Here is a 288,358-nt window from a genome sequence, read left to right as displayed (position 1 = left end):
GGAGGTCTGTTCTACAAAGGAATAGCTCTGGTCTAATTGGCCGTTAGTTTTTTATGTATCCTGAACAAAAACAGTTAGGGATCATGAATGTTTTTTTGAGAATTGTTTTGTAGTAAAGACTGGGCATACAATTTCATAAAAATACCCCCCCAAAAATTCACGATCCCTAACTGTTTTTGTTGATATATAATGCACACATGCAATGTCATTGCTTTCTAATTTGGTGGTCATCATGCTTGTTTGGATTGCTACGAGGCACAGCTATGTAAAGTTAACCGTGGTCAGTTTACTTTGATTACAACACAATTTGAAATTATCTTGATTTTTTTTAAATAAAGCAAAGCCACGGTCAGTTCCTGTTAGATCAAATCAAATTTATTTCAGCATAAAAAAGGTTCAGTTTTGCCCTAGGTTATAAGTAATGCAATTATACAGTTCTCACCTGTAGGATGTAAAACATTTTTTTATCTGTTTAGTTCGTTTTTATTGAATCTGTGCCATTTCCTGTGCTGGTTTACTGTGTATGTTTTTACCATATGCAAAATTTGTTCTCGGTGCTGTATTGATGAAATTTTGCGATGCGACGTTAAATATCAACTCACACATTTGCTAGTTTAGGCATCTCTAACAAATTTCAGTGCATAGGTCTTACTCTATTTCTTCCTCTCTTCTTTCTCTCTCGTACACACATGCACACCTCATTCCGTGAATACCAGAATTGCTGTTCCTTACATACGATACGATAACGTAAGGGTAGCTGAGTGTGGTAGGGTGTCGTGATGTCTGTGCAGAGTTGCGTCCCTTTGCTATACCAGGGTTTGCTGATCGTAGGTTCGAATTCCAGACCTACATCACTTTACGGACTTATGCTCCCACATTCAGCTGACATGCCTTGATATACCTGAGTTATTGTTCAAAGCTCCGATACACTCACTCACTCACTCACTCACTCACTCAGTGTATATGAAGAGAGAAAGCATGCCTACCATTAACGGTGCATAGCAGGTGGCGAAGACAAGTATTATTCCAGCCAAGAGAACCATCATTTGAGCTTCGTTATCCAGCTGTCCAGATTGGCTGTACTTGTGGCTCATGTTTAGCTTCCTCCTCATCCGAGCCAGAACACACATGACAGATGCGTTACACAGCGCAGTCATAGAAATCACGACAAGCCCCACACTGGCGTAGAAATACGTGAACACCTTGTCCGTTAGTTTGTCTCCAGTCACGTCAAAGAAGCACCAAGTTCCTGGGTACTGAAGCACGTTCGCCCCAAGACCCACCAGAGGCAAACAGGACACGATGAATGCAAACAACCACACACCGACTAAAATATATATCACTTTTCCCGACGAAAATTTGGCTTCGTAGGCGTAAGGATGTATAATGGCCACGTACCTCTCCACAGCCATCGCACCGACAATTAACACTGTAGCCATCCCTGCAAATATCATCATGAAGGAGAAGTAGTTACACAATGGTTGTCCTCCAAGCCATCTCCGGCCGTTATTGTACACCATGATGGTGACAGGTGACACGGCAGCCGTCCCGAACAGATCTGTACAAGCCAAACCTCCAACCAGTCTATAAAACACTGTTCTTTTGTGATCCTTCCTTGAACGATATAAAACAAAAAGTGCCAATAAGTTCCCGAAGACACCGCTGGCAAACATTATGGCCGGTACAGCAACGACTAACAAAGGCTGGGTCTGTTTTGTTGATGGACTCGAACTATTGCTGCTATCACTGCTTTGATTAAAGTCAGATGTATAACCGATCGAGTAAAGCTCATCTGATTCCGAACTATTATCCATTTTGAAGTAAAATGCAAGGGTTGATTCCATACAATATGTTCCGAGGCTGCGAATCGGATGTTTTGTTTAAAAGGTTTTGAAAGAAAATAAACTATTCATTTGAAAAAACAATCCCGAACGGAAATCCTTCATGAAACCGTCAACAAGTTTATCCCGTAAGGGTACAGCCGTTACGTATATCAAAGTTACACTTACATTGCGAACATCACAGAAGTCTGAAGGCTTTAGCTTTAGACATCATTCCCATTGCACGTCAAAGAATGTTTTACTTTCTGACACCTTCAGTGTATCACGTGAAGTCAGAGTGAACTGTTGGTACACTTCGTTTGATCTCTCGTGCCACCTGACTTTCCCTCCTTGAACCTCCGTAGACTCCCAACAGAATCGCTCATCAAGCAGCAAGTATTGAAAGCTGTGTTCCATGTAAACATACGCGCATATTCCACATTCGCTTCACCTCACCAAGGCGTTTCCCGCTGTATTGTACCGCTTCTTATCCCAGTAGACACAATTGAAATGTTAGGACAAAACACATCCTGAAGGCGAATTGCGAAGTTGACGCTGTTTTCTCATAATATATAATGTTAATTTGGCATAACTGTGAGATGTCAGTTCCTATGTTGAATTACAGGACCATTTCCTCCACAACTGTTTCCCTGCGTGCCCAGTGTGTTCATATGATCAGCCTTATATAGCGGCAACTTCTCCAACTAAGTGTCCAATACGCTCTGGCTCAGTACAGATAATAACCGGACTGTTTAAAGCTGCCCTTGCGATTAGGAAACAAATTCCAAATGAGTGGGATTTCCCTGTGCAAACAAGAGAGCTTGGACGTAAAAAGTCGGAGCGTAACATTTAGCGGTTCCTATACAGAATGAAAAACACCATCGACTGGTTATAAAGGGTCGAGCGTGAGTACAGTCCGTGATGCTTGTCCGATTGATTTGTGAAACGTGCCTGAGCGCCAGTTACAATTCGGCAAGTTTAGACTTGATAGACCCGTAGCAAATTGCAATCCTTAAAAGTCTTCGAAAGTTAAACAATTCAAATTTCAAAAGTTCAAGACTTCGATTTTCATTTTTCGAATCTTTATGTCTGGAAGAATGAACGAAGTTATCAAATTAATTTATTACTTAATCCTAAAGGTGATTATTAATGCAATAGATATTTTCTTTTCAAGCTTTTTTGTTTACTTGTTTGTTGTTTAACGCCGCACTGAGCAGTATTCCAGCTATATGGCGGCGGTCTGTAAATAATCGAGTCTGCACCAGACAATCCAGTGATTGACATCATGAGCATCGATCCACGCAATTGGGATACAATGACATGCATGAACCAAGTCAGCGAGCCTGACCACTCGATCCCGTTAGTCGCCTCTTACGACAATGTCAAGCATTATCGGCTTTTTACGGCAAGCATGGGTTGCTGAAGACCTATTCTACCCGGATCTTTACGGGATTCGAACTTTTCAGCTTTCCCGATGTAATAACTAAATAATGACATATTGTAATTTTAGTTCTTCAGCTTGTAATCTTTAACGTTTATGTAAGTTCACGTAGCCCCCAGGTCAATGACTGTCATTGTGACAGACACACAGACAGACAGACAGACCAATCTCATTAATATCGATCAGATCTTTGTTCTCGCTACCGCTAAACAAACGACCTTTCATCCGACCAATTAAGGCGGCGCTTACTAGATTATTAAAGTGACAGTCGAAATGTGTTTTCTCATCATCCAACCTCGAAAATGTTAACACGGGGTATTCCGAACGACAGTTACGGCCGGTACGACTGATTCCGTCAAAATTATCATCTATTTCTCGCCTCCGTGGGTTAAACATTTCGACGGAGGAGGCACAGTACGTGGGATTCACTGCCATACAATCTCAACCATATATTAGACATTCAGGAATGTTCGTTTGTTCAGTTTTCAAAATATTATTCGAGAACTGTGTCGACATATTTTTCAAGCGTAGTCTGAAATGGAAGTCGCCAGGTTGAAACGAGTGCCGTAAAGCTCGAGAAAGCTGCTTTCTAATTGGCTGATGTCGACTTCTTGTTAGCCATTTCAGTGGTCGGTCAAAGTTCGCGAAAGGTTGTTCTGACGTGACTTGTAATGGGATGTCCTCAGATCTCTGGATAGCGGCGGGGCGGTCGGGTAGCCTAGTGGTTGAAGCGTTCGCTCGTCACACCGAAGACCCGGGTTCGATTCCCGACATGGGTACAATGTGTGAAGCCCATTTCTGGTGTCCCCCGCCGCGATATTGCTGGAATATTGCTAAAAGCGGCGTAAAACCATACTCACTTACTGATTAGCAGCAGAGAGAACTTAGTTCTGATTTTAACGAGATTGACAGACAGTCATACATTTTATTTAGTTGTAACAAATGGTCCATGCTGCAAAGCAAATGTCAGAATAAACGGAATACATGTTTCAGAAACAAATCCAGAGAGTGACTTTGGTTAACTTTCTTTGAATTTAGTACATAGATCATTGTCTGTTGTCATCTGTGCATCTGTACAAGATGGGGTAAACATTTCGATTGTTAGTGTGAAAACCTAGGACAAAGAACAACACATAGACATCACAGGTGTTACATATAACAGCTAGCCTCTCAACATGATTTAATTTCCGGATATTAAGGTTATGAAGAAAAATTCTAAATTTGCAAGGTCTAACCGCTTCTACAGTTCTAAATGTCAGGTGAATCTTCAATGAAACCCTCAGTCCAGTTCAAACAAACCTCACCCACTCATCATTTCCTTAATGTCTATATGACACCGTAGCTACATATGTTTTCCAAGCAACTAAGAACAAGACACTTTTCAGTTAATATATTCTGATACTCCTACAAACTGTTTTTCGTTTGAAATAGGTGTCATTAATATGTATAATGTGATAGAAGTATACTATTTCATCTGAAAATATAAAAACGATGTTTATCTCGAATGCATTGAGTATTATGCTAGATGTAGAAGCTACATTTATTCTCCCTCAATGACACAATTGTTCCAAGAACATTACTAAATAGAACGTTACGTTATTATTACTACAGTAAACTATAGTTATAACGAACTCAAAGTGACCACAATTTTAGTTCGTTATAACCGTAGTTCGTTATAAGCATAAATACAGCATATATACAGCAGATGGCCGATACCAAATTGAATGTATTTGTAAACACATCTTCGGTATCTCAAGGTGACGAGATAATCTTGTAGTTGCATCGTTCGCTGAACACCTTGTCAAATTGAAAACTAACTCAATACATTCTTTTCGCGAACATTACGTCATTTCTTATTTTCAGTGATCTATTCATCCATATATATATCACGAGGTATGTATTTATGTATATGTGTCTATGAATGTATGTATATGTGCGGTGTATGTTAAGTATGAGTACGCACCTCCGTGTGGCTGAAAAGTAGCTTCACGTAGGTACCGTGTGCCTATATTTTTTATTCTATTTCAACTGAATAGTTTATGATTGATACGTTTTAAAGTGTCTCGTAGGCCATATTTGGCCGGATGTTATATTTTACTGTTTTGTATATATCTTATCACGAAGTGTATATAACATGTGATACTTTAATAAACAATATTCTCTTTATTTTTCACCGCCTTTTACACCATTTGTTTCGGCAGATACTAGAGACTGATTATTCTCTGGCAATGACGTTTTATATGTCACATGATACCCCATTTCATGTGTAGAGAAACCAATATGTACTGTACACCACCTAATACACTGTGATCGTGCAGCATGTGCTATACGGGTTGTATATTTCAATAGAGCAGGTATCATTCTGGCCATTGTTGACCAGTCGCTCTCCAACAGTAGCCTTTTTCAAATTGCCATTGGCCCTGAGAAAACAGTAAGAGTATCCACGACTCAAACACTCTGGAACATATCCATGTAAATTAATTAGCTCCCACCAAGGATTGATCCTCAGGCTCAGCTTCTGTTCTTTGTTAATAGAATATTCCGAAGGAATTGACCAGATCCTCCGAACGTGCGACCTCAAAGCTCAGCGTCTGTTGTGACGTAATGCAAAACTGCCCCAAGTTCTACAATTACAATTTTCTCTGCTTACTTAGTTGAATTAGTTGGAATCTGATGCCATTGTAGCAAGTTTCAGGGGCTTCTGTGATGGGGGCTGATTTCCGGGGAAGATTAACTACATATGGAAGCAATTGTTGTGTTTACCCCGCTTCCAATACATCGCGGTCTTAAGTATCAATTGTGATACTCATCAAACCACGTGTTACCCTTTAATCTTCGTTCGTTTGTTTTTATATTTTAGACTTGTTCAAACGTTTGTTCATGTGTTATTTGAAGTTACATTCAACAGTTCAGGATTTCTGCCGCCTGTTTCTTCAACAAGTTTGACATTTCGGATGACAAAGTCACGAATTAATATCCTGCTTGAACGTGGCCAAATGTTCAGGGGTTTACATTCCAGGAGGTTCAAATTGGTGAACATTAAGATAAAAGTCAAAGAAACCATTTTTTTTTAAAATTCACATGATGTTGTCACGAATTAATTTCATCCATGAACGTGACCATATTTTTAACTGAAACTGCTCCAGACCATACGGGCTGTGTAGGTATGAGCAAGATTACTATCAATACTACATTATTAAAATAATGCCTTCACCAGAGATAACATTACAGTTCTTATGCAGATCGCATACAAATAGTTACTAAATATCGTTTGGTATTGTAAACATGTCCCCATAGGCTCGTGAAATGGGAATAACGGGCTATGGACTGAAAGAGGAAAGAAGCAACATATTGTCGATATTGATTTTTCTGTTCTCTCTTTGACCACGCTTGATTCTATGGAGGAGTACTCACGACGACGTGAATATTCATGCATGTTAATGTTTCAGAAAACCTATACTAACTCTTCAATGACTTTAGCTAAAGTTCCATATCCGACCGTTTTGAAATAAAGCACAAGTTCTGTGCCCAATAATGTAGTTTCAGTACCGGCAGTATCTGACATTGATAGTAGATATGTATTACACTTTGGGGCGGTAGAGTAACCTTTTGGTTACAGCGTTAGCTCGTCACGCCGAAGAGCCGGGTTCGATTCCCGACATGGGTACAATGTGTGAAGCCCATTTCTGGTGACCCCCGCCGTTATATTGCTGGATTATTCCTAAAAGCGGCGTAAAACCATACTCACTCACTCACTCACTATATTACACTTTATCGATCGGGAGGCATAGTCATCTGAGGCGCCGTAACTTGGTCTTAAGAGCTACGCCCCTTAAGCGTGCCATAAACCTATCATCGAAGGTTCGAATCCCATATTTGCCCTGATAATGTTCCTAGGTTTGTCAGCACCAGACCTGTGCTCGTGGGTTTCACGAAGGTGGTAAACGTCGCCTACATTAAGCTGACACGTTGTGATAAAACTGAAATACTCTTCAAAGTGTCTGGAAACCAAACACACTCATTTTGTCAACAATATCAATACCATTTGACATGTATTTATAGCTAGCTGGTCGTGGAATATTGTTAGCTACAGCGTCAAAAAACATGTATTCACGTTATTTAGACAGCTGATGAAGTTAGTCAACGCTGACACGGGGAATGTTGGCACTTTCGTGAGGCTACATATTATTTCAATGTTTTATCCCTGAATAAAACATAGGAGAATTGACGTGCACATGCAAATATGGGTGCTACGGGTAGGCATAGGTATGTTCCACAGTTCGGCGACCACCTTGTGTCATCACAGCTACTGCAGTGTGTGAGGAGACAGAGAGATCATTAAACGAGTACCATGTTGATACAGTTTTTATTGTAAACAGTGTAATTCAAAACATATCTAATGAGCGAAACGTACGTGAGGTACGTGACTGTGGGCTGGACGGATCCTGCTGCTCGGGATGCTATTGGTAGATGGATTCTGCTGCTCGGCATGCTTTGGGTGGATGGATTCTGCTGCTCGGCATGCTTTGGGTGGATGGATTCTGCTGCTCGGCATGCTGAGGGTGGATGGATTCTGCTGCTCGGCATGCTGAGGGTGGATGGATTCTGCTGCTCGGCATGCTTTGGGTGGATGGATTCTGCTGCTCGGCATGCTTTGGGTGGATGGATTCTGCCGCTAAGGATGCTTTTGGTGGATGGATTCTGCCGCTTAGGATGCTTTTGGTGGATGGATTCTGCCGCTAAGGATGCTTTGGGTGGATGGGTTCTGCCACTAAGGATGCTTTGGGTGGATGGATTATGACGCTAAGGATGCTTTGTGTGGATGGATTATGCCACTAAGGATGCTTTGGGTGGATGGGTTCTGCCACTAAGGATGCTTTGGGTGGATGGATTCTGCCGCTAAGGATGCTTTGGGTGGAAGGATTCTGCCACTAAAGATGCTTTTGGTGGATGAATTCTGCCGCTCAGGATGCTTTGGTGGATGGATTCTGCCGCTTAGGATGCTTTTGGTGGATGGATTCTGCCGCTTAGGATGCTTTAGGTGGATTGATTCTTCCGATCAGGATGCTTTAGGTGGATGGATTCTGCCGCTCTGGATGCTGAGGGTGGATGGATTCTGCCGCTTAGGATGCTTTTGGTGGATGGATTCTGCCGCTTAGGATGCTTTTGGTGGATGGATTCTGCCGCTAAGCATGCTGAGGGTGGATAAATTCTGCCGCTAAGGATGCTTTGGGTGGATGGATTCTGCCGCTAAGGATGTTTTGGGTGGATGGATTCTGCTGCTTAGGATGCTGAGGGTGGATTGATGCTGCCGCTTAGGATGCTTTGGGTGGATGGATTCTGCTGCTAAGGATGCTGAAGGTGGATTGTTGCTGCCGCTCATGATGCTGAGGGTGGATGGATTCTGCCGCTTAAGATGCTGAGAGTGGATTGATTCTGCCGCTCAGGATGCTTTGGGTGGATGGAGCGAAACGTACGTGAGGTACGTGACTGTGGGCTGGACGGATCCTGCTGCTCGGGATGCTATTGGTAGATGGATTCTGCTGCTCGGCATGCTTTGGGTGGATGGATTCTGCTGCTCGGCATGCTTTGGGTGGATGGGTTCTGCTGCTCGGCATGCTGAGGGTGGATGGATTCTGCTGCTCGGCATGCTGAGGGTGGATGGATTCTGCTGCTCGGCATGCTTTGGGTGGATGGATTCTGCTGCTCGGCATGCTTTGGGTGGATGGATTCTGCCGCTAAGGATGCTTTTGGTGGATGGATTCTGCCGCTTAGGATGCTTTGGGTGGATGGATTCTGCCGCTAAGGATGCTTTGGGTGGATGGGTTCTGCCACTAAGGATGCTTTGGGTGGATGGATTATGACGCTAAGGATGCTTTGTGTGGATGGATTATGCCACTAAGGATGCTTTGGGTGGATGGGTTCTGCCACTAAGGATGCTTTGGGTGGATGGATTCTGCCGCTAAGGATGCTTTGGGTGGAAGGATTCTGCCACTAAAGATGCTTTTGGTGGATGAATTCTGCCGCTCAGGATGCTTTGGTGGATGGATTCTGCCGCTTAGGATGCTTTTGGTGGATGGATTCTGCCGCTTAGGATGCTTTAGGTGGATTGATTCTTCCGATCAGGATGCTTTAGGTGGATGGATTCTGCCGCTCTGGATGCTGAGGGTGGATGGATTCTGCCGCTTAGGATGCTTTTGGTGGATGGATTCTGCCGCTTAGGATGCTTTTGGTGGATGGATTCTGCCGCTAAGCATGCTGAGGGTGGATAAATTCTACCGCTAAGGATGCTTTGGGTGGATGGATTCTGCCGCTAAGGATGTTTTGGGTGGATGGATTCTGCTGCTTAGGATGCTGAGGGTGGATTGATGCTGCCGCTTAGGATGCTTTGGGTGGATGGATTCTGCTGCTAAGGATGCTGAAGGTGGATTGTTGCTGCCGCTCATGATGCTGAGGGTGGATGGATTCTGCCGCTTAAGATGCTGAGAGTGGATTGATTCTGCCGCTCAGGATGCTTTGGGTGGATGGAGCGAAACGTACGTGAGGTACGTGACTGTGGGCTGGACGGATCCTGCTGCTCGGGATGCTATTGGTAGATGGATTCTGCTGCTCGGCATGCTTTGGGTGGATGGATTCTGCTGCTCGGCATGCTTTGGGTGGATGGGTTCTGCTGCTCGGCATGCTGAGGGTGGATGGATTCTGCTGCTCGGCATGCTGAGGGTGGATGGATTCTGCTGCTCGGCATGCTTTGGGTGGATGGATTCTGCTGCTCGGCATGCTTTGGGTGGATGGATTCTGCCGCTAAGGATGCTTTTGGTGGATGGATTCTGCCGCTTAGGATGCTTTGGGTGGATGGATTCTGCCGCTAAGGATGCTTTGGGTGGATGGGTTCTGCCACTAAGGATGCTTTGGGTGGATGGATTATGACGCTAAGGATGCTTTGTGTGGATGGATTATGCCACTAAGGATGCTTTGGGTGGATGGGTTCTGCGCTTTGGTTGATGAGGATGGATGGATTCTGCCGCTCGGGTTTGCCAAGTCGGATGGATACTTCCGCTCGAGTTGGCTTTTGTGGATGGACGCTCGGGTTGGTGGTTTGTGAGGGTGGGTGGATTCTGCTGCTTTGGTTGGTTAGGGAGGGTTGACTCTGCCGTTTGGGTTTGTGAGGGTGGATGGATTCTGCCGCTCAGGATGCTTTGGGTGGATGGATTCTGCCGCTCTGGATGCTGAGGATAGATTGATTCTGCTGCTCGGCATGCTTTGGGTGGATGGATTCTGCTGCTAAGGATACTTTGGGTGGATGGATTCTGCCGCTTAGGATGCTGAGGATAGATTGATCTTGCCGCTTAGGATGCTTTGGGTGGATGGATTCTGACGCTAAGGATGCTTTGGGTGGATGGATTCTGCCGCTCTGGATGCTGAGGGTGGATGGATTCTGCCGCTTAGGATGCTTTGGGTGGATGGATTCTACCGCTTAGGATGCTGAGGGTGGATGGATTCTGCCGCTTAGGATGCTGAGGGTGGATGGATTCTGCCGCTAAGGATGATTTTGGTGGATGAATTCTGCCGCTAATGATGCTGAGGGTGGATGAATTCTGCCGCTTAGGATGCTTTTGGTGGATTGATTCTGCCGCTCAGGATGCTTTAGGTGGATGGATTCTGCCGCTCAGGATGCTTTGGGTGGATTGATTCTGCCGCTCAGGATGCTTTGGGTGGATTGATTCTGCCGCTCTGGATGCTGAGGATAGATTGATCCTGCCGCTAAGGATGCTTTGGGTGGATGGATTCTGCCGCTGAGGATGCTTTGGGTGGATGGATTCTGCCGCTTAGGATGCTGAGGGTGGATGGATTCTGCCGCTTAGGATGCTTTTGGTGGATGGATTCTGCCGCTTAGGATGCTTTGGGTGGATGGATTCTGCGCTTTGGTTGATGAGGGCGGATTGATTCTGCCGCTCGGGTTGGCTAGGTCGGATGGATACTTCCGCTCGAGTTGGCTTTGGTGGATGGACGCTCGGGTTGGTGGTTTGTGAGGGTGGGTGGATTCTGCTGCTTTGGTTGGTTAGGGAGGGTTGACTCTGCCGTTTGGGTTTGTGAGGGTGGATGGATTCTGCCGCTTTGGTTGGTCATGATGGAAAGATTCTATCTATCGACCGTGTGAGGATTGGTGGATTCTGCTTCCCGTGTTAGCGAGGATGTGTTGATTCTTTCCTTAGCTTAGAAAAGATTTTGCGTTTTGGTGTCTTCCTCCGTAATTTGACATTGACTGAATATTCACTCACTCAATCTAGGCAACACCCGTGAAGATACGAAAATGCTTGTCGAGACAATCGTATCCCGGTTGCGTAGATCAATGTTCATGATGTCAATCACTGGATTGTCTGGCCCAGACTCAATAATCTACAGATCGCCGTCATACAGCTCGAATATTGCCGAGTGTGGGGTTAAACAACAAACAAATAAACATACAAACATCACTCACTTTATTCGAGACTGGCCAGTGTGCAGATAGAGGAGATTTTTGACGAGTGTAGGACTTGCTAGCCCTTTGACATATCTACAGTAATATATTCATACCATTACGACTGATCATGAACTCTAGTTATATGCATTCCCAGGGGTCCAAACCAAGGTTAATTCTCTTTCCTTTCATGTTTTGACGCTTTATGTTCAAACAAGCGTCAACTTTGAATTCGATTCATTACGTTAAAAGATAAAGCAAGTGTCTCTCCCGTGCGAAATGATCTTTTGTATGGACGCAGTACGACTCGAGTGATTGCAAATAGTGTGACGTCGAGAAGGGATTTCCAATATTGAATTCAACAATATGTTTCATAAATCCCCTCTCACAGTTTAACATTTAATATCAGACGTCTGTAAGATCTATTCTGGGCCACGTCGGTTCCTCAATGTCTGTCTGTATATTAATTGCGCAAACATAGATGTAGCTGTATTTACACTCTTGAGTGTCATACTGAGTTAACGGAATTTGTTTCAGAAATGCATGAATTTTAGAACGAATAACGTAAATCAGTGCTTCTAATACTGTATTTATTAGGGGGCGACCATTTGATGTGTGCGTGTGTGTGTGTGTGTGTGTGTGTGTGTGTGTGTGTGTGTGTGTGTGTGTGTGTGTGTGTGTGTGTATGTGGTAGTGGTGGGGGGTTGCTGGGATGCTATTGTCCCACGAAATGCTTGATGGTTCAGGAATATAAAATAAGGATTGTCTGTCACAAAAATCCTTGACCCCACCCCCTCTCAACCCCATCATATCAAATATCAAATGTGACAGAACACAACCATGCTCATTAACCTTGATCATTTCTTAAATCATCGGATTAGATACACTGTCGGGCACAAGAAAGCATACACCCATGTTTGATGGTGGCTAAAGATGGGAAAAAAACAAACAAGTAATGGCTATACGATGGTGATGTATTTCATACGGGTATCATAGTTATGTTTCAGACCTTAAGTCTGTTGTGTTTCTGCGACTGTTTTCATCCTACTAATGTTTTGATCACGTTTGTACTATATTGGTAACATCCAGTTTTTAAGTGTATACTTTCGTTTATCAGTTTGTAACGATTGTGTCCCTTTTTGTTTCCCAATTGATTAACCAAAACAGTAATAACTTACCCACTCTTTCAGGAATATACTCTGGAGTATTAAAGAAACTCGGCAACACGAATTTTAATATAAAATGAATGTATTTTTGACAACTTCGTAATCGTGTAGTCGTTTCGTTAGAATATTGTCACATATACTACTTGTGTAAGTAAATGTTCAAAACAGAGGCTATGTTAGGGGTTGCTGCAGGTCCGAACCACCATTTTCTTGCTGCATCCTCAAAATATACCTCTCACAGAAAACGCAGTAGTAAACTAAAGTTACCTCCCTTAGATTGTGTATTCATCGCCCGTAACGAAGTTATGTTAATCTTCATTGAGAGTTGCGTGGTCCTGCAAATATGGTTGTATTTTTATATATATTATTCTATATTAAACTAAACATGTATGTTTTACACGAATGCAGGATATTTCCTCACTTGGATAATTCCCGACACTGACATTTCCCCAAATGGCCTTTTTTCCCCACCTTGAATATATATCGTCGAGTACCTTATTTCCGAACGACACCTCTTTTCGAACAGCCGTATTTGATATTGATTTGTCGTATTTTAGGGAAAGGTGTGACGTCATCAAAGCTGCCGACTTAAGAATGCATGCGTTCGGCCTGTCAACTTTGAGTACATGTGAAGTACTGTATACCTGTTATAACAGTCCGTCCGTGTCATGATGAAAAGGAAGAGTGAAATAGTGTGAACACAATAATGTGACAAATATTTATATTTTGTGAAAAGGTATCAAACTATCAATTACGTTTTGAGTTTTAATGCCGACCTGTGAGAATCAGGAACTGTCTCTTCGTTCAAGAAAACCCCGCTAAAGTACGGAACCAATCAGGTGTTCGATAAGAGGTGACGTCACTCGAGTGCACCGGAAGTTTGCACAACTTTTATCGACGAGTGTTTTTTTCTTTCGGAATGTTTCTTTCGGAACACATCACTTAATGGTTTGAATCAGAATTTGAATTTTGATTCACTCATCCATCGAAATATCAGCAATGCCATCTGAACTGTTCGTAAATAGGGTACGACAGGATGAATGGTAACAACAACAGACAACATATAATATACAGTTTGATTTCCAATTTGACAGACTACAACTCTAAGCTATCACAGATAGACACGTTTTCTAGTCACGTTGACATTGGGCAGAGGATGCAGGAACTGGTGGGATGACTTCCGTCAATCAGCGTGGGACCAGCAGAGGTTCTGGTCTGTTGGTGCTCACTTGGTGGAGAGAAGACCTACATCGTCTTGACGGAGTACTGTGAGGAAGTGAACAGCATTATTGTGCAGATGCTCACTTCCATACAGTTAATGATAATACATGTTCTTTTCTCAACAAACCGGTTTCCCAAAAATATTAGCATGTGTGCAAGTCGAGGAAGCACTCAAATATACAATGTAGACACAATTTATGGAGAACAACTTCTTTAGTGAGTGAGTGAGTGAGTTTGGTTTTACGCCGCTTTTAGCAATATTCCAGCAATATCACGGCGGGGGACATCAGAAATGGGCTTCACATATTGTACCAATGTCGGGAATCGAAACCGGGTCTTCGGCGTGACGAGCGAACGCTTTAACCACTAGGCTACCCGACCTCCCCATCAACTTCTTTAATACTGTAAAGGCGACGTTTCAGTATAGATCTTTATGCCGTTGTCAAGCAAGATTGGATATATACCGAAACGTCGCCTTTACAGTATTAAAGAAGTTGTCTTCCATAAATTGTGTCTACTTTGTCATCAACTTCTAAGTAATGTCTATCAAACAATTCACGCCCATTTAGTCGAGAATATAGCTCCCTACGATTGACAAGACACAATGAAAGTGAACCAGATCTAAAATTAGGGTGAATTACTGAAGCTACTCAAAATATGTTAAACAAGATCCGATTCTTCCATATTACTAACATTAGTCTGTATTGACAGAACTATTGTTTGATTATTGTTTAACGCCGCTCTCGGCAATATTCCAGCTATATGACGGCGGTCTGTAAATAAAGGAGTCTGAACCAGACAATCACGTTATTGACATCATGAACATCGATCCGCGCAATTGGGATACGATGACATGCATCAACAGATGAACTACAGCAATATGAAAGAATCCGGTGACTGTCATACCTTGACAGATTAAGTGTTGTAATATGAAAAAACCATGTGTTCTTTATTTCTTTTGTGTAGTATTTACAAATCAGACAAACCTCACTCAGCAATATTCGAGCTATATGACGGCGGTCTGTAAATAATCGAATCTGGACCAGACAATCCCGTTATTGACATCATGAGCATCGATCCACGCAATTTGGATCGGTGACGTGCATCAACCAAGTCAACCAGTCTGACCGCCCGATCCCGTTGGTCGCCTTTTACGACAAGCAGAGTCACCTTTTACAGCAAGCATGGGTTGCTGAAGACCTATTCTAACCCGGAATCTTCACGGGTCCCACTAGAATGGAGATATACTAGGACAACCAAGCATGCTGCATACTTGCATTATTGATTTGTCTTAGGGCAGAGATTCCGTGACGATTCCAGGTCAGACTTGGTTCCCGGTACCCAATTGCAAGCTTGTCGCAAGAGCCGACTCATGTGGATCAGGTGGTTACAGATAACTATTAGAAGCCACGCAGGCACTACGTTAGCGAATCCCAAATTCTAGTCATACAGAAGGTACATTTGCGGAAAACGGTGATGGGAGAAATAGGGAGATCATAGGGATATTTCATTTCATCAAATGATGGACCCAGTCTGACAAAACTCCTTGTCCCTTAGCCTGGGTGAGTTGTGTTTAACGCCATTTTGAGTTGTTTTTCCAGTTATATCACGGCGTGTGAGCTTGATGTGAGAGGAAAGCCCGAAGTGATGCAGGTCTCAGACGTTTACCCTCTTTTATGAAACTCACGAATAAGAGTACGAAACATATACGGGAAACATATGCCCAGGAGACGCAACTCTGCAAATTGCGTCGATAAGGGGCAACAACTTCAGTGAGTGAGTGTGTGAGTTGGGTTTAACGCCGCTTTTAACAATATTCCAGTTATATCGCGGCGCGTCAGCTTAATGTGGGAGGAAAGCATGAAGTGATGCAGGTCTAAGACGTTTACCACTTCGGTGAAACCCACGAGCACGGGTATGGTGCTGATAAACCTAGAAACATAATCGGGACGAACCGGGATTCGAACCCACAATCACAGGTTTCTGGCGTGCCCAAGGGACGCAACTCTGCACAGCGAATCGCGGCGCCTTAGACGACTGGGCCACCTGTGCCCCCGGCAACAACTTCAGGGACTGGCTGTCATGTTTTTAAAACACGCACCTGTTCAGAAGTTTGCATTATGTTTGTCAACTGGTAAGTATTCGCAAGTCGCGACATGTCGTGAGAACAATTATGTTTATACTGTATATATCCGTGAACGTCACTGCCCGTTTTCACAATCTGTTATTAGATTCAGCAAGGATATGGAAATCTGAAGATCTCAAAATAACATAAGGAGCTCCTGCTAGCAATCCGAACATGATATCAATTTCCATGGCTTTTATATGTGTAATTAGTAGTTATTTTTGCACTGTATCTCGATCCGTGAATATTAGTCAACACCTACGCGAAGCAAAATATTCGCTCTCTGTTAATTAGAGCGACATGAGTCTGCATCACGGTTGCGTCTCGAAAGACCACGCATATGAATAATACCATGGAAACATTAGTGAACGCCGTTGCAGGATGTGCCTCGCCTGGACAAATCCAAATAAACACGTTCATAGGGTGTCGGGGCCGTGAGTAGTCTGGTTAAGTGGTTAAAGCGTTGTTCGCTCGTCACGACGACTATCCGGGGTTGGATTCCCCAAATGGGTACAATGTGTGACGTGCATTTATGGTGTTGTCCGCTTTGATACTGCTGGAATATTTCGGGTAAAACCATGCTCACTCACTGGGTGTCCATCCTCTCTCCCGTGCTACTTGTCTGTCAAGATGGGAACACGCCTCAGCATACTTAGACTAAAAGTCACCAGATTATATTTACATGCATCATCCAGATAAATAATAATGTGATCGAATGAACCAAAAGGACAAAGTATGGAATCCTCGAAGGGACATTGTCGCGCTTGGTTAATTTTGACACTTTTTGCTTGTTTTTGTAAGGGCGACAATGCGACAACGCGACAATGTCCCTTTGATCATTCCATGCCAAAGCGCAATTATGATATGTTGCATCAAAGACGTATACGTCTTTGGTTACATTTATGCCCCTGTTACGTTCATGAACAAAAGAGGCAGGTATTTGCCCGCCCACTAGATTCACCCACAGTCATACGATTCATGACATCTCATGCTAGATGTGATCATATGTCGAGTGAGTGAATATGTTGAGGATCAGCGTTTTAGTAGCAGGCATCCATCGATAATGTTTCCAGATCGTTCGTCATAAGACAATGTATAGTTTTACACTGCTTTAGTTCACCTCCTCCTGTAACAGGTCGTGACTAATTCCTGTCTTCCTCGGGATCCTCAAGATCACTCCCTTGCATTGCACTCATACCACGCCAAACAAGAGCTGTTCAAACCCCCGAGGAGTATTGATACATGTAGGTTCGTATTTCTGTATTCGACTGTGTAAGCTTGATGTCTTCATTCCCCATGTGGTCATGGCCTTTGGTCGAGACTTCGTAGAGATAGCATTTATGACACTGATGCTATCTGGTATTCAAACGTTGGCATCAGCCATCCTTCCGCCCTGAGTTTCGTCTATGTCTGCGATAACAAGCGATGCGATTCCATCCAAGGAGCTGTGAGAGTGCACCGAGCCACAAGCAGCTGGCGCCACGTGGTTGGAGTAGGACACTTTTGAAGTGTTTCAAGGATACAGAAGAGGAACCATGAGATGACTTGTACAAGTGTTGGCATAGTGTGGCCGTCCACTGCAGTTGCAGCACGGGTCCTGCTGGACCGAGAGAGTCGCGTTTTACTCCTTTTAGCAATAGTCCAGCAATATCAGGGCGGGGGACATCAGAACTTCACACATTGGAACTAGGTATCCAATCCGAGGTGATGTCGGGTAGCCTAGTGGTTAAAGCGTTCGCTCGTCACGCCGAAGACCCGGGTTCTATTCCCCACGTGGGTACAATGTGTAAAGCCCATTTCTGGTGTCCCCCGCTGTGATATTGATGAAATATCGGCGGCGTTAACCCATACTCACTCACTCACTCACTCACTCACTCACTCACTCACTCACTCACTCACTCACTCACTCACTCACACAGTCGGTAGGTAGATAGGACGCAAGTCGGAAAAAAAGACCTTATTCGTATAGGCGCAGCAAGCGTTGGAGAAACTGTTCCGTCCCGAAACTTCTCGAACGATCAAGCCTGGCTTGTTATGTATACAAGGGCGATAACAACCGAAAGGCCTCGATATTTTACTAGCACTTCAGTCATTTGCTGCCACTGATAATTACTACAAAACCATTAAACGTTTCTACTGTATTGTTTGTTTTCGCTATTTAGAACAAAATTGACATAACTTTTCATTAATTACGAATGTAAAAAGTGTAGTCGTGTTATATTCCCTAACTAACATCTTTACTTCGTCAGACTTTTTGGGATGAGCCGATCGCCCATCCTTTTTCAGAGATGACAGATTGTATAGTTGCTCATATCTGAGTGTTTATTTATACATATCTGTCACCAGGAACTGTTAGATTTATGCAGATGCAGTATGTTTAGTGAACTGCTAGACCTTGTGGAATGTTGGTAACATCAGGTCACTATAAGACGTCACTTTAGAAAATATGAACGCGCGAACTCTATTTTGAATAACCTTTCACAAACTTAATAGAAAGGAGGACTTGTTCAGTGTGGTACGGGTGATTAACCTAAACCGTAATTTAATGAAATGATCGAATAGCAATCAGGGTAATTTCATCACATCGCTACTTGTAGAGTGCGTTCTTGCATATGAGACCGCCTCCGTGGTCTAGTGGATAGAGCGTCTGTCCGGGGAGCGGTGTTTTGATTCCCGGTCGCGTCATACCAAAAGACGTTAAAGATAGTACTTGTTGTTTCCCTGCCTGGCGATCGGCATTGAGGGAAAATATATCAAGGACTAGCCAGGGTCGGCTCAGAGACAGTTTACTGTGTCTAAGTGGGGTATCCATTTTCAACTGCAGCATTTATCTCAATGGCCTAGCACTATAAGACCGGAATTAGTACACACACACGAACGCACGTGCGCAGGAGTCTTATCTGCCATTGATTCCGCATTTGTGAACGTAAGATTTCACTGATAGAAGTTGTCAATAAATAGCTTCAGAGAAATTTGAAACTCTTACGTATTTACCTTTGAATATATCGAGGTTTTCACGCGAGTGTGTTTGGGAATTGCATTTAGCAAGCCTTTGCGAGCTAAGTACATAGTGTTTATTCCTAATACAGGATATTTACCATCCCCCAAAACACAAGCGTGATAACCTCTTTATCATATAATGTCATTTGTCAATTCTGTGCTCGAAAATCTCTTCCCATCTCCCACAAACATTACCTAAACATTGCAAGTTTCCTGGAATGTGCGCATTAATATATATTACGTCAGAGGGTAAGTGATGTGTCAGTCGGACAGTGACTCTAGCCAATATAGTTCTAACTGAAACCTGTTTCTTATACAATGGCATAACTACATACATGCAAAACAACAATTGCCTACACAAATTGTTTTTACTTGCATTTAGCTTGCAATCCATCGGTCGGTCCAATAGTGTAACTGACCTTTATTTAAGGGAAGCAACTTTAACCCTAGTCTATGAGACGTCACGGCCACAGTCAGACGTACACACAGCTACAAAACGAAACAAGGTAATAATTCGGACATATTTCGGCCAAATCCAACTGTTTAAATTTGTGGAAAACGTTCCATGCCGCAGATCTAGAGATGTTCAAACACTGATATGGAAACCGATTCCGCTTGGCTAGTCACTTCGCAAAATTATTTCGCAATTTATATCTTCAAAGTTGCCAAAACTTGTAAAATGCCTCAGCTACGTCACAGTTAGACACTGATTTTAAGTATATTAGACTAATCTTTTGATGATGCTAACAATTATCCCAGTAGTTTCTCCAGGTTCATTCTAACTCGATCGCAGCATGACAATGGCGACGCCATGTTTGTTTGTAAACACAGTAAGTTGTCCCTAATTGACCTTTGATATTTGCATCTGTATCCGCATATGACCCCAACGGATATGGCTTTATCCTGCCGAGAACCCTACCCATTATATGATAAAGATAATTATATATCTTGAATCGTAGTTCCCATGTCTGAAGGTGGGAAGGAGCATCCTGTTCTGGTATGCATGATTTGGACTGCGTGAGGAGAACCAGTCTGTCTGATATCCATCACGCTCTATCACAGCACTCACAGTGAAAAGAGACTCTGCTCCTTAGCAAAACTATTACATTGGGTTTAAACATATTTTTATTTCATAAAATAAATCGGTTAGGTAAACAGGCAAAACATTGCATATATAAATACCGCTCAAGGAAAACAGATAACAGCTGGTGTATTGATATAAACATGGTTTTGTTGACGTTAAATATATTATGTACAATACTTTAACTTAATCTGAAGCCGTTAACTGGAGCTAGTGATGTCCGCGCTAAATGAATGCAGTCTTCAAACATTATATTTGGCATCAATTGTATACTTTCGCGCTAAACAAGACAGGCGCCAGTACAGTTTAAGGGTATAATGTGTGGTGGAAGGAAGTAATTGCCTCGATGCTTAACTCCGTGGATGTTATGTGGTTCAGGTCAAACCTAAGTTGCTCATCCACAGGGGCAGAACCAATAGTGTACATTTATATCTTAGCGTAATGAGATGTGTATTTCACAGACACCTAGCCTAAAGTTACGTTCGAAATTCACAATTATGGCTACATGTAAAAAATATGCACAAAAAATAGGAGCATAATCAGAAAATGGAAGGACAGAAAGTCGCCCAAGACGTGTAGGATGTAACCGTAAATGTTGAAAGAGGGACTAGGCAAGGCCAAACTGGCTCTCCCAGTATGTTGGATTCGTGCCATTATAACACTGCCTTGTTTGTCTGCTACTTCTATTTAATAATGTTTACCATTCTTATACTTGGCGAGCACCCTAATTACATGTCTCAGTTTTACATGAAACACTGAATACAAGGGAATTGGCATATTAGTTATTCACACTGTGGGAAGTCACTAGCTTAACATTCAAATAAATCACCTGTCTAGGAGGAGCAATGATGCCACTCGGAGTTCAGTGCATAGCACGGTACACATATGGTTCGTTTTGAGAACTGAGCATAGATGTCGGTCATTGTCTCGGTGAAGATGTATGTATGAGGTCAAGGCAGTTCGCTACATGAAAACGGTCAGCAATTATGTACTGATTGAACAACACAAGTTTTTCATTTCTATATCAAATATATAATTTTTTTTTTTTTCAGAGGAATTTATTGTATACAAGTATATGTTTATGTTGACCTCATCCATCATATGTAGTTTATGTATTTATAATTTAAATATCCATCGTTGTACATATCTAGTGTATATACATATGTACCTGAAATGTGTTATTATAAAGTCAGGTGTCGTTTTATTTTAATATTTATTTTGTCATACTCTGTGTATATGTCAAATTCCGGAAAAGGTAATAAAATTATTACTGTTATTATTTTATTATTAAGAAGGCTAAATTAACGATGGTAAAGATCGAAATCATTCCTCTTCTCATACAGCTTGGAACAGAGGTTGCCATCGTTTTGAATCAGGTTGATATATGTGGTGAAAATACGCATTATATATCTTGGCATTGTTGAAAGAAATGAGGTCATCTGTAGATCTGATTCTGAGATTGAACGTCTTGGCAATTTGTCCTTCCTTTGTAAAGATTATTAACTACAGTAGTAAAAATATCTGATCCGTACGCAAAATGAAACAGATCAGCTACGATGGGGATACCCTTAGTACCCATGGGGATACCTACATGTACCACTTGCCAAAAGGTTCTATACCCAAATATGACAAAAATCTTGTTAATAAAGAAATCTGGAAACTCACATATTTAGATATCTGAATATGTTTTAGTAGATTAGAGTATTTTTTTTTTAACAAATTGACCACATTCATTAAAAATTGTGAAACAATTCCGAACTCCTTTCGTGGAAACAAAAGCCCCGTTGATGAGAAAAAATTTTGTTTTGCTATTGATCATGAGATCACGAGTGGTTGTCCAGCAGGTGCATATAAAAAAACCGGGAGGATTTGACAATCATACACTAGCAGGATTATGCCATCGAAATCATTCTTTTTTGCAGTTCACTTTGCAAAACGTTTTTAGTAGTTAAATAATGTGGATGCACTGCTGTTGGTATGTGACTATTGTTACGTGTCTATTCCCATATTGAAACAATATGTGAACCATGGAATCTGTACGTAAAAGATTTTAGTGTGAAACGAACAAACATCCAACAAATGATATATAATCAACAATTGTATTACACAATTAACTGGGTTTACAGATCAGTACAAATTTACTGCACAACAATAAATATGGCAGTATGCAATCTGCAATAGCGTGGTGGTACAATACTCAATGGCAATATATAATATGATACTAGTGATCAGTTTCAAATACAAAATTATGGGTATAATTATATCTATTAGTCTAAGCAAATTCAACACTTTCTACACAGTGCTTGGCCAGTCCATTGTCGTCACAAGAACATATTCCTCATGTTTCTATAACGTTTGACACCCATCCATGCTATTTTGGAAGTTTACAGATAATTCGAGCATCTTAAAATAATAACTTCCTCACCACTGCTTACATAAAATAATACTACATTCCTGACAACTAATCATCGTCTAAATACAATGCTATGAACGTCCACTAAATCTCAACGGAAACAATGTAATACAGTTACAATCATTGTTTAACAATAAATTACACTGCCATATAGCACTATAATATACGTGGTGCAACCTGAGTTTGAAAGTATGGAGGGATGGTACTTGAAACACACTTGTTTCTGAAGTTATTGTCTAAATAATAATTATACCCATGCTATTGTTGGCAAAATTGCAAATGTATGAACACCCTGTTTGCTTAAGCGCCGTTGAGCCACATGCAATGTGATGGCCTGAAGGCGATATTCTTGGGTTCCAGTATCCGTTATTATTCCCCGCCTAACAAAGTTGGCGGGGAATATTATTAATATAGAAACGGACTCCGCCCGTTTGTCCGTCACGTTTCGTTTCCGGAGCATAACTCTGAAACCGTTCAACATGTTTCATCAAACTTTGCAGGTCTGTCAAGTACATGCTGAACTGGTGCCTTTTGCTATTTAGAAATTTTTATTTTTTACGTTTCCATGGCAACAAGATGGACTTAGGTTCCAAACTCTTCTTTTTTTACAATTTCCATTACAAGTTCCACCTCGGTTAAAAAAGGTTAGGGTTTGTTTAGATTTAATTATTTAATTCTGCAACAGGGACGGGGGATAGAGCCACATTAATGGCAAACTCTTGTTCCATTTCGAATAAGTTCCTTTTGGAGCCTCTGAATGTCCTGAAGCGTAGAGGTTAACACTTAGTGCGGATTTCATGGAGACCAAATTGTTTGTTCTAGAAGAGGTAGCAAACATCCATATTAATACGAACAACATCTGATTGCTACCCATCGTGTGGCCATGATTTCGTCTTCTTCTTGAAGATGATAAAACAAACTCATCACCCTATATTTTGTGAGGGCACGAGTCTGGGAAAGTTACCAAGTCCATTAACTTGGCAATAACATCTATATGGCATGGCAGTGCCAAGCTCCCTGATTCTGGGTGTTGGACTGTTGGATGGGTGATGAATTGTTTCCAGGATTCTCCTTTCAAATGGAGCAGTGTCTACAGGTGCGTGTAACTGCATTGATGCAGAGTAAAATATACAATAGACCGCCATAATCAGCATTGAGATAAATAGAGACCATTTATCCGCTTTGACAAATATCATGTATAGTTCATCGACTATTGGACCAGATGCATGAAATAGTTTGAATTTTTATTTATACATTATAAATACATTTACGTTGTGTATGTGTTATTTTGTTCTGTGCAACAGCTTGTACTGATTTCGACGAATATGTGTCAATGATCACATATAACACGTTACTACCACATCCTGTATACTGCATCTAAACAACGCTTGTTAAGAACCAGCTGTGCTACACAATGGCAAAATCATTAGCGAGAGTACATATGCTTCACCGCCCGATGCCAATTTGGTAAAAAACAATAAGTTCCAGAAAATACTGCAAAATCAAAATGTTGCTTCTTGTTTGAAAATGTCCGGAAACAGATGTGTTATGAAAAAAAGAAATCGGCTCCCCTTTTCAGATTCCGTCTCTTCTAAATATCACCAGCCCCAAAGAGTGAATGAGTGAGTTGGGTTTACCGCCGCTTTTAACAGTATTCCAGTTATATCACGGCGTGTCAGCTTAATGTGGTAGGAAAGCCCGAAGTGATGCAGGTCTCAGACGTTTACCACCTCGATGGAACCCACGAGCACGGGTATGGTTGCTGACAAATCTAGAAACATAATCGGGGCAAACCGGGATTCGAACCCACATTCATAGGTTTCTGGCGTTCCCAAGGGACGCAACTCTGCACAGCGAGTCGCGGCGCCTAAGACGACTGGGCCACCTGTACCTCCCAGCCCCAAAGAATGTCAGATGGTCAGTGCTTTAATGGCATGAGCGAGACTTAACTTCTGGAGTGATCCGTTAACATTCTACATAAAACATAGATTTAGAAGTTTGCAAAGAATGCCTTTGAGGACTTGGATCCACCCAATTAGACCAGTACTATCGTCTTGACCGGCCGGAACCCTCCTTTAACACATTGTGGAAAGTTGAGATGGGGTTTGCTGAACGCTTTTTATCACATACGTTTGATTATATTTTCGCAATGTACCTGTACACCTCATTCCATTTTTATTTTCATAGTAATATGTAAAGCCTAATTTTATAGTACACGGATGCTAGAAGTGGTGTAAGGACACATCTGAAGTTGATTAACCAATGAAGCGAAAGGAATTAATACAACTAGTTTCTGTGGTTTCCTGCAACGTTAGTACAGTGTAGAAAGGACGGGTAATTGGTAACATGCTGCGTTAAGATGTAACAAGTGATCAATTTGTGTAACCAGTTATTTCCAGATTGTCAATTATAAAATGTTATTTAATAGACATGAAACATAACTGGATAGCTATAGGTAAGTCAATTAGCTCTGACTCAATTATACATTCTGAGCAATGGTGAAAACGTATTTGGGATGAATCTTGTAATACGTTTGAATTCCGACAAGGGAACTTAAGGACTCCAAATTTATGATTATTAAACTCATCTGAAAACATGCACCGTCTGATTTTATCGGTATATGAAAACTTCGGTTACGTCAATGCATTTTTATCATACTGTTGATTAGGTTCTGTACACATCTAAGTATTCCTTGGCTCTGGTTTTGTTTGTTGTTTAACGCCGCACTCACCAATATTCCAGCTATATGACAGCAGTGTGTAAATAATCAAGTCTGGACCCGACAATCTCTCTCCCATAGTAGAATAGACTGCATGCAATGTCATTTTCCTAAGCATAAAATATTTTAGCACGTTAAGGTTAAGTGACATTTCACATTTCCTTCTTTCTCAGTACCCTCGAATAACTTCATTTTTTGGGTCTTCAAACTCAGATAATGTAACACCTGGAAGCAATCTTTCCAATACAGATAAGACATACACCTACACCATGATATCTTTATTAAGTAATCTAAGACTCTTTGCTAAAAGATCAAAGGCGCTGAGAGTACTTTATCCTGCGATAAAGTGCATTCTCTTCAGTTATGTAATAATGGTTTGGCTCTGTTGAAAGTGCTACCCCCACCCCCATAATCTAGCGTATCCTTGGTAACTTTGACACTCAACATGACGAATCTACATCAACGATCGATCTGTGAAATAGATTCTTTGACGGAGAAATTTGTTCGATAATTGAACATTATTCCCTTGGAAGAAATATAGCAAGAGGATGTCAACCATTTCCCATACCGCGGGGTTTTCTCAAACACCAAATCACGGTATCTGTGTCACAGCAGCCACAAAGTTGTCCGAGACGTGCATTGGTGTCCTATGTCTGTCTCTGGCCACAGGAATGAGCAATCCATGACACGTTTCATAACCAGACGCACACCTTTTGCTCAGCGTAGGGCATAAAGCAACTTACTGCAGTCAAACAGTTGCTCTTCCTCCGCCATGTTCGTCCCACGATGACTCCACGTCACACACCAAGCCGACGATTCACGTCAGTTGCAGTTGCTGGTTACTGTATCATGAAGTGCAACCGACACGGTAAGCATTCCATTTCATGGCTTGCAGTTGCTGCAGTCAGCTAACATAAGAGGTGGAATCCTAAGTTGCACAGGTTATTATAGAAAACACCCCAACTCACAATAACCAGCGACACAGAACTTTGGCTATGTTACATGTGTAGCTAGGTCTGACATTGCACTTGGGGCATGTTTCGAGACATGTGATTAAACTGAACCAGATTTATATACATAGTTAAATTTAACTCTTAATTATTGCCATTGGGATATCACACTGAACGGATAATAAATATGTTTTATTATTTTTAAAAATTAGTTTGTCTCTTAACTAGTACAGGGCGGTCGGGTAGCCGGTAGCCTAGTGGTTAAAGCATTCACTCGTCACGCCGAAGACCCGGGTTCGATTCGCGACATGGGTACAGTGTGTGAAGCTCATTTCTGGTAGGGGCTGACGTGTAGCCTAGTGGTTAAAGCGTTCGTTCGTCACGCCGAAGACCCGGGTTCGATTCCTGACATGGGTATAATGTGTGAAGCCCATTTCTGGTGTCCCTCGCCGTGATATTGCTGGAATATTGCTAAAAGCGGCGTAAAACCATACTCACTCACTCATTTCTGGTGTCCCCGCCGTGATATTGCTGGAATATTGCTAAAAGCGGCGTAAAACCATACAAACTCACTCACTCACTTAACTAGTACAGGGTACAGGCAATTAAGTAGAACAGTCCGTCAATTTGCCCTATTCGAGGATGTTTTATTTCCGAATCTGCTTATTACAGATTTGACTTGAAAACCATCTCAAACACAAGGTTAGTCTTGAATTCAACATCTTAGAAAAGTAATAAAGTTTACTCTACCCCCGTGTGTAGTGTAATAAAGTATAGTTTTGCCCTGAAACTTTACACCATCATTAGCAATCGGACGCGAGCGTCCTCGTGATTTCAATTATAACAAGAAAGCGTCCTCGTGCTTTATCTATAATAGTTCAGGGCAAATATATATTTTATTACACAACACATTGGGTAGAGCAAACTTTATTACTTTTGTACATGGCTGATCACGTCAAGTCTGTAACACATTATATCGCTGTACTTGACAGGACGCCATTGCTACAGTCACTTTTCATACAGACAGACAGTCCTGTCGCCTATTGGATAAAGGGTTCTGATGTTACGCCTAAAGTTTGTTATGATTTCCCTACGGGTAAACTGATGTTAATGTTCCCCAACAACATATTACTGAAGGTGTTAAAACCATACTCTGACTCAATGTGAAGTATAATTTGTGGGCAGCGACTATGCTTGTCGTAAAAGGTGGTCAGGCTCGCTGACTTGGTTGATGCATGTCATCGTATCTCAATAGCGTGGATCCATGCTCATGATGTCAGTCACGGGATTGTTTGGCCCAGACTCGATTTTTTACAGACCGCCGTCATATAGCTGGTATATTGTTGACTGCGGCGTTAAACAACAAACAAACAAAAACAAAATTATTTGTGGACAGTGATTGAGTAACATGACTTCCAGCAGGGGTTCCTACTTAACATTACTGCACGGCTGTCTTTTCAAAGATGGATAATTCGGATTTGGTTACACTGCAAACACGAAAACGTCGTTTTTTCCGTTTATGGTCATTGGACGAAAAAACGACTAATAATTCATTAAAATTGATTAATTGGTGAGCGTCTAGAACGTGTGCAGAAAAGGGTCGAGTTTTTCAAGCGTAAAATGGACGGAAAAACGATACTTTTTGCTCCGCCTTGTACAAGTGTTAACGGCCAATCAGATGGCTCTGGTCCCACGACGCACGTGATTCCTAAGGCTTCCCTTCGGAAGCTTTAGGTTTCGTATTTCTGGCATGCCTTGCTCTAGTATCTGTCGCGCGCAGTGCAGCGAGATTTGCTGATAAGCCAGTTTTAGGATATGTAACATGTTAATGGAATTCAGGCACGCGCCAAGAAGTCAAACCAAACAATGTTTTTGTGGTAACATATCCCTCCGCTTTAAACAGTTACCCCTATCGGATAATGGGTTGTGTTTCATTTGGTTATAATAATAACTATTTTTTTAATGTGAAGTTTACAAGATATACGGCTAGGACGAGAGGTCGGTCACATGACGTTCTTCACGTAACTGTATTCTTGAAATGGCGTAAACACTGACTACTTCCACATTCCTGGGAAAACCCTTCGAATTCCCTGGTACGAATTCATACAGAAGCGTGGTTGCATGCCCGTTTAAGGATACCCTCGCTACAACCCATCCCAGAGAAAAAAACAGCGAAAAAAACATTCAAACTATCGTAGTGACAATCTACAGCAATCTATGAATTTACCTTAGTATCTATTTGACACATCTTTACAATCACCTTTCAACGATCGGGCAATTGATCAGTGACGACAAAGGCTTGAAATAGCCACAGGTTAATTAACAACTTCGGAAATATATCCCGTCACGTTTATCGTGTCGGCCATTTTGACGTATTGTACTTGATGTAAATGTATTACGACGCTCTGTCAATGTAATTGACTTACTGAGGTAATTCTGAAAAAAGATCTTCTCATCTAATGAGGATATTGTTTGGAATATATTTCTTGTAAACATACTAAAACATGGGGGGGGGGACTATTTTATTCCGGGATGACCTATAAAAGTTAGCAGTAAGTCAAGGCACCATGCGTGTATATGATCTGTTATTATATGTGTTTAAATTACGGTTTGGGGCGTTAATAAAATACACTGACGCAAATATGTTCTATTCAAAACAAAGCCGGTCGGTTTTTCCTGGGTGTTCTGAAAAATAGCTCAAATATTGCTGTACGAGGTGATATGGGATGGAGAAATCTACAGACTAAGATTCAAGTTCAAGTGTTTAGATGTTTTCATAGAGCTGTCACAGCCGAACCAGATTCAATAATAGGTATAATTCACAGGTGGTCAGTAAGGCGGAAATCATCATGGGACTACAGGGTTATGGTCATGGTTAAAAAGCTTGCTATCACCAATAGAGGCCAGACTGTATATGATTACTGTAATAACACAAGCCGGCCAGTGTTCCTTGATCAAGCATTGCAGGAGCTGGATAAGAAAGATAGAGAGAAGTGGTATTCAGATCTATTTAATGATAAAAATAATTCAAATGGAAACAAATTAAGAACTTAAAGATTATTTCAACAAGAAATTGAAACATGCTTTTATGTTAAAATGTCTCTACCAAGGCAACATAGAAGTGTATGAGCATCATTGCGTTGTGGTTTAAGGATACCCTCGCTACAACCCATCCCAGAGAAAAAAACAGCGAAAAAAACATTCAAACTATCGTAGTGACAATCTACAGCAATCTATGAATTTACCTTAGTATCTATTTGACACATCTTTACAATCACCTTTCAACGATCGGGCAATTGATCAGTGACGACAAAGGCTTGAAATAGCCACAGGTTAATTAACAACTTCGGAAATATATCCCGTCACGTTTATCGTGTCGGCCATTTTGACGTATTGTACTTGATGTAAATGTATTACGACGCTCTGTCAATGTAATTGACTTACTGAGGTAATTCTGAAAAAAGATCTTCTCATCTAATGAGGATATTGTTTGGAATATATTTCTTGTAAACATACTAAAACATGGGGGGGGGGACTATTTTATTCCGGGATGACCTATAAAAGTTAGCAGTAAGTCAAGGCACCATGCGTGTATATGATCTGTTATTATATGTGTTTAAATTACGGTTTGGGGCGTTAATAAAATACACTGACGCAAATATGTTCTATTCAAAACAAAGCCGGTCGGTTTTTCCTGGGTGTTCTGAAAAATAGCTCAAATATTGCTGTACGAGGTGATATGGGATGGAGAAATCTACAGACTAAGATTCAAGTTCAAGTGTTTAGATGTTTTCATAGAGCTGTCACAGCCGAACCAGATTCAATAATAGGTATAATTCACAGGTGGTCAGTAAGGCGGAAATCATCATGGGACTACAGGGTTATGGTCATGGTTAAAAAGCTTGCTATCACCAATAGAGGCCAGACTGTATATGATTACTGTAATAACACAAGCCGGCCAGTGTTCCTTGATCAAGCATTGCAGGAGCTGGATAAGAAAGATAGAGAGAAGTGGTATTCAGATCTATTTAATGATAAAAATAATTCAAATGGAAACAAATTAAGAACTTAAAGATTATTTCAACAAGAAATTGAAACATGCTTTTATGTTAAAATGTCTCTACCAAGGCAACATAGAAGTGTATGAGCATCATTGCGTTGTGGTAACCTGCCAATTAATATAGAATGTGGAAGATATACCAAGCCCATCACTCCTCTTTCAGAAAGACTATGTACTCTCTGTGACAAGCAAGCCATAGAGGATGAATTTCATTTTGTTGTAGAATGCAACTTCTATAAAGATATCAGACTATCTATATTTAACATTGCTAAAATGAGGGAAACAAATTTCACTGAATTTTCAAATTTTGAAAAGTTTCTGTGGCTTCTTAAAAATGACAACATTCAGTACCAGTTATCTCAATGTTTGCACACTATGTACAGCAAAAGGCGTTTGTGCTTATCCAAACTACCATAATATAAAAATATCTGTTTTTAGTGAACAATATCCTTATGTATAATACTATGTTCATATGTTGTATATTATCGGTGAGAGAATGTGATTAAGCAGATTAGTAGTTTGTGTTTATCCAAACTACCATAATATAATAATATCTGTTTTTAGGGTGTGAGGGTGTGTGTGTGTGTGCTAAGGTGTGTGAACTGGTGACTAGGTTGATCTTGCATGAGAGATGTCCGTGTGTCTGTGGAGTGGGGCGGGGGGAGGGGTGGTGGGTGGGTGGGGTTTACTGTATACATATGAACATATTGTTAGTTATAATATTTTATTTATGTATTTTATTGATTGTATAATTTTAGGTGTCTTTTAGGCCAGTAATGGCCAGGTGTATTATGTACACATGACACATTAATAAACTATATTATTATTATTATTATTATTATTATTATTATTATTATTATTCAATTCAATTGGATAATTGAATATGCTTTCTTTTACATATTACATAACAGCACTGAACAACATTTGAACAGTTGCAGTAACACACTACGGTAATCGCATTAAACACCATTTTCAACTTACAGTGTTTCAGTTTTATCACGGTGTACAGACTGATGTGGGATTAACATCCGAATTGGTTCAGGCCATCAAACGGGTGTTCAGGAAAAGGTGAGCGTATCCTGCCACACAAGTGGCACCCGTCACAAACACATGCAAGGACAAGTCAATTGTTCACCTGAACAAAGCACGGAAACACACAATGATGCCCGTCCTCACTTTTACCAAGCATGTAAATTATATTGTCCGTCAAAAACATGGACGAGTATAAACAATATGTTCATTCACGTAATACATCTCATACATTTTGACAAAATGTATTGACTCGGAACATTATTGTTAATCACAACGTATAGACTAGGCATGCAGTTGAACTCATCACCCATCCCATTATTGATAATCCTTCTTGAAGATCTATGAAATCAGAAGCTGCAACACTTTATCTTTTAATTGGCATGTCAGACTTCTATTTCATAACTCAGTTTTATTCGCACGGAACACTATGGAAGGGACATTGTCGCGTTGTCGCATTGTCGCTTTGACGCCCTTTCAAAAACAAGCAAAACGTGTCAAAATTAACAAAAGCGCGACAATTGACCATTTGTCGCATTGTCGCGTGTTTGCATTGTCGGTCTTTGAATAATCCTTTTCTTTATTTTACAAAAGGGCGACGATGCCGTAACGCGACATTTTCAAGGTTGATTCAAGATTCAATTTGCATTTATTTCATATACAACAGACCGCCGTCATATATCACTGGAATACTGCTGAGAGCGGCGTTAAAACAATTTGTTTTCATAATGGAGCGCTGCAGTCATTTAAAATAGAACTGTAAACATATGTAGTACCAACTCACTCACTCTGTTTCGAATATTCAGCACAAAATATATTATTAACCAGGTCTTTCGGAAGAGATATTAGATTTTTATAAGCAGTCACATAGGGATGATAAAAGACCCCTCGCTGATTAGGTTCCTGTTTACATAAGAGCAGAGTTGGCCATGTTAGATGATATAACTAAAATCCAGGAGCTCCGGCGGGGGGCAATCTGGTCGTGTTAGTGTATGGTATGAGCTGTGGCGTTGACCCAAGAGAATAATGTAAAAGATGAGACCAACTCAAGTCTATAATGATTGGGAAAGTCTAGATTTTCACAGCCCTAGCCTGAAATTAAGAATTGTTCTAGGCTCCATTTTAATTGTATTATGTTCATTTTGTAGACATGGATGGACCAACCAGGAGAGAAATTGATGGAATATTAATGTCACATGTTACCACTGGTCCAGTTAAATTCATCACACAATAATATATTAGTATTTGACATTACGGCATTTGACTATTAGGGCATGATCATGTACATGTTCACTGTAGTAATGTACACTCCAGTCAACTTGATTATAATTTTTATTATAGTGTAGCGCGGCATCAACGATTACTTTATGATATCCTCACTTGTCATTGATGTATTGGCATCGAACAATGGACGACAATTCGAAATTCGTATAAATAGCTTCAATAGGGACAGCGCCGGTGTCAGTACAATTTTCCTAGTTAAAAGTATATCTCTACACAATACAATCTGAAGCAGACAAGAACACTATTTTTTTATTAATGCTTACTTTCATGGATAGAATTGAGGCAATCTAGGCTTGCCAAATTGTTCTAGACTTGAGCTGGATTCCTTTTAAATTTATTCTCTATGGTCTGGGAGACGAACGGGCGTCAGTGTCGCATGGAGAACTGGGACAGCCTGAATCAGTGTAATCGGATATGTTGTGGAGTTTCGGTTTGGGGCTGTTTGCTGAATAGAACAAGGGCTCACGAACAAGGGCACAATGTGGAGATTAAATCAGTACCACCCCTCTTTAAATCAGATATGTTATTGTGATTTGAAATCTCTTTTGGAGAATTGCGAGTTATGTATACTCTGTATTCTTTCGTCATGGTAGCATATATATTTTCTATGTTGCTTTTTTAATTATCCACAAATAATGATAACTACAACGTAAACCTCTCTTTGGAGATATACAACAATACTACTGAAGGGCATATCTGAAAAATGGGACTTATCGACAAATATTTCTTTCTTAAATACTACCCGTTACAGGCATTCTGATCATTATATTATACATTTTTTTACAGTTTAAAAGTCAAATAATGGCAAATTGTGTATCTTTCTACATTTTGAATTAATTATAATTACTGCAATAAAACCTTAGCATCAGATAGTGATATAAACGAATATATGATCTAAACTGTGATAAATGAATCATCAATTTCGTATTATGAATTAGATAAACAGAAATATGATAGTAAAACAAATTATTTTAATCTGTTCGTGTGAGTAGGTAACGAGAGATCTAGGCAACTCACTAACGTAGCCATTTGTGAAAAATGAAATATTAAAAGTTTAGGGGGTTGAACAGGGAAAAATGACAGGGAAAAAAGCAACGCAATAATTAAATTATGAATCAAATTATGTTATAAATATAACAGAATATATAGAAATATAAGTTTCATTTCTCATTGTTGGAAGGTGTTTAATAATAGATTTTGTTTGTTTGTTGTTTAACGCCGCACTCAGCAATATACCAGCTATATGACGGTGGTTCGTAAATAATCCAGTCTGGACCAGACAATCCAGTTATTATCACCAAGAGCATCGATCTACGCAATTGGGATACGATGACATGCATCAACCAAGTCAGCGAGCCTAACCACCCGATCATGTTAGTCGCCTTCGAACAAGCATGGGTTGTTGAAGGCCTATTCTAACCCGGATCTTCACGGGTAATGTTTTTAATAATAAGGTACAATGAAATTCTGTATATGTCCATAATAGGTGTGTTTAAGTAAATGGATAATATGTCCATACACACCAATTAAATGGGTTAGACTGTATATGGTTCAATGATGAGTTCTTTCACAAGTCAATATTTCAAGACATGTATTTGATATTCATAATAAATCAACAAAAGCTACACAATGGCGACAAAACGGTACCAGCATCACAGATACCAATAATACATGAGATCCATATAATTACTTTAAAGTTAAAACATGTATCTAAATAGAAAATTGGAAGGATAGTTACACTTCCGACATTTTTCGTATTTTGTTTTCGTTTGGAGAGAGAAGTTGTGATTGGTATTTGATGGGTGCAAATAGGTGTTCCCTTTAGCCCAAAATGAAACAAGCCTAGATGTTCAACAGGTTCAGGCTGAAGTTTCCATCCCACTTGGGCTCCTTTTAAATTTAGATATAGTTTCTCGTGTCGATATGTTTCAAAAGAAATGAATTAAATATTGCAGCACTGGTGAATAGGTTTATGCGCATGTCAGCGTCGATACTACAATATCCTTTTATGCAAAATACATATAATTATGCTGATGAATTAGTAATACTACGCAAATATATGTCAAGATGTATACATCAGTAACATCTCGTGATCTTTATTCGTGCTTTTAGCTCTTTTTCTACCGCATATTATGGGGTGTTACATCACACCAGAAAGCCAGGTCCAAATTCAAGTCATAATTTCATGGTCCGTCTTGTATGTTGGAAACCAATGTCGCAATATGGCTGAATATTGCTAAACGTGGTATTAACCCGATTACTCACATAATTATTCCATTTTCTACAGTCATCTACGAACACTATCTTTAAGGAAGTATATCTATATCATCCAAATGTCCATACATATATGTCCACATATACTAGTATATGTATAAAGCAAGTCGTCCTGCACTCTTCCTTAATAGTAGTTTTTGTTTGATTGTTTGTTGTTAAACGCCGCACTCAACAATATACCAGCTATATGACGGTGATTTGTAAATAATCCAGTCTGGGACAGACAATCCAGTTATTGTCATCAAGAGCACCGATCCACGCAATTAGGATACGATGACATGTATCAACCAAGTCAGCGAGCCTGACCACCCGATTACGTTAGTCGCCTTAGTACAAGCATTGGTTGTTGAAGGCCTATTCTAACCCGGATCTTCACTGTTATTTTTTCAGTAATAAGGTACAATGAAATTCTGTGTATGTCCATAATAAGTGTGTATAAGTAAATGGATAATATATCCATACACGCCAATTTAAATGGCTGCATATGTTTCTTTGATGAACTCTTTTACAAGTCTATATTTCAAGACATGTATTTGATATTCATAATAACTCCACAGTAGCTACACAATGGCGACAAAACGGTACCAGCGTCACAGATATCTATATAATTACTTTTAAGTTAAATCATGTATCTAAATAGTAAATTAGAAGGATTAAAAATATACACTTGCGACATTTTTCGGGGTTTTTTCGTTTGGAGAGAGGAGTAGTGACAGTAGTGACTGGTATCTGATGGGTGCAAACAGGTGTCGAGTGGCTGTCTCAAATGGCTCTAATGTCTTTGAGTTATCTGTTATATAAACATCCATCTATTGTTATGTATATATTATATATAATGCTCATACCTAGTTTGTACATCATTTGCTTGATAACGGTGTTAGATTCTACACCAAAACGTCGCTCAATTGTAATAAAGAAGTTGCTCATCCATAACAATTTTGTCTTAGTCAGATGGCTCAAGTTTCGTAGCTCTAAAGATCACGACGGCGATACAGACCGTGACGTAGTTTGTCTCAAAGTCCCTGAACCATATTATTTTCCCTTCCGCCCGGGCCTTACTGCAATGCTATAGCCCCAAATGATACAAGCCTAGATGTTCAGCGGGTTCAGGCTGAAATTCCCATCTCACTTGGGTTCCTTTAAAATTTAAATATAGGTTCTCGTTTTTTACCAAAATAATGTATTTTCAGAGACTAAGCGTTTGTCTAACCGTCTAACCGTGAAGTACAACTATCCAAAAGATCCCATGCATGTCTATATTTCTTCAGACAGACTCTCCATGTTCCTATCTATATGTATCAAAAGACAAATGAATTAAATATTACATCACTGGTGAATAGGTTATATGCGCATATAAGCGTCTATCTACAATATCCTTTGCGCAAAATACATATATACTGATGAATTAACGTAGTAATGTACTATTCCAAAAAAGAAACGCATACGGCAGAAATCTGAAGAGACAAAGGTTTAATTCAAACGTGTATAACTATTCAACAAACATACTCAGGAGCATGACATTTGACGTGCACATGACAGAACCACATGTGTATACGATAATAATGATCACCACAGGCTAAACAGTCATGATTTTGTTCAGCGTCCACAGAAGTGTCAGTACCTGTTATGTCCACCACGTGCACGAATAACAGTTCGGACCCGCCTCGTCATGGACTGGATCAGACGCTGTATAACTGGTTGAGGAATTCTCCTCCGCTCTTGCTGAAGAAATGTAGCTATCTCCTGAAGAGTTTGAGGTTGACGTATACGCTGACGTAGACGCCGATCAAGTTCATCCCAAAGATGTTCTATGGGGTTGAGATCCGGGGAACGAGATGGCCAGGGGAGCACAGGAATGTTGTTATTTGCCAGATACCCCATGGTGACACGTGCTGTATGTGGCCTGGCGTTGTCTTGCTGGAATAACTCCCGTCGGACGTCAATGACTGGGAAAAGGTGTTGCTGGAGAATATTGTTCCTATAGCGCACAGGCGTCAGGTTTCCTTGGACATGGATAAGATTAGTACGGTTGGTGTAGGATATCACCGCCAACATCATGACACTTCCTCCACCGAATCTGTCCACTTGACGTACACAGTTAGGAGCATAACGTTCATGGACCCGTCTCTAAACTCTGTTTCGTCTATCCCGTCTCTGTAGAAGAAACCAAGATTCATCGCTGAACCATATGCGCCTCCAGTTTCATAAGTTCCAGGCCGACATGTTATTGCACCAGCGGAGACGTTGGACGCGATGCTGACGTCGTAACACGTTCCCGAAGTAGGGTCTCCGGGCTCTCAGTCCAACCTCTCTCAGTCTGTTACTGTTTGCCCCGATATCCTTCGAAGTCCAGGCACCCTGGTCGCCGTGCTCTCAGCTGTAACAGTACGATCACGTAAATGGAGAACCCGGATGTAGCGATCCTGAGCTGCTGTGGTGACTCGAGGTCTTCCGGTGCATGGACGGTCGTTTGTGGTACCCGTAAGGTTGTAGCGTGTTGCGAGTCGAGAAATCGTACTCTGGCTTACATTTAGACGTCTTGCAACTGAAGATTGCGACTCATCAGCCCCTAGTCTTCCAATGGCGATATTGCGAGTCGCAGCATCTAGACGTGAGATAATGATTCCGTCCTGAAACTCTTCGAAACTGATTTCACATTTCGAATGCGACATGGCATTTTATAGGCAGATACAGCATGCAACTCATGGCCCAATTTGCACGTGCAAAATGAGTTTGGTTTCGTTTTGGTGATGCGTTTTCAGAAATTTGTAAAACGTCTTATCAAACACAACATTTGGCGTTTTGGTGTTTTTTTATAAATACAGATTAGCATAGAAGTCTCCTTTAAACAGATTTATATTAACATATTTTATCGATTCAGTTGACATATTCTTTGATCAGAGGATTTTTTTAAAATTCAGAAACACCTATGCGGGTTTTTTTTTGAATAGTATACTACGCAAATATATGTCAAGATGTATACATAAGTTTCATCTCGTGATCTTTATTCGTGCTTTTAGCTCTTTTTCTACATTAGATTATGAGGTGTTACATCACACCAGAAAGCCAGGTCCAAATTCAAGTCATAATTTCATGGTCCGTTTTGTATGTTGGAAACCAATGTCGCAACATGGCTGAATATTGCTAAACGTGGTATTAACCCGATTACTCACATAATTATTCCATTTTCTTCGTACACGTTCTACAATCATCTAAGATCACTATCTATAAGGAGGTATATCTATATTCATCCAAATAGACATACATATATGTCCACATACATATTATGAATTAAGCAAGTCCCACATTCTTCCTTAAAAGATAAATACTAAGCATTTCCTCTGTATGTATTTATATATGTAAAAATCGTTTTTATGTCAACGCTGATACAGTGAACGTACCACACATCTGATGCTAGAATAACATCTAATCTCTGAAATGAACATATTTTACAGTAGTTAAACAATAGTTATAAAATATAACAAAAAGGAGCCAAGAGACTTTCTTCATTTTGCCAAATTTCGGGCTGTATTGGACATATTTGTTTCGGGTTCTGTATGACGGGTTTAAAGGATTCGGGTCCTGGCTTGGTCTTTGTGTTGGACGTGTAGCTGGCATTTCCAGGTTTGACCTATCAATGATCAAAATGATGTCTGATGCAATTCTCTATTTTGACTTGTACCGTGTGTTTCCGTGCCTTTTCGGGTGAACAATTGGCTTGCCTTTGCATGTGTTTGTAGCGGGTGCCACTAGTGGATCGGGATGAGCTTGCCTTTTTGCGAGCACCCAGTGTCATCATTTTATAAGGTGAATAATGAAACATGCATGTTCCTGGTGTTGTCGGAATCGTGCAGTTGGCGCTACTTTTGGCAAGGGTTTCTTGTGATGATGGAACGGCTTATGTCGTTTTTGTCAACTGATAAACATGTGATATAATGTCAGTGTATATGATCATGTAATTAAGAAACAAACCGCGAGTGGGAGTTGTTTATTGTACGATAAACAACGACCACGACTCGTTTATTTCTTATATGAGATATCAACATTACGTACGACCGCGGCAATGCCAGATAAATCATGTAGCAATAGCAAACACAAATATAGTTGACTTCGACATAGAATAGTGTCATGATATATAATTATCCTTTGGTGTGCAATATTTCCGGTTGATAAATCTAACATATGCTTACTTTTAAGAATAGCGACTATTCATTTTTATATTACTTTATCAGGTCTCTGTAACATTTGCAAAATAAAACAAAAATAATAATACAACTGAACCTAAATGTATATTGTAATATCCTTAAGTTGCTGAGTGCGGCATTAGACCATAAACAAAACGTAATATCTTTAAGAATTATGTTAATAATGTCGATGCTAAAAAATAATCTCCACAATATCCATACCTCTTTCTCTATGTTTAATGTGAAACATAATAACTCTTTTTAATGATCTAAAGGAATAATAATGACAATAATATCAAAATAATATCATCATTATTTATGTTACTTATCCTCAACTGAAGTAGTCCGCAACACTATACGTTCAGAGAAGAAACCCATGAACATATTATCAATGTAATATACAATAATGGAAATTAGATGAACAGTTGATTGAACAAATGATATTATTCGGTCGAACATCTATCGGCCAATACTACATTATTAAATTGTGAGACTACAGTGATTTTTGCAAGGCTACTCTCACAAATAGCATGACGCATTTGAGGCCAGGGTTCTTCTATACTCGCATTAATGTGCTGACTTATTATTGCGTTAATTTCATGATTTACAGTATTCATGAAGAACATTTCACGTGGAACCAACAGAGGGAAATATGACTGTCGACCATTTTTTTTATATATTTAGTTAGCTCAAACGATCTATTGGTTTGATTTATTGTTATGGTATCCACAAAATAAGTAGGATCCGTTTTTTTTCGTTTTTGTTGTTCTTTGTGTAACGCCGCACGTAGCAATATTCCAGTTATATGACGGTTGTCTGTAAATAATCGAGTCTGGACCAAACAATCCAGTGATTGATATCACGACCACCGATCCACGCAATTCGGATACAATGACATGCATCAACCAAGTCAGCGAGCCAGACCACCCGATCCCTTTAGTCGCCTCTTACGACAAGCATAGTCGCCTATAACGGCAAGCATGGGTTGCTGTAAATCTATTCTTAACCGGATCTTCAAAGGTCAAGTGGGATTCAACTGATATGTTCAGATGAAATAAAACTGAATTATATGTGCTGTTTACATAACAAAGTTTGCCAAATTGTTGCAAAATGTTTGGTCACAGCAAGGCTACGTATTCACAACTTATTGTGGTAGGCACAGTATAACTCATGAGTCTGGACTGAGGGAGGGCCGTATTCCTCCTTTGTTGGTCACCTGCTTGGCAATATGGGACGGGAAAACTGCAGGGGGTGAGGGCAGTTAAGTTTATGGTACAGACAGATAACAGAGATCATTTTACAAATGTGAAACCTCATTCCACAAAGGAAGAGGCGAAAGCTGAAACTTGGTGAGATTTAGAGAACAAAGGCAGTTATTTCTATAGTTTCTTACTGACTCTCGAGGATACATTTAATAAAAATCCGTGTGTGCGACACGGCCACCAGTCACAATCTTTCTGTCTTCTTTCATTTGTCATCTGAAATACCATCCCTTCGTGCACTTGTGCTTCCTGCTCAAGTTAGCAAACACATCCTGTTTACGTACACGTGCAAGATATATATTACGCCGAGGAGAATTTACGATTATACGTTGATACGTCTAACTGCTGGCCTGGTACGCAATGTCATATTTCTTATCGCCAGGGATCACAGGTGTGATACCAGTCTCCCTCAAGGAGACGTCTGATTAAACTCTTTGCTTCGTCAATGCTTCGTCTAGCCCAAACCGGTAACTGGTACCACTAGCAACGATACCATGACTCAAGCATCCGTCACTCGATTTCCATTTTGATCGATTGTTTGATTGATAGATTGATAGATTGATAGATTGATAGATTGATAGATTGATACATTGTGAGTGAGTGAGTGAGTGAGTGAGTGAGTGAGTGAGTGAGTGAGTGAGTGCCTGTTTCACTGGTATGTCCGGATCTGGGTACGGGTCACCGGCTTAGCGTCACCGATCTAGATATATCTATGCAGGAATAGGTCATCCATGCGGATAGCGTAATCACGATTAATGTATTCAGGAACCTTTCGTGAACAACATTTATTGATAATGCTACCGAAGAATCAAACAACTTTAAGATTTGGCTTCTGTGGTGGAATCGTTCTAATATTTCACATAACCGTTAACGTACTTCTTGAATGTTGTCAAGCCATTCATTCAGACAGATCTCGAAGATATGTTAATATCTATGCGAGGCCAGCGGATTAGATATCGCGAGGCCGGTTCTCAATCCGTAAAAGCCTGTGGTATGCCATGACAAGCACATTGCATCTCCTGTACGAAGACTTTCTTTTGTACGTGTTGTCACAGAGCCACAAACTTAGGTCAATGGATCAGATAAAAGCAGGACTGCTGGAATCGGTTGAGGTGAACTTCCCATGACATAAACTCCTACTTGACAACCGCTTTAAGAAAGTGCCGCCATTCAGGTACACAGCCCTGTGGATGAATGAACGACCTTGCGAGGCCAGTAGCGCCACCTAGTGAGATATAATGGAAGAAGACCAACCGAGAGTTGAATCTTGACATACTCCGGTGCCATTTGCAGAACCTTGGTTAGCAATGGCACAGTGATTTATGAGAGTTTATGTAATTCGGATTTTACGCCGCCTTAGCAATATTACAGCAATATCACGGCGGGGGATTCCCCAATTGTGCAATTATTCTATGATATGCAGTGAATCGAACCTGGACTTTCGGCACGAGGAGCGAACGCTTTTACCACTAGGCAACACCAGCGGCTTTGATCATATGATCAACCTAATGTGTTTTCATTTTTCAAATGTTAAAGTTATATACGGTACTCCACACAGAGATTAACGAAGGGCATCTATTTGATCAGGGGTTAGTAAAATATCTATAGCAGCTGTACAATGCCAATCAAGAAAGGGAGGAGCTTGATGATATTGTTCTCTCCCAGTAAATTCCGATGTCAAATAACGACGTTATTTGGACGGAAAAACGATGGTTTGAAAGCGTCCAAAAAACGTCGTTTTTTCGTCCAATGACCATATACGAAAAAAACCGACGTTTTCGTGTTTGCAGTGTTAGATGAGCGTAATCATAACAGTGCAGGACGATAGTGACCAAGAGCGCATGTTCGCTCTTGGATGGTAGCTCAATCGGACGACACAGGAAGACAGAACTCAGGGGTGCTACCTAAGAAGACAGCAGCCATGTTTCTTGTTGATGGGTAATAACGGTCGAAAAAGGTACATATTGAAAGTAATCACGAGACGCACGCCGGGGCCGAGTGGTTAATGTTCCGATGCGGAGACCCGCTCTGGCACTTACAAACAGACTGGAATTCGGACAGCGATTCTTCATCGTCGACGTGGTCGTTGGTGAGGCGGTGTCCGTAGCCAACTTCACGACTGGCCGTACAATCCGTCCGCTCCTGTCAATGATCTGTGCCTGTCTCTCTGAATGATCATGCCAGTCAGTTTTTGTAGGTGGACGAATTACACCATGTTGTGCAAGACCCACGTTCATACGTAACATTCGGCGACGTAAGGAGGAGTGGAATATATTTACTTACTGAATTCAAACGTTTTACAAAATTGCTTGACTCAAAGTTTTTAAAAATGTTTAAGAGACGACAGTTGTCATGATTATTTAATTACATAATTACAACCTATATTTTTCCCACTTTCGCTGTCTACACTTTCTTTTTCTTTGGTTGGGCGGTCGGGTAGCCTAGTGGTTAAAGCGTTCGCTCGTCACGCCGAAGACCCGGGTTCGATTCCCAACATGGGTACATTGTGTGAAGCCCATTTCTGGTGTCCCCCGCCGTGATGTTGCTGGAATATTGCTAAAAGCGGCGTAAAACAATACGCACTCATTTTCTTTGGTTGTTGAATCGAGGAGTTTGTTTCCTGTGACTCTTCTTAATTCTTATTTAAATTCCCACCTCTCACATTATATATGTATATATTTTGTTTATATTTGTATAAAGTGTCTCATAAGTATACATAGTATGGAATCATAAAAGGGACATCGCCGCAATATCACTTGCGCTCTTTGGTAAACTATAAAAATATTATTCATGGGCGCTTTGGTTAATTTTGACAATTTTGTTTCGACAACGCGACAATGTCCCTCCTAGGATTCCATACAATGTACTAATGTCTGGTTTGACGCACTTCATACACTTTTTATATCTTATGTGAATCAATGTTTTATTATACATGATGAGAGTGTGACACTTAAATAAACATTTTACTACCTCCACTACATTGGCATTGATAGATAGGGCGGCGGATTAAGGGTCCTGCGCTGAGGGGGCTTATGATTAAAGCGGTTACGCCGAATGTTTGCTGTGTACATTAAACTGACTGGGAGATAGAATTTCGGTGCACTATGGAGAATTATTGAAACAGTTAAGTATTTTTGATAAATGAAGTTTTGAAGAAACCACTTGAAGTAGTTTGCACCAAAACTATAGTTTTAACTGAAAAGAAAAAGATCGTTATCTATTTTTATATTTGTGTCCCATGCGTCAGGTGCAGAGGACTCGTGAAGATCCGGGGTAGAATAGGTCTTCAGCAACCAATGCTTGCCGTAAAATGCGACTATGCTTGTCGTAAGAGGCGACTAACGGGATCGGGGGGTCAGGCTCGCTGACTTGGTTGATGCATGTGATCGTATCCCATTTGCGTAGATCGATGCTCATAATGTCAATCACTGGATTGTCTGGTCCAGACTCGATAATTTACAGACCGCCATCATATAGCTGGAATATTGCTGAGTGCGGCGTTAGATAACAAACAAACAATCAAACAAACGAACTACAAATCAGGTGCAGAGTTACATACGCGCAAGAATCAACGTCAGTTTGAATCCAAAATTCGCCCCGGCCATGATACTTGACCGGTCAGAACCATTCTGTGTGTGATTTAACCAAAGTGGTACACGTCTAGTTAAAATAGACCTTCATTCCTTCCACACTGACCTTAGTCGCCGTGACATACCCAAAATGCGGTTTAAAGTAACGTTAAACCTCTTCCACGTCATTCCACTCATTTTCAGTGATCGATTCATATTATTAGACTATATTTACGCCCAAAGGAACCTGTTTTGTTGGAAAATCGAGACTGGTGATTCTCTGGCATTGACGTTGTACATTTAGTTCCGTGTTAAACACACCTTAACACATCTTGATTGCAATAAAACCTGATGTAATAGGTTAAAATTGATTAATATACCAATATGAAGTCAACAGCTTTCATGTTGCTACGAGACAAACCTGACAAGGCAAATGTGCCAATATCCAGTCAAAACGCAGTAATTGTATTTTCCTAATATACCAAAGCGCTCATGTGAGCTAACAGTACATGGATGAGCACAGCCCTCCCATTGGAGGACTCACCATATGAAGCAATGTGTAAGTGTTTCTGGCAATGGATCGTTTTTTCGGAAAGGACCCAACAGCCAAATCGACCCACTATAACAATTATTGACATGTTTGATGAATCGGGCGTCAGTAAATGGTGTACATGGATAATCCTACCATCTGGCGATTTGTCACGTATTTATTGGTGTCTAAATCCCCATCTATTAGTAATACACGAATCATCTGTATTAGGAAAGCGATTGTAAACTGGCTCACAATAAAAGTAATGACAGTCGGTAATAGCAACGATCCTAATCGAAGCTGCAAACGATTTGAAAGCTGAGAATTAATCATCAGAGAGCCATTGTCAGATCAATCGGTTTCAGTATAACTATACCAATTTCTGCTGGGGGCATATTGACATATCGACTGATTGCAGTATCGATCTCCACGGGGTCTGGCCATTGTACTCGTTTGTCCTTGGGTATCTCACTCCGCCCCTTCTGTAGCAACAACTGGAGGACAATCATCACTTCTTCATGAGTGGATTAACTGTAAATATGCGCTCCATAAATCACAGCATCTCGCTCACAGCTGTCAGTTTTTGAAGGTTGGAACGTCACCACTGACGTTATCTCAGGTTATAATGGTGTAGCTATACGGGGAATGTCAATGTGTCTCTGTGATTAGTGTAGTCTTGACATGTGGATGGTGTCCTGCTGTAACTATATGGGGAATGTCAATGTGTCCGTGTGTTAAGTGTAGTCTTGACATGTTGATGGTGTCCTGTGGTAACTATATGGTGAATGTCAATGTGTCTCTGTGATTAGTGTAGTCTTGACATGTGAAGGGTGTCCTGTGGTAACTATATGGTGAATGTCAATGTGTCTCTGTGATTAGTGTAGTCTTGACATGTGAAGGGTGTCCTGTGGTAACTATATGGTGAATGTCAATGTGTCTCTGTGATAAGTGTAGTCTTGACATGTGAAGGGTGTCCTGCTGTAACTATATGGTGAATGTCAATGTGTCCCTGTGTTAAGTGTAGTCTTGACATGTGAAGGGTGTCCTGTGGTAACTATATGGTGAATGTCAATGTGTCTCTGTGTTAAGTGTAGTCTTGACATGTGAAGGGTGTCCTGTGGTAACTATACGGGGAATGTCAATGTGTCTCTGTGTTAAGTGTAGTCTTGACATGTGGATGGTGTCCTGCTGTAACTATATGGGGAATGTCAATGTGTCCCTGTGTTAAGTGTAGTCTTGACATGTGAAGGGTGTCCTGTGGTAACTATATGGTGAATGTCAATGTGTCTATGTTTTAAGTGTAGTCTTGACATGTGAAGGGTGTCCTGCGGTAACTATATGGTGAATGTCAATGTGTCTCTGTGATTAGTGTAGTCTTGACATATGGATGGTATACTGCTGTAACTGTATGGGGAATGTCAATGTGTCCCTGTGTTAAGTGTAGTCTTGACATGTGGATGGTGTCCTGTGGTAACTATATGGGGAATGTCAATGTGTCCCCGTGTTAAGTGTATTCTTGACATGTGGATGGTGTCATGAAGTAGCTATGTTAACAATGGTCAGTGTGCCTTGTAAGTGTAGTCTAAACATCTTGAGGGCGCCAAGCACTAACTATATTAACAATGGTCAGTGTGTCCCTGTGTTTAGTGTAATCTTAACATTTTGAGGGCGCCAAGCTCTAACTATATTAACAATGGCCAGTGTGTCCTGTAAGTGTAGTCTTAACATCTGAGGGCGCCAAGCTCTAACTATATTAACAATGGCCAGTGCGTCCTGTAAGTGTAGTCTAAACATTTTGAGGGCGCCAAGCTCTAACTATATTAACAATGGCCAGTGTGTCCTGTAAGTGTAGTCTTAACATCTGAGGGCGCCAAGCTCTAACTATATTAACAATGGTCAGTGCGTCCTGTAAGTGTAGTCTAAACATTTTGAGGGCGCCAAGCTCTAACTAGATTAACAATGGTCAGTGTGTCCTGTAAGTGTAGTCTTAACATCTTGAGGGCGCCAAGCTCTTACTATATTAACAATGGTCAGTGCGTCCTGTAAGTGTAGTCTTAACATCAAGAGGGCGCCAAGCCCTAACTATATTAAAAATGGCCAGTGCGTCCTGTAAGTGTAGTCTTAACATCTGAGGGTGCCAAGCTCTAACTTTATTAACAATGGTCAGTGTGTCATGTAAGTGTAGAATTATGAAACTGTACCTAGCCTACTTGTAACATTTAAATGCTTACACGTCTGGCGTAATTTGCGTTGTGAGAATCTGGTCTCCATGTCTTTCAAAACGAACTCCCGTACTTCAAAACTGCTTGACGACAGTGGTTGTGGTGGTGATGAGAAAGCTTTTCGTACAAGGCCCGGGATATAGCCAGTCTCTTCTACACTCACTGGAGCATATATGTTATAAAGAAATCCAAATCACACACCCTTGTCTGCTCTAAGTTCTTTCAAGTAGTACGTTCTTAAACTTTGTTGTGTGGACTTTATTTTTAGCAGTTAGCAGTCCGCGCTCGTGGCTTTCACCCAAGTGGTAAAATGTCTTCCCGACCCTGAAAACAGCCGACCTGACGATGAGGAGATCCTTCAAGAATGATGACCATGTTTTCAAAGACTATGGGAGAGAGATGGTGGTTAGGTTATTAACCGGGAATGCTATTACCGGACAGCACATTCCATGGACACATTAACTCGAATCTCGTGCAGCGTTTGACGTTCCTGCTACAGATCTGGGTCAGCTGATTACTGGTTCCTTAGCTCACAGTCCTGTGTCTCAAGGGAATGTTCCCTAATGAACTGACACATAGACCCCCTCTCACACTGAAGAGAATGACAGGGTGCTGTCCGAACACAGTCTTAAATCCGGTCCTCTAGATACCCAATAGGAAAATCAATGATCTGTCACAAGAGGATTACGGTAGACATAATAGTTGGGATAGGTCGTCGTATTTCACATTGTTTGTATTCTCGTCTTTAAACAGAGCTACTTGCAAACGCTTTTCTCCAGATTGTTCGTTGTTCAGTTAATATCGTGTGTGTATTTTCAGGGTTATTGTTGTGTTAATAGTGAGTGAGTGAGTTTTGGCTTTACGCCGCTTTTAGCAATATTCCAGCAATATCACGGCGGGGGACACCAGAAATGGGCTTCACACATTGTACCCATGTCGGGAATCGAAGCCGGGTCTTCGGCGTGACGAGCGAACGCTTTAACCACTAGGCTACCCGACTTGTGTTAATAACATTACTGAAGTGTTCCTTAAGGGTACATGTGATTCCAGTGAACAGTACAACAATTATGATTATCATTGAATGATAAATGAACATGCTCTAGTTTGTTTATACATAAAAAAACAAGTACAATATTTAAAAGACACATATGTTTATTTGTACAATATACAACATCGTTAAAAATATAACACCAAGAGCACAATACTGAAGATATAACTACAATAGTGACATCGCCTTATCTTGTCAGACATCAATCGCCTGCAATAGGATAAACCCTCCATATAACGCCTCTGAACACGTACCCAAACCCAACCACAAACCCTCTCTGTTTACATTAGGAATTTCAGAATGCATTCGCGTACACCTGGTGTCATCACTGATTTTCAGTGATTCTTTTACTGTCATTACTAATTTGCCTTTACGTCAAATGGAACCTGTTTCGGCAGATAATCGAGACTGATTACTCTATGTCAATTGAAATACGTAATCATACTGATGGAACAAAGTAACGGAACAATTGGAAAGGAAAACAATTGTTTGGACTGATATCCTATACGTTCCACGACGACAGAACCCTGAAGATTTTTAACAAGTGTTCATGTTATTATTTTCTATTTTAAAAACAGCATTAAACGCTATTTATTCAATGATTTTTGCAACAGCATATTCGAGTGTATTTAGTTAGTATCAGTTGACTCATAACTCCCTTTACGTAGCTGCTTATCAGATGTCAGTGTTAATACGCATCTTAAAACACGCTGTGTTCTTCTTTATTTATTTATTCTCACGCATACTTTCGCGTCGAACGCTGGGAGAACTCAATATTAAAACCTAAAAAAGACATGATTTCTACTGCAGATTTAGTATTTTTTTAGCATCTTTAACATTTGCTCCATGTAATTATTATTATAATTAATATATAATTTGTCATGAACGCCGCGATATGACTGGAATACTGTTGAAAGCGGCGTTAAACCCAACTCACTATTTGTCATGAATATGTGACCCCTCTGAATATATGAACAGTCAAACCAAACACTCCATGTGTTATCTGTGTGGAACTCACAGTATAACCTTTGCACAGCATCAAAGAGACAACATAATATATGTTGACGTGTATTTCAGTCGCGTATTTTCATCGTCCTGGACAACAGGATTGCCGTCGACACAGTGGACTTTGGTGTTGCCTTATCTAAACCGACAAATCACACAATAATTCAAACGTTGCTAGACGTTTACGAATTCTTCCTGACCCAATAGATTAGCTAAATCTCCAGCATGTCATTCAGCTGGGTACGTCATGGCTGTTTACCAATGATTACGTGTTGATATCAGAGTTGTAGAGGACACAGAGGCATGCGATCGTGTGCAAATCATGTTCCTGCATGTTAACTGTTCGCCAATGAACGTCATCAAAGGAACAAGTAGCCACTATCAGTATCTGGTAATTGGTCTGGCCATATCAAAGTCCATTAATAAACCTAATTGAAAGGATGAGAGACATGTAATCAATAAGGACTTGAATTCAATAGCTTGCAAATGTTTGCACTACAATGGTAGTTTCCTTAGGTTTGGGTGTGAGTACTTTGCTTTCCAACCTTCTCTGTTGGATGTAATTACTGTTGGGAAAAAGTGTAAACATATATTACAGAAAGTATGTAAAAGTTGTCACAGGATCAGAGGAAACGGTTTTCATACCTTGTATTGAACTACGCTACTGTACACATACAATAAACATCCGTTAACACATATATTAAAGAACTGTACTGTTATTTTGTTATCACAGACTTGCGGTATATATTACAGATATGTTGATCCATTATCAATGGAATGATTGATCAATACATATAAATGCCATTTCCATGTTAACATCTTCAAATACCATTGACAACAACATCACATCCAACCCGTTAAGACCTTATTTGTAAAGCAAGCCCCTTTGAGATAACGCTTTTAATTGAAATTAACTGGCCAGTATTTGATTGGTCAGTATTACAATATTCGTCTTTGATTCCAACATATGACCAAAGCTTCAATAGTGATAAACCATACATAATGAATAACTCATGGTTTAACTGGTTTCACTGTTGGAAGGCGTAGACGCATATTGACCAACATACACACACATCGGTAGACAATACACCAGTCCAGCTGAACACATAAATGTGTGTAAAACTAAAAAAGATCATTGACATGTTGTCAAACACAAAACCATAAAAAAGCCACTTGTGATTTTCTGTAAACTTCCAGACTTTACCATTACTCCTTTGGTATCAGCGAGTGAGTGAGTGAGTGAGTGAGTGAGTGAGTTGGGTTAACGCCGCTTTTAAGAGTATTCCAGTTATATCACGGCGTATCAGCTTTATGTGGGAGGAAAGCCCGAAGTGATACAAGTCTCAGACGTTTACCACTTCGGTGAAACCCACGAGCACGGGTATGGTGCTGACAAACCTAGAAACATACTTGGGGCGAACCGGGATTCGAACCCACAATCATAGGTTTCTGGCGTGCCCAAGAGACGCAACTCTGCACTCGGCGCCTTAGACAACTGGGCCACCCTTTGATATCAAATTACAGCTGTGTGAAATGGTCTAAAGATAAATCTCTTAATTCATTGTGTGTCAAGTATGCACAGGTATCTAATGAACTGAAATGGGGTATAATAATGAAATCAATAATTATAATAATAATCAACTACGAGCTTGTGCGTTTCTATATGACTTTAAAACCATTTCGTCTGCCGGTGAAGGAGTTTGTATCAGCAGCTTAGATGTAACTGTTCCATTCCCGTACAAGCTCTCGCTGAGACGCCTGCGCTCAGAGGGAGACCTTTGCAAGGTCGCGGACGGCCTTGAGACTGAGTAGTTTGTTTTTGTATTGGGAGGTTCGCACAGACACTGTAAACAAAACATACAGCAGTTCGGCTCCTCTTCGTTTAAAGGAGTTTTTACATTTTGTATATTTTTTTGTTCAATCCTTAGAATGCATTTTATGGCATTTACAATCTTCCATACAAGCTCTCTTCTAAATAAAATATACACCCAGGGATCCAGTATAGGATTAAACGAAGCGAAACGAATCAGCAGAAGACCCATTTTGTCCGTCTTCATTAATGTAACTAGGTCTGTCTGGCATAGTAGCACATAAATCTGAAAATAGAAATGAAACATTTTACAGCATAAATACATGTTTACATTACAAATGTCAACATGATCATTTACATTTTTTCCCCATGAGCATTCAGCAGGCTTGTCACAACACCCGGTTACAATGAAAATGATGTAGGTTTGGCAGATCAACGTTACTGCTATCCTTTATTGGTTTGAGTGGTAAAACCTTGTCAACCCTGTTAATTGATTAAATTACTAATGCATGTTACATATAAGGGTGTTATATATAAATATCCTTGAGTATAAAATATCACCGGTTATTTGGGATACTGAGTTAAACTAATTATATATATATTCAAGCAGTAGCACGGGACATGCCTCTTTGAAGGCTGCTGCATTAATGTGTTTGTGACGGGTCCCACCGGTGGGACAAGACACGCTCACCTATTCGCGAACACCTGGTATCATCACTATTTGATATTGATTCTTAATCACATACTCATGATTTTGTCGGAATCGTACAATCGACTCTGCTTTGGGCAGTGATTTCTTATGAATATGGTAAGGGTTCCGTCTCTTTATCTTTAAAAAATGTGTTTCATTATGTCTTTATTATTTTAAATCTATTTTAATGCAATATTAGGGTCCCTTGGGACTAGGCGTAGAGTTGATCCTGAGCACTTTGCTGGTTGTAGTGTGACGTGACTACAATGGATCGGGTGGTCAGGCTTGATGACATGGGTGAACAGGCGTCAGCGTACACCGACGGCGTAGGACATTTCTCATAATATCACGTAATATGATGCAATATTAGGGTCCCTTGGGGACTAGGCGTAGAGTTGATCCTCAGCTCTTTGCTGGTTGTAGTGTGACGTGACTACAATGGATCGGGTGGTCAGGCTTGATGACATGGGTGACCACGCGTCAGCGTACACCGGAGGCGTAGGATATTTCTCATAATATCACCCACTGGTTTGTCTGTTCCAGACTCGATTATTTACACGCAGTCGTGATGTAGCTGACTGGTAAAAGAACAAAGCTTTATGAAAAGATACAATGTTTGTCAGGAAATACCGTTTTCGGGAACGTTTACATATATCAATCGTCTAACGCGCCGCGATTCGCTGTGCAGAGTTGCGTCCCTTGGCACTCCAGAAACCTATGATTGTGGGTTCGAATCCCGGTTCGCCCAGATTATGTTTCTAGGTTTGTCAGCACCATACCCGTGCTCGTGGGTTTCACCGAAGTGGTAAACGTCTGAGACCTGCATCACTTCGGGCTTTCCTCCCACATTAAGCTGACACGCCGTGATGTAACTGGAATACTGTTAAAAGCGGCGTTAAACCCAACTCACTCATTCACTCACAAACCAAGAAAGACAATCAGGGAGAATACACATACTCCATTTCTCCTTTAAGTGTTTCTAAGATTTTCGTCACCATGGACTCACATACATGTAGCAATTATTCGAAAATCACTGGGAATCTCAGTCTGGATTAACGAGGTTTCACTGTTTGCAAAACAATTTTAAAAATCGATCAGCACAGAAGAGCCAATACTTTTGTGTAGTAGTGTATGTCACGCCAGTGCGTCGGTGCATTTCTCCACACGGAAATAATTCATGAAGTAAATCTCGACGGTATTAAATAACACATTGAAAAAACATTTGTTGTGAATGTTGAACAGTGACTCGCAGTTTAAGAACTATTATTCAGCCCACCCGGATATAATCCTGTTCTCCTTGTACGTCAGTTACCCAGGAACTATGTGTGCGACGTGTAGGCTATGTAAACACCTTACATGTAAGTAGGCTAGCTTGTGGGGTCATAGTGTCGACACGGTACTATTGACAGTCCTCTCACATCCTGGTTTACACGAACAGCTTGAGCACTTCAAGGTTGAAAGTCCTCCCTTGCGAGGCGAGGTGTATGAACGATGCTGTATCGTGACATGGTTGAGACCAATTCAGTTCTTCGAGTGTGTGTGTTTGTTGTTTGACGCAGCACTTAGCAAATATTCAAGCAGCTATATAAAAGCGGCCTGTAAATAATCGAGTCTGGATTAGACAAACAAATGTTTTATACTAAGAGGAACAAGTGTTTTATACTGAGAGAAACAAGTCACGCCCAAATTTATTTTGCAAGGTATAGTGCTGTAAGTTTTATACAAGTAGATAAATGGTTTAATAAAATAAATTCATATGTTTATGTTGCAATTGAAACCTTGAATCATTTCAAACCAAATCATAATATATTCATCAACTAAGGTGAGGTGAGGTGAAATTTAACGTCGCGTCCAAGATTATTGCATTTATATAGCGACGTGCATGCATGTGTGTGTGTGTGTGGCTGCTTGTACTAGTCCGGACTGATGCCAATTTACAGTGCTTGCCCTCTGAGATACCATGCCGCAGTTTAACATGAATATCCCACTCAGACACAGTATACTGACTCCGAGCCGACCAGTCCTTGTTTTAGCCCCTTTATGCCGAGCGCCAGACAGGGTAACAACAAGTGCCATGTTTTAACGTCTTTTGGTATGACGCGGCCGGGGATCGAACCCCGGACCTTCCGCTCTCCGGGCGGACGCTCTGCCACTAGACCACGGAGGCGGGCTCAACAACTAAGATAAATATATTTTAAAATTGTTAAACCACTAATTGATGTTGATAAAGGAGTGATCGTGTGACAGGATCGACCTAGATGCATTGAATTCGTATAGTCACCCCTTTTACCGAGAGCGGCGGTCGGGTAACCTAGTGGTTAAAGCGTTCGCTCCTCACGCCGAAGACCCGGCTTCGATTCCCGACATGGGTACAATGTGTGAAGCCCATTTCTGGTTTCCACCGCCGTGATATTGCTGGAATATTGCTAAAAGCAGCGTAAAACCATACTCACTCACATGCACTTCTACCGAGAACCTTTTCGTCAATCTGTATGCTCCTTTCTGCTCAATAGACGCAATTAAGACACCAATCAGCGCGACAGTTGTTCGGATTGACACATATTTTGTGCGAACAACTGGTGTCATTACTGATTTTCAGTGATCTATTCATATTTTTTCAAAGCTATTTTGTACTTCCCTGTGGAATCTATTTCGGTGGATAATCGAGACTGGTTATTCTCTGGCATTGACGTTATTTTTTAGTTCATATTTGTGATACATTTTCGCTGTGTGTCCGCTTCATTGTACTTTGTAACAGCTTGTACCGATTGTAACGACTATGAGTCAATGATCACAGATAACAAGTTACAACAACGTCCTGTCTGACTTCGTCCAAACAACGCTGTATACCACAAACACTACTTTGTCATTTATGTCCATTGGAAGCTGTTTCCGTAGATAATCGAGACTGGTTATTCTCTGGCATTGACGTTATTTTTTAGTTCATATTTGTGATACATTTTCGCTGTGTGTCCGCTTCATTGTACTTTGTAACAGCTTGTACCGATTTTAACGACTATGAGTCAATGATCACAGATAACAAGTTACAACAACGTCCTGTCTGACTTCGTCCAAACAACGCTGTATACCACAAACACTACTTTGTCATTTATGTCCATTGGAAGCTGTTTCCGTAGATAATTGAGACTGGTTATTCACTGGTGTTGACTTTATATATCTAAATTTACAAAGAGAAGGCATTCTGTCACTACAGCCTATTTTACCTGAACATAATAACGTCATAACATAAAAACTTCACCTCAGTTTCCCCATGTCCGGGCTGCTATAACCTGGGATGTTTATTTAAAGTTGCCAGTAATAATAATTATTGCAAGCATTTATTCCAAGTATACTGTAACTCCTGATACACCGGTACGAATGAATACGTACGGACATCGTGGTACGGACACAGTGGTACGGACACAGATTTGCCGTCAACAAGGGCAATATGTAATAACTATCATGTGGCTCATAATTGTTTTGCATATGTTTTTTTTCATCCAAACTAAAACAAACAACATTTTTTCTCAGTTTTTTCTCTCCTAATATTTTCAAAAAAGTGCTGGTCAAGTTATAATGTCAGATCAATTAAGTGAAGAGAGGTTACTCTTAGTCCATCAAGTCTGTTTTTAATTTACCTGTTGCGCTTGGCGTGAAATCAGTGGTTATCGCTGAATGTTTTAACAGGTAGTGAAACAATAATTGTGATTTCAATTTTTTAAATTACATAAGGGCATGATAATATCAAACGTCATTTCCCTTAGGCGCCTGAAAAAGTCTAAACTACACATGTGCACGATTTTGATTTGTAATTGGTAATTTGTAATATTACAACCATGCAGATGAATATTATTCAAATCGTTGTTTCTTCACTGGCACCAGAAGGGATCGCAAAACACGTGGGATTATTATAAAAAAGCTAGTTTCAATTTTGTTCAGATATGTACCATAACCTATCACTAACTATATACACGCGGCGTTAACCCCAATTTCAATTCACCCAACAAATTATATTATCATTTGTTCAAGTCCCCTTTCACCTCACCTCACCTCACCTCACCCACCTAATTATATTACGTGACGTTACATCCCAGTTGACCACCTCACCTCACCAACTAATTATATGAACGAGATGTTAAACCCCATTTCAACTCACCTCACCCACGAATTTATATACACGTAAATTGTCGTAGCTTTCGCATGGGAAATGGAATTATACACATTTGAAGTGCTCGTGAAATATAAATGATTTCACTTCCAGGACGTACGCTATTGTGGTTGATTACGGTTATGGCAATTAACGTAGTACCTGCATGCATGTAATCCACAGATCAGTACAGGAATATTTCCTGCCCACGGTCATATCAGATAACCATAACACGTATACATAATACCGTGATTACTGTTACAAAGTGTCAGCTGCAAGCGCGCATGTGCAGTAATCGCAGTGAAAGTGGGGTTTCCTGAGTAACGAGGCTCGAGCTGGAAGGGGTGAGTGACTGTAGGTTTACACCGTTTTTAGAAATATTCCAGTAATATCAAGGCGGGGGACACCAGAAACGGGCTTCACACATTGTATCTATGTGGGGAGTTGAACCCGGGCATTCGAGGTGACGAGCGAACACTTTAACCACTATTTAACCGCCCCCGGATTGTCAGAGAAACATTGTGCATGCACGCCTATACATGTACATGCTAATTCCAATATACTTGTGGCTGCAGTTAAGCAATGATCAGAGCTTAATGACTTGAAAGGGGGGGGGGGGGGGGGGGGGGGCAATTGGGTAGCCTGGTGATTCAAGCGTTCGCCCTTGAAGTCTGCGGTCCGGGTTCGATTCCCACATGGGTACAGCATGTGAAGGCCATTTCTGGCGTGCATCGCCTTGGTAAGCTGGGATATTGCTAAAAGCGGAGTAAAAACCTCACTAGCTCATTCACATGAAATGGGGACCAGGCTTCCTCCTACATAAGTTCAAATATTGAAATACCCATTCGTCTGTCTGCTCGCTTCAATGTCATCATATGTATCCATCCGTCAGTTAATGGTTGCACTAATTACACACCGTTCCAGTTTCGCACACAGCACGCGCTACTTCGTCTACACATACACTGGAATTGGACCCCAGCAAAGTGCCTCTTTGAACGCATTACCAACTGGATAATGTAACATACATGTCTGTTTAAGGAAGCAGTTTGTGTACGTTAATAGATTTCCAATGTTGTCTATGTTCGTACTTAGGACAGAGTTTCTTCAGGTGTGGACATTGTATGCTAAGTTAAACCTCCCCATGTTGAAAAATAATACACCTGTTACTTTTTTCCAGATTGTTTTTCCACAAAATATTGTCCCAATTACTGCTGCAGGGAAATGATTTTGTCCTTGTTGCTTTAACACAGTGATAAGCTACAAGTCCATGACATGTGTACAGGAACATAAGAAGAAATCCATCAGATGAAACATAACGGTAATTAAAGAGGCTATTGTCGGTTAAGTACGGAGCACATTTTTTTCAATCATAATATCGTTACACAAATGCGTGTATTTATAGATGTGTTTGACATTAACTGAATATTGATGAAAACAACTGCCTTTGTAACCTTTTACGCTTTGTAATACTTTTTCCAGCAAACAAAGGTTCTCGTTTAGACTGTTTATTTTACCCTGGCGTCGAGCAATGGAATATTCATTACATTACGAGACATTTAAGTATTTCTGACGATTGATGGCAGGTTAGGGAGCTAGTCTGGAGTGGTTAACAACCTGCCAGTCGGACCAGCCATGATTTCACTCGAGGTAGAAGTGCTTCAGTGAATGTAGGCCGAGTGTTTGGACATAATCATAATTCTGTGAAAAATATTGTTGTATCCCACCAACCAATTTTTCGAAATAGACGAAATAGATGCTATATCAAACTCTCGTCATCTCATATAATATTGGTAACTGTAATTGGTCAAAATAAGGAAAAGCGCAAAACCTTTTAACATATAAATACTCACATCGTCCACGGACCGCCCCCGTGGTCTGTTGGTAGAGCGTCCGCCCGGAGAGCGGAAGGTCCGGGGTTCGATCCCCGGCCACGTTATACCAAAAGACGTCAAAAGATGGTACTTATGGCTACCCTGTCTGGCGCTCGGCATTAAGGGGCTAAAACAAGGACTGGTCGGCTCGAAGTCAGTATACTGTGTCTGAGTGGTTTATTCATGTTAAACTGCGGCATGGTATCTAAGTGTGCTAGCACTATAAATCTGCATCAGTCCGGACTAGAATAGCAGGCACACACATACACGTGCATACACGTCGCTATATAAGTGTAAAAATCTTGGACGCGACGTTAAACCCCATTTCACCTAACCTCACCGAATTGTCTACGCATCCTATAACCTGTGTTTCGTTGCGAATATGGTTAATCAATTAAAGTAATAATGTGACTCTATGGGGTCAAGTTCGTGTTTGAACTATTCATTTTGCTAGTTTGTCGTTGAACTCAACAATAATACAGCTGTTTGATCGCGGCCTGTAAATTATCGTGTCTGGAACAGACAATTCATTGCGTAACATCATGAGCTACAATCCACACCGTCGAGTACGATGTCACACAGCCTAGCCACCGAGCCAGACCACCCGATCCACGCCGGCGAGTACGATGTCACACAGCCCAGCCCCCGAGCCAGACCACCCGATCCACGCCGTCGGGTACGATGTAACACAGCCTAGCCACTGAGCCAGACCACCCGATCCACGCCGTCGGGTACGATGTAACACAGCCTAGCCACTGAGCCAGACCACCCGATCCACGCCGTCGGGTACGATGTAACACAGCCTAGCAAACGAGCCAGACCACCCGATCCACGCCGTCCGGTACGATGTCACACAGCCTAGCCACTGAGCCAGACCATCCGATCCACGCCGTCCGGTACGATGTCACACAGCCTAGCCACTGAGCCAGACCACCCGATCCACGCCGTCCGGTACGATGTCACACAGCCTAGCCACCGAGCCAGACCACCCGATCCACGCCGCCGGGTACGATGTCACACTGCCTAGCCACCGAGTCAGACCACTCGATCCACGCCGCCCGGTACGATGTCACACAGCCTAGCCACCGAGCAAGACCACCCGATCCACGCCGTCGAGTACGATGTCACACAGCCTAGCCACCGAGCCAGACCACTCGATCCACGCCGCCGGGTACAATGTCACACAGCCTAGCCACCGAGCCAGACCACCCGATCCACGCCGTCGGGTACGATGTCACACAGCCTAGCCACCGAGCCAGACCACCCGATCCACGCCGTCGGGTACGATGTCACACAGTCTAGCCACCGAGCCAGACCATCCGATCCACGCCGTCGCCTCTTACGGCCAGCATCGTTTGCCAATTCTAACCCGGAAGCCCAACGGGTACGCCTATAATACCGACAATGATATTATATATCAGTGTACCTAAAACAGTGGTTCACTTGAAGAATCATCATGTAAGGACATGTCAGCCTCGCAATAACAAGCGTCAACTGTCGGTTGCTACCGGTTGCTGCGAAGTCCCGGTGTGAGTATTGTTACAACGTTTGGTGAGTGTAGAATTAGTCGCAATTCTTTTTAAATCATGACTTTTATTGTGACACGGATACGAATAGAAATACACAAAGCCGTTGAAGTTTGTGATTTACGAGGAGATATCAGAAAGATTTTAAAATGAGCCTGGCGTATCTAGGTTGTTTTTAGGCTGACGTGTGGAACAATTATATTAGTATTCACAAGTGTTTTTTTTAGTCAATCTTCACACTTTGCCGTGTTTCAGTCCAGTGACTTGTCGATACGAGACTTAGACTCTGAGCTATTCTACTCCTTAACATTGAAATGGAAAAAACTATCTTTTCACCCTGGAGAGTCAATCGCTGATGAATATTGATGTACGGTTGCATGCTGTTTGTAATTACGGGAGGAGTTCCCAGCATATGCCACAAATAAACATTAAACATAGGCTTGTGTCAGACGGGTTCCCAGAATGCTTTGACAGCTCCGCTGGTCACCACCCCCAACGTCATTTCAACCAGATATTCTCGCCACGCATGGGGTTGTCATTCTATCCCAGGGACAGGTGATGAGTTTCAATCATTACGATTCCGACAGCAAACAAGATTCCATGCAGAGTAAACACTTTGGGCCCCTCAAAACTAAGCTTAAAGCAACCAGATCCACTACGAACGTTATATCCTAGCCACCTTATTCACCACATCTGGCGACGCATTTAGCTGTGCAGAGTTGCGTCCCTTGAGCACGCTAGGAACCTATGATTGTTGGTTCGAATCCTTACTCCTATGATTGTGGGTTCGAATCTCAATTGGCTCCTATTAAGTTTCTAGGTTTATCAGAACCATTCCCGTCCTCGTGGGTTTCACCAAAGTGGTAAACGTTTGGGACCTGCGTCACTTCACCCTTTCCTAACAGATTAAGCTGCAACACTGTGATATAACTGGAATACTGTTAAAACCTCTCTCATCCAAGTGACTACCACCTGTTTCAAACTTGAAAAAGCCTCGTGGGTTTGACCAAAGTGACATACATCTAAGGCCTGCAATAGTTCGGACTTTCTTAAGCTGACTGTGAAATAATGTTTAAAGAGGCATTTCATCACAGTCCCTCACTCCGTCCCTCATACAACACAACACGTGGACAAACGGGCTATCGAATTAGTTTCGAAGTAATTTATCACAACCACATCATCATTCATTTCGACAAGCAATGACACACGTGCAGCACGTATTGTTTGTTACACACCCTGTACCCCACATATTTCTATAAAGGCGATAGATGTAACAGATGATAAGCTTAAACCGACGTCAGAATACCGACATGTCCAATCTTATCGTTATAGTACTGTTTTGCGTCTACACGTGGATCAACTGAGTTGGGAACTTAACCACAAGCGGTTCTGTTGACAGATTTGTGAGGGATGCCATATCAATTTAAATTCTTATCAAGTCTATTGGGCCAATAAATTCATTGTTATTGACAGTACACTTATAGCCTAGGCGACTCGGGGAGTGCATGTTTATATAGATTTGTTTTACTGAGCCTGCTTTTTACATCGTTGTACAGAAGGTGACACCATAATAAACTATATTCTCTCTGGGCCCCATTTCTTGTCGAACATCTAAGTGGCTACTTAAATGATGATCCGATAACGTCACCTCGTTCACGCGGTTAATTGTTTTTACGGGAATTGCCCTTGATACGGATGAGTGGACGATGCTTTGAACAGTATTTCAGGGCGTGTCTGAATGATGTGGATATATAGCTGAAATTGACATGCATTTTCTTAGCGAAGGTTATTTGTAATAAGCTTAGTTACTTGGTTACATTCGAGCTGACTTTATCATACCCCTTACCATTCAAACCGATAAGAAGCTAAAACCTGCGTCACTGTCAACCAACATTAATCGAACGCCTACCTGGTGCAAGGACTTGTTATATAGGTCCGTGCCTGGTGTAGCGGATAGAGCGTCTGTCTAGAAATCGGAAGGGCTGGGGTTCGATTCCCGGTCGTGTCAGCCAAAAACATGAACATATGGTACTAAACGAGGGCTGAGCGGCTCGGATTCAGAATCGGGTATCCGTGTCTCTCTGTGTATCTCTATGTGTGTATCACTCTCTCTGTGTCTCTCTGTGTATCTCTATGTGTGTATCACTCTCTCTGTGTCTCTCTGTGTGTGTCTTTCTCTTCTCTCTCTCACACACACACATCGCTATGTAAGTGCAATGATATTGACGCGACGTTTAACCCCATATTTCAACCATCCACATGCTATTCTTTCACCCTCGGGTATAATTGAAATACTGTTATTAACAAAACGACATTAACCCCAACTCACACACTCGCAGGTCATGTAGATACTTACCATCAGCGGAAAGTAGCAGCTTGCGAAGACAACAGTAATTCCAATGAGAAGCACCACCATCTGAATCTCGGCGTACCTCTTGTTGTTGCTCTTAAACTTCCTCGCACACCCACCTGGGGCATTAAGTATCCCTTGTTTTTTCCTGATCCTTATGAGAGTGTATATAACAACTATATTACAAATGATGGTCACGAATATAGCGATTAAAGCTATAACAGCATAGAACAAATTGAAGGCAATATTCACAGGGTCCTTGCTTACATAGTCAAAGAAGCACCATGTTTTGGGATACTGGTATATATTTTTTCCAAATCCCATTAGAGGAAACGAAGCAATCAATATTGATAACACCCATGAGCCTATAAGTGTGACTTTAGCATATGTTGCTGTGAGCCTTGTGTGATATAGATACGGATGACGGACACAGATGTAGCGCTCCACTGCCATAGAGGTAACGATGAACAGTGTGGTGAAACTGGCAAATATCATCATGAAGGAAAAGTAGTCACACACAGGCATGCCACCTATCCATTTGAAATTATTCACATATACTGATATAACAACAGGTGACAGGGCGCACGTCCCGAACAGGTCTGTGACTGCTAATCCCGCGACCAATTTGTAAAACAAAGTCCTTCTTTGCTCAATGGCAGACGTTGCAAGGACGAAGAGGGCCAAGAGATTTCCGAAGACCCCGGTGCCAAACATGACACTGGCAACCATTACGGTGTGGTTCCGTTTTGCAGCGTCCACAACGAACCCCCCGACACTGATATTTGCTTCTATCCCCGCTGTGTCATTGATGAGAAGTAGTTGCTTCTCTGTCATGGTGTATTGTTCTGAAGTCGTCGCCATGACATAAACCACGACCAACTTTAAGCAACTCACATTTATCACCCAGTGTGACTGTTCACAAACATTTTATGAGCCTCTCCCTGTCATGTTCATCTCCCTCACCTCCACAGCCAGGAAAAGATGTCACTTTTGTTGTCGAAGATCACGTTACACATACACACAAACACATGAGTTATACTCTCCTTGGAAGGTTGCCTTTTATATCCTCCGTTGGGGTATCCAAGTGACTAGGTCTGGAATATTTCTAAAAACAACTACCACAGCAGGATATTCCTTAGGTTAAACACAGCCTGCATTACACTGAAGCTCTTTCATTCACATTCCTATTCCAATCACTGGACTGTGTGGCTTGAATAAAACTGTCGTCTGCTCGTCATACGTCACAGCGCGTGCCACGATCTCCTTTCGAGGAAGTTTCCCGGGGCGAGTTGAGCTTGGCGACCGTCAATCAATGTTGTTTAACACACTGTACTCATATCCTGAAATCAGAGAGTCGATTAATTAGAACAGATGTCCTGTGGCTAAACAAATTTTCTTTTTAACATTGAGAACAGTTTGTCATGTAAACATACGATCATTAACTCACCCTTCAACCTATCACGATGTACGTGGATTCGATGATAAATCATACTCACTGTAGTGTCAATTCCTCACAAAATACCTATAAACGTCAAATATTATTTATTCCATTGATCTGACAGAGAACATTTCAGAAATTACTTTGGTGAAAAATATTTGTGTATGATATCAAGCTTTTCACAACATCGTGTATGAACGGGGTGTTCATGCTGTGAAAGGGGTAGTGGGGTAGCCTAGTGGTTAAAGCGTTCGCTCGTCACGCCGAAGACCCGGTTCGATTACCCACATGGGTACAATGTGTGAAACTCATTTCTGGTATCCACCGACTATATTGCTAAAAGCGGCGTAAAACCATACTCACTCATGTTGTAAAGTAGAAATCCTGAAATTCACATGGGTAGTTAGCACACAGTTTGACGGTGGGTGCACAACTTAATGGCCATGCTATAAGGACGTTGTTCAATAGCACAGCATGTTGTATGCATGTTGATAAGTGTAGCTGTAAAAACCGCCCACGTCGCTTAATATAGATCTGAAATTCTAGTGTGGGAAAAAGATCAGTTTACGCTGTTTAGAAATTACTGTCGGTGGTTCAAGCTAACAAGGCGGTTATCATATGATACCCACAGTGTGCACAGTGTTACGCAGGTTGGAATTGGCGATTTATATTAATATACCCAGATGCTATCCAGTTTATCAAATAACCGAGACATAAACACGCCATGTCCCAGGGCTATCATGTCTGTAGCAGACGGAAAAACGTTCAAAAAATGTCAGCGACAAATGGAGTTAAACACAGAACTATAAGGTAACCACAGGCGAGTTCTTTTAACCTCCGTATTTTAAAAATCGTATTGGAATTCAACCAGCTGGAAGGTTGCCTGTCATGAATAATTACCGTTTTATTCACAATCTTGGGTTAGATTCCCTGTATGGGTACAATGTGTGAAGTCAATTTTTGGTGTCCTCCGCTGTGATATTGCTGGAATATTGCTGAAGGCGGCGGAAAACCATACTCACTCACGTACTTAAAGCACTTCCGTGGATACCAGAGACTTCTCGTGCCCAGACAGTCAAAACCAATGACACCTATAACGATTACCCAAACAGGATGATTAAAGACCCCAGTGTGTGTATTGTGATATTGATCAGTTTATCCTGCGATTGTCAGGCTACCATTAAGAAAATATACATTGTACTTCAGAGGAAGACTTTAATGGTGGTCAACTTCTTTATCATGTGGAACACAACGTTTCGGAGTATATATTTACCGCTTCATCAGGTGAATAAATGCTATGAGGCAGAGAGCATATATATTTACCCCCGGCCTCACGTTTGCCCACTGTCCATTACCAACCAATCAGTGATAAGTTAAGTGTTTGCGTCCTTTCGTTCGTTTCTAATCACGTGTCAGCGCCGTTATCTGTTGGCGTCCCTGGGTAAGTTTCCACTTTTTTTATCTTATAACTTTTGTTGTTTTGACAGGTCGAATATATATGTTCTCTGCCTCATACCATTTATTCACCTGATTAAGGAGTAAATATATACTCCGAAACGTTCTATTCCGCATAATAAAGTTGACATCCATAAATTCTCTTCCTTAGGTGTATTTGGGCGGTCGGGTAGCCAAGTGGTTAAAACGTTCGCTCCTCACGCCGAAGACCCGGCTTCGATTCCCGACATGGGTACAATGTGTGAAGCCCATTTCTGGTGTCCCCCGCCGTGATATTGCTGGAATATTGCTAAAAGCGGCGTTAAACCACTCACTCACTATTAGTCCAATCGGTTATTTTTTATTACTCATAACACATAAGAAACCGGATATATAATGAAATGCGCCCGTGTTGGTTTGCGCTGTATCAGGTGAGTGACCTGTCTCCCTGACACCATGACATTTCCTTTGGCGATGGAAAGGGTTTATACAATGTCTCGGTGCATGTACAAAGAGCACGTGATAAAATGTTTGTTATTTTGTGTATGAAAGGCATTACAAGGATCATAAAGAATCGGCCCCTAATTTTGTATAGTTTGTACGCAATAACTAATGTTTTGATATACTCTATGATAACGTAATATTCTCTGTTGTGTCGCTGCCGAACTAATGTTGTTTGTAGAGGCACTGACTTAAGCCGGTATTCACGTGACCGGCGACCCAGGTTCGCAAAGAATGGCATATGATAAGATTAAGCGAAGAATCGAACTGTATCTCTATTATACTACAAAGAACACGTCTTTCTTCCCTTTGTGTATATGAAACTTGTGGGAACAACATCGGTATTGTATCCTTCTATTGTTCATCTAAACTAAACTGTTCTGTTAAACATAGTCAGGACATATGAAAAACGTCTTTCATTGAGTCAAAATTGATTTCTTTAGGCCCTGACGCACACAGCTAAATACATTAACCCAATCAATCTGTACTGTATCAGATCACATCCAATGCAGATACTTTAGGCATCAAAAGCTCACTTTTTTGTGAAAATTGTGTGAGTCACAGGTGATGCCGGTGGTGCTGGGCATGCTTACCATTTTCCCGAACACCTGGTGTCATCACTGATTTCAGTGATCCATTCATATAATTTGCATCTCAATAATGTTTTTCACGCCCAGTGGAATTTGTTTTGGCGGGTACTCGAGACTGGCTATTCTCCGGAATTGGCGTTACATTTACCGAGAAAAAATTATATCCTGGTGTTGACGTTACATTTACCGAGAAATTGAAGTAAGCCTTTTTCATTCAATGAAGATTTTTTCATATCCACATTAACTCATTAATCATTAGTAAGCATTATAATGTATGTCATATTTCTAAAACTACGTCACTTTCAAAGCAGAGTGAGTGAGTTTGGTTTAACGCCGCTTTTAACAGTATTACAGTTTTATCGCTTAATGTGAGAGGAAAGCTTGAAATAATTCAGGTCTTAGACGTTTACCACTATGGTGAAACCCACGAGTACGGGTATGGCGCTGATAAACCTAGAAACATAATCGGGGCGAACCGGGATTGGAACCCACAATCTTAGGTTTCTGGCGTTTCCAAGGGACGCAACTCTGCACAGCGAATCGCGGCGCCTTAGACCACTGGGACACCCGTTCAGAGCAGAAAAAATGTATGGGTAACAACTTCTTTAATATAATATTGACGTTTCAAGATTAGTATTGAAACGTCTCTGTAATAATATATTACAGAAGTTGTTATCCATTAATTGGTTCTACTTTGTCATCTGTCAACTTTTAAGAAATGCATATGAAACAATATGTCACTTTCAATGTGTTTATGAGAAACATATGGCATGACTAGGGATGTTTTAAAGTTCATCAACATGTGCATGGTTATAAGGTGCTTTATCATCACTGAACAAGTGTCTCTGCCCATTGCGTACCAGCATTTCGTTCTCATTGAAGTAAGTGTCTTGGTCATGCAAAAAGTCATTTATAATTTGTGACAGTTGATTATATTACATACATCATACTACACACACACACACACACACACACACACACACACACACACACACACACACACACACACACACACACACAAAATATTGACAAAAGCGGCTTAAGACCATACTCATTCACTCACTCGCTCACTGTGACTGAATATAGTTGTGGTTGGTCGTTGTCAATAATTTCAAATGTGCAAATGCAATTTAGTATGAGAAACTGTCATTTTGATCAAGGTAAATTGACTTTTTGCATGATCATAACACATTGTATATACATACATTTACAATGCATTCTCAATTCTCATTACATGTACACTGACTACTTGTATTTCATTTTCTGATCATAAAATAGTGTCATATTTCCAAATGTCGACCTGACATTGTTTAATAAAATTGAAAAGTGACCTACTTATTTCCACTTCCCACACATGTCGATGTACGCTTTTATATTTCATATGTCATTGGCGGAGGTAAACTTAAAAACTTAAATGGCAGATCCGCGAAGGTAGACATCATGAAAGAATATGGCGTGAGGTTGACTGCTACAACATAACTCGATGCATCAAGAACAAAGACATAAATACCGCAATATGTACCCATATGTCATTACAAATATACCACACGAACTGAGACTTCAAACTGTCTACGTATGTGTACATGATAACACGAAGAGAGAATGGAATGTTATCTACGGCAATGGGTGTAAACGCTCCCATGAAGCTCCACGATAACACTTAAGTGTTTCTTTAGCAATTGATATTACAATCTTTGAAAATAAATCTTACAATTAGTGTGGGACCGCCCCCGTGGTCAAGTGGTAGAGCGCCCGCCCGGAGTCATACCAAAAGACGTTAAAAGATGCTACTTGTTGTTACCCTGTCTGGGGCTCGGCATTAAGGGGCTAAAACAAGGTCTGCTCGGCCCGGAGTCAGTATACTGTGACTGAGTGGGGTATTCATGTTAAAATGTGGCATGGTATTTCTTAGGGCATGCACGTTGCTATATAAGTGCAATAATCTTATTATATATTAAGAGGTAAATGCATATATAAATCATGAATACACCACCGCCCTACATTGTTTACAGATACACAGCTTGGATTATTGTAATTGTACTAATGTTAATATGAAATGTATCAACGAATATGATGTACCTTCGTGTAAAACCAAACAAAACGTATATCATATACTGTACATGCTTTTTGAAACATAAAATCATATAAACATGTAAATATAGATCAATAATTGCATCAGCTTGTCCAAACTCTCGTGAAACCCTCGCAAAGATTTTTTAGGTATCAAATTTCTTAAACTATATAGTTCATAACATATCCGGTAGTCTGTCATACAGACCCGGAATCAAATATAGCCAATAACACCCATGCAGGTCTATAATATTTGGCAAGTCTAGATCACTGCAGTATCTGAAAATGAAGAAAGTCTCTTGGCTCCTTTTGATTAAATTTTAATACTATTATTTTAACCACTGTCTTTTATCTGTAAAATATGTTTCAGAGACTAGATGTTAGTCTTCATATCCGGTTATGATATTCAAAATCAAAACTACAGTCATGTATAATCTTGTTCTACACATGACATACATTAAACCATAAATCACTGCCTCACTATGCAAAGGGAATGTGTTGTTTAGTTAGAAAGAATTACTTCCCTGTACTGGCACTCCCTCATTCGTTTCGCACCAACGAATTCTGTTCCATCACCGAGCATCGGGTGATTATCTTAAACTAAACTACTAACCCTACTTCCACCCACAGCTCTTCCATGCTCAAAACCGTGTAAAAAATTGAAGCAACTTACTTCAAGGCTCACCTGAAATAGTTACAGAAACGACATCATGACACGAAGCGCTTACCGTCGAATCACATGTCACTGAATCAAGGACACCGAATCCAGCTGTGTTTAATGCACAACTCCCTGTAATGCTTCTGTATGAAGATCCTGGTCATTGTGAATACCTGTAACGTATTCCTTTCATAGAAGGGAGCATTTGTTGATGATCACGGCGGCGCGGAAATCGATTAGAGCCTGATAATACTGCTCCGGTTCTGAATAGAGCGTTTTCCCATAGGAGCAGTTTTAAGTGCTCCCTTACAGTTACTCTGAACCCTATCCATGACCTTCAGTATTTGCACAGCAAGGTCACGTGAGCTCTAGGTCGTGTCAGCATGTAACGTTGTTGGAATGACGGTCTTAATTGTTTGGCTATGGTCGTCTCGGCATTTTTCAGCTGTTCACTATTCTAGCCGCCGTAGGTATGCACACGGGGATAAAAACTACAGTCATATACTCAACCTACGGTTCTGAATAGTAACTGTATGTTAATCAGAAGAAAGTTCTGTTTACAACACAACTCACTATGATTACAACACAACACATCCAGATTACAACACAACACATACAGATTACAACACAACCGTCCAGATTACAACACAACACATCCAGATTACAACATAACACATCCAGATTACAACACAACACATCCAGATTACAACACAACACATCCAGATTACAACACAACCATCCAGATTACAACACAACCATCCAGATTACAACACAATCATCCAGATTACAACATAACACATCCAGATTACAACATAACACATCCAGATTACGACACAACACATCCAGATTACAACACAACACATCCAGATTACAACACAACACATCCAGATTACAACACAACCATCCAGATTACAACACAACCATCCAGATTACAACACAACCGTCCAGATTACAACACAACACATCCAGATTACAACATAACACATCCAGATTACAACATAACACATCCAGATTACAACACAACCGTCCAGGTTACAACACAACACATCTAGATTACAACACAACACATCCAGATTACAACACAACACATACAGATTACAACACAACCATCCAGATTACAACACAACACATCCAGATTACAACACAACCGTCCAGATTACAACACAACCGTCCAGATTACAACACAACCATCCAGATTACAACACAACCGTCCAGATTACAACACAACACATCTAGATTACAACACAACACATCCAGATTACAACACAACACATCTAGATTACAACACAACACATCTAGATTACAACACAACCGTCCAGATTACAACACAACACATCCAGATTACAACACAACACATCCAGATTACAAAACAACCGTCCAGATTACAACACAACACATCCAGATTACAACACAACACATCCAGATTACAACACAGCCGTCCAGATTACAACATAACACATCCAGATTACAACACAACCGTCCAGATTACAACACAACCGTCCAGATTATAACACAACACATCCAGATTACAACACAACCGTCCAGATTATAACACAACACATCCAGATTACAACACAACCGTCCAGATTACAACACAACACATCCAGATTACAACACAACCGTCCAGATTACAACACAACACATCCAGATTACAACACAACACATCCAGATTACAACACAACCATCCAGATTACAACACAACACATCCAGATTACAACACAACACATCCAGATTACAACACAACACATCCAGATTACAACACAACCATCCAGATTACAACACAACTCACTATGATTGAAACACAATCGTCCAGATTACAACACAGCTATCCAAATTACAACACAACACATCTAGATTGCAACACAATACATCCAGATTACAACACAACCGTCTAGATTACAACACAACCGTCTAGATTGCAACACAACCATCCAGATTGGAACACACATTACACACATTACAATAACACAACACATACATATAACAACACAACACATCAACATACAATAACACAACACATCCACGCACAATAACAACATTTCCACATCCACACAAAACAATGCAAGTACTATTCACATCAGTTATAAGTTCATTATTCACATACAGTTACACTTATCGAAGTTATCAGAATGAGTGGTGATCAGATATCGCAATATCTCAATCACTTCTCCAACATAGTTAAGTGCTGCCGGGGAGAGTCAAATTGGTAAATTATTAACTCCAGCTTGAATTTGGAAATTACTCAATTTTGATTGGTCGGTCAGGGGTATGAGAGCACAATGACCATTTCTGATTGAAACTGCCGATTTGACGACCGCATCACCGCGGAAGGTAATATTTATGGAAAAGTACTTCTTTTTCAGTCGTTGTGAGTGGGCATTCTAAAATAGTTATATTACATTTAGAGGTTACAAACTACAGTTACTATTCAGTTACTATTTAAAGTATATGTGCAATTTACGACGTCTTTGGTGGTCATGTAACCCGTGAAGATCCGGGGTAGAATAGGTCTTCAGCAACCCATGCTTGCCGTTAAAGGCGACTATGCCTGTCGTAAGAGGCGACTAACAGGATCGGGTGGTCAGGCTCGCTGACTTGGTTGATGCATGTCGTCGTGTCCCAATTGCGTGGATCGATGCTCATGATGTCAATCACTGGGTTGTCTGATCCAGACTCGATTGTTTACAGACCGCCGTCATATAGCTGAAATATTGCGTGTGGCGTTAAACAACAAACAAACAAACAGAACAAATCTTAGTCATGTATACACATTTTGTGGAGAAAACACGGTAGAGAATGTATTTCAAGTTTGTTTGTTTGTTTTGTTCTTGTTTTGTTGTTTGTTTGTTTGTTTGTTTTTATTTTGGGTTTTTGGGGGTTGGTTTGTTTGGGGGGGGGCGGGGTTTTTTTTTTTTTGGGGGGGGGGCGTATTCTATATACGATAAAGACGTCACATCTTTTGAGCTCTACTAATGGCGTGCTGTGCAGAACGAAACCTTAGAATTCTTTAGGGGTGTCCCCTTCATATTATCATTCGAGGTTGCTGTGCTACATGCTTTTAATGTTTGTCATTAGTTCGGGTAATGTAGAACGGTGTTAAAATGATTGAGTATATGCAGTGATTCCGACATTCAGATTGACAACCCACTCAAAGCTCTAGACTGAACCCATGCCGCTTCACTGTTTTTTAATGTAGAGCTGTATTACCTGTAGATTGAACAGGGCTTAATTCAACATTTGAAACTTCACGCTGTACATGTACGTTCGGTTTCAAATTCATTTTAGCACGGTTAAATCTACAGGTAACCTATATCTAACTCTACACTGAAAACACAGTATGTTTATCTCCCTGTATTTTGTAACATCTTATATACTATCAAACAACACGGGAAAATAAGTAAATGGCTATTGTTAAGTTTAGAAATGTCCTTTGATATAACTAAAGTAACTGCTATCTGAAGTAGTGAGCAAGTAAGTTTAATCCCGCTTTTAACAGTATTCCAGTTATATCACGGCGTGTCAGCTTACTGTGGGAGGAAAGCCCAAAATGATGCAGGTCCAAGGTGTTAACCACTTCGGTGAAACCCCGGAGCACGGGTTGGGTGCTGACAAACTTAGAAATATAATCGAATCGGGATTCAAAACCACAATCATAGGTTTCTGGCCTGCCCAAGGGACGCAACTCCTTACATAACTGGGCCAACCCTGCCCCACTCCATCTGAAGTATGTCGGCTAACCGTGTGTGTTGTCCATACCAGTGAACGTAGTCAATAATGAAGTCCTCGTTGTACACCTCAACGAAGCAACACAAACTGAACTACAGATTCGATACGCAAAAGAAGCAAATACAGATATTATTAATCAATATCCCACGGAAGCCGTAAACAGCTTATCAATAATCTTGAGTGTACTAGTTTTTAAGAAATTGTTTGTGAAATGAGTTTGTTAGTATGGTTTTACATCGCTATTAGAAATATTCCAGCAATATCACGGCGGGGGACACCAGAAATGGGCTTCACACATTATACCCATGTCGGGAATCGAACCCGGTTCTTCGGCGTTGAGGAGCGAACGCTTTAACCACTAGGCTACCCGACCGCCCCGAAATAGGTAGAACTATATAATTACATAAACGAGTCTCTCTTAAATATACAGTACATAAAAGGTCTACGCCAGAAGATATTCAGTCTCGATTATCTGCCGAAACAGATACCACTGGGCGTAAAAGGCAGACTTCAATTCAATTTCTTTATTCAACGTACTGAGGAGGCCACAGGCCTATAGTACAATCATGATTACAGGGGCAATTGGTACAATCATATGATTTCGAAGCTTGATTTTCTTTGTATAAAAGCGTACATACGCACATAGAAAGATTTCTAAGTGATACTCGTCCTCAATTAATCCTAGGTCACATAGTGGACAGAGTCTATTTTCTGTCGGAATATTTTGATATCTACGTTTTTCAATTAAAAGATCGTGTGATGAACATCGGAATCTTGCAAGTGCTACCCTAAATTTCTAAGACTAACACTGAAAAGGTATTGCTCTGCAATGATATATGACTTGAAATTGCTATATAACAGGGACTTTGGTGAACGCGTTAGGGTTGCATTTCATGACTGAAAATATAAATCTTTTAATCTTTGTGTTATAGCATTTATGAACAACTTCGGATAAGCAATATGTTCTAATTTAAAAATGTAACCAAAACCACAATTATTCAGCAGGTTCCTTAAGTCGGTTACCCAATTTGTTTTGCCATTGCTATCATACAAACACATCATACTGTAACATTTCTTAGGGAATCTTGATGAGGGCATATTAAGTAGTCTTATCCAATATTGTATTATTTTCAGACGTGCTTCTATACACAAAGGGATTCGTCCACATTCACCATTAACCATCACGTTTGGGGTATTCATTTTAACTCCTAAATATTTCTTACAAGCATATAAATTAATTTTTTTCCAGAGCATCTATTTGTGTAAATCCCCAAATTTCTGCCCCATATAAAAGAATGGGTTGAATTTTCGTGTCAAATATTTTAAAATATATTCTATAGTTTACAGCCCCAACATTTTTTTAACTACTGAACATGCCCAAAAATATTTTCTTTCCCTGTACAGCAGCATTATTTTCATGTGCATTCCATGCCAACGTATTTGAAAAATACACACCTAAATATTTATAACCCTTAACTACTTCTAAACAACGATTTTTGTCTTATATGTATTAATTTTCAAATTAAACTTATCACAATGAACTTCTAATTCTGCTATTTGTTTCTGCAATACTTTCATCGTACTAGAAAACATGATAATGTCATCAGCAAATAACAGAAGGAAAAGCTTGACAATGTCTGGATGAAGTTGTATAGTATTACCATCTGTACAGTTCTGATGAACAGCTGTAGCTAGTTCATTGATAAAGTAGACAAACAAAAAAGGGCTAAGTATACATCCCTGACGTACACCAATGCTGCAGTCAAAAGCGGTGGACATTACACCGTTATTTCTTACACATGCTTTTACATTTTCATATATGCTAAATAATAGTTTTACTGTTCAGGCCATGCTTGGAAAATAACATCCATAATGCTTGATTTATAGCGCTGACGTAAAAGGCAAAATGGTCATTAATATATAATTAATCGAAATCAGTGACACCAGGTGTTCGCGAAAAGGGTAAACATGTTTTACAATACCGGTAGCACCTGCCACTCAAAAAAAAATCTATATAAAAAAGGAAGTGTTTGTTGTTTAACGCCGCATCCAGAAATATCCCTGCCATGTGACGGCGCCCAGTAAACAATCGTCAGCGTCCAGAAACGTCAACTACTGTAAAAACATTCCCCCTGCATGTCTCAGTGGCCGACTAAGTAATGAGGATAGGACAGTGGGAAGCCCGACAGGCTATGGGCCATCGTACTCCGAAGACGTGTATCGTTATTCAGGCAGTAAACAGCTGTCCTTCCACGTCCAAACTCGACTATGTAGAGGAATATGTTTAGATGGAACGTAAAACAACATTCACGCCTCGAGGTTTTCTTGCACTGAAGTGTGTCTTGTACGAACATGCGAAAAAACCGACACAATATACGCTGTATGTATACAGTGTGTAACAAACAAACGCAGTTAATGAGCCACCCTAGACAAAATTATATTAAAGTATTATTCGGCGCATTTGATGATAACCGTTTCGGCTTTGCCAAGCTTGAGACAAACCAAAATGTTTCAAAGAAACACTCCAAAGTCCAATTTTCGACACTGAAACCATTGTTAGGTCGTGTTTTAAGGTCCAAATGCTCTTGCATGATTTGAAGATAAATACTTTTTGAGTATTCCATTATTGTAATACATAACCATTCTCTGGTCATCTATTCAAAGATAAGGATTTGTCTTGCCAGAGAAGAAAACCCAAATCAGCTGAAGACTATGCCACATTTACGAAAAAAACATCCAGATTATCCTCAACCGTGGGCATTTAACTGAATGGCATTCAATTGTATGACAAACACATCCTGAGTACACCATCGTCCTACTTACACGGAACTTTAATGAACAATTTCCTTTAAATCCTGGCAAGGTGAAATGACTTGACATCTGACATCCGCGTTCTTAAACATGCACTCATTAAATAGCTTACATTGTAAACTGCTACACAAATACGTTCTTCTGAAGTGTACAGTTGACGTGAAGTAATCAGTCAGTACTGTTTCTAATTCTAATCTAGTCTCAACCATTATCCAAAATTAATTTTCCGTGTAAACGTCAGCGTTAACCTGTATTATTAGACATGCCAAACGTCGCATGCTGACATTAGTTCCGGACGTGAAGTTAATGTACACGTTTATTCCATTCCCGTGAAATTAAAAATGGTTTTCCTGCGATAAAGTGCATCACGACGTGGCATAAAAAGCTGGTTGCAGAAGTTGGCTACGATTTACCACTGGCTGACAGTAAAATCAATTACATCGGTGTTATTAATGGTTCTCACCATTATCACACAGTAACACGTTCCTGTTCCTGAGGTATACATACATACATACATACATACATACATACATACATACATACATACATACATACATACATACATACATACATACATACATACATTACTGGATAACAACCTTTCATTAATCTGGAAATATGTTCATCTCGACAATTTATTGTGAACGAAGTCGTCCATATTAACGAGGTTTCGCTGTATGGGAATGATAAGGGGCAATGGTTCACAGTTATTCTAACCTGCGAGTCTGTCAAATGAACAGGAGCAAAGTCCAAACACACATGAAAGTGGCAAGAGAAATCATCCTGCACAAACGAGTCATCTTTAACATTCGTTGATCACAGGAAAAAAAAGGACTGCAAGCGTTTAGAAATGCCTCATGAGTTAGGTAAATCATAGCTAAAGTGTAAACGTCTTTGAGAACGTAAGGCTGAAAAACCACATCAAAAGTATACATCTTGCACATATCTAAACATGCTGCAAGAATGCAAAAATAAACATCATGTCCCGACAACTCCTTAAGCTTTAGTATCATTCAGTCCCCTTGGTATATGAGGTGCACTAACAATGCATACGGAGGATGGCAATGTTATCTTCCAGTTCAGCCTATCCACGCACCTGAAGCTACTGAAGAGCGATAATTACCTGTGATATTTATCTTTCCTCACCTACAGGCTGGTATTGTTATTCCTATGGCACCACAACAGTATCTCACAACAATGTGCTGTGGCGTAGGCATGCTCAAATGGCGTTGTGATGGTTCCACCAGTCTAGAGTGAGTGAGAGGGTATATGCGTTTACGCTTCTTTTTGTACTATTTTAGCAATAAAACCATGGATGACGCTGGAAATTGGTAAGCGCATACATGTATAACAGTTGTTGAAAATCGAACTCGGGTCTAGCGCATGATGAACGAACGCTTCAGGCACAAGGCTACTAAACCTCCCCCGTCCATCATTTGACAACCAAGGATAAATCAATTAACATGCTTGAAGATACTGTTTTTGTTTTCGGATGGTTTAAGTGCTATTGTAGAATCCAGATTGTGTAGAAGGATGTTAACAAATTATCATGGTTACCCTGGTAATCAGTGTTAAAGTGTTTAATGTTTCTTTGATATTGGGACAAACTCTATAATACATTTAATCAGGAAACAAAACCTCTCCTCGCTGAACAAATAAACTCAGTCTGTATTTTAGATCAGCATATCAAATCATTGAAAGTGATATTCGGGATTATTTACCATGCACATCACGGTTGCGATACAAGTCTAGAAATTGTTTTTTCTTTCTAATATCAATCACATATTACCATATATATGCAATGTCAGGATTCAAGGATTTATAATATTGCTTGTTTGTTTGTTTGTTTGTTATTTAAAGCGGGACTCAGCAATAATCCAGCTATATGACGGCAGTCTGTAAATAATCGAATCTGGGCAAGACAATCCAGTGATTGATATCATGAGCATCGATTCACGTAATTGGGATACGATGACATGCATCAATCAAGTCAGAGAGTCTGACCACCCGATCCCGTTAGTTGCCTCTTAAAACAAGCATAGTCGCCTTTAACGACAAGCATGGGTTGCTGAAGACCTCTTCTACCCCGGTCCTTCCCGGGTCGGATTTATAACAAGAACCACGGTACATACATGTTTAAAGACTCATGTTTTGCGACTCACAGTGTGGGTATGAACAATATGGAACAGTGCAGTACATTAGTAGCATGCCTAGAAAGATTGTGTTTAAGCTCACAGTTCATTTCTTATACGAAGTAAATGATAAGCTTATTTTGCAATGTTCAAATTCATGAATTTCAATATATGGAGTTATATAGGTGGGATTATTCCCAAATTAAATACTCCATGAATAGAACATTATTAGGCTATCGAAGGATATTTTACCCATTTTACACTCAGTATGAATATTCGAACCAAATTTTCAGAACAGATTTACCAAATGTCAAACAGGAAAGGTGTCAAGTGGCTCAATATCTATTTTTTACTCTAGTCTATATCGAATCAATTTATGCTTGCAAAAAATACCCAGGTACAGATTACATTTTACAAACCGTTGCAGGAATTTGTGATGGTTAAATCTACATATTAATTAAAATTAACAACAGTGTTTTTAATGTTCAGTTACATAAAAACACACTCGGCATAGTGTCTTTCACCCCTCATTGTATGGGTGACTTTGGATCTAATATATACTCACACGCAAAAGAAACGCAAGTGGCTTCAAGCAAATAGGTAACAAACACGGAACCATAAAATGCTACGAGTTTTAGCATGTAGTGAAGCCTGATGGTGTTATCAATATTTTTGGTTGCGTTTTGGAAGCCCCGAGTAAAAACGCAACATAAAAAAAACGAACCAAAACGTACCATTTCAATGAATATGTGGGTATCATGCAACCATTTCTCGCGAAATCGAAAATGCATGAACTGTCACGAACTGTAGTGGGTATAAAACTGTGGCCGATTCTTGGACCTACCACTCCTTGTCAACAATGCCACGCCTAACTCAAACCAGGCTATCGGACGTTTGGAAGCTTGAGAGTCTGTCCAAGATGTTGCCCGTCATTTCAACGTTAACATAACCACAATTTACCGTCTCCTGCATCGATACAATGCTACACAGACTACAGATGACCTTCCTCGGAGCGGTCGTCCTAGGGTCACCCCACCTCGACAAGATCGGCAGATTACCCGTCAACACCAGTGACATCCGTTCCTAACTGCAAGTGAAAGTGCTCGACAGACCATAGGAACACATAATCGACACATTAGCCGGGACACTGTGATCCGACGTCTCCGTTCCAACAACCTCAGATGTCGCCGACCAGCACGTCGTCCTGTTCTCCAACCTTGGCATCGACAAGCACGACTTCAGTGGGCACAAGGTCATCACAACTGGCGTCATCATGAGTGGAGGCGTGTCATCTTCTCTGATGAAAGTCGCTTTTGTGTCTCCCATGCAGACAGAAGGGTCAGAATTTGGCGGCGTCGAGGAAACAGACAGAAACGTTGTGGAAAGGGATCCATGGGGTGGACCTAGCGTCATGATTTGGGCAGGGATTGGACTTAATGCGGGACTTGGACCCATGTGCTTTCTGAATGTTGGTCAAGGTCGGGGACACGGTGTCACTGCTCAGCGGTATATCGACCAGGTGATCAGACCCCACGTTGTTCCATTTTTTGCACAACATCAACAACACATTTTCCAGCAGGACAACGCTCGTCCCCATGTTGCCAGAGCTGCCATGCCCTTTCTGCAACAACACGACATCCGTGTTCTACCATGGCCAGCCCTCAGCCCTGATGTGAACCCCTTCGAACACAGGCGTCTGCACAATGAGCCCCCAGTCCCTACAACTGCCGATGAACTACGCACAGCCGCTCTAGATCTGGATGTGTGCAAATCCACACACCTTCACAAATCGTTTGATCCACTCATGTACAGGAGATGTGTGGCAGTGATCAATGCTAACGGTGGTCACACCAGGTATTGACTGACATTTTGGGTATTGACCCGAAACTGTGTAAGCCCTTAACATTTGAAAAAAAAACAATTATGTCATCTGCCTTCTAATCCATTAAACTGTCTTCAGTCAGTTTTTTGTCAATCTTGCCCTATTAGTATTTCTTGTCTTTACTTTTGAAAATAAATAAAATGTATACTGCATACTCGACTTGCGTTTCGTTTGCGTGTGAGTATATATATATATATATATATATGTGTGTGTGTGTGTGTGTATTGTGTGTGTATCTGTATATGTATATATAGAGCACACTTACACCAGAGTTAAAATGTATTGTTTATGTATGAACAAGGTCCATGACGTAATAGAATATATAGCAATATGGTAAAGAACTTCTTGTCAAAGGACATCCAATATGTTCCAAAAAAAGGTAATTACTCGCTTCGAGGCATGCAGTTTCATATTCCTCATTATTGGTAACTACAATGTTCAAAACATGAAAGCGGATCTCAAATACACGCTCCACATGTTGTCGTCCAGTGAAGCAATCTAACCAGCTCCAACGAAGATGATTGTCAACAACAGCAAACCTAAAGACCTCTTTCCTGTTACCGAAACCTATACCATGTTGTTACTGCCTGCTGGTCTACAATGAAAACAGCAAACACATGTTACGAGTGTCGAACGGGAAATTTCAAAATAATCACCTCAAGGCTGGCGGCAGTATAACAGCCGTGTGATATTGATGTATATGGATCTATAGTTTTTTAGTATATAACACGAATGCATGTAATATTAGAGGCACATTTGTGTGAATGTCAGTTTGTATCATCTGATGATCAGTGCAAATATGAATGGTCAATGTCTAGATTATCAGCCAAAACAGTACATGGTACATATACATGCAAACCCTTGTTAACACGAACTCCTTTATTCGCTTAAAGGTTAAAGAGAACATTATTTTATGTCCTTGGCATATTCCTTACTGCACTATCCTTTAAATCAGTAACTCGTTTGGCACACGCAAGACAACTCGATATTTCTTCAACGTTAGCTAAGGATTTTAGTTAACGAAGTGTCGCTGTAGAACTAAATTACGACATATGAATAACATATTTACACGTTATCCAACCACATAATAGAAATACAATTTACCTTTAAATGAGCACGAATCACTGGTGACACTGCGTAACCTCAGCTGACGTTCTCTTAACTCGATCAAACGCCGAACTGAACTCGCTCCGTCCCGACTACCTGACACGCAGTCTCAATCAACAGCTTGCACCCATTCCTAATGTTCCCTAACTGAAGCAGAATTACTTCGTTATACCCCTTACTGTGAGAACAGGAACCATCGAGCGAGCTCTGACCGTGATATTGGTAAATAAGACAATCACCGGTGGCAGCTAAAGAACCGGAGACAAACAGTAGGTCACCCGAGCCTTTCATGTTGTGGTAATGAGGGTTGTTCAGCACATGCATCAGTATATTATCATGGAGGGTATTGCCATGGTTGACGTTTAAACATACCATCTGTACACGGTGAGAAGTGTATGCAGGTATAGATCCATGTAAAACCTCCCATCGTAGTTGATTAGTATTTGATAGGTTTGACCATACATGCTCTTACACAATGCGTGTGTTTAGTGGGAACTTATAATCTGAGATCCCAACTTGTTTAGTGAAAATATGTTTTTGGATTATATGATTCAAGCTACTATTCTATTTCCAAAGTTACCTTGAAAAGTACCCCTTCTCTTGTTGTGTGTCATTTTTTTTATACGTACAGAGAAAAAAAGGCTTGAGTAAGATCCCAGATGACAGGTTTTTCTTTTATCACTAACAGCCAACGACAAAGAAATTCATTCTATGATGCAATAAACACTGTTTTATATAAATATAGGCAACGATAACGTATGTATATAACATATCATCAGTCTCTTCTTCTGTTAATTTCCCATAAATTGTTCGTTTGTAATCATCTCCAACCATACTTATTTATAGCAAATTGTCTTTGCGTTCTTCTGCTGCTGGGGACACTGGGCTAACGTTTGATGATGAGGGATAGAACTGCCACAATTGGACTGACATATTTTCATTGTGTTCAGATGAAACTGTTCTGGTGAATCGTGTGGTTTGAGGATTGTGAAAAAGGGATACCACGTGTAGATCTTCTGTGTGACGGTTCCGCGACGAATCGACCACAATGCCTATCAAAATGGTATGAAAAGCACAGCCTAGAAGAACTGAATTGAATAGTTTTACCAACTCGTGATGTCCTTACGCCAAGCCATAACACAACAGTAACTGTTTATAATTTGGATTGAGAGTGAGTGAGTGATATTACGTCGCTTTTAGCAATCTTCCAGCAATAACCCGACAGGGAGATCAGAAATTGGCTTCACACATCTTACCCATGTGGGGAATCGAACCCAGGCATTCGGCGTGAGACGCGATCGCTTTAACCACTTGGCTACCACACCGCCCCATTTCGATTGAGAAAATCGCCAATGCGCAAATTCAAAAAGAATATTATTAATAATGATAGCATTATCACTGATAATAATGGGCCACTTATATTTCACCGAGGGGTATGCTAAAAGCACTTGGCATAATTAAGTCCAATTAGTGTGAAGTCCACTTGCATGAACAGCTCTCTGGGAAGAATACAACGCAGGCTGTTAAAATGTTTTGCCTTGAAATGTTCAGCGGTGAGTCAGGGTAACATGAGAACCCAAATGTAATGTGTTTATCGCCTCAGAGTGACACAGGTCTTTCTCATCATTAACTATTCTTTACTTGTTTCTGCAAGTTTTATTTCGTCATGTGTGTTCCACGGCAAAACAAATACTGACGTACACGGACCTTGAAGAGTATTCGTCAAGATGATGAGATGGTCGTTGATAGTCGTTGAGGTTTCCCGGGCGGAGGTCTTCACACTTCTTCAAACAAATACAATACAGCTATTTTGCAATGCGTGCATATGAGGTATCATCACCAGAAAAGCAAATATAATCCTGGTTCAAAGCATGTTACATTGTGTTGCTTAATTTCAGGATCCCTCCTGCGGATACTTGGAGAACGTCAATAGTCAGTTTCACACAATGATGTCTCTTATGTGGAACAGCGTCGATCCCAGTTTGAAGAATGGCTCGGAGAACTTATTGTTATGAACTATATTGTATTACATTGCACGCACTATATTACCAGGAAGAATCGTTTTCAGGGAGAAGTTTGTATCCTCGGGACTACTTTGTTAATTTTAGTGTTCAAGGGGTTCCCCACACCTTTTGTTACTCGTAGTTGAGTCCTTCTTCGCTTCAATTATCATTTCTTCTTATTCGATGTATAGAATGTGGACATGCTGTCAACTGTAGTTGCATTACTGTCGCATACGTATTTCTTTTTTTCTTTCTTTCCTATTCTAAAATATCCACATGGACACATTTTCCAGGGAATAGGATAGAGTGGCAAACAGGAACATCACATGTAATCCAGCGAGGAATAATGAAGTTAATAACAGCTGCGGTTTGGTTGAGTAGGTCAAGTAGATTATCCCTCATATTTTGTATTTTCATATGATATCATATGATACCCTCTACTTAATTTGAATTTAAGTGGGCATGTTACATATGACCATTGGTGTTTTATCATGATTGTATTTAATATTGCCTTATATAATAACAAAAATTAACATTAAGTTAGTCAGTCAGTTGGTGGATTTGGGTTTGACGTATTTGTCAAACAATGTTATATATTCCGTCACACATTAAACTACACACATTTCAACGAGAATGTACCCTATGAGGGCACAGGACAGAAAAGACAGTAAACTACGTTCATAACGAACTCAACGGAACCACTAATTTTAGTTCGTAATAACCGCAGTTCGTTATAAGCATATGTACAGCACATATACAGCAAATGGGCGGGATAAAAAAACCAAAAATATGTTCGTTATAAACGTAGTTTACTGTAGTTGTTATCCCTGTTTTGTTATCCATGTATTGTGTGTGAAACGAAGTCTTTTATAAAAACGAACACAAGAACCACAATTCTATCATTATCCCACACAATTAAAGAAGCCGTGCTCGTGGGCTTCACCAAAATGACAAACGTCAAATACCGGTATCACTTCGGGCTTTTCTCCCACATCCGGGTGAGTAGATGTCATAAAACTGAAATAGTGCCCCCAAAGCGGCGAAACAACACAGCGAAAGCTGCAAGTTGTATCTGGGATTATAAATTTATCTAAACAAGTGTCAGCCGCAATATGGTGTCGCTCTGTGCTGTTTGCATAATTGATTACGATTTGATCACGAAGGGACCGACCATTTGATAGTCGAGGGTGGTGTGGGGTTGTTGGGGCTGTGGCTGTGGCTGTGGCTGGGGCTGGGGCTGGGATTTTGTCAAAAATAAAAAATTGTTTCAGCAGATTCCCGAAAAAAAATATTAATATGCTCCAGACTGTAAAATGAAGTTGTCTGCCCCAACAAATACATTTTGAAAGATGTTTATGTAAAAGAATATTTAGGCTCAGAGTAAAAATTTAAAAAATAACTGAAACATCTAGTCTCCATACAAAATCCCCCCTACGATTTCCCCCGCCCCCAACCCCACCTCTTTCCCGAATATCAAATGGAATAATAAATCTAGTCTCCATAAAACATCCAAATTCATCACACGAAGATCAAATGGACGGTCCCTAACAGGTTTATGTCAGTTTAAAGAGATAAATCTAACTTAGTTACATCACCACACATTACGTTTGCAATGACGCCTATATTACATACACGTGAGAATGCAAGGTGGCAGACACTTGACGTGGATTTGACGTCCAAATCACTGCATTGACGTCCAATCACTGCATTGATATCCAAATCACTGCATAGACGTCCAAATCACTGCATTGACGTCCAAATCACTGCATTGACTGTTTTCGAGGGCTCCAACAAGTAAGGAAACAAGATAAAGCACCTCCACGAGAAGCCACAGAGTCTCAAATATCTCCGTAGAAAATTACATACACATGCTGGCACTAATATAGAAGGTAACAAGTTAATGAAGCGATCAAAGCATAGAGATACACACGTCGAGCGACTGTTTTTTGATGAAATGATTTTGACGTTATTTTCAAATCTACATGCTTATATATGAGCTATACATTTCTTTAGTTCACTTATAAGCATCCCACTGGCGTGTTTCTGAACTATCATGACACTCATGTTGAGTGATGCGACCATGTTAACACAGTGGGAGATTCCAAGGCCACGATCGTAACTCCAATACTTTAACAAAGACTGACGGCAGTTGTGACAGAACAGGGCCCTGGGTAGTTTAGCTTTCTTATACCCCAGGCTTGTCGTAAGAGCAGGCCAATCGTGATGGGTGATTAAGGTGGCCAACTGTGTGTCATCGTGCCCTCACATCGTTGGTCATTGCTCACATTGCCGGGATTGTCTGACCTGTATTTGATTATTCATAGACCGCCGTGGTATACATGGAATAGTGCTGACTGCGATGTAAAAATGACATTCACTCGGCGTTCACAAGCCACTGATCAATACTGGCAGTATATAAAGGCGTCATTTTCTAACCCGTCCAGGATATCTACATACTTAATAATATCACTCAAAATACATGAAAGTCAATTACCCTACGTAAAAGTCCATGCACAGAGATTAAATAATGGAGGAATCATGAGAATCTGTTCATTTCTGAAGTAGAACGTATCAAAGATGAATAATTTCTCTATATTTTTGCATAATGACCAATAGTTGAATATATGATCTACATCTGCAACAACAACAAAACTCATTAATGTTCTGAGACGACGTCATACATCCATCAGCTTCACCAGCACTGAGTACGATTGGTACAAATACCCTCTCCTGGAAGGCTTACCTACAAGCTATTCCCATCCTGGAGTGTTTAGGACGACCAGGGGGTGCAGCAGCGTGGAGTCAATGAGTCCTTTTGTTCAGGTTAACCTTCTCTGTAGAAAATACCAAAGAAACTGAAAGAGGTTCCCACAAAGCTATTTCAGCGCCACGACTGTAAATCAGTGTTAAAGTATGGAACTTACAATCATCTTAGCGCCACGACTGTAAATCAGTGTTAAAGTATGGAATTTACAATCATCTTAGCGCCACGACTGTAAGTCAGTGTTAAAGTATGGAATTTACAGTCATCTTAGCGCCACGACTGTAAATCAGTGTTAAAGTATGGAATTTACAGTCATCTTAGCGCCACGACTGGAAGTCAGTGTTAAAGTATGGGACTGACAATCATTTTAGCGATAAGATCGCTCTGTGGAATGGTGCCCTGGTGAAATGACTCCGCATTTAAGGAACCTGGAAAACAAGCCAATGATTTGATAAAGTCATATTCGTTCTTGTAATGTGAATTAAATTTTACAGGAAAACGTGTATTTAAATCAAGGCGTGTGCATCTGCATTTCAAGACTTACTGGTTGGATGCGATCGGCCTCAGTCAATATACAACTTGGAAGATGGGACTGAGTGCGTGTATACAAAGGCTGTTTTGACATGAAACAAACTACCACACGCGCACAAGAATAGCACTTCAAACAATATATGAAACTTCAGTAAAATCATGTAGTTGTAATGGGCATTAATTATATATTAAGTTACACTACATTCGAGGCTGTATCTGAAACGGTAATTGAATGTCATTCGCTCTCTTGAGATTTTGTTTGTTTGTTTGTCTGTTTGTTGTTCAACGCCCCACTCAGCAATACTCCAGCTATATGACGGCGGTCTGTAAATAATCGAGTCTGGACCAGACAATCCAGTTATTGATATCATGAGCATCGATCCACGCAACTGGGATACGATGACATGCATCAATTGCAACCAAGTCAGCGTGTCTGACCACCCGATCATGTTAGTCGCCTCTTACGACAAACACGGCAAGCATGGGTTGCTGAAGACCTATTCTAACCCGTATCTTCACGGGTAGCTCTCTTAAGAAGTTACATAGCATTCTTAACTTGATAGGCGTATTGTGGATTCTAATTTGAATGACTTGACAAGTCTGACAGCTGCATGCCACACATAATACTCCAACACATTACATTCATGTATGAACTTCTCTCTTAACCTGGGAACACTTCAGCTGATGAGTCGACGTCATTGGGCTCAGAAACTGTATAGCAACTTTTGCTTTTGAAGATTTCGAACACATTGTAGCCACACGGTCGACATTGTTTGTTAATTCTACTACATGCAAAGGGTACTGGCGTTATTGTATCTGTATCCCCAGGGGGCGGTCGGTTGGCCTAGTGGTTAAAGCGTTCGCTCGTCACGCCGAAGACCCGAGTTCGATTCCCGACATGGGTATAATGTGTGAAGCCCATTTCTGGTGTCCCCCGCCGTGATATTGCTGGAATATTGCTAAAAGCGGCCTATAACCTCTCACTCACTCAGTATCCTCATGGAACAATACAATTGGAACGTTATATACTGATCACTTTGTGGAAATGCCGCTGTTGCACAGGGTATTTCAACGGTGGTAGATCTCATGGGCTTCCCCCGCCTTCACAAGTAAAAAAAAAAGATGCTAAAACATGTTTTTCTTAAATGGCAAAGATTTTACTGGTCTCATAAAAAACCCAGCAATTAAACGCCCATTCATTCTTTACAAAAAGCTCTAACAGCTGACACGTTCAGTGTAAAGTTATGACATTTTTCACATCAAACGAATGTATACGTGTGTGCCTGTTGCGTCTAGCATCAACATGTTTCATCAGTGGCTTCCTGTTAAGTTTAGGTCTAGCGTGTGGCTACTACACAACTCTATGATAGCTTGCAAATCATTTTTAAAACTTTCATAATGAGTATCTACTGAAACACAGTATGTGAACTGAGTCTAAACTGTTTTAATTAGTCCAGAGAGTGAATAGGAAAATAATTCATTGTTCAAATATATGTAGCAAAAGGACGTTCATGCGTGACATAGAAGTACTCTAGAGTACTTAGAGGTGAGGTGAAATGGGGTTGAACGTCGCGTCCAAGATTATTGCACTTATATAGCGACGTGCATGTATGTGTGTGTGTGTGTGTGTGTGTGTGTGTGTGTGTCAGCTTGTACTAGTCCGGACTCATGCCGATTTATAGTGCTAGCTCACTGAGATACCATGCCGCAGTTTAACATGAATACCCAACTCAGACACAGAACACTGAATCCGAGCCGACCAGTCCTTGTTTTAGCCCCTTAATACTTAGAGCTAGACAGGGTAACAACAAGTACCATCTTTTAACGTCTTTTTGTATGACGCGGCTGGGGATCGAACCCCGGTCCTTCCGCTCTCCGGGCGGACGCTCTACCACTAGACCACGGAGGCGGTCAGAGTACTAAGTGCGCAATCAACGAAGTCACCCAGTCTCACCGAACCATCTCAGTCGCCACTTAAAAGCATAGTTCAGTTGGGACAACCCGGGTCCACATTGGACATATTGTTTATACTAGGAGATGTGTTAATGTTTGAGTACAGTGCCTGGTGTCCCCCGCCGTCATATTGCTGGAATATCGCTAAAAGCGTCGTAAAACCACACTCACAGACTCACTCACTCACTGTGGACAGAAAATCAAAACTTGGCCAGAGACACAAGTGGCGGATGTCATCAGCCGGTGGGGTACGTCTGCAGACAATCTACTGATCTCGACATTGTGACCACTCAATTAACGTCTCAATTAAGAGTAAAACACATAATATGTCCATGACAGTATTTCTCAACATTTGATGGATACTGATTGTGGCGGGATTTGTTTTTTTGGGCTTAAAAATAGATTTTTGTTCTTCACATTTAAGTTTTAGAAAAAAACGAGCGCTGCAATATTAACACGTTTCGCCCAACGCTTGCTTCAAAATTATCACGTTTCTCTGAGGGACCGACCATTTGATATTCTGGAGGATAAACTGCCTGCCACAATAATGACAATATTGCAAGGTGTTTTTCTTTGAAAATTTCAAGGATCATAGCTTTTAATAAAAAAATCTGTTTTTTAAGCTGTACCTGAAAAATATTATATCTCAATACAAATCCCAAATTAACACATTCCTTTAACGCTTGATCGCTTCACCATAAACGCTTCCCTCTAACGCTTGATTGCTTCAACGTTAACACGTTCATCTAGCGCTTAATCGCCTCGCCATAAACACGTTCCTCTACCGCTTAATCGCCTCGCCATAAACACGTTCCTCTAACGCTTGCTTCAACGTTAACACGTTCGTCTAACGCTTAATCGCTTCGCCATAAACACGTTCCTCTAACGCTTTATCGCTTCGCCGTAAACACGTTCCTCTAACACTTGATTGCTTCAACGTTAACACGGCCCTCTCACCCTTGATTGCTTCAACGTTAACACTTCGCTCTAACGCTTAATCGCTTCACCATAAACACGTTCCTCTAACGCTTAATCGCTTCGCCGTTAACACGTTCCTCTAACGCTTAATCGCATCACCATAAACACGTTCCTCTAACGCTTAATCGCTTCAACGTTAACACGGCCCTCTCACGCTTAATCACTTCGCCGTAAACACGTTCCTCTAACGCTTAATCGCATCACCATAAACATGTTTCTCTCACGCTTAATCGCTTCACCGTAAACACTTCGCTCTAACGCTTAATCGCTTCACCATAAACACGTTCCTCTAATGCTTAATCACTTCACCATAAACACTTCGCTCTAACGCTTGATCGCTTCACCGTAAACACTTCGCTCTAACGCTTAATCGCCTCACCATAAACACGTTCCTCTAACGCTTAATCGCCTCACCATAAACACTTCCCTCTAACGCTTAATCGCTTCACCATAAACACGTTCCTCTAACGCTTGATTGCTTCACCGTAAAAACTTCCCTCTAACGCTTAATCGCTTCACCATAAACATGTTCCTCTAACGCTTAATCGCTTCACCGTAAACACTTCGCTCTAACGCTTAATCGCTTCACCATAAACACGTTCCTCTAACGCTTGATCGCTTCACCATAAACACTTCCCTCTAACGCTTAATCGCCTCACCGTAAACACGTCCCTCTAACGCTTAATCGCTTCACCATTAATATGCTACTCAAATGCTTCATTGCTTCAACATTAACCTGCTACTCAAACGCTTGATTGCTTCAACATTAACATGTTCCACTAAATTTATTATCTAGCATGATCATCGCTTCGGTGTGAATTTGTACTCAAAGTTGGACCTTTCCAAGTAACAACCAAGGAATGTTCATCATCAGCCATAAATGCCGTCGAGGGATCGCAATAGAATGTCTATTTTAGGGGAAATCGATTTCAGCGGAATTATTTTTACAGTGAAAGATGAAGAGGTGAACATATATTATAAAACAAAATTATTTCTCGGTCAATTATTTTGAAAAGAAACATTCAATTCACCATTCAGCACCATGCCCGTGCTTGTGGGATGCACCAAATTCGTCAAAGTCCAAGACCTGCATCCTTTCGGGCTTTCCTCTCATCAAGCTGACTGGCCGAAACTTTACGGAAATACTGTTCAAAGCGGCGACAACTCCTCCCTCACTCAAATTGAGTGAGTGAGTGAGTATGGTTTTACGCCGCTTTTAGCAATATTCCAGCAATATCACGGCGGGGGTCACCAGAAATGGGCTTCAGACATTGTACCCATGTCGGGGATCGAACCCGGGTCTTCGGCGTGACGAGCGAACGCTTTAACCACTAGGTTACCCGACCGCCCTCACTCAAATTGAAAAAGACAATATATTGTTAAACGGTTTACAAGCTTGATGAATTATTTCTTTCAAATGGATTGCATAGGCTTGAAAGGGCGTTGACAACTAAACTGAAATTCAACTCCTCCAACATGAACATTGTAGTGGCTGTGAGTTCACTTGTTATCGGTATGCGTTAATCGATGTCATCTACATGTAAGGAATTTCTGTAAGCTTGGGTCATGTCTTAGGGTTAAATATCTACGTGTATCCGTATATGGATTCAACATTGTCAAGGTTTCGCAAATCATTTAGACATCGATAGTGCCGTTTATTCCAAACAGCGCCGAGAAACTGGGGGTTTCTTAACAGCTAAGTTAACAGTCACTGTTTTCTGGACTGTAACATTTATTCAGATAATGCTCCATGGGAAAGTAATTCTCTCACAACACGACCATTATTGCAGACACACATACAGAAAGGGTTCATTGCTGCATGTAATGAATTGTTTTTGCCACTTTACAATCACCCTCGGTATCAAGCATCACGTTCCACCAGTCTGACAGCTTCATTACACTGTGCACCTGCTTGCATCTACATAAGAGGCTTCCTGGTCTACAGCACGTACAGGTGAAGAAACGTGCCATGTGCACGCACTGCAAGAAGCGGTTTTATTACCATAACGGGGAAACAGAAATAGTTGACATCAATTTGAAAAACAGACGTGGAAGGGTTAAAAACTGAAAACAAACAAGGTTTCAATGATTTAAGATGCAAGTATACACATAAATCTCCATTCACAAATACGCAAGCAGAACACAGAGAAAGAGACACAGAGAGAGAGAGAGAGAGAGAGACAGACAGAGAGACAGACACATACATACATACATACATACATACATACATACATACATACATACACAAACACATACATACATACATACATACATACATACATACATACATACATACACACACACATACACAAACACATACATACATACACACACAGACAGAGATACTAATACACACACATACATACATACATACACACACACAGACAGAGATACTAATACACACACATACATACATACATACACACACACAGACACACACACAGACACACACACACATACATACATACACTACATAATACAGAATATAATACTAATTGTTTATAGGTGTTGACATTAATTTTATATTGCTCTATAAAAGTTGGTGTGCGACAGGGGTAGGTAGATTGTCCTTTACAGTGCTGCTTGACAATGGTAGAAGGATCTGTACCGAAACGTCGCTATTACACTATAATAAAGAAGTTGTTTTCCATAAAGTTTTCGTCCACTTTATCATCCGTCACCTTCTCAGAAATGTCTATGAAACAATTTGACCTTACCATTAAATTACATCACCACACCCTCCCCAAAATACGACTCTGAAGGATTGCTTCTCAAACAAAACACTTCACCTAGTAATCTAATGTGCATAATATTATTGATAATGCGCCAAATCTACACCCTAAAGTATTTTCAAATCGCTCTATGACAACCCCGGTTAATGGATCAGTGTGCATTCAATTTTCAGTCTTAGCTGCCTGTGAGGCGCTAGAAGGTTAAGAGTTAAGACATTACTACCATATCCTTCCGGATGGGACCTACATTCATAATCTGAACATGTATGTATAATTATGTATATCTATACAAGGTATTCTATATTCACACAGTACAGTACTTGGAGCTCGAAATGGTTCCGACTCGATTAATCGTTGATCTTTGTATCGCATCTCACTATTCTGTCATGTGTCAAGTTCATCGCTACCAGAGAGATTGCTGATGACCGGTTCTACATGTATGTCTACCAAAGCCAAGCTTTCGCAACCGCGTCAGATACGTGAAGATGCACACTCTAAGCAGTTACCCCTCAACACATGGCTAACATTTACTGGATACGACCCTGTGTGAAAATACACAAATGTGTTCCTTCACTACGCAAGTCTACAAATCTTACAATCACATTGATACATTTATGACGTTTTGTAACTCTATACATCTTATTTTCTCTGATAAGGCCATTTACCATAGATTTCATTGTATGATAGGAATCTAATTACCAGTTCTTCAAACCATTACCTTGGATGGGTGGCACTGATGATAACCCATTTGATGTAAACTTTCACCCAAACTAACAGCTTGAACGTTTACAGTGATATATCTACAGCATGGTACACGTTTAAAGTGATATATCTACAGCATGGTATACGTATATATCTCATTATATCACAAGAACACAAACATTAAGGCATGTGTTCTGCAGTTTTGATGTTGAAGATTGAAACGAAATAATCTGAGGCGGTACATAGAATTTGTATTTGGAACCTACAAAGATAAACAGGTATATTGGGCGTGTTGATTGTCATCCCATATTTAATTAAAATATACACATTTTTTTAATTTAATTACATTTACCAATATTTCATCATCCATGATCATCGTGTTTCAATGATCATGACAATTCATAATAATAACCTTTAAAAAGGAACGGCGTATTTTGTCGCCATTGAAATAAAAATCTGCACTCACTGAAAAATAAAACTAATCATTCGTCATGCCAATCAAATAGTCAAAAAATCATTCGTCATAAAACAGTTCTATGTCTCATGACAAAAAACTATGTCGATCAGGCATTTCCTGAAAAGAATTTACTCTGTCGATGTAGAGCATTTATATATGAGCGGCACGTGTGATATCCTTCATGCAATATTCAGCATCAGTTTGCTTGCGGGAAATACCATACGGTCTGAGGAACCATTTTGAAATACCTTGCAAGATGTCCATCTAGAAGCACTTCCTGGAACTATTTACGTGGGTAATTGGGTGTAACCCGTGTATCTTCTTTCTAGGGCTCGACAGCATGCCTGGGACCGTCTGATAACATCTCGCGGGCAGAGTGGGGAGAGATATCGACTCTTTCTCCATCTGGCGGTGTATGTACTCCCTACAATCTGGAATTAATTCACTAATACTACTGGGAGATCCCAACGATATAAACAATGTTGCGCGCATATTCGTTGTATTGGTCGACAACATTCCTCACCCATTTTACTTATAACCATAAAATTATATTCTATGATTCTCATTGTTTAATTACTGCGGAATATTAATGCTAATAGTTAGTGATATATGTATTAACATTTGCACAGAGTCTTATTTGTTATCATGTCATTTTTGATGCATGTTGTTGTCACTACACCTTATTTCAATAGTACGTTATAATTATAATACAAGCACGTTTCTCTTACACGTCTTCTCCGTAGGCATTTATGGCGGATTAAACTCTTCTTGTCAATGTGTTCGTTTCAAATTGGGATCGGATGTGTGTCCTGGCAGATTGTATTGGTATCTACAGATGATTTGTTTGGTCCAGACGTGTTCAAAGCAGCGTTAAACCACTCACTCACTCGTTCAATGACAGCGTGATGTTCACCTGTCGTGGCCTGTTGTTAGTCCCGACTGCAGTGAAAGACAACATTCACACAGCCAGGCACACAAATAGTTCTGTCCTGTACAGTGTTGCAAAGGTAAATCAATCTATTTAGCTCGAACAGCTGTTGTCATTCCTGGGAAATTTATTCACTTGTTTTGTTGGTGCGGTTGGAGAGAGTATGTGTGACAAATATTGTACATTCGTTTTACCATCCAAGGGTATAGGTTTATTCATTTGATGTCTAGTTTTCGTCTAGTATCTGGCTGTACACTAGTCTTCTTTTAAATTTTGGAAGTTCCGGGGTTCGATCCCCGGCCGCGTCATACCAAAAGACGTTAAAAGGTGTAACTTATCGTTACCCTGTCTAGCGCTCGGCATGAAGGGGCTAAAACAAGGACTTGTCGGCTCGGAGTCAGTATTCTGTGTCTGAGTGGGATGTTCATGTTAAACTGCGGCATGGTCTATAAATCGGCATCAGTCAGGACAAGTACAAGCAGCCACACGCACACACAAGCACGCACGCACGCCCGCACGCGCGCGTGCATGCACGTCGCTATATGAGTGCAATAATCTTGGACGCGAAGCTAAACCCCATTTCACCTCACATCTTTCAATATTATTTTTTTTAAATTAAATTCACTCAGTGCACATTATTTATCGGGCAATGTTTACATAAAAAGCTTTGTAGTTTTCAAAAAGTGTTTACTCAATGTACATATGGATCAGTGTTACTTATAACATCCTTGTTATTGTTCTGTAAGAGATTTATAAGTATAAAACGCGTACAGCTAACAAGCCTAGATATTTACATGTTCTTTGTCTTCATGTAATGATCACAGACAGGAAAACATGCATTTCAGTTTCAAAATAATGTAAGCCGTAGGCTTTACGATGTATACACAAGCTTCGGTGATACTCCACCTTATCATAACGACCGGTTTCAACGGTTAATTTAGAAGTACTGTTTCTAAATCGAGATACAACCATATACTTTCAAGTGTCAGAACATAAATATTTTTCGACGTGTTAAAGTGTTCATAATAGTAGCACTTTGATGAATCATTTAAAGAGGTCTGTAATGATTCGTTGCAAAGTATAAGACAATCTTTGTATATAAATAAATAAAATGTATTGACATAACCAACGTCTTGACTTAACAACACACAGCCAAATCCATACTAACAAAGTGTAATTTTCATTTTTTTGCCCAAATTATAACCCCTCTATCATCTATGGATTTTAGCATAGTGGAACCTTGATGTGGTAATGTGTTATGTGGAAGCTGAAATACTCCACACCAATAATTTGTTGACCCGTGCCATGTACATGTTGCAAGGGGAATCTGCCATATTCACCTAGTTCCATGCCATTAAATGAGGGGCGGTCGGGTAGCCTAGTGGTTAAAGCGTTCGCTCGTCGAGCCGAGGACCCGGGTTCAATTCCCGACATGGGTACAATGTGTGAAGCCCATTTCTGGTGTCCCCCGCCGTGATATTGCTAGAATATTGCTAAAAGCGGAGTAAAACCATACTCACTCACCATTAAATGATGTTCTACAATTCTTAACTTGTATTTACAAAAGCGTAAATTACAGATTAAACAATTGTACAATGAGAGGTTGCCCAGACTTCAGAATCACAGCGTAGATTCGGAGTTATCAGTGAATTTAAAATTTAAAATACCAGTAAGTCAGAACAACTGATGTTGCCAATCTCCTTTGAAAACAAATTACAGTCAAAACTACCTTTTTGGCGTGTGATACTCATAAGTCTGATTTCTACTCCATACAAGTCTGGATGTAAACACCGGCCCTAAGTGTCTGTAGAATGAGAATTATTTTCATACCTAATTCAAGGGCATTTGTCTTTTTCTGTAGTTGAATATAAAACGCCATGCAAGAGAATATCCAGTCTTCATTAATCGCCGAAACCGATACCATTTCTTATAATATTATAAAACTAACGCTCAATATTTGCACACATATCTAACAGTAATCATTAAACAGTTATTTTCGCTTGAGCGTTGTACACAATATACTTCGTTTCGTTTTCGCCACACTGAACTGAACATTCTATACAGTATGCTTCTTTGTCAGTGACTGGATATGGATACATATCGCGTTAGGAATATTCCATAACGACGGGACCACCTCCGTGGCCAAGTGGTAGAGCGTCCGCCCGGAGAGCGGAAGGTCCGGGGTTCGATCCCCGGCCGCGTCATACCAAAATACGTTAAAAGATGGTACTTGTTGTTACTCTGTCTGACACTCGACATTAAGAGGCTAAAACAAGGACTGGTCGGTTCGGAGTCAGTAGACTGTGTCTGAGTGGGGTATTCATGTTAAACTGCGGCATGGTATCTCAGTGAGCTAGCACTATAAATCGGATTAGTACAAGCAGCCACACACACATGCACGTCGCTATATGTGGCAATAATCTTGGACGCGACGTTAAACCCCATTTCACCTCACCTCACCATATGCATACATGCACCAGACAACAGGTTCACATTGTACTCAAATGGGGCATGAAAATGAATCTTAGCGTGACAAGATAAGCCTAGCCTACCACCCATCACGCTCTCGATAACATTACTTCTCTGGCGTTGACGTTTTGAAACACTGGAGTAAAAGTAATTTTATTCACTCTTTTTGACAACCCTAATTAGTCAAACACGGATGATATAAGCCAAGCTACATGATCTTAAAGGCACTCGTTAAATCCAACTAGGCCATCAGAATATAGAACACTAACTCAAAGCAACGTATACAGGTAAGAGCAAGCTCCGCATTCGCACAAGCCTAGCAAACCCATGCTGAGTTTTGGCCTCAGTGTTGGAATCTTCCCAATAGAATTTGGTGCTAATGAATACCAGGCTTCTCACCACCGTTACAGGGAAGCGTGTTCCCCCCGGAGTAATGCGGTATTTATGCTGGATTAAACATTGATACACGAGACATGTAAATATTTCCACTAACCGCGTGTAGTCACAAGTGACCTTTATACCTTATAACGAAGGTGAGATGTATGTTTCTGGGCAGATGTGTTCAATAGAGGTTTGGTTTAGAACACTGTATCACGTTTGTTGTTGTGGACTCTTACCAGGTTCATAAGGGTTATGATTTTTGTTAACACGTATCTTTATCGCAAACTTTGGAAACTACCTCTTAGATAGAGGTGTGGCGAAATGGGGTTAACGTCGAGTTCAAGATTATTGCACTACATATACGACGTGTCTGTGTGCGGCTGTTCGTGCAACTTAGGCCCGTTTTATAGTGAGATACCATGACGCAGCATGGGGACCCCACTCAGATACTCCGAGTCGACCAGTCCTTGGTTTGTCCCTTAAATGCCGAATTCCAGGCAGGGTAACAACGTTAACACCAGACAGCATCTTTTACCGTCTTTGGTATGACACATACAACCAGCAGCCTTCTGATCTGGGAAGACGCTGTGTCCACCAGACCAAGGAGGTGGTCTTGTTCATATGCACATGGAGATTGACACATATATTATGTAATACACAATTCTCTTGTCGAGGGGATAATGTCATGATTGCATTGATGCTACCGATGACGATGACTTTTGAAGTAGACTCGACCATACTCTTTCCACGAAGATTCCAAAGAGCGTCATACGACTCTTGCTTCAGAAGTTGTTCAAAATTACAACATTCAAAGCCTCAGAAAAAGTTTCAAAACGTTTTATGGTAGACAGGAGGAAGACACATCAAAATTTAACGCAACGGTGGCAAAAAATGTTGAACGATGTAATTCCTAATTTTGTCTAGTACAATATGTTCCCATGTTTTAGATACACAATTCACTTGCCTTGCCTGTGTTTATGACGGGTGCCACCGATGCGGCAGGATACGCTCACCTTTTCGCGAACACCTGGAATCATCACTACGTGATAGTGATTCATAAACAGTATGCAGTTGGCATCGAACATTCGACTTTGCTTTTACCAGATTTCTTGTGGCTATGGGAAGGGCGTTGTCGCATTTATTTATTGATTGCATGACGACGGCGTATTGCAATATGCTGTTGAAAGAATGTTGATGGTGACAGTGCTGGTTGGCGACGGTGTATTGTGTTGGTTGCTGGCGGTGTGTTGTGTTGGTTGCTGGCTGTGTGTTGTGTTAATTGGTGGAGGTATGTTGTGTTGGTTGTTAATGTGTTTTGTGTTGGTCGGTGGCGGTATGTTATGTTGCAAGGTGGCGGCGTGTTATGTTGGATAGTGAGGGTTTGTTGTGCTGGTTGGTGGAGGTATGTTGTGTTGGTTGTTAATGTGTTTTGTGTTGGTTGGTGGCGGTATGTTATGTTGCAAGGTGGCGGCGTGTTATGTTGGTTGGTGACAGTGTGTTATGTTGTTTGGTGACGTTGTGTCGTGTTGGTTGGTGACGGTGTGTTCTGTTGTGTTAGTGGGTGACTGTGTGTTGTGTTGTGTTTGTGATATGACGGTGTATTGTGTTGGTGGGTGACTTTGTGTTATCTTGTGTCGGTTGGTGGCGGTATGTTGTGTTGCAAGGTGGCGGCGTGTTATGTTGGATAGTGACGGTGTGTTGTGTTGGTTGGTGAGGGTTTGTTGTGTTGGTTGGTGGCGTTGTGTTGTGTTGGTTAGTGACGTTGTGTTGTGTTGGTTGTTGGTAGTGTGTTGTGTTGTGTTAGTTGGTGACTGTGTGTTGTGTTTTGTTTGTGATATGATGATGTATTGTGTTGGTGGGTGACTTTGTGTTGTCTTGTGTCGGTTGGTAGCGGTATATTGCGTTGGTTGGTGGCGGTGTGTTGTGCTGGTTGGTGGCGGTGTGTTGTGCTGGTTGGTGGAGGTATGTTGTGTTGGTTGGTGATGGTGTGTTATGTTGGTTGTTGACGGTGTGTTATGTTGGTTGTTGACGGTGTGTTATGTTGGTTGTTGACGGTGTGTTGTGCTGATTGGTGGAGGTATGTTGTGTTGGTTGGTGACGGTGTGTTGTGCTGGTTAGTGGCGGTATGCTGTGTTGGTTGTTGACGGTGTGTTATGTTGGTTGGTGACGGTGTGTTATGTTGGTTGGTGACGGTGTGTTGTGTTGTTGGGTGACTGTATGTTGTGTTGTGTTGGTTGGTGCCAGTGTGTTGTGTATGTGGTATGACGGTGTGTTTATGGTATGTTGTATTGGTGGTAGTTGATATGTTGTGTACTGCTGACATTGTATCTGCAGGTGACGATATTTGTTATGGTATGACGATTATATGTTGTGTTAAAGTTGTATTAGTGCATGTCATCAGTAGATGAAAAGAATGTGATATAGGTCTTTGCAATTTACCCGAGAGCACGGGTATGGTTTTGACATCTCATAACAATCGGGTTGACACTTGGATTCGAACCAGCAATCAGCGTATAGCGGCACATGACTTATAAGTTACACTGAGCTACTGTTTACTGCTACTGTTTAAGCAGGGCCTCCTTAAAACGACGTCACCGTTCAACCTGAAGACGTGTTTCCTTACCGTGTTTCCTTATGAGAGACTTTGGATTTACCCTGAACGGATATTGGAAGGTCGATACACAGTACTGGTGGACGCGAACATGTACATTCACATCTATCTATGTTGCGCATCAGTGCGCTATTCGCTTGGTTTATGTAAAAATCATTATTCTGTTCAATTTTATTTCCCTTTGGTTTAAGTAACTGTTGTTAGCGATGGGTATAAAAAGGTGATTTGTACTTTTCTCTCTCAATGCTTGGTTTATCATTTCCGTTCTCAACTGTCCATTTCATTTATAAACATTTAACCATTTACTGTTCTGTGCAATAGGAGAGCACTTATTAATCTGTAAGCGAGTTTTTATTTCTGTATATTATATTTAACTATCCGAAAAATTCAAAAGAGCTCATAAAAATTAGTATAATAATTGAATTTATAATAGTCTACTATATATGCGCATGAATTCGGCTTTGACGATAATATTTGTTTTTGTCATAAACAGGTCTTGTTGATTAACTAATGTGTATCCATTAATGCATCTGTGTTCTGACATAAATGTAAACGTAGCGGTATCACCTAAACCAATCTATCAAAATAACCGCACAGCGGGCGCGTGTTTTCTCAGCTCAGATGCTCCAGGTGGTATTGTTTTCGGAACCAGTTTGATCATTATCACGTTCGATTATTTAAATGTAATTCGATATTTATCAAACCATTAACATATGTCATGTGTGACACTATTTTGAATCTGTTGAATAGGAGTGAGCGAATAACCGATTGGACTAATAGTGAGTGAGTGAGTGGTTTAACGCCGCTTTTAGCAATATTCCAGCAATATCACGGCAGGGGACACCAGCAGTGGGCTTCACACATTCCACCCATGTGGGGAATCGAACCCGGGTCTTCGTCGTGACGGGCGAACGCTTTAACCGCCCTGATTGGACTAATAAGCCAATTAGGGTTAAAAACAGCTTATTTGTGTATTTTGTAATATATCACGGTGGTCTGCTTTTAAGGGAGAAAACGCAGACGTTCACCACTTGCTGATACTGATCGGATCTGGTAATGGCAGACCACAAATCATAAACAGAATGGATCTGGGATTCGAGCCTGTAGCCATGGGCATCTGCCAGCTGAAGAAACCAGGTCAAAGCAACAAAATCTTAAAAACCTTTCGAGTGCAAAATACAAATGGCTTACCATAGTTGTTTTCAGATCAAAGAGCTAATCTGCAAGTTGCCAGATTTCTATCTTCAATGGCTTTTAAGACAGTGTGCTTTCAGTTGTCCCAATTGTTCGTCCATGTCAAATAGTGATGGAAAAAATCTGTTCAGTAAGTTGAGTTTTAACATACAATCAGCCTTTATCACCATCAACTTTCAACGCTGTGTATCGCTTCTTCGGAATTATAAATGTCTTCCAGGACTTCAAAGAGAAAACCTGCACGTGTCAGTTAACAGTAAAGTATGGCTTGTATATATCACGCATTCCACAACTGCACGTCCGCAAGTTATCCCCGAACTCGTTAAAGTCATAATAACTGTTAGTTTCACCGTTCAAAGCGGTGGTGAAGCTCACTCACTCACTCACTCACTCACTCACTCACACACAAAATAATATCCGAGTGTATGCATTTTGAATAAAACACATTGACGCTTAGCTCTCTATCTGTGTTTTGTAGATAAATAACGTTCGTCATAATGTTTAATTATCTCAACCCAACCTCGGCAACATGTCATGTTTAATCCATAGAAGCTATGATGGTTGTTGAACCTTATAAATACACTACAATATCCTCTCCATCATGCTGTGAATGAAAGATGTAAACATTAGGAAACAGCTATCAGCAACTTACTGACCTCGGTATTGCCGTTTAATGGTCAAATCTGCACAGTCTAGCAAACTGATCTCAAATACATCGATGGTTAAACGTAAGCTAAATATTTATTTGAGTTTCTAAAAAAACTTAATTAAGAATTGACTTTCACTTTGTGTGAGAACATTCATAGAGGGAGGGCCAAATTGAACTCACACAAAGTGAAAGTCAATTCTTATAATTTTTTATCACAATTTCTTACCTCAAAGGATGGAGGCCAAGATCTAAACAGAATTTTATTTAGTACGTGTGTCTTCATGTTTACACTGACAGCCATACAACAACCAGCTATATCGCGGAGTAAAATAGTTCCTCAAAAAGAGAGATAACATGAGCGCATGGATGCACAACTAGCTCTTCAGAAACATCTTACGCAGCACATGAGTTCAAATCATATCCTCATTAGATGAGAAAGTTCTGAACTACCTCAGTAAGTCAGTCACAATGACAGCGCGTCGTAATACATTTACATCAAGTACAAGACGTCAAAATGGCCGACACGATAAACGTGACGGGAGAGATTTCCGAAGTTGTTAAATAACCACTGGCGGTTACATGTGTTAGTTATCATTGATGAACTGGCCGATCATTGAAAGGTGAATAAAGATGCGTCAAACAGACACTAAGGTAAATTCATAGATTGCTGGAGACGGTCAGTGCCAGCCTAGACACGAATCCAGTCGATACTACGATAGTTTAGATGTACATTTCTTCGTTTGTTCATTAGGACAGGCCGTAGCGAGGATATTCGTGAACAATCATGCAGTCACGCTCTCTGACATTTCTCAATGTATACTGAAACGCTGAGACCAAGAATAAAGATTCTAAATGATCAGATAGAACGCTTGTGTATGTTTTCGTGCTAGGGAATTCCCAGGGGTTTCCCAAGGAATGTGGAAGTAGTCCGTCAGTGTTTACGTCATTTCAAGAACACGATCTCGTGAAAAACGTATGAACGACAAATTGTGTCCAATGGAAAAGCCGTATATCGTGTAAACTTCAAATTAAAAAAATATCATGTAATGGCCATACAGTGGAATCCTAGACGGGACATTGTCGCGTTGTCGCTTTAAAGCGTTTTGGTTGATTTTGAAACTTTTTGTTTGTTTTTGTAAGGGTGACAATGCGACAACGCGACAATGTCCCTTCTAGGATTCCATAATATACCGATATGGATATTGTTAAAAGCACAACAGAAACAACCAGCACCACACCAAGAACCTGCGTGTATCTTGTACAGGGTTGTATTAACATCAGATATCAGAGTAGCATTATGACGGTGGTGGATGTGAACGTGAAGAGGCTGTGTTGGTATAGATAAGACCTTGTGTAAACAGGTCAAATCGAATCCGACAAATAAGTCTCTCGCTATGATAAACTAATGATATCAACAGATGCATCTTGTAATAATCACGACATGATGCCCATTTAGTCCATTTGTATATCATTGAGTGTAAACAGTGTCCAGATAAGTAATTTATATAATTATAATTATGATTTATTTGGTAAGCTATGTGTAGCAATTGTCACAAACACCGTGCAGATGGAAAATGTCAAATCTACAATATTTACCTTTCAGAGATAACTATCCTTTTGACATTGGACCCGTGAAGATCCGGGTAGAACTGATCTTCAGCAACCCATGCCTACTGTAAAAGGGAACTTTAATTATCGTAAGAGGCGACTAACGGGATCGGGTGGTCAGGTTCGCTGACTTGGTTGATGCATGTCATCCCAATTGCGTTGATCGATGCCCATGATTTCAATCACTGGATTGTCTGGTCCAGACTCGATTATTTAAAGAACGCCGTCATATTACTGGAATATTGTTGAGTGCGGCGTTAAAACAACAAACAAACCAAACCTTTTGATATTGTTTATATTTTGAGCCAAAAAAAATCAACTAATATTACCAAATTAATTGGTACATGCCCGTAATTTGGCAAGCAGAACATGACCGTTTAGGGTACTCTTTTGCATTTTGTAAATAATACGATAACGTATATAATTAACCGAGATCAATTCCATGTTTTAAATATTTGCTTGTTCTCTACCGCCGTGCTCAGTCGTGTCTGGACCAGACAATCCAGTGATTGATTTTATTACCAAAGATCCAAACCGTCGGGGACCAAGGACAGGCTATCAACCAAGTCACCGAGTCTGACAACCCTATCCATTAGGTCGCCTCTTACGACCAGCACAGGTTGCTGGGGACCCATCCTAACTTATTTCCACCAGATCAGTTTGACATTGATGTTTTGTATTCACTTGAACTTGGTCGATGTTTCTGCTGGTGCACTGGGGTTCCCGTGATTCAGCATAAGCTATGTAGCATTTATCAGTTATGCTGAATCTACAAAAAATGTTTAGGCACAGACATTAAAGGTGCCACTACTTATTGCAAAACGAACATGTTTTCTTAATAGTCTCTTCTTTATTTACAAGCAGCACTTTATACAGCAGATGTATTTTAAAAAATCAAATTGTTTTTAGTTTCAACAAAATGAGTAAATGGGCTCACGGGTCACTCAATTGTCTGGTTTATCGATCACTTGTTTGTCTTGTTTGTTTACAGGCCGATGACGCAAACACAGGTTACAAACACTTACTTTTTATAAAAATTGTGTGCGTGGCGGGTGGACTAGAAATGCTTACCCTTGTCGCGAACCCCTGGTGTCATCACAGGTTTCAGTGGTCTATCAATATAGTTTTTACGTCTATTTTGCCTTTTGCGACTTATGAAAGCAGTTTTGGCGAATAATCGAGACTGGCTATTCTACTCTAATACAGAAACAACTCAGGTGGATGGACAAAGTAGACGGAGTAGAAGTTGACGGATGACAAAGTAGACACACTTTATGGATAACAACTTCTTTAATTACTAAGAAGGCTTAACAACGGTATAACGATCTATACTGAAACGTCGTCTTCACAGTGATTAAAGTGTGTCTACTTTGTCATCCGTCAACTTCTAAGTAATGCCTATCGAACAATTCATCCATCGTCTACATGGACACGTGGAAATCAACCAGTCCTGCTTGACAGCGGTATAACGATCTATACTGAAACGTCGCCTTCACATGAATTAAAGAAGTTGTTATCCATAAATTGTGTCTACTTTGTCATCCGTCAACTTCTAAAAAATGCCTATAAAAAACTAAATGATAATTACCAAATGTAATTCATTGCCAAATGTGAGGAGTACACGTGGGGTTTACTTTTAATTTAACATGTTACCTCTCGAACTGGCATGTGACATTTCACCACTACCATAATGAGTAATATCTAAATTACAAATCAAGGGATGTGCATGTTGATGAACGGAAATCAATACGAATACACGTAGCCCGTGGATAGATTGGACCCTTATCACCAATAAAATCTACTGGAGCACTTTACCATATTGCATAAGCACTTTACACAGACGTAGCATAACATTATTACACACCAGTCGCTGTCGGCTGTCAAATCAATTTGGATTTACTCCTTCACTCACGAATCCAAAGAGAAGGGAGGGAATAACCCTCCCTATTTTGAAAATTCCCGTAAGCGGTGCAAATAAAAGCTACAAAATCTTCCACATTCATTTACAAATCTCTGCTAAAACGAGAGTGGATTGTACGTTTCTAACTATACTCACACGCAAACGAAACGCAAGTCGAGTATGCAGTATACATTTTATTTATTTTCAAAAGTAAAGACAAGAAATACTAATAGGGCAAGATTGACAACAACAAAATGACTGAAGACAGTTTAATGGATTAAATGGCAGATGGCATAATTGGGTTTTTTCAAATGTTAAGGGCTTACACAGTTTCGGGTCAATACCCAAAATGTCAGCCAATATCTGGTGTGACCACCATCACTGATCACTGCCACACATCTCCTGTACATTGGGTGGATCAGACGATTTGTGAAGGCGCTAGGGATACTCCTGCACACATCCAGAGCAGCTGTTCATCGACAGTTGCAGGGACTGGGCGCACATTGTGCAGACGCCTTTTAACCTCATCCCACAAGTGTTCGATGGGGTTCAGATCAGGGCTGAGGGCTGGCCATGGTAGAACACGGATGTTGTGTTGTTGCAGAAAGGCCATGGTAGCTCTGGCAATATGGGGACGAGCGTTGTCCTGCTGGAAAATGTGTTGTTGATGTTGCGCAAAAAATGAAACAACGTGGGGTCTGATCGATATACCGCTGAGCAGTGACGCCGTGTCCCCGACCTTGACCAACATTCAGAAAGCACATGGGTCCAAATCCCGCATTAAGTCCAATCCCTGCCCATATCATGACGCTAGGTCCACCCCATGGATCCCTTTCCACAACGTTTCTGTCAGCGAAACGATCACCTCAACGCCGCCAAATTCTGACTCTTCCGTCTGCATTGGAGACACAAACGCGACTTTTATAAGAGAAGATGGCACGCCTCCACTCAGGATGACGCCAATTGTGATGACCCTGTGCCCACTGAAGTCGTGCTTGTCGATGTCAAGGTTGGAGAACAGGACGACGTGCTGGTCGGCGACATCTGAGGTTGTTGGAACGGAGACTTCGGATCACAGTGTCCCGGCTAATGTGTCGATTATGTGTTCCTATGGTCTGTCGAGCACTTTCACTTGCGGTTAGGAACAGATGTCGCTGGTGTTGACGGGTAATCTGCCGATCTTGTCAAGGTGTGGTGACCCTAGGACGACCGCTCCGAGGAAGGTCATCTGTGGTCTGTGTAGCATTGTATCGATGCAGGAGACGGTAAATTGTTGTTATGTTAACGTTGAAATGACGGGCAAGAACTTGGACAGACTCTCCAGCTTCCAAACGTCCGATAGTCTGGTTTCTCTGAATTTGAGTTAGGCATGGCATTGTTGACCAAGGAGTGGTAGGTCCAAGAATCGGCCACAGTTTTATACCCACTACAGTCCGTGACAGTTCGCGCATTTTCGATTTCGCGAGAAATGGGTGCATCATACCCACATAATCGATTGAAATGGTGCGTTTTGGCGATTCGTTTTTTATGTTGCGTTTTTACTCGGGGCTTCCAAAATGCAACCAAAAATATTGATAAAACCATCAGGCTTCACTACATGCTAAAACTCGTATCAATTTATGGTACCGTGCTTGTCTCCAATTTTCTTAAAACTACTTGCGTTTCTTTTGCGTGTGAGTATAAATCACAAGCAGGTGTTTATGAATTACTATCAAATAGTGATGATACTTATACTTTGGATTGTACGTTTGTAACTATATCATGGGCAGGTGTTAATGAATCATTATCAAATAGTGTAGACACCAGGTGTCACTGTGTTTTTATTTCCTTACACTCTCCTCTATCCCCCTCAACCCTCCCTGTCCCCTACCACAGACTATCAAATGGTCTGTCTCTTTTCTCAGAGTTGTGATTACGTGTATTCACGGTGTCCGTACATTTTTTCCTTCGCTTACGTGCACCGAGCATTCTGTACAAATGTCATTCGTTGAAGTGATTTTTTAACGCATTAGGGAGCGAGGATTATTCTAATCTCCTTGTGGGAAAGATCTGTTTGGGGTTTCATCTTGAAATATATTAAGTATGTATATGTCTCCCGTTATCATAGCAAATATTCAATGTTCATTTCGATATATAAATTAAACGACTTCGGCGAGTAAAAAGAACTGAAGTGTGTACGCCATTTAGCCAAAGCTATAATACGCTGTCTGACGATCTAACATAAAGTAATCGAGCGCATAGTTTTACATCATACAGAATCAATAAATGTCACTAGACTAAAATATCCTTGTCAAGCTCTCGTGGCGTAACTCAAGTATCCAGTCTTGTCTTACACTGCCATAAACCAGGGACTGGATTACATTAAATGTTTCATTTTAGTTTGGTTTTAAGAAGTACATCTTGAGCGCATAACGTTTGAGGTCAAATAACGCCCATTGGCCAAGAGATAAGGGTATGAAGTCTTACATTGACACGGTGGTCAACGGATACTGTGTTAATACAGACCACTGTTTGAATAATATATGGTTTTCACATATATCTCATCATCTGAGCGTAACGATGTCCATCAACGGCACAGAATCACGTGTTCCTGTATAAATGATAGTCCTATTGCTTTCTGAACTTGCACGGAACCATTAAGACTTTCTATTTATACATTCGTGATTGTTGGTACCATGAATTATCCCTGATGTCGTTTACAGTTGTGCAAATATCCACCAATCAATTCTCTAAACGATTTCATTTTGAAATTTCCATCGGTCCTGAAAGACAAGACTCTCGTGTCGCGGCAATCCTTCGGGAGAGACTAAGATTCATGTTCAACATACGCTTGTCATACTTTGTGAATTATTGACATGGGATATGCCAGACTATTTGATTGAAGGGTTTATAAGGAGATATAGCCTTGTGAGGGTGCATACATGAGGCGTCAATGAATTGCAGGCTTAATCGGGGAAATGTGGTTCTTTGGACAAATGCGTTTCAGCCATGATGGAAGATCATTCAAATCTTTAGAATGGACACATGACAAAACACTTTTATAATTAAAAAAACAAATATACTTTATACATTTTGCTGGTACTGTGAATTCGTTTGATTTTGCCCCGCTATGAACAGTAATGTTAGAAATTCCACTGCATAATTTGATAATACAGGATAGTTATAGTTAATTAAGATTAAAATATGTCAAACTGGAAAATAAACTTCTAGATATCGATGTATTTGAAATCTCATTGAGCGCAGCATAATCTATGTGTAATATTTACGATGGGGCTTCATATACAGGATGCTACCATACTGCCAATAACTCTATTCTGTTTGACTGTTTCCCAAACTATATTACATATTCTTCAGAAATGAGTATCATTCTCAGTGTAAGTTGAGTGTTTTTCGTGTATCAGTACCAATGTAGATACGGGTCTTCAGCAACCCATTCTTGTCGTAAGAGGCGACTATCGGGATCGGGTGGTCAGGCTCGCTGACTTGATTGATACATGTCATCGTATCCCAACTGCGTAGATCGAAGCTCATGGTGTTAAAGACTGGCTTGTCTTGTCCAGGTTCGATGATTTACAGACCTCCGACATGTAGCTGGAATGTTGCTAAGTGCGGAATTAAACAACAAACAAACAAACAAATTAAGAACGCAAATACAATTTGTTCTGTCTTACGATTGTAAATACAGTCTACCGAATGTTTCACACACATGATTCGTCAAACTGAAGCTTAATTCCTCATCAATTGGCAGCTGACACTGCATGGCATGACCGTAAAGTATATCAGAGCGGTGAATGATTAAATGCTTGTACAGAGTTCTGGCTTTGGCCTAAATGAAATAAATGCAACCATCATTCCACCGCCAGTTCAATGTCCCCGAGCTCAGATTGTTTGATACACAAAGGCTTATACAGTTTGTTAGATAACGACACATTAACTCCGCAAAACTAATATCCTTTGTGAAAACATGGCCATAATATCATCTAGGGTCTCTTTCGAACCGTATTAATAAACGTTCAATGTTTCCCTTGAGATTATATGTCTTTATAAAATCAGTTTTGAACACAAAATATGCTAGAAATCATCGAGGCATATCTCCATAACCCTTTATAGTACTCGGTGCACTGGACTGCACCTGGATACGTATTGGACATCGAGACACTAATTGTTACACTTGTTTACTGCTGCAGTGGGGATAATCGACTCATTGTAATAATGTCTAGCCTGTATTGAGTGGGGCGGTGGGGTAGCCCAGTGGTTAAAGCCAAACGGGTACATTGTGCCTGTTGTGTGAAGCTCATTTATGGTATCCCCAGCGGTGATATTGCTGGAATATTGCTAACAGTGGCGAAAAACTATACTCACTCACTGACTCACTGTACTGAGTGAATGAGTGAATGAATGATGTGTACCGCTACTGTCAGCAACATTCCAGATGCACCATGCATATAAATTAACAGTCGACACCCGGCAAACCAGTTACTGAACACTGGTCAACGATCCATGGTGGCACGCAATCAGCAATGTCAGAAGGTATGCCCATCACGACTCTTAGGACAAACATGGGTTATTGGGAACATATCTGCCAAGGAATACTCACAGTATCAGATAGCTTTGATAACATATATATGACATCAGGATTGCATTCAAATGTTTCACATTGACAAGAAATTCATTAAGAACACTATTGTAGATTTATACCTGAATAACGACTACTGTTATTAACAGTAAATGTTAAGTTATAGTTGAGATTGAAGGGGTCGCTGAATGTTGTTCAACGTTCGGGATCTTATAAGGTAATGATCGTGATCGAAGGGTACCATATGTTCCAGTGTTTATTCAGGGAGATAATTGACTTGCCTGTGCATGCGTTTGTGACGGGTGTCACCGTTGAGGCAGGAAACTCTCGTATTTTAAAGAACATTTGTATCATTACTATATGATAATGGACATGGTTTTGTCGTTTATATTATATTTTATCATTACTAAGTTGACGTGTATAAAATGTATATATTAAACAAGTTTAAGAGCGAAGGTTCTCTACATCTACATTATTTGATTATGTAAAGGAATAATAAAGCAAATTCTGCATTGATCAATGTATTATGAATGTCCGAGTCCTACTGCATTAAGTGTTATAGTGACATTAAGTCTAAAACAGTTGTTAAAAAGTACCTTTTTAACTGCACGTAAATTGGAAGGTTTGCACGCGATTGGAAAGTTTGTAACCATGTATTTAACGCCACAGTAGTCAATTCAACAATACATGTAGATCACGGCACTCTGTATGTCAATAATTGAAATCAGGGACAGATACACGAATACTTGTTAGCGTAATGAATAACTGACACATATCATCTTACATGATCAGTAAAGGTGAATACTGCATACAGAAAATGTGCTTATCATCAATTTTGTGCAAGAATAAATGAAACATAAGCGATCTTGTTAAAAAGCCTCAGTGCACTGTACATCCGAATTTACTCAAAGCTATGCAGAACAGACCAGGTCGTCCCTACTGTCTACATGTACTTGTTATCTGCAAACAAACTGACCATCTAATTGTACTCGATAACACAAATAAACAATTAAAATGACGTTATCTTACCGTCTATACACGTTTCGTCCCATCAACGACAAAGATAGGCCAAACTGATGCAGCATGTAGTGAAATGTATTGATTTAGTGTCTATCGTGATAAGCCCCGGGAAGCCAGCCGTCACGAGTCGACGTCCCACGAGACCAACCCGTCACGGGTTTGTAAATATCAGACATCATCAACTGGCTACAATATCACAAGCGTGGCCATTGCATAAATGACCCTCGCACATTTTGGATGGATAAACACCATGCTGAGATTTATATGCAAAGTTATGATGAATTCATGGAAGCAAAGGCTCGCTTCTTCTGAACTGCATCGCAGCGGGTGCGTCAACTGGCCTCCTTGGATACCTGCCTGCACGTTGTCTGTAGTCAGTGGCGCGTTGCGAGAATGAATGACAGTATACAAGACCCCATTGATTAATTCCCAACATATGAACGGAGTAAAATGAGTAAATATCGCAACATTCATTTGCAGATATTGTCAGGGGGACTATGCATCACGGTGTCTGTCTTAATCTTCAGTACAGCGTTGTAGGTAGTGCTGAGACATGTGCCGTGGGAGTAACATGAACTCCTAGATAGATAATTATGAATCATAATATTTGAAATAGCAAACAAACAAAATTGCAAGACGGCAAAATGACCCTTTGGCAGTCACTTTTATTCATGCCAATATGACGACACAAGTGACCTCTGAATGTAATGATCAGTTCTCATTCCTGAAGCATTTTCGGACACATATACATATACAACGCCAAAGACAGAAAATAATCAGTCTCGAGTATCAACCGGAACAGATTCCAAATAGCGCTGAAAAGTATATGACTATATCAATGAAAATCAGCGATGACACCAGGTGTTCGCGAAAAGATTGAGCATGCCTTGCCCTACGGGAAGCACCACTCACAGTCGTGGGCAATTTAACCGTCTCGGCCCAAATATTTCTTTTGTAGTTGACTCAGCATAATTACTTACCCGTGAATATTTGGAAAATTATGTTGTCTGTTTCAAAACAGGATGAAAGGTACGACTTTGGTTTGGGGCCTTTTTACTCACACCAAGACACCAGGTTCTTTTGTCATTATCATGCTCCTTAAGAATTCCACACCTTTGACAGAAATGTAGCAATCTATGTAGTGATTGCAACTGTTATGGGATTCTACGCTGTTTAAAAATATCCAGACTGAAGCCACATTTCGTGCATCACGGGGATAGACTTGACTTAGTACTTAATTATGTATTGACATTTTCAGTATTAGTCTCAGGAGGAACGCGACTGTTGCAGAGCTCTGATGCAACATCATCTTGCAGTCTGACAACACAGACACACGGCCTCAGCACCAACCTGGTTCATGACGTCTTCATGCTAATCCACGAGGAAGAAGCGCTCGGCGTTTATCTGAAACAAGGTTTTTGTCAATATAGCTCTATTGTCAAGAGTCACTCGCCCACGAGAGCTTGAACTGAAGAGTGGAACTTAGGCACAAGTGACGTAAAGAACGGTTAGATTGGCCGAACTTAGGGCTGAGGTTCAAATCAATTGCTTACGCTTAATATAAGGTGAAAACATCGATCCACATTGTCCTTGGGTCTATTTATTTGATAATGGTTTGATGAAGTGACGCGTCTCAGGTTTTACTGTATTTCTTTGCATACTTATGTCCTGAATTTAGACATGTTTCCGTTGACTGTTTTCTAATTATCTCTAGGAAATACAGTTTCTTGCTGCTTCGGTTTAGTTTTGAATATTCGTGATCATGTTAATGTGTGTGAGAGTTTGCGAAACTAATCAAATAAGCTTATCATTCTATAGCAGCCATTAGTATTTAATTTTCTGCATTCAGTACTGCTCTTGCTACTACTTAAACAATACACCTACTTCCTGCTGCTGCTACTAATATTGCTGCTGCTACTGTTTCCGCTGCAGCTACTACTTCATATGTTGCTGCTGCTACTGCTGCTCCCCCTCCCCCTACTTCTACTACCTACTACTACTACTACTACTACTACTACTACAATTGCAGTAGCTACTTCATTCCAATATAATCTACTCTTTTTTTTTCAAGAACTATCACACTTATTACATTACTTTTACTGCTACTACTACTACTGCTGCTGCAGCTACTGATACTACTACTGCTACAAAGACTATTACTACTGCTGCTGATGCTACTGCTACTGCTACTAAGGATGCTACTACTACAACTACTGCTGTTGCTGCTTCTAAGACTCTTACTGCTGCTACTAAGACTACTACGGATGCTGTTATCAAGACTACTACTAGTGCTACTACCACTACTAATACTGTTGCTATCAAGACTACAACTTCTGCTACTAAGACTACCTCTACTTCTGCTACTACAATTGCTAGTGATGCTACTACTACTAATAGTACTACTACTAGTGCTGCTACTGCTACTACTTCTAATGCTGCTGCTACTACTACTACAAATGTTGCTACTACTAGTACTACTGCTACATATGCTGCTACTACAGTAACTACAACAACTTCTGTTGCTAGTCCATTCCAATAGAACCTACATGTACATTAATGTCAATAACTACCACGCTTATAACTTTACTAATATAACTACTTTTCAGTAATGATCACAATAATTGATGCTGTAACCTTCTTGAGTGAGTGAGTTGGGTTTAACGCCGCTTTTAACAGTATTCATCACAGTTACATCACGGTGTGTCAGCTTAATGTGGGAGGAATGCCCGAAGTGATGCAGGTCTCAGACGTTTAACACTTCGGTGAAACCCAAAGCTAGAAACATAATCGGGTGAACTGGGATTCGAACCCACAGTCATTGGTTTCTGGCGTGGCCAAGGGACGCAACTCTGCACAGCGAATCGCGGCGCCTTAGACAACTGGGCCCCCCGTGCCCCCCGTAACCGTCTTGAAAATATAACAGACAGATTCACAAACAGATGTAAGAAAAGAGCAGGAATGTGAAGAATGCTCAGTGATCCGTACATATCATACTTATGTTTATCACAAGTCTACTTAGCCTTTCACGCCCAATGAAATTGTTTTCGGCAGATAATTGAGATAATCGATTACTCTCTGGCGTTGACGTTTTGGAATTGTGATCGGATAACACCCAGTGACGTCAATGCGGTAGGGCATATGACGACATTCATACAAGTCATAAGTAATACGACAACACCGTTTTTTCATATGACATATATCAACGGCATTTTGTTTATACAGGGCCTTCATATAGTCCTTTCTCATTATGAAAGCCTTGCCCTTGATGATAACAAGATGACATTAGTGAGAAATTGTAACTGAAACAAATGGAATCCTTCGGAAATATGAACACAGCAGAAGCTGGCATTGAACATTGACCTACAATTATACCATGAACGTCTCTCGAAAGCGGATGTTTTTGATTTAGGAACCCTTTCTTTAGGTAGCATCTCTTACATGTAGGTTGCATCCTTCATCCTTTGAGGGTGAGCTTGAACACTTTACTCTAAATACAAAAGTCGTAAGATGAAAGGTAAGGGGTCAACGCAGTTTCTGAGGTTTAAACTAATTATGGTTTCTGTCTATACCAGAGGATGTATCTAGAGTTGAGATAAAACGTTGATGAATGTGACGTTAGGCGTCGTTACCTGCTTTGATGCGCATAATGACTGTTCTTTGTAGCGTTATATTCTGTAATTCCATGAAAGCACCTGTGTTGCCGACATGTTACCTCACACTTTTTGTCTGAGACTATAAGACAACTTTGTTCCGCAATCTCACCGAGTGTGTGGGTGAATTTTGTTTAACTCCGCTTTGAGTGAGTGAGTGGGTTGGGTTTAACGCCGCTTTTAACAGTATTCCGGTATCACAGCGTGTCAGCCGAAGTGATGCAGGTCTCAGGCATTAACCACTTCGATGAAACCCACGAGCACGAAACCTGGAAACATAATCGGGGCGAACCGGGATTCGAACCCACAATCATAGGTTTCTGGTGTGTCCAAGGGACGCAACTCTGCACAGCGAATCGCGGCGCCTTAGACGTCTCAGGCATCCGTGCCCCATAACTCCGCTCTGAACGGTATTCAAGCCATATCAGTATTTCAGCTTACTGTGGGAGGAAGTGATGTAGGTCTCAGGCATTTACCCACGAGCACTGGTATGGTGCTGACAAACCTAGAAACATAATCGGGCGAACCGGGATTCGAACCCACGATCATGTGTTTCTGGCGTGCCCAATGGACGGACCTCTGCAGAGCTAATTGCAGCCCCCGTGGCGAATGGGTCACTCTGGGCTAATGCTATAAAGTAGAATAAGGAAATTAATCGTATTCCCACGGGCTGGCATCCAAAATCCATGGATAAATGAATTCCAATGTGTCCTTCATAGTAAGACGCCGATAATCATATAACTATAGATTATAGTCACTGTGAAGATGTGTTCTTAAAAAAGCATTGGTCATATCGTATACATACATACATACATACATACATACATACATACATACATACATACATACATACATACATACAGACAGACAGACAGACAGACAGACAGACACACACACACACACACAGAGACACAGACACACACAGACAGACAGACAGACATACATACATACATACATACATACATACATACATACATACATACATACATACATACATACATACATACACACATACATACATTGGTTGTGGTTCACGATACTGTAGATCTGGGGAACAACAGCGCTAACCACTGCGCTAGTTACCGGCACAAGTCACTACCTCATGGATGTGGTTCAGGATACTCTCGATCTGGTTGTTCACGATTCTCTGGAGGTTGACCAATGATAACACTAACGCATTCCGTGTTCAATTGCTGTTTCTTTATCAAGCATTGTCGCACGCTGTTGTAACGAACTCCGGCTTGATAACAATCTTAAAGTCTCCAGAGATTTAGTTTCAATCACATCATCCTCCAGATCTGAGCTCCTTTAAATACCATGTCCCTGTACAGGGAAAACCTTTCTCCGCGGACATCATCTGGACAGTGTCGTGGAAACAGGATGGGGCAATATGTCATACTCTAGTGATTGGACTTCCAAATGTAGTTTTAGTGCTCTGATGTCACTCCCATATTCCAGTTCTAAAATAATACGATTGCAGCATGATACTCTCCAGGGAGCTAAGAATCCAATATATATGCAAACTTACAGAGGTAATATTCTGGGCCCCGGTCCACAAAGCGATCTTAGCGCTACGACTATCGTTAGCCAGTGTTAAAGTATGGGAGTTACGATAACCTTAGCGCTAAGATGGCTTTGTGGAACGGGGCCCTGAAATAAATGTATGTCGCTATGTCAATGTGCTATTGGAATGATGATTATGCTGATAATGGTGCTGCTGATGATGATAGTGATTATTATGATTATTATTATTATACCAGTATTTCCAAAATTATAAACATGTTTTTATGTCTATACATATTTCGTAAAGCTGGGCCTCGATAACGAACTACCATGACTTAAATCACTGCTTATAAAGGTGAAGAGGATAAGGATATAGCGAAGGAGTACCTATCAGTGACGGATGGTTACATAACACAGTCCATGTTTCAGTTGAAACAGCTATTGTTTCTTCAACATGTCTGCTTTCGTTATCATTTTACGCATTATGAATCGTATCCCATCGAACAAGATCTGTTTTCTCGAAGGAGTACCCTAGTAATTGTTTGTAAATGAATCACAGGCGAAGGGCTCGTTTCTATCTGCTAAAATCATTATTCTCAAGCTTGCTCATAATGTTAATTAATAACATTACTGTACATGTTCAACGTACCTCAATGGAATCATTGTCAGCCCTACTTATGTTTTACATAGAATACACTTGTACACGCGCCCTCATCAAAGTGCACTTTGGTTTATTAATGATGGCATCGGTTGGTACAAAGAGGATATTGTCTTGAACCATTCGTGAAACAATCAACTTTGTCAGGTCACTAGATGAGATAAACACGTCATTTGGCAAGAAAAAACAAATTTCTACTTATTTTGTATTTTTCTTTATGATCTTTGCGATATCAACCACAGTGTCACTGAGTGTGAAGAAATGTAGTTTCGACAGATAATTGTTTTTTCATCGAATGAAAATATCATATATTTTCAAATACGTAAAAGTATTTGGTCACAAAGTACAAAAAGAAATGCCGCAATGAAAACGATGTTATTATTTGTATCTAACTGCAAACCATGTTAATTGTGTTCGCGTCATGTTATACACTTCCGAATTAAACAGCATACAAAGACAAACTAAGCATAAAACTAAGCATACACACACGCAACAGAAGTTTAGAAAAGCAATTTTAGAAACAGATAATATTCTCGCGACTTCCAACCATTACCGTGCTTCTGCTTCTACCGGGTGCACACCTATGTGGAGTAATGACTTACATGAGAAGTACAGTACACCACAATAAGAACACCTACCTCATTAATCAGCATACAACGTGTCCAAAAGCATTCGAATACCAAAATCCTTGAAAACTGTTCCACTAACTGTGTAACACTGGTATATCACCAACGTCTCCATACACATTGCAACATCGCTACCGCAAAGAGGGACTGTGCATTTACCCAGCCATGTGCGTGTGGGCCTGTATTTATATTTCCCATAATAGAAAGCCCTTCCCTTCAGTCTACTGTTCAGCACCTTGCTCATGGCTTCAGTGAAAATGTTCGCTAACTATACCTATTAACCCTTTGGTGAGTACTATTGAACATACTTTCTATATTTTAGTATCGGTGAAAAGATTGGCAGCATGACTGAGTAATTGATCTTTGTCATCGGATAGTGTTGATTTTTGATTTTGCAATATTGACTAACACTGTACCTTTGTGCCTTCTGAATCAACGTTTCCGATTTTAGAGACAGTCTTCATCAATGAGTGATTGTCGTATTAAGAAGTTCAATTTACATACACAAAATTGACAATAACCAATCTTTTGATGGACGTAAGCGTTGGCTTAAGCCTTAAATGTTCTCATGTAAGTCAAGTGATTCTATTGTAGACCAAAACATTTTGAAACGTACTGAATTTATTTCAGTTCAACAATGCCATTACAAAAATACATTCAAAATACCGAACTCTTTGGTTATCAAGGATGTGATTGAGTGCAAGACCAAAACGTTCCATCGCTGTAACGTCATAGCAAATAATCGTCAGTTAACATAGACAGTGAACCCCGAAACACATTTTCGGCTTGACGACTCTTGGGTACGGAGTAATGTCTGTTTCCTAGCAATGATCGTCCTGGTGAAGGGTTACCGGAGTTTTCGGATCAACGAGGTTTCAGTGCAGTTGACCGTTATCTGTCGCATAAGGATACAGCCACATTTAACCCTTCCACTATACTGCCCCATGGCGGCGCGGGTTTCAGTTGGTCTCCAGCAGCCTATGCTTGCCGTAGGTGGAGCCCAAATAGATCGGGTGGTCAGGCTTGGTGAGTTGGTTGATTATATGTCCTCGGAACCCGTGGATCTTTGGTCCAATATCTATCGCTGGATTGTCTAGTCCTGATCATGTAGCTGGTTATGTAACTGGAATATTGCTGAGCGCGGCGTTACATAACAAACAAAACATACTCTACTGGAGAGCCTTATGACATTCTACTCCAACAGCAAGAAATCCATCTGAACGCATGGATACATTAGCAACTATAGACATGCCCATCTCCTAATAGTACTTGGCAGTAGTGTGTACTTCGAGATTTTAAAGTCTTCAAACAACTTATCAGTGTCACTTAGTCTTGTCTGCTAAAGCTGGAAGAGATCAAAGCTCGTAGTCTTCCAGTGCGCAGAGCCCTGCAATTCCAGTAATTGGAAAGTGATGCCTAAATGACATTGATTCTTCCCTGAACGTGATGTTGCATAACCTGCCATATGATTGCCACGTCCATGTGAACTATGCAGATTTCATTGTCGGGAATCTGCGCCAGACTAGACAAACAGATATACAGTTTCAGCTGTTCTGTTTGAAAGTAAAACACTTCCCGATTTGGCCCATTGTCTGCGAATGGAAGTGAATGTCTTTCTTGTTTATTCCAAAGCTGACGCTGTAGGTTATCGAACCTGTATTGCTAAGTGTTATGCTTGTCGGTGTAGTAATATCCATAAACAAGGTATTATTACGGTACGTGGATTGTGTGCACCATGATAAATCATTTGAAAACGCTCAGAGGAACACAATCTCGCCATATATCTCTGAAACCCTTGATGAACGATATCTAAGTCTGGAACCTAGACTAACATCTAGTCCCTGAAATGAACAGATTTCAAAGAAAAGAACAGTTGTTAGATTATCGTAATCAAATATATTAAAACGGAGCCCAGAGACTATCTTCATTCCTGAAACTGCAGTAATCTAGACATGCCAACCATGATAGACGGGCATGGGTTGTATTGGATATATTTGTTTCAAAGTATGACAGACACTGTACAACTTCTGGTATCCAACCTCTAGTTTCTCTTGTACAACTGGCCCCCACTGGAAGGTAGCGTTTAGTATGTTACACAAGCTGGATTTAATAAGCATTAAAATGTATCGTTATTTTGTAGTAAGAACAAGGATGGGCAATCATCAAAGGAGTGTGATGGGTCAGCTTAAATAGAAAATTTGTCATTTCATAATACAATAATGTCTTTTTCTGATGGCATTTTCATTCAAATGAAAAAAATAGCATTTGCAAAGGACAGCATATTTATTATATCTAAAACAAAACAAATACAAAGAAATGCAATGAACCATCCCTATTATTCTGACATATTGAACAAAATGATACGACTGTTAACTGCGTCCTGTTATCATGTGCATATTAACAACATAGTTATATTTGTTTGTGAAGATAACAGAGGTATTTGATAGAATTTCCACGACATTCCACTTGGACATTGACGTACGAAATCCCAGTACCTGCATGGAAATATGAAAGGTCAACGCCAGAGAAAAAACTGTCTCGATAATCTGACGAAACAGATTCCTTTGGGCGTAAAATGTAACATAGCGGATCACTGAACATCAGCGAGGACGCCGGGTGTACGCGAAAAGGGTATGCATGTCCTGTTCCACTAGCACCCGACGCTAACACAATTTGCATGTTTGTTGTTGTCTAGCGCTATAGTACGCCTGCCATGCAACGACAGTCTGTAAACAATTAAGTCTCGATCAGACCATCCGGTGCCACGAGAGCGCGTTTATTGATTTTAACAAAAAACAGTAAGTTAATTTTGTGCAGAGATTCTATTGCTTACAAGCAACATTTCTTTTTGCATCGCAGTAGGTGTGTGTGTGTGTGTGTGTGTGTGTGTGTGTGTGTGTGTGTGTGTGTGTGTGTGTGTGTGTGTGTGACAGTTTTCTAGGCTCAAACATTCCTTTTTGTTGTTGACTCAGCATTATTGTTAAATGCTAATGAGTTTATGATGCAAAACGTAATAGAACATTTATCAGAATATATCGACCATGTAGCAAAACTATTATTTTCATTTATTTTAATGTTTTCTGATACATTTGAAATTAAAGATAAAAAATATCTATATTATTAAAAAAACAAAAACAATTTCATTAGTACTGGCAACTATCATATTTGGGGATAAAAACGAGATGAAGTATTTTGTTATCGATGTAGCTATCTATTAGTTTGACTACGAAGTCGAGTCCATGCGTCAGACTGAAGGTAGCAACATGGTCGGGAACGCCCTAGTCCACCGTGAGGGTGTACATAGACAGCATTGACTATTTGAATGTCACTGACATCTCTATGATCACAATCGCTATATAAGTGCAATAATCTTGGACGCGACGTTAAACCCAATTTCACCTAACCTCACAAAGTTCTGTCCTTATATCGTACATTAAAGCAGTATAAACTCGGATGCAATTTGTAACCACAGCCTTTTCATGTTGTCATTATCCACTTGGGGACAATAAAAATGTCAAATGTGACCTTGGGATAGTTGCTGGCATGCCAAAGGTATGATTAAGACTTAGATTTGATAATAAATTGCATTCGTGAATACCCTGATAATTGCATACGTTGGTATCGCAGGAAGCTATTAGGAAATACTTATTGGTACTGGCATGAAGAATTTCTCATCTCAAACTGCACATGTGATAGATTAATATAATGACCTGGTTGTGGCTCATATTGATTGCATGTTAGCAAGGCCTAGCTTCATGTATGCCGAAATGAAAATCTGAGTAATTCAAATGTGCAGATAGAAAATGAAATATAAACTGATTGTAATTAACTTCAGTTTTTACCCACTTTTGGTCGTATGCTCGTTCTGTATGTCTTATTGTAAACATTACATGTCAACGTCAGAGCCGAACAAATCACGATATTCAACAAAACAGATTACATTGGGCGTAAAAGGTAAAATAGCGGTGAACATTATATGAATGGATCGCTAAAAGTGAGTGAGTTGTGTTTAACGCCGCTTTTAACAGTATTCCAGTTATATCGCGGCGTGTCAGCTTAATGTGGGAGGAAAGCCCGAAGAGATGCAGCTGCAGGTCTCAGACGTTTACCGCTTCGGTGAAACCCCCGAGCACCGGTATGGTGCTGACAAACCTAGAAACATAATTGGGACGGACCGGGATTCGAACCCACAATCATAGGTTTCTGGCGTGCCCAAGGCACGCAACTCTACACAGCGAATCGCGGCGCCTTAGACGACTGGGCCCCCCGTGCCCCTGGATTGCTAAAAATAGGTGATGACACCATGTGTTCGTGAAAAGGGTAAGCATGTGCTGCATTGGAGAATTTCCACGCAGTATATTTTTTATCAAATTTATTATTATGTAAGTAGAATCGAACACCTTGCACCTGTGAAAATCTACAAAACGCCTCTGCGATAATGAGAATACGCTTAAAAATGAAGTGTATTATACAATGTCCTCACGATAAGAAAGAAGAAAATGATTTGAAAGAATCTGTTATCCAAAGTTCAATATGAATCATTCACTGTCATGTTACTCGGGTGTACAATTTTTCCTATCGACCGTTTTCACTTATTGGTACCAGATGTCGATATCGTGTTGCAGATGAATACACGTAAAGCAGATTTTTATTATAGGCACATGTGTGACACATGTCTACCATTTACACATGATATATATCATATGAGGTATTGATATAGTTCATCTGCTGACACGACCAGGACAGGTTCATTGCAGGCACGCCAGTACGACAACCATACAGGCTACCGGAAACCCAGTGTACATAGACGATACCTTAATAATACTTGACCGGAAGCTTTGACTATTTGTGATGACCATCCCTTTCCTAGTCTCATCATACAGTCCATCAAACAAAGGTCAAACACACAGTTTACGTTTGTCAGGTCTTAACAAGCATAAACACTGACATACTGATTAGCGATGGCAACACTGCACTGGGTTATGTTTCTACGCACGCCCTTTCAATATTCAACTGTAGTAATGCCAATTTTTACGTTTTGATGAGTGAGGAAGTGAGATGAAGCGAGTATGGTTTTACGCCGCTTTTAGAAATATTCCAGTAATATAACGTCGGGGGACACCAGAAATGGGCTTCACATGTTGCACCCATGTGGGGAATCGAACCCGGGACTTCGGCGTGACGAGCGAACGCTTTAACCACCAGGCTACCCGACCGCCCCTATGTTGAACATACGTCACTGTTAAATAAAAATTAGAATAACATGGAATATTCTGATCGAATTCCTGTTTGGGTGCCTGGCGGGATGTAGGGTGGGATGCCTGTTTGGGTTCATTTTGGGATTCATCTTTTTGGAATCCTGATGGAATATAATCCTTTCCCTGATCCTAAGAAATCTCTGCTACCACGGAGACCATTGCACGAGACCACTTTGTCATAAGCATGTGTTTATAAATCACTGTACCAAATATCGACCAAATTTGTGGGAAAAGGTGAGGGTATCGAGGCCCAGCCTTTTGGCTGAGTAACGGTTTGTCAACGTTTGTTTGTTTGTTAGTTATTTAGCAGTATTCCAGCAATATCAGGATGGTCTTAAATTGCCCCGTCGTTGATAGCATGAGCAACGTCCCACGCCGTCTGGTTACGATGACACGCAGACAAGCAAATCACTGAGATTGACAACCCGACTCATTTTAGTCGCCTTCTAAAGCTATTCTAGCCCGAGTTCCCATAGTGTTTTTGTGACAACTGCATTACAGTCATAATTCAATATTCAACTGTAGTAATGCCAATTTTTACGTTTTGATGAGTGGGAAAGTGAGTGAGTGAGTATGGTTTTACGTCGCTTTTAGAAATATTCCAGCAATATAACGTCGCGGGTCACCAGAAATGGGGTTCACATGTTGTACCCATGTGGGGAATCGAACCCGGGACTTCGGCGTGACGAGCGAACGCTTTAACCACCAGGCTACCCCACCGCTCCTATGCCGCTTTGACCAGTATTTCCGTTCTATAATGGCCTTTCAGCTTAATGTGGAAGACATTTAGCACTTTGGCGAAGTAAACGATCACCGGCATGAAATAGCTGCTCATATTGTAACCTGATCCTGTCACATTTTATATATGCATAAATCTGTTCCCAAACGCATACCTTGCGGTAAGCTATAAATGCCCGTTTTACGAACAGCTGGCGTTATTAAGGATCCATCGACTCGTTCGGAACTTGTTCAGGTGACAGAGATACCTCTAAGGCTATAGCGGTTTGATTCAATGAATGGCTTTATGATAACTCAATTTTAAAATAATGAAAAATGAATCATTTCTATCTGTCTCGAGAACTGACTGACACCGACAAGATTTTAATCAGAACTGATTTTTTACATCATTTTGCTTTTAAGGTGCAGTGTTCGTGATGTGGAGGTATGGCAGTATATAAATATCCTTATTATTATTATTATTGTTATTGATAGCATTTGGTAGCTGTTCAGGATATAAATTTTGTTTAAGACACAGACTTCAGGAAATAAGCATCCCTTTAATATGTAGTTTACGAGTCAAGCCGTATACAGGTTCCAGTTAATGCCTCATCAGGTAAAGCACCATAGCACCGTTCATAATACACTCCTCCTTCCAATGATAAGCAGCTGATGCGATGGCCAGTGACTTATGATAAATCATCTGTTATCAGAGCCTCAGGGAGATGCTTAAGTGTTGATTGGAAATTGTCGGTGATGAATGATGACGATGTGTGGACATCGAAATACACTCTTGCAAAGATGCGCGCTAACGCTGTCAGACACCTGACGGGGTCAGTCATATAGGGTACTCTGGTTCATTGAGGTCATAGGTCATGGGTCAGGGGTTAGAATTCCAGACTCGACCCAATCATAACTCTCGGATTGTCACTCTACCCGCACCCGTGGTTTCACCTTAGTGGTAAACATCTAAGACCTGCCTTACTTTAGGCATATCTGACGTTAAACATTACAGGAATCTGAAGATGACTTACAGGCAGAATCCTACTATTGCCTACACACACAAAGAAAATCCATTGCGCGTGGCAATCCTCTAAGTTTGGTTAAATTTGAACCCTGGGTCAGCGACAATGAATATCGGTACAAAGTTACCTCTGTTGAAATGAGTTCTGTTAAACGTTGCCTATTCATCAAAAGATTCCCAAACGCGTATCTGGTGACTTCAAAGATATTGTTTCAAGACAGACGCACATATCTGAGTTAACAAAAGCAGCACACATGTTACTGGGTGGATGTTGGATGAAGGAGAAGAAGTGGCACTGGAAGCATACACATATATCTCATCCTAAGTATGTAGTCTGTGTCTGCTTTCAAAGATAACAGCAAATGATTTCTGAGTGTATATTATTATCTATCTCTTGTCAGCCGAACAGCTTTGCCTACCATTCCTCTTTAGCTGGAACACAGTATGTCAAATCTATATTTAAACCAGTCAAAATTGCTATTAACTCTGTTAGATACTGGCCTCCCGATTAGAAACGTTGACTTTTGAAGAACAATCACAATCACAATCACTGGCTTCCAAACCTATATGTCGAACAAAGATCATATCCTGATCACAGGCTTGTTCTAGCATTTGAAGGTCTTTAAGTATCCGTGGAATGTTAGATGTTGGCATGTATTTATCTGAGCAGGATATCACAGTGACTGCAACATGCTACAGATACCATCACAACCCTGAGTATATATCTCCGGGAAAACAAAAGAAATGCCAGCAAAAACAAGTGATCTCACCATCCCACGCTATCCTGTACTGCTGTAGCTCTTTCTGGTAGCCATTTTAGCTTATCCCCTTGGTCTTTATCTGATCACAGGGCAAGATGTCAATATATTTTTGTGTTTCACGTAAAAAACAACGATTGAAAGGCTGGGTCGGATGGTGGTAAAGTTTGCCCAATGATTTGTATTTTCCCATTGAACTGTTGTTAGATTTTGTCATCAAATAAGGATCCAAGATTTATTAAATTCTAATGCATATTAATGAAGAATGTCTGTCTTCCTTCCAAGAAAATCACTGAAATCTTGCACATTGATCAAGTACGTAGTCGTCATTATTTATACTAGATTTTAGTACAGCAGCGTATTGATAACCTTTTGGAAATAATTCAATTTCAGCTCGATTTATATAGTTTATTAGTTTCCATATTGTGAATATCCATCCTTCTTTAGGTTTAAGTTTCTGTCTAAATAATACAAACTCACTCACTCACTCACTCACTCACTCACTCACTCACTGGCACTTACTTTAATGGACAGCGTGGCGTCGGAACCCTCGACGGATGGATCAGGGTCTATAATACTAATAATCACCGGATACGTTTCGTGATTGGATTGGTAAACCACAATATCGATGATGAGTTATAATAGTCAATAAAATAGTGATTCGAACTTATACTCAATAGGCTGAACAGAATTGACATACTGGAAACTAACTTCCCAATAATGAATTAGTGGGTACGGTATTTTGAAGCAATATCACAGTTGGCATCAACAATGATTGGCATCACAGATTGCAGTACATGATTCGGCATAACGAGCGAAGGCTTTAAATCACAAATCTCCTGGATAGTTTGTTTAAGTGTTAGTCGATTGAAATAATATATTTGAATATGTCCTTTTCCAGACGGGTTAATGCATTTTCCAGTTAACAGATGAAAAGAATTAAATCCGCAATGCGATCACACTGAAAAAACATGATGATTTGTGTTCGATCGTGATGGTTTTAACAGCGGGTTCATTTAGAACGTAATATGTTAAGTACACACCTCAGCTTACAGTTTGGGTTCGCTACTCACTGAAATAGGATTCGAATCTCTTGACACACAATTCATTCTGCTCATAACACTCACCGTAATTGTCTGTAACGACATTCACTGGATTCCAGAGATAAGTCTGATGCTTTTCTGAACAATTGGTTATTTCGTTGCATCATATTGTTAACTCTTGATTGAGCCTACGCCCGCTGATTCGAGGATACAATAAGCTTGTCTTGCTCCTGTGGTAATGAAAGGTCGGATGTTTCTCATGGTTGTCCAGTGCGTAAATGGATATCGTCGAATCGGGATCGGGAGTCGGGATGGTTTACACTTTCACTAAACCCTACAAATTACAGGTGCAGGGTCCAATAACTGTTTGATTATAATGTCCAGTAAAAAGTATACCTTTTCCAAGCTTTTTATTATGATTATTATTATTATTTACAGATTAAAATACAAGATGCAGAAAAGAGGGTTTGGATGATCCTGGCACAGTCAGGCTGATTAGGCTCATCATCATCTCAGGGCCCTTGCCCCCTCTACACGCTGCCCAGACAGCGAATGGGACTTCTCCCAGGAAGTGCTGCCACAGTCAAACCCACCGAGAACTTTTCGGAGAATGTGAAGACTCCCCAAAACTGCAGCCTTCTGCTTTAACCAGATTGTCCGAAGGTCTCTATTCCTGATAGCAAACCCGGGTAATCTCCCAATGTCAGTCAACAGATTGGGAGGCACCAAACCTAAGGCACCAAGAACAATGGGGAACAACTAAATCATGACATTTCTAAATTATGTAAAAATGAAGGAAGAAGAATACTCATAAACAATATGAGAGAGAAAGAGAGAGAGGGAGAGAGAGATGAATGATTGTGTATTCGCCTTTCAATCGCAAACTATTTATAGAGCACAGTATTCGTAAAATACATAAAAAGCTTTACATCTAAGAGATATACATGTTCTTTGATATAATACAGAGTAAACATGCATTTCATTTTCAGAGTATATACAAGTTACCAATAAAAAATCTTCCATTACAGTTTGCCTTTGCGCTTGTGGTTACGTTTTGAAACAGTTTCCCCAATATCACATCGTGCTAGTTACCAAATCGGTTCAGTTAAAAGTATGATAATACGAAATGACCTGCATATTTGACACCTCTGGCCTGTCTCCACCGTGTCGGATGCCATGCTCTACAGGTGAAATGGGGTTTAACGTCGCGTCCAAGATTATTGCACTAATATAGCACCAGTGTGTGCGTGCCTGCGCGTGTGTGTGTGTGAGCGGGTGTGTGTATGTGTGGCTGCTTGAACGAATCCGGACTGATGCCGATTTAGAGTGCTGGCCCACTGAGATACCATGCCACAATTTAACACAAATGCCCCACTCAGACACAGTATACTGACTCCAAGCCGACCAGTCCTTGATTTTAGCCCCTTTATGCCGAGCGCCAGACAGGGTAACAACTATCATATTTTAACGTCTTTTGGTACGACGCGGGAGGACACTCTACCCCTAGACCACTTTTATACCCTTTTTTATTAAAAGTTCTACCTTTGATACCGGTGGCATCAGGTCAGCTCGTACACTACATAACCAATTCGTCCTTTCCTTACATTTCGCATTTATGGCCTGTATTTGAAATTGCAGTACTTTTTCAATGACATATTTTGTGTTCTGCGTTCTTTTATCTAAATAGTGATTCCCCATCCCATTTCCACATCATATAGTCGACGTTACTAATGATAAACTAGATTTCCTGGCTACAGATCATGGAAGGAAGGAATGTTTTGCTTTTAATCTAATATTACTATGTAATGTTCCCACGCGTGATCCGACAACAGTTCCACAAAGGCGCTGGTGCCAGGCTGTCCCAGAGCGCCAACTATCAATACGCAGCTAACTTGCTGAACCGATATTTCTCACCGAATCAATATTCAAAACAATACATACTTGTATCACGACAGGTGAGGCTATAAGTGTTATAATGTTTAGTTTATATTTATAATGTCATTCGACAGAGTCAGTGCTTCATAAGTGAGCTAAGCCTTGTATTCATTAACCATTGACTTCCAGTGCTTTGCAGGCACGAACACAACCCTGTAGGCAGTGGTAGAAGAAGAGGCCAAATCACAGGCACTGGCAAATATACAAATGACCAGGGGCACAGGAAAATATACTTATACAGACCTAGACATATTCGCAGCGCACACGCATAGATTACAGTGGATGCAAATATGCTAGCAGGGAAAAGTAACTGTACTTCATGTAAAGTGGTGTAAATGTTGTTCCAGAAAATAACATAATATTTAGTCGTTCGTCTGATCATCGTTCTTCATAACAAATCCAATGCCAAAAACCCCTACCTGATAACAGAAGACAGAGTGAGACGCCCCAAAAGAGGGCTGGTGTAACAACTCAATTATCTATGTCAATATTGGGTGTGACCTCCATTTGCCTTAGAACAGGCGAGGCAGCGGCGGTGCATTGCTAGATGATTGAAACAGCCTGATGTTGTTTCAAATGTCAACAAACAATTTGTCCCAACTGAGCTAGTTTTACCGGCAGGTTCTGGTCCTATCGTATGCGTCGTTCCATCTCATTCCGGACATGTTCTGAGGGGGAGACGTCGGGATAAACAGCTGCCTCAAACAGTCTGTTACAACATCTGCAGCATGTGGGCGGGCATTTTCCTGCTTTTACGTACCTGCATTTGCCCAAAGAGAAGAACATGATCTCGAACAATGTCGTCCCGGTAGCGTACGCCACTCAAATTGCCAGTAACAATGATGAGTTGAGTTCTTATAGGAGTTGGCACCCCATACTTCCAACGACAAAGGGACGACGTTGAGTGACGCAAGTGTCGCTAAAAACGTTCTCCTGGACGCATGTAGACCCTTGCACGACCTTCAGAGTCGTCCTGACAAAACCTGGACTCATCTGTGGATAGTTTGGCGTACCGCTGGAATTCGGCGCCGGATGTTGTGCTCTCAGCCCAGGAATTGTCCAAGCTGTTAATGTGGCAGTTTGGTATCGATTCCACAGGTGCAGCAACCGAATATGTATGTCTAATTGACGTTACTACAAACGTGGACGTCTTCGTTTTGCATCACTCCCACGGCGCTTTGACATTGATTTTCACCAAGTTGTGGCATTGCGTAAGCGTTATTTACGGTTAAACAAAGGCGTTTTTATGAGCACTTGATAGCTCCTAGCAAACATGCAGATATCCACATTGTGCGCTGTGCATTAACATGCACGTGCAAACTGTGAATCACGACCTTCAAATCGATGAGTTTTCTTCATGAATATGTATATTAATCAAAAATGAATTATCGAATTTCAGAATATATATATTTTCACTGAAGTTCATACGAAGCACAGTTTCTTTTTACCGTTAGTATAATTCTTTGGCAAATGCACACACACACACACACACACACACAAACAAACACACGGACCGGCACAGGTACACAGGCACAGAGATACATACGTACAGACAGACGCACAGATGCATACACAGAAGCCGGCAGACAGATGCACAAAACCATCCAATATTCCCCTACATACATTGGTACAGGCTTCAGCACATATCGACACAGAAGAACAACTCCACATTCAAGAAAACACTCAGACGCAGGACAGTAAGAAACAGATGGGGACAGACATACGGACGGATGCCCAGGCACAGACACATGCACAAGCCTGTAGGTCCAGGCAGTTTATATCTGAGTGAAAATACGAACACAAATCAAGAATGTGATAGGTAACGGTTTGTTTGTTCATTGTAAATATACACACGTGGCTTTTAAATCTGTCTGCTGCACGCGAACGCTGTATAAACAAAACATCCTCAATGGGCTTTGAAGGATTTGAGTAACACTGCACACACATGGAGACAAATGCTCCAGTGGAGCAAGGGACTGGATACTCTCGTCTGCAGTGTCTGGATACTGTCTCAAATATGCTGTTCCAGGAACGGCCTGCGCGGTTGCAACAAGTGCCAGCTATGATTCATGGTGCTCGGGATCCGTAGAGGCTTCTAGAAACTCATCATCTGAGATAGCATCACTCATATCTACAGATTACTTAACATAAACAATCTAAGGGGTTTGGGAGTGTGGGTGAGGGTGGGAGTGTAGGTGTGGGTGTGGGTGTGGGTGTGGGTGTGGGTGTGGGTGTGTGGGTGTGGGTGTGGGTGTGGGTGTGGGTAATTAGCCGATGATCGCAAAAAGACGTGACAGCCTTGGGCGAGAATGTATTTTTAACATACACTTGTGGCGTTCATTTGATTATTAGATAACTGGAAGCCACCGCAGGAACGACAAGCTTGTGTCGTTATTAATTAATAAAAGAAACATTCTATCGTTCCAAGTACTTGGGGACTTGTCACAGTGACATGGTGAAATTTGCGGGAAAGATCTGTTTTATACTGATTTTTTAATATTTTTTGACAGATTCGGGTTCAGACGGAACATAACAAGAAATAACAGCTCCATCAATGCGAAATGTCTGAATGAAAATACAGCCGTCAAGTTAAGAATGGTAGGATTCACGTTTATGAATAGCATAGCTCTATAGGAATATAAAGGCAATAGCTGTATGGCTGCCTGTTTAACTAGCAGGGGAGAAGTTTGGTAAGCAGTTTGGAAGCAAATGTCCCAAAGTGAGCTGTTGAAATAACGGATTGAATCGACATCAAGTTGTAACGGAGGCAAAGTTGCAATTACTTTTCTCGGCCTTTTTGTCAGACAATTTCCGGTGATACCGGATGTTAGGATTCACATGCTGAAAAATCCGTTTGATAATTTCGTGCAATACGATCCTAGAGTTTTAGGTAACATTGTGGCAATCATTCGAACCCGTCCAAGACCGGTGCATTTCGGGATAATTCGTTTACCATTCGATGAATTTCGGAAATTAAACATATTTGTCACATTCCCAAATATTGACTGAAAGCATATGAATAAAACGTATAAAAGCCAGTCTGTGTTTTGTATCTCTCACCATTTAGTAAATTTCTGATGATTTTTACATATCATGTTGAACACATATAGCTGACATATCCCTGTTTTATCAATACCCACATCAGTTTTCGTATGCGACAGTCGTACCAAATACTCAGAGTCCACATACCATAGTTCCATATACATAGCTAATGTAACATTTATCCTTGAAACGAAATAAGAATCGGTTACTATGACATTTGTTCCTGCTTTAGACTTCATCTTGTGTTAACAAGGGGCACGGATGGCCTAGTCGTTGAAGGCGCCGCAGTTTGCCGTGCAGAGTTGCGTCCCCTGGGCACTCCAGAAACAATTGATCGCGGGTTCGAATCTTTGTTTGCCCCGATTTTGTTTCTGGGCATATCAGCACCATACCCGTGCTCGATGGTTCACCAAAGAGCGACCTGTGAGACCTGCATCATTTCGGGCTTTTTTTTAGAATTAATAATAAATATATAATTGCATTTTGATGCCGCTTCAAGGCAGATTCAAATGACAGGACCACAGGACCTTGATTTACCACAAACATTGTCTGTGTCCAGCTGATCACCTCTCGCTAATATTGCCACAGACCGCCTCCGTGCTTTTGTGGGTGGAGCGTCTGCTCGCATACACGTCGCTATGTAAGTGCATTAATGTTGCAAGCGACGTTAAACCCCATTTTTCCTCACTTCTCACAGGTCCAGCCTTTTTCCTCACCTTAACATCCGGACACCGTATTAAATATATTGCATTACACATATCTTAAATAAAAACTAGGATTGATATTAACTCAGGATACTTGTACTTGAGACACACAAAAAACACTCTTTGTATGTTCATAAAACAGCCGCTAGGTCTTCGAACCGTAAGCATATGATTGCATAACGAAAGAGCATAAAACGTGTTCTACTCCTTGGAAAAACTACAGCTAACCGTACAGGCATTCATCACTGCATTTACGTCATAGCATTTTTCGGTCGGGGCATGAATACCCAAGATGTCTAAGGCGCCGCAAGTCGCTGGGCAAAGTGCCAGAAACCTATGTCTGTTCGAGACCCGTAAAGATCCAGGTTACAATTGGTCTTCAGCAACCAATGCTAGTCGTCGGTTTCACCAAAGTGTTAAATGTCTAAGGGTTTTCCTCCCACATCAAGCTGACATGTGATATAACTGAAATATCTGTTCAAAGCAGTGTTCAACAACACTCAATCACCCATACCTTTCCTAGACTATATAACAACTAACATTGTTGTCGGCACAAAAGAAACACACAAAGCATATATTTTAAGCTACAAAAACATTCACCAGTATCCGGAAATATGAGGTATGCGTTTAAAGAAATTGAGCTTAATACTTGTATAATGCTTTTTCGAAACGAGCAACTCTTATTAACATCCTGTTGTAAAAAATTAAAAACACGCCCAACAATCAAAGCACACAAATAGAATCATTAATAACAGACTCCTCATATATCTCCCGGTAGTAATTCCGTAGTGTATAATTGTTCTCCCCGTCAAAACAGCCTTCAAATGTCAAGTATCCAAGTATTTCCTCCATGCTGCGTGGAAGAGTTTATGGAAGCCCATCAGTGCCACATTGCGTGCTGACACTGCAAGTGTTCAAATGCCTTGCACAGTAGGTTGGTGATCAAAACTTGCATCTCAATCAGTAGTTATAATGTGTTCATCGGATTCCTAACGATTGTGTTGGTGGGAATTCGCCCACTGGAACATTAAATCCATGCTTAACGCGAACGTTCGTATGTGAAATACCATCATTAAATCAAAATGACAGGCCTGTATTGAAACATTTTAGAATAACGTTGATTAACATGAACATCTATCCACAAAATCCATCAAAAGGTACATATAACTCTAAAGTGTTTTTGATGTTGTTGTTTATTATTGATGCCCCTGAAATCTCTGACAACGCATGTATTGCTGTTTTGGGGAAAACAGGTGGTACTCAGTAGGGGTAAGATCTGTTGAAGACACTAGATGACACAAAAGCTCGTATCCACATTCCCAGCAGTTATTGTAACACGGTTTGTGTGAACTGTCGCATCGCCCGATGGAGGAATACACCACGCCGAACTTTGTCGCGACGCTTCTCTTTCATAGGGAATCGGGATCTCTTAATAATGTTTACTCCATTGATTCCTCAATTATCGACTTTCCGCTCTCCTGGCAGCCGCTCTATCCACTTGACCAATGAAGCGCCGACCTGTGAAGATCCGGGGTAGAATAGGTCTTCAGCAACCCATGCTTACCGTAAAAGGCGACTATGCTTGTCATAAGAGGCGACTAACGGGATCGGGTGGTCAGGCTCGCTGACTTGGTTGATGCATGTCATCGATCCCAATTGCGTGGATTGATGCTCATGTTTCAATAACTGGATTGTCTGGTCCAGACTCGATTATTTACAGACCGCCGTCATATAGCTGAAATATTGCTGAGTGCGGTGTTAAACAACAAACCAACCGACTTTGCGAAGAGAACACAAACGTGAAGTATTATTTACTATATTCCAAATTCTGATAGTTGGAATGTTCCTACCAAGTATATTGGCGGTTAGGATAACCCCTGGCTAATTCACTATACAACAGCACTGTTAATGAAATGACCAACCAGTAACTAATTGACAATGGAAATATTTGAAAATGAATGTGCACCATTGTGTACAGAAGTTAGTAACAGGAAGTATTTCAGGACATTAGACAGTTCCATTAATAAATGTCAACGCTTTCTCTTTGCCTTTGCCTATAGAATCTCTCTATAGATGAGTAACAAATACCGTTTTGGTTGAAGCTGCACATGTCATTCTCGACTATTCTGTTTACGAGGGCCTTGGCACCGAACCTCTGGCAGCGTAATGTAATGTCTATGACACTGATGTGTGTGATCTGTGATTGCATCTCATTCACACCGGCGATACACTGATCAGACATGGTCTTAAGTTCAACACACACCCATCCACTTTACCCAATGGCTCTCATCCCAACTGTCAGCTTCATCGGAATGTATCCCCCGACATCACTCAGATACATTGTAGGAGCGCTTCTAGTGGCATGGAAACAAGTGGTTGATCTGAAACAAGCCACACTGCTACCACCTGTTCGTATGTATGTGTTAGGCCCAGCTGGTTGTTAAAACATCACACCTTTATTTTACACTGCGGATGTCCTGTTGGTGAATCTAGTTCTGTCAAGGCCTTTTTGTTATGGTAGTCCCTCTGTGATTGATTTTTTTCTGTTATGTTTTATGCAACATCTTTTGCAACATGATTTCTAAAAGCACATATCTGTGTTCCGGACGGAGACAAATAGCAACTCACAAAGAAAATTGATTCAAAGAATTGATCTGTGTTGTCATGATAATAATGATATATTACACTAACGAAACAGCAACAACCACCCATTCGGAACACATTGAAATGATGACCTTACACACACACACACACATCACACGGTCAATATCTGTGTTTATGTACCGTCACCAGCGCTGCCATAACTGATATCAAGAAAAACACTTAATTAAACCAAATACGTTATGTCTTAACAATGAGGCTACTTTTCTGAGCAGGGTGTTTGCCTTGCATAAATACACAGACACGTTATGGCATGATTGATCATGGCCTGCACAAAAGCTCTAAGAAAGAGGTTAGGAGTTGGTGGAAACATTGTAAAAGACGAAGGCCCTTTTATCTAAGGAAAGTGTTTTGCGATAAGTGACTTTCCCTCTTAGTAGTTTGATGTTTCTTTATCTTGGAGTTCCTCTTGAAGTAATTATCTGTATATCATCAATTGACGAGGCATTTATTTTGGATCCAAACTCATCACCAATTACAAAGTAAATATCTTGAGAGTTCCAGAGAGGAGCGGTTTCTCATATATGCTGCCAATTGCAGAACCCTTTCTTTCAAAAGGGTACACTTGGAAGGCTCAACAAAATTGCACCTAGTTGATGGAAGATAATGGAACAAATGACAGAGATAAAGGAAAATCAAAATAAACATGACGGGAAGTCAGGGGGATTGGTTGGTTTGTTGTTTAACGCCGAACACACCAATATGCCAGTTATATGACGGCGGTCTGTAAATAATCAAGTCTGGACCAGACAATCCAGTGATTAATATCAGGAGGGTCGATCCACGCAATTGGGATCGATGACATGCATCAACCAAGTCAGCGAGCCTCACCACCCGGTCCCGTTGGTCGCCTCTTACGACAAGCATAGTCGCCTTTTACGGTAAGCATGGGTTGCTGAAGACCTATTCTACCCCGGATCTCCACAGGTCAGGAAGGAGGGAGCAAGCTACAGCTACATATTGGGAAGGGAATTCATATAGAGAGAACACAGGTAGAGAGAAGAAGGAATATGGAGCAACATCGACAGATAGAAAGCAGGAGAGTGAGAGAGTTAAAGTTTATACAAGTTAAAATTAAAGATAGCAAGAGATATATTCAGATAGATTATAAAATTACACAGATTCTATTGTGGGTAAACTATGTATACATTGTAATTTACGGTTAATCGCCAATCATAAATCATCTTTAACAAAAGCCCACACTAGCAGTATAATAAACAGTCATATGTTCAATCAAAGTACTGCTTGCCCAACCACACATCTACATTTCAGTAAGGAGCCTTTCTACGAGAGCAGTATCAACGGCACGTACTCAATTATGCTTAAATAGATTGGCATATCAAGAATAGAGGAAGCGATCGGCCACAGAGGAGATAGACAATGGGCAGACATGACACGAGTTCTGATATGAGGAGGATTGAGAGCCATGAGTGAACAATGATGGCTTTTTGATGACGTTTTAGGATTATTTGCGTTTGCCTGATTGCTCAGGAAATGGAAAATCGTTTCATCACGGGACTTGTGATGGCTGTATTTGATCTGAATTTATTAACTGGGTTAACAGTATGAATTGTATGCGTTTCGGTCAACCCTTTATTTCATGAGTTGAGGCATATTTTGTTGTAAAGAGAGGAACGTTTCATAGTAGGCAGCGGGAGTGGAAGATGTTTGTACAGAAATCAATTTTCGAATAGAAAGAAAGACAGACAACCTATTCAGTATAAGGTCACTTGCCTGAACGTTTAGTCCCAGATAAAGTTATCTTATTTAGAATTGTGAATCTACAAAATATGAAATAAAATCCAAATGGGACCCAGAATGATGCTTAAGTTCAGATAGCTGAGCAATCTATTTAGTCTTGAGTTAGATGCGGGTTTTTTCAATTTATTCTCCAGAGTTTCTTACAATAATACAATAATGTACTTGCATGAGTATTAATACAATACGCGACTCTCAAAGCTAGCAAACACAATACGTGGGTAACTATAAGGTACCCCAATGCACATCACATTTTTACAAACTTCATAAAGACAGATAGTTTTGTATATCAACAACGCGTATGCTTCATTGAAGACACATGTAACGTTTATAATGATTATTTGCAAATTCATATATGCAAGATGTCGTTGTATGGTTCACGGTAGGAAGTGACAACATGGAGTCGATGGCTTGTGGTATATACAGGTTTACTTTATATAGGTAGATCTATCACAGAATCACGATGTACCAGGTCAGTCAATAGTGGTAGTGGTTGTTGTGCTGGTACCCCGAAGCCCCTAACCTTACCCCAGCTAGGCTACTGGTAAGATCTTCTCTAGATTTAGACCAAGGCTTATATGAGCAAGGTCATGCATACTGACAACAGTAATAGTTGCACTGCTCCAACGGGATGACGGATAGTCAATGTACAATTCAATTGGAAGTAACAATTGGGGATAACATCTTATAAGTTGTGGAAATTAATATTGTGGACATTTTCATGTTATGGTCCCAGGGTCATTAGCATTTGTTCATTCAGACAAAGGTTGTCCCAAATTGGTCGCTGTGACAATATTTACAATGTAACTTGTAAACAATGTTCAAAAATAAGGAATTTCGAATAAGAATAGTACAAAGCGTTGCATTCATATCACAGAACAGTGAGTGCATAGGTTTATACGCCGCCTTTAACTCTATTAATCCGTGAGGTGGGGTGTAGGGTGTTGGGTTAATCAAAGTGGTAATTCATATAAAGAATGAGCTCGACACATACATTTGGATAATACTGATTTATGCATTAGTCGTACCAAATCTCTGAGGTTCACTGACAGGAATGTACTCCGTGCAACACACGTATGCGGTGCCATCTGTCAGACAGTATCTGAAATTTGCTTGACCGTGGACGATATTTCTGATATCAATATTAATCTGCCTCTGTGTTACTGGATCTATATTTTATTTAATTAACAGGGATACAAAGTAATACAGTGTAACTCCGTTAGTCTGAAAACCGTCTTCACATGTACATGCATACAAGGGGATGTCATCATTCCTTATCCGGGACATTCATTCATCCGGACGAACGATTTTAGTCGGAACGGTTTAACGGGGTCACACTGTGACAGGATCTCGAGTTGCAGCAGCGTACATAAAAGCCATTTCAATGATCATATCAAATATAAAATAATAATAACAAACCATTTAAGTTGTGCGTCATCACACAAATCGAGACAATTTGGAAAGATAATGTACCATGTTATGTTGAGTGAGTGAGTATGGTTTTACGCCGCTTTTAGCAATATTCCAGCAATATCACGGCGGGGGACACCAGAAATGGGCTTCACACATTGTACCCATGTCGGGAATCGAACCCGGGTTTTCGGCGTGAGGAGCGAACGCTTTAACCACCAGGCTACCCGACCGCCCCTATGTTGAACATACGTCACTGTTAAATAAAAATTAGAATAACATGGAATATTCTGATCGAATTCCTGTTTGGGTGCCTGGCGGGATGTAGGGTGGGATGCCTGTTTGGGTTCATTTTGGGATTCATCTTTTTGGAATCCTGGTGGAATATAATCCTTTCCCTGATCCTAAGAAATCTCTGCTACCACGGAGACCATTGCACGAGACCACTTTGTCATAAGCATGTGTTTATAAATCACTGTACCAAATATCGACCAAATTTTTCGGAAAAGGTGAGGGTATCGAGGCCCTGCCTTTAGGCTGAGTAACGGTTTGTCAACGTTCGTTTGTTTGTTAGCTATTTAGCAGTATTCCAGCAATATCAGGATGGTCTTAAATTGCCCCGTCGTTGATAGCATGAGCAACGTCCCACGCCGTCTGGTTACGATGACACGCAGACAAGCAAATCACTGAGCTTGACAACCCGACTCATTTTAGTCGCCTTCTAAAGCTATTCTAACCCGAGTTCCCATAGTGTTTTTGTGACAACTGCATAACAGTCATAACTGTAGAGACCGCCTCCGTGGTCTAGTGGTAGAGCATCCACCCGGAGAGCGAAAAGTCCGGGGTTCGATCCCAAACGACGTTACCAAACGACATTACCAAACGACGTTAAAAGATGGTACTTGTTGTTACCCTGTCTGGCGCTCGGCATCAAGGGGCTAAAACAAGGACTGGTCGGTTCGGAGTCAGTATACTGTGTCTGAGTGGTTTATTCATGTTAAACTGCGGCATGGTATCTCAGTGTGCTAGCACTATAAATCGGCATCAGTTCGGACTAGTACAAGCAGCCACACACACACACATACGTGGATGCACGTCGCCATATAAGTGCAATAATCGTGGACGCGACGTTAAACCCAATTTCACCTCACCTTATTATAGAAAGTTATAGTTATTTCAAAATGGTTCTGGTCCTACAATCACACAGGGGGGGATATTCCAAGTTTTTACTCTCAATTTCATGTGACTTTTTTTAATTTTATTCTGCGATTGTACTATTATTGTTATTCCAGCAATATATACGATGCATTTAGCAAAGCCTTGTCAATGAAGATACAAATAGAAAACATTAATTTCTAACATAATATTATATGTAAACAGGTACTCATGTAAACAGACATTTTTTGTTTGTTTGTTTGTTGTTTTCAAAGTCAACAATATTCCAGCTGCATATGTATTTGACGGTGGTCTGTACATTATGGAGTCTGGAACAGACAAATCAGTGGTTGATATTATGATACAACGACACGCTATCAAAACCAAGACACTGACCCTGACAACCCGAACCGTTTAGTCGCCTCTCACGACCAGCATGTGTTGCTGGGACATTATGTAAGATTGTAGGACAGTATCCATCACATGCTAGGCGTTTAAAAAGTATGGACGTTTCAGATAATTGAAGATTTGATGTTCCACTTATTAATACCGACAAAACCTTATCCATATTCATAACAAAATCTCTGCCTAAAGATTCCGGTGTGTTCACTATCTAATATAGTGAAAAGGTGAGCATACCCTGTCCCACTAGTGGCACCCTCACAAACACATGCACAGGCAAGTCAATTGTTCTCCTAAACACACTACTTTCATGGAAATTCCATGTACATACATCCGTGAAGGTCTGGGTTAGAAGTGTTCTTTAGCAACCCATGTTTGTCGTTAAAGGCGATTAACGGGATCGGGTGGTCAGGCCGGCTGACTTGGTTGATGCATGTCGTCGTATCCCAATTGCGTAAATCGCTGCTCATGATGTCAATCACTGGATTGTCAGGTCCAAAATTACAGACCGTCATCATGGAGCTGTAACTTTGCTGAGTGCGGCGTTAAACAACGAACAAAGAAACATGTTCAAACATGTACCAGTGACAATGCTGCAATTGTTCCATATATTCTGTGATGATCACAGGGGATACGACTCTTCAAAGCCAGCAACTAACATCTACACAAATCAGCGGCGCATTGGCGAACATACCTCTACGTTAACATATAAAACATGGCACCTGCTTTCCCGACCATGTCATCGCTCTGTGAAATCAATAGTAACCTAATCGCCATCACCATTCTGATTCCTCATCGTACGTTTATGTCCTAATCCAAATATGATTGCAACATGCATTAAACATGATTAGCGGAGCATTCATTTTGCCGGCAGATTAAAGGAGACATTTATTTTATTTAATACTTTTTATTTGATTTTTATGAGTTGAATGCTTTGTGATTTGCTTAGTGAGTGGGAGGGCAGGTATTTACGCCGCTTTGAGCATCTGACTGTAGCCACGGCACAATAGGAGACCGCATAGGGTTCATACAATCGTCTCCTGTTGGAAGCTGAAACCTAGACCTGAAACCGTGACGAGCTGCCTACGGCCGCCCACTAGTCGTACTTAATGGATGTGATATTTACTAAGTAATGTCATAGCCTCTCCATTCACGTAATGCCATGAATGTTTGGGGGCTTATGTTTATGTTGGGTTGATGATGTTGCCATGAAGGGGAGATTAACCTATTGTTATATTATCCTTTTGTATTCTTTATTCTTGGAAAGCACTTGCCCTTGTGAATGAAATAGATCTGTCGTTCTCTCGCCACACTTTTGTGTACCCTTAAAGCTTACTGCACCCTCTCGCCAAACGTTATTGCGTTCAGATATGAGTTCCTTCGCGGTATTATTGTATTGTCAATGAGATTTGAGCGTTTCATTGCGGTGTTATAGCGTTCTGTCATTGAGCTTTGAGCGCTTCTTCGCCGTACTATAGCGTTCTGTCACTGCGATTTAAACATCTCTTCGCGGTGTTGTAGCGTTCTCTCATTGAGCTTTGAGCGTTTCTTCGCGGTAGTGAAACCGTCCCTTGAGCGCTTCTTCGCCGTATTATAGCGATCAGGGGGGTTGTGACACCTGTCACAAGTAGTCTCTTTTGCTGCTCTAACCTTTCCTCTAGCTGGCGGTACACCTTCTTCTTGGGTCTAACACTTCCACCTGCATTCAGCTGCATCACCGTCAACTCTACAAAGTTCTGTTCGGACTTGATCAGGTTCACAAACTTAAATATGTTGGGGTGACAAGCAGCAAGTTTGGACAACTTCGAATGCCATCCTTATACATGGTTTGTTGTCCTTGGACCTACAGTATCTAAATGATTCCACATGAATCTCTCTCCACCCTCCACCCACTGCTCAGCCACATTGTCAGCAAAGTTCCTTACACCAGGGATGTCCATATCAACCGATTCCAAAGCATGGGGCCAGAAGTCTTCGATGTCACAAAGTCGAAGAAGTGGAAGTGCTGCTCCATGACGGATAAACCGATTCACAGAATCATTAAATGAACACTATTCATATTTATCTGTGATTACTGGTCAACATGTATGTCTAATACTGGTGAACATGGTTCATGATCGGGGGCAACTAATTTGGTGTAGCACCTGTTGTTTTAAGGGATTACCATGCTCCAGTGACCTGGAACCTGTAACAATAGGAACTGGCAAAGTGAGAACACCCCGTTCTGTCATTGAGATTTGAGCGTTTCCTCGCGGTGTTGTAGCGTTATCTCAATGCGATATGAGTGTTTCTTTGCTGTATCATTGCGTTCTCTCATTGAGCTTTGAGTGTATATTCGCGGTATTATCATTGTGATATGAGTGTTTCCTCATGTTTTTATTGCGTTCTGTCATTGAGATTTGAGCGTTTCCTCGCGGTGTTGTAGCGTTATCTCAATGCGATATGAGTGTTTCTTTGCTGTATCATTGCGTTCTCTCATTGAGCTTTGAGTGTATATTCGCGGTATTATCATTGTGATATGAGTGTTTCCTCATGTTTTTATTGCGTTCTGTCATTGAGATTTGAGCGTTTCCTCGCGGTGTTGTAGCGTTATCTCAATGCGATATGAGTGTTTCTTTGCTGTATCATTGCGTTCTCTCATTGAGCTTTGAGTGTATATTCGCGGTATTATCATTGTGATATGAGTGTTTCCTCATGTTTTTATTGCGTTCTGTCATTGAGATTTGAGCGTTTCCTCGCGGTGTTGTAGCGTTATCTCAATGCGATATGAGTGTTTCTTTGCTGTATCATTGCGTTCTCTCATTGAGCTTTGAGTGTATATTCGCGGTATTATCATTGTGATATGAGTGTTTCCTCATGTTTTTATTGCGTTCTGTCATTGAGATTTGAGCGTTTCCTCGCGGTGTTGTAGCGTTATCTCAATGCGATATGAGTGTTTCTTTGCTGTATCATTGCGTTCTCTCATTGAGCTTTGAGTGTATATTCGCGGTATTATCATTGTGATATGAGTGTTTCCTCATGTTTTTATTGCGTTCTGTCATTGAGATTTGAGCGTTTCTTCGCGGTATATTTGCGTGCTGCATCTAGATTTGAGCGTTTCCTCTCGGTATTACAGCTTTAACGGTACGTTTGCGTTTCCTCGTGGTGCTATATCATCTGCCCACGGTATTGTCACTGACCCCAAATGTAAAGAGGATTAAACATTGAATTAAAGAGAAGCCCTAGTTAATAGTTTTTATGCAAACAATAATTAGTAACTTCTTTCTAATTACATGTGATACACAGCACACGTTATAGATATACATCACTGTGTCTTGCGGTCACGGGTGGTCGTCGCCTTACGCGCTGCAGTTCGCCGTGCAGATATGCGTCCCTTTGGCACGCAGAAACCTGTGATTGTGGATTCGAATTTCGGATCAGTCCAATTATGTTTCCAGGTTTGACAGCACAATGATAATACAGGATAATACTGATATATCTCCCCAATAAAAAAACAACGTACTATTATAAAGACGGACACTGTTTGCATAGAGGTCATCCGTCCTAAAGCACACTTCTATTTTAAAATATTAAATTTGAGAATTGAGAATTGCAGGTTTCAAGAAAGGACATATCGTTGTGGATATACAGTAGAACATGGTTAAGATTAACATGATATTGATATATGTGGAATGACATTATCCCTGAATACTTAGTAGAATGAGTGAGTGAGTGAGAGAGTATGTTTTACGCCGCTTTTAGCAATATTGCAGCAATATCACGGCGGGGGATACCAGAAATGGGCTTCACACATTGTACCCATGTCGGGAATCGAACCCGGGGCTTCGGCGTGATGAGCGAACGCTTTAACCACTAGGCTACCCGACCACCCCCTTAGTAGAATGAGTTAACCATTGCTGCGGGGGTGACAAGTGGGCCAGCTGTCTAAGGCGTTGCAATTCGCTATACAGTGTTGCGTCCCTTGGGCACGCCAGAAACCCAACTATGATCGTGGTTCGAATGCCGGTTTGCCCTAATTTTGTATCGAGATTTGTCAGCATCATCCATACCCGTGCTTCGGGATGTCATTTAGAAAAACCAACGGGGATACGGAGATGCTAATTTTGGGAGTATTCAATATATAGTGTTGATTGTTTCATTAATTACCAGGTGGGTGAGTTGAAATGGGGTTTAACGTCGCGTCCAAGTTTATTGCACTTATATAGCGACGTGCATGCACGTGTATGTGTGTGGCTGCTTTTACTAGTCTGGACTGATGCCGATTTATAGTGCTAGCACACTGAGATACCATGCCGCAGTTTAACATGAATACCCCACTCAGACACAGTATACTGACTCCGAGCCGACCAGTCCTTGTTTTAGTTTTAATGCCGAGCGCCAGACAGGGTAACAACAAGTACGATCTTTTAACGTCTTTTGGTATGACGCGGCTGGGGATCGAACCCCGGACCTTCCGCTCTCCGGGTGGACGCTCTACCATTAGACCACGGAGGCGGTCTTTCATTAATTACCATGCATGGGAGAGGAGATTGACTGTGAATTTTCGAGAAGACATATTTGCATTGTGAGTCTTCTTTACTTCTCACTAACAGCTTAGCGCCTGTGCTATTCTTTGATTGCAAACGTTAATTTCAACTGTATTTAACTTAAACGTATAGCAAATTTTAGTATCTTTAGAAACGCCCCTTCCTAAAGAAGTGGATTTCATGCTTGTATATTTTTTCATTTAGTTTTTGTGTTCTTAGTGTTGACGCGTTTACGAGCTCGTTGTGTCAGAGACTAACACGTTACTGAAAGTTTACCTATCGAGAATGTTTTACCTGCAACCCAAGATGGCCCTATTTCCTTAATGTGGGTATATATAAACATTCAGCTACACCTGAGAATGTCTGGTGATGAGAGAGTGTTAAAATGCTGAGAAATACGAGGTGGTGTTGATGTGTTTCCCTCTACGTCATCTTTGTCTGAATAAGGCAACCACGATTTGAGATCAGTGTTAGCTATGTGCACACACAAATTTCGGTGTGGTTTCAAGCGTGTAATTACCTCTCAATATGCTGTATTATGTAACGTTCTCTTTGTGAAAGTTATGTTCGTATATTACACCATACAACAAGTTGTGGAAAGTATTGACAGGAATAGCTGTTTCTCGTGCGTCAATGTAAGTGTAAAATATCTTATTTTATGCCCGTGTGAAACGGTAATAGTCTTACTGTTTTGACGTTTATGGTGTTGTTAAAACAAGGTCTACCAATACCTCGTTTTTTAGGGTTTATCTCGAGTACACAATAAGACATATCGAAACACGTATTAACGTCGTTTCAAGCAATATATCACTTATACACAGATTCACAGAGTACATCATATGAGGACGTTGAAGCATTCCTTAATTCATGGACAGAGATTGTGTTGTAGCCGAGCGGATGAATATAAAACGCTAATGCCAGAGAATAACCATTCTCGATTTTCAGCCGAACCAGATTCCATAAGCGTAAACGACAAATAGCATCGAAAATTGTATGAATGGATAATTGAAAATCAGTGTGTTCGCGAAACGGCTGCCATCGAGCTGCCATTACATAAAAAAGCGTAGCCTTTGTGTTATAAACAAATCACAGAGAATTACAATGTTAACTCAAAAAAAAATGTCGATCTGGACACGTTAAGCAAGATGTTGTACTGCTGCCGCATACAAAAAGGGAATTCCTCTGACACGTGTTACTTTGGGTCTTCCAGTCTTTTGCTATTTATCGATGACTATCTTTAAGTGTTGGCCTGTCACACCGATGGTCTAAATTCCATCGGTACAACGAGTGAAGTGGAAGTCCATTGTTTAATTCACCTCGCCGTGATGATGGGATAGTGCTACAGACGGCGTAATGACATCATCACTCATTTACTCGACCGTAGGGATTCTGGATAAGAGTCGATTTTACGATTTTGACGATATCATGATCATGTGTTTATGAATCACTATCATACAGTGAAGACACCAGGTGTTCGCGAAAAGGTTGAGCAAGGACTCCAAACATAGCAAAAAGAGTAATACCATTAAAAACTCAAATCAAGTCGTAAAGAATATCAAGAATGGGATTTTCTTTTACACACAGAAACAATCACGCTAAAATAAATATATCGATCCATGCTCCGTTAATATATATTCAATCTGGCACTCCAAATTGGAATCGGCTAACCGCATGATCTTAGCAAATATATGAATCGCCGATTGCGGAAATGACCCAGCGTGATGCAGCGTACCCTCAAGTGCAATTGACCAGATCTGATTTAGCACCACAAAACACGTTTTTTCTGTCCTGATTGTTATTACTCCGAATAATAAGCATCCACGTTAAACAGAATAACTAACATCAATACCATAAGTAGACGGTCGTATCATGTATGACCATGAATATGAAGTAATTATTCTGTGTACGTAGATTTCCGAAATTGGGTTCTGATGGGCAGATATAGCATTTGAATGGCGTATGATTCAGCCAGGTTGCGTCACATCAAGCACTGGGGAATATGAAACTCGGATTGTGGTCTCCACAATTCAGATAGTAACTCTCAATTCTCAAACCACTTTAAAATACAAATAGACTGATACACGTTGAGTGGTTTCACACAGACTATCCTAAATATCAGTCGCGATCAAACCATTATCACTCTAAAATGTCAAGTTGTATTGAGTTGTAAAGACTTCAAATTGCTATGATCTAACAGCAATGACATCATCGACGGTTTTATATCGAACGCGAGTATGGGATCCCCTGGTCGTGGGGTGTAAAGGAACGTTGTTATCGACTAGATTTTGAAGTCATAATGTATGTGAAAATTGATCACGTTTACATAAGGTGCATACACACATTTAGATATATTCATGAAACGGAACCATTTTTAAAAAAAATGATGAAATGAAGCCTCTTTATTTCATTAGTTAAATATTCTAATTCATTTTAATTGACTTTAACCAGGAACATGTATATTAACTTAGTTATAAAAATATGAATCAGAGTCAAATTTGATCCAAACCAATTGAAACTGGTCACATGTCTCAAACAGATCACAAGTTTATTTCTCACTGAACAAGAGCAACCAGTCCGATCCCTTCGTCAGAGGAGGTGTTACGACATTCGTGTTTTCATCGCTATTTTGTATTTTACGCCCATGAGTCTGTGGGTGATCGAGGCTGGTGGTTCTCTGGCGTTTACAATGGGTTACTCCAGTGATGATAGTGTCCAGTCAATCAGCGTGGGAAGCTACACACCACAACCATCTGGTCACTTCCGATAAAATGAGCGGCTACATCCGGTCAGTGATCGATCTGTACATGTTGTACAGCAGTAGTTTGTAAAAGAGCAATAAACACAATGTTGATGACCCCACGACATGAACCTGTGATCCATGTTTCCCAGCAACCCAGGCCTGATTGAACCCATTAGCAATGACAAACACCATCGTTATTATGTTGTGGGAGTCAAATGACGACACGCCAAGGCACAACCTGGTTCCATTACTCAGGAATTTTTTTGCCACCTGAAATTGTACAAACATTCTGGTTCAATAAAGGTGAAAACAATGTCTGTAACGTACACCTTTTGTGCTTTTCTGGCCCAAACACTCAAACGCAAAGCCAGAAAAACAGACGCTCTGATGTACAAGGCACCACCTATCGTATAGCTACAGATCCTTGTTGTAGGTTCTTATTTCGTGCAAATTGCTTGAATCAGGGGAACACAATGCCGCTTCAACCAGACGTTATCCTCGTGTTTACCTGGTATTTCCGACTCAGCTATGTGAGTGATTGGTACCAGGTGATCGTTCACCTTCGATGTAAACAGAGTGTTAACAGTATCGCTTCAAACACAATGCTCAGTTCGTCTTTGACGTGTTGATGCTCATCCCTGTGGCCCGCCATACAGAGGTTTAGACATGTTTGTAAATATGTATCAGCATCGTGTATAATGAAATAGTTCCAGGTGCTACTGTTTTAATTAAAAACATTAGCACTTACATATGGTTTTCCTTATCTCGGTTTTGGGTGCATAAACTTAACCTTTCTACTCATTATGTGTTTCTAGAGGGGACATGGGACTGGTTGGCTGGAGAAGTAGGAAATGTAGCGAAAGAAGATTTTACAACCACAAGAAGTTAACAGAAAGAAGGACAAGGCGCCGGAATTTGCTGTAGAGATTTGTTGTGTGATGGGACTCTCCTATACCATGTCTACCTTAAGGCAATCATTGTGCACTTAGTAGTCCATAAAATAGACTTAGGCTAAAAATCATTCCAAAGCCATTTCGCATGTTCTAGAAATGCATATAAAAAACGTCACAGAAAATGCCGAGCATCAGAAATCTACCTCAAAATTCCTTTCCAGTTAGCTTGAGTCATGCCTCTTGCCAGCCCTTCCTGGCATATACCGACAGTCTTCGCGAGCCATCTTCTTTCAATTATTGTCAATTCAAGCAGCACTGGTTTGTTTACTTTGCTTCCAGTTAGGTTTATCCATTTGGAATTATGTCGTCAAAATGGTGTAACAGATACATCTCTTCCTCAAGGATGTGAACACCGATACAGCATTGGGCTGTCTACCAGACTCAACACTGCGATGTTTCCAGCCACTGTGGTTTTCTGCACTGGTATGGGTTAGTCAGATCGGGTGAGAGAGAACAGTTCGTAAAGAAGTAGGATATACAAAGCGTGACTTGACTCAGTTTAGTCTTTTGGCCATCCAAATTAAGTTTTTTAATGTGGCTTTGAGGTCGCTGTTTGAACAAGATTTTTTAGAATACTCTCACAATTAATGATAACTAAGGTTTTGCTGTATGTTTTCGGAAATCCAATTGATATGTTATCTGTATCTAAATGTTCTAAAGGTCAGTTCTTAATCTTATGATAAATAAGAAACATATATATTTTTAACAGTATGATAAAGAGGATATATAATTATGTATTATTCTTTCCACATAACTTTTGGGTTTGGGTTTTGTATTTTTTGTTTAACGCCGCGATTAGCAATATCCTAGTTATGTGACGGCGGTTTGAGAATAATTGTGTCAGGGCCAGACACTCCAGTGATTGACATCATGAGGATTAATATACTCAATCGAAATCAGAGAGCCTGACCATCTGATCCCGTTATTTTCCTCTTACGACAAGCATAGTCGCCTCTTACAAGATTGGGTTGCTGAAGACCAATTATAACCCGCATCTTCACGGGTATCTTGAGGGTAACCATATAGAATATAGAAAGTAAAAAAGTGTAACATCGCATTATGATACGGATTATATGTACCAGCCATATATTGGTACATTCGTACGAAATATGGCAGTGTACAATACCTTGATCTGACACCTGTACACACAGAACAGCAATAATGGTTTACACGCCACAAAAACTTTCCAGACAGGATGTCGGAAACCTGCAAGATAGCACAATTATCTTCAGGTGTGTATCAGAATGTACTAACAATATACTAACTTAAATACACCGTTATTTGTTAAATATGAAGTGAGTGAGTTAGTTAGGTTAAACACCACTTTGAACAATATTTCAGTTATATCGCGACGTGGTTGGTTCAAACCAAACGAATTGATTCAAACACAAAAGACATTCATGTCTAGATGTCATGCCAATGGTGAGATTTATTCTTTTGTGAACAAAAAACCAAAACTTTTGAAATTAAACTTTAAATAATTTCAATACGACAGTTTTTGTTCACTAAAATAATCATCAAGTATCAGGGATGAAACAGAGGAAATATGATTGGGTTATTGCAAATACCGCTGTAATTAACCAAACTAGGAGAATCGCAACATAGCTAACATGCATCCGTAGCTGTCTTGTGTACTTGATGCACTTTCTACTTGACATAGGTTAACACAGTACAATAATTAACCCCAGGGCATATTTATTACCCCCATGGAGATATATTCGCGTGTGTGGTGTTAGGAATATATTTATAACAAGGTAAACGGTCGAAAGGCATCTACTTGAACTAAATACCTTAATCTTTACTCATAATCAATAACATATTTACATGTATCAGTTTCTCAAAGTTGAAAAAGAAATTGTAGTTTCATAATTCTTAAGACATTATTATTTTTTATCCATTGTCACGTTTCTTTTGAAATTTGCACTTCCAGGCGTCTTTAATACCGTGTTTGCGTCTCCAGATGGCGTGTTTGGGCGGTTGAAAACCGCATGTCAGGTTTTTTCTATTTGTTCCATACAACGACGTTTTATGTATACTAACCATTTACGAATAAGATAATGGATGAGAGAGTTATCTAGGTTTAACGCCGCTTTGAACAGTATTCAAGTTATAACACGGCGTGTTAGAGGAAAGTCCGAAGTGATGCAGGTCTCAGACGTTAACCACTTTGGTGAAACTCTCAAGCAAGGGTATAGTGCTGACAATCCCAGAACCATAATCGGGGCGAACTGGGATTCGAACCCACTATCATAGGTTAATGGCGTGCCCACATGAGACTAACTGCAAGTACGAACTATTCAACGTCTCGAAAACGATATAATACAATACGCCTAGACACTCATTTTGGTATATTCTTTGGAATAAGTGAAATATATATCATGACATTTTATGTTGAATCTAAATAGAAAACGATAATAATTTAAAGACCACTTGTACAGTTACAAGTTTTAAGCAGTTGAACTAAAGCATTGTTCTTCGCCAAAATCTGAGTACTGCCGGTCTGATTGATTGGACTTCTGTTTCTCCTGCTGAGAGAATATGGAATCTCTACACATTCGTCATAAGCGCCATGATAAGTGGACATTATCCTTCAAAAGTGATCACGTACGGGACCTCGGGCGTCTCGTCAGTGGGTCTAATTTGCACTAGGTTTTACTGGCTCATTCAGCTGTTGAGGACCACGATCCGGATGTGAAGTCTCTTATTAAATCTATTATCTGTTTGTGTTCATGAATGACGTTTAATCAATGACCGCCAAGGCAGCCACGTTAGCCTGTTATAGATGCATCAATCATACAGTAACTACACAGAAGACGCCTTTGGATACCACAACACTAAAACATAGCCGTGACAATCAACAGTGATTATGCCCTGCTTGTTTTATAGTAAATCATACAATATTAAGGTGATCCGGAGGTAAATGGCAGTGTGTAAGCCGTGGAAATATGTCGCCCACTTTGTAATTGAAGTTTAATTCTGGTAATGTTTCAAATAAGTGTTTCAATAAACTATGATTACATTTAAAAATTGGACTTTTGAAAAACTTAAAGGTCTATTTAGGTTCGCGTTAACAGTTTTATTTCCACTTTACGTCTTATTCAGACTAGAGAACATGGCTTCGTGTGTGTGTGTGTGTGTGTGTGTGTGTGTGTGTGTGTGTGTGTGTGTGTGTGTGTGTGTGTGTGTGTGTGTGTGTGTGTGTGTGTGTGTGTGTGTGTGTGCGAGCGAAGTACATTGTTTGCGGCGTAAAACCATACTCACTCACTCACTCTTATTTTCTTTTTCACTTTAAATAAACAGGATTTTTTCCACACCAGGACTCAACTATAATTTTGCTTTCTTTGTGAATTCCCTTTAACAAACTGAAAAGTATGCTGTAGATGATCTGTGGTGTTGATTATTTCAGGGGCCAAGTATGAAAACATACTAATCAATAGCAAGCGTGCACATTGTTGTGTTGACTGCATGTCAATGTTATTACTTGAACAAGGGATGCTAAAGATGAAAGTTTTTGAACTTCAAAGGATAACTAAATCGATACAGTCTGTTGTCATGCAGAAGCAAACCCTAACAATCACGACCCAGTGTCTTTATGTAAATACTCCATTATCAATGTCAGAAATACAAAAGGGGTTCAAAGAATTTCTACTCCACCATTAACACTTTCTGGGATGTGCTGTTTATTTCAGTTAGTGATTAAGTTCCATTTCTGACCGATCAATACTGTTCCCTAAAAAACACCAGCTCTTTTCGTGTCCGCAACCTTCTTAAATCTCATATCAATTTCCTCTCAAGAAAACGTTACGTGATTCTGGACAGTGTTGACGGTGTGACAGACTCTCCTGCAATCAATAGATAAGAAGGAATTATTGATGTAAGGTGGTCCAATTTGTATTGTAAGCCATATGCTCAGGACTCTAATCTACAATTAGAGCATGTGTACAAGTGATTCAGATTGTTGACTCTGGGATCATTTCCTACAAAACAATGTTTACATTTCATCTTTTCATTATGAAAATCGGATAAGGTGATGTAATACGTTACCTGCAATTTATCTCCGGAAATTACAAGGTGCAATTTTGTTTTGGCACTATTTGTTTGGCGGAATAGTTACATGATGTATTAACATTCCATACCGGATACTCCCAGGGACGCTGTCAGTGGCGGAAATGGACGCGAGTAGCCAATACATTAATGTACACGATTACAATACATTTCAGTCTCCTTTATTACATTGATTAGGCAATAAGAACTTTTCAAATATCATCGGGCATGTATTCATTCTGTTGAATCATATTTCGTCGCATTGTAACAATTTTAAAATGATATTTTCCATGCAGAAACTTTCCATGCGGAAATGCCAGATCGTGTTAGAAGGTTGAATGTTTCCTTAAACATCTGCACTTACAAATGTAATTGTCTCTACAAGTACGTCACGAAACATGCCATAATGACTCCTCCGCAGGCGAGGTGACCTCTATTATATATTTATTTATTATTATTATTATTATTATTATTATTACAATAGTTTTTTCGAGAAATTTGCGTGATACGGTTTTAAAAGCAATGCCAATATAATGCATTTGAGTTGTTTTGCCTTTTACGCTCAATGGTACATGTTTCAGCAGATAATCGAAACTTGTTATTGTCTGAAGTTAACGTATACTCTTTCAAAGAGGTTTATTTCATCACATATTTGACAGTGAGGGAGCATTCCTCACATCGATGAATATCATTCTGAAATCCTGGTATCCCTTTTCCATGAGTTACGTTTTGGGGGTGAGGTAGCCGAATGTTCTTTCGTCCTTCCGCAGTAGAAAAAAGATCGATTCCCAATATGGGTGTTATTTGTGTTTGGTGTCCTCCGCTTAGATACCACCGCAGGACTGCTTACAGCCATGTTGAAAAGTCTGTGTGTGTGTGTGTGTGTGTGTGTGTGTGTGTGTGTGTGTGTGTGTGTGTGTGTGTGTGTGTGCGTGCGTGTGTGCGTGCGTGCGTGCGTGCGTGCGTGCGTGCGTGCGTGTGTATGTGTGTGTGCATGTGTGTGTGAGTGTGTTGGCAGTTGGTAATAACAATGTTTCAATTTGAATTGTGTATATGTTTCTGTGTGTATGTGTGTTTCTGCGTGTGTACGTGTGCATGTATGTGTGTGTGTGTGTGTGTGTGTGTGTGTGTGCGTGCGTGCGTGCGTGCGTGCGTGTGTATGTGTGTGTGCATGTGTGTGTGAGTGTGTTGGCAGTTGGTAATAACAATGTTTCAATTTGAATTGTGTATATGTTTCTGTGTGTATGTGTGTTTCTGCGTGTGTACGTGTGCATGTATGTGTGTGTGTGTGTGTGTGTGTGTGTGCGTGCGTGCGTGCGTGCGTGCGTGCGTGCGTGCGTGCGTGTGTATGTGTGTGTGCATGTGTGTGTGAGTGTGTTGGCAGTTGGTAATAACAATGTTTCAATTTGAATTGTGTATATGTTTCTGTGTGTATGTGTGTTTCTGCGTGTGTACGTGTGCATGTATGTGTGTGTGTGTGTGTGTGTGTGTGTGTGTGTGTGTGTGTGTGTGTGTGCGTGCGTGCGTGTGCGTGTGTGTGTGTACGTGTGTACGTGTGTACTTGTGTGTGTTTCTTTGTGGTTTGCGTGTTTCATTATGAATCGTTTTTAAGAAATTGGTTCTGTGTTGCTAGACCAGTTCTCTAACTTTGGAACATATTGGCAATTTTACACAATTTGCGTGAACGGGACGGTGTTACAGAAATATGTCAACGCTGTTCCAAGTACTGATATTTGATGCTGATGTGTCTATGTGTGTACTTCTGCTCGTAATTCTGTGGTACAGTATGCAAAACGTAGTTTAAGCACAACACACGAAGGTACAAACATATTAACCGCACTGGACAAGGTTCACCAAGAACCTTTTTCCTTCGATGATCCATTTCCTTTGTGATTGTTTTGACGCCGGAGGATTAATTGTGTAAGTAGTTGTACGTGTTTATATCTCTGCCTAGGTCAGGCAGGTGCTGCATGTAAGCTTTAAGGTAACTGGAGATCGTAGCTTCCGTACCTGATCCCAGCCAGGTATCCGTTTATTTGAAAGTTCTACTGTTGACGAAGTACAAACTCAACATCAGGCTCATCTATTATGAAACGTGCCTGGTATCTGGGCAGCATGTAGTGCAGTCTTTGATCAAAAAGTTCACAAACGAAAGATTTGTGCTTGGGATCAGCAATGCCATGGCTCCAAACTTTTGCATACCTGAAGCAACGATAATGACATATTTACGAGGAACTAGGTGTTTGAAATAGGAAATACATGGTAGACTTATTACCAGCGGCTAGCGCTGATCATATCAAAGACGTCATGTATGCTTGAAACACATGCTGATAATTGTATAACCACGATTTCAATCACATGGGTAACTGAAATTAACTGAAACTAACTGAAACTAACTGAAACCAACCTTGTCCTCACTGGTTTTCGGTGTTCCATTCAAATGATTCCCAATGCTATTTTACAGTTTACACCCAATGTTCGAGACTGGCTTTGTAGTAAATGTAGTACTAAGGAAATCTGTTGTTGTTGAGACACATATCCAAAACACGAACCAGTGTTATTCCTAAAATGAAAAACAAAAGCCATGCATTTAATAACATACAATCATATGCCTTTCCTTGGTCTTCTGAGGTGTAGAAACAGCTGGGGAAGTTATTTCCACTGACGGCAATTGCCGATGCAGTAACCGTGGTCTGTCCTCAGAGTTCGACCAAACCTCACAGAGACAGGAATGTATTAATAGGTAAACCTGTTCAATTAACTTTTTCAATTTCTGATGGCTGTTGAGTTGACGACTGTGATAGTTGATTGCTGGTTAGTTGGTTTCAATTGAAAATGACAACATGACTTGATGGATCTATGGTCGGTTGTTTGGTTGGATAGATTTATAGTTGGACGTTAGGAAGGATTATTATTGGCTGTATGATTTTCGTATAGTTCATACTGATGGATGACTATTCGGTCGGTAGGATAGAAGGTTTGCAGATTGGATGACTTGTGGATTCAATATACTGACGTTTTGTTAGCTAGATGGTTCGTTAGTTCTTGGATGAATGAAAATTGTGACTGTTTGGTTGGATGAGTCTTTCGTTATCTTTTGGGGGAGTTAGTCAGCTGTCCGGTTAAAGCAGTAAGAACCATCTTGGGATTCCAAAACGGAGTTTCGCTCCATAATTTCCCATCTTTTTCCTTACTGTTTCGACTTCCATAAAGGTTACCATCCGACAAATCTCTTTAATATAAAACGTCAACGAGAATAACCAGTCTTGTTTATCTGTCGAAACAGATTCCGTTGGGCTTGAAGGCAAAATGGTTGTGGAAATTATATGAATGGATCACTGCAAATCAGCGATGACACCAGGTATTCGTTCTACAAGCACGTTTCATTGTGAAAAACTGCCATCTGTTGCCCTGCCACTTTAACACCAGTGGCTTTCCCTCTGCTGGTTCATCACGGAACTGCTCGCCTAGAAAATGAAAAACGAATTGTTCCCTGTTCAAGACTGTGCCTTCACGAAGATGGGAAGTCCCCCATCCCTTTTGGCTAATCAAGTCAAGTGTGTAATTATGTTTACGTAACTTGTGCCTTCCTGAGTCTGTGATGAAGACAGATGTTCGGTGTAATTTAAGGAAGCTGCTTCACTGAGAACGTTGTATCTAAGACAGGATTGGTTGTTAGGGGAACGTGATCGTTACAAACATAGTACCAGTAGTATCTTATTCTTGTCCTATTACAAAACTGTTCGAATAATGAGTAAGACTGTTATTTTCAGTGCCTCATGTGAACATATGTTTGATATATATAGATGGATGTTTATTTATTTTATAAATGGTCCCATGCATCAAGAACAGAGAGCAACTAAAACAAATTGTATCATGCTTCCGGAAACCCGTATTTTTATAAAACACTTAGTCATGTTATGCCGTAGCTATAAGACTGCTGAAATAATTCTTATAGATTCACAAAACATGAAACTTGGTATACTGTTATTCATATGTGCAAGGTCCGATTGTGACTTTCCAGATGCGAAGCGTCATTATATATCGCATATAATAATTTATAAATCCGCCCATCAGTCTCTCTATATATTGGGTAACATCGTATAATACCAAACACGAAAATGAAGGTATAGCGTTATCATTTACCAATGTTTTTTATTATGATATATACCTTGATAAAAAATTATTGATTCTGAAAAATATATCATCGCTACTGCCGTATATATATATCAAAGTAACTGGGGGCACGGGTGGCCCAGTCGTCTAAGGCGCCGCGAAGACATGGTGTTCGCAATCAATGGCCTGGTATGGTTTCAGATGCGGGGGGCATTTATTGGTTAAGCTCGGAGATGGCATTGTTGGAATTGGTAGGGTTATGGCTCATTCAATGCTTCAAAAGAAGTAGCAGTCTTCTTGTAGATCACAGGCGAATTTTATGTGTTAGGGTCAATTGTGTGCCAACATCTCTGCTATTTAATACGGTAGTAGCATCATAAAAGCGCTTGTCCTTTATAAACGTCAGGGGGCACTGGTGGCCCACTCGTCTAAGGCGCCGCGATTCGCTGTGCAGAGTTGCGTCCCTTGGGCACGCCAGAAACCTATGATTGTGGGTTCCAATCCCGGTTCGCCCCGATTATGTTTCTAGGTTTGTCAGCACCATACCCGTGCTCGTGGGTTTCACCGAAGTGCTAAACGTCTGAGACCTGCATCACTTCAGGCTTTCCTCCCACATTAAGATGACACGCCCTGATATAACTGGAATAATGTTAAAAGCGGCGTGAAACCCAACTCACTCACTCAAAGTAACTGTCATGAACAATGAAATTGGCTTGTGTCGGAGTGTGTTTCATCAAGTATTTTATACCGTATTTCATCAGCATTGTAAGACATTTGCACTTTTGTTTTGTTTGACTGAAATTATTTATCGTCATGCAATGGGATCCTCCTTGCCAACTAATTGAAAACCTCTGCATCTCATAATTCCCATTTACGGGGTTGTAAATCTTAAAGTTCGGATCGGATCGATATGAAACGCTCGCGACGAACATTGTACATGAGATCATGCTGCAGATACAGTGGGGAATTGTATATACAAGATTTACCACATACTTATGTCAGTGATGACTAGAACGAGTAAGTGAATAAAGCTGTTTAGCAATATTCCAGCGATATAATGGCGGTGGAAACCAGAAATGGGCTTCACACGTTAAACCCTGCGTAATCGTACCCGGGTTTTCACCGTGACGTGCGAACTAGCTACCTCACCGCCCCATAAACGGGGCATTGTGATGTAATTTCATTGCAGCGATATCTACAGTGTAGATATCGCTTGATCTCATCCAAACGATATCTCATGTGGGAGCCAGTTTTGGATGATAAATCGAATTATCCCTGCATCGCAATTGTCCATGGCTAGATTATAACTCCATCGCATATATCAATGCTGTTTAAAATATCAATAGTTAGCATCGATGCCGCTCTGCGATACTGATAGTATCGATAAACGTAATGAAATAAGATCAAATATTGTCAATCTTTACATTGTCCTTTCGTTTTGATTTAGATTATATTCATTTCTCATTCATTCAGAATATGATTAATATGAATATATGGCAATAATATAACAATATCGTTATTGTTTATAGCTCCCGGGCATTATCGCTGTTGTTTTTCGCGAACACCTGGCGTCATCAAGCTCTGATAATGATCCATAAACACATATAGTCGAAATTGTACAATCGACTCCGTTTTATCACAGAATTGTTTTAAATAGGAAAGGGTTTTGTCGCCTTTATTTACCGCTCTCCGGCAATAAATCTGTTAGTTACTGCTCTCTGGCAAAATAGCTGATTGTTTATTTCTCTCCCGCAACACAGTTGTCTACCGCTCACGGGTAATATCGGCCTTGGTTATTTGCTTTGGGCAGTGTCGGTCTTAAATATCGGTCTTCTTCATAAATTATAACGGTTTTGTTTACAGCTCTTGTTTACAGCTCCCGGATCACGCGCATGCCGCTGTTTACTAGACCCGCTATTGTTGTTTTCTTTCGAGCCACGTCACCGATGTTTGTGTTCTGCTCTTTCTATGTTCCCTCGTTCATTATACCGGTGCATTACCACAAAAACACCCCATGATAAAACCCCAAACCACGAGACAGATTTTCCCAGCTGCGCCTTGACGACTCACAGCACCAATTAACCTCACAAACTTTGTAATTACATTTTGAAAGTTTCATGTTGCTCGAAGCCAGCGCAAGAACACGACAGGTAAGAGCTAACGCGTGCCGCCTCAGCTGATGAGGAAAGTATAGGACATGAGGAACGGATAGCCAAGATAGAATGCTGGAAGCTTCGAGTGCAAGGTCTCTTGGTATACAAGACCTCAGTGGTGTGTGGCGCACTGTGGGCGGGGATGCTCCTCTAACTGTGTACACTCCTTCGACACGAGTAGATCATATATAGACTGCAAATACATTATGACCATTCTATGTCTGAAAGTGATGAAGACGAGACCAGCTTGCTCGCGCTCGGTGTGACAGGTTGCTGCTTTGTAGTGTGTTTGTGAGTGGAAAAGGCATGGAAGGTAAGTGTGAATAGACGTGAGTGAGTAAGTGAGTGAGTTTGGACGCCGCTTTGTACAATATTTTAGTTACATCACATCATGTGATCTGAATGGGGATTGGGGCCGAAGGATCAAGTCTGCTGAAAAGATGTGATGATGACACTTGTCATGGTAAGGAGCATAATCTGGGATTCGAACCAGGTTTCATGGGATTGTGTCAAGCGTGTAACAGGGCATTTCAATACTGGGCCATCTGTAACCTCTCTTGGCAGCATCTCGACATCACTTTATTGATCTCTTATTGATTTGTATTGATACTATTGACTAAGGTGAGGCGAAATGGGCTTTAACATCACTTTCAAGATGGTTGCACTTATATAGAGTGTTATATGTGAGTGTGCGCGCGTGCGTGTGTGCGTGTGAGTGCGTGCCTGCGTGCGTGCGCGTGTGTGTGTGTGTGTGTCTGTCTGTTTGTACAACAAGTAACATCTTTTAACTTATTTTTGGTATGACGCGGCCGAAGATCGACCCCCCGACCTTCCGCTCTCCGGGCAGACTAGAGTTGTATGTTTATCATGGAATGTATGGCGCGGTGAGGTAGCCTAGTGGTTAGAGCGTTCGCCCGTCACGGTAAAGTCCCAGGTTCGATTCCCCACATAGGTACAATGTGTGAAGCACATTTTTGGTATGCCCCTCCGTGATATTACTGGAATATTGCTAAAAGCGGTGTAAAATTATGCTCACTCACTGACTAACTATTACGTATGATATTTGTTTATTGTATGAAAAATGCACCAACTGACCAATCTACCACACAGACAGCCATTACGTAAGGGGTGATGATCGTATCATGGTAACTTCATTTGGAAATTCGTCGATAAATGGAAACTCGTTGTCCTCGACGATGCTGATTCAATTAAAAGAAAGTGAGGCCTAGGCAAACGAAACATAAATTATTTTAAGTAATTCATTTCCAATAACAATCAGTGTAGCTAATGTCGTTACATTCCGTTACTGTTACGATCTTTCGTAATTGAGAACATCTGCAATGTGTATCCAGCTTGTTCTCGAACAATCAGTCTTCAAATTCATTGCTTTGTAGGGTTAAACTTATTTTAAATTTAATATTCCGAGAACATTATGACTCTCATAATGTTCTCTCATAATATTCTACAAAATGAGTTAATGTTGATCAAATATTCTTCTTTTAATAATCAAATCATAAAAATCAATATTTTTAATTATTAACAAAGATCCATGGATGTCACATGGTTGTCATGTGACTGACACATTTCAGAAGCCCATGCGAACATAGTCAGTAATATATAGGCTTCGCGTAGCATCCACACTGGTCACATAAATCACAGACCTTTACCATTTACAGAGAACAGTTATATAATTATATATATATTGTGTGACAAACGAAAGGTTCAGTTTCGGACGATATATGGACGTTGAATACATCCGTTATCTCACGTTAACTTAACGAACGATCAACACAGTTCTTCACACTACATATTTTAATAATTTCATACATGACAAAGATATATTTGTTTTATCTCTCTTTTTTTTCAAATTGTTTATTACTGTTATTTATTTACGAATACGCTACATGACAGAGGCACCCTGTGCACTTGCCCCTGACAGATCCCATAAAAATCTGTCTGCATTCAGCTCATTGCGCTTGGCTGTTAGCTTTGCTTGGCCTCATGTGGGTTCCTCTGTAAATGTTATTAGTTGACTGTTTTGCGTGTCGGGCTGCCACAGCTGTGGCCTGCTGATAAGTAAGTAAACAGCATAACATTATGTAGTTTTCTGATGTTACGACATTGTTCTGTATGTTGTCAGTATGTAGTGTTTGTATTCAGCATTGAAAAATCCAAGACGAATGTCTGCCAGTACTGGTACTGTGGAGTCATGTGCTTGTACTCCGTTTTGACACTAATTCATGTCATGCCACCGGTGGGGCAGGATGCGCTCACCTTTTCGCGAACACCTGGTATCATTTACTATTTGATGGTGATTCATAAACACATGCTCATGACATAGTCGGAATTGTACAATCGACTCTTTATGCAGAGATTTCTATTGGATAGAGAAAGGGTTTTGTCGATTGATTTATTTCAAAAATCTGATTCTTTGATAAGAGAACTGTCACTTCGTTTGAGCTCCGGGGCGGTGGGGTAGCCGAGTGGTTAAAGCGTTCGCCCGTCACGCCGAAGGCATGGGTTCGATTCTCCACCTAGGTACAATGTGTGAAACCCATTCTGGCGTTCCCCGCCGTGATATTGCTGGAATATTGCTAAAAGCGGCGTAAAATCATACTCACTAACTTGTTGGTACTCCATGCACACATGTTCTATGAATATTGATCATTCAGTGAAGCCTGTTTCAGACTAAACAGTACGTTGTGACCATTGGTTCTTGTGATAAGTTGAACCAGCATTCCGAGAATTACATTGACAATATTAGTTAATTTCAAGTCGACTGTAAAAGAACTAGTAATGGGGAAATATTGCCAAATAACTTATTGTATTACAGTAAAATACGTTTACACGCTTGCAACGAACTGACGGATATAACGAACTTATTTTTTGGTCCCGGCCTTTTGCTGTATAGACGCTGTTTATATGCTTATAACGAACTAAGGTTATAACGAACTAACATTAGTGGTCCTTTTGAGTTCTGTATAAACGTAATATACTGTAACTCATTATTAGAGACGATGTATGTGTCAGTATTACGTCCATCGCAAAGTTAAAACCATTATTTCAAAGCAGGAACTAATCAAGAGGCGACTAACGGGATCGGGTAGTCAGGCTTGCTGACTTGGTTGATGCATGTCATCGTATCCCAATTGCATGGATCGATGCTCATGACGTAAATCACTGGATTGTCTGATGCAGACTCGATTATTTACAGACCGCCCTCATATAGCTGGAATATTGTTGAGTGCGGCGTTCATCAACAAACGGGTGAGGTGAGGTGAAATGGGATTTAACGTCGCGTCCAAGATTATTGCACTTATATAGCGACGTGCTTGCACGCGCGAGCGTGTGTGTGTGTGTGTGTGTGTGTGTGTGTGTGTGTGTGTGTGTGGCTGCTTGTACTCGTCCGGACTGATGTCGATTGACGCGGCCGGGGATCGACGGACGGGCGGACGCTCTACCACTACCACTAGACCACGGACGCGGTCTAATCAACAAACAAACAAACAAATACTTATTCAGGTTTTATACGCATACCGTTTATGAATCAATTCGGCATCCCCTGAATGCTCTTTGACCAATAAAGTTCTTCTAACTTGCTGCCAAACACGGGCCTCTTCATTATTACTCGTCTTGCATCTGTTTTAAGCAAAGCTAGAAATGATTCATCTGGTAAATATATTGAGACGTATCGCTTGACTTGGGCAAACGCTACCATTATGCATTTTTGAGACCAAGAGACTAATTTTCTGAATTGGTTTAGCGTAAACACATTGTGTCTGACAGCACAAACTATGTTAACGAGTCTCAATTGGTGGTTATGAGATAAGTGGCATGCGTTCAGAGCCAGATTTGGATCTACTATCACTTGAAACATTTTTCGTTCTTCCGTTGTCTATACATCTAGGAGGCTGTTGGTTAGCTTAGCTCAGTGAAGCCCAATTCTGTGTCCCCCGCTGTGATATTGCGAGAAAACGACTTAAAACCATACTCACAAACTCATATATATCTATCTCGAAGAAGAGATGTGTTGTTTGTGATGGTAGTTCCAGTCTAAATTGTAGTTATAGAGGTGACTGTAACATGTGTGAAGTTGTGGTTAAATCGTTTTCACGCCTCAACGAAGACCTAGGTTTGATTCTAGTTGTAGGTGCACTGTCCAGCGCCCCTACGTCGTAATATGGTGGTGATATTGCCGACAGAGGGATGAAACCTGGACGAACATATGGTATAGTGTGAAATATGGTATAGTGTGAAATATATGATAGCAACGCGATGAATCGCAAAGAACAATGAAGAACGAAGCGTGATTTATTTCACGATGAATTATTGCTCTATCGTGACGTCATTTCTGGAGATTCGAGCATGCGCTCGCAACTTGACGACGTCGTTGATTGGACCACGTTATTTGTGAGAGGGAAGTGTCTGGTGAGTTGTTCGACATGGATGTAGCTGGGCAACGTAGATTAACTCAATGACCGATAGATCGCATCCAGAAGTGGAAGAGATATGACAATCGGTATTGGGAGAAAATGTACAGATAATCGACGTGAAAAATGTAAGAATACCCGGTAAATACCAAATGGAAACCCAACATGTTCATAAAATGGACTTGTCGACATTGCCGAGGTAGGATTGTTTTCAAGGAGACATCACTATTTAAATAGGGGTAAATCTGTTTAAAGCTTGTACGTTTTTGTAAACATCCTTAAAGAGGCTGTAGATAATGTTGAAATCTCATGTAAGGACTTAACTGCATTTTTCCATTCTAAAAAAAACCTTATGTTTTTCCTAATGCTGATTTCTAGGTAGACTTAGAAATGTATATAATCGAGACTATTTGTAGTTGAATTTAATGCATATGGACCGGAATCATGGTGCAGGGCTAAGTGAAACTATACACCCTAATTCACACATATGTACATATGCATGCTGTTGATCTAGCTATAAACAAAATAATATTAAACATGAGTCATAGGACTACCACAACACGGTTAATATTGGTTAGTATGTCTTCAGCATTGCCAAGACACGTTTATTACGATTTTGTATATTCTAAACACTAGTCATATTTTTGTTCATGTCTTTATAAGGACATCAAAAGGAGTTAATGTCTTATCAGGGGGCACATGTGGCCCAGTCGTCTAAGGCGCCGCGATTCGCTGTGCAGAGTTGCGTCCCTTGGGCACGCAAGAAACCTATGATTGTGGGTTCCAATCCCGGTTCGCCCCGATTATGTTTCTAGGTTTGTCAGCACCATGCCCGTGTTCGTGGGTTTCACCGGGGTGCTAAACGTCTGAGACCTGCATCACTTCAGGCTTTCCTCCCACATTAAGCTGACCCGCCGCGATATAACTGGAATGCTGTTAAAAGCGGTGTTAAACCAAACTCACTCATTCACTAATATCTTATCAACGTTAAATGACGTATCATTGTGTTGACCTGATTATGTAAGCACATACATCTATGGTTGCAAATTGAATTAAGTCTGTAGAGTAATGCGTCCGTTGCATTAATTAAGGAGTATCTGGTGGCAAGATCAGAATGTCTCAAGCTGTGATGTTTTAGTTGAAACTAATTCATATCATGGACAATTTTATTCAAATATATGGCATACTTTACCATGTGCTATTAGAAAATGTCGGTCTTAAAACAAAACAACACGGCTAAAATAGATGCTGAGTTAATGCAAAAATAACCGAATGTAAAAGCCATAAATATGTCGCAGTGCAAAGAGAACCATAAACCAGTCCGTGAAAATGTCTAATGCAGTATGTGAAAATCGCAATGATCTCGATGGGAACGAATCATCTCTTCCGTGTGTTTACTCAATCATATGCAAGTCTCCTCTCTACACTCAACGATGTATCAGACATTCCCAGGCCGATATATATTGTGATAACACAGGTTGCGATGACTGAGGTTCGTGATATTAGTCATAATTGTGAAGAGGTAAACGGAAATGTGTCTGGATGGTTGTCACGGTACCTTCACACGTGACCCGGAAACACGCCGCGAAACTGTCACAGCTGAGACTGTTCGCCTAAATCTATATGAAAGATGTCATTAGGATAAAACACACCCATAACATAATCTACCAATGCATCCATTTGAAATACATTGATTGTGATCAGCGAACATATGGGACATGTAACATGGCAGACAATGATCTGCAGTATGCATATTTTATGTTTCCGTGGAATGTGATATTCCATTAAGATTATGAGTAATGGATGTACCGGGTTGCAGTGTACACTTCGACTAAGATAGTAGACCTCAACATATTATCTCCAAAGCAACCGCCGTTACGGTAGAACTCTATCATGAATTAAAGCCTTGGAGCTGCTTGCACTGTTTGTATCTTTCAAAAAGGAAAAAGAAAAAAAGGTTTACTGAGTATGCATTTACGGGTTCTGTAACATTGAATACATGTCAAACAACTGGTCCGAGTGAGCGCCAGCAACATCCGCCGCCCTGAACACACGTTGATTATCATTAGTAGTAGTAGTAGTAGTAGTAGTAGTAGTAGTAGTAGTAGTAGTAGTAGTGGTAGTAGTAGTAGTAGCAGTAGCAGTATTAGTAGTAGTAGTGGTGGTGGTAGTGTGGTGGTAGTAGTAGTAGTGATGGTGTAGTAGTAGTAGTAGTAGTAGTGCTGGTGGTGGTGTTGTTGTGGTGGTAGTTGTAGTAGTATTAGTAGTAGTAGAAGTAGTGAGTGAGTGAGTGAGTTGGGTTTAACGCCGCTTTTAACAGTATTCGAGTTATATCACGGCGTGTCAGCTTAATGTGGGAGGAAAGCCCGAAGTGATGCAGGTCTCAGACGTTTACCACTTCGGTGAAACCCACGAACACGGGTATGGTGCTGACAAACCTAGAAACATAATCGGGGTGAACCGGGATTCGAACACAGAATCATAGGTTTCTGGCGTGCCCAAGGTACGCAACTCTGCACAGCGAATCGCGTCACCTTAGACGACTGGGTCACCTGTACCCCCAGTAGTAGTAGTAGTATTAGTAGTGGTAGTGGTGATGGTGGTGGTGTGGTGGTGGTGGTAGCAGTAGTAGTAGTAGTAGTAGTAGTAGTAGTAGTAGTAGTAGTAGTAGTAGTAGTAGTAGTAGTAGTAGTAACAGTTGTATCAGCAGCAGCAACAGCAGCAGTAGCAGTAGTAGTCATTTATTACGGGCATAATTTATAAAGGCAAGGGGGGAAATTCACATGACACTGCTACCCCAGTCGAGGAACAAGCATACAATTTAATTGCATTCACATCTCCCTGGATGATAAAAACCAATTCGACTGACAACGTCGCACCATGGTAACATTCATCCTATAACGTATTTGGAAGATCCTGCAGAAGCCACATCAGACATTATGTCTGGTGGCATACGCAATAAGCGGCAGGGATGATTCACTGAGGCCAAAGGTCCTTGTTAGCTGTCCTGACACCGCCAAGCAATATTTCACTGTTTGGAAACCCTTCATTGTCGTTTTATACTGTGACAGCCTGAGATTACGGCATGTCACTCAGACAATTAAGAAGCAAGTTCCTCTGCCAAGTGTACAGCCATTACCTCGACACTGCTGGCACAAGCCTCTCAAAACGATGAACTTGGAGTTTTGATAAATCCCGTATCCGTGTGTCTTCATCAGCCTTTTCTCACCGTCACCCTGATCGATCCTCCAAAGTACCTGAGTTACGGGCGATGCTGTTCGCATAACAGGAAATATTCGGCAAGATCTGTTATGGCGAACAAATCTCCATCTTCTTAATCTAACGTCAGCTTCTTATATTATACTCGGTCACGGTGTCGTTCTCGTCTGAAATTTGTATTACAGATGGTATATGTTGAGTAGTTCCGAAGAGTCTGCAAACGGTGAGCAAAGCGATTCAAGTCAGACCTGTTTCTGTCTGGCTTGAGACCTTTACGCTTCCGCGGTGTTTTTTAGAATGTGTTCAGATCCTACTGGTGATCTGGTGATCGCTCCATCTCTCCTAACCATGTACTCCTATGTGTACTTCTAACCGACCAAGGATTGGTCGGGTAGCCTAGCGGTTGAAGCGTTCCCTCGTATCGCCGAAAGCTTGGGCTCGATTCCCAACATGGGTACAAGTGTGAAACTGATTTCTGGTGACCTACACCGTAGATTGTTTAGGGTTGTGTTCAACGAATGTTTTTATGTAAAAAATATATCTGGTTTCACCACAAATGTCATTTGGAGAGTCCAACGCGATAGTTCCGGTATTTGGAATTCATCGTGTCATTTGTTCACCTTGAATTTCTTTATTTGAAGAGTACATGTAACAACACGTGTATATCAATCCATGAAAGGAAGTATAATCTATCGTGCAGAGTTTGTGAATACGAAATGATATAAAAATCAGTGGAAATTGATTTCACATGTGAAAAATATTAACACTTCTCTCTTCTCAAAGTTCCGAAGAAAACAATGGTAATTCACATACTTAAAGCACCCGCACTACTGCAAATATTTGCCAAGACCTGGTTATGTTTCTGTAGGGCATTCTATTGGCTTGTACAAACGAATATTTACTTTCAATTTGGCCTCATCCCTAGAATACGATTTGCAGTTTATTAGCACTTAGAGCCACAGCTGAATAGGAGCCCAACGTTACATTACTTCCTGCATGGCTTTATCTGCTTTTATGTACAATAAACTGTGTCTAAAGCATCAAGACATTGCAGCTATTTCGACTTCCAATAGTTTTAAGATAACAAATGCGTCTATGATGGGATTGGTTTGGGGATACGCTGCCTATTGTCCTATACTTGGAGGACATATTGACCACGGGCGAGATATTTGACTTGGTATTCCCTATGTTAATATGTTCTGGTGTTCTTTAATATCCACTAACTCGAGATCAATAGTTCTTTACTTCAGTATGCTCTGATATCAGCAGGTACCAAGTAACTGAACTGCAAATGATGGCATGTACTCTGGTCTATAATCATTGTTCACTTGAACTCAGTCTGGTAGAACCTTAGAATCAGCGCCTGAGTTACACATTACATACATGTATGCCTACATAGTGCTTCACATCTTTCTTTCTTTTAAATAGTCCATATTTGGACTAAAAAGTGTTCCAAAAGATAACAGAAAATGTTTAATTTGTAATTGAACACTCTCTGAAAGCATATATGGGCACAGACCTTGATAATTAATATTTCGTGTGCAAATTACTTCGGTATTACCTCAAGTCTAGCAGCTGTTACTTTAAGCGTTCATTTTTGGTATGATATAAATCGCTCTTAATCAATCATCAGCGATTATTTTCTAAGATTTGCTTCACAAAACGTAACATCTATGGAAGATAAATGATAAGTAGAATTCAGTTGTGCTTTTTTTATATTTCCAAATTGCGATGTCTTATGAATATTGACATGTATTGAAGGCATCGTGGATGACATGACTATACCTGTATTAGCCTTTCATTTCAGTCTGTCTTGTTCAGGTTTCGATAAAGTAAGAAATATCTTATTTGTGCGATAGAGACTGGTTATTCTCTGGTCTTGGTGTTTTTTATTTACTCCAAACAAGGAGAAGGGGAAATGCATTCAAGATAGAGTTTACAACAATTATATTTACTTAAAAATCTATCTAAATGGTGGTTTGCGTTCTGCATGTAGATAGGGCAAATCTAGGATCTAATCTTTATTCCTGTCCAAAGTGTTTGAGGATCATCTGGAAGAAACAACATGCAGGAATACCATCTGTCTACACACAGATAGTGCCACAGCCCCGAAGCTACACTAATAGAAGTCACAAACTATTTCTCGAGGTTAACCAAAGTAAAATATATCATGTGCTTATTGGATCTCCAGCTGCTTTTGAAACCATCAACCACCAGACACTACTCAGAAGGAGTTGCTTTGGGCATCGCCCGTACTGCTTTTGAATGGTTCCCATCTCTCTGGTCGATCACAGAGCATCATCATACAAAACTACGATCATGTCTGAATCACTATAGAAGAACTTTGCCATGACATCAAATCTTGGAAGATTGCATTTCTCCTGAAAATTTAATGAAGACAAAAGTGAGTATATACTGAATGGCCCAACTGCAAAACTTTCTAAATTCCAAAAAGCAGTTGTGGGCATTTCAATTGGAAACACAAGAATCTCCGGTATCAAAAGTAAAGAACCTTAAGCCTGGGGTTTTTATTGACAAAAAAACTGAAAATGTAAGACCAGGTATCGTACATATGCAAGGAAGCTAGCTACCGACTCTGGAACTTTGGAAAACCGAGGGACTATCTCACTCAGGATGCTGCAGTGAAGCTTGTAATTACCCATATCATGTCCAGACTGGACTACTGTAATAGAATGTGCTCAGTAATATCAGTCAAGATCAGATCCAGGGACTGAATCGACAACGACCTGATAAGCATACCAATGCCACAGAATTTATTTATTCTCACATATACATCTTTGACAGTCCAGTTAAGTGAACTAAAGCGTCTAAGTGTGTGCTATGATGTTCGTGAATGGGTGATCAATCACAGATACCACACAATGAGGATTGTTGGCATTAATCATTCTGGTTGAATCGACTGATTCAGAGTAATGAATCATGTCTCTCCAGTATGACTGACCTGCTACATCTGTCACAGTATTAATTGGTGAAGCTTCCACAGGATAACAATACACCTCCCATCCCTCGATGGCAACACATATCACGTTAACTGGACATGCTGGGGGGCATGCCATGCCTAGTCACGTCTCTCCCTCGTGGCTTTGTCAAAACGTGATACAGTAAATAACAGCTGCCGTCTGTCAAGGTATCTGAGACTTTATCAACCCAATCTCCAAATCCATATATGTTGTGTTGACGTCAACGATAATACAACATAAGTACGTTCAGTATTTATTCAATATGAATATTGCTGCACTTTATTCACTTGAATGTAATTAACGTATTATCGTGACAGTCCACCTAAAATATCAAGTCCAGGTTGTTGTGTATCCATATCGGTCAAGGCTGAACAGACCAAAGGTCAAATGACCAACCAACTGGGCCGAGGGCTTGTCGCACGATGACTGGGACCGATAGTGACGTTTTTTGTCTGTCACATTCAACATATGTAAAATAAAATGTAGACATAGATAGCCAGCTAAATTGATACATTAAAATACATTATAGGTCACACGAGAATCTTTAAACCTGCCAGAGGATGTGGATGTGAAAACATAAGCTTTTAAGAGGTAAAAAGTCCATAATGACATATTCTTGGCCGAAAATGCTTTCCTGATAATCGTTTGAAAAAATATATAAAGATGGAATTCATACAATTTTATTTTCGAAATGACGGATCAAATTTCATAGCTATCTGATTATGTTAGTTCTCTTTTGGCCAAATTCAAATTTCAAGAGTAACAGTAATTATACTTTCTTTTTCCCTGTAGTTTATAAGGGGCTAATTAAGCACAATTGGATTAACACGGTATGTTTCTAAATAATTGCTTTGACTGATATTGATGAATTCAGATGATTATTATGAACAGGTCATATGCGAATACAGGAAAATATCTGTCATCAAACGGCCTTATCGGTCAGCATAAAGAAGGTCAGAGGTCACTGAGATGAATTATACGTCAACTACTACAATAAACTGTTAAAGTGTCTGGTTCAAAGCTGCAACAGGACAAACTCACAAATGACGTTTATGAGTGATAGAGTTTGGTTTAACGCCGCTTTTAACAGTATTACAGTTATATCGCGGCGTGTCAGCTTAATGTGGGAGGAAAGCCTGAAGTGATGCAGATATCAGACGTTTACCACTTCGGTGAAACACACGAGCACAAGTATGATGCTGACAAAAGTAGAAACATAATCGGGGCGAACCAGGGTTAGAACCCACAATCATAGGTTTCTGGCGTGCCCAAGGGACGCAACTCTGCACAGCGAATCGCGGCGCCTTAGACGACTGGGCCACCCGTGCCCCCTGACGTTTATGAAGGACAAGCGCTTTTATGATGCTACTACCGTGTTAAATACCAGAGATGTTGGCACACAATTAACCCTAACACATAAAATTCGCCTGTGGTCTTCAAGAAGACTGCTACTTCTTTTGAAGCATTGAATGAGCCATAACCCTGCCAATTGCAACAATACCATCTCCGGGCTTAACCCATAAATGCCTCCCGCATCTGAAACCATACCAGGCCATTGATTGCGAAGACCATGTCTTGCAAAGGGTCATGCTATTGCGAGTTCTAAATGTAATGTCTTTGACGCGCCATCATTACGTTCATATCTGGTCACCGGACTTTACAGACCTAAAGGTACATACCAATCCCTTGGCCCTCCATTTAAAGCCATAATAGCGATCATATGAGTGTATGTTAATTCTCACTTCCAAACCTTCTGTCAGTTGTGGCAAATATTTGCCGGCACTCGGATTTTTCAGACGAGACATAGATTTATAGACGAACGTGTTTACTTTCGATTTCATCCGACATCTTTTGGAAGTGGAGAGGTATTTGGATAGCAAATTCCATTCGTTCCACTATAAAAAAATACGGACTGAGAGCCTTCAAGCAAGGTTTACAGTGAATCAGTTCCTGGTATGAACGTTTCTTTAGAAATCTCTTCTATTATGCACGTGGTCGTTACATTCGTGTGTATTATTTGGTAAAATGTTGACCGTCTGATATTACCAATTTAATCTGGATATGTATTTAAATGTATTAGGCTTAGCAGGTTCAGTTCTCCGTGAATCGATGTAAACAATGTAACAGTTTGTAGCAAAATGTACTGTGCATTCGCTTTCTCGAGCAAATTGTTTTCGATAAACACATTAACGCAAGTACAAACGTCTGTTTTATTGATGTCATATGCTGTTCGTAGCAATTTCGACATTCCTAAAGTTTGGTTCTTTCTAATCCGAAATTTGGAAAGTACCTGCGAAAATGGTAATTGGGACAAGTTTGAAAATTGTAGCCTCCCACACATCATGATCGATATTAAGACGTCTTAGTACAACCAATCCGATGTGTAATGTCAATTAATATACTCACCGCCAAAAGAAACGCGAATACCATATGTGTTGGTTAATATATGAAGAATTTCTCATATTCAAGAGATATTAGATTGGTTCGATACTGGTACATGTATGTTGTGTGAACCGATGCTCATGAACGTTCCACATATGACGTCATAGATCTATGACTCGAATTGCACCATTAGCGTGTAAAGTTTTGAAATCACATACAGAATATTATGTTAAGAATAAAGACACTCGGGGGTAACACTTGACTTATTGTTAGTTTTGTCATTAATTAGTAAACATATTTTCTTTACGTACATACTTCTCTATATGTTTCTATGGTTCGCGTTTCTTTTGACGTTGAGTATGCTTTCTAAAGTGTTGACTCTATTGTTTCAACTAATAGAATATAAACACATGTCAGAACTAATCATCTAATATTTACAACATGTCATTTCTGGATGCCAATTTATCATCTTCAACTGAATGATTTATTACTGTGAAGACATATCCGTAAGACCATTATAATTTATTACAAAAACAAGCATTTCCGTTAACGTAAGACGTCTACACTAACATGATGGGATATGACATCTATAACTATACGATGGCCTCTTAAAAGCATCCATCTTTGCCAGGAAACCTTTGCTGTCAGTCAAATACAATTAACTACACTCATCACGTATATTTTCATGACAGAATAATTTGTGTCTCGCCCATCTAACGAGATAGCGTTCTATCTCTCGAAAAGGCGTTACTTCATGTAAACAGTTTGTATATACAATTTCATGCAGCGATATGTAAGCTTTTACGAGCGTTTCCGGTAGTGCAGCTTTCTCACTCTAGGTACACCTTGGACTTTTAAGAATATGCTGTTTGTTTATTTGTTTGTTATTTAAAGCTGAACGTAGCAATATTCCAGTTATATGACGGTGATCTGATAAATAATCTAGCCTGGACCAAACAATCCAGTGATTGACATCATGAGCATCCGTTTACGCAATTGGGATACGATCACATGTATCTATCTAGTCAGTTTCGAAGCTGACCATCCGACAGTCACCTCTTACGACAGGCATGGTTTGTTAAAGACCAGTTCTAACCCGGAAATTTCACGGGACTAGGAATAGGAGATAAGGTGACATCCTGTTAGGTGCAAATGTGACAGGAACACTATGTCCTAAGAATAACCTGAAAGCATAAGAAAATATTTAGGGAGTCACCTGACGCACCATTCTGTAAGTACCGATACCAAATGATGCTGTGGAGCACACTGAATACAGCCGAATGCAATTATCCAGGTTCCAGTCGGACAATGTTTCGCTGTGCTTCAGTTTGTATTTTTCTGTTTTTGTAAGTTTGGGATATACATATAGTTTCTGCTGCGTTTTGATGGTTCAAATTCTATTGGTACCAAATGATATCATAGCAATGCTCCACACATCATTTATGTGCTAATATCTTTCATCATGTAGAGCAATTCCTGTGTAAAGTTGCCTCCCTTAGGCGTGTCAGAAACCTATGACCGTGGATTCGAATGTGCATTCAAGACAAAGGCATAACTGACGCACGAAAGAAAGTATACACCCATGGTTGATGGTGGAAAAAAATGAAACAAACAACAAATAGTTAGTGTATGGTAATTGAAACGAGTATCATTGTGTTGTGCAGTGTTTCGGCAACTGCTTTCAAACCAGTAACGTTTTGATAACGTTTGTAATGTTCTGGTCAAATCCAATTTAACTGTATCTCTTGAAAATGAACGTGAATGAAATGTAAAGTACTTTCTTTTACCAGGCAGTTTACATCTTTAGCCCTCAAAGAGCTGTTAACAACGTTGCCCAGCTGTAATAAGGACAAGAAAATTCCATTATAGTGAGAGAGTGAGTTTGGTTTAACGCAGCTTTTAACAGCATTACAGTTATATCACGGCGTGTCAACTTAATGTGGGAGGAAAGCCGGAAGTGATGCATGTCTCAGACGGTTACCACTTCGGTGAAACCCACAAACACGGGTATGGTGCTGACAAACCTAGAAACATAATTGGGGCGAACCGGGATTCGAACCCACAATCATAGGTTTCTGGCGTGCCCAAGGGACGCAACTCTGCACAGCGAATCGCGGCGCCTTAGACGACTGGGCCACCTGTGCCCCCTCTACTATAGACAAGGACCTCGAGAGTAGGTTGGTTGTAACCATCAAGACTAACAAAATTGAAGTTCAACTAAAAATCGCACCAATCCCATAATAAACACAGTTCAGCTAACATCAAAGAATATTTCGGATATTTCGTATTGTTGTATCGTTTCGCATGCCCTTGTTCAAACTCAAAACCTCAAACTCGAAAACGGATCCCACAATTGATATCTATCGCACGTTTCGGGGGTCAGTAAATTCATGCTCCTTAGACAATCTTCCTACGCATCATTCCCTCAATGCTTGTCTGTTATGATACACAGACGCCAAATGCTCTGATGGTTGGCATGAAGGGAATCTGGACCATGTGGAAATTAAACTCTCTTGCGATACATGCTCCCGTTGAACGCACATGTACCATGACTCCGTTATTCTCTGCACAGATCAAGGGGAAACATGGATGGCGTTGTGTCCTCTGCTTCTTTCATTCATTACAAGAGAGTAATCTGCTGAGGGTAATCAGAGTTTTCATTTTAAAGAAAGAAAATATGTCTGGGATTTATTGATCGTGTAGGAGATGATACGCCCAGAATTGTTCCCATCGGAGTAACTAGGTTAATTTGATGCTTTTGTTCATGAGGAAAAAAATATTCCATGGCGGTCTTGCTTATGTTAAGAAAGATAACTCTTCGCTGATAATTCGGTAGAATTTTGATAATCTTGATTTTATATCGGCCAAAACCTATAACTATTGATCACCCTGATAAGATATTGACATTGCATTTAGAAAATGACCACGTAAACATAAGAATAAGTTTAACCTTCGATGTCTTATCTGAAAGATGGTATTTGATAATACCTTAATTCAAATATCCATTATCAGGGCAAATATGATTTATATCTATTCTGTCCTTACAATCAGTAGAAAACCGACATAATTCATATTTTCCACATGATCACAAAATAATATTATTCATGCTGATGTGTCTCATTTGGATAATTCACAAATCAACAGCATGATTAGAATAGTACAAACGTTGTTAAATGAGGTCGCCAATCAAAACAAAGTACATCATTCAATGTGTAATAAATCAATATGACGTTCCTCTGATGATCAAAATCCCTTGTTTGGTACTTTTGCAAACATCCATTCCGTTATATCGACATGGATCGTGACAAGCAGAATTGTTTTCTCCATATAAACTAAAAGGCATAACCCCCATGAAAGACAATTCATTTAAATCATTTAAAGGCGATACTAAAACATTGAAGATTTGTTTTTCAGACCATTCTCCTCAAAAACGAAAACGTCAAACACTGCCAATCAAATAGCAAGTAAGACATTCTCCTCAATTCAGTTCAATTCTTTATTGTATGAAAGGCCACAGGCCAAACATATTTTATAAGACACCAAGTCAAGGTAACAATTCAACATGATGTATGTACAAAGACAGTTGATGTGTTAGAAGATTCTTGCAGGACAGTAATGAAGACTATCTTATAGCATTAAAATGAGATAAAGACCACTGCGAGAAGTACTTGTTTCTGAGATTTTCGTATATAGGGCAACTAAACATCTAATGGTTTTCATCTTCGACAACAATGTCACAGAATGGGCATAAGGGATTTCTAAACAGATGAAAATCTTCCTGTATTAATTTTTATATCATTTATGCCCAAATCTAAAATGAATAATGATGTTACGAAAATTCCTGTTCCGTAAGTTTGATAAATACAATTCTGGTTCAAACAATGACTTGAACTGACGGTAAGTATCATATCTTGAACTTTCGTAAATCGCTCAATGCTATTTCTGATTAAACATATCAATGACACGTATGCGAAAGTGCCTCATAAAAACATTTACATTACCAATTGTCTGGGACAGCCAGTTTGTGTGCGGAAAACGACTTTGCATGCAATTAATGAATACAAAGTTTTACCATATTTACATTTTGTCCTTGAAAAGAGTGATATCTTAAATAAAACTTAATTGACGGTGATAACACTACGATGTGTTTCATAGTTGAGAGGTTCTCCTTTGTACAAGCCATAGCAGAAAGTAATACTGGTCGTACACCGTTTTCTGCCAGCGAAATTGCCCGAGGAAGGTAATCAGGAGCGAAGTATGGTAATCAGTTCAGACTAGGCACATTATTATTCAAATATGGATCCAGTTGGAAAAGGACGAGGACACCGCAGAATAAATATGTATTTTTGTTGGAAGGTAATGAATCAAGTATCTTTACATTGCATAGTACTGTGGCGGCCATAAAAATTAGTTCCAGGAGGGGCACATGCAAATGCGCGGCCCCATATTCTTCATTCGGTCAGTAAACTGTTCTGCAATATTTCGAAAAGGTTGGATTAGATTTGAGATACTGGTTTCCTTGGAAGGGTTCTTCATTCCTACTCGGTCGGCATCAGAGAACATAAAACCAGTTGAGCTCGTAAATTCAGCAAAAGAGCTGCGAAACCAATTTAGTCGCCGATGAGTAATCGCACCCTACTTTATTACTTGTTTGTTGAGGTTATGAAATCATAAAAATACTGAATCGAAAGCCAGTGATTTCATTATGAATTACTAACAAGTCCCCAATGATTCTTTATTACTTGTTTGCCGAAGTAATGGTATCATACAAAAACGAAATCTAAAAGGAGTGATTCCATTACCAATTACTGTCAAGTCTCTCTAGATTCTTCTTGTTGGGTTAAAATAAATTTGGGGGTTTCTCGGAGATCTTTATTGATCAACAATGTTTAATCTTACCCTAAGTTTGTATTCCAGATTTCACTTGTTTCTATGGAAAACCAGAACAACTTACATGGTATTATTTTATTTGTTTATTACCAACCGACATTATAATATATACTGAACAACAAAGGTTCCTGTGACATTGAATATAAGATTTAATGCAAAGTTATGTTTTTTACCAAATCTGAAACAATTTCGGTTTGCAACCGATAAAAGACTCCTGTAAGTGTTCAAATGGTTTAATTTGCCATACTGACTTCAGAAAATGCGTGATTTCATAAAAGACATGATCATGCCAAAATGTCAATTTACAAATCAATAGCGTGTGTGTCCACCTCTGGTTGCGATGCAAGCAACACATCTTCGTCCCATGGAATGGACCAGGCGTCGCACAAAGTCCTGTGGGATATCTGTCCATATCTGCTTGAGCATGTTTCGAAGTTCCTGGAGTGTCTGTGGAACACGTGGTTGATGTCGAAGGCACCGATCAATCTCACCCCATATGTGCTCGATTGGTGAGAGATCAGGGAAACGAGCCGTCCAGGGGATGACATTCCCGTTGTTTTGTTGAAGAGAATCCTGAACAAGTCGAGCAATATGGGGCCGGGCGTTGTCATGTTGAAAGGTAATGCCTAGGCCATGACGACGCAAAAACGGTAGAACAAAAGGGCCGATTATCTCGTCGCGGTAGCCATTGAGATTTCCCTCTACCACTATCAAACGGGTCCTCTGTCTTGCTGTAATCCCAACTCATACCATAACGCTGCAGCCCCCGAACCGTTCTTCTTCCATGACACGTAACGTTCACCTCAACATCGGTACACTCGAATCCGTCCATCGCTGTGGTGGAGGTGAAAACGAGACTCGTCAGTGAATAGAACCTTTCCCCACTGAACTTGTCCAGCGTAGACGCTGTCTGCACCACTGTAGACGTGCTTGACGGTGGTTTTCCTGATGTCTGGTGGGTCTTTTGCGATAATCCCTGCACATCTGAGGCGGAGACGTACGGTTTGTGAAGATATTCGTCGAAGGCCAGGGATGCTTCTTGCAGTCACTGTTGCTGGCTGGAATCGATTTCGTAGGTGTGTTGTTCGAATCCAGTTGTCTTGGTCGATTATTGGTTACGCGTGGCCTGCCTCTCCGAGGATGGTCTCTGATCGCATTCGTCTGTTGCCAACGTTGCCATAAACACCAAGTGGTGTTTCTGTGGACGTTAAATTGTCTTACATCAACATCACGTTCACTCGATCCTGCTTCAAGCATACCAATGACTCACAGACGCTCATTTTCGGACAGGCGTGGCATTTCGTAATGTTGAATAATTGCGTAATGTTGTTGTTTTTCTGAGTGGTTGCTGTCAGCACGATGCTAAACAACGCACATGTTTTTATACCCACTCTTGCGTAGTGAAATGCATGGGGCCTGCATAAAACACTTGCATGGAAAGCATGCTTTTCTGTAGCAGTTGCGTGTTTGTGACTTGATTCCATACATGTACTACAATATTGAAAACCAAACTTTACTTCTTTGAAAAATACACTAAAATATTGGTGTCACAGGAACTTTTGTTGTTGAGTATATTTAATTATATATTGAGACGTGATGTGGTCTGGATGGGGTATTTCTGTTAAATCGCGTCATGGGCCTCTTACCTTGTACTTTAAAATACTCATTAGTCCGGACTAGTACAAGCAGCCACACACGGACACACGGACCCACGGACACACGGACGCACGTCGATATATCAGTGCAATAATCTTAAACGCGACACTAAAACCCATTTCAACTCACCCCCAGATGCAAACATAGAAAGCATTACATGATGATCATATACATGAAAATTCATGATTTGCAATAAAATAAATCCGTTTGGAAGTGGAACTTCAGACAATTGTTAACATAATGATATAAAGCAGTGAACGATTAAAGACAAACCCACAAATCCCGTTGATATCGTGTTCCATACTGCGATCAATATCGTAAACGACGATTATTTCAAATTAAAAAAGTCATACTTTGTTACCGTATGCCTTCAACTAATAGTCTTTGTTGTGTCGCTAATATGTCTGCACTATATTTTTTCACGTCATTGTAAATCGATGAAGTAATTACATTATAATGTACGTCGTAGCCATTTAAGCAGTTCACAACTATTGAGCGATTCAGATTTTCATGAATAATAATGGACAGTTAATTCAATTCAAGTTACAAATTCAGGGAAATATCTTTTGGAAGGCAATTTGCAATGTGTTATTACATTAACCGTTCTTTTATTTCGAACCAGATCCTTTAATGATTCATGTGATTTTCATAAGGCATCCACATCGCAGTGACTCATGTTGCTGCTGACCCGTAAAGATCCACGAAGATCCGGGGTAGAATAGGTCTTCAGGAACCCACGCTTGCCGTAAAAGGCGACTATGCTGGTTGTAAGAGGTGACTAACGGGATCGGGTGGTCAGGCTCGTTGACTTGGTTGATGCATGTCATCGATCCCAATTGAGTGTACCGATGCTCATGATGTCAATATGCGAATATTGCTGAGTGCGGCGTTAAACAACAAATAAACAAACAAACATGCTGCTGCTACATCTGGAATATGTACTAAATTTAACAAATCAAATCAAATCATCTTTGCATTCAGAGTTCAAATACTGGTTACATATTTACATAAATATATGCAAGCTCATTGTTGTTGTTGTTCTTGTTCTTGCTGTTCTTGTTCTTGTTATTCATTGTTCATTACACACACAGATACACAGAGTATTAAGATAATTCTCCTCCAACATCTGTCAATGAAACCATCATTGAAGAAAGTATAGAAACGCACACACAAGTATGCATTTGTTGCACACAAAAATTAATTGAGAGATTATTTATACATGGAGAGCTATTCTCTGTTTCATTTTGTGAACCTTTCCAAACTGTCCCTTTTTGCTGTCTCCGTGTAACTGAATCCAGCATACCAATTTCTAAATCATTAGCAAAAACATAATTTCAGAAAAAAGCAGGAAGTTCCGAATAACAAGAGATTACGTTGTTGGGCTGTAAGTGTATTAATCCTGGAACGGTTCGATATGCCCGGCACAGCTTTACGTAGCTAACGGTTTATAATGTAGCAGTCATGGCAATGTGAGACTTTATGTTCTGACAGTGACAGAATAGCAGGCCTTGAACATGATATGGAACCATGGAATACAAGCTCATTAACTATACACATCCTACACCGTTAAGCATTTTGTTTATGGTTTAGTATTGCATTTATGTGTCATGGTTTGTGTAAAAAAGGTTTAGATTATGAAAGGACACTTGTATACATTCATGCTGATGAAATCTCTCAGCGTTTGGGACCCGTGAAGATGCGGGTGGAATAGGTCTTCAGCAACCCATGCTTGCTGTTAAGGGCGACTGTGCTTGTCCTTAGAGTCGACTATTATTTAAACGGGATCGGGTGGTGAGGCTCGTGGACTTGGATGGTGCATGTCATCTATCCCAATTGCGTGGATCGATGCTTATGATGTCCATTGTCTTGTCCAGATTCGATTATTTACATACCGCCGTCATATAGGTGCAATATTTCTGAGTGCAGCGTTAAACAACAAACAAACAAACAAATCTTCGGGTGAATGATGAATAATACAACATGACAGTGCTTATAGTATTATGTAATTTACCCAACGCTATTGTAGTTCTACTATATATAAGGTCTCTGGAGATGAATGATTAATTACGCACATGTATCTGTTTGTCCGTCACGAGGTAGTGACAGCTACGGGGCCAAAAGGCCAAGCAAAGAGTATTAATCACGTTCTTCAACATATTCCAACCCACCTGGCAACGTAAACATTGGACTTGACGTTACAATAGCGTGAGATTAGTTCAAAATTTCGCTGAAATAGATGTTTTGTTCACGGCGGGAGGTCACCCACACCTTCTTTTTGTGTTTAACGGAGTGTGAAACGAGAACCTGCTACCCTCGTCTGTCAGCAGGCATGTGATACTGGCGTTAGGACATCTCAATTAAAGCACTTTGTGGAGATGGGTGCGTTGGTGCCGCGGTCGATACGGCGCTGTACGTGTAGCTATTTACTGCTGTCTGTCCAGTTTCGGTCAGATCATGTGTTCAGAAGAGTTGTGGCATGAGTTGCCATATAACGTCCTACACCATCACGACTGAGTAGTCAAGTCTGATGTCATTTGAACGGTAAGTGTTTCTTCCATGCCACTTGACATGTGTTTGTCATCTGTTTCACCTGACATCTGTGTTTCCTCTATTCACCTTAACATATGTGTTTCACCGATTCCACTTAGCGTCTACTTCATGATCAATTCCGTCTCCTCTATCCCACTTGACATCTGTTTCCTGTATTAGCTTGACACCTATGTTTCCTCTATCCCACTTGACATTTGTGTTTCCTCTATTCCACTTGACATCTGTGTCTCCTATATCTCACTTGACATGTGTGTTACCTCTATTTCCGCTTGACATCCGTGTTTCCTCTATCCCACTTGACATTTGTGTTTCCTATATCTCACTTGACGTGTGTGTTACCTCTATTTCCGCTTGACATTTGTGTTTCCTCTATCCCACTTGATGTGTGTGTTTCCTCTATCCCACTTGACATCTGTGTTTTCTCTATTCCACTTGACATCTGTTTTTTCCTCTATCCCACTTGACATCTGTGTTTTCTCTATTCCACTTGACATCTGTGTTTCCTCTATCCCACTTGACATCTGTGTTTCCTCTATCCCACTTGACATCTGTGTTTCCTCTATTCCACTTGACATCTGTGTTTCCTCTATTCCACTTGACATCTGTTTCCTCTATTCCACTTGACATCTGTGTTTCCTCTATTCCACTTGACATGTGTGTTTCCTCTATCCCACTTGACATCTGTGTTTCCTCTATTCCACTTGACATGTGTGTTTCCTCTATCCCACTTGACATCTGTGTTTCCTCTATTCCACTTGACGTGTGTATTTCCTCTATTCCACGTGACATGTGTGTTTCCTCTATCCCACTTGACATCTGTTTCCTCTATTTCACTTGACATGTGTGTTTCCTCTATCCCACTTGACATCTGTTTCCTCTATGTCAATTGACATTTGTGTTTCCTCTATCCCACTTGACATCTGTTTACCTCTATTCCACTTGACATCTGTTTCCTCTATTCCACTTGACATCTGTTTCCTCTATTCCACTTGACATCTGTTGCCTCTATTCCACTTAACATGTGTGTTTCACTGATTCCCCTTAGCGTCTTCTTCGATTTCCCTTGACATCTGTGTTTCCTCTATTCCAAGTGACATCTGTGTTTCGTTTCAAGAATTCCGAATGGTCCTCGTTATGTTGACATTGGACACTTTTCGTGTGGTGTAAAGAGTTTTTACATGTCAGATATAACTACACGTTTTTAATTTTGTGTTCGGTTTTCCATCATTTCTCCGGAATCGATTAATGTCTTTAAGTTTATATCAACGGATAGTCGGCGTTTATTATACAGATTACTGTTGTATCAAAGTCATCAAAGTCATTGTTGTCATACACCTCACATTGACTGTCACAGTTGGTTCACAATCACACCACTAAACGTCATAAACACTCTTTCTGAAGAAACAGAGAAAACGTGTATTACCTTGTGTCCGTCATCCTTTAACAAACACAAAGAATATTAATTATCAGAAGAGGCAGCTATTTCATAAAACATGATAAATATTTTTTTAACCTGTTATAATATCCTTTCAACTGCTTTTAACATTTCCTGCCAGTCGGTCATGTTTCTTTCAGGTATAACAGTCAACTGTTTTCACCTGAGTGACCCACAGTTGGGGTGTCGAATTACTCGTTCGCCCCATCTGCCGTGTTAAATGCGCCAGCAGTAATCGATTTCTGTAGAAGTTATCCAGCGAAATCACCGCTATCTCCACAGCATAAACATAATCCTTTTTTTGTGTGTTTGCATTAGTGGGATTTCTTATATCTAATATTAAGCACGCTTCACAAATCGAAACCTGACAAATGGCGGTGGTGGCTGTAACACGTGGATAGCCTTGCAGCGACCCGGGCTTTTTTCTAAAGGGCGCGGTATTTATCCAATTGATTTCGCAATCTCGGGGACATCTCTTAGTGCGTGCTCTCACTTTGCGAAGAATCTGTGTTATGATTTATTGTATCTTGTAAGGGCGGTGGTTGATGGCTCGGGTCTGAAGATGTTTTGTTGCTGCTGGGGAGGGCATACATGTAAGTCCGAACCTTGGGATCAGGAAATCAAAAAACAATAAACTGCGTTTATAACGAACACGCTTATAACGAACTGGCGGATATAACGAACAGTTTTTGGGGTCCCGGCCAGTTGTTGTATATACGCTGTATACATGCTGTATAAATGCTTATAACGAACTACGGTTATAACGAACTAAAACTTGTGGTCCCTTTGAGTTCGTTATAACCGTAGTTTAATGTAGGATCTATGTAGAGAGCTGTACGTCATGGAACGTGTGGGTGGGAGTGGGAGCTTTTAATAAATAGGATATATCCTAACCGGTTTGCTGTTTGATGGAGGAAAACCAAATGGCTGGCATTTACGACTTGGGGAAATAAGTGAGTTGGTATTAACGCCGCTTCGAACAGTAGCCCATTTATATCACGGCATGTCAGCTTAATGTGGGAAACCCCGAAGTGATGCAGGTATCAGACGATTACAACTTTGCTGAAAGCCATGTGCTCGGGTGTGGTGCTGACAAACCTAGGGGGCGGTCGAGTTGCCTATTAGTTAAAGCGTTCGCTCATCACGCCGAAGACCAGGGTTCGATTCAGACATGGGTACAATGTGTGAAGCCCATTTCTGATGTCCCTCGCCGTTATATAGCTGGAATGTTACTAAAAGCCATACTCACTCACTGACAATCCTAGAAATATAATCGTGGCGAACCTAGATTCGAACCCACGATCACAGGTTTCTGTTGTGCCTAAGGGGATTTGGGGAAAAAAGAAAAGATGATTATTGATCTGACCGACCAAGAATCATAATCGATCTGATTCCGGTATTGGAACCGACGACCAAATTCTGTCAACCTGGAAATGCAGATTGTCATTGCTAATTATGTGTTTGTAAAGTACATGTATGTGAAGAGACCAGGTGTTTCATCACTTAGCTACCCCACCAAGAAACAAACACAAAACTGAATAATCATAAGCACCGGGGAACTGAGAAAATGCAATTTGATTACACACAGACATGCGAATTGAGCACGATTGTGTCTGAAGTCCTATGAATAGACGCGTTCTATGAAAAAAATCCGAGATGTCCAAGATTGTTTGATGCCAAACAGGGTTTGTTGGCTCGAGCAATCTTCTATAATGCTTCTCCTGTTATTAATTTTCTTTTATTCACCTTCGTCTAATATAAACAAAACCTCCAAGCACATCTTTCCACTTAAAGTTCCGTTGGAAAACATGTTTGTTTGACGTTGACTAATCAGTTTTATCGCTTTCTCTGTATGTTTGATGAAGACAACCACAGCGCTACGGCGTGAATTATTTAAAACATTTCATATTGAACGCTATTCAAAGGGTCCATTATGAAATCAGTTTCTCATAGAAAATGTTTTGTTTGTGAATATTTTGTTTCTTTCTGTTATAAAAGTGACTGCGAGCGAGTTTGTTTTTGTTTTTTCATGGCTTTGAAAAATATTTGAGTTATGTAACGGACGTGTCATAATCAGCTTTATGTGGAAGGAAGTTCGGGAAGCCGCACGGGTCTTTGGGTATAAGAATACTACAATAGCTAAATGTATGTCAAGAACGGTAATTACAGTATAATGTAACGCAATTAGACTGTACTCTTTGCACATCGGTGCTTGCAAGGGCTACATTTCCGTTATCCGAGCCAATAGAAATGTGTTTCCTGTGTCTGTGGTCGCTTGTTTGTACTCAATAAAGATACATTGCTTTTTCTTCATTAAAAGCATCATATTGCCTTCCTCTATGTTCATGAATAATGTCGTTTGTCATCAATCTTGTGTAACGTGACATCACGTTAATGTAACAGGAACTATATCATATAATACTTTAAAACGCCAAAGTCTTTGAAGCTTTTTTTCTCATAACTTTTTCTGTTGGCAAAGTCCAAACAAAGCGGAGGCAATTGGCATTTTGAGAGAAATATATCACTACAGAGACAAATTAATCACGGATTTATCGCTGTAAGAAAACTTAGATTGGACAATAGAAAGTACAAAGTAATACTAGTCATTGGTGTGAACATGTGACAATACTCTCCATAGGAGGTCAGGTGAACTCTCAACTCAACCAAACATTCAGACCAGCATATCTGATGTCTGTGTCTCTTATAAAAACGGATTCAAACGTTCAGTTCCGACTGTAAATAATTATGGCCGCGTTGCTCGTTCGTGGTTCTTCCAAATTTCTTCTTTGACCTTGACTGGTTGTTGTCACTTGAGTTTCATCGTGAACATGTTCTATCATAATTTGTGAGAGTATTTATTGTATTTGACGATTTCTTTATATTTCACTTAATGATCACATGTTCACATAAACCATCTTTCACAACTCCAGTGGTTTCCAGTTTTAACTCCCGAGTTAATCAATATATCCACTCGTTTAAATTCACCATTCTTTCAAAGGATCAATTTTATATCAAGTAACACTAAATACTTGCTTATCTTCTCTTAAAATACTTAAATTATAATTAGTTCCCCGTGTTTGGCAGACAGATCATTTCTATCCATCTCCACCCCCATCTTATATCAGTCAGTCTGGACTTTTAGCAAATACAATTTTATATTAGTTGTTTTGACACGAACGATTCGTATACATAGAACGCGTACTTTGATAGCACAAAGGTTTTTTCTGTATGTTATTCTACGGCCATGTAATAGAAAAAGAAGAGAATGTTCTGAAATTGCTTAACAAAGCCCATTATATTGTTTGGTCTCAGGCGCAATATTTTGCTTGTGTCGCAATGAAAAATCAACGTTGGTGGTGTGCTTGTAGCCCATGATTCAGAAAATCGGATCATAGCCTTTACTTTGGTGTCATTTCCAGACCAGTAAAAGCAATGACAGTTTTCCGGTCTGTCTGCTGGCACGAATGGAACTTTTTAGAATCAATGTTAGCGTCAATTTGTATTGCATTTTCGTTCGTATTCATTTCCGTTTCTTTTGTCACACAGTGAAAAGGTGAATGGAAACATTTATTCTGTAGAATATGGAACTTCAACGCCAGAGAATAACCAGTATCGATTACCCACTTAACAGACTCCACCCGGCGTAAAAGGCAAAATAACAGTGAAAATGATGTGAATGGATCACTGAAAATCAGTGATGACAAACTCTCTTGTCATGATTATCATGTTATGGTCACTGTTCCTTGTATACATTTACCTAATAAGGACTCTGAACTTGGGGAAGCTTCTTTGAAGCTCAAATTGAAATGTTTTACAACATCCTACATAACACCATCTCAACAAGCAAGTGACAACGTCGGCAACGTTTACTTCTTCAAGACGCTGTAGTGCCGATATCGGCCCCTGTATACTGGTGGTTATTATTAAGGCTGCGAGATAGCCTAGTGGGTAAAGCCCTCGCTCACCACGCCTTGAACACGGTTCTATTCCCACATGGTACCATGTGTGAAGCCTATTTCTGGTGTTCCCCGCCGTGATGTTGCTGAAATTGGATCCCTCAGTCCGAAAACCGAAACATCAATAGCATGGTAGCTATAGAAGAGTGTATATTTAGTCTTGTCACTGAAAGACGTAAACGAACCTTATACATAACGGATTCCCATAAGAGGAACAGATTGTGAACATGTGTTCAAGTGTTGTAAACCATAAATTCATGGCTTGTGGGAACGTGACATATACTACTGAAGGGCTCAACTAACATAAAGAGTTAGGGTCTGCTTCGTAAAAGCTATCGTGACATGAATTGTTTGATAGGCATTTATAAGACGTTGATGGATGACAACGTTTATGAGCTTTGTAATTATACTGTAATAGCGACGTTTCGGTAAAGATCCTTGGACCCTTGTCGAGCAAGTCTACTGTGCTATCGTGACATAGCTGGAATATTACTGGATCACTACTCACTCTTTGACAATACAGTAAACTACGTTTATAATGAACACGCTTATAACGAATTGACGGATATGACGAACTTATTTGTTTGCCCCGGCCATTTGCTGTAATATGCTGTACATATGCTTATGACGAACTACGGTTATAACGAATTATAATTAATGTCCCCTTTGAGTTCGTTATAAACGTAGTTTAACACCTCTTTTCTTTATTAATATATCTATAATCCGGATTTTACACGAAACGCACAATATGTTGAGAATGATATCATGTGTTGCAAGTATAAACAGCTCCCATTCTTGATTCCCTTTCTCAAACGCTCGTTATAGACACGCATGCGAACATCTAGCCATAAAGGAATGTGGTTGTGTTGAAATGTGTATACTCTGTGAGTTGCCGTACCATTGAGCTGGGCCAACTGCATGTGCTCACTCACCATCATTCCTCGCCAAATGAAGCAGGTGACAACACTTTGTTTTACCATACCGTGGAAATGAATCATGTCTGTTTTTGTAAATTTACTGCAACAATAAACAGGTATGTTTACACCTTTCTCTAAGGAACAGACGGAAGTGCACATACACGGCGACTATTTTATTCTTTATTTTGACAGCAAAAAAAATGAAAAAAATATTCCCAGCTGTCTATTTGTAAGTATCGTTTTCCATTGTACACTACTACAAATAACAGCCATGTCTGATATATAGCCAGTTAACCTTCGTGTGGTGTAGCAAGGACCTTGTCTGCGTTGACAGTGGAGCAGGAACGGACGCCTGTATTTGCAGCGTAAAAGTATGTGTTGTTACACACAAGCATGGATGGCACTGAGGTAAAGGATTTTCTGTACGGTAGCGAATTAGTGAACCATTTACAACAACATTTCAGGCCGGTAAAGGAAGTATACATCCATGTTTGATGGTGGCTATAATGAGGCAAACAAGAATTGGTTACTCGATAGTGATGGACCTTAAGTTTGCAGTGTTTTCAGCCTTGTGACGTTTTGATAACGTTTGACATATTCTGGTCAAATCTATTTTTCAGGTGTATACTTTGTTTTGCCTTCAGTTTATTCACGTTTTAAATGTGAGTTACCGAACTCGTGTTTACCACCGCTTTGAATCATAGTGTTTCAGTCATATTTAGTAATAACATAATATGGATGGAAAACCCAAATCATATGTTAGAGTGATTACCTATCTAGCACGTTGGTACACTGGCATCCAGCACCTTGGTACACTGGCATCCAGCACGTTGGTACACTGGCATCCAACACCTTGGTACATTGGCATCAAGCACCTTGGTACACTGGCATCCAGCACCTTGGTACACTGGCATCCAACACGTTGGTACACTGGCATCCATCACATTGGTACACTGGCATCCATCACATTGGTACACTGGCATCCATCACATTGGTACACTGGCATCCAGCACGTTGGTACACTGGCATCCAGCACGTTGGTACACTGGCATCCAACACCTTGGTACACTGGCATCCATCCCATTGGTACACTGGCATCCAGCATCTTGGTACACTGGCATCCAGCACCTTGGTACACGGGCATCCAACACATTGGTACACTGGCATCCATCACATTGGTACACTGGCATCCAACACGTTGGTACACTGGCATCCATCACATTGGTACACTGGCATCCATCACATTGGTACACTGGCATTCATCACATTGGTACACTGGCATCCAGCATCTTGGTACACTGGCATCAAACACGTTGGTACACGGGCATCAAGCACCTTGGTACACTTGCATCCAACACGTTGGTACATTGGCATCCGGCATCTTGGTACGCTTACATCCAACACGTTGGTACACTGGCATCCGTGGATTCATGTATCTTAAGATAAGATAATTTAACATGTGCTGGGTGTCTTATAAAAGAACTAACGTTAGTTCGTGTGTTTATTTATCAATCTCTATCACCAACGGTAATTTGTCTTATCGAGAATCGTTCCAATGTAGTTGATGTTAATATTTGCATGTCAAGATAAAAGTGCAACAAAATATATATCAAGCGATGTGAAAATAACATCATAACCTAGCCAGTTCATAGTGCACTGTGTTATGAAATTACAGGAAATGGGTTAGTCGTGTAGATAGTTTTACCCTAAATAATGAAGATTTGGTTCAGACCTTATACCGGCACAAAGAACGGAATTTATGCCGCGACATGTACAGCACTCCACAAGTATTGAAATACGGATGGCCTTGTTCTTCGCGGATACAACATGTGCTCATTATGGACTATAATGTCGACTGGTTTGGCTTGTGTTCAGCGCAAATTGACATCTGGTGATTACGCGGGCGAATTAAAGCGGAACCGGCGAGAGGACTGACATCTGGAGTACTGTTGCACTTTTAGACATATACAAAACGTATATTCATTACATTAAGTTTCTATTCATAAACACAGTTCGTGTGTGTGCGTGGGGGTTGGGGTGTGTGTTTATGCTGGTCATTATTATTTTTACGGTGATCACATATGAGTACAAAAACAGATCATCACAACGAAATAGCTTTCGCGAAAACTAAATGTGCTCTCAGTGACATGTTGAATTAGTAAGTGAGTGAGTATTGTTATACACCGCTTTTAGCAATATTCCAGCAATATCGGGTGACACCAGACATGGGCTTCACACATTGTACCAATATCGGGAATCGAACCCGGATCTTCGGTGTGACGAGCTAACGTTTTAACCACTAGGCTACCTGACCGCCCCACATGTTAAATTATGACTAGACGTAGTTGGTCAACTTTCATCGACGCATCATTCTTACAGTAACCCCTCCAAAAAGATTTGCTCTTCCTGGTCGGTTTCTGGAATGGGTTTGCTGTGATCAATCTGTATCGATGCAATATTTAGGATTCGCGGAAATAGACGGGTAAACGTCGATCATCCATTACATTTATATCGATACAATAATATTCCTCAGATTTGGTGTCACGGATCCGGAGCTGTATTCCCGAGTCCAGGGTGTTATCAAATAAGAACAAAGTAATAATAGAAAACGTGGTAAAAGTTCACATATTTGTTATTATCAGCTAATAGTAACTAAAGATCTGAATCTGAAGGATAAAGACCCCAATTGACACAAACTATGATCATTGATTAATAAACTTAGAACCAATATAAATTTACAAGCTGATTGGCTAAGCAATTGCAATCGTTAGCTAAAACAACACTCTGACAAGACAATCGACAAGACGCACAGACAGGCAATTAAGCCGACTGTGACCAATTAACACCAGAGTTAATTAACTCAACACTCTCTGGGACAATTAAGATAGACGAAAATGCCTGATTTAAAACATAGCCTTAAAGACTAAAGTCGTCTGGACTGAATTCTAGACTTCTAGAATATTCAGGTACTTGATCTACAGAGTATCCAGACTCACGACAATAAAAAGGTACTTGACCTTAAGAGTAACTTGACTCACAATAATAAAAAGTACTGGACCTAAACTAGGCAATCACGGGAAATTGGTTATTCAGGATTACTGGAAAACAATGATGATATATAACACCGAATCCTATTAGATTTTGCTAGGTGAATAATCCAAACTGTTTCCTTCACATGCATGTTCATAAATGCTGTTCTTTTTGCATTATTAAATTTAGAGGCACGGATCACCCTCTGGTCTAAGACACCTTCATTCGACGTGTAGAGCTGAATGCACAAGGATTCGTCGTCATGAGTTCGAATCACATTATGCATGTGAATCGGAATTTCTGTTCGGATTGGCAAAGTCAAAACGAGGTTATTTGTCCAAGAAGTTCAACTTAAGGTTCTATATTGATAATCTGATATCGTTCAATAACAAACAAATAGCCAATTCCCTTCCACTGATTTACCAACCTGAACTAGAAATAAAGGAGACTAGTGAGATCGCCTCATCTGTTTCATAATTAGATCTCTGCATAAAGGTTCAGAGTGAGAAAACACTCTCCACAAGACTGTATGACAAGAGGGATGACTTCAACTTTGGAATAGTCAACTACCCTCCATGTCGAGTAATCGAGCATCTCCAGCCTTTGGTGTTTACATTTCAGAACATTTTAGATACAATCGAGCATGCCCTTTCTTCGGAAGTTGTTTGAACAAAGTTACAACATTCAAGGCCTCAGTAAAGCTTTAAAAGGTTTTACGGTAGACACGTGGAGGACATTTCCAAACTTGACGCATCAGTGACAGAAATGAAGTCCGACCTGTTCGTGAAGGGTACCACCGGGATACGCTTACCTTTTCGCGAAGTATTTGATATTTATTCATAAACACATGCTCATGATATAGTCAGAATCGGACAATCGACTCTGCTTTATGCAGAGATTTCTATTAGATATGGAAAGGGGTTTGCCAATTTATTTAAATGTCCACGATCTACGTCACTTCGTGCTTTCCTCCAAAAGTTTCGAATCCCAGATTCGCCATAGGAATATTTCTAGTTTACATGGGTTTCACCAATGTGTTGAACGTCTAACAACTGCATCACGTCTTCTCCAACACCGGTATTCTTGAAATTACCAAACCCCTTCTAGATTAGGTTGACATGGCTCGATGAAACGGAAATGATGTTCGAAGCGACGTTAATCCCAAATTATTTCCAAATGTAATGTTGTTAAAACACATATCTCATTAGAATTGACAGATCTGCGTCCATTTCAAGTCGACATAAGTTGTAATTAACCATAATTATCACAAGGAGTGCTGGTACCATAGTCCACTGAAGTAAATATCCTCTACAATCACATCACCGTATATCAAGAGCAGCTGTACAGAGTTCTTGGGATCTGTTCACGTAGTTGAAGCCATGAGTACGACCGAGTGCTGATCTGTCATGTTTAACGACTTTGCAACCGCTCCTATGCACGTTAGCTGGTATATTTCATTTCTTATTGTCCCAAAGCGACTCTGGTTCTCTTTTCATAATATTCCTAGAGTGCACTTGATTTTCAAGGTGAGAATGATACTGACGAATAAGCATTTAAAGGGGCACTAACGAGAGAAGGATATTGGCCCCAAAGGAATACTTTGTGCCGAACAAAAGATAAACAGACGTGCAAGCTGCAGTATTTATTCACGACTCAGAGATAATCTGTATAATTTCCGAGATTGGGGTTTTATTCAGAGTCATTTGATATATAAAAAACATGTTGAAATAAACTCGTAAATACGCATCAACAGGAATGTTTAACTAAGCAAGCCGATTAGGCTAATAATACCTTTTAGTAGAGTCATTTCCGGCATTAAGGTTATCGTGTTGTTTTTAATTGTAAGAGAGTGAGTATGGTTTTACGCCGCATTTAGCAATATTCCAGCAATATTACACCAGAAATGGGCTCCACACCTTGTACCCATGTGGGGAGTCGAACCCGGGTCATCGGCATGACGAGCGAACGCTTAAACCGTGTTTATTGTGAAAGTAACAGATAGCTATAATTAATCCTAGAAGTAAACTCAACTCAAACATATCATTTTCAACCCCCATTTTCGACCCTAGTATGTGTGTCGTGAGAGGTAAGGTTAAATGGTTACGGTTAAGGGTTAAATTGTTATAAAGTAACAGCTGGCTGATGTGTCATTGTACCCGATGGCGTGGATCGTTCCTCATACTATCAACCACTGGTCCGCCTGGCACAGATTCGATACTTTACAATCGGCCATGATGTGCATGTATCTGTAATATTGATGACTGCATCAACCGCATTCACTGAATCACTTCCACCGATGTCATTGACCATAATGTGGGGCAGCATACGCTCACCTTTACGCGAACACCTGGTATCATCAGTGTTTGATTGTGATTTATAAAGACATTCTCCTGATATAGTCGGAATCCTCTGCTTTAAGTATAGATTCTTTATGACCATTATGATCGCTTTTATTTTGATAAAGTTGTTTTGTTTGTTTGTTGTTTAACACCGCACTCAGCAATATTCCAGCTATATGACGGCGGTCTGTAAATAATCGAGTCTGGACCAGACAATCCAGTGATTGACATCATGAGCATCGATCCACACAATTGGGATACGATGACATGCATCAACCAAGTCAGCGACCACGACCACCCGATCTCGTTAGTCGCCTCTTACAACAAGCATAGTCGCCTTTTACGGCAAACATGGGTTACTGAAGACCTATTCTACCCCGGATCTTCAAAGGTCTATTTGGAAACATATTTAACATGATCGTACTTGACATTATTGAGTGGTCAAATGCATTGTTTTCTGGTTTGTGTCGTGGGAGACCTTGCGATAACCATACACTCAAGATAGGGAACTGAAGGCTGGGTTTCTTTCCAGATTGTTGGGGTTCAGACCAACGAATCTTGGCGTAAGTGCAGTTTGAGCTTCTGCTTAACATCAAAATCAAAATAATGTTGGACATGATATAACAAGATGTGAGATAAGCTCACCTACTTTCATGGTTTAAAAAATACAAAAATAATGCCGTTTATTAGCAAAGGGAATATTTGAAACTAAACGAAGTATCTTTTACTGAAAGGCGTCACCCTGCTTCTGCAACGGTTAATGTACATGTCCCAGTGTCATGGCGCCTGCATCACCATCCATCTACCTCGTAAATCTAGCTTAATTAGAAATCAGTGTCTGTTCTTGGGAATAAAAATGCGTGTTTTGTCCACAATATTTTTCTCGTTGGCTATTAAATCTTACTGTCTTTTGTCCATGAACAATGCCGAGACGACAATCCTGTCCACGTCACATACGTGTTAAAAAGCGCCAAGCACAGGAAACACATAGGATATCGACTTCCGGGTTCAAATACAGCAGCGCGTTATCCTGTGGCACTGTCAACACTATATACTCCTTCAGCACCACCATCCGTCGACACAAAGGGCAATCTCATTAGAATCAGATCTGAGTTCTCGATATCGCTAAACAAAGATCTGAGGACATCCCATTACGGGTCACGTTAGAACGACCTTTCGCGAATTTTGACCGACCAATGAAATGACTGACAAGAAATAGAAATTAGCCAATTAGAAGGCAGCATTTTCGAGCTTTACGACACTAGTTTCAAACTGGCGACTACGCTTCGAAACATATTTTGACGTATTCTCGATTAAAAAAATTAAAGCTGATAAGGAGAACATTCTGGAATGGCTAAAAGATGGCCTAGATTGTAATGGATATAATCATAAAACCCGTAACTGTCGTTCGGAATACCCCAGGTTAAATATTTCGTGGTTGCATGATCAGAAAACACATTCCGACTGTCACTTTCATGATCTAGTAAGCGACGCTCTGATTGGTTGGATGAAAGGTCGTTCTGACGTGACGGGATCGGATGGTCATGCTCGCTGACATAGTTGATGCATGTCATCGTATCCCAGTTGCGTGGATCGATGCTAATGGTGTAAATCACTGGATTGTCTGGTCCAGATTCGACAATTTACATACCACAGTCATATAGCTGGAATATTGCAGAGTGCGGCGTTAAACAACAAACAAACAGACAAGCAACCAAACCTCGTTTACCATCAATCTGCCCACTTAATTAACCATCTTACAATGGACAAAACATAACTTATCATCTATTCTACATGTACAAGCCCACCTTATTACTACCTTATTTGATCTATCTTTCCATGTAAAACGCCCCTTATTATCAACTATCTACCCATTTCTATCCACATGCTGGGCGGTCGGGCAGCCTAGTGGTTAAAGCGTTAGCTCGTCACGCCGAAGACCTGGGTTCGATTCCCGACAAGGGTACAATGTGTGAAGCCCATTTCTGGTGTCCCCCGCCGTGATATTGCTTGAATATTGCCAAAAGCGGCGTAAAACCATACTCACTCATCCACTCACTCACTATCCACATGCTCTTACATTGTACCTTCCTGGATGCTGATCGACCTCTCTCCATCTATCGCCAGGTACTCCCCCGACACCCCCGCACCTCCCCTTAACGCCCACCACGCAGTCTCTCGGATTCTCGACATAATTGAACATCACCTACATCTCCATGTGTACATCGAGTAAATGACTAATTGATTCCAAGTTTTAAAAAGGCAGCGTCGTTAGGGAAATGAATGTCGACGGGGTTACCATTTCATCAAGCATTCAATCACATCCATGCTTAAAGTTGCGCAAGCCCAGCACAGAATTGATTGCTAATTATTGATGACTAGGTAACTGCATGTGCACATGTCACCATGAACTGGATTCAATCTGTCACAAATTCCGAGCCTTCAACGAGCTCTTGTTTCAGATGTCACAAAATCAATCAGGTTGTAATGTATCTGGTCATCCTAAGAGAGTGAGTATGGTTTTACGCCGCTTTTAGCAATATTCCAGCAATATCACGGCGGGGGACACCAGAAATGGGCTTCACACATTGTACCCATGTCGGGAATCGAACCCGGGTCTTCGGCGTGACGTCCTAAGAGATAACTGTGTTTTTCTTACGATAAAATTAATATATTGACCATCTGGATCTAGACGTGGGGGTCAGGTGATGCAGTGGTGCCGTTTATGAAACAACAATTTACTTTCAACATTTATTAAAATCTCTCCTGAAAGCAGAAAACATACAAAAACATATACAGTAAACTACGGTTATAACGAACTAAAAGGGTCCACTAATTTTAGTTCGTTATAACCGTAGTTCGTTATAGGCACATATACACCCTATATACATCAAATCGACGGGATCCACAAACAGTTCGTTATATCCGTCAGTTTGGTATAAGCGTGTTCGTTATAAACGTAGTTTACTGTAACCAAATACCTTTCCGGAAATCTATGTCCAGGTTTCATCGTATTATCATGTATGCTTTCATATTTTGCAGCCTCATATTGTGGTCGGAGAAAAATCTCTATTTTGCACAAACAGATTTTAACTGCCCGACGAAGACCTTATACTCACCACAGGCGTTAAAAAGATGAAAACACTTTGCATTCCACGCTTTACAACTCCCACGTAACGTGTTTTTGGCGTCAGTTGCACATGTTAACGGCGCTGAGGTGTGACACTTTAACCCCAGTGAGAGGAACCAATCCTTCCTCGACCCAAGCCTCGGCCCGAACGCATTCATGATCATGTGGCTTAAATTTACACATAAGCGCCAACATATACCAGGGGCTAAAGTGTACGGTTGCATACATGTAATATTTCAAATGGGAGGCCGTTCGTCTTACCAGTAGTCATGAGGGATAATAATATTGCATGATGTTGCGTTTGCCGAATAAGTCAAACTATTAAATTTCATTAGGTACTGTTAGCACTTTCTGCCTCGTCTGGCACTGGATATCTGACCCGCAGACAGATTCACCCCGTCACAGTTGCTAGGTGGAGCGCATTGAGCACACAATTCAATTAATATCTGTTTGCGAAACATGAGAAATTTATTTTTTGTGAGATCATACAAAATGGATGTGGAGATCATACAAAATGGATTGAAAATGTCATATAGTGATGCGTAAAAGGATCGCCGTATTCTTTTGAATTTTCGTTTTTGCAGAAGTCAATCTAGACACGAAACGTGGGTTTCGGAAACAAATAACATATGTTGAGTTTTGTTGCACACTCAGAACTAATTGATTTCAACATGCTGTTGCTTAAATCAAATGACGTTTGCCATTAACAACGTGACATAATCGTGACACAATATACAGACCCATCGGCCAGTTTTCAGATCACAAAAAGATATCTATTGATTTTTTCAATAAATCGAAATAACATTAGGCCCAATGTCGTAATTTATGAATGCCCAGGGCAGAGTTTTTCGGAATGAAAAAGCAACATGTTGTTGAAGTTGATTGTAGCATCCCGCCACCTATACTTTAAGCATTAAAAGGAATCCAAGAAACAACTGTTTCTGTCCGTGACTTGGAAACGTCGTCAGCCTTGGTTGCATAACGGGTTAGTGAGTGAATGTTGCAATGTGAGATCGCCTCATCTGCTTCATAATTAGATCTCTGCATAAAGATTCAGAGTGACAAAACACTCTCCACAAGACTGTATGACAAGAGGGATGACTTCAACTTTGGAATAGTCAACTACCCTCCATGTCGAGCAATCGAGCATCTCCAGCCTTTGGTGTTTACATTTCAGAACATTTTAGATACAATCGAGCATGCCCTTTCTTCCAAGACTTCAAAGAGCATCATACGACTCTTGCTCGGAAGTTGTTTGAACAAAGTTACAACATACAAGGCCTCAGTAAAGCTTTAAAAAGTTTTACGGTAGACTTGTGGAGGACATTTCCAAATTTGACGCATCAGTGACAGAAATGAAGTCCGACCTGTTCGTGAAGGGTACCACCGGGATACGCTTACCTTTTCGCGAAGTGTTTGATATTTATTCATAAACACATGCTCATGATATAGTCAGAATCGGACAATCGACTCTGCTTTATGCAGAGATTTCTATTAGATATGGAAAGGGGTTTGCCAATTTATTTAAATGTCCATGATCTACGTCACTTCGTGCTTTCCTCCAAAAGTTTCGAATCCCAGATTCGCCATAGGAATATTTCTAGTTTACATGGGTTTCACCAATGTGTTGAACGTCTAACAACTGCATCACGTCTTCTCCAACACCGGTATTCTTGAAATTACCAAACCCCTTCTAAATTAGGTTGACATGGCTCGATGAAACGGAAATGATGTTCGAAGCGACGTTAATCCCAAATTATTTCCAAATGTAATGTTGTTAAAACACATATCTCATTAGAATTGACAGATCTGCGTCCATTTCAAGTCGACATAAGTTGTAATTAACCATAATTATCACAAGGAGTGCTGGTACCATAGTCCACTGAAGTAAATATCCTCTACAATCACATCACCGTATATCAAGAGCAGCTGTACAGAGTTCTTGGGATCTGTTCACGTAGTTGAAGCCATGAGTACGACCGAGTGCTGATCTGTCATGTTTAACGACTTTGCAACCGCTCCTGTGCACGTTAGCTCGTACATTTCATTTCTTATTGTCCCAAAGCGACTCTGGTTCTCTTTTCATAATATTCCTAGAGTGCACTTGATTTTCAAGGTGAGAATGATACTGACGAATAAGCATTTAAAGGGGCACTAACGAGAGAAGGATATTGGCCCCAAAGGAATACTTTGTGCCGAACAAAAGATAAACAGACGTGCAAGCTGCAGTATTTATTCACGACTCAGAGATAATCTGTATAATTTCCGAGATTGGGGTTTTATTCAGAGTCATTTGATATATAAAAAACATGTTGAAATAAACTCGTAAATACGCATCAACAGGAATGTTTAACTAAGCAAGCCGATTAGGCTAATAATACCTTTTAGTAGAGTCATTTCCGGCATTAAGGTTATCGTTTTGTTTTTAATTGTAAGAGAGTGAGTATGGTTTTACGCCGCATTTAGCAATATTCCAGCAATATTACACCAGAAATGGGCTCCACACCTTGTACCCATGTGGGGAGTCGAACCCGGGTCATCGGCATGACGAGCGAACGCTTAAACCGTGTTTATTGTGAAAGTAACAGATAGCCATAATTAATCCTAGAAGTAAACTCAACTCAAACATAACATTTTCAACCCCCATTTTCGACCCTAGTATGTGTGTCGTGAGCGGTAAGGTTAAATAGTTACGGTTAAGGGTTAAATTGTTATAAAGTAACAGCTAGCTGATGTGTCATTGTACCCGATGGCGTGGATCGTTCCTCATACTATCAGCCACTGGTCCGCCTGGCACAGATTCGATACTTTACAATCGGCCATGATGTGCATGTATCTGTAATATTGATGACTGCATCAACCGCATTCACTGAATCACTTCCACCGATGTCATTGACCATAATGTGGGGCAGCATACGCTCACCTTTACGCGAACACCTGGTATCATCAGTGTTTGATTGTGATTTATAAAGACATTCTCCTGATATAGTCGGAATCCTCTGCTTTAAGCATAGATTCTTTATGACCATTATGATCGCTTTTATTTTGATAAAGTTGTTTTGTTTGTTTGATGTTTAACACCGCACTCAGCAATATTCCAGCTATATGACGGCGGTCTGTAAATAATCGAGTCTGGACCAGACAATCCAGTGATTGACATCATGAGCATCGATCCACACATTTGGGATACGATGACATGCATCAACCAAGTCAGCGACCCCGACCACCCGATCTCGTTAGTCGCCTCTTACGACAAGCATAGTCGCCTTTTACGGCAAACATGGGTTGCTGAAGACCTATTCTACCCCGGATCTTCAAAGGTCTATTTGGAAACATATTTAACATGATCGCACTGAACATTATTGAGTGGTCAAATGCATTGTTTTCTGGTTTGTGTCGTGGGAGACCTTGCGATAACCATACACTCAAGATAGGGAACTGAAGGCTGGGTTTCTTTCCAGATTGTTGGGGTTCAGACCAACGAATCTTGGCGTAAGTGCAGTTTGAGCTTCTGCTTAACATCAAAATCAAAATAATGTTGGACATGATATAACAAGATGTGAGATAAGCTCACCTACTTTCATGGTTTAAAAAATACAAAAATAATGCCGTTTATTAGCAAAGGGAATATTTGAAACTAAACGAAGTATCTTTTACTGAAAGGCGTCACCCTGCTTCTGCAACGGTTAATGTCCCAGTGTCATGGCGCCTGCATCACCATCCATCAACCTCGTAAATCTAGCTTAATTAGAAATCAGTGTCTGTTCTTGGGAATAAAAATGCGTGTTTTGTCCACAATATTTTTCTCGTTTGCTATTAAATCTTACTGTCTTTTGTCCATGAACAATGCCGAGACGACAATCCTGTCCATGTCACATACGTGTTAAAAAGCGCCAAGCACAGGAAACACATAGGATATCGACTTCCGGGTTCACATACAGCAGCGCGTTATCCTGTGGCACTGTCAACACTATATACTCCTTCAGCACCACCATCCGTCGACACAAAGGGCAATCTCATTAGAATCAGATCTGAGTTCTCGATATCGCTAAACAAAGATCTGAGGACATCCCATTACGGGTCACGTCAGAACGACCTTTCGCGAATTTTGACCGACCAATGAAATGACTGACAAGAAATAGAAATTAGCCAATTAGAAGGCAGCATTTTCGAGCTTTACGACACTAGTTTCAAACTGGCGACTACGCTTCGAAACATATTTTGACGTATTCTCGATTAAAAAAATTAAAGCTGATAAGGAGAACACTCTGGAATGGCTAAAAGATGGCCTAGATTGTAATGGATATAATCATAAAACCCGTAACTGTCGTTCGGAATACCCCAGGTTAAATATTTCGTGGTTGCATGATCAGAAAACACATTCCGACTGTCACTTTCATGATCTAGTAAGCGACGCTCTGATTGGTTGGATGAAAGGTCGTTCTGACGTGACGGGATCGGATGGTCATGCTCGCTGACATAGTTGATGCATGTCATCGTATCCCAGTTGCGTGGATCGATGCTAATGGTGTAAATCACTGGATTGTCTGGTCCAGATTCGACAATTTACATACCACAGTCATATAGCTGGAATATTGCAGAGTGCGGCGTTAAACAACAAACAAACAGACAAGCAACCAAACCTCGTTTACCATCAATCTGCCCACTTAATTAACCATCTTACAATGGACAAAACATAACTTATCATCTATTCTACATGTACAAGCCCACCTTATTACTACCTTATTTGATCTATCTTTCCATGTAAAACGCACCTTATTATCAACTATCTACCCATTTCTATCCACATGCTGGGCGGTCGGGCAGCCTAGTGGTTAAAGCGTTAGCTCGTCACGCCGAAGACCTGGGTTCGATTCCCGACAAGGGTACAATGTGTGAAGCCCATTTCTGGTGTCCCCCGCCGTGATATTGCTTGAATATTGCCAAAAGCGGCGTAAAACCATACTCACTCATCCACTCACTCACTATCCACATGCTCTTACATTGTACCTTCCTGGATGCTGATCGACCTCTCTCCATCTATCGCCAGGTACTCCCCCGACACCCCCGCACCTCCCCTTAACGCCCACCACGCAGTCTCTCGGATTCTCGACATAATTGAACATCACCTACATCTCCATGTGTACATCGAGTAAATGACTAATTGATTCCAAGTTTTAAAAAGGCAGCGTCGTTAGGGAAATGAATGTCGACGGGGTTACCATTTCATCAAGCATTCAATCACATCCATGCTTAAAGTTGCGCAAGCCCAGCACAGAATTGATTGCTAATTATTGATGACTAGGTAACTGCATGTGCACATGTCACCATGAACTGGATTCAATCTGTCACAAATTCCGAGCCTTCAACGAGCTCTTGTTTCAGATGTCACAAAATCAATCAGGTTGTAATGTATCTGGTCATCCTAAGAGAGTGAGTATGGTTTTACGCCGCTTTTAGCAATATTCCAGCAATATCACGGCGGGGGACACCAGAAATGGGCTTCACACATTGTACCCATGTCGGGAATCGAACCCGGGTCTTCGGCGTGACGTCCTAAGAGATAACTTTGTTTTTCTTACGATAAAATTAATATATTGACCATCTGGATCTAGACGTGGGGGTCAGGTGATGAAGTGGTGCCGTTTATGAAACAACAATTTACTTTCAACATTTATTAAAATCTCTCCTGAAAGCAGAAAACATACAAAAACATATACAGTAAACTACGGTTATAACGAACTAAAAGGGTCCACTAATTTTAGTTCGTTATAACCGTAGTTCGTTATAGGCACATATACACCCTATATACATCAAATCGACGGGATCCACAAACAGTTCGTTATATCTGTCAGTTTGGTATAAGCGTGTTCGTTATAAACGTAGTTTACTGTAACCAAATACCTTTCCAGAAATCTGTGTCCAGGTTTCATGGTATGATCATGTATGCTTTCATATTTTGCAGCCTCATATTGTGGTCGGAGAAAAATCTCTATTTTTCACAAACAGATTTTAACTGCCCGACGAAGACCTTATATTCGCCAATTCACCACAGGCGTTAAAAAGATGAAAACACTTTGCATTCCACGCTTTACACCTCCCACGTAACGTGTTTTTGGCGTCAGTTGCACATGTTAACGGCGCTGAGGTGTGACACTTTAACCCCAGTGAGAGGAACCAATCCTTCCTCGACCCAAGCCTCGGCCCGAACGCATTCATGATCATGTGGCTTAAATTTACACATAAGTGCCAACATATACCAGGGGCTAAAGTGTACGGTTGCATACATGTAATATTTCAAATGGGAGGCCGTTCGTCTTACCAGTAGTCATGAGGGATAATAATATTTCTTGATGTTGCGTTTGCCGAATAAGTCAAACTATTAAATTTCATTAGGTACTGTTAGCACTAACTAATTGATTTCAACATGCTGTTGCTTAAATCAAATGACGTTTGCCATTAACAACGTGACATAATCGTGACACAATATACAGACCCATCGGCCAGTTTTCAGATCACAAAAAGATATCTATTGATTTTTTCAATAAATCGAAATAACATTTGGCCCAATGTCGTAATTTATGAATGCCCAGGGCAGAGTTTTTCGGAATGAAAAAACAACATGTTGCTGAAGTTGATTGTAGCATCCCGCCACCTATACTTTAAGCATTAAAAGGAATCCAAGAAACAACTGTTTCTGTCCGTGACTTGGAAACGTCGTCAGCCTTGGTTGAATAACGGGTTAGTGAGTGAATGTTGCAATGTGCTACAGTCAGCTAAAATCCAACACTATCACGATGGTCTGCGGTAAATAATGGATGTGGGCCAGGCAAACCTGTGGGTGAATTAAAAGCTGTTGATGAGTATCTAAAACATCTTATCTTTGGTAAATTTCAAACATAACATGGGCCATGTGGTTGCAAATTATTTTTTTTACCAGTCTCTATGAACCAATATATATTTACACAAAATTACCCATCCAGCTTGTTTTTACAAAAATTTGCAGGAATGAGTGTTGGTTAAATAGAAATAATCAAATGTAACATCAGTTCTTTCAATTTTCAATTACATACAGAACAAACTTCCAAAAATACACGCAACAATGAAAACTTAGTAGATAAAGGAATGTGTTTTTCTACGCCAGCAATATTCCAGCTACATCACAGTTTAAATTGTCGGGGAGCGCGGATGGCCCAGTCATCTAAGGGCCGCAAGTCGCTATGCAGAGTTGCGTCCCTTGGGCACACCGGAAACCTATTATTTTGGGTTCGAATCCCGGTTTTCCGGATTATGTTTCTAGGTCTGTCAGCACCACAAAAACTGGAATATTGTTCAAGGCGGCGTTAAACTCATCTCACTCACCTACTCACTAAATTTATCGAGTCTGGGACATGGAGACCAGTAGTTATAGCATGCGCTCTATCCGCCCCACCGGGTCATAGGTACTCGGACACACCAACCACGTGGCTTTGTAACCACCTAACCCTCATCAATTGCCCTGCTAGGGATTCCAGGTAGGAATTGGTACACCTCAACCTATGCTAGTCGTAAAAGACGACTTAATGGATCAGAGGTCAGGTCGATTGAGTGTCATCGTACCCCGACGGCGTGGATCGTTGCTCATAATATCAATCACTGTTGTGTCTGGTCCAGACTGGATTATTCACAGGCCGTCGTCATATAGTTGGGATATTGCTGGGGGTTGAATGAAAATCAAGCCATCATCAGATGACTCTCACGTCAAACGTTGGAAACTGGGGACGTTACATCAGTGACTATAATGTCTAAACTTGTCTGTATTGGGTAATAATAACACAATAAAATTAAATCTATTCACAAGAATGACTTTTTTCCAGACATCAGACTAATCGACTGGCTTAGTTGAACAACAGAAGTGTAAGCACGCCATTAGCCGAATAAGATACACTGACCACCCAATCCTTTTCATGGTCAGCTCTTTCGACAAGCATGGGATACTGGGAACGCATTCTGACCAGCAAATCCCACATGTTCTTTCTACGGAGATTTCAAAAAGCGTCCTAAGACTCCTGCTCAAACATTTTATCAGGGTTACAACATTCATGGCCTCAAAATGTTTTGTGGTAGACATGTGGAGGACATTTTCAAAATTTGACGTATCAGCGACAAACATTATGTCCGATTCAGTTTCATATTCTGACTTGCCTTTGCATGTGTTTGTGAAGGATGCAGGACACGCTCACCTTTTCGCGAACATCTGGTAACATCACTATTTGATACTGATTCATAAACACATGCTGCTGCTGTGTTAATATTAGACCCTTGACGTTTCCGATGTTATATGGCATTATATATCATGGCCAACCAATGTACGTTGGACTGCCCTTTAAGCATTCAAGCATTCGTGACAACGTTACCAAGAGACAAACATATGCTTTTTAATTTCCTGTTCCGTGCACATTAGACGCCTGTTACCATTCCTATTATAATGTTGACATTGGTTTTATTCCAATAGATATATTTTACGACTGTTGCAAATCTCACAGGTTCGCCCTGATTATGTTTCTAGGTTTGTCAGCACCATACCCGTGCTCGTGGGTTTCACCGAAGTGGTAAATGTCTGAGACCTGCATCACTTCGGGCTTTCCTCCCACATTAAGCTGACACGCCGTGATATAACTGGAATACTGTTAAAAGTGGCGTTAAACCCAATTCACTCACTCACTCAGGCATGGTACTATTGGTATCAGCAGTTGGATGTCATAACGTGGAACATCTCCAGTCGCCAACTTTATTAGGCTATTTGGGAAATAGGATTATGTGTGTTTACATATCCAGGCGTTATAGAGTACAGTAATTGTATTCCCCGACATTATAAATACAAAGGTTATCGATATTCTTCGGTAATTCCTCTTATTGTATGTACTAAAACAGCTGTCACGAACGCGTGCAGTGGAGCTGTCAAACAAGGGACGCTGTGGCATGTTTTAACGACAAGCGAAACGCGTGTGTGGAGGGAATAGAATCCCATGATCCTGAGTTGGAATCCCAGAGTCCCCCTGATGATGGTTCTCGATTGAAAATTAAAATTAAAACCTGCATTATTTTGGGCGTTCTTCCCAAACTAAACTGACAAGTCACGATATGTTTGAAATATTATCCAAGTCCATGTTATTCACTTTATACCAACCAAATAGCGGCCTATACAGAGTCAATATTCACATATACATGTAAGCATCTTTTCTCCAAGGAGTTAACTGTCAAGCAGGGAGTGACTGAAAATGAATAGTAATACCTTTCTTGTACTAGGGTTTTGTCCTTAGGGTCCGGGGTATTCATTACAAAATAAGCGATGCTTTACTTATGTTCCACCAAATGGCCCCCCACGAGAAGTTTGCCTATCCCAAGACATTAATATACAGTAAACTACGGTTATAACGAGCTCAAAAGGACCACTTACCTTAGTTCGTTATAACCGCAGTTTGTTTTTAACATATATATAGACGGCATGTATACAGCAAATGGACGGGACCAAAAAGAGTTCGTTATATCCGCCAGTTCGTTATAAGCGTGTTCGTTATAAACGTACTTCACTGTACTTGTATACCTTTGTATTACTTTGAGTTTCCTCAGTGTTGTCAAATGGGATAGCTTCTTACGTCTACTATCAACGAGAACAAGTTATAATGTCATCACATAATGACATTTCTAGCACTGTTAACCCTTAACCATTAAACCTTGGTCATGCCGAGCAAATGGCTTCAGCACTAGGCGTTCACAATAACAAACAGAAGATGTTCCCCAGCGTATACTTGTGTGACTTCAAGACGGACATATCTTTCACGGGGAACAGTTGTACGAGAGGGCCGTCGTTACTGTTGTGGGGTTGTACACATGCACGTTACCGGTGACTGTGTAAATCAGTTAGCTGGGGTATCGCATCGCCCACTGAGCCAGTACAAATAACACTGCGTGCTTCAGCAACCACGAGCGGAGATCGTGATCTGGGAGGAAGATGGATGTTTGTGTTCTTACACGAGTCAGGATGCTGTTTAGCAGAGGATTTGATTCACGTGTAAGCTGCCACGTGGTTATAAGGTACGGTAAACTCACTTTACAAATTGTAAGCATGGCCCCTAATTTACTTGTTTAAACAACCCTTTCCGGGTCTATTAAATAAGAATATTATACCATTCACGAATGTGTAATACGGAACGTCAAATATTTAATATTCGAATATTTCCACAAACGACATAATGTCTTATAAATGTGTCATAGGTTTATGAAATGTCATATTATATCACTTGGCAAGAATATATCTTTACTTGTCCCATGCTCATCTATACATGTACTCAAAGTTAAGGTTTGAACATCCACATTACAACTGTTTTCAGAATATGTAAATGCCTTGCCCATAACAATCCAACGCAGTCAGAGAATTGTTCGCCATACATACATACATACATACATACATACATACATACATACATACATACATACATACATACATACATACATACATACATACATACATACATACATACATACATACATAGAAACTCCATCAAGATAGATCGACGCGGTGACGAACGTTTCATATCAGGCAGCTGCTGTATATTTAAATAATCACTTTCACCCAGGCTTGACATTTGCAACACATGCTAGGAGACGTCAGTGTTTGTTGACGGTCTGCGTATGCGAAGTACCCGGTAAACACTGTTCGCCTCACATGGTCCGGTCGTCTTTGTCGCTGTCGTATGATTGTGCCGCATTGTAATCTTGTAGGTCAGGTCGACATCTACACGTGAAATGAATATATGGACATAATGAGGAAAACATTTATATGTCGTATGACCTTATGGTCAAACGTGAGTATTGATATTGAATTTCTTTTCATGTTTTGTTACTTGTATATGATTAACAAACGATAAGACTTTTCTGACTAAGTTTCTTGAATATTGTGATATCACTTAGTTAAATTTTAAGTTAAAAATAACTTTACAATCAGTCAATACTGATGAATTGAATATTGCTGTAATGTCTAAATCATATGGTAATCAAAGATGTTTTCCACCATGCATATCGGTATCTGTATAGAGCCAACATGTATTCATTTGCTATGGTTTAGAGTGTAATGTGAATATCATCATTGTTTACATGTAACAATATGTATTGTAAATGTAAATATGCATATTGACAAGAATGAAGTCTTTGATATGCATTTAATAGTTGGAAGAACATGAATACATGACATTTTTTATGGATAGCAACTTCTTTTATTCTTTATACGACGTTTCAGAGCCGCTTCCTGCTTCTTCATCATTCACCCGATGAAGGAGCAAGAAGTAGCTCTGAGACGTCGCCCGAAGAATAAAAAGAAGTTGCTATCCATAATTAAGTGTCATGTATTCATATTAACAAGAAGCTACATCGTACATCCTTATTTTGGTATAGAGGGTGAATGAGTATAGTTTTATCAGTGTATCGGCAATATCCCGATGGATGACACCAGACGTGGGCTTCGCTCAATGCACCTTATATTGTTGTAAGAACGCGCTATATTAAAGGTATTATTCTGTTCATAGTTACGCATGTAACGATACCTCCTGTTAAGTTTGCAACTCTCCTAAAGAGAGTACACTACACTAAGGATACCGTCTTCACTTAAACACCTACATTAGTGCTACATGGGATTCTGTAACCTTCGTTCCCCTCCGGGTGAGATGGCACATTTATCGAGGTAAAACAATCCGTCGAACAGTGCCTTTGCCATCAGATGGCATCTATTGTTTTCATATTACTTTTAGCATACACATCTAGGTTACTAAACAACATATTACATGCAGTAATTTTTCTTCTTATCGTTCAAAGTTTACGAGGAATCTCCTCATGGTTCCACGCACTAACAAGGCATGAGTAAGTGAGTGAGTACTGTTTTACGCCGCTCTTACAAATGTAACGGCGGGGGACACCTGAAATGGGTTTCACACGTTGTATCCATGTGGGGAATCGAACTCCGGTCTTCGGTGTGACGAGCGAACGCTTTAACCACAAGGTGGTTCACCGCCCTTGGCAAGGAATGGAGTATCAATTATACGATAGAGGGAAAACAGGTGCTACAGTAGCTGAATCTTTAATTATTTTTCACAAGTACAAAGTATATTATACAGATTATCGTGAAGGTTCAAGTCCAGATTAATATGTTTATTGAAAATCTAGATATCATCTTATTGAATATCATCCCTAAATCTTTATCCATGTTGATCGTTTTTATATTAGTCTGAATTTTGTTTGAGACTTTCATCATGTGATGTGTGATATATGGTTTTACTTGAAACTACCCTAATGTCATTGTATGATATAAAGTTTTCCTTGACATTAATTTAATGTCATAATGGGATATCGTTTATATCCCAACCTACATCATGTCAATATGGGATATCGTTCATCTCTGAAACTGACGTCATGTTAACATGTGATCATTTCTCCCACAGGGTTTTCATAATTCGGCCTTACATCTGTGAAACATCTTTGAGAAACCAAATACTCAAACATGTTCCCTTCTTAAATATGAGTCTAACTAAAAGAACCATACTTCCATCATTATAAGAAATGACAACTAAAAACAGAGTCCATTGTACGATTCCGATATCTAAGAATCACAATCAAATAGTAATGACAGCAGGTGTTCGCGCAAACCTGAGAATATCATGCCCAACCGGTGGCACCCGTCACAAACACATGAAAAGGCAAGCCAATTGTTCACCTGAAAAAAATGGGAACATTTGGTAAAGTCAAAATAAGGCATTGAATCGGACATCGTTTTGGTCACTGATGCGCCAAATTTGGGAGCACTACACATGTTTACCATAAAACGTTTTAAAAAGCTTTACTGATGCATTAAATATTGTAACCCTGATCAAACAACCTTTGAGTAAGAATATTATGACGCTCTTCGAGGAAAAAGTATAATGGATTGTACCTCAAACGTTGTGTAATATAGACACAGGCACTGGAGCTGCTTGGGCAATGCTCGACATAAAGGGAAAGTTGACTCTTGAAATGTTGCAGCCATCCCTCTTGCCATACAGTCTGAATCTTCATGCATTAAGCCTTGAATGTTGTAACCTTGATGAAACAACTTTTGAGCAAGAGTCGTATGACGCTCTGTGAAATCTTCGTAGAAAGAGCTTGCTCGATTGTACCTCAAAAGTTCTGAAATGTAGACACAAAGACTGAACCTTCTGGAGTATTGCTCGACAAAAAGGGAAAGTTGACATTTGGAAAGATGGAGCCATCCTTCTGAATATGATGCAAAACAGATTAGGCTGGTTTTACTGGAATCTTTCATTTCTAGTTATGTAAATCAGTAGAATGGAATGGGCTATTTGGAGCACAAATGGTGCCCATGGTGATTCCACTTCTAATTGCCCCGTCTCCAAATTTCACACACAACGCATTAACTGAGTAAGTCCAGTATTGCACATATCGTTTAATCAGTACTTTTCAGAAGACATTTGCTTTCAGTTTTGACAAATTGTCCTGTACCTTTAAATAAAGATTATATGAATGGTCACCACGTTCAGTGTTAAATGCCCCATTGGTCACGGAACGACGTTTTCCCGAGTGATAGTAGTGTATAAATTGGAACAGCCAGTACTGAACTTGATCTCTTCTGAGCTTGCAAAATAATATGAGCAAATCCTTTGAGATTTTGGAAAATCTACATTGTATTTATTCCAGTTGTTTTAAACACTTTCCGTGAATATAAAGACAGTCCTTCCCTGATCTTATGGTGCATCTTTGAAACAGGGATTTGGTGGTACATTTGCTGGACCCAACAATATCTGTCTCTTTGCACGGATTTGATGGAAACCAGTACAAGAATGGAATGGACTTGTCTTCAGGCTTTAGCGTCAAGTCAAACGTTGATAGAACTGATGCGTGGTTTGGGCAGATTTCTTCCTCAGTTAACATATTGACCTTGTATGTGGGATTATTTGATATGTCACTTATAACAAATTCTTTGATCAAACAATTAATGTAGTCATGCTTACATATAATGGTTATGCTATGTGAGGCCTTGTCAGTGGGAACAAGTTGGATGACATCTGGTTGGGACAGATTGGGTTAATCCAATTCTGTTTCCTCTATTTCAGTTTATGTATTCTACCAATGACAACATCACGCACTGACTTAACCCACTCTGGACGACATTCAACAAGTTCTCTTCTTTTTGGCTGATTATTTTGGCATATGCGTCGACGGCATCCATACTGATTTTAAATTTGTTCGAAAACCAGTTCGCCAAGATTCTGTTTCCATACATGTGGTCGTGGGTTTAACAAAGTGGTAAACGTCAAAGACCTACAATGTACATCACTGCGGTATTTTCTCCAACATCAAGCTGACACGCCGTGAAATAATTAAAATACTGTTCAAAGCGGCGTTAAACCAATCCGATATTTTCCCACACTTTGTCCACTTAACTAGCAAGGTTCCTTTCCCAAAGTGTGCATATATTCTGCTAATAGTATTCACAGAAACCGACCACTTCACAAACACCTGGAAAATCACTTACGCTTCTCATTTTATGATAATGTCACTTCCGCATTCCATTTGTTGTAACGCGTATCAGAAAATAACATAACATTCTTGTCAACAAATACTGACATTAGCTCACGTATCCTAAAATATTAGTAATGCATATTCTATCACACGCCCACATCTTCCGTGTTATAACAACCAGGGATTCATTTCAAAGCATATCTCAACAGAGAATGCCAACTGGAAGTGTTACACGTAAGTTCATGTCGACAGGTAATACTTGCAACACAACATGCTTCAACGGTATCTGGGCTAATTGATAAAGCATGTCTCGGTACTCCCCGGGAGCTGAAAGTGAGTGGTTGGCCCTCCAACTAAGCTCTGTGTTATTACAAAGCTGAGGGGCGACTCTTTCCACGGTCAAAACGCTCCGAATGCTTGATGTAGGAATTCCTAGGGAGACGCCAAATGTTTGAGAGAAACATCTTAAGGCTCCACAATTATCCTTGGACACATTCTTGAAGATAAAAGAAAGGTTGACTTTGTTGACACATCCACTCGAACTCACATGTGAGAAGTTATTTAGTGTTTTTGTTCACTGTACATCCTTAACAGCTATGCATCATGTACACTAGTTGAAATACTGAAGAATATATACATATATATATCCAGCACTGAATCGGATGCATGCCTGCATTTACTCCGATCAAAACATATGATATCGACGCATTGTTATCATTGCTTGGCTTCCTTTATTTGCTCCTCATTTATTTCATTTCTGACAAATCTATCGTAACTATCGTAATTGATATCGTAAGTCAAAAGACTACTATCAAGAATAATTAAAGAGTCAGAGAATGAGTATTGTGTTATGCCGCTTTCAGCAATATTCCAACCATAACATTCCAGCCAGGTTATTTCTCTTTCCGAGCAAAGACTCATTTATTTCAATGTCGTATCCCGCGGTGTATGCTTATCATTATCTACCCAGACATTTACTTCGCTTCCAGCTTTTTGTCAGATATCTCCTGATGTTTCTGGATATCTCCAGTTCGCCAGGCTTATCTCATACATGCAACAGTATCACACATTCGTTTCCCTTGACACACACGCAAATGAACATTCTTATGATATCTCCAGTTCGCCAGGCTTATCTCATACAAGCAACAGTATCACACATTCGTTTCCCTTGACACACACTCAAATGAACATTCTTATGATATCTCAAGGGCCCCTACTCCTCCCACGCCCCCCCCCCCACCCCCACCCCACCCCACCCCACCCCAACCCCGAATATGAATGAAATGGTCAGTCCGCAGACAGTCCCCAAGGATTGTATCCAAGAAACAAACAACTTACATAAAACGTCAATTGTAGTTCAAGTCCAGTTCCATCACTAATATAGCCGAACGTCTGCAGTGTCAGTTTAACCCTCAATGGGCATCCTTGTCATTATTGGCCAAATCACTCAGGGGAAGTAAGTATCAGATATCGACATGCTGTACCTACATCTTTCTCACACTTGTCAGGGGCTTCATCATTTTCATACAAGATTACATTATGTAAATGGACACTTCGCGTGACCGAGGTTTTCCAATTCCCAAAGCGCCAGTCATAAGTTACCCCGTGACCTTTGGTTTCGTCTGTCCCATGACACACATTGAATCACTCTAAGGCAGTTCTTGGCCAATTGGGATCAATATAGTTTTCTGTGAAAGTTCAGTTATAAGGATTACGAGCTATGGCAAGTACATTGCCCACTTTGAGCAGTAGGGCGCTGCTGTAGCCTGGTGGTTAAACCGTTGTCAAACCGAGGCCCGGGTTCGATTATACACCTGGTATTTATGAGTTAAGATATTGCTGGAATATTTCTAAAAGAGGCGTAAAACGATACACACTCACCCTCTTTGATCAGAACAGTGAATACTGATTATTTAATAATATCTACACACCTCAGGACAAAATGTTACTCAGTGACAAATATTATGTCCGATGCAATTCCCTATTTTGACCTGCACCATGTTCCCGTGGTTTTTTTTCTGTGAACAATTGCCTTGCCTTTGCATGTGCCACGACGGTGCCAGATACGCTCGCTTTTCTGTAACACCTGGTATCATCACTATTTGATAGTGATCCGTGTACACATGATATAGTCGGAATCATACAAAAGACTTTGCTTTTACCAGAGACTTCTTATGAATATGGAAAAGGTTTTGTCGCTTTTAATTCAAACTGTTTACGTCTACATCATCTCATGCATCTTACATTAACTATGGCTGATTGATTCTACATTTCTTTGACTTACACTGGCAATGTGTCCCGGGAATAAATAATTGGCGTAAATCCGTTATTTATGTTCCTTTTGTTTCACTGTGGTTCATTAAAAGCATATACATTAGCCATGTGTCTTTGGCCAAGTCGAGACAAGCTTAAACCCTTTGTTGATTATTTATGGAGAAATTGTAATTAGTCTGGATTTCCTGGTGATGGTTTTATTCCCTTTGATCGGATGTATCGTAATCTTATATATCTGGTCAGCCATGCTGTTAAGCTCATTGGGATGTGTTCTGTTGATAGGTGCCCATTTCGGTGGTCGAATGCTGGAAAGACGTCATTTGAAATTGATTTGCCGAGTCAGCATACTGACAAATAAATTATATCAAGGCCTCTTTACTTTCTCTACATTTGTACAAACTATTTATCTTCCTCTTTTTGCAGATATCTACGTTTTTTGTTCCGTTAAACTATGCGTGCCAATTGGAAACAGATTGGTTAAACTTCCATTTGCAATGTTTCTTTAACTGATTATCAGTTTAATTCTAGTCAGTTTGAAAAATAAAATACAATTTGTTTCTCCGTTTCTCCGTTGAATAGCATAAATATTTGTGGTAGATATCATATCAGTTTCAATATTCAAAGAAATTCCGAATTGTTCACGTTTGTGGTTTCAATATTTATTATTTCATCACTTTCCATGTGGAGTAGAACTTCTGTCTACTACAGATTCACATTAGTAACACTGCCGATAAACGGACATATATTAAGATATTAATAATATATTTGATGATTGAGACCAATTGTTTATTGTTCGTAATAGTAGCAATATATTTTCACACACTATAGTATTATTGTAAATAAAAGACAGTTTCGGAAAACTTAGTAAGTATTCATGCATACTGTGCATCAAAGTGTTGAATGCAAGGAGTACTACTGCACTGCTGCTAAATATTTCTTGTTACGGGGCTTTGATGTGGCCTCGTAGTTAAAGCGTTTACTCGTCATGTCGAAGGGCCGGGTTCCAATCCCCAAGTGTGAACTCATGTCTGGTCTCCCTTCAGTGATATGGCTTGAATATTGAGCGGCATAAAACCATACTCGCTCTCTCATGTTTGGAATGTAGTACACATTTCAGAACTGGAACACGTGCCTAAATTTTTAGGTCAAATATGTGTCAGTATTTCCTGCGACAGTAAGGAGCTTTTTCAGACAACACTTGAACGTTGCTTTCTTGTCTAATTCAGGCCGTAGATTTGAGCTGCAAGTCAAATACATTTACACAGCGTTATCAGACCTAAAAGTGGAAACCCTGTCAATATTGTGATAACAGGATGATTTATACCTTTATATATTCAACTAAGGTGGATACACATGTATGCTCATTGACTGCTTGAAACGAGGCCATTCGTATATAGAAACATATCAAAGGTGCATGAGATGTGTAGGCGTCTAGGCATTTAGAAAGTTACTAAGACAAAATTGTTACTGATGAGCAACTTCTTTATTACAATTGCTCATCTATAACATTTCTGTCTTAGTTACCATTCCAACTTCCAAATGCCACTCAAAGAAATTATTTAGAAAGTTAGATGATGGATAAATGTAAACGAACTGACAGATATAACGAACTTGCTTTTTTGTCCCTAAAATTTGCTGTAGTTATGCTGTATATATGCTTATAACGAACTACGGTTATAACGAACTAAAATTAGTGGTCCCTTTGAGTTCGTTATAACCGTAGTTTACTGTATTTCATGATATGTAAAACTTGTAGGGCAGTGACAATCATAGTTCAAGCCGACATGCCAACAAAAGGAGGATTTCGTTATCTGAATACATTAGCCAGGTACACAGTTCAAATGAGTTCAAGGCTGTGCATGATACGTTGGGGTATAAATCTGTTCCTTAGTACGTACTACTGCAATCGAGATTGAGACCTGATAGTTTGGGTTGACTGTACACGCGAATGCGTGTCATCGTTTGTTTAACATATTCACGGCACTTCTGTTGTAGGGACATGCATGCATGCATATTGATTCAGTATAACCCTTATGACTCATGCATGAGTAAGGTACAAGGGTACTGATACAACAAAAGCTGTTATGGTTGATGAATAGATTCGGAAGACTGGTGGATTACATAGTCGTGTCATTCTTGGTGAAACCTTTGCGGTGTTTTGATCAACTGTTTGCTCACTGCGGTTAACCTGCCTACCACAGGATACATGTAGATTAGCGTTGGGACTGGGATTACGGAGCAGCCAAGCAGACAAGAATGCAAGGGATTAATATATGTGCATTTTCTCTTTTCAACATTGAAGGAAGATATATATATCTAACTAAACACAAGGTAAAGTTACGATTTCGTTCATTTGACAGCACATTCTACATCAAAGAAATGTTAATGAATCGCATTCAATGAAATTATATATCACACAATATGTAAGAATTATATGCTTCTAACAGACGTGTATGAAATGTTCTCAAATATTATGACAGTGCTGATTTATTAGTGTAATTATTTATTAATATTATTATTCAGATATGACCTTTTACGCTGTTCATAAGCTATTGTGAAGGGTAGCAGGATCAAGATGGTCCACATTGGATTTAGGGACCCAGTCGCCTAGTTACGAGATCTGACTTTGAATTGGAGACTTGCGATCCTTTGTTTCCAGTTCCGTAGGTTGTTGGTTCAACATCAGTTCGCTCCGATTTTAAATCTTGGTCAGTACCTAACCCGTTTATGGTAAAGTAAACTCTCAAAGGTGTGTCCCGTTTGGCTTTTCTCCCACATGAAATGAGGCGTGATATCATCAACTGTATGTGTCTCGACATAGCAGAGATAAGATCTGCAATATACATGTGGTTATTCAAATCGATAAAGTTCTTCCTACTGGTGACCTACCACAAGACTTGCGTAAAAGCCCCTGAGCAGACCGTGTAGATAACGTTTTAAATACAAGCATCCTACCCAGGGGCGTTTAGAGTTGCCCCTATTGGTTATAGCAAGCATTACCCTGTGACAGGTTATTTTCATTTCACGGATGGCATTTCCGTGTTATATACAGGCATATACATCAGTGCTTTTTCCAAACTTTATAAAGCATCGCTGAGACAGTACAGGGAACGGTACGCAGGTAATCCATTGAAACAATATGACAGATCTTAGTTGAAGAACTATTACCACCATGATGTTTCTTCCTTCAGCGTTTATTTACACGTTAAGGTCAACTCGGCCCATATAGCTACTTTCCTGGGTCACCTGGAAGTCGCGCTTGGCTAACCCATTAACACTTAAACTTTCAAGTACGGTCTGTGAATTTAGCCCAAATGTTTTCTCTCAGCCTTGAGCTATGGTACTGATAAAATAAGTCAGGTATACCTTCTTCAAACATTATCATAAAACAACGGTAATAACCAGCTCGGAAACAAAGGAGGTTGTTCATTGGTTGTTTAGAATCTCCTCTGGTAGTTAAGTGGTTAAGATCAGTCTGAATCGTAGCGTATAAAGATATAACAGGTTGTGGTTGGTCCTTGCATTGGTTGTTGTGCTTGGTAGGACCTGCTTATACCTCTCATTTGCCTTTAATCGCAAAACCGATTTCGCAACTGGATAACAGCTACATAGAAGGTACTTGTAATATATAGAATACAGTGACAAAGAAGAGAGATCCACGACTTTGCAGGTATATGTGATGTTTCTTTTCATCTCTACTTCCTCGTTGTACATAAATGAATACTATGTGCATTTAACCAATAGGTAACGGACTGATTAATTACTACAAATTGATAGAGATCATTGAAAATTTGACGAAAATGTCATATCGGAGATTGATATCGATATAAATGTAGACATGAGTCAAATGTTTCATTGATTTATGCATGCCACGCTCGTACACGTGTACACGCTAAATGCATGTGCCGCAAATGATCCTCGTTCGTTGACATAATCATGACACTCGTTTTGGATACAATAATATTATATTTAACATTTGTATTGAATGCATGTAACAATTCAGTTTTATTTGGAATGATTACTTGTGCCTTTAACAGACACATGTATTTTCATCTGTTATGGTAGGAAAACGTGTGGCGGTTGGGTTTTGTCGTGTTGTGAAGGAGAAACGTGTGTGAACTTAGTTTGAACTCATGTCCGTTGAATCGGTGTCATACATACAGCAGTGAAATCCATCTTTTCCTGCTCGCTTTTCAGGAAAGCCTGCTGTAACAAGATAATATCACGTACAATACTGTAAAGTATTGTCTGAATTTAAGGAATCTCAACTTCCTCACAATTTGACTTATATGATTCTGTCACGAATATTTGTGGTTAACACTGCATGCTTAAGAAAGTGGGATACTACGAGACCATCCTGCCTACGATGCAATGTCTGTGGCTTGTATACTCGATATGGTGTTCAAGAAGTGGCATACTAAGACAATCCTTCTTTCGGTGCACTGTCGATCTGTACCTTTCATTCGATAATATGATCACTTTATAATGCTTTTGCCCCGAATTTGATAGCATATTTATAACACGTCTATAAAACCTGTATATGTTAATACTCTCATATTTATTGCACTATGTAAGTTATGCTTATCCTTTCTAAGAGGAAGCAATATTTATAATCATGCAAAATGTTCTTCAACATTCGTGTGCTATATTTTCATGTCATACCTTGTCATAGCCAAAGATGGGATTATCTAATTAAGAATGTTAAAATCATATCCAATTTACTCATTAGATACACTTAATTCCATTTTTGGTTTAGTTTCTAAATCTACATATAGTAAAAAGTCCATGTATTCGAATGATACATACTACAAAACACTGGATTCGCCATGACTTTTAAATATTTTCAATGTGGTTCAATGATCCTGATAACATATTTGGTCACAAGTCGCAATCATTTATGTACTGCTTTCATGCCAACTTATGCTATTTACTTGTTACGTGTAGCCGTAATAATTACCAAAATGGCTCCACATTATAGAACATACGTCTCTATTATATTACTCAAACCGCCATCAGAAACATTGACATTGAGGTATATTTTGTCTTCAATACATGGTTTCGTAGAATTAACTCATTCCTACATAAAAAGAGCAATGCATATTCACAGTTATATAGAATCCAGAATGTTAAACTTTAGATTTTTCAAGCTTTCCTAGTTTGACAAATCTTTAAAAAAACATTTACTCTTTATTCCTAGCCATGGTTCATGGCAGTACTTGATCTTTCTGAATCAGTTAAGTACAATAAAGTTCCATATGCACCAGCTGTAGTGTATGAATCAGTCTGTCATGTGAGAGCGACGACAGTTCATTACGTTTAATGTGTGTACTCCCGGATGCAACACAATAAAGCACGTGTATCCTGAAGCTAGCTACTGTACCACGCTTGATGTATGTGTGTAATTACATGTACGTATCTCAAGCAAATCACAGTGATTTATGTTCATGTAATGGTTTATGCCTCTCTGTATCCTTAAACCTCAGCAACCTGTTTATTTGTGTACGTGTAATTTAACCTTATCTACGCTTCCCTTTGCTTGTTTGCATGGATTTGTATTTTGGGCAGATCCAATATCATTATTTAATTCTTACAATGCTTACTCTCGTTTGTACATACAGTCAACTGCGGTTATAACGAACTCAAAGGGACCACTAATTCGTCATAACCGTAGTTCGTTATGGGCATACGTACAACATATATACACAAAATGGACGGGACCAAGAAACAGTTCGTTATATCCGGAAGTTCGTTATAAGCGTGTTCGTTATAAACGTAGTTTACTGTATGTGGATGGTCGATATACCAAACGTTCACCATTGTCCTGTTTGCTTGTTTTGTAATGTTCATATCTTTAAATGTAATACTTATTTTTAAACAATTGAAAAATGCTTTTACAATCACATGCCTAAATAATTGTACAGTGGTATTCTTACATTTGTTCTATGATAGCAAAACCCTTGGCCATGTATTTCAACTGATCCTATTATTCATACACTCTGCAGCTGGTACAGTTAGTTAACATGTTGTCACGAACTGACAGTGTTCATTCACTCTCAACGCTTCTGCTGTGCCGCTGTCATGAATAATCCATGATGCCTCCAGGTGAAAAACAACAGGTTGAATCTATTTGTGACGTCATTTCACAAACGACGCGCAACCAGAAAGGATATCTGAGGTTACATTGTTATCTTTGGTTCTCGAACTGTTATACTCCAGCTATTCCAGACGCAATTCTCTGCATCTATGGGATTGTTGTGTTTAGTTAGTTCTGTAAACATTGATGGATCATGGCGTAACATAATATTTATGCTTATTCTCCATGTTCCATTATTCATCGCAGCTCCCATGTATTTCTCTCAATTGATATTAATGTATCGTTATGCTATTTTAGAGTTGGACTCAGTTCTTCGTTGTTTAATGCAAGACGATTAGGTTGTATCATCGACACAGCCGCATTCGTCAATTATCAAGGTAAAAGTAGGAATATAGCACATATGTCTCATTAAAATCTTGATGTCACGTTCGGATCATTATGTGTTCTGCAATGTCTCAAAATACACCCATCAGAGAAATCATGTAAAATGTACGTTGTTATATGGATTTAATTGCTTGCATGATTCCGGTGGAAATAGAAAGTATACATTATACCCAACCATTACTCCGTCCCCAACTGGGAGGAACAGATGTTTACTGATCCGTGACATGATGATTTTAAAAGAAGGCTCGAGCAATAAAGCATTAATATCGCTTTTCACCTTTTTTCTTTTCTTCCTGCTATCCTATTAATGGATTTAACTATGCCTTGCACATGGTGAAAATATAGATATGGTGAAAACATAGTATATGCTTACTCCTTCATCAGGTGGATGAAGGAGTAAGCATATACTCCGAAACGTTGTCTTCCTCATAATAAAGAAGTTGACATAAACTCTCTTCCTTATATACATAAGTACATCCGATTTATCCTGATTCATCCTACACTGTCCCTACCCATTGCCCGTAAACACTGAACCCGAAATGAAACTGTTTGTTGTCATGGATGTTCCCAAGAAAGACAATAGACCTCCTCAGAGAAGTTTCAATGTTCCGAAACACCTACATGTACGTAATATTTCACCTTTGTAACTACATGCTTGCTGTTAATGAACTGACAAAGGATATCCGATATGGTATGGAGTGGCGCAGCATACAAGTTCGTGAGTTTGAAATATGTTAAGTAACACTTGCAGTAGCATTATGATTGTTAGGTCAACTTAATTCAATTTTGTAAACACAAAATTGTGTCAACGGTGCATTTATAAGTAATATTCTTTGACCACCTTCGATGTTAAGCGATACCGACGGCTACACATAAGGTGAGGTGAAATGGAGTTTGACGTCGCCACATATATGTATTCATTTTGTTCGTTTAACCTACCAAAAGAAGTTAAAAGCTTGTTGTGAGCCTGTCTGGCGCTCATCACCACGGGGATAAAACAAGGACCTGTCGCCCAGGTCTGCTAGCACGAAATAACCGGCATTAGTCCGGCATGTCGCTATGTAAGTGCAATAATCTTCAACGCGACGTCAAAGACCATTTCACCTCAACACCTCGCCTCTGGATGTGTTTGTCAGCTGAACACCGACCATGGATGGTGGACCTGTGAAATGTGTTAAAATACGTTGATGTTCACTCAAACACATTATCAAGCTCAGTCTCATTGGTCAATAGCTTTCTAAATAACCGAGAATTCATCACTTTCCTTTCTCATAAAAGCTTTCAAAAAGAAGGACAATACAATAATGCTCTTTTCATTACTCTATATGTCAATTTGTGCGTTCATGACAACGGAAAAGGGTCTTTATTAAGTTATTCGTTGACAACAGCCTGATCAGAGAAGGCTGATATCCAAAATTCATTTCTAAAACCTTTGTGGAAAGTCTAATTTATTTCCCAAGGGATGCAAGTGCCAACAGCAATATCACAGCTTGCTTCAGACTCAAGTATTGCAATGACTTTGATTTCATAATGATAACATTTTGCTTGAATACAGGTATTTCCTGTCGGCTAAATAATAACCTCAGCACTTTAACAGTTGAAGCTATTCGCCGACATGCGAATTGACATATCTCAAATTACACCATCAGACAAACCACCATTTGTATTAGAGACAGGCTATTAATCCTGGCTGTTTGATTTCAGATGCAGTAGACCTTAGTCAATGATCAGCCGCAGATGGTGACAGCTCATGCATTGAGGAACGACTCTAGATATAACTGACAGGATACACAATGAATACCAGCGAGTTCCCGTTCAGCACCCTGTCTCCAGAAGGGAAGAACATGACGCCCAATGACACAAGTGAAGCAAAATATGCCATTGGAGCTACTATCATGTCCCCAATTATCATGTCGCTGGCTGGTGTTGTGGGCAATGTCCTGGCCCTCGTGGTCCTTCAAAAGACTAAGACTGAGATAAGAAGAATGATGTTTTATACATTAGTGGCAGCACTGGCTTGCACTGACTTGGCTGGAATCCTATTGACAACTCCTGTTACCGTTGCTGCCTATATGAACCGACGAGAAATGCCAGGTGGAAAAGGCCTCTGTAAATTCAACGCCTTCATAATGGTGTGTTTTGGCCTGGCAACGCCTTTAATAGTCTGTGCAATGGCAGTAGAACGCTTTCTTGCCATCAAGTGTACTTACTTTTATTCCAAGCATTGTACGCCACAGAATGCCAGAATCACTGTGGTTGTGCTGTGGGCTTTTGTTTTCTTCTTTGGTGCACTACCCTTGTTCGGTTTCGGAGACTACACTCTTCAGTACCCGCACACGTGGTGTTTCTTAAACTTCCGTACCGACGACCTTGTGTTCGCTATCTACGGTTACCTCTACGCTGGCGTCAACCTTGGCATTGTCGTTCTGATGACGTGTTGCAACGTCTTCGTCATGATCACCTTGCTGCGAGTCCGTTACATTAAGCAACAACAGGGCCGGAACAGCATCTCAAGCAGCCTCTTGCACGACAGCTTCGACGACAGTCGGCGGATGCAGACTCAGATGAAACGGAATAAGCAGAATGATGTTGAGATGCAAATGATTTGGCTCATGTGTGCCATTACAACTATTTTTGCTGTTTGTTGGGCGCCGCTTATGGTGAGTAGAAGCTAACTCTATTACATCAAGATTATAGGTACAACACCGGTCTGTGTATGTTCGTGTGGAGGAAGTGCCTTTTGTGAGACTTTACTTTCACTGCCCTAATATCATCTTATATCGTATCTGTTCCACACAGCAATGGAACGTTTGGTCCGTGTGTGTCATCGTAATATCGTTGTGAGACTATTAATATCAAAGCTTGTCAGCATGGCAGTGGCATTGACCAAATTACCAAACATATCAACATTTGTTTGTTTGTTGTTTAAAGCCGCACTCAATAATATACGAGCTAAATGGCAGCGGTCTGTAAATAATCGAGTCTGGACCAGACCATCAAGTGATTGACATCATGAGCATCGATCCACGCAATTGGGATACGATGCCATGCATCAACCAAGTCATCGAGCCTGACCACCCGATCCCGTTATTCGCCTCTGACGACACGTATAGTTTGCTGAAGACTAAGTCTACCCCGGGTCTGCACGGGTCCATATCAATGTAATCGTTTAAAAATTATAAATAAGGTTGTAAAGTTCTAAATTTCACCCGTATGAAGTAGTACATCTTATCGTATATTTACTTGACAGTAGTGGATTGTTATTGTATCGTCCATAATTATCTATATAGTCACTAGTATATAGTAGAAGATCAATTTTATGTTGCTAAGTGCTTTGATCTCGTCACACCAAGTATCCAGATTTGAATACCCAAAAGGATACTATGTAGAAAGCCTATGTTTGCCCCAGGCCGTTGTATGGACCGCCTCCGTGGTCTAGTGGATAGAGCACTCGGCATAAAGGGAATAATACATCGGCTCGGAGTCAGTACAGTGTACTGTGTCTCAGTGCTGTATCACAACATGCACACACACAAAACGAACAAGACACACACACACACAACATGCACACAACGCACATACACAACACACACACAACACGCACAAGACACACACAATACGCACACACAACATGCACCTAACACGCACACACAACACGCACAAGACACACAAAACATGCACATTCACACGCCACGCACGCACACACCTACACACACGCATAACACACACACGCATAACACACACACACACACACACACACACACACACACACACACACACACACACACACACACACACACACACACACAAACGCATATATAAGTGCAATAATCGTGAACGCGACATTAAAATCTCTTTCAGTTCATCCAGACCGATTTATTGTTATAATATTAATAAAACATGCAGAAAACCCCATTCTCTCAAGATATTTTTATGATCTTGTAATTAAGAAATAAACGACTCGTGGTCGTTGTTTATCGTTAAATAAACACAGCAGGGAGAATAAACCATGAAGGGCGCAGCAGTGTTTTATTGTACGATACACAACGACAACGAGTCGTTTATTTCCTATATGGGATATCAACATTATGTACAGCCTATATAAGGATGATGATAAAATGTACAGGCTTTAACAAATTTACGCGTATTTTAATAATGATAACTGCCCTAATAGAATCCAACCTCGGCAATGTCGGACATGTCCATTTTGTGCACAGGTGCGTATTTCCCGCATATTCTCACAATCCTCACGTCGATTATCTGTACCTTTTCTCCCAATACTGTCCCAAGCTGTCACATCTCTCCCGGTTTTGAATGCGATCGTTCGGCTATCTGCTTTTCCCAGCAACAGCTTTGGGAAACAACTCACTAGACACTCCCCTCTCAAAACTAACGTCGTCCAATATACGCCATAAGGTTGTGAGGGCATGTTCGAATCTCCAGAAATAATGTCATGATGGAACAATGTTGTATCGTGAAATATACCACACTTCGCTCTTTATTGTTCTTTGCGATTTATCCCGTAGTTATCATTTATTATATACTTAAGTGTGAAAGACTGAGTTTTCTGAAGTTGAGATTAGTGATATTTGCATTGCAGTGAACATAACATTTGATATTTCACTTCAGAGAACATAACGCTTGATATTCACTGTTGAGAACATAACACTTTGACGGAACTTTTGCCATACAAGAGTTACCTCCCCTCAAATTGTCTCCCTTTAGCAAAGTGTTGACGTCCTTTTTACGTTAGTTCCACATTGACAAAGCAAAATAATGACAGATGGTCATTTCAGGAGTTAATATCAATCTGTTCTGTTCTCTCGAAAATGTTTCGGTATAAACTGTAAATTTGTCATTTAACCTTGTAATCGAAACTGTTCGTTCGCCAAGCGGCATTGTTATTACATGATCAGCGTGTATTCTTTCGCTTCCAACAGTGGTCTCCAAGTTTTCATGAATATTTTTTGTTAAAAGTTGATTTTGTATATAATCATATCTAAATGTATGATAATTTTCGTGACCCTAAATATTTTTGGATACTTTTGTTTATATATTTTAAGATTTTGCAAACACGAAACTACTTTTTAAGTTACTGTATCAAATACAAGGTGGTGCATCGTCCCTGTGTGTAAGGTAGGGAGAATTTACATTTCAAGGTTTTGCATTTGTAATGAAATAATTTAATTTTCAGGTAGACAACTCATCAAAAAGGATATAATAAATAGGATATTCCATGTGTCGAGTGAAATATCACGTTTCTCTCATCTCGTGACGTGGGAAAAAGAGATATTTCCACGAAAATGTCTCCTTTCCCCCTGTCAAGATATTTTACTCGACACATGGAATATCCTCTATATATTTCATAATAGACAGGATGTTTGTTATATTTATTATGAATTACTATGGACTTTCCTTACCCACCCGTGAAATCCTAGTCTCATCCCTAGTCGCATCTCAGAGGGGAGCACTCACACATTGTGAAGCGCAGCGGTGTCCTTGAACAGCATCGACAAAATGGTTTGAAAAGCTTGAATACACAAGAATATTCTGTGCAAAACTATTAAAACGTTCTTGTTTGAATTATGTTTATTTTCGGGAATTTCTATGGTCTGTCCGTACAAAGTATTTTATTTCCCCGAGTCTGTCTGAATGTTGTTTGAAGACCTAGAAAGAACTTTAATAGGGGTTTGAAGTGTTTTGAAGGCATTCATATTTAAGCGTTAAATTAAGCATGAAATTGTCATGTTTTCGTGCACTTCACTGTTAACGTTCCTGTTTGAGCTGTAATCTGTGTTGAAAGTTTATGAGTCATATCTGTAGCTGATCTACCATGCACCTTTTTGTTTATATCTGTTTGACGGGATAGGTCCAATGATTAAAGCGTCCGTTCGTCGCGCTGAGTGATAATGTGTTTGTATATCTACATAATCAAACACATTCTAGATGTTCATCGCCGTTATTGTCGGAATAATGCTGTTCAACGACATAAAACCCTACTCACCGTCTCATATCACATCGGACTTTCCTACAACATAAAGCGGGCGATCGGGTAGCCTAGCTCGTCACGCCGAAGACCCGGGTCCAATTCCCGACATGGGTACAATGTGTGAAGCCCATTTCTGGTGTCCCCCGCCGTGATATTGCTTGAATATTGCTAAAAGCGACGTAAAACCAAACTCACTCACTCACTCACTCCAACATAAAGCTTGCACTGCGTGATATATCTGGAATACTGTTCAAAGCGACATAAAGTCCAACGCACTCATGCATTACACCACGACTCCGTGTGCTATAGACTAACATCTAGTCTCTGAAATGAACATATCGTACGGAAAAAAAACGGTTGTTCAGTTATCTTAATAAAAAATATAATTAAAAGGAGCCCAGTGACTCTCTTCCTGAATACTCCTGATACTGCGGTAGTCTAGACTTGCCAAACATTATAGACTTGCATGGGCTGTATTTGATATATATTTGTATCAGGGTCTGTAAGACAGACTACGTGTGCTACTAATCGTGCTGTAACGAACAGCTGGTTAATAACAAATGCGATTACATATATTATTCTATAGGACAGTCTTTTGGGCAAAATTTATCGATTGTAGTAAAGCATGAATGATAAACTATTTTTCCTTTTGTATGGTTGTTTTCCTTTTTCTTTCAACCGTTTTTATTATCATTTTAACATAACACTTGCCATGTACAATTTGAAACGTGACACTTATTGTACAGTCATGGTGATGGTAATAAACATGATGTCCACGATACGATGTTGACCATGCGATGTGCTTCATAAACATGTTATGTCAACGCCAGAGAACAAGCAGTCTCGAACAACCTCTGAAATAGATGCCATTAGTCGTATAGCAAAATAGCGGTGACAATTATGTGAATGGATCCTTGAAAAGCAGTGGTGATACCAGGTAAAAGCATGCCCTGTCCTACCGCACCCGCCACGCACACATTTTGCGTTAAAAAAGTCAGTTGGTTTTTTTAACCTGATGCCACACAACCGTATCCTGTAATAAGAAAGTGACCTGTGAACAATTGAATCTTGACAAGACGAACAAGTGATGGGCCAGAAATTAAAGTAACACGACAGCGCATGTAATGATTTTGTTGAAACCAAACACGATTCCTTAATAATATAACAAAACTCTTTCCAAATTCATAATTATCATTAGAAGTCTCTGTCGAAAGCAGAGTCGATTTACGTTTCCGACTATATCATGAGCATGTGTTATGAATAAATAGTGAGTGAGTGAGTGAGTTGGGTTAAACGCCGCTTTTAACAGTATTCCAGTTATATCACGGCGTGTGAGCTTAATGTGGGAGGAAAGCCCGAAGTGATGCAGGTCTCAGACATTTACCACTTCGGTGAAACCCACGAGCACGGGTATGGTGCTGACAAACCTAGAAACATAATCGGGGCGAACCGGGATTCGAACCCACAATCATAGGTTTCTGGCGTGGCCAAGGGACGCAACTTTGCACAGCGAATCGCGGCGCCTTAGACGACTGGGCCACCCGTGCCCCCGAATGAATAAATAGATTATACATTACAGTTACATCCTTGTCTGTTAACAGTAAACAAAACAGTTTTTGTAATCTTAAACAAGAACAAAATAAGGTAAAAGATATGTAGACATTGGTCTATCGAACTGTGAAGGCTGTGTGACGTCCATGTTTGCAAAAATGATTATTGTACTTGATCTGGTACCCAATCCTGCACTCCGATCGAATGGACAGTTAAATACACGTGGCTCTGTTGAGGCCGTGCTGTGCATTGCAAGAGAGAGCCCATGAACATGAGATTAATTGGCAGTTGTGGGCAGTAATAGGGAAATTTGTCTCGAGACGTGTGGTTACCATTGTAATAAAATGCAATATGATAGTCCTTCCTGGTTAGAATTCCTAACGTTGTGACCAGAAACAGGCTCTCGGTGTGATTTGGAATGAGTAGCTCTGCAAGAGGCACTGAGGCATATCCATTAACGTTCGGCGAACTGTTGACTCTCATATAGAGAACGGCAATGTGTCTATGATCTTGCAGAAAGCAGTATTGCTGAGAGCTATTCCTTTATTTTCATACATTTTTAATTCAAACATCTTGCTTTAAATATCTAACTTTTTATGAGTGTGGTAGGACAGCCTAGCTAGCAGTATAATTGTAACCAAGTTCCGAAGTCCCGTGTTCGATTCTAAACATAAAGTCCATTCGTATATATTAAGGAAATACTTTATTTATTTGAAAATATATAATCGACATTTTTCTCAAGTGAATGTGTAAGACGTTATTCCGGAGTTACTTTCCGTCATCGCAATACCAGAGCATGAATCTTTGACAGGTATTTGACACTCGATAAGGCAATATGTTAGTTCGCAAGAAAACATATCCTCCTTTTGTTTCCCCGCCGTGATATGGTTTCAATATTGCTGATAGCTGAGTTAAATGCTTGCTAGCTTTCACCTGAGCATCTATGTCGTTCAAATAAGCTTAGCTGCGGGTTATGACGTCCATACGTTATGTCGTGAAGTGCGAACGTTATCTGACGGACAGCTGCGAACATGTACGTTGAATTAACAGACACGTCTGTATCCAAACCTGTTTACAGCAAATAAGCTCATTAAAAATATCCAAAGCACAATAAACGTAAAAAGGGTAAAGGACCAACATATGACATTTAAAGTCGTAATATATTTTTTAACACTGCACAAACAACTATTTTGAGGTTTAACTCTTTTACGATCTTCTACTACACTCTGTAAAACACATATACATTATTCACACAGAAAACATCTAAGCTGCGTGTGGCCTCACAAACAAAGCGCTCCTGTTGCCATCCGTTCCGTTTACTTCAACACCTTTGTCCTGCTTAGAGGTGCCCGTGTACCTTCCACCAGAGATGCATAAACAGACTTTAATTACTCCGTAATTCAAGATTACGAAACACACATTTATTATAGTAGACATGACAGTCATGTTATTTATGAACAAATGAACCCATCATAGTTTATACATGTCACATTGATATTATCAAAGAATAAGTCAACCTGTTATAGTTTATGTTTTTGAATTGGGAGGGAAGATACAGCTCAACATGCATATTTACACTAGTGGTTATTAATACACTCTCCAAAAACTATTCGAAAACAACAGCTGATTACTGAAATACAAAGTCGAGTGACGGTAATGGATAGATAAGAACAAAGAAGGACGAGGTGTAACATGACACTCAACAGAACAAGTTGGCGGTGTATTGTAAGTGTGGAAACAACCAAGAAGACAGAGGTCAGCAGAAAAAAGTAACGTTTGAGATGATCAATAATCGTTCATGCCCCCGATTGGTTTAACATTTAAATATCAACTGACTCACTTTAAGCGCCGTCAATCGAAGCAATAAATACCATGTTGTTTAAGGATTGTTTCAGCTGTGCACTTAAAATATTTACCAGAGATAGCTTGAAGTTAGATTTACGAGGACGAGGTGTGATAAGGGGCATTGTACTTTAACACTTCAAAAATAACACACAAACTTTGACATATGGTCATAAACATGCGTGAATAATAACTAACCTATGAGCAAATCTTTGTCCCGTGTTGAATTTAATGTTTCTATAGGGGTTTTTTAAATATCACCACAACAAACAGCTGTAGTCAAGTTCTGCTTACTTCCCTGATATGAAAAGGCGTATACCGAAACGTTCACATTCATCCTGGGGCGGTCGGGTAGCCAAGTGGTTTAAGCGCTCGCTCGTTATGCCGAACACCAGGGTTCGACTCCCGACATGGGTATAATATGTGAAGCCCATTTATTGAGTGAGTATGGTTTTACGCCGCTTTTAGCAATATTCCAGCAATATCACGGCGCCCCCGCCGTGATATTGCTGGAATATTGCTAAAAGCGGCGTAAAACCATACTCACTCAATCATCCTTTTTGAAACCTTCAATCTATAATCCAGTTAGCCAAGAAGAGTACTTATCTCATCTCGTTTATTGTATTGCAAAATGAATTTGAAATGTAAGTCGTATGGGGTTAATTGCATGTTATTTGCATGTTATGTATGTATGGTACCTTGTAACGTTTAATGTTCCAGCACAATATTGTTAATCTCCTAACTTTTCTTTTTCAGATTCACATCGTTATAACGCTGGCAACCAAACAATCCAATCCAGTGCTGGGATTAACTGCAGTGCGCCTGGCAAGCCTCAATCAGACGTTAGATCCATGGCTCTACATTCTTTTGAGGAAGGCTTTCCTCAAAAAGATACGTGATACTGCAAAAAAGTTTGTTTGTTCAAAATCAACTTCTTCAAAAGATGTACCGGAGTGTCGATGTAACCAATACGTGCACGTGAGACGTCAACTTTGTCACAGGAACTATTTTGTCGGGAATACAGAACCAAGTGACCCTGCCGCAAGACAAAGCTGTGATGAAGCCAGAGTTCGGTCAAACGCGCAGGAATTCCAACATGGCGCCGGTGCACTTCCGGATGTTATGAGAACTGCATCCTCAAACAATAGTGATCATCTTCCTGATGTCACAAGATCCAAAGTTGCTGCTGGGGGCATTCCAGAACTAAACGGTGCCTATGATAGTTCCTCAAATAGCCAGAGGCATCAGTCAGATTCACCAGATGGTATCTATGTCGATATATTCCGTCTTCTTCCTCCAGTTGCTGCTTCGTCAAATATTGATTCCGATGACGCCATAGAGTCAATCTCAAGGGCCAGTAACACACCAGACGCTAATTTGAATCCGGATAGTGATTCAGACGTGTTCGAGCCTGAGGAATGTTCTTCTTCCGGTATATTCAGCCTTACCCAAAGTGTGCCCAATGACCTTATCAGTGAAAAAGTTCTTCACTCCGATATCACGCCTGTCAAATCACCACAAAATAGGTAAGTGAAATTTTATAACTAAATGTTGCTTCCAACAAAACGGTTCGTCCCGGTTATGTTTATAGGATTGTCAGCACCATACCTGTGCTCGTTGGTTTTGCCAAAGGGGTAAACGTCTGAGACCTGTATCATTTCTGGCTTTCCTCCCACATCAAGCTGACGGGCGGTTATGTAACTGGAATATTGTTCAAAGCAGTGTTAAACCAAACCCACTGACATACTGTGTTTCTTTCATTCCACTTGACGTGTGTGTTTCCTCTATTCCACTTGACATCTGTGTTTCCTCTATCCCACTTGACATCTGTTTCTCCTCTATTCCACTTGCCATCTGTCTCCTCTATTCCACATGCCATCTGTCTCCTCTATTCCACTTGACATGTGTGTTTCCTCTATTCCACGTGACATCTGTGTTTCCTCTATCCCACTTGACATCTGTTTCCTCTATTTCACGTGACATCTGTCTCCTCTATTCCACTTGACATCTGTTTCCTCTATTCCACTTGACATGTGTGTTTCCTCTATTCCACGTGACATCTGTGTTTCCTCTATCCCACTTGACATCTGTCTCCTCTATTCCACTTGACATCTGTTTCCTCTATTCCACTTGACATGTGTGTTTCCTCTATTCCACGTGACATCTGTGTTTCCTCTATCCGACTTGACATTTGTTTCCTCTATTCCACTTGACATCTGTCTCCTCTATCCCACTTGACATCTGTTTCCTCTATTCCACGTGACATCTGTTTCCTCTATTCCACGTGACATGTGTTTCCTCTATTTTACTTGACAGTTGTTTCATCTATTTCACTTGACATCTGTTTCCGCTATTTCACTGGACATCTGTGTTTCCTCTATTCCACTTGACATCTAAAAGTGTAACTTCTCGACTGTGGGACATGTACCGCCAAACGGGTGGGGTTGCAATGAGACGTTGACGTAGTAGGCCCGAAAAACGACACCTAGAAAAGATCGTCTCATTACATTTATTGCAGTACGCAATAAATTCAAATCTGAATCTGTTATCAATTCCGATTTAAAGCATCTATTTTTAAAAACTGGGTCAATGCAGACCGCCTGAAAGCAAGGCGTTCTGTGAAGGGTATGACCCTAACCGCTTACCATAGGCGGCAAAGATTGATGTGGGCTAGGCCAGGCCGTTACATCATGTTCACAGACGAATCAAGGTTCGCATGCGATTCACAAAGAGCAGAAAAAGACGTTGTCGACGTAGCGGCGAACGGTATGCCAGGGCAAAAAGTCTTGACCCCATGACCGGTAGTGTCATGGTGTGGGGCGGTATCACATATGAAAGGCAAACTGATTGGGTTCTTGTGAATGGGCATTTGACAGGCCAGCGATATGTTGACGAACTTTTGCGTACTGTCGTTGTTCCATTCGGTAGAGTTTTCACAGAAATGTTGAATTGCAAGTTGACAATGCCAGACCACGTGGAGCCCAGATCGTCACCGATTATGTCCGACGAGAAGGCATACGGACACTATACTGCCATTTCCCCGCGAGAACATCTGTGGGATGTTCTCGGGCGGAAAGTGTACGCCCAGCACACATCAACGTGGCCCTGCTTTGGGTAGCTCTTCGGGCGGCTTGGCGAGAATTATCATGGGCAACCATACACAAGATAATCAACAGTATGCCGTCAGGTTGTCGTGCATGTATCGCCCAGATATTTCGTCAGATATTGATCAACACGACAGAAATTAATTTTACAGACATTTATCGTTACTACACCTTCACCTTCATTTCTTCAGTTCCCTTATTCTTTTGTCAGTAGCCGAGGTGAGGTGAAATGGGGTTTAACGTCGCGCCCAAGATTATTGCACTTATATAGCGACGTACATGCACGTGTGTGTGTGTCTTTGTGTGTGTGGATGCTTGTACTAGTCCGGACTGATGCCGATTTATAGTGCTAGCACACTGAGATACCATACCGCAGTTTAACATGAATACCCCACTCAGACACAGGATACTGACTCCGAGCCGACCAGTCCTTGTTTAAGCCCCTTGCTGCCGACAGGGTAACAACAAGTACCTTCTTTTAACGTCTTTTGGTATGACGCGGTCGGGGATCGAACCCCAGACCTTCCGCTCTCTGGGGGGACGCTCTAACACTAGACCACGGAGGCGGTCCTTTGGTCAGTAGTGACGCTCTAATAGTTAACGGTAACAAGAGACAGAATCTCAGTTTCACATGTGAAATTAATTGCTGTCTGGACTAATCTGGAAACACGTACTTAACTTTTCAAAATATAACAAACTAAAACAACAACTTTGATAATAGTTGACGTTTAGATGTATACATTACAATGTCATTATAAACATAATTACTCATGGCGAGATAAATATGCGAAAACAAATTTATGAAGCCTTTAAAACCGTCCTGTGTCATTACAGTAGCGCAGCCATCTTGTTTTCTAGTCAATATTCATCATGTGACAGGTCAATACAGATGCGTCAGTACATATGACGAGTTAATATTTGTCAGTCAGTGTCAGACACATGATTTGGTAGTCTACATTGAAATGTATTGTTTTGTCACGTGGTGCGGACTAACCAATTAAATTTCAAGATTCTTAATAGAGGTATAACAAACGTGATTAATATCTCTAAAAGAGTATTGATGTAATTTCAAAAGGACAACCTTAACTTTGTAATATTATACATTCGTCCACAGAAAGAAAAGGATAGCTTAGTTTACTTTGATGCAGCATATAAATGTCAGATTACAAAAAGGGTTTGAAACATGACATTCACATTATTCACCATTTATCTTTTTGTTTCAGAGAAAAAGCAAGACGAACCAAGTCATATACCTGATAGTTTAACCTTTTTTCCGTGCAATACGAGTGCCCGTGTATTGACCGGAGAGACGATCACAACCATTCCGGAACACTTACATGGCAACCGAGATGTGTGAAATGAACTCATTCACATTGACATTATTCAAGGACAATATCGAGTTAAAATCAACTGAACGGACACGGGTGGAGGAACAAAAGGAAGATTGTAGGTGCATGCTAATATTTCAATATCATGCTCTTTCAGTTGCTTGACGAGGTCGTTACTGCTTATGACAAGTAAACCCAAAGAGCAAAATTATTCACAATATTTCATTCTTAAAAGAAATTATCCTCAAAGCAGTTCATTGTCGCGGAATTCAATATTGTTAGCCTTCCTTTATATAGTTACAGGTTCATAATTCGTATGTGTTTATTGTGTCTAAAACTTATGACATATTACAAATAGCTTCAAATTATTTTTTCGTCAAAATCAAAACAAACGGTTATTGGTGAAATTCCCTGAATTTATCATTAAATCAATCAACAGAGTTACATACAGAATTCTCATTATCAGTCTTCATTTGTTGGATAATCTAGACGTTGGTTTAGACATGACCATGCAGTCTTTATTCACACTATTGCAACTTTTCTGTACTTATACTAGCATCTCATGGTAATGTTTATATATATGCTAGCATACGCATCGACATGTCTCAATATTGTTAATAAGGAAGGCGATAAGATCAACGTCCTTACATTTTTATTGTCCCACGTCGGGCTTAACATCTTAATCTTTTCTATCAAAGAACCTCAAAACCAAACACAGTATCGGTGCCTCAACTTAGCTCACTTCCACATGGCGCTACCAAAGATATTACTGTGGCAGTACCATAAAGCCGTGCACATTGAGACTGTAATGCAATGCTTCATTCTTACTGTGTGTCCAGCATTCAAAAATTCAAATGTCAAAGTCTATTTACATGTAAATTATTTTAGCGAGTTTGTGTTTCATCTTTACTTCTACCACTCCAGCGCATGTAATTACATGTAGCAAATGTATTCGTAAACTTTTTGAAAACTCTTTATTTCCGTTTCAGTTTTCTATTTTCATATTTTTTTAATATTCTTTCAGATATTTAAGCTATCATTTCCTAAAACTGTTGTCCAGGTTTGTTTTGTTGTTCATATGTTTCATAAGATTTAAATGGTACAAGCGTCGGAAACGTATGTTCTAAATATATTTACATAATAAGCATAGTATTACACACTTCCAAAGTACGAATGAGAAACATGATCGCCTTCATGCTTCAAAATACAATATACCTCTAATTTATATTTTGCAGGCTTGTTACATAATGTGGATGAAATAAAGACTATATTTTCCTTGAAGCACCCAGCCTTGATCTCAATCATGCCCAATGTCCTGTATCTGTGATATTATGGTTTATGTTTCATGTAATAAAGTGCTTAGCAATATCCTAGTAAGTTTCTATTTTTCATCGCAAAACGTTAACGTCATGTAGACGGTACATAACGTTACCCTAAGATCGTCAATCAACTACTCCTATGGAACTACGGGTGAGACCTGGTCACCAGTAACCTATGCTGGCCGTAAGAGGCGACTTAATGGATCGGATGGTCAGGTTGGTTGCGTGTCATTGTACCCCGACGGCGTGAATTGTTTCTCATAATATCAATCACTTTCTTGTCTGCTCCAGATTTGCATATCTAAAGGTCACATCATCTGGTTGGCCGATTGATGTGTGTGGCGTTGAAAATAAATAACACAAAATTTATCAACTGAAGCTTTCTCAATAGCGTTACGTTACACAGCATTTCCGCATATACTACGCGTGTCAATAACAATCTTAACTCTATGAAGACAGAGAAAAGATAACGAGATTAAATGTTGAAATCATATAAAATGCGTAAGTGGGCTAACTGTTTGATGATATGTACATAATATGTGTCATTTGAAGTTCCACACTGCCCTGTTACATTGATGAAAACTATACGACGTGAAGTTATTCATGGTGCATATTGATAACATTGCGGCATCTGAACATTAGGGTGACTTCAGAGAAGTTTATTTTAGGGTTGGCATATTTTGCAATATTTTTTCTCAAACTTCAGTCTTATAATGACGGAGGATGGTCTTATGTCGCCATCAGATGTACATTTATATTTATAGCGTGTAGGGAGCTGGTCAAGTAGTTGATGAAGAACTAGGAGACATGGTTTTTATCTTTGTGATAACAAACTTATTATATTCTTCATGAGGTCTTCATCTGCACAGACCGCCTCCGTGGTCTAGGGGTAGAGCGTCCGCCCGGAGAGCGGAAGGTCCGGGGTTCGATCCCCGGCCGCGTCATACCAAAAGACGTTCAAAGATGGTACTTGTTGTTACCCCATCGGGCGCTCGGCTTAGGGGCTAAAACAAGGACTGGTCGGCTCGGAGTAAGTATACTGTGTCTGAGTGGGGTATTCATGTTAAACTGCGGCATGGTATCTCAGTGAGCTAGCACTATAAATCGGCATCAGTCCGGACTAGTACAAACACACACGTACATGCACGTCGACGCGACGTTAACCCCCATTTCACCTCACATCACATTCATCTGCACAATAGCTGTTTGCTCACGAATGGTGTGGTGTAATGTAGAGTGGTGTCCCTTTAACGCACAAAGGTCCAGCCCAACATTCGCTGTGATAATGATCTTATATTTGTCACGTAATTTCCGTGCTCGTAGGTTTAACCGAAGTGATAAACATCCACGGTGAATGTCATTTAGGACTTTCGATGAGAACGCCGAGGTGACACATGGCTGCTTTTGACCATCAATACAGAATACACGTACGCGTGGATCGATGCTCATGATGTCAATCACTGGACTGTTTGGTCCAGACTCGATTATTTACAGATACGATACGATACGACAACACTCATCACCCAATCTTAATAGTCGCCTCTTACAACAAGCACAGTCGTCTCTTACTATAAGCATTGGTTGCTGAAGACCAATTCCTAACCCGGATCTTCACGGTTTTGATACGAGTTGGCTCATTTAAGTCTTCAAAATCAGTACAAGAACTACAAAAATGTATATATGTGTGAAGCATATATCTGCTTATGGTTAAAGTTAGTGATCGGACTTCGTGTAGCATTCACAGTCACTGAAACCTACAACGGGTTATTTCCTGTAGAATTTACCCAAACCCAACGTATAGGCAAACACTGCATGCAGAAAGCAGGTTACTGTGATATGGGCACATATGCATCGCCACCTAAACGTAAAATAACTAGTTGTTATGGAGAGAAAATAGTCTGTAGGGCACAAATGACAACCGCTAGTCATGCATCTTGGATATTATGCGTGGCTGATTATGAGCAGTGTTACGTCCCTTAGCTGCGCAAGGATCCGCTGGACGAGGGCTTGAATCAGTGTTTCGCCCCGATAATAACTCTTGGTTGGTCAGCATTATGTCTTACCTGTGGAGTTCACCAGAGCGTAATGCTGCGTCATATTTGACTGTCCTCACACATTAAGCATGCACGGCGTGATGTAGCTGAATTACTGTTTAAACCGGCGTTGCATCCAGCTCATTCACTCAAGGAAACCTTGAAATGAAATCGGTATTAAAAGTAAACGAACCGAAAACAGTCTATAAAGCAATTGATTTTACGAAAACCATCACTCCAAACCTCCAGGTCGCTGGGTTAGACGAGTGAGTAACGAGAAAACACATTTAAGTCGAATCAGCGATATTGTTAAAATGGGACGATTTCAATGACGGTGAGTCATCATGGCATGATTTTGTTAAGGTGTGGGGCGATCGTTATTGTGGCTTTACACTACAATAACATTGTCGGTTGGTATTATTGGCCGAGATGTTTACAATAATAAGGGACAACACGTACGCCCTCTATCCGATATCTTCACGCAGAACCGTATTCGAACACGTTCAATAACGTGAAGAAGGTCGGCGGTATCAAGGACAAACAAACCGATATCAAACGTCTGGAGCGAGGTAACATACTCTGAGGTATTCCTGGTGCCGTGTCTACTTTGTAGACGACCTCCTTAGTGGTCTCTATGATGCATCACGTGGTGAAGACGAACATTGCCAGCTGACAGATGAACACTTCACGTTGGTGTAAAGGACCACGGCTAACGAGAACACAGAAGGCGTGTGAAGTAATGAAATGGATGATGGTCATTAATCAACCAGCCCTTAAGCCGATGGCGACCTAGTACAGTCCTTAACCATTTGTTGGAAAAATATTTTTGGGGTACTTTGCGATATTCCTGAGTCTCTGAATGCGTTGCCCTGGGGTACTATCTTTCAATGTTTCCCTCTTCAATGCAACAAATGCTCTATTTTTCCGACATGTACCGCCCTTTTGTATGGTTATGGTCATGTTATAAGTTATTATGCTTTGGCCAATCAATATCACATATACCACATTCTATAAGGAATGGAGTTAATTTTCAAGTAATGTTTTAAAATCATTCAGGACATTGTGATCTAATTGCATGCCCAGCCTGCGAAACCTGATGCTAAACAGACATTAAACTTCGATTATCAGTATTCGTTATTTATAAACGTTTACCTGAAATAAAGAATGGTTTTCACGGTGTTCATTGCAACTAGTCAGTGGAGGCCTATAGGCACTGGTCAGAGTGCTCTGTGTGGTTCACATTTAAGTGATGCAATCAGGGTATTTTATGATTAATTGGTTCCCATGGTTGAAATTAATATTTCATGTTTGTTTTAATCAGCCAGAGCTCTGGCAATCACTAAGGTGTATTTTAGGGTTGGTTTTACTCGTTTATTGAAATTGAAATGCGCTTAAGTAGATGTGGATTTCTCTTTCACGTAATATCGATTAATACGATCCCGTGTCATTGAATTTGCCCAATCTGTTAATGCCGTAAGCTAGTCGACGCCAGTCTTGCTATGAAGATAATCTGAAAAGGGCGAGACACGTTTATAAGACATGTCTAGCTACAAATAGCAAGAACACTTGATCTTAAGCATTAAAGAGGATCAATTCTTTCTTTAATATAATGTTACACCTCACCCTACTTTGATACATTAGTGATGTTCCGAGGCGTTTCTCAATAAGTCGGTCTTCTTCAGTTTAAAGGACAAATAGCAGCCCGAGTCAATATAAACAGCGAGGCTAATGTACTCAAATGTTCTGAGATTGTTCGATATTTCGTATTTACATGATATACAACATACACGCAAGAGATGACAACGAACAGTGTTGTTTCCTTGGTCATCAGCTGAATATGTGTCCTGCGGTTGTTGAGATACATGTATGCTTTGAAAATAGCGCAACAATATTACAAGCGCATACTATTCTTAGTTTAAGACAGAAGTACGTATTTCAGTCGTTCGTTGGAAACAGGAGACCGAAATAGTCTGTGTCCTGAGGCAAGCGTTTTATTGCTACCGTTACATCAATAAGTTCAAGAATACGTATGACTCTTTCATTGGAAAATCGTTAGGCGGACATAACGTTCGGTTAACTGGTCACAAATCAGGTGAAGATAGGCAAAGTCAGTGACTGAGCGAATTGGATTAAACGCCGCCTCGAACAGTTGTCAAAGCCTAGTTTCTACCCTAAGCACATCAAGGCCACTTTTCTTTGCTCGACCCTGGCGCCAACTCATGTAGATCACGAGTTGTGTCCCTTGAAATGAAAACGCGATATCCAATCAGATCGCTGTTCTTGTCTCGTAAAGCTTCACAAAGATGGCGACTACGACAGATAACGAAAAGCTTTGCAATTTCATCCCTGACACAAAAACATAGGCAATCGTTGGGGGATTTAAACGATGGGGAAAAACAGGCAGCGGTAAATCACTTTCATGCGAAGGTGTACCAATCGTGGATGTTCATTTTGTGAAACATTCTCTGATTGGACTATCGATATGTGCGACAGTCTCCGACGTTGTTAGAACCAACTAGGTTCTGGCGTGTCCAAGTGACGCAACTCTTCACATCGAATTGCGATGCCCCTTTCTCACATTGCACGTGAGTTGACATCGAATTGGCAATGCAACGAAGGTTAGTCAAATCGTAAAACGCCGGAGAATAACTAATCTCGATTATCCGCCGAAACAGATTGCATTGGGCGTAACAGGCAAACTGGCGGTGAAAACTATATGAATGGATCAGTGCCGACACCAGGTGTTTGCGAAAGTTCAAGCATGTCCTGTCCCACCGCTAGCACCCGTGTTTGATGAACTACCACTCTAAAAATCAAATCTGGAAATTTCGTTTTCATCACTGATAATGACTGAGATTTTCCCCAGTGTCAACGACTGTTTGTAGACCTAACCCCTCATAACCTCAACTCACATCAGTCACGATCAGAGGAACACAGGGATTCGCCTAAAAGGTTTCCTTCGATGGTTCGACAAACCATCACCGCAATCTATCCACCGCATCATCCCACGAGGACATTTGATACTGCGGTCGATACACGTTATCTTTTCGTTAAATGTTAATTTTGTGTTTAGAATCGAATTAAGATATGAAAGAAGGTTCCTGACATTACAATTGACATGAGGATATGAAACTGCTGGCGTGATGCTCTACACGTAAAGTTCAAACGTTAAACAAGAGATATCCAACAACTACAATCAAGGTTGTCCTTGCGCATGTGTATCAGATTCTAATGAGAAAGTCGTTCTAAATCTGTCATGAGAAATATCAAGCACTCTCTCGACGACCATTGCAAACGAGTTCATGTTTGAATCGTACACGAGATCGGACTGTCAGTAATCTATTGTAAAACGGACATGCTGACAGGGTTGTCAGCGTAATCAACAAGGTGATCCGGTATCCTAGATGTTATCTACGTCAGCACTGGAACCGTGCCGTGGTAATGAGGCAAACAACTGAGGTCCCGTTTCAACAAATGAAATAAGCTCGCAAGTGCGTTGATAGATCGGTTTACGCCGGTTTGGGTTTTACGCTGCAGTGGTTCGGTAATACCACGGCGGGACTTGAAATGAGGGCTCCACACACTCTTCCCATAAGGGAACTCGAACCTGGCGAACACACGAGTTTAGCGCCAGCTACAGGCTTACCCATCCTCCCTGCATAGAAATGCCCATTACAGATTTCTTCAGACCCTGGTTAACCTTAAGAAGACAACAGTTTTCATTCCAAATCGTTAACCATGTTTCTTGTAAGTGTTAATCGTTCACAATCCACACACTATGAAAATATTCAAATACAGTGAGTCCGTTGCAGTCCACAGCAATCCTGTTCTCCAATCGTGTTAGAATCGTACATGGGGTCGGCATCGATTGTAAAACGGATCTGCTGACAATGCTAATTCCTTAAAAATAAAAGCGACAAAACCCATGAGAGCATTATACGATTCCGACTGTACCATTCCCATGTGTTTTGGATTCACTATCAAATAGTGAAGAAACCAGGTGTTCGTGAAAAGAAGAACGTACCCTGTCCCATCGGTGACAGTCGCACAAGTCAATTGTACACCTGACAACACGGGGACATATGGTACAGGCCAAAATAGGGAATTGCATCGAACATAATCTTTGCCAATGATCCGTCAAATCAATGTCCTCCACATGTCTACCACTTTTCGAAACTTTTCGATTCCGAATATATCATGAGCACGTGCTTATAAGTGACTATCAAATAATGACGATATCAGGTGTTCTCGAAAAGGTGAGCGTACCCTGCCCCACCGGTGGTACCCGTCACAAACACATGCAAAAGCAAGTCAGTTGTTTACCTGAAAAATAAACACTGGAACATATGGTACAAGTCAAAATAGGGAATTGCATCCGACATCAATTTTGTCACTGATGCGTAAAAAATTGGAAATGTCGTCCCCAAGGCTAACATTAAACGTTTTGGAAACTTTCCTGTGGCCTTGAGTGAGTGAGTGAGTTGGGTTTAACGCCGCTTTTAACATTATTCCAGTTATATCTAGCGTGTCAGATTAATGTGGGAGGAAAGGCCGAAGCGATGCAGGTCTCAGACGTTTACCACTTCGGTGAAACCCACGAGCACGGGTATGGTGCTGACAAACCTAGAAACATAATCGGGGCGAACCGGGATTCGAACCCACAATCATAGGTTTCTGGCGTGCCCAAGGGACGCAACTCTGCATAGCGAATCGCGGCGCCTTTGACGACTGGGCCACGACTGAGCACACACACACACACACACACACACACACACACACACACACACCCCTCCTGAGGCCTTGAATGTTGTAACGTTTATCAAACAACTTCAGAGCAAGAGAACGTAGTATGACGCTCTTTGAAATCTTGGTAGAAAGAGCAGGCTCGATTGTACCTTAAAAGTTGAAAAATGTAAACACCAGCTCGTGGGTTTCACCGAGACCTGCATCACTTCGGAGTTTCCTCCCACATTAAGATGACACGCCGCGATATAACTGGAATACTGTTAAAAGCGGTGTTAAACCCAACTCACTCACTCCAAATGCCTTTCAAAGACTTGTACACAAAGGATGTTCTGTAACCACTATTATTTGAGGTAACATTTTGCTGTCATTGTAGATGACACAGATGGTAACATGCTGTAGAAATGAAATAAGAATGAATTTTAGGGTAACATGTTACAGTTGTTTCTTCACTGCCGACCGCCTCCGTGTTCTAGTGGTGGAGCGTCCGCCCGGAGAGTGGAAGGTCAGGGGTTCGATCTCCTTCCGCGTCATACCAAAAGACGTTAAAAGATGGTGCTTGATGTAACCCTGTCGGGCGATCGGCATTAAGGGGCTTAAACAAGAACTGGTCGGCTCTTAGTCAGTATACTGTGTCTAAGTGGGGTATTCATGTTAAACTGCGGCATGGTATCTCAATGAGCTAGCACTATAAATCGGCATCAGTCCGGACTAGTACAAGCAGCCACACACACACACATACATGCACGTCGCTATATAAGTGCAATAATCTTGGACGCGACGTTAAAACCCATTTCACCTCACCTCACCTCACCTCACCTCAACTCACCTCACCTCACCTCACCTCACCTTCCCTGCCCGGACCAGGTAGCTGTGATGGATATGACTCTCAGATACGCCTTGAATATTATCTTTTGTTTGCCAACGCTCGCGAATGTCACCAAATTTCCGAAGGTCGTTCTGATGTGATCTGTAATGGGTTGTCCTCAGAACTTTGTTTAGGCGTAGCAAGTACTAAGATCCGATATTAATGACATTGTCACCAAATTATGAAACATGATTGGACATTGTGTATGTTAAGTCAAGTTTCTATCAATATTTCAAAGAGCGTCATACGACTCTTGCTCAGAAGTTGTTTGATGAAGGTTACAATATTCAAGGCTTCGGTTAAGTTTCCAAAACGTGTAAATGTGGACGACATTTCCAAATTATACGCATCAGGGACAAAAATGATGTCGGATGCAATTCCCTATTTTGACTTGTACCATACGTTCCAGTGTTTATTTATCGACTGTGCAGAGATTTCTAGGGGGTGTGGAAAGCGTTTTGTCGCTTTATTTATTGAAGGGGTTTACTCAACCAAAAGGTCATGCATTCTCTGACATGCAAAAACATACTTCTGACGCCAACACTAACACCGTGCTTTAAACGCAAGTTTAGTTTTACTTTGATGAAGCAATAAATTGCAGGCTTCACCATGCAGAACATACCCTTATTTCACAATTATGGATGCTGGTATTGAAATTAATTCTCAGACTTCTTCATGGGTTTCATAAAATATTGCCATACGGTTATATATCGGTTTAATCGAGCATGCCGTATATTATACCTCATTGCGATAATGATAAAAACAAACACAGAACTTAGTTTGGAGCTCAATTCGAATGACAAAACGCTCAAGTAAACCGTCCACTCTAGTTACTAGCATGGCTGGGGAAGCTCTGTACCAATCAAGTCAATAGTGGTATTCCGAAACAGGGTCCAGGGTATCATTTAATGGAGATATAATACAAAAATGTATATATAATCGAGAATGAGAATATCGATCTTTCAAACATTAATTTTAAAATATTAGATATAAGAATATTACAATACGATTAAATCAGACTTGTAGACGTTATTTCACGCAGGATATGGGTGAGTGATAGTTGAGTGGTTCAGTGGCTGAGTCTGTGGCTGAGTCTGTAAGTGAGTGAGTGAGTGAGTGAGTGAGTGAGTGAGTGAGTGAGTGAGTGAGTGAGTGTGACCCCTCTTCAGTTTCTCATCAAACAGCATTAACCAGCGTGTGCTCCAATCGTAAGCTATGGCGATAGCTTATATTGTACCGTTAGCAAAAGGCAATTGAATCGACACCAAAGGGGATTTCCTGTTCTCCAGCACGAGACAGACAAAAACATAAACTATCTATTCTGTGTCGTGAATCAGACCACGTGACAGTGGTTAGTGTGACACAATACATCAACCACACAACGCGTCTCACCTTCCTAGCCTATACAGCGAACCCGGACCTGTGTACATTACCCGAGACATATAGGGTGTAGAGTTTGTGCGTAAGTTTAGTGTTGACAAATTGCTTACCCCGTGGGGATTCCGGGTTGGTTCACAACAACCTCTGCCTGTCGCACGACTTGATTTATTGGATCAGGTTATAGGCTGGGTGACTTGTCTGACTGCGTGTCACTGTACCCTGACGGCGTGGGACGTAACTCACAATATCAATCACTGGTTCCCTGGTACAGACTCGCATATACACGCCGCTGTCAAATAACTTCAATGGTGCTTTAGTAAGGCGTTAAACAACAAACATATTGTTTGTTTGTTGGTTTGCTTCTATAACTTCGCAGACATAGAGTATTTCACTGGGGAAGTAACAGTCCTGATTCACATGTTTCAAAGCTTCACTCAGGATATTTCAAAATCCCCCATACAGTAGTGTTTCTTATATCTGCGTTATCGTAGCTAGGTGTTGTTCCTCCTTTACTGTCCGAGATCCACTGGTCGCTGATATATTGCTACTGTTCACTCCTTCATAACGTTTCATGTCTGATGGACCGTCTAGTGGTAGAGAGTCCACCTGGAGAGCGGAAGGTCCGGGGTTCGACCCCCGGCCTAGTCATACCAAAAGACGTTAAAAGATGGTACTTGTTGTTACCCTGTCGGGCGATCGGCTTTAAGGGGCTCAAACAAGGACTGGTCAGCATACTGTGTCTGAGTGGGGTAGTCAGCCTCGGCATGGTATTTCAGTGGACTAGCACAATACATCGACATCAGTCCGGACTAGTACAAGCAGCCACACACACACACACCATGCACATCGCTATATAAGTGCAATAATCTTGGAGACGACGTTGAACCCCATTTCACCTCACCCCATATCGGATTATGATTTTGCAAGAGCCTTCACATGCTCCGTGAGTGCAAATGATAGAATACCGTGAAATTTTTATAACATCTTGTTCCCAGGCCATTTATGTACATCAAATAATGCGGTTTGATGTATTTATTACCATTAGCATTATGAACCTATAAACACAAAGGGGTAGAGTTTACTGCCTCGGTCGCTGTTTAAAAATAGGCTGATTGTGTGTCATCGTACCCAGATGATGTGGGTCGTTTTGTTAGGCTGTCGATTATTGGTGTGCCTGGCCACACTCGAGTATTTACATACCGTCGTTATATAGCTGGAATATTGGTGGTTGCGGCGTAAAACAATCTTCACAAACCAAAGCTGATAAGGTGGATGTGGCCCCTTTGAGACTCTGGTCGCGGAATCTGGTCTCTGCGTTGCGAGTAAAGTTCTGGGACATATAGGGAGGGCTCGTTAAACACTGTTTTATTGAGGAATGTAACTGTATGTGTCATAAATTGCCTTCACTTTGTGTGACAGATTGACGAGACTTATATGAATCAACACATCCTTGGTGGTTAACACGTTTTACTTTCCATATGATTCAAGATAACGAGGTCTAAATTCACACGGAGCACGAACAATAATGATCGCATGTGCCCTATACCTCTGTTGACGCAAGGCAGACACCGCTACTGCCAGGATAGCGACAGCCTGTGTAATGAGTTGGACGTAATGATGCAGGTGATCAGTATCAGTTGACTGTCGGTGTGGACGTCATATGAATACTATGGGCTTCTGGACACGACTCTTGCCATTGATAGGGAGAAGGACTTCCTCGCTGAGCTAATCATGACGCATGGTTGCTTGAGCTTACAGTACTTGTGTGTATGAGCGGATCTGAATCACATGACTTGTCAAATTCGTGTTTAATTTTCCTCGTACGCACACACATACATACACACACAAAGACATACACACACACTGAACACCGTTACAGTGGTTGTTTCCTCTTAATATAACCATGTACTGTAACCTAGTCTCGTGGCTACAGGGGCGGTCGGGTAGCCTAGTGGTTAAAGCGTTGGCTCGTCACGCCGAAGACCCGGGTTCGATTCCCGACATGGGTACAATGTGTGAAGCCCATATCTGGTGTCCCCCGCCGTGATATTGCTGGAATATTTCTAAAAGCGGCGTAAAACCATACCCACTCACTCACTCTTGGCTACATCATTGGCTCATCATGCTCATCAAAACCCTTTCCATATTAAGAAAAATCTCTGCCAAAAGCAGAACCTATTGTACAATTCCGACTATTTCATAAGCATGTGTTAACGAATCACTATCAAATAGTGATGTTACCAGGCGTCCACGAAAAGGGAGTGTATCCTGCACAAGTGGCACCCGTCATAAACACATGCAAAGGAATGTCAATTGTAACGCGAAAATAAAGAGATCATTCAGTTTGGTTCAAGTCAAAGTAGGGAATTGCGTCAGACATAAGTTTTAGTCATTGTCCTCTACATGTCCACTAAAAACCTTTTTAAGACTTTGTTGAGACCTTGTTGTAACCTAAACTTTTGAGCAAAGTCGCTAGATGCTCTTTGAAATCTTTGAGGATCTAGTATGCGCAATAGTACCGCAAAAGTTGTGAAATGTAGACAACAAAGGTTGCAGCTGCTCATACGTCTTGTCACAGAGTCTTGCGGAGAGTTTTTTGTCACTCCAATCTGTATGTTTAGATCTAAATACGAAACAGATTCACTGATCTTTGTTTTCAGTTCAGTGGAAGGGGTTGAGCCGGATCAACTGACTGTGGGTACAAATCCAAGGTTCGCTCTGCTTATTATCCTTGATTCTTATTATTTACCCATGGCTTTCATCCATATGACCTACATCAATTTTTGGACTTTCGTCCCACTATAACCTGAAAATGACACCAATTGTTCTGGCAACTCTTACACACTGTCCTATTTTCCTGGAGGCCTGCAGTTTAGGGATATGTGTTACGTTCATGATATAGTCGGAATCATACAATGGACAAAGCAGAAATTTTGTATTATTATTGAAGGTGTTTTTTCGTTTTTATTTACATACATATGGACATGATTTTAATATGCTACTGAATATACTTGAATACAACAAGGAACCAATGACCAAATGTCTGAAAAATGACCAAAATCAATACAGTACATAAATAAATAAATATTTAATAAATAAAATACACAATACTGCCGGGTAAAAGAAAGTAAACTTAAAATTGGATTTGGCGTAAACAACTACAAATATTATCCAAATGTTCCTATGCTGGAAACAGTGGCCGAAACACTGCACACTTGGATCCAAATCACAACTATGATACCCCCGACAAATACATCAGCATAAAATAATCATTTCAGTTTTAGCCACCCTCAAACATGGGTGTACACTTTCTTCTGTGCAGCAGTTAAGGTCATTCGTCAGACATGGTCGTTGTGATAAACTATGGACCAGTCAGTAATGCAGTGAGTGAGTGAGTGAGTATGGTTTAACGCCGCTTTTAGCATCATTCCAACAATATCACGGCGGGGGACACCAGAAATGGGCTTCACACATTGTACCCATGTCGGGAATTGAACCCGGGTTTTCGGCGTGACGCGCGAACGCTTTAACCACTAAGCGACACAACCGCCCCTTCAGTAATGTAGGATTCTACCTGAAGTATGTAAAGCAATGCTAGAGTAAAAGGGAGAAGCACAATCAAGCGAGACATCACGTGAAGAACGCTACTTGACTTAAGCAAGCATAACAATACACCCCAGCACTTCGTTTATGTTTAACACGTCTATGCTGTTATTTCAAAGCAAACCAACCTCCCTCGCGAACAGATTTAGATAAAAGTATGTTTAGCTGACTCGCAGCTATTATTGTTCCACTCATGCCGAACAAACTTCTGATTCCAGCTCATGAACACAGAACACCAGGGAGATATATTCCCAGATTACATGAAGGGGTGTACCCTGTGTGAACACACCTGGATATAAACAAACATTGTAACCTTCACAGGAAGAGGTGTCGGAATACACACCTAAGGTAGGGCCACAACAACACCTGTATCGGGTGTTTCTGGGCTGTGGGATCTCTTCAGCATCTTGGGATTATCATTGATCTACAAGTTATTCTCAAGAATGTTTTTCGTATGAAGCGACGTACACAAATATGTGATTGGAGCCTCTCCACAGTGGGCGTCTTGGCGTCTTACTTACGTGTGGGGTAAAGGCGACTTTCACGTGCCCGGGATATGAGAACGATCTGAAACAGGTATGTGGGCTGAATGTTTTGTTTCAAGACTGCGACTAATGACGTTTTATATACGTTATGATCAGCAGTGCTACTGATAAGACACATTTACGTTTTGCAAGGTTCTGGGTTCGAATCCTAGATTAATGCTAATAATCTTAGGTGATACATCTCTACGAATTGTGGTTGCGCGTGGTTCTGTGCATAGTGCACAAGTCAGTTTCGGAAGTTAAGCAACGGTGGCGGCGGAGAGAAGCGGGATGGGTGACCACGCCCGACAAGCTTGATACTTGGGTTCTAGGGTTTCGTTCGTGCCCTACATTAAACCATAGGTTACAATACGCACGGTGTCCCCCAGCGCAAGCATATTTGTTCGAAATATGCCTCTGTTAATCCAGTAGCGAATAGGTACACGGTTAGCTAACATGTTAGTACAAAACATGGTTACACATTCCTTAGGGAGCTGAGAATGTATTTTCAGTGGAAACTGATCTATCCACCGGAGTAATAACTGTGTAGAGCCAATATACATACGCATTTATACTATGATCACTTTTACATTGAACCCACCCCGCATTTAAAGCAGCCACGAACCTGTTCACTGACTCTTTATTGTCCACACTTTAAGGTATAGTATAGTAAAGGATAAGCGTCTTCTATATAAGCCATATAAGTTGGGTTAACTGTGGGGCCATGACGTACCATGGGGACATTGACGTTTGCATTACATCATCGATGCCGAAAGACGCCAGAAAATCGTGTTTTTCGTATGGCTTCCATTCAATAATTTTATTAAATGTTGAAAAATGTCTCGATGTCTCCAAAATGTTCAAATTCAAACATGACTTCCACTTGAACGTGCAAGATTGGAAGTTCTTTTTGGTTATAGATAAAAAAGAAATTCCACTTTAATAGTTTCTCACTTTTATTACCATATGGGAAGTTAAAGGACGCAAAATTGTATGAACTTCTGAAACAAGTGTTCGGGTTTGGGTTTTTTTAATAAAAAACACACACACTTAATGTGTTAGAACTGACATGCAAACGTTCAATTTCCATGCCTGTTCTAATGTTAAATGTCTTTAAAGATCGCCAACCTTGTTAAACGTCACAGACATTCAAGACCAACATAAGAAAAGCTGTGTAATTCAATTTCACATAACATTCAATTCATTGCCTGAAAAACGGCTTATATAAATACACCCTCCATCCATTTAAGACGCCCAATCCGCAGGACGTGACTACCAAGCGAACTCTTTCACAATGTTCCTTGAAAGCAATGGAAACGGCACTAATACAACAGAAGAATCGATATGAATTGCGTATTAGGACGTTCTCCTTGTAAAAGTCTCGAATGTGACTCAAAGAAAACAAATAAACGTGGGCGAGCCTCAAGAGAAACATCCCACGTGGATGTTAACAAAAGAGGTGGCCGGAATTTGGGTCTCTAGCCTAACGCTGTTTTATCAAATGGAGCTCTGTGAAGGTATTCATGTTTCGTCGTTTCCTAGGAAACGCAAGTCATTGCAGGAACATATTAACGCTGGAACTGTCCGTATCTGCTTCAGTTCACAAATTGAAAGTAAACATCGAATTATGTTCAAGGTGATCGAGCATAACGACTATCATGTATATACTAGGCACCATAGCTCATCGTGAAAGGCGTCAGAGCCTCGAAAACACACCAACTACTATTAAAAGTTGGATGGAAACACGATAATGTGTGTTAATAGGTTCATGTGAAACGGGGGCAATGGGGCACAGTCTTCTAAAGCGTCCCCAGGGCGTGGCAGAAACCTTTTGATTTAACCCACTCATGGTTCTAGGTGGGTCAGCATCTACCCGTTTGAAAACGTCCAAGTTGGTTGGTTTGTTGTTTAACGCCGCACTCAGCAATATTCCAGCTATATGACGGCGATCTGTAAATAATCGAGTCTGGACCAGACAATCCAGTGATTAATATCATGAGCATCGATCCACGCAATTGGGATCGATGACATGCATCAACCAAGTCAGCGAGCCTGACCACCCTATTCCGTTAGTTGCCTTTTACGACAAGCATAGTTGCCTTTTACGGCAAGCATGGGATGCTGAAGACCTATTCTACCCCGGATCTTCACGTCTAAGACCTACATGACATTGGGTTTTCCATCGACATTACGCTGACACGCCGTGATATTACTGGGAAACTATTCAAAAGGGCGTTAAACCAAACCCACTCACTCCTTTGAGACGATAAACATCTCTAACATATATAGTACCATTGTCGTCAAGGTAAACGCTGCTACATAGAAATAACAAATTGATGGAGTTCTCATTCTTCATGTAGTTAAGACAATACCATACAAAAAATCACTTTGAACATGATTGGGAGATAAAACCTGTGTGTCTTAAAAACTGGATAATATTTTCGTAGACTTCCACGTAAATAGATGTTAGAAAATCCATCGGTGGTTCCGGACGCGTCATGCCAAAATACGTTAAAAGATGGTACTTGTTGTTACTTTGCCTGTCACTCGTATGTCACTGGTACCTCAGTAGGATAGCACTATAACACCATCAATAATGCGGACTAGTACAAGCAGCCCGCATCACACACACACACACACACACACACACACACACACACACACACACACACACACACACGGTGAATCATACATGTATCAAGCCCATGGGTCCACGAGCGTTTGTTACGACGTAAATTGTAATAACGCGGTAAATTGTAATAAACTGCGGTAAAATGTAATAACACTGCGGTAAAATGTAATTCTGCGGTAAATTGTAATAAAACTGCGGTAAATTGTAATAACCATTGCGGTAAATTGTAATAACATCTCCTAATCCTTCCGATTTCAAACTGAATTCAAGTTCCAGTGTTTGTTGGACCTTAACATGATCAATTCCAACCTCCAGCATGTTTAAGAAAATATAAAAAAAGCGATTTTGTTTCAATTTCTATCATTTCTATTGAAACACAGGTGCGGCAAATTGTAACAAACTGCGGCAAATTGTAATACCAAGTGCGGTAAATTGTAATAACATCTCCTAATCCTTCCGATTTCAAACTGAATTCAAGTTCCAGTGTTTGTTGGAACTTAACAAGATCAATTCCAACCTCCAGCATGTTTAAGAAAATTCAAAAAAGCGATTTTGGTTCAATTTCTATCATTTCTATTGAAACACTGGTTCGGCAAATTGTAACAAACTGCGGCAAATTGTAATACCAAGTGCGGTAAATTGTAATAACATCTCCTAATCCTTCCGATTTCAAACTGAATTCAAGTTCCAGTGTTTGTTGGACCTTAACAGTGATCAATTCCAACCTCCAGCATGTTTAAGAAAATAAAAAAAAGCAATTTTGTTTCAATTTCTATCATTTCTATTGAAACACAGGTGCGGCAAATTGTAACAAACTGCGGCAAATTGTAATACCAAGTGCGGTAAATTGGAATAACATCTCCTAATCCTTCTGATTTCAAGCTGAATTCAAGTTCCAGTGTTTGTTGGACCTTCACATGATCAATTCCAACCTCCAGCATGTTTAAGAAAATAAAAAAATCCGATTTTGTTTCAATTTCTATCATTTCTATTGAAACAATGGTGCGGCAAATTGTAACAAACTGCGGCAAATTGTAATACAAAGTGCGGTAAATTGTAATAACATCTCCTAATCCTTCCGATTTCAAACAGAATTCAAGTTCCAGTGTTTGTTGGACCTTAACAAGATCAATTCCAAGCTCCAGCATGTTTAAGAAAATTCAAAAAAGCCATTTTGTTTCAATTTCTTTCATTTCTATTGAAACACTGGTTCGGCAAATTGTAACAAACTGCGGCAAATTGTAATACCAAGTGCGGTAAATTGTAATAACATCTCCTAATCCTTCCGATTTCAAACTGAATTCAAGTTCCAGTGTTTGTTGGACCTTAACAAGATCAATTCCAACCTCCAGCATGTTTAAGAAAATAAAAAAATCGATTTTGTTTCAATTTCTATCATTTCTATTGAAACACAGGTGCGGCAAATTGTAACAAACTGCGGCAAATTGTAATACCAAGTGCGGTAAATTGTAATAACATCTCCTAATCCTTCCGATTTCAAACTGAATTCAAGTTCCAGTGTTTGTTGGACCTTAACAAGATCAATTCCAACCTCCAGCATGTTTAAGAAAATAAAAAAAGCGATTTTGTTTCAATTTCTATCATTTCTATTGAAACACAGGTGCGGCAAATTGTAACAAACTGCGGCAAATTGTAATACCAAGTGCGGTAAATTGTAATAACATCTCCTAATCCTTCCGATTTCAAACTGAATTCAAGTTCCAGTGTTTGTTGGACCTTAACAGAGATCAATTCCAACCTCCAGCATGTTTAAGAAAATAAAAAAAAGCAATTTTGTTTCAATTTCTATCATTTCTATTGAAACACAGGTGCGGCAAATTGTAACAAACTGCGGCAAATTGTAATACCAAGTGCGGTAAATTGGAATAACATCTCCTAATCCTTCTGATTTCAAGCTGAATTCAAGTTCCAGTGTTTGTTGGACCTTCACATGATCAATTCCAACCTCCAGCATGTTTAAGAAAATAAAAAAATCCGATTTTGTTTCAATTTTTATCATTTCTATTGAAACACAGGTGCGGCAAATTGTAACAAACTGCGGCAAAGTGTAATACCAAGTGCGGTAAATTGTAATAACATCTCCTAATCCTTCCTATTTCAAACTGAATTCAAGTTCCAGTGTTTGTTGGACCTTAACAAGATCAATTCCAACCTCCAGCATGTTTAAGAAAATAAAAAAATCCGATTTTGTTTCAATTTCTATCATTTCTATTGAAACAATGGTGCGGCAAATTGTAACAAACTGCGGCAAATTGTAATACAAAGTGCGGTAAATTGTAATAACATCTCCTAATCCTTCCGATTTCAAACTGAATTCAAGTTCCAGTGTTTGTTGGACCTTAACAAGATCAATTCCAAGCTCCAGCATGTTTAAGAAAATTCAAAAAAGCCATTTTGTTTCAATTTCTTTCATTTCTATTGAAACACTGGTTCGGCAAATTGTAACAAACTGCGGCAAATTGTAATACCAAGTGCGGTAAATTGTAATAACATCTCCTAATCCTTCCGATTTCAAACTGAATTCAAGTTCCAGTGTTTGTTGGAACTTAACAGAGATCAATTCCAACCTCCAGCATGTTTAAGAAAATAAAAAAAAGCAATTTTGTTTCAATTTCTATCATTTCTATTGAAACACAGGTGCGGCAAATTGTAACAAACTGCGGCAAATTGTAATACCAAGTGCGGTAAATTGTAATAACATCTCCTAATCCTTCCGATTTCAAACTGAATTCAAGTTCCAGTGTTTGTTGGACCTTAACAAGATCAATTCCAACCTCCAGCATGTTTAAGAAAATAAAAAAATCCGATTTTGTTTCAATTTCTATCATTTCTATTGAAACAATGGTGCGGCAAATTGTAACAAACTGCGGCAAATTGTAATACAAAGTGCGGTAAATTGTAATAACATCTCCTAATCCTTCCGATTTCAAACTGAATTCAAGTTCCAGTGTTTGTTGGACCTTAACAAGATCAATTCCAAGCTCCAGCATGTTTAAGAAAATTCAAAAAAGCCATTTTGTTTCAATTTCTTTCATTTCTATTGAAACACTGGTTCGGCAAATTGTAACAAACTGCGGCAAATTGTAATACCAAGTGCGGTAAATTGTAATAACATCTCCTAATCCTTCCGATTTCAAACTGAATTCAAGTTCCAGTGTTTCTTGGACCTTAACAAGATCAATTCCAACCTCCAGCATGTTTAAGAAAATAATAAAAGCGATTTTTTGTCAATTCTATCATTTCTATTGAAACACAGCTGTGGCAAATTGTAATACCAAGTGCGGTAAATTGTAATAACATCTCCTAATCCTTCCGATTTCAAACTGAATTCAAGTTCCAGTGTTTGTTGGACCTTAACAAGATCAATTCCAACCTCCAGCATGTTTAAGAAAATAAAAAAAGCGATTTTGTTTCAATTTCTATCATTTCTATTGAAACACAGGTGCGGCAAATTGTAACAAACTGCGGCAAATTGTAATACCAAGTGCGGTAAATTGTAATAACATCTCCTAATCCTTCCTATTTCAAACTGAATTCAAGTTCCAGTGTTTGTTGGACCTTAACATGATCAATTCCAACCTCCAGCATGTTTAAGAAAATTTAAAAAAACGATTTTGTTTCAATTTCTATCATTTCTATTGAAACACAGGTGTGGCAAATTGTAACAAACTGCGGCAAATTGTAATACCAAGTGCGGTAAATTGTAATAACATCTCCTAATCCTTCCTATTTCAAACTGAATTCAAGTTCCAGTGTTTGTTGGACCTTAACAAGATCAATTCCAACCTCCAGCATGTTTAAGAAAATTAAAAAAAGCGATTTTGTTTCAATTTCTATCATTTCTATTGAAACACAGGTGCGACAAATAATAACATTTCTATTGAAAGACTCAGTCTCGACGACATATTAAAACATTCCAGAATGTTTATAATGTTTTAATGTTTTTAATGTTGAGAACTTTGTCAAAATATTTTTTAAGCGTAGTCTGAAATGAAAGTCACCAGTTTGAACAAAACTCGAGTGAGAAATGGCGATTTCTTGTTATTGGTTTCATTGGTCGGTCAAAGTTGGCGAAAGGACCTTCTGACGACACCCGTAATGTGATGTCCTTAGATCTTTGATGAGCGTTACCGATAAATAAGATCTGATTTTTATGCGGTTAATAATAAACTGTTACATTTTGTATCACTTTGCCATCGATTTTTAATATGCTCGTTGCAATTGTCAAAGTCAAAAACCCTAATGAGATCCTATCTACATGGTCACACCCGGACTGGTGATTGTTAAGAACACAAATCCTATTTACATTCTGACAACATGGCAGTCTACATTCATTTACAATACAACCTTATTATTAGCGGTATCATCCTCTCATTAATTCTTCCAAAACAGATAACGTCTGTAATTTTCAATTAAAGTCAGAAAAATGACACCTGGAATGAAATCAAACTTGGTTGTTTGCAACGTAATATTAGCGGGATCATTACGGTCGTTGTCATGTGATCGACGAAATAAACCAAAGTGCCAAAAAAAACAGATCATGAAACACATGTCGTCTGACGGTTGTCGTGTCGGATAATTATTTATCCTTTGATCGTAATTACAATCAAAGAATCCGTCGGGGTGCGATCGTGCGCTTGGGGTAAATTTGCGTCTCATTCCTTTACCTTTGCCCAGTCCACCTGCATAATTACTTCACTAAATACACTTGGAAGGACAACCCTGAATAAACAATGATCAGTGACACTGATTAGTGACAATATCCCATAAATCTGTTGCTGATTGGATAGAGCAACATGTAAAACTCTTTGGGGCACCTTTCGCTACACCATTATTGTGTCAGCCGAAGATTTTACAATTCCCATAGCATACAACCCAGCAACCAGTCAGCCGAAAATTTGATCTCCAGTGATATCATTCTTCATCGGATGTGAGGATTTTCAGTAAGAGATTACCCGTTTGCAGAACAGTTCCTCATAAGGTGTGAGCAACTTTCAGAAAAGGATTACCAATTAGCAGAACAGTTCTTCATCGCACAACACCACGCAGTAAGTCGGCCATCTTTCTGTATATGTAATGGAGTTTTAATATATATTATATTGCTATGTAACGAACTTTGCTTTTCAGTGTACTTTAAAACAAATAATTCGGTATCTTGAGAAATATAGCTTTCTTAATGTTAATAGTAATGCTTTTCTAATATTAATGTGGAATCTGACTGCTAGTTTCTAATCTTTATAATATCTTTTTGTGAGCCACATAAAAATCTGTTTCGGAAAAATGGATGGAGATTGATTATAATCTGGCACTTTGAATGTTGATGATACTGTTTCAAACCTTTAATAACAAAGTGGCCGATCTCCGCTCTAAATATAAGGCTTTTCAAATATCCGCGGCAGCCTTCCTCTATAGAAAAAGTTTTCTAATATCTATGTTTAATGATATTGATAGGTTGCAACCTTTCGCAAAGCGGCAGCCTTCCGCTATAGAAATAGTGATTTTTCTAATATCTGTGTTTAATCATATTGATAGTTTCTAACCTTTAGCAAAGCGGCAGCCTTCCGCTCTAGAAACAGTGCTTTTCTAATATCAGTGTTTAATCATATTGATAGTTTCTAACCTTTAGCAAAGCGGCAGCCTTCCGCTCTAGAAACAGTGCTTTTCTAATATCAGTGTTTAATCATATTGATAGTTTCTAACTTTTAGCAAAGCGGCAGCCTTCCGCTATAGAAATAGTGCTTTTCTAATATCAATGTTTAATGATATTGATAGTTTCTAACCTTTAGCAAAGCGGCAGCCTTCCGCTATAGAAATAGTGCTTTTCTAATATCTGTGTTTAATCATATTGATAGTTTCTAACCTTTAGCAAAGCGGCAGCCTTCCGCTATAGAAATAGTGCTTTTCTAATATCAGTGTTTAATCATATTGATAGTTTCTAACCTTTAGCAAAGCGGCAGCCTTCCGCTCTAGAAATAGTGCTTTTCTAATATCTGTGTTTAATGATATTGATAGTTTCTAACCTTTAGCAAAGCGGCAGCCTTCCGCTATAGAAATAGTGCTTTTCTAATATCAGTGTTTAATGATATTGATAGTTTCTAACCTTTAGCAAAGCGGCAGCCTTCCGCTATAGAAATAGTGCTTTTCTAATATCAGTGATTAATGATATTGATAGTTTCTAACCTTTAGCAAAGCGGCAGCCTTCCGCTATAGAAACAGTGCTTTTCTAATATCAGTGTTTAATCATATTGATAGTTTCTAACCTTTAGCAAAGCGGCAGCCTTCCGCTATAGAAATAGTGCTTTTCTAATATCAGTGTTTAATCATATTGATAGTTTCTAACCTTTAGCAAAGCGGCAGCCTTCCGCTATAGAAATAGTGCTTTTCTAATATCAGTGTTTAATCATATTGATAGTTTCTAACCTTTAGCAAAGCGGCAGCCTTCCGCTCTAGAAACAGTGCTTTTCTAATATCAGTGTTTAATCATATTGATAGTTTCTAACCTTTAGCAAAGCGGCAGCCTTCCGCTATAGAAATAGTGCTTTTCTAATATCAGTGTTTAATGATATTGATAGTTTCTAACCTTTAGCAAAACGGCAGCCTTCCGCTATAGAAAGTGCTTTTTCTAATATCAGTGTTTAATCATATTGATAGTTTCTAACCTTTAACTAAGCGGCAGCCTTCCGCTATAGAAATAGTGCTTTTCTAATATCTGTGTTTAATGATGCTATAGAAGTCTTCAAATCACTGATGATATCAGGATAATATTCAGCTTTTAATCCTTTCTAACCTTTAGCGGGGGTACGGGTGGCCCAGTCGTCCAAGGCGCCGCGATTCGCTTTGCAGAGTTGCGTCCCTTGGGCACATCAGAAACCTATGATTGTGGGTTCGAATGTTTCCTCCCACATTGAGCTGAAACGCCGTGTTATAACTGTAATAATGTTGAAAGCGGCGTTATACCCAACTCACTCACTCTAACCTCAAGCACAGCGGCAGCCTTTTGCTATATGAATGATGTGACGTTTGTTTTTCATATTGATGTTTTAATGAAACCGAACGTTGCAATCATTTCACATAACCATACATCATAACAATTCGTCTTCTGATATTATCTGAGGGAATAATGTCACTGAAAAATAAAGTAGCTAATACAACACATCCGCTAGTTTAGTATAGTTCAAAGCTTATTTTGCTTGAAACACAGGTTTTATTTAATTTATATCTTTTTCTGTAGCCTAATTCTGAGTATTTCTAACTAATTACAATTAGCTAGATGTATTTGGTCAAGACATTAAATGTTGATTTCTTATAGTATTTGTTATTAATTAAAATCGTGCAATTTTCGCGGCTTGTATTTTCATATGAAGGTTCAATAACAAAGGTTATAAAAACAATGAGATGATTTACTTAATTTGTGATTAAAGTATGTGTCAATATTGCCACTTTTTAGAATCACCAAATCTTGTTCTGGATGTATGTTGGTGTATGAGGTGATGTTGAAAGTGAACCTGTGCATTCGTTCTCTGTGATAGAACAAAGTCAACTTTCCGCAAACATGCTATGATTGAAAATGTTTGATTAGTTATTAGAAAAAAATATACCAGTATATAACACTATTGTGTCGGAGTAGAGAAGTTATTTTCATCAAACGAACGTCTTTCTTTGATATTATTTATACAGTCAGTCTATACAGACCCAACGCCACTTTTAACAATATTTCAGTTATATGACGGCGTTAAAGTCTATTAAGTCTCCTAGAACTTGTCCATTACCATAGCAAGTAAAAGTTTTGAAAGCAATTTCTACTCCACTGTTTAACAACTGGGGTATCTGACGACAAATGGGGTTTTGACCAATTGGAATATGCCAATGAACCGATGTATAACGAAATATATACAGTACTCTGCATAGACGCCCGTCTGTATTTTGGAAAGTATATGCTTTTGTCTGACTCTGAAAACACTCAGTAAATATTTAGAATAGAATCAGATCAATGCTGACTGTCTTCGTGTTTGTAACTTACTGAACTTTACTCAGTTGATAAATGTAAATTTCATTTATATCAATGTCTGTCCCATCCACTTTACTGATCGGAAATTATCTAGAATTGTCCTATCGCAATATTTCCACGCTTGTCAGGCTGACACTTTCTTGAAATACAATCAAAAGTAGTCTGTGTATTATTGCCTATTGATCCCCTGTTTTATTAACTTATTCTTTACTTTAGTTCTTCAGTCACTATATATTCACTATGATGAATTGCAATTTTCATTGTGTGTATATTTATACACTTGTTTCTCTTTCAACCTCTCTACAGAAGGAAATCAATGTAATAATTATTAGATGAATGAAGTTGGTAGTATATTAATCCAGTAATTCAGTTGAAATATATCCGACCAGATATAACCTGATTTAATCGTTAGGCTCCCAGCAGAGGGCAAGGCGTGAGGCACTAGTTGTTGATAGACATCCGATGGAACAAATGTGTTAGCAAATAGCTTGGTCACCAAATAATTGGTCACCAAACCTGCTTCACCAACCAATATAGAAAACAAGCATTTACTGCATTGTATTACAGAAGGTAAAGTTATTAACTTAGAAGTAGAAGTGGACAGCAAATATTGAATACAGGATGCAATGGTAGGCATTGACTGGATTGTCTGGGGTGAGCGAGTGTAGGCGAGACATCACAGCAGGCAGAGAACACATGATGGAATCTGTAAACGTCATTACGACAATATTGCCTACATCTCTTCTATTATTAGTATAGTAACTTCTTGTACATAGTTTCCATCTTGTTTTATATAATTCTACAAGGTTCTGATCCGAATTACAGCGTCTTGTTTTACTCAATTCTTATGTACTTAAACTTATATATCCGATTTTCTATCGAAATGCTTTTCAATAATTTACAATCTGCAAACATCCCCCCATCCATAAAACCTTAATGTACTTAAAGTTGCTGAGGTTACACATTGCATTTAAAGCAACGCATCTTACAATATATAGAGAGGTTCTGTCATTTTAGTGGCTACACATTCAGTTTCTTTTGCATTAATTTATCCACAAACACACAGACCACGCCTTCTAGCGGGGAGCTTTAGACGCGTGTGTCACATTGCCCTGAAACACTGATTTCGTATCGTTGTCTAAAGTGTTTTTGTGTTTACGATTAAATAAGCAGATTGTGAAGTTATTTTTGTTACTTTTTAAATCAGAATCGACGATGATTTTTACACCCTGTTTTTTCATGTTATTTCCCCTATAAATTATATTCCCTACATAATATCTAAATCACGCGCTGTCTTCTCCGTTTCAATAAATTGTTAAGTTGATGCTTTTTTATGTAAAATTTAGACATTAAATTAAATATTCGACGTTTACTTCTAATTTAACATGACTTTACTTTTACATACATTTGCGTCCATTTGAATTCACAAGTAAGTTGCTACTTTCTTCCAGTGTTGCCAAAGTTGCTCATTGGTGCGCGAAGGATGTCCAACTGACCCCGGCTTTGTTCAAAGGACGTTCACGTACATTTTCAACCATGCATGCACTCGTTGTAGCAGTTCTGTGCTGTTTGACTTTGATTAACTGTAACGCGGCAGAAACGAAACGCAAATATACGCATAGCTTTGATGAAGAAACATATGATACTATTGTGTTACTCGTGCAAGGTAATTTTGAAACACCGGTCGCCGAAAGGACAAGAGTGCAGCGAAATGCCATTGTTAGATACTGGAGAAGAAAACACGACTTCTCTACAGGACCCGAGCCAAGCAACATATTGTACTTTAGAGGAAAACCAGTCTTAAAACGAAAGGAAGTTGCAAAGCTTGTCGAAAATGTATTTCACAACCAGAAATCAGCAGGCTACAGAAAGTTATGGCATTTGGCAGCTGATTCTTTGTCAGGGCTTACAGAGACCGCAGTACGGAACGAACTACGCACGAAAGAGAAATATTCCATTCACTCTGCCAAGTTTACAAATAAAGCTATCATCAGACCAGTGAGAGCAAAGTGTGTCCAATCACACCACCAAGTTGACCTCGTAGATTTTAGCAAAAGTGCTGTTCGGTGGAAAGGGAAAACATATAAATTCGTCCTGTCTGTTGTAGATGTGTTCAGTAGATATATATGGCTTGTGGCATTGCAAACAAAGAAAAGCAAAGGTGTAGCCAGTGCTCTGCGGGTGATCTACGAAGAACATGGACCACCTAACAAGTTACAAATGGACCAGGGTGTCGAATTTAAAGGACATGTAAATGAACTTTGTAAAACCCTAAAAATCAAACCCATACGCAGTAGACCTTACCACCCTCAATCTCAAGGAAAGGTGGAGAGATCCCATAGACAATTGAAAAAGAAAATAATGTATGATTTTGTAACTATGGGCGCCAAGGGCGTCAACTGGGCGTCACATTTGCGAAGATATGCCTCAATACTGAATAACGAAAAGAAAGAATGTTTAGGATGGCAGAGTTCCTTTGAAGTGTATTTCGGAAGAAAATCTAACACGGCTTTAGACGTTGATTCAGATGATTTCAATGCTGATATGATGATTGAAAATATTCATGAGCCTAACGCAAAGGACAGGTTGAAGCAGAGTAAGTATGTTACTCGGACTAGACATCGGGCTGAAGTTGCTACAAAGAAAACCGACAGACTCAGTATACAAAGACAACGAAGACTGCATCCGCCCTCGGTGTACAATGTAGGCGATGATGTTTTATGCAAATATGGTTCCAAGAAGGGAAAACTCGCCCCTAAAAAACAGTACGTTGTAAAAGGAAGGATTCTTGCACGCAGGTTGAAATCGTCTATGTATAAGATTTCATTCACAAATCCTATTACAGGAAAAGAGGACACGCCTGAATGGATTTCAGTTGATAGGTTGTCAAGTACCACAATTGATGAAGAGGTAAAACGAAAACAGAGGGCTTCCTCGAGACTACAGCGCAGACATCATCGAGCAAAGTATCAAATACCATTATTATTATACAGGCCATTTGCATTACAAGGTGACATCGTGTATGACCCTCCGGGAAACGGTAACTGTCAGTTTGCAGCCTTGTGCCATCTTTTATCTAAAATTGGTATATTCAGATCGCCCAGGACACTTCGAGAACAGGTTGTCAGTTACCTCCTTGAACATCCCTACACTTCAGATGGATCCCCCTTGGAACTTTTCGTGGGCGAAGACTGGGATACATACATATCCGGTATGTTAGAGGAAGGTACCTACGGAGATCACATAACACTGCAAGCAGTCTCAGATATGTTTAATGTTGATATTATCGTGCACTCATCGCTTGGCGGTGATGCTACTGTAAACATCGTTCCTACATACAGTGTAGCAACCCAAACAATCAGTCTTGGCCATTTTGCTGAAGAAGAAGGGGAACACTATGTTGCTCTACAACTACATGAAACCCAAAGTGAAGATCAGCCACGAGACGGGGAAGGAAACAGAAACTTGCCAAGACAAGTCTTTGACAGCGCAAATAGCGGCGACGAAGAACACAACTTATCTCGACAGCATCATTCGCAATGTGATGATGATGAGTTTTTAGACATGCAAGGGAACATAAATGAAGGCTTCAACAGAACCAACAGCAGCGATGAAGAACAAGGTCATTCTCCGAGTAAGGATCGAGAGCCATTGGACATGCAGGGGGACCTAAATGAAGGCTTTTACAGTACCAACAGCAGCGATGAAGAAGTATTCCTCTCATGTCGAAAAGACAAGATGCCACAATATGATACGCAGGTTGCATTCACTGATCTGCCAAACGAGGTGGTGCTTCTAATCATTGAAGTATCTTTACAGCTAGCCCAGCAGTCGTCTGACAGATTATTGTGCAAGACTGTTACATCTTTCCTGCAAGTGTCCCATCAGTTCCATCAACACACAAGATCATTTCTCCATCTGCGACCACGCATTTATTGCCCACACATTACTATTTCAAGAACCGTTAGTGTGCGTAGAATCATAATGCACTATGGAAAAAGTAGCGGTGTTGCAATAGAACTCAAAAGAATAATTAGCCATAGAAAGTGGATCAACGCATGGCTACTTCTAGAAGAGAATGCGTTCGAATGGTATGCAATAATAGACATATTTTGGAAAAAGTAGTTTTAAAAAGACATTGCCATCATATATTGAGCGAGACTGACGATTTTGAAACACCAGGGTTCGTCGAATTGACATCTCTGGCATCGTTGTCACATGGTTGGTTCATCGTTCATTTTGTCCATCATTCTGTATCTCTCTCTTTTCCGTTATCGAATATTTGGATATCAACAATTTCATTGCCTCTTTTTGAACAGTTCATATGTGAGTTTAATGTCTGGACATGTGTCATTTTAGTCTTTTCAGGGAGGGCTGTTCAAAATTAAATTAAATGGGGACATTATAAATGTATGGGATATTTGAAGGATCGTGTTTCATGTCAAAACATGTAATCTTATATATTTTCGATGGTGGTACCAGTGTGAAGTATAGGAATGTCAGGGTTCGACTTCCATGTAGAATACTTGTACATTTTCAACGCACATATATTCCTTCCGTTCAATTCGCAGCAGTTTTTTGCAGTTTGTAAACTTTTGCCGCATCTGATTAGAATAATAGAAATTGAAGCAAAATCGCTTTGTCTTCTTTTTCTAAAACATGCTGGATGTTGTCATTGATCATGTTAAGGTCCAACAAACACTGGAACTTGAATTCACTTTGAAAAAGGAAGGATTAGGAGATGTTATTACAATTTACCGCACTTGGTATTACAATTTGCCGCAGTTTGTTACAATTTGCCGCACCTGTGTTTCAATAGAAATGATAGAAATTGAAACAAAATCGCTTTTTTTATATTTTCTTAAACATGCTGGAGTTTGGAATTGATCATGTTAAGGTCCAACAAACACTGGAACTTGAATTCAGTTTGAAATCGGAAGGATTAGGAGATGTTATTACAATTTACCGCACTTGGTATTACAATTTGCCGCAGTTTGTTATTATTTGTCGCACCTGTGTTTCAATAGAAATGATAGAAATTGAAACAAAATGGCTTTTTTTTAATTTTCTTAAACATGCTGGAGGTTGGAATTGATCTTGTTAAGTTCCAACAAACACTTGAACTTGAATTCACTTTGAAATCGGAAGGATTAGGAGATGTTATTACAATTTACCGCACTTGGTATTACAATTTGCCGCAGTTTGTTATTATTTGTCGCACCTGTGTTTCAATAGAAATGATAGAAATTGAAACAAAATGGCTTTTTTTTTATTTTCTTAAACATGCTGGAGGTTGGAATTGATCTTGTTAAGTTCCAACAAACACTTGAACTTGAATTCAGTTTGAAATCGGAAGGATTAGGAGATGTTATTACAATTTACCGCACTTGGTATTACAATTTGCCGCAGTTTGTTATTATTTGTCGCACCTGTGTTTCAATAGAAATGATAGAAATTGAAACAAAATGGCTTTTTTTTTATTTTCTTAAACATGCTGGAGGTTGGAATTGATCTTGTTAAGTTCCAACAAACACTGGAACTTGAATTCAGTTTGAAATCGGAAGGATTAGGAGATGTTATTACAATTTACCGCACTTGGTATTACAATTTGCCGCAGTTTGTTATTATTTGTCGCACCTGTGTTTCAATAGAAATGATAGAAATTGAAACAAAATGGCTTTTTTTTTATTTTCTTAAACATGCTGGAGGTTGGAATTGATCTTGTTAAGTTCCAACAAACACTTGAACTTGAATTCACTTTGAAATCGGAAGGATTAGGAGATGTTATTACAATTTACCGCACTTGGTATTACAATTTGCCGCAGTTTGTTACAATTTGCCGAACCTGTGTTTCAATAAACATAATAGAAATTGAAACAAAATCGCTTTTTTTATTTATTTAAACATGCTGGAGGTTGGAATTGATCTTGTTAAGTTCCAACAAACACTGGAACTTGAATTCAGTTTGAAATTGGAAGGATTAGGAGATGTTATTACAATTTACCGCACTTGGTATTACAATTTGCCGCAGTTTGTTACAATTTGCCGAACTTGTGTTTCAATAAACATAATAGAAATTGAAACAAAATCGCTTTTTTTATTTATTTAAACATGCTGGAGGTTGGAATTGATCATGTTAAGGTCCAACAAACACTGGAACTTGAATTCAGTTTGAAAAAGGAAGGATTAGGAGATGTTATTACAATTTACCGCACTTGGTATTACAATTTGCCGCAGTTTGTTACAATTTGCCGAACCTGTGTTTCAATAAACATAATAGAAATTGAAACAAAATCGCTTTTTTTATTTATTTAAACATGCTGGAGGTTGGAATTGATCTTGTTAAGTTCCAACAAACACTGGAACTTGAATTCAGTTTGAAATTGGAAGGATTAGGAGATGTTATTACAATTTACCGCACTTGGTATTACAATTTGCCGCAGTTTGTTACAATTTGCCGCACCTGTGTTTCAATAAACATAATAGAAATTGAAACAAAATCGCTTTTTTTTATTTATTTAAACATGCTGGAGGTTGGAATTGATCTTGTTAAGTTCCAACAAACACTGGAACTTGAATTCACTTTAAAATAGGAAGGATTAGGAGATGTTATTACAATTTACCGCACTTGGTATTACAATTTGCCGTGGTTTGTTATAATTTGCCGCACCTGTGCTCAATAGAAATGATAGAAATTGAAACAAAATCGCTTTTTTTTATTTTCTTAAACATGCTGGAGGTTGGAATTGATCTTGTTAAGTTCCAACAAACACTGGAACTTGAATTCAGTTTGAAATAGGAAGGATTAGGAGATGTTATTACAATTTACCGCACTTGGTATTACAATTTGCCGCAGTTTGTTACAATTTGCCACACCTGTGTTTCAATAAACATAATAGAAATTGAAACAAAATCGCTTTTTTTATTTATTTAAACATGCTGGAGGTTGGAATTGATCTTGTTAAGTTCCAACAAACACTGGAACTTGAATTCAGTTTGAAATCGGAAGGATTAGGAGATGTTATTACAATTTACCGCACTTGGTATTACAATTTGCCGCAGTTTGTTACAATTTGACGAACCTGTGTTTCAATAAACATGATACAAATTGAAACAAAATCGCTTTTTTTTATTTACTTAAACATGCTGGAGGTTGGAATTGATCATGTTAAGGTCCAACAAACACTGGAACTTGAATTCAGTTTGAAAAAGGAAGGATTAGGAGATGTTATTACAATTTACCGCACTTGGTATTACAATTTGCCGCAGTTTGTTACAATTTGCCACACCTGTGTTTCAATAGAAATGATAGAAATTGAAACAAAATCGCTTTTTTTTATTTTCTTAAACATGCTGGAAATTGGAATTGATCTTGTTAAGGTCCAACAAACAGTGGAACTTGAATTCAGTTTGAAATAGGAAGGATTAGGAGATGTTATTACAATTTACCGCATTTGGTATTACAATTTGCCGCAGTTTGTTATAATTTGCCGCACCTGTGTTTCAATAGAAATGATAGAAATTGAAACAAAATCGCTTTTTTTATATTTTCTTAAACATGCTGGAGGTTGGAATTGATCTTGTTAAGTTCCAACAAACACTGGAACTTGAATTCAGTTTGAAATAGGAAGGATTAGGAGATGTTATTACAATTTACCGCACTTGGTATTACAATTTGCCGCAGTTTGTTACAATTTGACGAACCTGTGTTTCAATAAACATGATACAAATTGAAACAAAATCGCTTTTTTTTAATTTCCTTCTTGAACATGCTGGAGGTTGGAATTGTTCATGGAATTTGAATTTGGTTCATAGTAAACGCAAATATCCAGAATTTAATGTTCATTAGTGTTTATCAATCAATCATTTCAAAGTCCGGAATGTGATTTCCAAACATTACTTACTTACTTACTTAATTTGGAGATTTAATGTGCGCTTTCCGACTGATGCGTATTTCGCGCACGGGATTTCCAAACAGCTTGGTCGCACATTTTATACTTCATGCAAGTTTCTTTGTATATTTGCAAATCAATAATCTTTATTACAATTTACCGCAGTGGTTATTACAATTTGCCGCAGTTTTTATTACAATTTACCGCAGTGAAGTTATTACAATTTACCGCAGTGGTTATTACAATTTACCGCAGTTTTATTACAATTTACCGCAGTTTAAGTTATTACAATTTGCCGCAGTTTTTATTACAATTTACCGCAGTGAAGTTATTACAATTTACCGCAGTATGTATTACAATTTACCGCAGAATTACATTTTACCGCAGTGTTATTACATTTTACCGCAGTTTATTACAATTTACCGCGTTATTACAATTTACGTCGTAACAGCGTTATATTCTGCCACAATGTCGGTAAACCAAAAATCAAGCAACCTTGTGAAATCGACAAGAGTAATGCAGTTGACACATAAAGAAACAAAGTGACGGTAAACAAAGTCAGAAAAAATCGTAATGTGAATTTAACGCAGCCGCTAAAACCGCAATGTTCCAGCTATATGACGGCGGTCAGTAAATAATCGAGTCTGAAACAGACAATCCAGTGACTGACATCATGAGCATCGATCCACGCAATTGAGAGACGATGACATGCATCAACCACAACTTCTTACAAGCATAGTCGCCTTTTACGGCAAGCGTGGGTTGCTGAAGACATTTTTTACTCCAGATCGAATTATCGTAATGTACAACATTTAGACAAGTTGTTATTTGAGTTGAACATCGTTTTCTAAGGTTTAACAGTGCTCTCCTATCGTCCTAGGTTTTGTTTATTGATTATTTCACATATAGTGCAAGTTGCAGATGTTTTTAGAAACCGAATGAAAATATGCTATCCCCTTTGAATGATGAACGGTATAATTGCGCCATCCCGCAACTGCGACGTGGATTATGCAACGCTCCATGAAAGCTATGTTGCAACCTGTTGCGACTGACCCCATGCAGAATCCAAAAGGTTCCATGTCTTGTATGTGTGTACAGTAGGAATGAGTGAGTGAGTTTATGTTTAACAACGCATCGGCTATATCTCAGCCACATTGCGACTTTAACAGTCGGACAATTTGAATCTTCTGCTCCATTTTTGTGCGTTTCACGAAAGAAGGAAACAATCCAACGTGCGACATGTTCCTCAAAGAATATACTGACAGTCCGTTTGTATAACCGTTTATATACTGCTAAAAACTATATTGAACCCAACTCATTCATAAGAATAAGTTGGGTCTTTTTTCTCTGTAAAGAATGACATTGATTTTACGAATGCTTCGTTCTCCCTGTACTGGCGTCGCTGTCACAATGTGGCTTCCTCATGGTAGGACACAACAGGTCAGTGTAAATAATTCATCTACTATGTTGTATATTTTTGCTCCTTGACAGTCAATGCGTTTGTGTGTTAAAGAACGTTACTTGATCAGAGAACGACATAGGAGAGGAAGCGTTCGTAAAAGACTGTAATATTGTTCCTGTGTGTTTCTTCATCAGGGTTTTTACCTCTGCTGTGAAACGTTAAATGCGGCGTAAAACTGTTTTCGCTCTGTGATATAACACTAACGTTAGAAGTATCTTCACTAACAATGCGTGGACAATGTGGAGAACATGGAGATTCGCTGTGCGAAGTTGCGGGCACGCTAGAAACCGAAGTGGTAAACTTATGAGACCTGCATCACTTCGGGCTTTCCTCCCACATTAAGCTGTCACGCCGTGATATAACTGGATTACTGTTAAAAGCAGCGTTAAACCCATCTCACTCACTCACTCACTATTAAATAAGTTCTGTATCTGTAAATACATTTATTACATCAAACTGTTAAATGTTGAGTGTAGTCGCTTATGTGGACGCATATAGTCTAGATCAACACGGTGTCTTATGTGAGATAAGCAAAAATAATTCTTCATGTACTTCCTTCATAAAACTTACCTGTAACATTCAATATTACTTCAGATCAGGTGTGTTTGTTGTTAACCCCCAAACCCGCGAGTCTGGACCAGACAATCCGGTGATTGACATCATGCGCATAGATCTACGCAATTGGGATACGGTGACATGCATCAACCAAGTTGACGAGCCTGACCACCCGATCCCGTTAGTCGCCTGTTGCGACAAGCATACCACCCGATCCCGTTAGTTGCCTCTTACGACAAGCACACGACCCGATCCCGTTAGCCGCCTCTTACGACAAGCATACCACCCGATCCCGTTAGTCGTATCTTGCGACAAGAATAGTCATCTATTAAAAGATGGGTTGCAGTCAACTCTGACCCGGATCTTCACGGGTGTCAGCACAGATCTGTATTTTGTCTGCACAAAATATACAAGATACACAGCATATCCTTTCTGAAAATAAGGTGGATTTTGTTTGAAAAGGTAGTTTGTCTCGTGTTAATGCATTTATGGATATCATTAAATAGGGGTAAAATACAGATATTATTAAATCCTGGTACGGCTATTTAGAACTCATCCTTCTGCAATAAACAGATGAAGGATTGAAACTTAAATATCATTTACTATTGCTCATAATGAATAAGATCATTCTGTATAAGAAAATGATAAAATGCTGTCCAGCAGTTGGGAAATCTAAACATAACCAATAAATCTGAAAATCTCCTTCTAGTGAACAAGAAAGTCGAGGAAGTACATTATTTATTTAGATAACATATTGCATTACTATGAAACAAAATGAGTCATAATTATACTTCGTGTAAAGCGAATAATAAATAAATGTATTATTGATATGAAATATAGAATAAATAATTGTGTATACATCTCGTGTACCTGCCAGATTTCATGAACTCCATGTATTTATTCCTGGATGAGATTCATTCTTCAAATTTGTGCTCTTTGTGCTGTAGTATATTTCTTGATGCATACGTTATAAAGCGCCTTATAAAATAACATTAGCATTTCCGGGATGTGTTTACCATGAAAAGGCCTGCTTTTATTATAAAGATGTATTTGTTTCTGTATGTAAAACATCCTAGTATTTGAACTTGTATTCTCTTGACGTCTTACATTAATTTCACTTTAAGCAAAACGCCTACTTACGAACTTGTAACATGAACGTGTTGCCTTACAAAGATGTGTGTGTCGCGGACCTTATACCATCAACGGAACCCGCATCTGTATCATCACGGAGTGTTCTCAAAATCCACCTGGCATTTTCCACCCCACTTATGGCTGAACCCACAACGTATCCGTCAAACTCAGAGTATGCATCCCCTGCAAAGAATAACCGACCAACAGGTGCCCGAATGGCACTGAAAGCCGCTGTTGAAATACCAGGTTCCACGTTGGCAAAGCTTCCCTGGTACAGCGGGTCTGTTTTCCATCGAGTTATTAAAACATCTACCGGTTCAGAAACATTTTCTTTTGAGTAAACTTGTCTCAAAACTTCCATGATCTCTTTAATAATCTCCGCATCATCAATATTGCTTAATCTGTTTGCTTCTTCTCCAAATGTAACAAGCTGAAGAATATTTGTGCCTTTGACAGACATGGCATGCGAATTGTGATTAATCCACACAGGGTAGAAGCCTCTTCTTTCGTGAGCATGAAGAATGTATAAGGTGTCATCCCAGAACTGACCTGGAATGTCTGGGAACTTAAGGTATATACTCATGTAATTTTCAAATCGCACACTTGCCAAATTGTCGACCTTCCAATCAGGTAGAACTGGATTAAATGTTACAGATCCGCTTTTGAGAACACCTAAGCTAAACGTTAGTAATGCAAGCTCTGCCTTGTATATGTTTCCACTAGCTGTCTCAACAATCACGCCACAGTCTGTGTAGTTAATACTGCGTACGACTTCATTCAGTATCAAACGTTCGTCGTTTTCTTCCAGAACCTCGCATGCAATGTCCCTGATGACTGACTCAAACCCATTCTTGTCTGCAACGTAAAACATATCATCGATGTATTGTTGCAGGATTCCATCACTCAGACAGGACGACACATCAGGCGTATTACCATACTGAAAATCGTATTCGAAAATTTCGACGACTTTTTCCACAGCTGTCACAGGTTCCCACTTGCCCAGATCCAAACAAGCCCTGATTGACATGTCACTTTGAACGCCATTTCTCACCCGAGATGTCATTTCCGACAGTTTTTTCTTTGCTATTGACAGTTTTTCCCATGCCTTTTTACCCGCAGAGGCCGTTACGTCCTCACCGTTCATATGTCTTATCAACACATCATTTCCATCAAGCTTTCGGCCTGAGGTATTGTATTTCTGTATAGTCTGCCACAGTGGATTTCTATCCTCCCTGAGCATCATCCAGTTCGCGCCAACCTCAACCGTTTTCCCACCAAATTGGACGGATTTTAACCTGCCACCAACCCTGTTGGAGCCTTCGATTATCAAAAAGTCTGTGAGGCCATTTTGTGTTAATTCTTTGGCTGCCGACATTCCTGCTGCTCCCGCCCCAAGAATCAGAGTGAGTGAGTGAGTTGGGTTTAACGCCGCTTTTAACATTATTCCAGTTATATCACGGCGTGTCAGCTTAATGTGGGAGGAAAGCCCGAAGTGATGCAGGTCTCAGACGTTTACCACTTCGGTGAAACCCACGAGCACGGGTATGGTGCTGAAAAACCTAGAAACATAATCGGGGTGAACCGGGATTCGAACCCACAATCATAGGTTTCTGGCGTGTCCAGGGGACGCAACTCTGCACAGCGAATCGCGGCGCCTTAGACGACTGGGCCACCCGTGCCCCCCCAAGAATCAGAACCTTGGCCCTATCTGAAACATTATTTTTTTGCGTTAAAGAGCAAGTAGTCAACATAGCAACTTTGCAGATTTTAATACTTTAGGCCATACTTAATCACCAATGCTTCACCAAAATGAAATTTGAAACTCGGAAATAGCGTGACGATAAAAAAAAAACGACAGTTGAAATCATTCCTCAAATTAAAAGTTACGCTACTGCGGGGATTCCCCTCAGTGGGCTGAAAACGGGTTTCAGGAGTTTGACGCGTAGTGCGTATTTCAACGATCGGGCCGGCGCCCAGTCTGCATAGTTAATTGGGGGTCTTCCTTCTTGTCCAACACCTATTGTTATAGGTCCAAATTCACCCGACCGTGGTGATTAGTAAGACATAAGAGGACATTAGGGGACATATGATACAACTAATTGGTGAATATCTCACAAAACATAACGACTCCAGTAACTGGTGAACTATATTCACATACACTGTGTTGAGTGAAAACTTTTAAAATATACTGAACAGCATTGAAAACGCACCACCATGAAAATGGATGTATTTTTATCCGGGCTTAAGTCATATGAAAATATATAAGTGAATGAGTAATATACGACGTTCTGGACGAAGCATGAAGAATAACAGTTCGTCAAAACACATTCCTAATTTTTTTGTGAGCGAAATCGCCAAAACGCAACAAATTGTGTGCACATCATGGAAAACATGTTTTGTTTCACGGGAAGCATGCAGAATAGGGCTATAAAAGACAGACTTTTAAAAGCCACATCACTTGTTGCTGCAGACGTAAAGGGTACTGACACAAGAAATACCAAGATTAACAGCAGAGGAACGTGAACGTGCCTTGGGCATGCTTCAAGTTGGTACGTCAAGTAGAGTCGTTGCACAACGAATTCAATGCCATTATTCATCAGTCCTAAGGCTACTGAGCAGATACCAGCAGACAAAAACCTTTTGAGATCGACCACGTCCGGGTCAACGTCGTGTAATTATACCACGTCAGGATCGCCATATTGTTCGTCGGCATCTTCGTGATCGTACACTTTCGGCTACCAGGACTGCAGCAACCGTACAAGGCCGACGGGGTTGATCAGCGCTGACACCGTGCGTCGACGTCTCCGCTCAGCAGGTCTACGTCCATATGTTGGACCCATACTCACTGATCGACATCGAAATGAACGTCTGCGTTGGGCCAAAAGGCATCGTCATTGGAGATTGCGGCAGTGGCATGGTGTGCTGTTCTCTGATGAGTCCCGTTTTCATTTACTGAATGCTGACGGTCGACTGCGAGTGTGGTGTCGACGTGGAGAACGTTACCACAATGACTGCGTTGTACAAACAGATCGATCGGGGGCGGGGGGAGTTACATGGTGTGGGGCTGCATCAGTCATAACCATCGAACAGAGCTCTATGTTTGTCGTGGAAGAGTTAATGCCCTTTACTACAGGAATACCATATTGGCAAATCACGTCATCCCATTCTTTCATCAGCACCAGGATATGCACACCTTCCAGCAAGATAATGCAAGAGCGCACACAGCACGTGTTTCAACAGTACCTAGCGAACAATAATGTGCTTCTGCTTTGCCTAATGTGTCACCCGATCTATCGCCAATTGAACATCTATGGGATTACCTGGGTCAACGCCTCTCACGTCGTCCGCAAGTACAGAACCTGAGAGAACTTGAAGAGACACTACGTCAAGAGTGGAATGCCCCAGAACACTATTCGCATACTTATTCGCTCAATGAGAAGACTTTGCATGGCCTGCGTTGCTGCCAATGGCGGACATACCAGATATTGACTTTTCATTTTAACCCTATGTGTCTTCCTTACACTGATGACGTAAATGTAATTACTGTTTCCTATGTCGTCTTTCTTAATAATCCGTCTATGTCTATTCTAATTAAAATCGGTCATTCCTCAAGTTGTTTTTGTAATATTTCAAGATTTATTGCTGGTGCGTTTTCAATGTTGTTCAGAATATATATCAATTAGAGAAAATATTAATCATTAAGCATACGATTTGGGTTATAGAGACAAGAAACAGTATTCACTGCGCAGGTTTATTTACAGTTTATTCTCAATTGTTAGAAGGGTCGGCACTTGTTTGTTTGTTTTCCGGATACACGTTCATGATTCAGACAAAAGAAACGCCCCGTGAAGATTCCAGGTTAGAATAGGTCTTCAGCAACGGTTGTCTTGCCGTAAAAAGTGACTATGCTTGTCGTAAAAGGCGACTAACGGGATCGGGTGGTCAGGCTTGCCGACTTGGTTGATGCATGTCACCGATCCCAATTGCATGGATCGATGCTCATGATGTCAATCACTGGATTGTCTGGTCCAGACTTGATTATTTACAGACCGCCGTCATATAGCTGGACTATTGATGCGAGCGGCGTTAAACAACAAGCCAACCAAACCTCAAAGGTAATGGAACGACTGTATAAGTATTAAATAGGAAGAGCATTGTATGTGGATATTCATATGTCCTAGTGCCGTGGTTTGGCATTTAGAATAAATTATAGTTTTACACATGCGTACCTGATAGTAATTGGATGATTACATGTAAAGTTACATATGTGATTTCACAAGTTGATCTGATTCAGTGAGTGAGTGAGTGAGTATGGTTTTACGCCGTTTTTAGCAATATTCCAGCAATATCACGGCTGGGGACATCAGAAATGGGCTTCACACATTGTACCCATGTCGGGAATCGAACCCGGGTCTTCGACGTGACTAGCGAACGCTTTAACCACTCGGCTACCCGACCGCCCCTACAGCTTCAGTGACAGTAAATCATCACCAGTGGGGCTATATATTATTGTATCCACCAATGAAAGGATCACTTTACTTTCTGTTGTATAAATATAAATCTGTATGCTTACTGGTCTTTCCATTTGAATTGTGGCTGCACTTTTGAGCATGTATGTCCTTTCTCACAGACCCAGTGATTCCAGAGGCCACCACCTCAACATACATTATGAGTAGAAACTCCACACCGAACGACGCCATCTGCGGAATATACATAGTTTTGGTTGAAATAATTTTGTAGTTAATCGAAAAAGGCTAAGCCTCGTTTACATGCATATTCATTTACATGAGTACTGGCACATTTACTCACATAAGTAAATTTACTCAAAGTGAGTAAATATGTCATGTAAAGTATTAATACTCCTGAAACAAATTTCCAACACCAAAAGAGGTCGTGTAAAAGTATATATTCTCCCAAATATTTCACTCCACAAGCATACTGTTTCATTTAAACAGATTTTGGTCTACCCATGTAAGTAAATTGATTGCATCATGCCAATAAAACTAATCAATAATAATTGATGTTGTTGTTGTTGTTACTACCTTTGTCAGTCCACTTGTCTACTCCTTAAAACTTGCTAAATGCCTTTGACACAGGCCAATGTGACAATCCATTCCTCCTATTAAGATGACACGTGAAGATCCGGGGTAGAATAGGTATTCAGCAACCCATGCTTGCCGTAAAAGGCGACTATGCCTGTCGTAAGAGGCGACTAACGGGATCGGGTTGTCCGGCTCGCTGACTTGGTTGAAGCATGTCATCGATCCCAATTGCGTGGATCGATGCTCATGATATTAATCACTGGATTGTCTGGTCCAGACTCGATTATTTACAGACGGCCGTCATATGGCTAGAATATTGCTGAGTGCGGCGTTAAACAACAAACCAACCAACCAACTTTATTAACATACCCCTTTCAGAACCATTATGTTTTGTGCCGATTATGCAACTCAAACCGGTCTTTTTCTTTTATTGTCAGAAATAATAGAATATGTTTGTTGTATACCACATTGTTCTGAAGTAAAACACAATAAGCAATTGAGATGATGAACTTTTCATTCAGAAGTTTAAGAATACAAACCGTAACATGTTATTCGTCATCAGTGTTATGATACAGATGAAGGTGTTCCATGAAGAATGATAATACATGGCATTATACCACAGACAAGTTTGAGAACCATAAACATTTCATGCACTGACGAAATATGTTGCCAAGTCATACGCAGGATTTGTGCACTTGGCAGAGGATCATCAACATCTTCACCATCATGTCCTTCCTTGTATCTCTCGCGTCTCATTTCACAAAGGTTATTGAGAACGACACACGACGTCATAATTGTGCTGATAACCCAACGTCAAGGTCAAAGCTCTTCCAGATACGTCGCCATCTTCCCTTCAGTTGGGTGAGTGAGATAAAGTTTAACGTCACGTCGGCAATATTTCAGCCATATCGTGACGAGACAACATTTGACAAGTATAATAACTAAAATATCGCAGATTTACGTAACACTAGTTCGAGATCATGAAAAAAAAGCAGTCAACAACATAATATAAAAACGGGCTATAGATCGCCATCAACTAAAGATGGATCACTACACTAGGGGCAGGGGGGACTTTTGCTTTCTGCATGGATCCCAGCAGGATTCGCATCATTCCTTAAGGAGATTATTGACACGTTTTGCCTGACATTAAAACAACATATATTCTACGATTTAAAACAACGTGGTAAGAATATATCTACTCGTACTTTGAATGACGTGGTCTTAGGTATAGGATAAAACACGCCCGGGGCTTGTTATGATATTTAAAACCCGCATCCCGAGGGATTTTCCGAGGGAAAGGGTTTTAAATATCATAACAACCCGAGGGGAAGTGTTTTGTCTTACTTATAAACCGATTTTGAACCTTAAAACAACATTTATCAACAATTTTATGTTTCGAACATACTTTCCATGAACATTAGGAAACGGGCGTAGAATATCTGTTGCTGGCGTACGGAGCTTAAAAATCTAAAAATCAGTGCAGCTTCTCAATACCTCTGTAGCCTTGTGGTACACTCACTGGGCTAGAGATATGAAGGTTGCGAGTTCGATCCTCGGGAATATGAAGAAAACATTTGTCATTTGATTTTACATTTCATTACATCTTACAATCTGAACGGAAGTTATATTTATAAAATCCCTGGGATATTATAACACATTATATAGCAAATAGGACTTGAATATCCTATAAAATTCCAGGAACATTACAACGTCCCTGTTTATGAGATTTAACCCGACTGGAGAACAATAGGATGACGTCATCGGAGGTTTATAAAATCATTTTACACTACTTCAACCCCCTTTGAGGGTATATCCACTAATATCTCCATCTTCCCTTGAAACCCCTCACGGTGGTCTCGATGGTAATGTTTTGCTTGTAGTTGAACAACCTCTGTGCTGCGGTCAGATTGTTTAAATGTGTGTACGGCTGCAGTACTCAGGACCCGGTTGTATCAAACTTTAATGAGACCCGTGAAGATTCAGGGCTGGAATAGGTCTTCCGCAACCCATGCTTGCCGTAAACGGTGACTATGCTTGTCGTAAAAGGCGCCTGACGGGATCGGGTGGTCAGGCACGCTGACTTGGTTGATGCATGTCATCGATCCCAATTGCGTGGATCGATGCTCATGATATTAATCACTGGATTGTCTGGTCCAGACTCGATTATTTACAGACCGCCGTCAGATAGCTGGAATATTGCTGAGTGCGGCGTTAAACAACAAACCAACCAACCAACCAACCCTTAACAAAACGACACGCCGTGGTGTAACTGGAATACTGTTACGAGGAGCGATAACCCCAACGCACTCACTAACTCACTCACTCTCATATTCAATTAATGTCTATGACGTCAGAAACCTTCCATCACAACAAAATGACCATGCGTAAAATGTAATGCTACCTGTCCTACACTGTCAAAGATAAATGCTCCCCCAATTCTTAGTTCACGTGGGTAGCCACACACTGTATATTAAATAAGATGGCTGACGCATTTTCAACACTGATGACAAGTTTTTGAACGGTTTAGAATGACACCACTATGCTTCCATATAATGTTTATAATACTGTTCATCAGTTGAAGCAGTAATTACAAGCCAATTTATTATGCTTGAGTTAATCAAATTTTACAATCTGGTAAACCGTTTTAATAGAATTTCGCTTTGGGGCGCCAACGTTATGGACGCATACATCATGTATAAATGTGTAGTGTAGTCGTGATTTATAGAACTTCGTCATGACCTTTGATCTTCACATATCCCCATTGATACAAAATTTATTACTTCATCTGAAGTTCCTGAAGTTGAAATTGTGTCCATACAGGACATTTTCATAGCAATTGTGTCTGTAAACATTTCTTACAGAACTTGAATCTGACTTTAAACATGCCAACCATGGTAGCAATATCGATTTTTGCAGGTTTGGTTTTAGAATTTGTCATATTTCGGCTGGGAGTTTTCATACGGGCTCAAAAGAATACCTCTTGTACAATGAATTACTCGTATAGAAGCATACCAACTTGACAACATTAATATGTTAGATGATGTTGGGCCTGCAATAATCTGTTAGTTTCTTCTTTTTCATCAACAATGTCATTCGATTTTATATCAGTTTCAGGGGGGAACGGGTGGCCCAGTCATCTAAGGCGCCACGATTCGCTGTGCAGAGTTGCGTCCCTTTGGCACGCCAGAAACCTATGATTGTGGGTTCGAATCCCGGTTCGCCCCGATTATGTTTCTAGGTTTGTCAGCACCATTCCCGTGCTCGTGGGTTTCACCGAAGTGGTAACCGCCTGAGACCTGCATCACTTCGGGCTTTCTTCCCACATTAAGCTGACACGCCGCGATATAACTGGAATATTGTTAAAAGCGGTGTTAAATAAAACTCACTCAATCACTCGCTGTGTCAATGTGGAACTAACGTAAAAAGGACGTCAACAGTTTGCTAAAGGGAGACAATTTGAGAGGAGGTAACTCTTGTATGGCAATAGTTCCGTCAAAGTGTTATGTTCTCAACAGTGAAATATCAAGCCTTATGTTCTCTGAAGTGAAATATCAAGCCTTATTTTCTCTGAAGTGAAATATCAAGTGTTATGTTCACTGCAATGCAAATATCACTAATCTCAACTTCAGAAAACTCAGTCTTTCACACTTAAGTATATAATAAATGATAACTACGGGATAAATCGCAAAGAACAATAAAGAGCGAAGTGTGGTATATTTCACGATACAACATTGTTCCATCATGACATTATTTCTGGAGATTCGAACATGCCCTCACAACTTTATGGCGTATATTGGACGACGTTAGTTTTGAGACGGGAGTGTCTAGTGAAGTGGTTCCCAAAGCTGTTGCTGGGAAAAGCAGATAGCCGAACGATCGCATTCAAAACCGGGAGAGATGTGACAGCTTGGGACAGTATTGGGAGAAAAGCATTGAGCTGACACGCCGTGATATAACTGGAATATTGTTCAAAGCGGCGTTAAACCCGACTCATTCACTCACAGTTTCATTATCGATATTATTTTTAATTTCCTATAGCAGACTTATTGGACATGTCATTTCGAGTAACTGCGATGTACATGTTTGTATCACACAATAATTCAAGAATATATGAGGATTTTCTTTTAACGTGACTTATAAGGCACCGGTCTGCAAGGTCAACAGAACATGAATACTTTCTCGGAGTAGTTCTGCAATACATCCCTTCTACAGCAAACTTCTCATGTGCAATAACCGTGTCTTTTCAAATGTTATGACTTGACCCAAATACTAAACTTTCCAAATACTAAACTATCCGACCCTTGAAGATCCGGGGTAGAATAGGTCTTCAGCAACCCATGCTTGCCGTAAAGGGCGATTAACGGGATCGGGTGGTCAGGCTCGCTGACTTGGTTGATGCATGTCATCGATCCCAATTGCGTGGGTCGATGCTCATGATAATTATGAATTACTGGATTGTCTGGTCCAGACTCGATTATTTACAGACCGCCGTCATATGGCTGGAATATAGTGCGGCGTTAAACAACCAACCAACTAAACTATCCTGCGTATTTACATCGAGCAATAGGGTTTCGTAAACCCCAACATTTGTAATTTTTTAACACTAATGGCTACAGACAAACACAGTGTGTTAGGCAACGTATCAATGTGTGTCCATCATGCAATGGAAAACAGAACGTAATTAATAATCATGTACATCAATCACTACCAGTAACATGTATTGTATACTGTAGGCATATTTCCTTTCAGCAACAGCAAATAAACGAGTGATTGGTTAAAGTTAAAATGTGGCAAGAAACTTACCAGTAACAGTCTGTGTTTCCGCACAAACGTCAGCATACATGAACCCGCCATTAACAATTTGACTTCGTGGGTTTCATCAACCTAACTGAAAAAAATATTATTATATTATTCATCAACTATTGCAATACAAATCACTTCAATTCGGTTAAAATTAATAAATGACTTACTTTATAGAAGACGGACAGACAGGTATCTTATTAAAGTCTCACCTCGTTACATCCGTTTGAGATACAAAAATAATTATTATATAAAAGTGCATGCATAATATAACGACCCAAAAAGGGTCAACACTATAATATAACGAGCCACCCCATGCGGAGTTACGAGAGACTATTAAAGATATACATCGTATTTAATAATAACATCTATAAGATAAGAAGGATCACGCTGACATTTATTGTATAAAACATCAGATAGTTTGGCGATAATGTCACGGCAGGCTTCGGCAAATAGTAAATTCACTTCTGAGCTAGAGAGCATAAACTCTACTTCCGAATATCATTAAAATTGCCAAGCCCCGTGAAGCCCCGTGAAGACCCGGGGTAGCAGGTAGCTAGTCCTACTCATGATGTCAATCACTGGATTGTCTGATCCAGACCGCCGTCATATAGCTGGAATATTACTGAGTGCGGCGTAAAACAACCAACCAACCAACCAACACAATCTGTCAAGAGAAATGCAAGGACACTGGTCTGAATGGGACTTACTAGAAGAGGTGAATGGCATTTTGTCTTACAGATGGGAATCAGGCGATGAAGAGGTTAGTACGAAGAACATGAGATTTGTTCCAGAATGTAGGAGGGAAGAAATTATTAAACTTTGACATAACAACATAACATCTGGATATTTTGGACATAAACGCACACTTGAAAGAATACGGTTCAGATTCTTTTGGGTAAGCATGAAACGTGACGTGAAGGAATGGTGTATCAGTTGTATGTAGTGTGTGAAAAGGAATGCTTGCAAATCTTAAAAAAGCACCGTTAATGGAAACACCTAACCCTAACCCAGTTGTACAACCACCAGAAAAGATTGCAGTAGATATTACATTGCCAGATACAGAGAGAGGTAACTGTTTCTTTATGGTGGTACTGGACTATTTACAATGCATGGGGAATGCTATCCTATGCCGGATCAGAGGGCACAAACTGTCGAAAAATATCGTGTGTACGGGTTTGTTAGTAGCTATGGAATTCCGAAAACTCTACATTCTGATTTAGGAAGAAACTTTGAATCTGTAGTATTCAAATCTACGTGTGATAGACTTGGTATCACAAAAAAACGTACAAGTCCTTATCACTCGGAATCTGATGGAATGCTTTATGAGGAGTTGTATGAGACCTCAAGTGAAATGTTAAACAAGAATGTTGCCAAAAATCAACGAGACTGGGATGAACATCTGACGAAGGCTAATAACTCCAGTCTACACGGTTCTTCCAAGTATACTCCAAACTACCTTGTTTTTGGTAGAGAAATTAATCTACCAATAGATACCATGTATGGACTTACGGGAACAGGCAAATGTGGAAGAAAAGGGGAATTGTGTGGGGAAAAAAGTACCCGGATGACCAAAGCTTATGTAAAAGTCAAGGAAAATCTACAAAGATCACCCCAGTATCAGGAAGAGTAGTATGTTCGCTAAGCTCATGCTAAACCATTTCAAGCAGGGGAGCAAGTTCTACTTTTCTGGCTCACTGTTCACCTCCCTTCCCCTGGCCCCTACCCGTTTAAATTTCCTATTCCTGCCCCGAAGCCTTCTACAGTCCCATGGATATGGCCTGGCTGTCAACAGTTGTAACACTTTCGCTGTCCACACCTCTTATCGCCCAAGGTTATTGTTTTAATGGTGTCAGCCATTCCTGATAGAACATCTTGCTGTTGTGCAATGTAACTCATAATGTTTCTTGTTGCTGAGAACAACAATCGGTGCTTATGTCTCTGCAGTTATAACAGGGGATCGAAAAGTTTCTGTTGCTTCAACAGATAGCCATTCAGAGGCTTCTATCACTGCCTGATCCACGGTTTCCACTTGAGCATGGCTTACAGCAAGTGTAAGTTCCTTTGGAACTAATCCTTTTATAAACTGATCCATGGCTAGCTAGCCCATCAACGTCAATAGCTCTCTTATCTGGATATGCTCTGTGATCTAATTTTCATATCTTTGAGCAGATCATCCAAACACATTCTCCTTTCAACAATTTCCTACTTTGGAGCTGTACCTTGTAAATTCGACTCTTCTGGAGAAAAATACGATTTCAAAGCATCTGATAAATGTGCAAAGTCATTCTTTTGCGCTGTTGTAAAACTGTGGTAGATTGATTTAGCTTCATCTTTCAAACTCAAGGCCATGGACTTTATTGTCACAGTCCCAGTTATCCATGACGGCACAGGGTTCAAACTCTTCCAACCATTCCTCCCAGTTTTCTCGTCCTGAAAATTGTCTTGGCACCAGTGGTCACATATAATTTCGGTCCCTTTCCATTACCAAAGATTCCCACCGCTGCCACCAATGTTAGATCGGAATATGGCCCAGATGACACCACTGATATCCTGAGTCAAGGTTGTTTATTCGGTTACATATTTGATAACAAGACATGTACGTGCGCATACAGCAGCACTCTCAACCAGACTAACGACTGGCTCTCATTCCCGGTAACCTACCTCCCTTACGTCACATATACTATCACATAGAACATCACTTACCAGTTATATGGTACCCTGGCGACATCGAATGGAGTCGCGCTCTAGCAAGATGTCTTTATATTTATGAACTACATTTTAACATTTAACACGGCTCTCACTTCCTCACCCGCTTTAAATCCAGATTGTAGGTCAGATTGCACACTGATATACCTTAAACATGTACTGGTTTGAACATACATTTTTCAAATATCTTCGCTAAACCGGTTTGTAATGTGTACATTAAATCACGCAAAATGACGCAAACCATTTTGTGTCATATGTTTTATAAATATTAAAAACAAATTAACATGCATGGTTGGCTCCCTCTTGCGTCTGTATGCGGTTCACAGTACTCGATTCTTTTCAATGTGTCGTAGTGCATCTCCAGAGCAATAACGTCTCCTGCATTTATCTTGCCGATTTTTACATGAAACAACTATCACACAACTAACTGAAACCTCTCGAATGTGATGCACATAACTTCAGCAAATTATATGACTAAATCGTAACAAAGCATGTGCTAAAAAAAACAACGTTCACACATGCGTAAAAGAATTTGTTTTATCAAAGTCTATTTCCACCACCGACACAGACAGTTGCCCAGTCTCTAGTCACGTTCCGTTGTTGTATTTGCCCGCTTTTTAGACAAACAAGACTGGTGTGATCCCATTTACAGGTGCTGGAGATGCAAGGATGCACTAACTGGCATCTTCCCAAAACGATAACGACCCGTGAAGATCCGGTGTAGAATAGGTCTTCAGCAACCAATGCTTGCCGTAAAAGGCGACTATGCTTGTCGTAAAAGGCGACTAACGGGATCGGGTGGTCAGGCTCGCTGACTTGGTTGATGCATGTCATCGATCCCAATTGCGTGAATCGATGCTCATGATATTATTCACTGGATTGTCTGGTCCAGGCTCGATTATTTACAAACCGCCGACATATAGCTGGAATATTTCTGAGTGCAACAAACCAAATAACAAACCTAAACGATAACGACCTACTATCTGCAAGGCACAGCTCACAATTAATTACCTACCCCTAACATAATTGTGGGTGATTAACAAATTGGGCTCATTCAGCTGGCAGTATTTCGATATTGCCGGGAAATATAAGGGAAAATAATATATACACCCATGTTAAAATAGAATTCATCTAAACTATGAATCAGAGTGAGTGAGTGAGTTTGGTTTTACGCCGCTTTAAGCAATATTCCAGCAATATCACGGCGGGGGACACCAGAAATTGGCTTCACACATTGTACCCATGTCGGGAATCGAACCCGGGTCTTTGACGTGACGAGCGAACGCTTTAACCCGACCGCCCCCTCATGAATCAGATGATATAACGGTCACCTTAGATTGTTTCAAGTATCACAAACTAGCCATAGAAAAGGCATCTGCAAGTACTGAACTACTACTACTACTACTACTACTACTACTACTACTGAACTGCATAAGATATATGGTCACGTTACCGTATATTGAGGAATGTCCGTCGCCGTTGAGGGTTACTACTCTACGACCTTGCTACTTCCTGCCGTTTCCACACGTTATTTAAGAAGAATGTGATAGAGATAACTTCTGAGTAAGTATGCACGCGTTTTGTTCATGTAAGTACTGTATAATTAAAACAATTAAGGAGGCAGATTGGAAAAAAATAGTCTCAGTTACTTAAGCCTATACAGGTGTCTTATAGAGGCTCCATGTCTGAACTATTATTTCTTTTTCGTTGTTTTTTCAAAGTAGAATATGGAGAAACAATATTTCTAAATACTACATAAGTAAATCTGTAGCGTATATTCAATAACGATTTGATGACTGTCCATAATGATTTTAAAACCATAAAACATCCAATCGAGCTTAATCCCACAGCGTTACTTCCCTTACAGATGTTTACTTCCGTGTGTACATTATGGAAGCACCGACGTCGTGGTGTCAACAAACATTTTCTAATAACAGCTTATAATTATCTGCTTAATGCTACTCACAGAACACAACACAGTCACACGGCTAAAACTATATACTACTCAAAGCTTGCTAAGCATCACCACCAACAGGTAATATATCAAATGTTGTTCATTTGTTGAAATAGCCAAAGACAAAATTGCGCGAAGACGTGTTCAATTAACAAAAGTACGTTGTTATGTGCCACACAATGGCAACAAACAACATGTGACCAATAATCAGTCAGATCACCCGTCCAAATGAGAGTATCTGACCAAAACTGAAACGTCAAAACCTCACGAAAACAACTTTATTGTGAAAAAAGCACCTCTCCGTAGCGCATGTGATCCACGTAATGCGATTACAACCCGGCTCATGCTCCCCAAAATAGGTGGAAAAGGAAGATTTTTTCACTCTTCATAAAGAACATTCCCGGGTTCCTGTAGAGTTGTCGGAAGGACAGAGCGTCGAGAGAGGGTAGTCTGCAACTGGTTCCACATGTGTTCGATAGGACTGAGGTCTGACCAGACAGTCCACTCCACGAGGACAATGGTATCTTGCTCTGAGTGGGCAACATGCGTTGTCGTCCATGAGGATGAAATCCGGTCCAATTGCACCAACATACGGTCTCACGTACACATCCATAAGGTCATGTTAGTAGCGCACACCTGTAGGACATGGAGATCAGTAGTTCCAGTTCTACTGATCCCACCTATTCATAATTGATCCTCCACCACAGAGGTCATGTTCGGCTACGTTGGAATCCTGAAATCCAGGTCCCGATTCATCAGTGAAACGTATTGCAGCCCAGTCCTGTCTGTCCAACTGACGTGATCTTCAGTCTAATCCAAACGTGCCTGCCTGTGATGGAACGCTGTCGACACCAAAGACGTTTACAAAGTGACGTTGTGTTGACCGTGTTTCATACATGCCAATGCATCTGCCTTGACGCGCTACAAATATGCAATTCCAATAAAGCATTTAATAGAAATGTAATGTTATTGTTTTGTGTACAGATGTACATCATATGATCTGAAGCAAAACATAAATTATGAAAACAATATATGCATCAACGCTTTTTTAGGTGAACCTATCACGATTTTTTACTATAGAAATACAAAAGGTCTATGTTGTTTAAACGGGGTTCATCGTATATATGCCATGTCAGGGCGAACAGCCAATAGACATTTGTCATGATCTGGGCGTCATATCAAAAGACGTTAAAAGATGGTACTTGTTGTAAACCCTGTCTGGCGCTCGGCATTAAGGGGTTAAAACAAGGACTGGTCGGCTCGGAGTCAGTATACTGTGTCAAAGACTGATCAATCTTCTGTGTAGACAGTTAACCACACATTCCGCCCCAAACTACCGAATGGCACGACCTCCTGAATGCAACAACGTGCCGTCTGTTCTCCCCGTCGCCGGTAAATACAACCTCGATATTGCCATCAGGACTGAAGAGCTGGATTCGAATTTTGTCAGAAAAGAGTACCCGTACCTAGTTTCCCTTCTGCCACTGGCTGGCGGTCCGTGCCGACCCTATCCTTTGACGTCGACATTGAGGCGTCAAGGCTATTCCGCGGTACAGTATGAAGGCATGAATACCACGTTGCCGTCCTCCCGATACACTTCTTCGACCAATAGGATGTCCAAGGGCAGTTGCTGACGATAAAATCACGTTTCTCTCACGAATTTGTTCCTCAAATTCATAACGCGTAGTAGAACCTGGTCTTCGTTGGGGGATGGGAGCGCTGGGGGGGGGGGGGGGGGGGGGGGGGGGGGGGTTATATGGCCTGCGAGCTTGTAACGTATCAACCACTACTTCGTAGTACGGGTAAAAACAAAGCATCTTGACACGTGGTCATGTATAGCTCCCACCTGAAGAATTTATTTTGCCCTTTCTTTCTCTTCATTCGACAGCCTTCGGATGGTCGTTGTGCATTCACCCAACGCCACAGAATACTGCCACATTGCTTTTATGTCACAACTGTCCAAATAAAACTGTCCAAATAACGTGTTGCAGGTGCACTAAATTTTCACTAAAGTCATACTGCATAAGAACAAGACGTGTAATCAGTGCATGTTTATTGTATGAGCCTCTTGATTGAACAATGGCTCCATATTTAGAGTTTAGAGTTGCATGTTGCATCAATAAAATATGTGAAATGAGACATATATCTGTTACACTTATTTCGACCTCATGGTGTCAGAAAATAAGCAGTCTCGATTTTTCACCGAAACAGATTCCATTGCCGTGATTAGCAAACCAGCGCCATCCCCTCTCTGGACTGTTGGTTCCCATGAGCAACAATAGTGCTGGCCTTCTTGCTGATCATCTTTAAGCATATGAATCTGGCAAAAATACAAGGTAATTTGGCAAACAAGAATAACTTAAGCTCCAGATATCTCAGTGATCTGATATCATGACATAACCATAAAATAGCCAGTTCCCTTCCACTGATTTTTTCACCTGAACTAGAAATAAAGAAGACCAGTGAGACCGCCTCATCTGTTTCATTTTCTATCTGTGCTAAAGATTCAGAGTGTCAAAACTCAAGACTGTATGACAAAAGGGATAACTTCAACTTTCCCTTCATGTCGAGCAATATTTCAGCTGCTCCAGCCTTTGGTGTCTATATTTACAACTTTTGAGATAGATAGATTGTCTTTATTTCCTCCAGTATTGAAGATACAATATATAAGATAGATACATGAATATAAATGAAAAGGGGGTATGAACAAATGCTAGCGCTGTTACTTGTTTACATAATGAGAGACGAGTAACATAGTTTCGCCCCATATATGAAGCTCAAGGTCTTTAATGCAATCAGGCAGTCCGCCTGAGAGGAAAGACATGATAACATCATCATCATTCGACCAAAGGTCAACACAGCCATTCGCATCTGTAATATCAAAGATCTTTTCGGACATTTCACATTGCTTTGTTTGTTTGTTTGTTTGTTTGTTTGTTGTTTAACGCCGCACTCTGTAATTTTACAGCTATATGACGGCGGTCTGTATAAATAATCGAGTCTGGACCAGACAATCCAGTGATCGACACCATGAGCATCGACCCACGCAATTGAGATCGATGACATGCATCAACCAAGTCAGCGAGCCTGACCACCCGATCACGTTAGTCGCCTCTTACAGCAAGCATGGGTTGCTGAAGACCTATTCTATCCCGGATCTTCACGGGTCTTTCATTTTGCATACTTATAGTACAGATTGGGAGGTACCAAACTTAAGGCACCGAAAACAATTGGGAGTCGGACAACTTGGTAATTGGGATTCATAAATTGGATATGTAATTGGAAAATGTTGGTGGCCTGATATTCGAAAATGGTGTGTCAAAACGCAGCCATTGTCGATTTGCAATGTCTTAAACGGCATTGTTTTCACACTTGCTAAAAAATGTCATGGAGGAAAACAGTTAGAAAAATGCACGTGCAAGTTATGGCATTCGTTACTCGTGGTTATGGCTATAAAAAGGCAAGCAAAAGGCAATAATTTGTCATTCAATCGTCAACATTTTTCCAGTTCGAAAATGCCAAGACTTAGCGCTGCCGATCGGAACATCGCCATAGGACATGTCCAAAGAGGGGAATCGCAGTCTTCTGTTGCACGCCACTTCAACGTCAAACACAGCACCATTTGCCGCCTTTGGGACCGACCACAGCTAGGAAGACAGCAGGATGCATCCCTGGTTTGTGGAGGATATCGGACCACACTGTCAGGAATCATCTTCGCGATGCCGGAATCTGACCGAGAAGACCAGTTATCTTCCCTGTTTTACAACAGATCCATCGACAGCGACGCTTGCGTTGGTGCCATACCTTACAGCCTTGGAATTTTAGAAACTGGAGACGAGTGTGGTTTAACGATGAATCACGATTTCCCCTTCACCGGCGAGATGGAAGACAACGTGTTTATCGTCGTCGAAATGAGCGTTTTGCCCAACATTGTGTACGTGAATTTGACAATTTCGGCGGCGGTAGTGTAATGGTATAGGGGATCTGACTTGTTTGTGGTTCAGGGACACTTGACAGCATATCGCTACCGATCGCTACTCACCACCGCACACAGCTCGTGTCACGGTAGACTACCTCCATAATGCCAACATCAAGGACTTACCCTGGCCCTGGGATCTCCGGATCTCAACCCAATCGAACACCTCTGGGGTGAACTCGATCGACGTTTACGTCAACATCAGAAGACCCCCCCCCCCCCCCCCCCCCCCCCACCGCCCTCCAACAACTGGCCAACGCGTTACAAGCAAAATGGCACAGATTTCCGCTGGACAGATTTCGTACAGTCACTTATCCAGTCAGTGCCGAGGAGATGCAGAGCTATGATTGCTGACTAGTGCGGTCACGCGAGTTCAGCGCAACCTTGTGGCCTTATGTGACATGACAACTTCAGTTTTCAATGCCTTTGTACAACGACAACATGTGACTATCGAGCTCCAAAATTTCATATTTGTATCTATGATATTAAATTAGATATATTGACTTTATTAGGTACAATAAAAAAAAATTAAATCTACTTGTGCGGGGTTTTTTTAAGAGTGTATCTATCTCAAACCCTAGGGATGTTTTTATACCTTATAATTTTTAGGACAAGTGTTATTTTGAGCAGGTACAAGTGTAATGAGTGGCATGTTTGTCCTTTATTCACAAAGGTGTGTAGGACAGTGGCCCATATCACATTGTGTAAGCGGTTATCGACATTCCTTCAGGCACTATGGAATTGGCGGCCTTGGTCTCGTCTTGGACCTTGAATTCCACAACACCCTCAGAGAGAGAACTAACCTATACTTATGATCCGTGATCTGACCGCAACGTACTGCTGCTCCTGTTCCTCTTCTTGCTCCTGGTCCTGATCCTGCTCTTGCTCCTGTTCCTACTCTTGCCAGTGTGCCTGGTCCTGTTCCACCGCCTGCTCTTGCTCCTGCTCCTGATCATGTGCCGGCTCTTGCTCCTGCTCCTGTTCCTGATCATGTGCCTGCTCTTGCTCCTGTTCCGGCTCTTGCTAGTGTGCCTGGTTCTGTTCTAGTGCCTGCTCTTGCTCCTGCTCCTGATCCAGATCATGGGCCTGTTCTTGCTCCTGTTTTGCTCATGTTCCTCTCTTGTTCCTGTTCCTGAATATGTGCCTGTTCTTGCTCCTGTTCCTGTTTCTTCTCCTCTTCCTGATCATGTGCCTGCTCTTGCTCTTGTTCCTGATCATGTTCCTGTTCTTGATCATGTGCCTGCTCTTGTACCTGCTCTCCTGTTCCTGATCATGTGCCTACTCTTTCTCCTGCTCATGTTCCGGCTCTTACTCCTGCTCCTGTACCTGATCATGTGCCTGTTCTTGCTTCTTCTCCTGCTCTTGTTCCTGTTTCTCTGCTCCTGTTTCTAATCATGTGGCTGCCCTTGCCCCTGTTCCTGCACCCATGTTTGTTTGTTCATTGTTTAACGTCGCACTCAGGAATTTTAGCTATATGACGGCGGTCTGTAAATAATCGAGTCTGGACCAGACAATCCAGGGATTACTATCAGGAGCATCGATCCACACAATTGGGACACGATGACATGCATCAACCAAGTCAGGGAGCCTGACCATCGAGCGGATCACGTTAGTCGCCTCTTACAACAAGCATAGTCGCCTTTTATGGCAAGCATGGGTTGCTGAAGACCAATTCTAACCCGGATCTTCACGGGTTCATTCAGATATGCATGCTCTTGCACCTGCCCCTGCTTTTGTGGCTGTTCTCCTCCTGCTCCTGCTCGTTTCAGTTTTTGCTCCTGTTCCTCTTCCTCTTCCTTCTCCTGTTTCTCTTTCTATCCTTTTACCTGTTCCTGGACCTGCTCCTGTGGTTATGTCTGCTTCATCCTGTTGCTGCTCCTGCTCTCGTTCCTGTTCCTGCTTCTGCTCCTGCACCTCTTCCTGCCCCTGCATCTGTAATACTTCTTAATTCTGCGGCAGTTGAAGAATGAAAGAAGCACCACTGTCTTCTATTCGTTTATCAATTTGCTTTCCTCTATATCTTTGACTGCTTTTGAATTGTTTGAGAATTCGATAATAAATGTGCGCAAAGCCATGACCAATGTGGTATTGTATTTGTTGCCAGACAAAGTGCATCTTCCCGAGGCAAGGGAATTAACTGACTGCAAAAGTTCAGTTTCCACCCTTGCCGAACTAGGCTAGAATTCCTATGCTCGATTGTAGAGCCATCAGTGGCTATTACGAGTTATGTCCCTTATATGCCTCTCCTATATACCAATCAGATTCCACCTAACGTATCACTTGCATTTGTTTCAAACAAAATGGCGGCGCCCAGTCAAGACGATCTTCTCGATAATAAAAATCTATATTGTGATAAAAAGGGTCTTACATCGCGAAGTGCATCAAATCACGCGAGCCTCTTAATTAAAAACATGGAAAGATTATGTAAATCGATATCTGTTGACAACGAGAGGGCGGTGCACATGATTTACAAATCCTGCAATCGACCCAAATCTGCATAACAGTTTACGAACCGGATTTAGATTTCGTTGGGCGATTTGGATTGGACTATGCAAAGACTCGTTAGTCCAGCCAAAATGTAACTCCATAATACTAGCCTAGTTCGGTAAGGGTGGAAACTGGACTTTTGTAGTCAATTAACTCCCTTGCCTCGGGAAGTTGACAAAGAGTTGAATGTAGCTTGATATAAGTTTCATTTTCATATATGTGTACGTTGTATTGTGCCATAATAACGAACGGACGGACGGATGAAACCAGTACACAGATACCATACTCTGTTCATATAGGTTGCCTTACCTTCGATAATTCTACATCCGATGACAAAAACAAAACTCCGAAATAGCTGTCGTCGCTGTGTATGATCTCAATGTTTATGCAAAAGGACGAACTGTGTAATACATACGAATTGAGACTCCGCCCATCCCTATTCCAGTCTTCATCGCTTCATATGTATATCGGTTGGAATATCAGTCTGAATGAGTCGGTAATATGTAACCCATATAAGTCTACCTGGTAAAATTGGTATTTTCCACAGAATAATCTCACCCATCAGTTACTTCATTTTGATTCGAACAACGTGATACACGTCCGTGCTCACTACATGCCTAGTTTTATAATGAAACACTCATCAACCTGCGCTTACTTTCTATATTTCAAGCTTCCAATTTCATTTATTGTTATATGTGCATAGTGAAAGGGATTTTAAGTTGGGGCATACTTTTCAGTAAGTGCTTAAAAACATAGTGACATATCTTTTTCTCCGTTCTTCGATTGTTTTTGAGTGTCTGGTGCTTTCTCTTTTCGTGAACCTGTGCAGAATTGCGTCCCTTGGGCACGCCAGAAACCTATGATTGTGGGTTCGAATCCTGGTTCGCCCCGATTATGTTTCTAGGTTTGTCAGCACCATACCCGTGCTCGGGGGTTTCACCGAAGTGGTAAACGTCTGAGACCTGCATCAGTTCGGGCTTTCCTCCCACATTAAGCTGACACGCCGTGATATAACTGGAATGCTGTTAAAAGCGGCGTTAAACCCAACTCACTCACTCACTCACTCACTTTTCGTGAACACTTGTTGTCATCAATGATTTTCGGTGATCCATTCATATCCTTTTCTCTACGTGTTAGCCACTTACGCCCAATGGAATCTGTTTCGGTAGATAATAGAGACTGATTATTTTCGGGCGTTGATGTTTTATGTTTTTTTAGAGCATTTTAGGGAACTGATAATATTTTCAAGAAGTCCCAGCCCCTACCAAAAATATCTTGCTTGGACCTTTATTATC

The 288,358-nt window shown here is 40.3% G+C and overlaps 4 protein-coding genes across 12 annotated transcripts in view; 1 reads left to right on the top strand and 3 right to left on the bottom strand.

Moving 5' to 3' along the window:
• Nucleotides 1–2,176, bottom strand: part of LOC139480067 (prostaglandin E2 receptor EP3 subtype-like) — a 9,334-nt gene extending 7,158 nt beyond the window's left edge. The window contains exon 1 of the mRNA XM_071263047.1: nt 987–2,176. Coding sequence (XP_071119148.1) covers nt 987–1,844 — 858 coding nt within the window. The 5' untranslated portion in view covers nt 1,845–2,176. The remainder of the gene's footprint in view (nt 1–986) is intronic.
• Nucleotides 2,177–47,990: 45,814 nt separating this feature from the next.
• Nucleotides 47,991–115,568, bottom strand: LOC139478561 (prostaglandin E2 receptor EP4 subtype-like). 4 transcript variants are annotated; one of them, XM_071261088.1, is made up of 3 exons: nt 115,510–115,568; nt 61,262–62,595; nt 47,991–50,956 (listed from the first exon to the last, which is right to left on the bottom strand). In XM_071261088.1, exons 2-3 carry the CDS (start codon nt 62,114–62,116, stop codon nt 50,498–50,500), a joined length of 1,314 nt encoding a protein of 437 aa, XP_071117189.1. In that variant the 5' UTR covers nt 62,117–62,595; nt 115,510–115,568; the 3' UTR covers nt 47,991–50,497. The 4 variants fall into 4 exon arrangements, with proteins under 4 accessions (XP_071117189.1, XP_071117190.1, XP_071117188.1 ...); XM_071261089.1 differs by lacking the exon at nt 115,510–115,568 and adding an exon at nt 109,070–109,091; XM_071261087.1 differs by lacking the exon at nt 115,510–115,568 and adding an exon at nt 68,017–68,263.
• A 40,557-nt stretch (nt 115,569–156,125) lies between these two features.
• LOC139479948 (prostaglandin E2 receptor EP4 subtype-like) lies at nt 156,126–231,234 on the top strand. Of its 6 annotated transcripts, XM_071262890.1 has the most exons (5): nt 156,138–156,209; nt 202,772–202,888; nt 217,815–218,770; nt 226,249–227,018; nt 229,820–231,234. In XM_071262890.1, the coding sequence occupies exons 3-5, from the start codon at nt 217,904–217,906 to the stop codon at nt 229,851–229,853; spliced, it is 1,671 nt and encodes a 556-aa protein (XP_071118991.1). In that variant the 5' UTR covers nt 156,138–156,209; nt 202,772–202,888; nt 217,815–217,903; the 3' UTR covers nt 229,854–231,234. The 6 variants fall into 6 exon arrangements, with proteins under 6 accessions (XP_071118988.1, XP_071118991.1, XP_071118993.1 ...); XM_071262887.1 differs by lacking the exon at nt 202,772–202,888 and having other exon boundaries at nt 156,126–156,209; XM_071262892.1 differs by lacking the exons at nt 156,138–156,209; nt 202,772–202,888 and adding an exon at nt 172,321–172,372.
• A 34,895-nt stretch (nt 231,235–266,129) lies between these two features.
• On the bottom strand, nt 266,130–275,991 carry LOC139478617 (uncharacterized). The gene is made up of 4 exons (XM_071261168.1): nt 275,941–275,991; nt 270,669–270,795; nt 267,791–267,803; nt 266,130–267,498 (listed from the first exon to the last, which is right to left on the bottom strand). The coding sequence occupies exons 1-4, from the start codon at nt 275,989–275,991 to the stop codon at nt 266,130–266,132; spliced, it is 1,560 nt and encodes a 519-aa protein (XP_071117269.1).
• Between the last annotated feature and the right edge of the window lie 12,367 nt (nt 275,992–288,358).

This window comes from Haliotis cracherodii, unplaced genomic scaffold, assembly GCF_022045235.1.
Source record: "Haliotis cracherodii isolate W230 unplaced genomic scaffold, xgHalCrac1.p SCAF_4, whole genome shotgun sequence".
Lineage (NCBI taxonomy): Eukaryota > Metazoa > Mollusca > Gastropoda > Lepetellida > Haliotidae > Haliotis > Haliotis cracherodii.
The sequence above is the reverse complement of the archived record's forward strand: the minus strand, read 5'-3'. Positions and strand labels throughout refer to the sequence as shown.

What these genes read in the sequence shown, in the direction of transcription:
- LOC139478561 (XM_071261088.1), bottom strand. Translation starts at nt 62,116, where the DNA reads ATGGCGACGACTTCAGAACAATACACCATGACAGAGAAGCAACTACTT. An exon ending in GCTGCTACTTTCCGCTGATG is followed by an intron (nt 50,957 to 61,261) that starts GTAAGTATCTAC and finishes TTCTATTTTCAG; the next exon opens with ATTTATGTGCTACTATGCCA.
- LOC139479948 (XM_071262887.1), top strand. Translation starts at nt 217,904, where the DNA reads ATGAATACCAGCGAGTTCCCGTTCAGCACCCTGTCTCCAGAAGGGAAG. An exon ending in TTTGTTGGGCGCCGCTTATG is followed by an intron (nt 218,771 to 226,248) that starts GTGAGTAGAAGC and finishes TTTCTTTTTCAG; the next exon opens with ATTCACATCGTTATAACGCT. An exon ending in GTCAAATCACCACAAAATAG is followed by an intron (nt 227,019 to 229,819) that starts GTAAGTGAAATT and finishes TTTTTGTTTCAG; the next exon opens with AGAAAAAGCAAGACGAACCA.
- LOC139478617 (XM_071261168.1), bottom strand. Translation starts at nt 275,991, where the DNA reads ATGGCGGGTTCATGTATGCTGACGTTTGTGCGGAAACACAGACTGTTA. An exon ending in GGAAACACAGACTGTTACTG is followed by an intron (nt 270,796 to 275,940) that starts GTAAGTTTCTTG and finishes TATATTCCGCAG; the next exon opens with ATGGCGTCGTTCGGTGTGGA.